The sequence below is a fragment of the Lutra lutra genome, chromosome 10 (genome assembly GCF_902655055.1).
Source record: "Lutra lutra chromosome 10, mLutLut1.2, whole genome shotgun sequence".
Taxonomy (NCBI): domain Eukaryota; kingdom Metazoa; phylum Chordata; class Mammalia; order Carnivora; family Mustelidae; genus Lutra; species Lutra lutra.
In genome coordinates this window covers 98,028,918-98,268,532 of record NC_062287.1, presented here as the reverse complement: position 1 = coordinate 98,268,532, position 239,615 = coordinate 98,028,918, and the positions used below count along the sequence as shown (strand labels likewise).

The window sequence follows — 239,615 nt, the reverse complement described above, 5'->3', positions numbered from 1 at the left end:
CCGAACACCATGCTGAGTAAAGGATAATAATAATTAAAACTATTTCGGGGAGCCTGGGTGGTTTATTCGGTTGAGTGAACAACTCTTGATTTTGGCTCAGGCCATGATCTCAGGGTCCTGAGATGGAGTTCTGAGTCAGGCTGCACTTAGTGCAGGGTCTGCTGAAGATTCTCACCCTCTCTTTGCTCCTCTTGCCTTGCTCATGCTTTCTTTCTCTCTCTCAATCTCTCTCTCAAAAAAAAAAAAAAAAAGGAAAGAAAGAAAAGAAAAGAAAACCAAACTATTTCAACATACAGTTAAAAAAAATTGTATCCTACATATAATTCCACTTGCCAGCCAGTAATAACCCTGAAGGGTGCCTGGGTGACTCAGTTAAGTGTCTGACTTTTTATTTTGGCTCACCTCATGATCTCTAGTGGTGAAACTGAGCCCTGCGCCTGGCTCCCCAGTCACACCGGAGTTGGCTTGAGATTCTCTCCCTTGCTCTCTGCCCCTCCCTGCTCAAATACATACATACAAATAACCCTGAGAGGTAGGTAGTAGTGTTATCCTTAGATAGAAAAACTGAGTAACAGAAGATAAAATGTTTTCTGAATCACTGAGATACAAAGGAGAGCCAGGAACCAAAAGCATGTCTTCTCCAGGTACCTCATTCTCTGAGCCATGCTGCACCTCCCTAAGCTACAGAACATGTGAACTGGAGGCTGAAGGGTTAAGGACGTTGCTTTTTTTCCTTTTGCCCTTTATAGCCTGTAGCCTCCAGGGCACTGAAGTATTTGTTCATTCATGCAATATTTACTGAACACCTAGTATGAGCCAGGCGCTAAATAGACAACAGTGAACAAAGGCTGTCCCAGTTCCTGAACTCACAGAGCTTGCGTTCTGGTGGAAGGCACAAACGAATAATTTCAGACAGTAAGTACTACCAAGCGACGTGGTACAAAATAAGGGGCAGGTAAATTTAAATAGAGGTCAGAGAAGCCATTTCTGAGAAGGTGACATTAACTGAATGAATGAATAGCAACTTCCACATTAATTAATTGTTCAGTATAAGACGTAACTAGTTTTTGCTGGCCATTAGGTTGTTTATGGTTCCGAATACCCTTGTACCTTATGTTGCAGATGCTCAAAGGGCAAGTGGTAGAGGGCAAAGCATAACAGAAAACCCTCTTCAATTCTTTTACTACTCTGACCTTGCCTTTCCTGTCAGGGTCACACCCCCCATTGCCACGCCCATTCTTCTCCATCGGACGTTCCAGGCCTGCGCAAGCGCAAGAGAAACTGCCATTCCTAGTGGAAGGCGCTGATCCCACTATAGAACGCATGCGCCCCTGGCCTGTAAGCCCCGCCCCGACCCCAGCGCCGGCCCGCGAGCGCCTGCCGTTTCTCGGGGCGGGGCGGTGGGCGGGGACTGGGTGGGGAGGCGCGCGCCGGTGCGTGCGTGCGCGCGCGCCGCGGGCGGGCCAGTGAAGCCGGCGGTCCTGGCACGTGATCCGGGAGCGGCTCGGTCGCTTGGTGGCTTGGTCTGTCTGTCCGTCCGCGGGTGCCATCATGGCGGACGCGGCCAGTCAGGTGCTCCTGGGCTCCGGCCTCACCATCCTGTCCCAGCCGCTCATGTACGTGAAGGTGCTCATCCAGGTATGAGTCGTCGCCATCCCCTTCCCCGCCCGGCGCCTTGTTCAGTCGCCGCTGCCCTCGGCGCTTGGCGATCGGCTCCAGCCTTCCGGGCCTCTAGTACCCTGAGATGCTGCTCCTTCTCTGCCGCCTCTTCCTTCCCCTTAAGGACAGCTTCCACGGCCCGCGGCTCTTCTTCCACTGTCCATGGGCCTTTCCCAGGTCTCGCCTCCTGCCAGGCGGGGAGGCCCGATCCTTTCTCCGCAGCCAACTGCCGTCCTGCCCTGCCTGTCCTGGTGGCTCTCTGAACTTTTGTTTTTTCTTCCCTGAGGTTGATCCTGGCCAGTTGCCACCTCGAGCTTCCCAGCCCTCCCCTCCAGTCCCCTCTGAAATCAGCATTCACCTCCTCCGCCCCAAACGCAAGACAGGAAATCTGTTAAAGACAAATTTGAAATTCGAGGGGAGCCAATACTTTATTAGCCTTTTTTTTCTTTCATTTTTATTTGCTACTGTTAATGCTGCTATTCTGTTCCGAGATTTTAGCACCAGATACCCAGGTAAACACAAGGAGCGCATTCAGAAGTGATAATGAAGTGGTTGCTGATTCAAATTTCGGAAGGATTCACTGAGCTCACTGAGCGCTCTCCAGCAGCAGCCCATGTGGCTCATGACAGCAAAAATCACCTCTGTCTGAGCTGGAAATAGTTCAGATGAAAGAGTTCAAGCATTTATGTTAGTTTTTGATCTACTGTGAAACAATCCTTAGATGGTATTTTATTCACAGGCAAGTAAGCCAGGTTTTAACTAGTGATACCCTATTCCATAGTATTTTCAATTGCCTTTCCAGAATTCCCTGTGATGAGCATGCCATTCATTTTTTTAAAACCTTTGTTGAAAGTTGACATAATTATGTCATGCATAGTCCCAAGGAAGGAGCAGTTGTTAGAACTCCTGTCCTCACTTGTCCTGCCTTTCTTTCAGAAGTATACACGACACTAGGGAGAGCCACATTTCTAAATCTTGAGTTGATACTTCTCTAAAATATGTGTTGCCAGGTTGACCCGTTGGATTCAGATTCCATATGTAAAAGCCCACTATAAATTAAATTATTTTAATTAAGAACAAAGACTTTGACTGAAATGTGCTGTGACGTCTAAAACAAAATTGGCACATTTGTAGTTAGATGGTGTCTTGAGGTGACGTTTCCCAATAAATCTGATATGAGCCCATTACTCAACTTCTTCAGGGGGCAGGGTTTCGTAGTGACATTGAGAGCTCTTGCTTCAAAAATTTGAATATCCTTAACCCTGTTTACACAACTTCTGTGTCACCAAGTGTCTTAAGGGTTTTGGTGTAATTTTTAAATACTCCACTATTTTAAAAATAGTGGTATGGTAACACTTTGAGGGAGCTCAGGAATTATTTAATTGAACAGGTTAAGAATTACAGCAGTAGCGGATCAAAGCCAAGTCTTATGTCATTCATTCTCTCAAGTTTCCCATTACTACTAAAAATGCTGAATGTATTGTAAAACTAAAATCATAATCATTAACTGTAAAGTGTCCTTCATTAGATTGTTAATGAAATATGACAGTCTGCTTATTTAATATGGATTTAGCTTATAAATATTTCCCACATGAATTATCCAGCGCTCTCTGCATTTGCCTTTTGAGTGTTTCATCTTGCTAGCCAAATACGAAGTTGATGGTAGCTTAGTCTTCCGTTTTGTTCAAATATAAAAAATGCATTCGGGGCGCCTGGCTGGCTCCGTGGGTATAAGGGTCATTTAATCTCTCAGCCGTGAGTTCAGCCCCACTTGGGTGGGTCAGTCAGTGCAGTGTCCCAACTCTTGGTTTTGACTCAGGTCATGATCTCAAGGGTCGTGAGATTAAGCCTTGCGTCAGGCTCCATTCTCAGTGCCAAATCTGCTTTAGATTCTCCCTTTGCCCCTGCCTGCCACCCCCTTCCCTAGCTCATACATTCTCTCAATAAGATAAACGAGTAAGTCTTTTATGTAGGGATTCTTGGGTGGCTTAGTCAGTTGAGCATCTGCCTTTGGCTCGGATCGTGATCCCGGGTTTCTGGGATCCAGTCTCGCATTCAAGTCCCACATTTGGTTCCTTGCTCAGCGGGGAGCCTGCTTTTCCCTCTGCCTCTTGTTCTCTCTGCTTGTGCTCACATACTCCCTCTCTCTCCCTCTCCCTCTCCCTCTATCAAATAGATAAATAAATCCTTTTTAAAAAATCTTTTTTTGGGGGGATGCGTGGGGTGCTTGGGTTAAAGCCTCTGCCTTCGGCTCAGGTCATGGTCTCAGGGTCCTGGGATCTAGCACCACATCGGGCTCTCTGCTCAGGAGGGTGCCTGCTTCCTCCTCTCTCTCTGTCTGCCTCTCTGCTTACTTGTCATCTGTGTCTGTCAAATAAATAATAAATAAAAATCTTTAAAAAAAATTGTTTTTAAGTGTTAGGTTTGCTTTAGAAAGGTTTTTTTTTTTTTTTAAGATTTTATTTATTTATTTGAGAGAGAGAGAGACAACATGAGAGGAGAGAGGTCAGCGGGAGAATCAGACCCCCCCCCCCCCCCCCAGCAGGGAGCCCGATGCGAGACTCAATCCAGGGACTCCAGGATCATGACCTGAGCAGAAAGCAGTCGTTTAACCAACCGAGCCACCCAGGCGCCCCTAGGAAGTATTTTTGATAACTCCTCAGTAAACTGTAGCTTTCCTAACACAAAAGTTCCCTTATTTTATATTCAGTTTTATATTTGTCCATCTCAGCTACATGGTTTACTTTGTAGAATTTGAACCAAAAGAAAGCTTGGAGTTTATTGAAACAAGTCTTACCAGTTGACAGAATAAGAAACTGACAAGGATGATACTTCATGATTGCCTTGGAAAAGATACACTACACTGCATTTTCACTAGGGTTAAAAATTAGAACCTTGCAGCCAATACATTTTGGGGAATATTGCTTGGTATTGATATATTCTCTTGTTTTTGAAGGTGGGATATGAGCCTCTTCCTCCAACAATAGGACGAAATATTTTTGGGCGGCAAGTATGTCAGCTTCCTGGTCTCTTTTGTTATGGTAAGTGTTTTTGATTTATTTGGAATTTGGAGGACATTGAGAACGGTGTTAGGTAGGCAGGAGTTATGGAAAGAAAAGATCTAGAAAGCCTGTTTACATGACATTTCTATGTAACCCTTTCTTCCAGCTGGAATTTAAATCTCTGACTTGTGTTCTCAGCTCAGCACATTGCGAGCGTCGATGGGAAGCGTGGGTTGTTCACAGGCTTAACTCCAAGACTGTGTTCAGGTGTCCTTGGAACTGTGGTCCATGGTAAAGTTTTACAGGTAAGAAAATCAAGTAATCTTCCCAAAGATTTCGATTTCTTTTTATGCAGTTTGTTTTTCTGACCAAGAGCAATTTCAAAGATATATTTAAGACCAGGTCCTTTCTTCTCTTGAAAACATTTACTTCAAATACCCATTCTTAAGTCTTCCCTGGAATGCAGAGGGAATTTGTATAAAATGAAGTGATAGATTTTGATCTGCAGTTTTTCTTCCTCTAAACCAGTCATTCTGAGCAGAAACACTTACTTGATCTCCTGTGTAGCTCATTTTATTTCTTCAAAGAAGGAAGGAAGCTGATAGAAACACATATTTCTTTCTGGAGTTATTTTCCTCCTATTTCTAACATTACCGCTAGTGAAATGTTCTCTGTTACAAGCTTATTTTTTATGTATTTATGTATTTATTTATTTATTTTTAAAAGATTTTTATTTTATTTATTTGACAGACAGAGATCACTAGTAGGCAGAGAGGCAGGCAGAGCGGCGGGGTCGGGGAACCAGGCTCCCCGCTGAGCAGAGAACCCGATGCGGGGCTTGATCCCAGGTCCCTGAGATCATGACCTGAGCTGAAGGCAGAGGCCCAACCCACTGAGCCACCCAGTTACCCCTTATGTATTTATTTTTAAAAATATTTTATTTATTTTTAAAGTAAGCTCCACTCCCAGCGTGGGACATGAACTCACAATCCTGAGATCACGAGTCGAATGTGCTATGGACTGAGCCAGCCAGGCACCTCAGAAACTTGTTTTTTTAAAAACTTAACAAGGGGCACCTGGGTGGCTTGGTGGGTTAAAGCCTCTGCCTTCGGCTCGGGTCATGATCCCAGGGTTCTGGGATCGAGCCCCACAACAGGCTCTCTGCTCAGCGGGGAGCCTGCTTCCTCCTCTCTCTGCCTGCCTCTCTACCTACTTGTGATCTCTGTCAAATAAATAAATAAATAAAATCTTTAAAAAGAAAAAAAAACTTAACAAAAGGAACGTAAAAGTCAGGATAGTGGTTATCTGTGGGGAGAGAGAGGGGGGAAAGGGATCATGCATGGGGCTCAGAGGTAATGGAAATTATTTTCCTTGACCTGGATCATGACTACATGGATATTTGCCTTTTAATCATTTATTCTGTTTTACATTTGTATTTTATGCACTGTTTCTGCTAATGTGTTATGTCACACAAATTTGGGGTTGGGGAACACCTTTTTTTTAACCTCATCAAAGTACACATCAGGCTTGTGGTTACTTTTGGGAAGTGGGGGGAGAGATGAGAGGTGGAACTTCGGCTGTCTGTTTCTGTGGCGTTTTATTTTAAGAAGGCCAGAGCTCTGAAACAATAGGGGCAACTGTTAAACATGTTTAGCCTTAAACTGAGATCATGGATATATGTAAGTGAATTATTAATTTTTCTTATGTTGGCAGTGTTTCCTAAAATGTTTGTTAAAATATCAAAGTTATGTGGTGCCTGGGTGGCTCAGTTGATTAGGCGTCTGCCTTTAGCTCAAGACATGATCCCAGGGTCCTGGGATGGAGCTTATGCTCTCTTTCTGTGAAATAAATAAATAAAATCTTAAAAAAAAAAAAACACCCAAAAAACCAAGGTTACATTTCTTTCTTTCTCACGGATCCTCTTGTTTTGCCAGCTTCTTTTCACCTCAAATGCCAAAGCTAATGATTCTGATGGTGCTGGTTTCTCAGTTTTACCAATTACCACGTAGGTCAAACAGAATGGCCCTTTATTGTATTTATAAAGGTGTTATGAATACAAATTCTGCACCACTTAGAACAGTCCATGGGAAGGTATTTAGCGTGAGTGTGGTGGAGAATATAAAACTAAGGGATTTCTGGTTCATTATTCTGTCTCCTACTGGCACCAAGGTATGTTAGCCTCTGTGCTCTTAACTCTCCAAAAATGTCACAACAGGGGTGCCTGGGTGGCTCAGTGGGTTAAAGCCTCTGCCTTCTGCTCAGGTCATGATCCCAGGGTCCTGGGATCGAGCCCCGCATCGGGCTCTCTGCTCAGCAGGGAGCCTGCTTCCCTTCCTCTCTGCCTGCCTCTCTGCCTACTTGTGATCTCTGTCTGTCAAATAAATAAATAAAATCTTTTTTTTTTTTTAAGATTTTATTTATTTATTTGACAGATAGAGATCACAAGTAGGCAGAGAGGCAGGCAGAGAGCGAGAGGAGGAGGCAGGTTCCCTGCTGAGCAGAGAGCCTGATGTGGGGCTCGATCCCAGGACCCTGGGACCATGACCCGAGCCAAAGGCAGAGGCTTTAACCCACTGAGCCACCCAGGCGCCCCAATAAATAAAATCTTAAAAAAAAAAAAATATCACAACATATGCTAACCAAATCTATGTATTACTATCAACCTAGGTAATACATCAAATGTATTAAATTCCAATTGGTTACTAACTGCTTATTAAGCAATACTTGGCACAGTCCTTCCTTTACTTTTGTAGGCTTTTTTTTTTTTTTAAAGATTTTTTATTTATTTATTTGACAGAGAGAGATCACAAGTAGACAGAGAGGCAGGCAGAGAGAGAGAGAGAGGGAAGCAGGCTTCCCGCTGAGCAGAGAGCCCGATGCGGGACTCGATCCCAGGACCCTGAGATCATGACCTGAGCCGAAGGCAGCGGCTTAACCCACTGAGCCACCCAGGCGCCCTACTTTTGTAGGCTTTAACATTAACCGAGTTCTAACGTTTTATCATCTGATGAGCGTATCTTGATTTTGTTAAAGTTTCATGATCTAATTGGCTTAGATTTTTTTAAAGTTTTTATGTGAATTCCAATTAGTTTACATACAGTGGAATATTAGTTTCAGGTGTACAATATAGTGGTTCAGCATGTCCGTACAACACCTGGTGCTCATCACGACAGCCACCCTCCTTAATCCCCATCACCCATTTCACCCATCCTCCCCCTCCTTCTGTTAACCATCAGTTTGTTCTCTCTAGTTAAGGGTCTGTTTCTTGGTTTGTCTCCCTCTTTTTTCTTTCCCTATGATCGTTTGTTTTGTTTCTTAAATTCCACATATGAATGCTAATTGGCTTAGATTTTAAATTCTCTTCAGCCCTCTTTGATTTCTGAGTGGGAGAGGTTCTCTAGTAGTTGCCTCACATGGAAGCTGTTTCACCCCCAGTCATTTCATTATTCTTTACACGCATTCTTTTTTTTTTTTTTTTTTTTTTAAGTAAGCTCTTTGCCCATTGTTGGGCTTGAACTCACAAGCCCCGTGACACTGAGATCAGGAGTTGCATGCTGTACCCACTTTACACTTACTCTTCTTGTCATGCCTGTGGGCCAGATGTGGAAACTTGCAGGTGACCCCTGGGTCTGAGTAATGGAGTCTTAATGGGCCCAAGCTTTCGGTGGATTGATGCCTGGCCTTTTGTCCCCAGCCACACCCTCCCCTGGGCCCAGTGAAATTGTTGCCATTGCTTAAGTGAGCTTAATGGGAAGGCATCTGTCCCGGAGTCAGCTGGTTTTGTGTATAGACTTAGACCAAAAGTGAGACCAACTGCTTGAGAACAAGTTCCTTTACCTACAGGAAAAGTAAGCTCGAGTGGAATTTAGCAGGTGCCCTGAATATGTGTTTACTTGTGGCATGACAGGGAATTGATTCTATACTTACTATCAAAAGCAGCTTTTTGGGGGCGCCTGGGTGGCTCAGTGGGTTAAAGCCTCTGCCTTCGGCTCAGGTCATGATCCCAGGGTCCTGGGATCGAGCCCCGCATCCCATCGGGCTCTCTGCACAGCCGGGAGCCTGCTTCCTCCTCTCTCTCTCTGCCTCTCTGCCTACTTGTGATCTCTGTCTGTCAAATAAATAAATAAATAATCTTAAAAAAAAAAAAAAAAGGCAGCTTTTTGCATCAGGAAAAAAGACCAGTTCAGGGTTGTTGAAATTGTTATAGCCGTTATGAGAAAGAGTTCTGTATATCTGAACAAGAATGAAATTGAATTCTGTAAAAAAAAAAAAAAGAAAGAAATTGAATTCTGTTCAGAATAATGTAGAAAGGACAGGTAGGAAATTTTACTAACGGCAAAAAAAGCTAAGTCTAGAAATGAGCAAGAATTTTTAAGTACGCGAGAAACTGAAACTATTAGAATTACTCTAACTAAAGACCTGGAATTTGACCCCAAAACATCATTTTGCTTGGTCTTGAAATTTGTTCTCTTTGTTCTGAATTTTTTTTTTTAAAGGTTTTATTTATTTATTTGACAGAGAGAAATCACAAGTAGGCAGAGAGGCAGGCAGAGAGAGAGGGGGAAGCAGGCTCCCTCCTGAGCAGAGAGCCCGATGTGGGGCTCGAACCCAGGACCTGGGATCATGACCTGAGCCAAAGGCAGCGGCTTAACCCACTGAGCCACCCAGGCGCCCCTGTTCTGAATTTTTTTAAAAAATCTTTTTACAGAAGAAAGTATTGTCTTTTTTTTAATCTGGTAGGATTAGTGGCTCTATTGTCTCTGATTCTTTCTATTTCACCTATCCCATCTTCTGTTTCTAAAATATCCCACAAATAGTATTTCCTCTTCCATTATAGTCTGAACTCTGGCAGTATTCAGTATTTTGGAAGAGAACAGAATCTTCTCTCTTGCTTGTTTTAGAAACAGTCAGATACAAACAGAAAAGTGAGGCAATTTTAGCTATTCTGACTTGGCACCAATTCTCTGTTCTTTTGTACAGTGAAGAAAAGAGCCTTGCAGTAATTTGGTATTGGTACTACTTTTTTTTTTTTTTTTTTTTAAGTGAGGTAAAATTAGTACATAACATTTTTAAGTTTCAGGTGTACAGCATTGTAATTTGACATCTGTATTTTACAAAATGATCTTGTGGTTAACATTCATCACCATACATTTGACCCCCTTTCCCCACTTTGCCCATCTTCCATCCCCTTCCCTTCTGGTAACCTGTTCTTCCTGAGTTTGGTTGGTTGGCAGGTTGATTTACAGTCCACATGTGAGTGAAATCACAGCTTTTGTCTTTCTCTTTCTGATTTATTTCACTTAACTTGATACCCTCAAGGTCCACCCATGTTGTCACAAATAGCAAGATTTCAGGCGCCTGGGTTGCTTGGTTGGTTGGGTGCTGCCTTTTGCTCAGCACATGATCCTAGAGTCCTGGCATCAAGTCCCGCATCCAGCTCCTGGCTCTGCGGGGAGTCTGCTTCTACCTCTGACCTTCTCCCCTCTCATGCTCGCTCACTTGCTCTCTCTCTCTCTCAAATAAATAAATCTTTTTTTTTTTTTAATGGCAGTATTTCTTTTTTTTTTTTAAATGGCTGAGCAGTATTCCATTGTGCTTAGATACCATAATTTCCTTATCCATTCACCCATCAATGGCCATTTAGGTTGTTTCTGTATCTTGGCTATTATGAATAATGCTGCTATAAACATCAGGGTGCATATATTTTATCAAATTTAGTGTTCATATTCTCGAGAGGTGGAATGGCTGGATTTTATGGTCGTTCTTTTAATTTTTTTTTTTTTTTTTTTTTTTTTAAGTAAGTAATCTCTATGCACAGGGTGCCTGGGTGGCTCAGTTAGTTAAGCATCTGCCTTTGGCTCAGCTCATGATCCCAGGTTTCTGGGATTGAGCCCCACATCAGGCTCCTTGCTCAGTAGGGAGCCTGCTTCTGCCTCTCCCTCTGCCTACTACTGCTCTTGCTTGTGCTCTGTCTCTCACACTCTCTCTCTGTCAAATAAAACAATATTTTTTTAAAGATTTTATTTATTTATTTGACAGAGAGAGATCACAAGTAGGCAGAGAACTGATCCAGGGGTGCTGGGATCGAGCCCCATATTGGGCTCCCTGCTTGGCGGGAAGCCTGCTTCTCCCTCTCCCACTTACCCTGCTTGTGTTCCTTCTCTCGTGTCTCTGTCAAATAAAATCTTTAAAAAACAATAAAAAAATAATCTCTGTGCACAACATGGGGCTTAAACTCAGCCCCAAGATCAAGAGTCACATGCTTTACCAACTGAGCCAGCCAAGCACCCCTATGATAGTTCTTTTCTTAAAATTAACTTTTTGAGGAACCTCCATACAGTTCCACAGTGGCTGCACTAGAGTACATTTCCAGCAACAGTATCGGGGTTCATTTTCCTCCACATCCTCCCTAACACTTGTTATTTCTTGTCTTTTTGATGATAGCCAATCTAACTGGTGTGAGAGGATATCTCATTGTGCTTTTGGTTTGCATTTCCTGATGATGAGTGACGTGGAACATCTTCTCATTTGCCTCTTGGCCGTCTGTATATCTTCTGTGGAAAAGTGTGTGTTCACATTCTCTGCCCATTTTTTTAATCAGGTTGTTTGGCAGTGGTCCTCCTTTTTCATGAAAAAGCCATGAGGCTTTTTCCATAGCTTTAATGTTAGGTTCTGTTTTTACCAGCTTATCTCTGCTAAATGTGTATGTGTAGTAAATAATGCCCTTGGATTTTTAGTTTTTGGTTTGTTTTCCTATTTCTTCTTTTAGATAAGAGTTTTCATGAGCATCCGCTTGTTCCTCCAGCTGGCCAATATATCAAACTTAGCAATGAGATCATCTTCGAGACACTTCTTTCCAATTAATTGGAAATAGAAAGTATTGGAAATATGCAGCCCAAAAAAGGAAAAAGCCAACGGTTTTATTCTCATTTTATGTCCTCTCTCAGTGACACTATGACAGCTCTAATCATCCTTTCTTTTCTTTTCTCTTCTTTGTAGCATTACCAGGAATGTGACAAGGTTGAGGTATGTTGGAGCTGATTTGTATGCACGGGCCCATTTCCCTTGCAAGTTGTTATTGCTCTTTGGTCTTTTTTCAGAGAAAGGACAAGCAGTCAGTTCCCCTTTCATCTCAGTGAATGTTGGCATATAGGATGGCCACCAGTTTGAATAGTTCGATTTAAAACCATCAAGATATGGGTGCCTGCCTGGCTCAGTCGGTGGAGGGTACAACTCTTGATCTTAGGGTTACAGGTTCAAGTGCCACATTACATGTAGAGATTACTTTAAAAAAAAATAAAACCTTTAGGGGCACCTGGGTGGCTCAGTCTGTTAAGTGACTGCCTTCGGCTTGGGTCGTGATTCCATGGTCCTGGGATTGAGTCCCACATCGGGCTCCTTGCTTGGCGGGGAGTCTGCTTCTCCCTTTGCCCCTCCCCCTGCTTGTGCTCTCCCTTGTGCGCTGTCTTCTCTCTCTCTCTCTCTCTGACAAATGGATAAATAAAATCTTTAAAAAATAAAGAACAAAACCTTTTAAAAAATAACAATCATATCAAATTAAAAATAAAACCACCAAGATACCTGTCTTCTTTCATTTTGATTTCCAGGATTTAGGCTCTGGAAATGTACAGAAAGAAGTCACACCTTCCTTCGACCAAGTTATCAAGGAGGTAAGAGACTGATGATGTCCTGTGCTGTTTCCCTCACTCACAATGTAATATGCAATGTGGCAGTTTGTGGAGTCAGGATCATCAGGCCCATGTGTTCAGCATTTATTCCAAATAAAATAGACCTTCAATTCAATTTGGGCTTTTCTACATGATACCATAAAAAGGAAGAAAAAAAAAAAGCATTGCTTTCTGTTTGGATTAGATGCATTTCAAGGAAACTAATTTTGTCCACTCATTTCATGTGTGAAATTGAAGAGGTTTCTACTGAAAGTCTTCTAATAGAGGTGTAAACGTCTGGCACAATTGTGTTTAAGTAGTGGCCTGCCCTTTGGTGTGTCAGATAACATCTATCAGGAGACGCTTTTACAACGTTATTCTGACTTGGGATTGTTCCTCGTACCCATTTCCCGTTCCTTTCCTCTGTCATTGGAGTTTGTTTCGTGCCTGACTTAATATTTATGGCTTTCAAAACCACTCTTTTATTTCTTAGTCTTTACATTGTTTTATTGTGTTTAGTGAGATCACAGTCTTCTAGTGAATGCTGCCTTCTAAAACACATATTCCAAAAGAAGCAGGTCTAGATGTCAGATGAATCAGCTTTGTTTTTGGTAAATTTTCTACTTTTTTTTAAAAGTAGAGGTACGTGTATTAATATGTTTTTGTGGTTTTTTTTTTTTTAACTTCACCCATCCTGTGACACGGGCTCTTCTCAGGACTATCATTGGCGCAGGGGCGAGGGATATCTTAACTAGATGACCGAAGGTGATGTTTAAATGCACAGATGAATAACGGACCTGCTGTCTTCACTACCTGCCTCCCCAGTGTTGTAATCTAATTTTCTCTGCCACTTCTTTACAGAGTCCTGGACAAGAAAGATAAACTAGGATAAATAGCGGCTCTAAGATACTGCACAGTTACAGGGTTGGGGTGGAAAAACTAGTCAGAGTGTCTCTGTTGGCACAGATTAAACAGAGCCCGACATTCGAATAATATAGATCACAGACTCTCTGAAATCACTCTCAGGGAGAAAGCAACTTAAAAATGGAAATACCAGGCCTTGTGGTTTTATCCCAGCTGGGTTAGTGTTTGCTAGCGAGCCTCTTAATCTTTGGATTGGTTGTTCCAATCTGTAAAATTGAGAAGATAACAGAAATCTGCTTTGCACGTCAGTTTTGAGAAGTAACCGTAACAGAACACTGAAACCCAGGAGGAAAGGTAAGAGAGGATAACAGTGTATTATTACACCGTACCACATTCAGGGCAAGGGTGCTGTGCCGCCCACATTACTTCTCGCAGGAATCCGAGTGTCGTCTGTTTAGGTTTCAGACGTGTGTGTTGATTGTTTCTAGACGACTCGAGAGATGATGGCCCGTTCTGCTGCTACCCTCATCACACATCCCTTCCACGGTAGGTTTACAGTTGGTGACTGAAATCTGATTTGTGACCCACCTTTCATAGCATGGGCTCTCCTGACCGCCTAGATAGGTTGATAGGGGAGTTCACTGAAGTGCCTTGCATGCGTGTTCTTTGTTTGCCTGCTCCTTTTGGCATTTGTCCAGTTAATCCAGAGAGCAAAGTGTTTTTAGATGGAAAAACTTTTTTCTTTTTCAGGGCTATCAAAGTTTATCTCGACATAATTTTAAAAATCTTTTCTCTGTTCTGCAGTGATTACTCTGAGATCTATGGTACAGTTCATTGGCAGAGAATCCAAGTACTGGTAAGTGTTTTCGTTTTTCCATATTCAGAGAGATCTTTTGAAGTGTTCTATATTTTAATGGTGCCTTAGAGTTTACAGAGCAAATTGAGAGATCATTTGTTCTGCACAAAAATGAACCAAAAAATGGTAAAATGGAAGACAATGGCCCAGGCAGGTTTAGGAACCTTCCTAGGATCTCAGAGTAAGTTGCAGAGCCAGTGAAGCCAAAATTCACCCTGACTCCATGTGACTGCACCCTTGGGTAGTCCTATCTCCACTCCTGTCTCCAAATTCAGCTGTCTTTGCAGAGTGAGAGTGGCAGAAAGGGAGGGTGGGGTATAAATTTCCTTGTCAAAAGTGATCATTGAACAGTTTTTTTAATAGCTCCAAAATAATCTTCATGTGTTTTTGCCTTTCCATCTTCTGTACCTAGTGGACTTTATGATTCCATAGTAACCATCTATCGTGAAGAGGGCATCCTAGGATTTTTTGCGTAAGTAAATTGTTGATTTACGTGCGCAGTTATTTGTGGGGGTGGAAAGCTTTAATGAAAATCAGGACACGACTCATTGTTTAATCCTTGGAGAAAATGTACTCTCGGGGTTTACTTCATGTGACACTCTGTTAAAGCCCCTCAGACTTAAATTCTGTTGTAAAGATCCCAGACTTTGCTACTGGACATCTAAAACATTGGATATGAGGGTTTTGGTTTTTGTTTGGGGGTTTTTCATTTTGTTTTCAATTCTGTTAAAATTTTGTTAAATTCATTCCAAGTTTCTACCTTTATAAGTTCCTATTGTGCAGTAGATAAACTAAAGAAACTTAATTTTTGAAAAATAGGAAAATGATCTTCCTTATCCTGAGAGTAATACATTTTTGCAAGGCCGTATTCACTCCCTTGGGTTTCCTTTGGAAGAACTTAGAGTACCACTCTCGTTCTTCTTTTAATAACGAAAACTAGAATGGTCCTCTTTTATTTTCAGAGTATTGCCATGTAACTGGGATTTTTTTGTTTGTTTTTTAGTTTTTTTGGAGTATGATAGCCTGGGAGGGGGGGCCCCCTGGCTCACTCAGCTGGTAGAGCATAGCTCTTGATCTCAGGGTCTTGAGTTCAAGCCCCATGTTGGGCATGGAGACTACTAAAAAAAAAGAAAGAAAGAATAAGTGAATAAGTAAATGGTCTAGGAGATAGGATAGCTATTAAATTCTTACTTTAGAAATTAGAAAAAGTTGGTGCTCTGGGAAGTTCATTTGCTCTGGTCACACAGCTGATAAGTGATGGACATGGCATTTGAACCGTAGTCTTCAGTCTGTGGGGTGATGTTCATCCTGCTGTGCTGTGCTGCATCACCTCGGCCACTTAGGCCCTGGGAATGTGTTTTTTGACATCCCTCACCCATCTCTGTTTGAGCCATTCTCGTTCTGTAATTTTGTAGTCATTTTCGGCCCTGTCAGATCTGAATATCAAGTAGCTTAGCCAAAGTCATATTTAAGTCTCTCCAAAACAGACAGATTTTTTTCCCCCCTGCTCATAGTTCTTAATAGTTAGGTGAGCCCATTAGGTGAAGCTTTGAGGGCATATAGCTGGCCTGCATTTGTCAAATGGGAATGAAAGTCGTTGGAGATTAACCTCAAGTACAGTTAACATTAACTAGAATGAACTAGTCTGTACTAGATTCCAGCATTTGTTGTCTTTTTTTTTTTTTAATTTTTTTTTTTTTTAATTTGACAGAGATAGAAATCACAAGTTGGCAGAAGTAGGCAGAGAGGCAGGCAGAGAGAGAGGGAGAAGCAGGCCCCCTGCTGAGCAGATCAAGCCTGATGCGGGGCTTGATCCCAGGACCCCGAGATCATGACCTGAGCTGAAGGCAGAGGCTTAACCCACTGAGCCACCCAGGCGCCCCATGTCTTTTCAGTTCTCTCGAAGACTTTGAAATCTTTCTTTGAGAAGTGTTTGTATTGAGTGGATTATCTTTTTACTGATTGTAGTTCTTGGCTCTTATTTTTCTTATTTCTTCACGTAGGGGTCTTATTCCCCGCCTCCTAGGTGACATCATTTCTTTGTGGCTCTGTAACTCACTGGCCTACCTCGTCAATACCTATGCACTGGACAGTGGGGTAGGTGTGATCTGGATAAGATGTGTTGGGGCTGACTTTATTGTATTCACTGGGAGGCTTGGTTAGCTTCACAGTAACATCGTGGGGCCCCTGGCTGGCACAGGCAGTGGAGCATGTGACTCTTAACCTCAGGGTCATGAGTTCAGACCCCAAGTTGAGGATGGAATCTATTTTAAAAAATGATAAAGTGGCACTTCATTATGTTTTTGCCAGACTCATTGTTACATGGCTAAGCACTGTGAGTCAAGTTTTGAAAGGCTAATGGGTTGACCTATACTATTTACCGTAGAAAGATGCACCTGAAAAAGTCCCTGGGGTAGAGCCGAGTAAAGCCTAAGAAATCTGTCCCTGTCTCTGTGCTGCCGCGGCGGCCTCGGTATTGATAGATGATTTTTGCAGATACTATGAAGCAGGACATAGTGTACCAAGGGTTATTTCGTACAATCTGAAACGTTAAAGGGATTCCTGGACTGGGCTTCTTAGGAACCTCAGCCTGGGAGGTTTTAAGAATTAGCCTTTCCTGGAAGCTGCGGGCCTCTCTGCACAGAGGCAGCCCCGTAGCATGGTGGAAAGTAGAACACACACAGGGAGGACTAAACCCACGCAGCGCGCTTCTGCAGTACGGAGGCTGGTCTCTGCAGCGTCTGGGACACAGCGGGGCGCACACAGAGGTAGTCACTTGTCCCTCGGATACACCATAAATGTTGTTTCCGGGGATTGGATTTCTAGGATGTGGGAAAAGGTTACCAGTCTCATTGCCTTTTTTTTTCTTTCTTTTTCTTTTTCTTTTTTCTTTTTTTTTTTTAATCCTGGGCCTATTATATTTGTTCTTCCGCCATCACATATTCTCCTGCGAATTTGTCTCTTCATGTTGAATCAGGTTGATCATTTTGTCCCCTGCCTCTTTAGGCTCATAATCAGTATTTTATGTTTTCATCTTGAAATAAATTTTCTGGCTGTCAAACTAAAAATTTAGAGATAGAATAGATTGAGATGGTAGGAGACAATTCGCCCTTAACATCATCTTAATTTTCTTACTCGTTCTAATATAGACTTTTCTTCCTGTTTTAGGTTTCCACCATGAGTGAAATGAAGAGTTATTCCCAAGCTGTCACAGGAGTGAGTTTTTAAAAATCCTCTTGACCTAGGGATAGTTGTGTTTTGTTTCATTTTCTTTTTAATTTCACCTGGGTCATGTGTTATCACTGCTTTAAGGCAACGAGATGTCTCAAAGGAGAGTCTCAAGTTTGTTAACGTCTGTCAGAGGCGAGAATAACCCAGAGTCCCTGCGTCACAGGAGCGGCACTAACAAGCCCACATGGTTTGGTCTATTTGGCTTTCAGGGGGGTAGGAGGGACATGTGGGCGTTTCTCAGCACATCCTGGCCTGCAGGTCTCAGGCCTGCTTCCCCCTTCTGATCTGCCCCGGAGAGCTTCACCCTCTTGAGTCATGTGGCGTCTTCTCCCTCTTGAGTCCTGGTATTTGACTCCCGAAGTAGCTTCCATCGTCTTTAGAAGGACATGCATAATTTCTTACTATCTCAGGGATGTTTTGAAATGCTTCATTGTACTTAATGGCGTTTACTTTTTCTGTTAAATCATGTCCTTGAGTTTACTTGAAAGAAGACTCAATCGCAGTAAGAGAAGCCTTCTGGTCTTCAGTTAAACTGTTGGATAATGGGGATGTTAGGAGGAGGTATCCTGTTCAGGCTCAAAAACGCATAATTTCTTCTTTCCTGGGATGCTGAGAAAGCAAAACCAGCGTTGGAGTGTTGACCATAGTGGGAGGCAGAGGAAGAAGAGACTAAAGATTCAGAACAACCTAATAACTTAGCTGTCTTTTTACCACTTTACAGTTTTTTGCCAGTATGTTGACCTATCCCTTTGTGCTTGTCTCTAATCTCATGGCTGTCAACAACTGTGGGTAAGTGCCTCGCATTTCTTATCCCGTTCACCTGACAGGCAGAGCAGTCCAGGGAGAGATTTGGGGAAGAAAAGTACAGTTGATGCCATTACTAGATTTCCTGAATTTCTACTCTCTCCGCTCCATGCACCGGCAACGGTATCAGCTTATATTCTAAGCAGCCCCCTCATATCCTCTCTTAGAATAGAGAAGGGCGCAAAGACTATTTCTCAAGTACTTATAGACAGTGTACGCTTGCCTGTGGTTTAAGTGGGATTGTGATCAAATTACTGGATTTCCACATCCTTCCCTGTTTTTCCTAGGGGCTGCATGGAGAAAGTAAGTTTTAAAGAAAGAAAAGTAGGAAATTCGGTTCCTAGAAATGTTCTTTTTTCTTTCTTTCATGGGAAGGTTCCTAACCTTTCACTGTATTGGTCGGGGAGGGTGGGTGGCGGTATGGCGTGAATACCGCTGATTGCCAGTTTCTAGATGCCAAGTGCCTGCACCACACTGAGCAGAAGTTTTGCCTCTTGCTTTAGTTCATTGTTCCAATATAGTCCCCGACACAGTGTGCCATTAGACCTGTCATGGTTTTCAAACCAGATGCCAAGCAAAGAGCCATGTGGAGTTTTAGACATAGTTGTCGTATTCCATATCCTGTCGTCTTCTGTTTGTTTTATGTCTCAAGACCCTGAGATCAAGAGCTACATGCTCTAAAATTCCAAATTACCAGTCACACCTGGGATTGGTAGGGCAGTGGCCACATTTTAGCTCAGAGCATACACGAAAGATGAGTTGAATGTATTATTATTCCTTACAGATTTTTATTTTTATTTTTATTTTTTTAATATTTATTAATTTGACAGAGAGATCACAAGTAGGCAGAGAGGCAGACAGAGAGGGGGGTGGGGAAGCAGGCTCCCCACTGAGCAGAGAGCCCAACACGGGGCTCTATCCCAGGACTCCGGGATCATGACCTGAGCCGGAGGCAGAGGCTTAACCCACTGAGCCACCCAGGCGCCCCGTCCTTACAGATTTTTAGGGAGGAAGTGATTCTGGGTTCTACCTGAGTAAAGCATGTGGTTGTCAGTTTTTAGGTTCTTTTGAACACTTAGGTTTTGTTTTTTGTTTGTTTTTTAAGATTTTATTTTTTTATTTATCTGATAGACACAAAGAGAGCACAAGCAGGGGGAGCAGCAGAGGGAGAGGGAGTAGCAGACTTCTCTAGTAATCAGGGAGCCTGATGGCGGGGCTCGATCCCAGGACCCTAAGATCATGATCTGAGCCAAAGGCGGACGTGTAACGGACTGAGACACCCAGGCGCCCCACCACTTAGTTTTTAAATCTCCTTTCTCTGTACTTTAATCACATAATTGCTATATTCTAGAATTATATTCATTCTCAAAAACCTGGGTGTTTTAGAAGATTCATAACTGGTTGAAGTTTGTGTTTACTTGTTTCAAAACCTAAATATGAGGGGTGCCTGCCTGGCTCAGTCGGGGAGCAGGCAACTCGATCTCAGGGTCGTGAGTTATAGCCCCACATTGGGTGTTGAGATTAGACCTAAATATGAGGGAGGGAAATCCTTTTTGGATGCTTTTTCTTTTCCTGCTCCAGTATAATTTGTTCCATTGAAACTAAAATCGCCTCTTGGGGAACTTTCTAGGTAGGAGAATATTTTGACCAAGATTTATCAAACTCTTGGGGCGCCTGGGTGGCTCAGTGGGTTGAAGCCTCTGCTTTCGGCTCAGGTCCTGGGATCAAGCCCCATATTGGGCTCTCTGCCTTCAGCGGGGAGCCTGCTTCCCTCCTCTCTCTGTCTACTTGTCAGCTCTCTCTGTCGGATAGATAAATAAAATCTTTAAAAAAAAAAAAAAGATTTATCAAACTCTTGAGAGAATGCTTTGGAAATGTTAATTTGAATGGCTCTTTCCCCCCGCCCCCGTTTCAGGCTTGCTGGTGGATGCCCTCCCTACTCCCCGGTATATACTTCTTGGATAGACTGCTGGTGCATGCTGCAAAAAGAGGTACTTCTTTCTCATTCTCTTTCTTTCTCTCTCTCTGTCTCCATTCTTCCCTCCCTCCTCACCCCTCCTCTCTCTCATACTTTATTTTATTTTGTTTTTGTTTGTTTTCTTAAATAATGTCTCTGGAATCCCAGGTTAATTTTTGTAGGTTGCCCTTTAGTTACCAGTTATGTACCCTTTACACTGTGCTGTATGTCACTCCAGCACAACAGTAAAGTGTGCTGCGTAGAAATATCAGGAGGGGTCATGAATTAAGAATCCCTAGATGTGACCGAGAATCCATTTGAGTGATCACATTCAAATTTTAAATAAGGTCTGGGTGGATGATTATCCTGGATGTTAAAACGATGGCCCCAATTTCAGGTTCTTTTTTTCTAACGTCACCTCTTTTTTGTAACTTCTCAGGATCTCCTTATATATTCGTGTGTTTTTCTCCAGTATAGTAGAGAGGAAACTGAGAAACGAGAGGTTGTTGATGACGTTCTTTGTCATAGTGATGATAATGGAGCTGGTCTCTTCTAGTCTTTTTAGAGAATGATTTTGTCCAGACTCCAGTTTCTTCTTTGTTATTGCTGTGAGGTATGTCATCTGCAACCACAAATTCTCAGTCCAGGCAAAGCTTTGTTAGGAACCAAAATAATGGGTGGCTGTGCACTAAATTTAACACAGGATCACATTAAATGGCCATCAGTTTTAAGCTGTTTTGAAGTGGCACACACTTTTTCAAACATTGTAGAAGATAGTGTATGAGGACTCTCTTTATCACGTTATATCATAGCACTGGCAATGCCTGTGAGAAAGGCCTCCGTTCACAGAGCTCAGGCTTCCCCAGCCTGACCTCCAAAAGAAAAGGCCTAAGTGCTCCTGTAGTTGCCTTTACCCAGCACCCATGCCAGGCAAGCCCCTTTGATCAGGCTGGAACGCTTGGATGATTTCCACACAGACCTAATGTTGATATCCTGGGTTTCATTCTGAGTCTTACACTTTTACTGGGCAATCTCCTGTTGTGGTCCCCATTTAAAAGGAAAGATAGACCTCCTTTCCCTACTTTCTAAGCCCTGCTGTAGGAAGGAAGCAGATAGAAAATGTATTAGGGTATCAGACACCTTACCTGGGGAGCAGTAAGTCCTCTAAGCGCTTAACACAACAAATCTTGATGGGGTATTTACTGTATATCAGGCATCACGCTGAGAGCCGCCTGTGTACCAGCTCCTGTAATCCTCAAAATAACCGTATGAGGATAGGTACCATTCTTTATCATCCCACTTCACATCTGAAGAGATTGGGACTTTGAACCATTCAGTAACGCTAATTGTATAACCCAGGGCTACCCAGCCTATATTTGTGGGAGCAGGATCTATGTGCAGTCTAAGTTCAGAGTCTGTCCAGTTAAGCTTACAGCATTATTACTCTCGTAAGATTTTAGAAGTATTTCCTAAAGCTGTGACCATTCCATTGAAAAGTAAATAAAAGCTAGCCCTTCATGAATGGTGGGACCATGTCAGCACCCTCTGTGTATTGACTCGTGATAACCTAGCTAGCAAGTGTCAGAGCCAGAATCCAAACTGTGAGTTCTGTGTAAGGAAGAGATCCTTACCTTACACATGTGGCAACATCGTAGTTGGCTTCCAGAAAGCTTAGCTGGAGCCGGAAAGGCTCAGTCTCACCCTGGCCCTTTTAGTCACGTCTCCAGAAAAGTGTCCAGATGCATCTCTCTGCTGATTTGGACTAGCTGACCTCATGTTCACACTAGACTTTATTTGTTTTTATTTTATTTTTTTTTCCAGGGAAATATGAGCCGAGGAAATAGCTTGTTTTTCCGGAAGGTCCCCTTTGGGAAGACTTATTGTTGTGACCTGAGAATGTTAATTTGAAGATGTGGGGCAGGGACAGTGACATTTCTATAGTCCCAGATGCACAGAATTATGGGAGAGAATGTTGATTTCTATACAGTGTGGCGCGCTTTTTTAATAATCATTTAATCTTGGGAAAATGGAGGTGTTTGGTGTCTGCCTTTTTTGTTGTTTTTATCAGCACTACATTATTTACCCCTGATGTTCCCCCTTTAGTTATTCTGAAATGGGACGTTTTTGCTCCAGACTCGTTCTTTGTAAATGGGGGTATTTTCTCAAAAGGTATAGTCAGGTTGTCATGTGATTTGAGTCTTAATTTTAAGGCTTTGTAAAACGTAGAATACATTCTCAAGAAGAAAGAAGTAATTCTATAAAATTTTAAGAAATGTAATAAGGTAAACTATATGGAAGGTTATGAATTACCTTTTCTTTAGTAGACCTTAAAACCTCAGCATCCGCCAGAATCTGCCTCCCAATATGTGCTTCTAAGCACGTTTGATTAACGCGGTCTCTCATCCTTGAAAAAGACAATCCATTGCTAATGACCCTGGAAAATCTCCACACAGGCTATCTGCTTCTTCAGTAATAGATGATTGCCAACAACAACAAAAAAGGGAAAATTACAGAGAACAACCAGGATTTGGAAAGCAAGCCTATTGGCTTCTCCCCCGCACCACCACGAAAAGAAATTGTCATATAAAATATGAAAAGTGAATACTGCAGCAATAGCCCCTTCTCTAAGAGCTAAGTGTTTGCCAGTCCCTAAATTGTATCATTATACATTTCCATGTGTATATAATATTTTCCGTACAGATTATCATCTTAATAATCTTCTATTCAGTTTTTATTTTGTTTCTTTGTTGTTGTTGCTGAAGGTAAGTAGTTTGCTTTTCCTTCCTAGTGACGCCCTTGGAAAGTGTACTTAAAACTTCATACCTGATAATGCACACATAGGTCCACGGGGCGCTTAGGATACTGACCACCTCGCATGTCATACCCTCAGGCATGTTAGCATTCATAGGAAGAAAAAAAACATTTTAGAAGGAAATCATTTCAACTCAAGCATAAAGCTCCTATTTACTCAGGCCTTTTAAAGCAGGTTCAAATGCTCGAAGATGAGAAAGCATATGGTTTCCCTTAAATAATCCACTGGGATTTTGCCAAATGAGCAAGCACTTAATTTGCCGCTGCTCAGATTTCTCTATCAAAAGAGCAGCACCTATAATATCAGAGTGAGCTTGCAGGGGTCTCCTCCCTCCCTCAGGGTTTAGGAATACAGCCTGAAGCTCATGAGCAGCCTACTTTGAAATGTCTTTGATTGTCTCTTACTTTGTCTCAAAAAGTAATGTAAATTTTATATTCCATTCAATATTATCTGCATTTGTTTTAATATAAAAATGTTTTGCATTACCCACTTTTTTCCCCTCCAAAAAAATCTTCAGTAAAGATGATCCAGGAAAATGTGCCATGTTTATTATCCTGTGGCTTCCGTGCTCATACATACCGGCCTATACCTAGTCGAGAAGCTTCTTGGACTGGAAGAACCAGTCTGCCACCAGAGGGCACCATGGCTTCGATTTTTGCCGATGCAAGTTGGGCCATGCAGGATTTTAGGAAGGCCTGGAATTTTTCTAAGTGCTGTCCAGTCAGTCTGTCTGACTTCTTCCAAGCTACAGATCCAATAAGGGTACTATACCAGTGGTCCTCCATGAACTTGTATAGGCTGTTAACATAATCAGACGTCTGAAGTTATTCAAGGGTGAAATACATGTAGGTACTCTTTAAGATCCACCTGCAAGAAATAATCCTGTGTAAGAACTTAGATAAGAATCGTCTAGTAAGCTGCACCTGTGGAACTGGGCAAGTGGTTTGCCGTGGCAGTGCTGAGCTGAATTGCCAGGAAATGGTCCCCCCAGAGTGTGATGGTCATTGAAGCCTTGATTGAAGAAAAGAATCTGGGGGTTTCTTACAGCTTTTGGAGTGGCTGTAAAAATAGGGCATACAAGCAGCCTTAGGGTGAAAGAAACTTTAAACATAGCCCTCTATGGGGCTCCTGGGTGGCACCGTCGGTTAAGCCTCCGGCTCTTGATCTCAGGTGTTGATCTCAGGGTCAGGAGTTCGAGACCCAGGTTGGGCTTCACCCTGGGCATGGAGCGTGCATTAAAGAACAAAACACATAACCCTATATTCCAGCTTCTTACTGAACCTAAACTCAACATTGGCTTTGCTATAATTTTCTACTCCAAAAATAGCCGCCTTTCCCTCTCTGCATTGAGATTCTCCCTCTATGGTGAGACTGCATCCTCATGCCCTCTCTCTCTGACGTCTCAGTCCTCCCGACCGGATGAGGTCCGCCTTCAAACCCTGCTCCTCCATGGCTTGTAATTACAGTACAAACTCGTCTGACAAAGTGGAAACTGCACCTGTTACTCACTGCTAGGTTCAGGGCGTACACAGCAATGGCATTACTTCTTTCTGATCTGAAAATCTGTGGGGGTCAAAAAATCTTATTTAGCCTTTTAAACCAGGCCCACCAAACATCAGCCTTTCTGGGCTTTAGAGAAAAACTAGCCTGTCACATCACAGCCCATGCAACTGGTCACTTTAAGATCCTGTGGCAGGTTAAGGGAGCAAGGAGAGAGAAAAACATTGGGAAGGAATGAAAGTAATGTCTGTCAAGCCTGTCATGTAAGTTTTAATTCTCAGAATCTTTGGTAGAGGAGGTATCCCTACTTCAGAAAGAAAGATAATTTAGGAATAAGGAAAATTAGTAATGCATTTAAAATTACATAGATGGGGCGCCTGGGTGGTTCAGTGGGTTGAGCCTCTGCCTTCGGCTCAGGCCATGATCCCAGGGTTCTGGGATCGAGCCCCACATTGGGCTCTCTGCTCGGCGGGGAGCCTGCTTCCCTCTCTCTCTCTCTCTCTGCCTGCCTCTCTGCCTACTTGTGATCTCTCTCTCTCTGTTGAATAAATAAATAAAATCTTTAAAAAAAAATAAAATTTACATAGATAATTCCGAGTTGGATTCACACTGGAGTCTTTCAAATCCAAGGTATGTTTTCTGTTTCGTGGAGGCTATGAAGTGCTGAGAAAAAAAGTAGCCAGTGAGCCAGATGATGAGTAATTCAGCCATCCAGGCAAAAAGGCCCGGCATTTTGAGCAAAGCAGTGAAGTCAAAAAACATGCCACCCACAGAGTAGAGTAGGATGGTCTTAGGACAGACCTAGTTCTTGACTGCAGGGCGACAAACTGGTGAAATAGCTGAAAGTAGGAATGATCACCCGTCGCTTCCCCAACCATCCTAATAGTTGATGCAGGTGAAAAGCTGAGTTACTGTATGGTGAGGATTCCTACGAGTACCTTCAGTCCCCGTGTGTGGACCCCCTGCTACCCTGCGGGGTTCACGTTTCTTGAAAGTGATGAATGTGTCAGTTCCTCTCGTGGATTCTTCTAGAACATCCCTGCCTATTGAATGGGTTCATTCAGGCCGCCTCCCTTAGTGCCATAGTGATTTATATCTTTGGAGGTTTTTGTTCTTGTTTTTTAGATGTAGACAAAGATGTGCTTTCTCTCCTTTGCAGAGATCCTTAGGCTTACCTAAGGATGTCCCATGCGACCTCTCGTTTTACTTTTTCTCCCTCTCTTGATCCCTCATCTTACTGTCTTTTCAGACAAGTGATCAGAATCTTGCGTTCTGGTTTCTGTACCAGACGAAAAGTTGTCATTGAGAGATTCTTTTGTTGCCAACCAAAAACTGCCCTCTTGGGGAAAAACATCTCTGACGGTAACAGCGATTAATTTTGTAAGGCAACTGAGAGTGTTTTCCTTCCAGACACCTCCGTGCACATGAATCAGCTCCCTTATCTGTTTTCTGCCTAAAGCGATGTCTGGAGGAGGACCCCTAGCAGCGCTTGTGTTCCATCTCCCCAGCAGGCCCTGCCAGTCTGCCGTGATTGCATGGCTGGGAGACAGAATCTTGAAAAGCCAATTCTTCCTTAGTCTCATAAGTGGATTCCTCTGCAGCCCAGGCCCCAGATGTCCTGCCTGGGACCAATTAGGCAGATTTTGCATGAAAACCACAACTGTTCTGGAACCAACTTATCGCAGCCCTGACAAAGAATGTTTGCAGATAGATGCAGATCCGTACCATACACCAAACTGTGGGTGAAAACGGTGCTTCAGAGAGTGGCAAGGGCAAGAGGGAGAGAAACAGAAGTAGGACCAGGACGTGCTGGTCAAGATTCCTCACTGTCCAGAGAGGGAAAGCCATTCATGGAACAAGGCCTGTCCTCCCAAAGTCCACAGCCAGACGACGTGTGAGAAAGCTTTCCAGCAGCACCAGCTCCGGCCTGCCAAGGCAGCTGGGAGAACGACTCTTCTCTGGTAATGCCACATTTACATGGAAAAGCTATTCGGTATGGCAGTTTATTTCCAGAGTAGCCTAAGGAGTCAGAGGTTAGATAAGGACAAGAGAGAAAGTACCTACTTGCTTTCTATCCAGTCTGGGGCCCTGCCCTTCTGGCGTCAAAAAGACTGGAGAGAATGTGCTTTGGCTGGAAACGAATGAGGAGGATGAAAACGGAAAGAACAGAGCCGCACCTCACTTAAGACTGCTCACCTCCCACTGGATCGCAGCATCCTGCCTTTCCAACCCTCTCCCCAGGGGCCCACATTTAGGGTTTGTAAATGCAGCGCTCCGTTATCAAGTGCGCAGCCTGCACACGGTCCTGTCTCGGGGGCCAGAGGGGACTGAAGGCATGTCCTCAATCCCGTCCCATGGTGCTGGCTGGGCAGCAAGGGAGGGGTGCAGCATGGCAAGGACATAAAAGCTAGGAATGTTGGGAGGATTAAATGGAACCATGTGTGGAACAGCAAAGCCTGGTCGGCTGAAACGGCCCTCCCCGAATCTCCGCGCTCGCTGTGGTGGCTTGTACAAGGCAGTGCGTGCCAGCAGAGGCTGAAAGCAAGCACCGTGGGACCCACCAGAGGGCACGCTCACATCCCTGCGGGGGAAACTCAGGGAAGACTTCATGAAAGAGTGGCATTTGAGTTGGTCTTTTAAGGACAGTGAGGATCCTGGGAGCAATTTCCAGCTCCGTCACTTAGCAGCCACATGAACTTGGGCAAGTTGCTTAATCGTTTGAAGCCTCGGGCTCCTCATCTCAAAAATGAGAATACTGCTTTTCTTATTGGAGTGTTAAATTTAGCACAGTGCCTGATGAAGTACATTTAATCGGGAGCTGTTGTTACTCAAGATTTAGAAGCGGGGGATAGTTGACGAGTACAGACAGTACGGGCAATGTCACGGAGTCAGCAGAGGCTAGAGTCAAGGGCAAGGAAATTGCATCTCCAACGGTGCTAACCTCTCAGAGCTGTACTTCTACCATGTGATAAGCACCCAGAACTGGAACTAACACGTAGTCCTCCATAAGCATTTGTGGCCTGAACGGACGTCGTCCTTCAGGATCCTCAGACTGAGTTACGTCTCAGCCCCTCTCACCAACCCTACCTGGATGGAACTTGCGTTCTCAAACCTCACTAAACCCTTCATCATGACCCCGTTCCTCAGACTAAAAACCCTGGAGATGACCTTGAGTCCTCTCTACCCTTCCCCCTACTTCTGAGAAGTCACAGCTGGATTCCCAGAAATGCCTCTGGACTTTGTCATCCCCGAACTCCCAGTGCCTGTCTCTGCTCGACAGCCTCCTCCTATCTTGTCTTCCCCTGGCCAGCACGGGCCAGCAGGCACGAGATAAAGCTGGAGAGCCATGGGCCCCCGGGGCTGCAGCCCACACCACCATCTTTCTCTGCCCACACCGGCTTCCAGCAAGGGATCAGACACTCCTGGTGACCCAGTTGCTTAAGATTCCTTGCCATTTCATCCTTAAATCCTTACACCCCGTGCCCAAGCCAGTCTCAGCTCTCCTACGACCTCCTCTGCGCTGCACATTTGTACCTACTAGCAGCTGCTCTGTGTTCTCTTCCACTGAAGCTTCGTGTGGGCGGGGCCAAGCTGAGAGACAGAGATATTTATAAGTACAAAGTGGGTGTAAACTTCTGCGGTTGCCAACGTTTTAAACAAGCCCAATTCCACCTCCCCTCCATTCGAACTTTGAAATTCCTGTCCACCTCCTCATCTTCTATCTCTTCCCAAAGCCTGTGAGTTCCTGTCCTCTCGATAAGCCTAGAAACCTTGGTGGCTAAGAGATGTGACCTGGGAAGAAGTGTGGGAAATAGAAATGAGTTCAGCATCTGCAGACAACTGCACAGAGCAAAAGGTGTTGAGATGACTGGCATGGATGGACCTACCACCTGATAGGATATTTTTTGGTGGCCTATCTCATGTCCTGCCCATATATCCATTAGCTCACACCCATAAAACACCCCCATCAGCAAATTAGGACCCCCATTTAACTGAGAAAAGTGAAGCTCAGAAGGGTTAAGTCACTTACCCAAAACTAGTAAGTGACAAAGCCAGGGTTCAGACCTGGACCTGCAAGTCTGAGGAATTTCTAATAGTGTGCTGTGCACATACATTGAGTCCTACTGTTTTTTCTGCATAAAAGTAAGGGAACAGACTTAAACAAGAAGTTAAACACAAAACTCCACGTGAGGAAACCCGTGACTTTATAATAGCCAAAGGGTCAATGTCACATGTTATGCTTGCATGCTGAGAAACCCGACAACCTGGCTTAATTATGAAAAGGAATTTATCAGCCCCAAGTAACAGAAATGGCCGGCAGTTAATCCAGTGGTTGGAACAAGGCATTCAGAGTCCCACTGTTCTCATTACTTCTGTCCATGGGCCTCTGCCTGCTTTCCCCCTCAGACGGGCTCACTCAATGTACCAGCAAGGGGCCGAATGGCAGCTCTACTCACGTGACTTCTTAGAGCTTGTAATTCCAGAGAACAAACAAACAAATCCCCTGGAGGACTCTGGCACAGAACACATGGCAGTTGGTAAACCGCTGAGCGTGTGGGGAGCACTCTGCGGCTCTACCAGCCAGACCTGAGTCATGGGCCCAGCCTAAGGGGTGAGGATGCAGGGTCCAGTCTACTGGGACCATATTCTTTGAGCTGGAGGGGCATGGCTCATCAACGGAAGGTTGTCCGGGCCGGGCCAAGACACTGCAGCCCGGCCAAAAGAAAGAGTTTGAATAGAAAGAGAAACAACACGGTCCATAGAGAACGTATAAGTTCTGAAAATTGATGAACCTGAGGTAAGCACAGGGATTGATGTGAAGCCTTCTATGCACCAGTATGTCCATAGATGATCTCCGTCACCCCATCAACCACAAATTATGCCCATTTTCTTTTCAAGTGTGCAGAATAGAAGCTCAGATTAAAACAACTTGCTAGGAAGGAGCAGAGCCAGAATTCAGACCCAGGTAGGTTTGGCTCCAAACCCTGCCTGCTTTCCACAGCAGCACAGTGCCATGCTGGGAGGAACCGGTCACAGGGAGCTTTTGGGTAGGACAGATAGAGGAACATGGGAGCCATGGCCCTGGGGGAGTTCATTTCCAACTGTCCATACATGCCCCGAGGGCAGGACAACACAAGAGGGCCTCCAGCCTGGCAATCACAGCCCAGCTCATCAGGGCCGCTGAGAAATGCTTTACGTGCATCGGTACAGTGTCCTCTCCATGGGAAGAGAGGGCTACCAGGGAGCTGCCCCCATCCTTACTTCCTACCAAGGCAATGAATTACCTGGTGCTGTTGGTATCACAGGAGCCACAGGAGAAAGATCAAAAAGGAAGTGCCATGGGGCTGGGCCGGGGTGAGGGAGGGTGCAGTGGCTGAAATGAATGGATGAATGAATACATAGTCTTAGAAAAGAAATTGAAAAAAATTGGAGAAAAGTTAACCCTGCGTTTAGAGAGCTACATGGGAATGTGACCAGAAAGGGATAGAAAGCTCTAAAAATGGAAAATGAGGACAGCCTATTTGCAGAAACCCTTGACAGTGCAAGGCGGTGAGCGAGGAAACCAGTGTGGCTCCAAAGAAAGCTCTCTGACACTCGAGCGTGAAAAGGCAGGGTATGAGACGTGGAAGGGAGGGAAGGAAATCCTGGATAAATTGAGACTTGGGAAAGGTGCCGACAGTAGAAGACACCTTTGGTTATGTGCTGAGCACGAGGAATAAAGAGGATTCATTATATAGGGTTCCGCTTGAGGGTTGAGGTGTCAGGTTAGCGGTCGTCAGAAAGCAAAATACTCAGCCCCGATTTGCTTCATTCTCTCACAAGGAAGAGCATTTCCGAACTGGGTCAAGTAAAGCAAAACATGATTTAGAGGTTACTGAAACTCCAAATAGAAGATAGTAAGGGAAAACAAAACCTAAACACCTAGCCATTTATAATGAGCTGCAAACCCCAAAGCGTTAAAAGACCTTTGCAGAGAAGATTCCAGAACACTTGCCGAGACCAGTGAGATAGCTGGGGAGAGAAAGAGAGGGGCCACAGAGCCTGAAGACTGCAGATGTCCTGACACTGAGAAAAGATGAAAAGGTAGATTCTGGAAACTCGAGGTGGGTATATTTGAGGTGAATTCCTCCCCCAAATTTATTCTGGCATATAATATAAAACTGTGGGCTTGAGAACCCCTAGAAAAAGAATCCGTATCTTCACTAAGAGCAAGTTAAGGTAGATGATAATACCAACAATAATTTATTATTTATTTGGATGGCCACTAGGAAAATTCCCTGGACATGGTGTGCCTCTGTTATGTTACCCGACTGGGGAGACAACTAGGGAAACTTGATCTCAGATATCGCCCCAGTCAGGTGGACTGAGAGCCCACTCACCCCTGTGCCCCTCTCCCCCTAGCTGGTGACTCACTGGGTGCACATCTGGAGAGAAGTCCTAAAGCTCCATTCTTCCAACTCTGCATTCAGTCAGCTAAGTAGTTTCTGGTACCTGCTACACTCACCAACTTTGCAAGCTGGCACTGCTATTGGGAGGGAAAGTTAACATTTGGATGTCAGAATCAAGCTTCTAAAATATCTTGAAACAAGGGGCTGAAAGCAAAAGGATGAATGAACAAGCAGTGGAAAGACTTGCATTTGTTTTAGCTATTTATTTCAGCTTAAAACGGTGCAAATTCCCTGTCTTAACAGTTCTGTAGGCCAGAAGTCTGGAGACGGGTCTTGCAGGGTTAAAATCTAGGTGTTGGCAAGGCTGTATTTCTTCTGGAGGCCCTAGGGGAGGATTATGCCAGGCCCTTTGCAAGCTGTGTTCCTTGGCCTGTGGCATCTTCATCCATCCTCAAAGCCAGGAGCATAGCATTTTCCAGTCTCGGAAAGACCCGCAGTTAGATTTGATTTTATTTCTTTAATGAGCTGCACAAGCACAGGATGGAGGAAGTGTGGCTTGACAGTGGTGCCTGTGGAAAAGGCTGGGGGCTTCCTGCCCATGTCCTTTGGGACTGAAACCAGTAGGAATGGAGCAGCTACCAAGAAAGATGATAGTTCTCCCCATCCTTTACTTTAGGTGCAAAAGGGTGAGACAAAAGTATGTTTCTCTCCCTATAAACCATTCCTCTCCCCAGGATGAATCAGCCTCCTGTTAAGGGCTTGCTGTAGATCCTCCAAGAGGTATTCTATGCACACAAAAGCAAATGCATACTGTTTTAACGTAAATGATTGCATACTGTACACCTTTTTTTTTTTACTTAACAGTAAATCTGGGGCGCCTGGGTGGCTCAGTGGGTTGAGCCGCTGCCTTCGGCTCGGGTCATGATCTCAGGGTCCTGGGATCGAGTCCCGCATCGGGCTCTCTGCTCAGCAGGGAGCCTGCTTCCCTTCCTCTCTCTCTGCCTGCCTCTCTGCTACTTGTGATCTCTGTCTGTCAAATAAATAAATTAAAATCTTAAAAAAAAAAAACAGTAAATCTTAGAGATTATTTTACATCCCTTATATGAAATAATTGCTCATTCCTTTATAAAGGGTACATAGTATTCCATTGTGTGTGTGTGTCTATATATGTGTATATACATATATATATTTAAGAATTTACTCAATGGGTCCTCTGTTGCTGGACATGTAGAATTTTTTTTTAATTTTCAATATTCTGCTATTACAATGCTGCAGTGAATAGCGTGTCATTTCAAACATACTGGCATGTATCTGAGAAGCAACTTTTCAAGGAGTGGAATCACAGAGTCAAAGGGCCTGTATGTTTTATATAGTAGGTATTGTCCAATTGCCCAGTTGTTCCAGTTGGCTGTCCCACTGGCAATGTATGTGCTTTTCCGCCTCCTCACCAGTAGGGTGGGTTATAAACCTTAGTGTTCTCTGACAACTTGAGAGTTTAAAAAAAATGATGGCATCATATTACGATTTTCTTATTCTAATAGTTATTTGTATTTCTTAATTAACTGTTTATATCTTTTACCCATTTTTTTACTGAGTTGTTGAGCTGCAAATAAGTTTTCCATTTTGTTGTTTGTCTTTTTTTTTTAAGTACTTGGTCTTTTTTTATTTTTTAAGATTTTATTTATGTATTTGACAGAGAGAGAGAGATAGCAAGAGAAGGAACACAAGCAGGGGGAGTGGGAGAGGGAGAAGCAGACTTCCCGCTGAGCAGGGAGCCTGATGATGCAGAGCTCAATCCCAGGACCCTGGACCACGACCTGAGCCGAAGGCAGATGCCTAACGACTAAACCACCCAGGCTTTTTTTTTTTTTTTTTTTTTTAAAGTACGCATCACACCTAGTGTGGAGACCAACATGGGGCTTGAACTCGACCCTGAAGTCAAGACCTGAGCTGAGATTAAGAGCTCGAAGCTTGACCAGCTGAGCCACATGGGAGCCCCTCTTTAGATTTTGTTTCTGGCAGTTTGCCATGTAAATATATTTCTCTTTTAAGCTGTTGGAAATGTATCTATCAATTTTTTTATGACTTCTGGATTTTATGTCATACTTCAAACTTCTTCACTATAAAAATTTTTAAAAAGTTATCACTTGATTTCTTTCAGTATTTTTTTGTTTAATTTTTGCCTTTAAATATGTGATCCATTTGTTACTTCTTTTGGTATAAGACATGATGTACAGATCCAACTTATTTTTTTTTTCCAAATGGCTACACATTGTTCCCATACAGTTTATTGAATCATGTACCTTTTCTTCTCTGATTTAAAATCCCACTTTTAGGGGCACCTGGCTGCCTCAGTAGGTGGAGCTTGTGACTCTTGATCTTGGTGTTATGGGTTTGAGCCCCATGTTGGGTGTAGAAATTATTAAAAAAAAATAATTAAAAATAAAATAGATATATTTTAAAAAATAAACTTAAAATCCCACTTTTATAGTATTCTAATTCCAGTATGTATTTGGATCTAATATTGGATTTTATACTCCATTCCACTGCCCTACTTCTTTTGATACCTTTGAAAGAAATTATAGTTTATTGACATTTTAAATTACATTTCAAATGAAAGCTATAAATTTGTTGGAGAAGTTTGGGAAATAGAAAAAATAATACAGAGAAAATAAATATCATCCCTGAACCTACCAAAAATAACTAAATATTTTGGTTTTATTCATCCAATCTTTTCCTATGTAATTGTATTTTTTTAACTAGCCTGAGATGATACTATGTAGGTCTAATTTTCCATCCCCCAAATCTAGTGTGATCTCAGTGCCCTAAATGGAACCAGTGGTCATCTTACCCGGACTGAATCCACTCCTCTTTCTCCATCCTCCCAGATACTATGCAAGAGATGGAATCTTCCAGTTCCTTCCCAACCCCTCATTCTAGTCACCACACTCTCTTATTTTCCCTTAGATTCACAGGCCCTAGAGTGGGAAATCCTCTCAATATACTCTTTTTTTTTTAAAGATTTTATTTATTTATTTGACAGAGAGAGATCACAAGTAGGCAGAGAGACAGGCAGAGAGAGAGGAGGAAGCAGGCTCCCTGCTGAGCAGAGAGCCCGATGCGGGGCTCGATCCCAGGACCCCGAGATCATGACCTGAGCCGAAGGCAGAGGCTTAACCCACTGAGCCACCCAGGCGCCCCCCCTCTCAATATACTCTTAAAGAAGACCAGGAGAGGGGAAAATAACCTGTAAAAGTTAGGATGCTTTTAACTGCAAGAAACAGAGGATTCAACTCAAAATGGTTCAACCAAGGGGGCGCCTGGGTGGCTCAGTGGGTTAAGCTTCTGCCTCCAGCTCAGGGCATGGTCTTGGGGTCCTGAGATCGAGCCCCACATTGGGCTCTCTGCTCAGTGGGGAACCTGCTTCCCCCTCTCTCTCTCTGCCTGCCTCTCTGCCTATTTGTGATCTCTCTCTGTCAAATAAATAAAAATCTTTATTTAAAAAGTGGTTCTGGGGGGCGCCTGGGTGGCTCAGTGGGTTAAAGCCTCTGCCTTCGGCTCAGGTCATGATCTCAGGGTCCTGGGATCGAGCCCCGCATCGGGCTCTCTGCTCAGCGGGGAGCCTGCTTCCTCCTCTCTCTCTGCCTGCCTCTCTGCCTACTTGTGATCTCTGTCTGTCAAGTAAATAAATTAAAAAAAAAAAAAACTTAAAAAAAAAAAAGTGGTTCTGGGGCGCCTGGGTGGCTCAGTGGATTGGGCCTCTGCCTTCGGCTCCAGTTGTGATCTCGGGGTCCTGGGACCGAGCCCCGCATGCAGCTTTCTGCTCAGCGGGGAGCTTGCTTCCTCCTCTCTCTCTGCCTGCCTCTCTGCCTATTTGTGATCTCTCTCTGTGTCAAATAAATAAATAAATAATCTTAAAAAAAAAAAAAAAAGTGGTTCAACCAAGAAGTGGGTTTATCATCTCCCATAATGAGATGTCCACAGGTAGGATAAATCCAGACCATGTTAACTCAGTGGCTCAGTGATATCATCAAGGACCATGAGCCTTGCCATCTGTTCATTCTGTCATCCCCAGTGTATTAGCTTTTGTCCTCATGCTTTCCCCCACATGGTTGTAAGATGGAGTCAGTAGCTCCAAGTATCATCTCACACAATATTACAGAAAGCCCAGAAGACCACATGCCCCTTTCTAATCCAACATTGCCCAAAGCAGGAGCTGAGAGTAGTTGGGAAAGATAAGAGAGCATTTTGGTTGTCACAATGATTGAGGGACACTTTTGGCATCTAGTGGGCTGTGCACAGGGATGGTAGGTGTCCTATAATGTTTAGGACCTTTGATTATGTGAAACATTAGCTCTCATTCCTTACTACATTAATGTAGGTAAGAAACAAAACCCGCTTTTCCATACAAAACAAAATTTTTTGCATGGTTTTAATGTACACTGTATTTTCCAAGAATGTAACTTCCCTGTAAATTGGGGAAGGATTGCAATTTGTTTAGTTTACAATTTCACCAAAGAGTTGTTCATGTTAGGCATCGTAATGATATTGGCACTCTGGACAGCACACCCTTGTATCAGCATGTGTTCGTAGTTGTTGCACTTATGATTCTATGGAAGATTTTATACTTCTAAAAGTATAAACAGGGGTGCCTGGGTGGCTCAGTGGGTTAAAGCCTCTGCCTTCAGCTCAGGTCATGATCCCCAGGTCCTGGGATCGAGCCCCACATCGGGCTGTCTGCTCAGCGGCTCTGGTCATGATTCCTCTGCCTCTGGCTCTGGTCATGATTCCAGGCTCCTGCGATCAAACCCCGCATCGGGCTCCCTGCTCACTGCTTCTCCCTCTCCTTCTCTGCCTGCCGCTCCCCCTACTTGTGCTCTCTCTCTCCCACTCTGTCAAATAAATTAAATCTTTTAAAAAATCTGTTATTCTAAAAAAATAAAAATAAAACAGTCTTCTGTGTCCCTTGCCAGCCTGCCACACACGCTGCAGTCAGGGTGGCTGGCTGAACACGGAATCCTCTCAAAGGCCTCCTCAGGCTGTGAGCCACTGATGCTGCAGCCTCCACGCTGGGGTCCGGGCCAGCTTCTAGCTGCACGAGCCCTGCCTTTCAGAGGGCTCAATGCCTGGTTGAATGCTCTATGGTCACCCGTCAAACCCTTGATTTTTGAACAAGAGACCCAGTATTTTCATCTTGCACCAGACCTTGGAAATCTGGTAGCTGGTCCAGACCTGGGCTGTTGGCCACCACATCTTCATAAATGGCCTTTCCATGTAGCCTGGGCTTTCTCACATCAAGAGAGTTTCGAGAGGGAGTGAGCGAGCACGGGGCAGAAGCAGTATCTCCCTTTAGGACCCAACCCAAGTCCTCCTCTTAAGAGGGGAGTGGCAAGGTCACCAGTATGAAAAGAGCATGGTGGATGGGAAATACTATTGTAGCTGTCTTTGGAAAATGCCGTTTGCCACGTCTGCTAAGAGTAGGTCACCTCCCCATCCCCAGGCCTCAACCTCCCCATGTGCTGAAGGGGGCCGGAGCTCAGTCCCCCTCTGGGGAGAGGTCATGGTGTAAGGGCCTATTTAGCCAGAGTGGCCCCACCTCGGTTGAACAGCCATTTTGTTGTTTATGCAGTAAAACTTAAACTGACCCTGCCCCCCCCCCCACCTGCCAAGGGTAACTTAAAAGCAAGTCCAGGAAACCAGCCGCCCCCCCCCCCCCCAACAAAGCCCAAATACAAGGGTGGATCAGGTCAAGTGAAGATAACAGCCCGAATGCAGGGATGAGTCGGGTCAGGGGGAGACATTCAATCAGTAAAGCGCGCATACGGTCTCCCTAGCTACCAAGGAGTGTGGGCCCCACCTTTTGGGCACCAATTCTGACCAAGGTGATAGATAGGCTAGTTCAAATAGCTACTATGGGGTGAATTGTAATCTCATTGGCCACCTGTGTGTGGCCGGGCCCAACCACAGGGCCTTTGCTCTATTAAAGTTAGTCTGTGAGGCAGGGAGGGTCGAGCTCTCTGTAAGAGGCGTGGCCCCGGCTGGTCGGTTTGACTCGATGCTGGGCTCGAAATAAAGCTTTGCTTGACCTTCGCTTTGTATCAGTCTCGCTCCTTTAATCACGGACCCATTATTGGGGGACCCAACATTGGGGACCCAACAACGGCAGAGTTTGGAACCTGACCCTCACAGGCGCCCCCAACTTTTCCATTCCAGGGTTACTTACCAGGCACTCAGAGGAACTGGAACCCTGGAGGATGGGGCTAGAACCCCCACCCAGGAGCTCTAAATGTTTGTTCCCCAGAGGGCTGAAATCTCCCGGGAAGACAGAGACTGCAGCCCCGACATCTGTTTCTCCTGCCAGCATCTCTGCTGGGCTAACACTTGCTCCTCTTTCATTTCTCCCTGGGGCATGTTGTTGTCTTTCTCATTAACTTCCCCTCAACTCCCAGCAAGGTCCCTAGACACCGAGCTCTGTTAATTCCCCTGTAATCCACTGGCAAGCCAGGAAGCTAATTAAATTGTGAGCCTGTACGGGTGCTCTCTCTGTCGCTCTTGGACTCTCTCAGTCTCTCTCCGGTCCGTCTCCTCCCTTGCTTTTCCTTTCTGACTAGCCCTGTGTAGTTTAGATTCATCTGCACACTTTGTCTTCTTGTAGGTCTCCCCGATGGTGCTTCTTATGTCCCCTATCTCTCAGCCAGAGTAATCTTAAAATACAGCTTGGAGCTCTGTCCCCTGTGCTGCAGGATAGTCTGAGCTCCTCAGCTCGGCATCTAAGCGCATGCACCTGACCTGCCGTACCTTCCCATCACAAACCCTTCCCTCCGGAGTTGAGACATGGAAGGTTTCCTCCCCAAGCCCTGTCTAGGCCACCTCACACCTTTGCTCATATTCTTACCTTTGATGGGATCCCACCCCTGCTCTTCCACCTCACTGCCAAACCCTTGCATTATTTAAAAATAGCCGCCTCTGTCTCTGTCTCACTCAGTCAGGACACCATCAACTCTTGATCTCAGGGTTGTGAGTTCAAGCCCCAAGTTGAATGTAGAGCTTACTTTTTAAAAAATGTAGGGCACCTGGGTGGCTCAGTGGGTTAAAGCCTCTGCCTTCGGCTCAGGTCATGATCTCAGGGTCCTGAGATCCAGCCCTGCATGGGGCTCTCTGCTCAGCAGGGAGCCTCCTTCCCCTCTCTGCCTGCCTCTCTGCCTACTTGTGATCTCTCTCTCTCTGTGAAATAAATAAAATCTTTTAAAAAAATGTAAAAGAGCTAAATTTAAAAAGAAAAAGAAATAGCCCCCTCTGTGACATCTTCCCTACACACACATCCACCCCACACACTGCTGGTAGAATTCTTCCCTCCCTGAGCTCTCATAGCATTTACCAGCTCAGCTCTGGAGGCTGATCTCTTTCACCTTGTTAGGGTTCTTTCTATGCATATCCAGCCACTCCCACTAAATGATTAGCTCCTTGAGGGCAGGGTCTCTAGATCTTTTTCATCTCAGCTTCTTCCTGGGCACCTACCTTAAGACTGTGCCTTAAAACCCTTCACTGGTGTTTCCTGGCCCAAGATGGCAAATGGGGCTCCAGACTTCATGTATGCATTCCAGGAAGAGGGAATAGAAAAGGGGATAGCAAAAGAGAGGGCTTTCTAGCTGAGTTGGCCCCTTTCAAGCACTTTCTCTCCCAATAGCTTCACATTGGCCATGCCTAGCCCCAGGAGAAACCGGGTACATTGCTTCCGCTTAAACTCAAGAGCCCATCCCTTATTTTACACATGAAAATATATGATCCAAAGAGGATCAGAGAATTAGGGAGGCTGCTGAACACAGTGGTTAAGGATCAGGTTTTGGAGCTAAGCACACCTGGGTTTCAATCCCTCCTCTCCCTGCATATAACCACTTCATTCCTCATTTGTAAAATTGGGTTAATGGTATCTACTTCAGGGGATGTTAAGAAAATTAAATAAGGGAACAGATGTGAAAAAGCACATACCACAGTTTAAAACACAGTTATTGTTCATTGTCTTAGTTTGGGTTCCCCTAAAAGCACACTTCGAGTCAAAGATTTGGGTATAAGTAGTTTATTTAAAAGCTAATCCCAAGAAGCAGGGTGAAGGAGTAGGGAAGTGAGACAAGGAAGGGAGAAAACCAAATAAAGTGAACAGAGAAGAGTGGGTTTTTCCCATGGGTGACTTCAACTTCATGCTGGAGTGTCTTAGACCGGAATGTGTCTGACAATCGGAAGTTGTCCCACGGAGGGCCCGAAACCCATAGAGTTTACCCACTAACTCTGGACCCTGCTTGCTTGAGGGTTCCCCTGGGGGTGTTAATTCTCCACTTGCAGCCTGCCACACACTCACTTTCCCAGCCAAGAAGGTCCCGGGAGAGACTGGAAGCAAATTCAGGAAATGTCGGCCAACGACCTCCAGGTTGACGTGGGGGTGGGGGTCACTAATAATATCTGCTACACTCAGTAAAAGGAGAACATTAAAATTGTTATTGCGTTATAATCAATGCACAACAAAGTAGGAGCAGGCAGGAAGTACAACATAGCCTAGGGCTCTCTTCACCTCCTCCTTCCATTCTGGCACACCTGTGCCCCCCACTCCAGCCTGCCCTAGTCACCCACCAGCTCATGGCATCCTCTTTCTCCAGATCTCTTTCCCAGTGGCCCCTAACACTGCTGTCCTCTGCCTCAGCCACCTGTCTCCCCGACCCTGACTGCTCCTGTGGAACTTTTTATGGACCCAGGGAAAGTGTCAAATGGCTTTTAGCCCGAGCCAGGCCCCCACCAGGATATAATGGTCTTGCTAGAGAACCCTGCCTTCCTCCCTGCCCTCCCACCATTGGAATGACACTTCAAAAGGCAGTTTCAAGATGGCAGCCTCACCCTTCTGGTCCAGAAGAGGACCAATGTTCTAACAGGCTTGTGGCTGACACAGGTCAGCATCCTGCCTTCCTCAGCCCTCCTGCCACATCCCTGCGTGGCTCATCCCATTCTTCCCTTGCCTCACGCCTTCCCATAGGCTCCTGACCCAAGCTTTTGAATCCGGTGAAGGGCACAGCCATGATCTAACCAGGGCTAGACAGGTACTTCACCCGAGGCCCCAAATATCCCCAGTGCCCAGCACGAAATGCCTCTGTTCATTTCCTTCTGTTGAGGCAAGTACGCATTCATCCTTCACCTAACACCCTGAAGAAAACTTAATGAGCCCATCATCATTATCAACGCCTTCATGAGAACTAACCTGCATCAGACTAACTGGGGTCACAGGAGTTTTTGATAGTTCCAGAAGGAAAGCTCCAGAGGGCAGACGGCTTCCCAGGGCACCAGGCTTCTCTGGGTCCACACACAGGGTCTGCGACAGAGCCAGGACCAGAGCGCAGGTCTTCCGAATCAGCCAGAGGGAGACGGGGGGGCACCAGCTCCTGGCAGCTGAGAGTAGGGCCCTTCTAGAGCCATCTACTCAGTCAACACCTACTGAATGCCAGGCAGGTGCATACCCCCACAGCTGTTGGGAGAGAGCAGCAGCCCTGAGGAGGGAGTCCAAGATGGCTGCAGGAGTCAAAACCCAGAGTGGAGGCCAATGGTGGTGGTGGGGGGTCCTCTGGTGAGTGCTGAGATGGGAAGACAGCTGTTCCTGGCCCTGATGTCTGGCTGGATCCTGTTACCCTCACCCCAGGTAGGCAAGGTGTCGGTGTCCCTCTGCAACGGGCCCTCCGAGCCCGCCCAGTGCCTTCTCCTTTCTTGTGGGCACTGGGGAAGCAGCCTAGTCAGCCAAAACTCAATTCTGTCCCAAGGATGACCTTCCTTTGCATCCCCTCCTCAGGGGGTCCAGCCTGACCAACCGATGTCTGGGGGCTTGGTCTTCCTCCCTTCCTTCCTAACTATCTATGGGCATTTTCAGATTCGGAGGCAAGGAAGAGAAACTAGGTCACTCCAAGCTCTTTCTTTACTGGTGACATTGACCCATTTATCCTTCCCTTCCCTCAGACCCCCTCCCCCAGTGCCATTCAGCCTGGACATCTGTCCCAGCCAAAATCTCACCTTCCACTGTCCTTGCCACCCAGCAGCTTGTCCAGTCTGTGTTCTGCGGCAGTCCCCTCTCCTCAAACCCGGGAGGAGGCCGGTCTGGAGAGTGCCCCAGGCCACCCCCAGTTTGTCCTCTGCCTCAGGCCTCAGTTTCCCCGTTTGCTAACTTGGGTTGATGATGTGTGTTCTGTGGAACCAGAGCCTGAAGCTCCAGGGAGGTCACGGATGAGGAAGAACCCAGGGCTCGGTGCAGCCTGCTTGGGGGGCCTCCTCCGTGCGGTGCCCCTAGGCCCTGCGCGGCTCCCCTTCTTCGGCGCGCCCCTCCCTCTCCTTTCTCCTCCTCTCTCCCCCTTCCCGCGGCTCCCCTGCCGCTCCTCGCGCCGGTCAGCTCGCCTTGCTCTTCAGCCGTCCTCGTTCCCTGTCACCTCGCTGCCTCGCGCCCGCCCCGGGGTCCCAGGGTCCCAGCGCCCCGCCGCCGCCACCGCCGCCACCAGGCCCGGCCCCGCCGCAGCGCGGGCGGTCAGTGCGCAGCCCCGGCGCCCGCGCGGAGCGGGGAGCCCGGAGTCCGGACCCAGCAGCCCCGAGCCGGATCGCTGGCTCGGAGCGGACCCGACCCGCCAGCCGCCCCCAGCCAGGTGAGGGCAGCTCCGGGGCGGGGAGCCAAGCTTTCTCCCGTGTGGAAGCGGGGGCGGGCGAAGGCGCCGGGGTAATCGGGTTCCTTGATGCTGAAAAGCAGGACCTGAGAGCTTTTTCATGAAAGAAGCTCAAGGGCTTTCACTCGGAAGGGATGGATGAAGGAAGGTTGGCAAGGGGGCGGACGGGGGGGGGGGGGGGGGGCGTCTAGGGTACCTCCTCCCGAGGGATTTCTTTTCTCAGGAGGAAGGATTAATTGGCTTCTGTAAAACGAGGGCTTATCTTCTTGGGAACATGAGGGTCTTTCAAGGTGGGAAGAGGTTTTAGCGAGGCTTGAAGGAGGGGGTCATTGGGGAGTGGGGTTTGGCGAGGAGAGGGGCTCTGAGATCCCCTTCGCCTGACATAGCGGCACCGCCCCCGTCGGTTCCGCGGCTCTGGGTCTGCCCAGGTCTCCGTGACCCAGTTTCGTCTCTTTGAAGATGACTATTTTGAGCCTCACCTGGACAGAGCTAGGAACAGCCATTTCCTTTCCTGGAGCTATGATGCCCACCTGACACCCTCCCACCTCTGACCGGCCCTGGGGTCGGGGAAGGGGGTTTAAGGAAGGATGGGGACCTAGGGATCTGGGAAATGGCAGTGCTGGTGAGAAATGGGCAGGGGCTGAGTACTGTACACACAGGAGGACCCTCTGGTCCTCGTGGAGTGCACGAGACTCTGCAGGGAGATGGCTGAAGGCAGGGTGGGCAGGTGCTCCGGGGGCAGGACCTGCTAGAAGGAGGAGTAGGGTTAGAAAGAGCTGAGATGTTCCCATACTCCAGGAAGGCAAAACGCTAGAGTTCTTGTTTGTTTCATTGGGTTCATTTCCTTTTTGCTTTCTTTCTCTTTCACCCTGGATCCCAAGATTCATTCCACTTCTCCCCTCTCCTATTTTTCCAAAAAAGGGAAACCGAGGCTAAGGACAGATTCCCTGGAAATATCTGTGTCTATGAGGAAAAAAGGTGGTGGAGAGGAAGGCACACTGAATCTGGAGTCAAAAGACCTTGGTTCAAGGGTGCCTCGGTGTGCATGATTATCTTGGGCCAAAATTCTTTCCTTGTTTGGGCCTGAATTTCTCATCTATAAAGTGGGAGAGGGCCCACCTGTCTCAAAGTTTTGCTGCAAGACCAGATGTGTCCAAAGAGCTTTATGAAAGGGAATACTCAGGAGGTGCAATCTTCATCACTGTAGATGGGTCCCCTTCTTCCTCCCTGCCCTCATCAAGGGTATCGGCTACCCCACGGGGTGCCTTTGTAGAAATTACAAAAGGTCCCTCCTCTGTAGGGAGAGAAGGGTTAGGGACTTGGGGTCCTAATTAGAAAAAGGCACACTTCCCCAGGTGCAGCAGCTCTACACTGTAGGGCAAGTAGAATGTGGGCTAGATTCTAGTGCCCACCTGCCCGAAGACGAATGTCCTTTTGGAGCGTGCTCTGCCCCTGGCAGTCCTTCTCAGCAAGCCCACAGTGTCTCTAAGAGCCACAGAGCTACACACACTCCCGGAGTACTTCCCAGGCTGTTGTCAGCTCATTTTCTTTCCCACTTTGTCTCCACTTCAGGGCCTTTGGGTATTCAAGCTCCAAAGCCTATGCCCTACAGAAGCATGATGGAGTTAAGCACTGCCTTCACAAGCTCCCAGGGGTAGGAGTTACTGAGTCCCTAATTCCTCATGTCAAGAACTTGACCAGATCACTTTTCTCAAGGCTGAGAAGCACCTGCACACCCGGGCAACACTACCATTCACAAATGGGGTTTGCACCTGCCACCTCAGAGCATCCTCACAGTAAGACTGAGGCAGGTCTCCCTATTTACATAAAAGAAGCCATGCCCAGAGAAGTTAAGGACCTTGCCGAAGGTTTCACACGTTTAAGTGGTAGAGCCAGGAACTGAGCCCAGGTCTAGCTGTCAGTCTTTCCCTCCACCACTACTGAGGAACAAAGCTGCTGACCTCACAGCCTTGCCAAAGCTTTGTTGCAGTTGTTGCTCCCCCTCTCTATTCATGGGAGCCTCTGGTTCTCTTCTTCTGCTCAGGGACCAGCCCTCAAGCCCAGAGGAAAGAGTCAGTCTTACTCTGATTTCACCCGTGGGAGGTTGAGGGGTGCAGACGGAGCTATGTCAAAGCCCAGCTGTTTTGACCTCTTTGCTGCAAGAAGGGCCCCTGGGGAGTCCAGAGGTCCAAAGTGGTGGCTGACCCTTGTGGGTCAGAGGCCAGGAAAGGGGTCAATGAGCAGCTATTTCCTTTCCTGTCCATGTGGGGGTTGAAACAGTGGCCATCAGTATAGAGAACTAGTGCTTGAGTGAGGGGCAGGCCAAGGTCCATAGAATAGCCACAGGAAAATTTAGCAAATCAGGCTGAAAGAAACAGATGCCCTGACCACGCTCTGTGGTGCCAAGGTGGGGAGGGGGTAAACCCAGCTGAAGGGTTACAGGCCTCTTCCACCAAAGCATTTCTGCTTGTATCTGTGTTACAGGTGTGTGAGCCTTCACTTGAGAAAGTGGTTCGTTTCTTACCAAAAAAAAAAAAAAAAAAAAAAAAAAAAGAGGAGATTCACTGGCTTAATCTTCTGGTTCCCAAAGTGCGGTCCCTGGGCCAGCAGCATCTGCATTACTTGGAATTTGTTAGAAATGCAAATTCTCAAGCCTCATCCTAAACTTACTGAAATTCTGGGGGTGCGGGCCCAACAACGTGTGTTCTAGTAAGCCGTCTACATGACACTGAGGCCCGCTGAAGCTTGAGAACGGCTGACCTGGTCCAGCTGCGTAGGAAACAGTCCTAGTTGTGGGTCAGGGGCAGGCTGTGAAAATAACAGCGCCTCCCAGTCTCGGAACTCTGGGCGTTTGCGGGTAGCCCCTGCACAAGCCCCATCTCCTTCCCCTTCTGCCTCCCCTCCCAGGCACCATGCTGCTGCTACTGCTGGGCCTGCTGGGCCCTGCCGCCTGCTGGGCCCTGGGGCCCGCGGCGGCGGGCTCAACAGAGCTGCGCTCGGCCTTCTCGGCGGCACGCACCACCCCCCTGGAGGGCACATCGGAGATGGCGGTGACCTTCGACAAGGTGTACGTGAACATCGGCGGCGACTTCGACGCGGCCACGGGCCAGTTCCGCTGCCGCGTGCCCGGCGCCTACTTCTTCTCCTTCACGGCTGGCAAGGCCCCACACAAGAGCCTGTCGGTGATGCTGGTGCGCAACCGCGACGAGGTGCAGGCGCTGGCCTTCGACGAGCAGCGGCGGCCCGGCGCGCGGCGCGCCGCCAGCCAGAGCGCCATGCTGCAGCTCGACTACGGCGACACGGTGTGGCTGCGGCTGCACGGCGCCCCGCAGTACGCGCTCGGCGCCCCGGGCGCCACCTTCAGCGGCTACCTGGTGTACGCCGACGCCGACGCCGACGCGCCTGCGCGCGGGCCGCCCGCGCCCCGCGAGCCGCGCTCGGCCTTCTCGGCGGCGCGCACGCGCAGCCTGGTGGGCTCGGACGCGGGCCCTGGGCCGCGGCACCGGCCGCTCGCCTTCGACACGGAGCTCGTCAACATCGGCGGCGACTTCGACGCGGCGGCGGGTGTGTTCCGCTGCCGCCTGCCGGGCGCCTACTTCTTCTCCTTCACGCTGGGCAAGCTGCCGCGCAAGACGCTGTCGGTGAAGCTGATGAAGAACCGCGACGAGGTGCAGGCCATGATTTACAACGACGGCGCGTCGCGGCGCCGCGAGATGCAGAGCCAGAGCGTGATGCTGGCGCTGCGGCGCGGCGACGCCGTCTGGCTGCTCAGCCACGATCACGACGGCTACGGCGCCTACAGCAACCACGGCAAGTACATCACCTTCTCCGGCTTCCTGGTGTACCCCGACCTCGCGCCCGCCGGCCAGCCGGGCCTCGGGCCCCCGGAGCTCTGAGCCCCGCCCGGAGAGACGAGCCCCGGGGCGGCCCGGGGCGTGCATGCGAAGCCGGGCCGCGGCCCGAGCGACCCGCCGGCGCGAGCATGACGGCCTATTCGGTGCGGCTGACTCTGCCAATAAAGTGGGCCTGCGCCGGCGCCTGTCCGCCTGGGGTCCTGCGCTCTGTCCTCTCGGCGACGCTGTGGTCTCCGGCGGGGCGGGAAGGCACGGACTACTGCAGACCGCGGTGGGGGGCGGAAGGCCGAGGGCAGGATCTGGTCAGGCCCTGGGTGGGCGAGGAGATGGGAATGTGATTGAACGGAACCCGACTCGCCCAACCCCTCAGGGACTCCCTTTCACGTTCCTTTCCAGTCAGTCCCTCTACCTCCTTCCCACAGACCTACGACGTCACTCTGGGTGCAGCTGGTTCTTTCTTGTGACAAGGGACCACACCCTGCTTCCTTTCTGGGGAGTATGGGATTCAAGGAAACAGAACGTTCCTTCTTCTAGCAGGGTTATGGGGGATGAGCGGTTGATTCCTGGTTGCCCCACCTCCTGCCCTCCCAGGACAGGGAAGGTGATTCGCCCAGGGCAGGGGTTAAACAACTTACTTGGGCATAAAAAGACAGAGGCTGCAGGCCAGAACAGAACATTTTATGGGACAGCTACACAGAATCAGGACTACATCAGCCAGGTTCAGCTTGTCTCAGGTCCCTCGCAGCATCTCTTCCCCCTCCAAGGTGCTCATCTGAGCCTTGTTGAGATGGACCAAAACACCTGCTCCCCCACCCCTCCACCCCACAACTCCACCCCTCCACCCCCGCACCCCCCCCCAAGGAAAGGTAACGCGCTTCCACCTGCTTACCTCCACTCCTCCAACAGACCAAACTAAAAATGTCCAGTCTATTCTAGTCTAGACGGGGAACATGGGGCACAGGGACTCCAGAGCACTGGTTGGGATTTAAAAGGGGTATGTAAGTTAGGACTGGGTGGTGCGCGTTCACAAGGTCCCCATAGGTTCTGCAAGACTTGTCACAGACTGCCAGGGTAGGAGTTGGAGCATCTGACTTGGCCTTCCTTGGGGCAGCTTTCTTTTCAGCATCTCTTGAACATACTTCTCAACCCTGACCCCCAACACACACCTGCAAGGCCTGCTTTTAGCTCTGTACCTGATGCCTGAGACCCAGGTTTTTAGCCTCCCAGGGCTCAGGGAAGAAAATGGGGAAGGGGTAAACTGGGTTCCAGGGTACAATCTAAGCCCAGAGACCTGAATACAGTGGGAAGGACCACATGCCAGATGGAAGCCACTGCCCAGGATGGGTCTGGCTTGGGCCACGGGTTGGGGGGCAGTGGTGGGTTGGTAGGTGAAAGGGGAGGGTCAGGGAAAGAGGTCAAGGATCAAGGCCCAGGGCCCCAAAGATGGGGGCTTCCCCTGGGGGCAGAAGCCCTTGCACAGGTCCCAGAGTGTTTCCTGTGCTAGCAGGGCGAAGACCTGGGCCCAGTGACCCCTCTCCTCAGCCTCACTAGCCTCATGGAGCCGGTAGACACAGGACAAGCCTGTGAGAAGCAGATGTTCAAAGTCCCAAGGGCTAAGAGGAGGCCCTTTCCGCAGATCCTGGAACTGCTGCAGCCGCTGCTTAGCACCCTCCAAGTCACCGGGCACGTGGTGCTGCAGGAGGAGCCTGAGTCGGCGGCCTGGGCGTGTGGATGCCAGTTCCTCATCCTGGATGTGCAGCTGCCCCATGACATCCAGCTCCAGCCCAGCCCAGAGTAGCTGCAAGGGGAGCCATGTAAGGGGTGGGCTGGGGTCTGGGGGCAGGGCAGGGAGCAAGAGTGGGCTGGGTGGGGGGGAGCATAAGCAGGCAATAGGACCCATGCTGGGTTGCCCGCCCCCCCCCCCCCCCCCCGCCCAGCAGGCCTAGCTTGAGACATCCCCCTTCCCAACCCTGAGCTTAGGGACCTCTGGACACTCCCTCCCCATATCCCAGGCTGGAGGAAAGACCTCAAACATCACTTCCGGGGCCTCTGGCTCCTGCAGGCCACCTCCCACGCTGGCGCTGTCCATGGGCTGCCCTGGGGCAGCAGAAAGGAATCAGGCTCCTGCCAAGCTCCACCCTGAATACCCCCAGCCTCCCAGAGGTGCCCCTTAGCTATTTGGTAGAGAGGCCTAGAGGTTCTTCTATCTACAAAACCAGGAAGACCATCCCATGTCCCCCTTCCTTTAAAGGCGCGTGCGCGTACACACACACACACACATTGACATTCACCCTCCGAGGCATAGGTCTTGTGATCCCCAAATCATCATCCCAAACCCAGATAGCACCTTGGCAAATGTCCAGGACTCCTCCTTCAACTTCTACAGTTCCCTTGGCAAAGAACTCCCAACCACTGGGTCACAAGACACTTCACTTCCCCTCCCTATAATCATCTGGGACAATATGACCTAAGACAGTGCCAGTGACTCTCCCCAAGGGTTGAGGACCCCTTTAGGAAGAAATCTGCTCCTTCCTTGCCCCTCAGTAGTGATCATGCGGAAGGCAGGGAAGCCAGCCAAGGCAGGTTGTCTGCTGCAGCTTCCTTCATCTCACACTCTGGTGTGCTGCCCAGTCCTTAGAATGATGGTCCCGAGCCCAGGGCAGGTCCAGAGGTCCTGTTTGCACATCTAGAATAAGGGCACCGCCCACCTCTGTCCAGGGCTGGTGTTGAGGGCACTTGGGACTACCTCCCTTCATTTGGACCTCTCTGGTTCCAGGGTGAGGGCCCAGACTATTAACCCCTGCTGCACAGCTTAATCTGCCACTGTGCCCACGGTGCATAGGCCCTGCTAGGTTCAGATAGAACCAACTTTAACTGCTATCAGCAGGCAGCATTCCTTGGCTCCCATCCACCCCACCCTAAAGCCCCGTACCTGGATGGTGCTGGGTTGTAGTCACCCCAGGGAGAAGGCAAATGGCTACTGTTAGCCAAGCCAGGAATTGCATGGTCCCAGCCATACCCCACCACGTCCTCTCAGTCTTCCTCTCCCCAGCTGCTCTCTGTTCCTGCATCCGCCTGTCACACAACACGACTCCAACTTTCCACTGCAGGCTGCTCAGGCGTTCCCTATTTTGTGTGTCAGTCTTCGATGCTAAACAGGGAGGGGCTGGCTCTGACTTCCCAGGACCTTCCGTCCCGTGGAAATGTGGAATCTTAAGTTGCTGGCAGTAGGAGCCTGGCTCCGGCTTCTCAAGCCCTCAGCCTGTTCCTGTCCAGATGGGCGGGATGCTTGCTTACTAGAAAAACGGTGCTTGGTAGCAAACAGCTTTAGTTTGGCCCTCCCAAGAGGTAGGAAAGAGCCCAGGCGGTAACACTACCTTACTATCTGTCCTCACCCCCAAAATATCCTGTAGCTGAGCTCAGGCTCTAACACCCAGTCCAGTCCAGCCCAGCCCAGCCTCCAGGGACTCCCTCAGCAGCCAACAGCATCAGCTGCAAAGCTTGGTTCTGGAACTGCAGTGGTTCTCCAACTACATGATGGGCTGGCTGCGTGGTCCCATGGACCAGCAGAGCTGAGCACTTCCACCTCAGGCACTCAGCCAGCAGCCATACAGACCGCAGGCCGGCTAGGGTAGAGTCCTGTCACCCAGTAGACAGATCTGCAGCTTCTGAGTCTTTTGCGCCAGCCTTGGGACCTCCTTTGCTTGCTTACAACATTCTTAGCTCTGGCTGGAGTCTAGGAAGATTACCTTAGCCCAAACATGATGGGCTGTTAGATTGTAGGGAGCAGGATATGGAGTTCAAGACTCAAAAATGAGCTTTGGCTCATGGAACCCTATGGATGTTTGGATGGGATGAGTGGGGGTTTCCCAGGTTCCACCCAGACCCCTCGATCGTCAGCTGCCACCAGTCTGCAGTGACCAGGGGTTTTCTCCTGCAGTTGTTGAGGGCCCTCCAGCTTTCAGGAGATGCCGTGCCACACCCATCCTAAGCCCTGTGGACAGTGAGAACTTTCCATTTCAGCTCCAGAGTTCCTCTCTCAGAAGTACGTCCAGGCCTGCAGGTCACCATGTCTGCAACTGTACTACTTAGTCCCATTAAAAGAGATTCCTGGGTTGGTATTCACTTTAAGGAAGACGGGAAAAACTGCTGAATCTCCCCTCTCCCAAGTCAAGCTTCATTTCTACCATTAAGCACACAAGAAATGATTAGTCTCAGGAGTTTATTTACAGGGATGCTCAGTTATAGATAAAGCGCTTTCTAGTATCCACATGCCTTCGCTGGAGCTACTTGGTTTCAGGTTTCTTGTCTCCTGCTTCAAGCTTGAGACTCTCAGGGGGCTGGCGATAGGCAGGGAAAGCCTCCCATGGGCTGTTCAGGTCAAACTTGCGGAACTCCTGGGCCAACTCCACTGGCTCAGCCACCACCCGCTTCACCTCATCGTCATAGCGTAACTGCAGAAGAGAAAGACAGGCTTAAGCACTGAGGAAGACCTCGTTCAGAGCTACTGAGCAGCTAAGGAGCCTCCTTTTCCACAGGCACAGGTGACTTCACCAACCGCATTACTTCTCTGTCCTTGAGTGCGATCCCAGCCTCTGTCAGCAAGTGTCCACGCACATGATTACCGATCAAGTCACATCCTACCCTTAGTCCAAAATGGCCTGCCGTCACCCAGCCAGGCTCCCCTGCTCACCATGCCCACATAAACTCTGAGCTCCTTTTCCAGCACAAATGACTTTGCTTACCCATCCATACTTATAAAGAAATGGCGAGCATCAGCCCAGGATTAGGAAGCAAGTCAGTGGCTGAAAAGAGTGACCCTAAACTGGCAAGCACTCAAGTTCTGACCACGTGGCTTTTGGCATTATCACTCAAGATGCAAGGCAGTAAATTTGGGATGCTTTTCTTGGTGGGAGGATCAGCTGGATAAGGTAAAGACAAACCGGTGGTGGGGTGAAGAGGCAACCAGATAAGGGAGACAGTGAAAACAAGGAGAGGGAAGTAGCCCTAAGCAGAAGCAGCTGGAGAAGCAAATGGGCCCATGCAAAACACTGAGAAAACAGGCATTTCTGGGTATTGAGAAGAAAAGGTGGATGGCTACTATCTCAACATTTCTGAAAAGTTACTTTGCTACAAAATCACAAGTTTGTGTATGCAATAGACTGTCTTCCTGCTCATGAACAACCTGTAGCACAAAGGTGGTAAAGCAAAGCACTGGAATTCTCCTTAAGGCCTTTGTAGTCACGTGTTAATTATCCTGCCACTGAGCGTTCTCAAGGGCTAAACGTTTAGTGTCCTCCCTGTCAGCTGCCTTCTCAGAGGTCCAGGGCAGGGTAAAATGGTCCTTCGCTTTTAGATCTTGTGAACAGACGAAGTGTGTCCTCAAGGTCGCCTTGGACATTGAAATGATCATTACGATAATGGTTAATGTCAACTGAGTATTTACAGGACACCAGGCTATATGCATACATCATTCAACTCACCATAAATCTTATTAGTTAAGTACTACTGTTCCCATTTTGAAGCTAAGAAAATCGTCATAGAGAAATTAAATAACAGGCCCCAGATTACAGAAGTGGTGCTAGGATTTGAATCCAGAGCCTATGTTCTCCCCGCCCCGAGCCTATGCTCTTAGGCCCACCACAATACATAGACCATATTTCCTGCCATGCCCAGAATATCCCAGGTTCCCTGCCAGTCTTTCACTGAGGCTGCTGTCCCAGTTCCATGGTTCCTCCTACCTCAACGTAGCCAGACAGGGGAAAGTCTTTCCGGAAAGGATGTCCCTCAAAGCCATAGTCTGTCAGGATCCTTCTTAGGTCAGGGTGGTTAGCAAAGAAGACTCCAAACATGTCCCAGATCTAGAAAAAAAAGAGGCCCTCAGGCAACTAGTCCATCATGACCAACAAAGGGCTGAGGATGCACTGCATACAAGAGTTTCAGCCAATTCTGCAACTCTGGCCTAAAGACAGGATCCACCATGTCCGGTAACTCACCTCCCTCTCATACCAGTTAGCTGCCTTAAACACAGAAACCGTGGACTCAATGGGTGTCAGCTCATCTGTATAGGTCTTCACACGGATCCGAGAGTTGAAGCGCAGAGAAAGCAGGTTGTAAACAATCTAGGAAGAGCAAAAGGAGCTGGAAGACCAAGATGGCTACAGTACAGGGTCTAGGGTGGGAGTCCCTGAGTGAGAACATCAATAACCATGATACAAGGTGGGTTAGGATTCTACCTGTAACGTGTCTTCTGTCCTAAAGCTCAAAAACCTCAAGGTTCTCCTATATTTAGAACTACTTCTGAAGGCCTAAGCCATGCTACAGCTTAGCATGTCAGCATGCTTGTCGTTGCTCATGCTATTCCTTCTGTCTGGGATGACTCTGGACTCCCCTCTCCCAGCCCCAGTCCTTACTGGGCTAATTCCTGGTCTCTTGGTCATCTGTGAAGGTTCAGCACAAACATTCTTTCTTTCTTCAAAGCATCCCAGACAGAACTGAGTGCCCCTCCTGTATTCTCCTATCATCTAACATCCCACGCATTACATGTTATCACGGTCAGCTCTTTATGTGTCCTTCTCCCTCACCAGAGTTGAGGGGACTCCTTGAAGGTAGGTATTGGGTATTACTTCCCCTTTAATCCCAAGATCTAGCAAATAGATGATCAGTAAATATCAACAGCTAAATGTATTAAGAACATCCCACGTGCTGGACGTCTACTTGTACTATCTCATTTCATCCTCACAACCACTCTATGAGGTAGGGACAATTTTATTCTTATTTTGAACATAAGAAATGTAAAGCTTAGGGGTGCCTGGGTGGCTTGATAGGTTAAGCATCTGACTCTGGCTTGGGTCATGATCTCAGGGTCTTGGGATCAGGCTCCCCACTCAGCAGGGAGTCTGCTTCTCCCTCTGTCCCTACCCTGTTTGTGCATGCGTGCTCTCTCTCAAAAAAAATAAGTAACCTTAAAAAAGAAAGAAAGAAATCTTAAGCTTGGAAAAATTAAGATGTCTGAAGTTAAAAACGTAGCCTATTAGTGGCAGAGCTAGGATTCAAACTTGAGGTTTGCCTGATCTGTGGCCCTAGTTTAACTGCTGTGTTGTATTGTTTGACCTGAACTAAAACTAAGGAGGCCTGCAGCTCCCACTGGTAGCTCTTACTCTAGGACTTGTAGTCCCTCTTCTTTACCCACCAAATCTTCTCAAATTTCCCAACTGACCTCAAAACGGTTCTGCCGAGTGGGGATGTCCACTGCTGTCAAGTCAGCCAAGGACTTGAATTGTGCATTGGTGTGATCCCTGAGGAAAGTCAGCACTGGGATGACTCCATCAGGATGGATACAGATCTCTAACTCATTGAAGCAAGACACCTGCAGACATGGAAAGGGAGAAAAGAAGGAACAAAGAGCTATTGAAAGAGCAGCTAACTTCAGCTGGAGTCTCCTGGTTTAGAACAGAGAAAGAACACCAAGTGGCAGAGAAGAGACTGGTTTCTTTAACACGAGGCTGCCTACTCCTACATGCCCTGAAAACATGGTTCTTTCTTGACCCATGACCAAACAACCATTGTGAATATTACCTGAACTTGCTGGACGTACTTGGGCAGAATTTCAGCCACATACTCTCCAAATGCTGAGAGCTGCTTGTGGGCCACATCATCCCGTGGTCTGACAGTGGCTGGAAGGAGAAGGCATATTTAACAAAGGAATGAGAAGGGAGCAGCCACCCCTGCATTCAGTCTCGGGCTCACAAGCAGGGTTGTCTCCCAACAGGGCTCCCTGCAGAACCTTGAAGAAGGAGAGGGTAGAGAATTCCTCTTCCAGGGAAAACTTTGGAAAAATGTCACCTCAGAATCTACAAAGACTCTTCTTATTACTGCAGTTGGGGTATTTGCCTCTTCTCAAAGCTATTCCCTGGTTCTTCCTTCACAATGCCTGCATTTCTGCTAAAGCATCATATTATCTCAACTCTCTTTTTTTTTTTTTTTAAGATTTTATTTATTATTTGACAGACAGATCACAAGTAGGCAGAGAGAGAGAGGGAAGCAGGGTCCCTGCTGAGCAGAGAGCCTGATGTGGGGCTCAATCCCAGGACCCAGAGGCCATGACCTGAGCCGAAGGCAGAGGCTTTAACCCACTGAGCCACCCAGGCGCCCCTTATCTCAACTCTCTTACCAGACCAGGAACTCTTTAAGGTGGGAACCAGAACTTTTGCTTCTTTGTATCTCCTTAGCACCTGGCTCACAGCAGGTTCTCAAGCTAAGAACTTCAGGGCTGAAGGGCCCTCAAAGACTATCTAGTCGAAAACTTGTTTAATGGGGGTGCCTAGGTGGTTCAGTCGGTTCACCCTGTTCTCTTCCTTTCCTCCTTACTTATGCTCTCTCTCGCTGTGTTGCAATTTCTCTCTCAAATAAAATCTTAAAAAAACAACAACAACTTTTTCCCCCACTGATGCGGAAACTGAGGTCCAAAAGGAGGAAATGCCAGGTCTCCTGACTCTATCTGCTGATGTCGATTGTAATATATCTCCGTACACCCATTCACGCATCCCTCAATCACTGAGTACGCACACATCACAGGTTGCACACACCATGGTTCAGCAGGCAGGCCTGCTGCCACTCACTACCTCTGTGACTCTGGGCAAGTTACTTCTCTGAATTGTTTCCTAATCCACAGGAGGAGGATCACAATGCTATCTACCTCCTAAGATTGTTCTGAAGACTAAATAAAATGATTCGCTAAACCACTTAGAAAGCTGCATAACACACAAGTACTCAATGTGAGCTACTATCTTAACAGGGCTCTAAGACCCGAACGTTGTTTCCTGCTCTCAAAGAGCTGACAATTTAATCAGAGAGAAAAGGACTCACAGAAACGGACAAGGGGTAATCAGGGCCATAAGAGGGAGACATAAGAACACAGGGAGACCCCGATTCTGCTCGCAGAATGAGACCTACTACAGTCAGGTCTCCACAAGCAGAGATTTGACAGAGGACACAGGGAAGGGCATCCCAGGGCAAACACCTGACGGAAAGAATGAAGGGGCCCCCGTCTACAGTCCCGAGAAGGGCCAGGCCCGCACATACTCACGGCGCGTGTCGGCCGCGGTGCTTTCCCTCCTCACCGGCAGCAACAGCACCGAAGGTCGCCCGGCCCCTGCGCCGGAAGATAAAAAGACACAAGCGCGAAGTGAGGTTTGATGGGCTCCCTTCGCTAAGCGCGCCTCCGCTCCCGCCCCGGGCCTCAGCCAGCTGCCCCCAGCTTACCCCTGGCCAGCGCCACGGACCCCACAAGGCCCCGCCACCAGCCCCTCGCCGCCGCCGCCGCCATGTTCCCCGATGTAACCAGGCAGCCAAGGCAAGACCCACAGGGCACGGAGCCCCAAGGGCACGGACCGGAAGCGGAAGTGTGCGTCTGATTTTCTTCCGGGCGGACGCGGGGCGGAAAGCAGAGGTTCCGGATTCCGGGCTTAGGAATGAAAGGAGGGAAGGCAGGTGAGAAACCGAGGCAGGCAGGTGGGGAAACCGTGAGGTGAACGTGATCTTAGTTTGGTGTAGCAGAGGCTGGAGAGGAAGCGAGGACCCTAAAGAACCCGACGGGTGAGAGGAGGGGAAGGGGCGGGAGTTCTGGGTTCCACATTCCACTCCCCTCCCCCGCTCCCGGAGCTAAGCTTTTGACGCGGGCAGGCGGGCGCCGGGAGGGGGCGTGGAGGGGAGTCGGGGGCGGTGGAGAGATGAACGGTTTCCCTAGCGACCGTTTCCTAGGCGACTCCAGGTGGCGCGGGGACACAGCTCAAGGCGAAGGGCCTACTAATGCCCCAGGCTAGGGAGGACTGGGCTTCCTCGCGTTCTGGGACGAAGTCTTGGGGAGTCTTTAGGGCGAGCAGGGAAGTGCAGGAGAGAAGCAGAAAAGAGAAAATGGGCTAATCGATATCCCATGGCAAGCCTCATTTTGGGAGGTCTGAACTCCATTCGCGAGGGAAGAGGGACCTTTGCCACAGGAAAGTGGGGGTCTGTTTGTCGGGTTCTGCTGCCCAGAACGTCACTAGTTTTGTGCCCAATAGTCATTTGGTTAGTAAGGCTTTTTGCCAGGCTTAAGATCATAAGCTTCTGCCAGCACCTGTCTTTCACATGTTGGCCTAAATACCAAGGCTTTTGTTACATCATGGAAAGGAATATTCTGTTTTCTTAGGGAAACACCGAGAATAGGAAATTTTACCGATTTCATTAGGGATGGAGTGCCAGTGCAGGAGAGTGAACTCAGTTTTGGTTAGAGGAGAGCTTCCGAGATGTCATTAGGACTAAGGCCAATCTCCACCCACTTTGCTGTGTCTTTTACCTTCTCCCTCCCTGAATTGAGCAGTTGGATTCATAGACTGTGGATTCCCCATTACTCAGGGTGGTGTTGCTTTGCAGACGGCTGGCAGAGAGAGAAGTTGGCTACCATGGAATCACCAGAGGAGCCTGGAGCATCCATGGATGAAAACTACTTTGTGAACTACACTTTTAAAGATAGGTCACACTCCGGCCGTGTGGCTCAGGGCATCATGAAACTGTGTCTGGAGGAAGAGCTCTTTGCTGATGTCACCATCTCAGTGGAAGGCCGGGAGTTTCAGCTCCACCGGCTGGTCCTCTCAGCTCAGAGCTGCTTTTTCCGGTCCATGTTCACTTCGAACCTGAAGGAGGCTCACAACCGAGTGATTGTACTGCAGGATGTCAGCGAATCGGTTTTCCAGCTCCTGGTGGATTATATCTACCACGGGACTGTGAAACTTCGAGCTGAAGAACTACAGGAAATTTATGAGGTGTCAGACATGTATCAGCTGACCTCTCTCTTTGAGGAATGTTCTCGGTTTTTGGCCCGCACAGTGCAGGTGGGGAACTGCCTTCAGGTGATGTGGTTGGCAGACAGGCACAGTGATCCTGAGCTCTACACCTCTGCCAAACACTGTGCCAAGGCCCACCTGGCCCAGCTGCAGAGCACAGAGGAATTTCTCCACCTGCCCCACCATCTACTCACTGATATCATCTCGGGTAAGTTGAGGTGGAGGGGCACATCATACTCAACTAGTTGGGTATGACATTTAGTGGAGATTCTAGTTCAGGAGAAAGGAATCTTCAGACTTTCTGGTATTAATTTACATTATTATTCCTGGTAGGAATTTAGATCCCTTAGAGACTGAGGTGAGATTTAAGCTGCTGTCGTAGGCAGTCCTTTCCAGAGGAAGAACCCTGGAAAAGAAAAGCAGTACTTTGTGATACACAATTAATCCTTGAACAGTGTGGGGATAAGGATTGCGACCTCCACATGGTCAAAATCCGTGTATAATTTTGACTCCCCTCAAACTTCACAAATCCCCACTACTGATCGGAAGCATTATCAGTAACATAAGGAATCAACATATATTTTGTATGTTTTATGTATTATGTACTGTGTTCTTACAATAAAACTAGAAAAAAGAAAATGTTATTCGGAAAATCATAAGGAAGAGAAAATACATTTGCAATACTATACTGCATTTATTGAAAAAAAAATCTGCATGTAAGCATACCCACACACTTCAAACCCGTGTTTTTTAAGGGTCAACTATATACAAGTATTGAATCAAAAAAAAAAAAAAAAAAGAAGCAGTGCTTATCCCCAAAAGGTAGTGAGGAGCTGTTTTGTATATAAATGTTCTCATCTATCCTGCACTTTCCCTGTACCTATGAGATTGATTACCTAAGTAAATTGATGATGAGTTAAGATATTTACATAACAGGGGCACCTGGGTGGCTCAGATGGTTGGGCCTCTGCCTTTGGCTCAGGTCATGATCCTAGGATCCTGGGATTGAGCCCCGCATCGGACTCCCTGCCTGGCGGGAAGCCTGCTTTCCCTCTCCCACTCCTCCTGCTTGTGTTCCTGCTCTTGCTGTCTTTCTTTCTGTCAAATAAATAAATAAAATACTAAAAAAAGATGGGGCTCCTGGGTGGCTCAGTCATTAAATGTCTGCCTTCGGCTCAGGTCATGATTCCGGGGTCTTGGGATTGAGTCCCACATCAGGCTCCCTGCTCAGCGGGAAGCCTGCTTCTCTGTCTCCCATTCCCCCTACTTGTGTTCCCTCTCTCGCTGTGTCTCTCTGTCAAATAAATAAATGAAATCTTTAAAAAAAAAAAAAGTTTTGAGAAAAAAAAAAGATATCCACATAACAGACATTTTAAGTGAAGAGCCAATTTTAGCTAACAATCCTGACCCTGGGAGTGCCTGGGTGGGTTGATTGATGAGCTTTATTCTCACGGATTCAGCTCAGGTCCTGGTCTTGGTGTTGTAAGATCAAGCCTCATGTGGGGCTCTGAACTCAGCAAAGAGTCAGTCTGCTTGAGATCCTCTCTGCCTCTCCCTTTGCATCCCCCCTCCCCCTGCGCTCTTGCATGCTCTCTCAAATAAATCTTTTTTTAAAAGATTTTATTTAGGGGGCACCTGGGTGGCTCAGTGGGTTAAAGCCTCTGCCTTCAACTCAGATCATGATCTCAGAGTCCTGGGATCGAGCCCCACATCGGGCTCTCTGCTCAGCATGGAGCCTGCTTCCTCCTCTCTCTCTGCCTGCTTCTCTGCCTGCTTGTGATCTCCGTCTGTCAAATAAATAAAATCTTTTAAAAAAAATAGAAAAAAAATAAAAAGATTTTATTTATTTTAGAGAGTGCATATGTGAGGGTGCAAATGGGAAGGAGCAGAGGGGGAGGGAGAAGGAGAAAGAATCTGAAGCAGACTCTGCACTAAGCAGAGAGCCCCATGTGGGGCTTGATCTCACGACCATGAGATCATGACCTGAACCAAAACCAAGAGTCAGATGCTTAACCAACTGAGCCACCCATGTGCCCAGTAAATAAATCTTTAAAAAACAAACAAAAACAATCCTGACTGTGCAAGTGAGGTAAGCAATTTAGGTTTATTTCTTACACACACACACACACACACACACACACACACACACACAGTGATAGTCCAACAAAGTGATTCACACTGGCTCTAAATTTCCCTTTTGGGTTATTGGATTGCCATTGACCGTGTCTTTCCTTTGACTCTCACAGATGGAGTTCCATGTTCCCAGAACCCAACAGAGGCAATAGAAGCCTGGATCAATTTCAATAAAGAAGAAAGAGAGGCCTTTGCAGAGTCACTCAGAACTAGCTTGAAGGTAAGGCAAATTTCTCTGTAGAGTTGGGACACCATAATATCTATGCATTCCAGCTATTAATCTGGCCTCTTTGATAGCTGGTGAATGAGTCATCTCTGGCTCAAAGTTAAGCACTGGGGAGGAGGATGTCTGCATGAGCCCAGAAACCACCAGCCTCTGAGCTCCACAAAGTTCCTTGAGAGAACTACTTTCACTATTGCATTATCCTAAGCACCTTTTTTCTAAAGCACCCACTTGGAATGAAAACAAAAGATTCTCTGCCCCGGCATAAAATGTCTGAAAGAAAGTGACTGGAGGACATCAGGATGACACACAGTAACTTGAGGGTAGTAGGTTAGAGCAGGATTCACGTGTGTGGTCCAGAACCTTAAGGGTAGGTGTCTCAGCTGAGCCTTAGCCTAGAACTGATAGATGTCATCTATGATTTTAATTTTGCCAATAGGAGATCGGGGAGAATGTGCACATTTACCTGATCGGCAAAGAGTCATCTCGTACCCACTCGTTGGCTGTGTCCTTACACTGTGCAGAAGATGATTCCATCAGTGTAAGTGGCCAAAACAGCTTGTGCCACCAGATCACTGCAGCCTGTAAGCATGGTGGAGACTTATACGTGGTGGGAGGGTCCATCCCACGGCGCATGTGGAAGTGCAACAATGCCACTGTGGACTGGGAGTGGTGTGCGCCTCTGCCCCGGGACCGGCTCCAGCACACCCTGGTGTCTGTGCCTGGGAAAGATGCTATCTATTCACTGGGTGGCAAGACACTGCAGGATACCCTCTCCAATGCAGTTATCTATTATCGGGTAGGTGATAACGTCTGGACAGAGACAACCCAGCTAGAGGTGGCTGTGTCAGGGGCTGCTGGTGCCAACCTTAACGGGATCATCTACTTACTAGGGGGGGAGGAGAATGACCTGGACTTCTTTACCAAACCTTCCCGACTCATCCAGTGCTTTGACACAGAGACAGACAAATGCCATGTGAAGCCCTATGTTCTGCCCTTCGCAGGTCGCATGCACGCAGCTGTGCATAAGGATCTAGTGTTTATCGTGGCTGAAGGGGACTCCCTGGTGTGCTACAATCCCCTGCTAGACAGCTTTACCCGGCTTTGCCTTCCTGAGGCCTGGAGCTCTGCCCCATCCCTCTGGAAGATCGCCAGCTGTAATGGAAGCATCTATGTTTTTCGGGACCGATATAAAAAGGGGGATGCTAACACCTACAAGCTTGACCCTGCCACATCAGCTGTAACTGTCACCAGAGGCATTAAGGTGCTACTAACTAATTTGCAGTTTGTGTTGGCCTAAGGCTGTGGGGGGAAGAGCAGCTGACTTTTACCTTCCCGTTTTCCAGCACCTATCCATCCAAATTCCAAGTCCTTGGGGCCCTGATCAGAGTACTATGTTATTTTTGGGGCACATGTTAGAAAGGGCAGCACCTCAGTCTTTCCTGAACCTATAGGGGTGTTTCATTTGGGGCTTTTTAGACTGCTGCTGCTCAGGTGGCTGCTCCAAGAGTAGGCCATCTGTCCTGGGCTGTCCCCTGGTAACCCTGTGCCTCCCTGCAGATGGCTCCGAGTAAGCCATTTCTCAGACCAGAGGCACAGCCGCCTCTCGTTCCCTGATCAATGTCAAGTGGAAGCTCCGCTGATCCCAGGACAAAAGGAAAGATGCCCCCATCTTCCTTTTTTCTATAACCTGCTAAGTGGCTAATTGGTAATTTTCCCACAAAGAATTAAGTGTTAGAGTTTTCCTTCAGGCTTTGGTTGGAAGAATGGTCTAAGCTGAAGGTGTCCTTCACCAGCAAGCGCCAACTCTAGAATTCAGGACACTACATCTCGTGTTTTCTCACCTCTCTCTCAGGAAATCAACACTTTGGGATTTTGTTTGGTTGGTTTTTTTTTTTGGGGGGGGGGTTCTTTTTTTTCCCCCAAGATTTAAAAAATTTATTTGACAGAGAGGGAACACAAGCGGGGGTAGTAGGAGAGGGAGAAGCAGGCTTCCCGCTGAGCAGGGAGCTGGATGTGGGGCTTGATCCCAGGACCTGGAGATCATGACCCGCGCTAAAGGCAGACACTTAACGACTGAGCCACCCAGGCGCCCCTGGAGTTTTTCTTTTTTTCCTCAATATACATGCTATTTATTTTTTTTCCTTAGACTGTATTGTTTCAGGGGTACAGGTCTGTTGATTCATCAGTCTTATACAATAACCAGTTCTCACCACAACACATACCCTCCCCAGTGTCCATCACCCAGTCACCCCATTCCCCCACTCCCTCCCCTCCAGCAACCCTGCTTATTTCCTAAGATTAAGAGTCTTTTATGGTTTGTCTCCCTCTCTGTCATCTTGTTTCATTTTTTTCCTCTCTTCCCCTATGATCCTCTGCTTTGTTTCTTAAATTCTGCCTATCAGTGAGGTCATATAATTGTCTCTGATTGACTTATTTCGCTTAGCAGAATACCCTCTAATTCCATCCATGTCTTTGCAAATGGCAAGATTTCAGGTTTTTTTTTTCATGGCTACGTAATATTCCACTGTATGTATGTGTGTGTGTGTATACCATATTATCTTTATCCATTCATTTATCGATGGACATCTGGGCTCTTTCCATAGTTTGGCTATTGTGGACATTAATGCTATAAACATTGGGGTGCAGGTGCCCCTTCAAATCACCACATTGGTATCTTTGGGATAAATACCCAGTGAATACTTTGGTTTTTTTGCTCTTGTTTTTGTTTTCAAGATTTCTTTTTATTTATTAGAGAGAGAGAGAGAGAGAGAACGAATAGGGGAGGGGCAGAGGGAAATGCAGACTCCCCACAAGCAGGGAGCCCAGTGTAGGACTTGATCCCAGGACCTGGGATCATGACTTGAGCCGAAGACAGATGCTCAACCGACTGAGCCACCCAGGCGCCTAACACTTTGGTTTTATTTTTTATTTACTCCAAGGAGTAAGCCAGAAAGAAATAGTATTATTTCTGATTAATAGCAGAAACTTTTTTCAAATTTAAGTATATAAAGTCTTTACTCTCTTAAAAGCCCTAAGGTAAGCCAAGAGCTAGGAACTGTTCACACAAATAAAAGTTTTGGAAGGGATATGTGTGTGTGTTTTGAATTCTGAAGGAGTGACTTCCTAAGGTAAACAGATTATATACCCGCCACAGGTACAGGATTGGATCCTGTACTTCCTTTTCTACAAAGAGGATCACTGCTCCAAAAGGGGAAGAGAGCCCATGAGGCCAGTGAATTGGGGTCTGACAACTGAGCTGAGTATTTCTCCTCTTTTCCCAGTGTTAAATGTTTCTGAGTCGTGCTAAATATCATTAGCCAGAGTGTTAGATACACAATAGATTTCTTTGACCCTATTTAAGAAAACAAGGAACCTCATCCCATATCCCCATAACCAGTGAATTGAAGCCACACTAAATCTCTCCAGACACACAACAGTGTTACATCAGGAAAGTGAAACAAGACAAAGGGAGCAAAATTATCCATTAATTAGCACACTTCTGCTACGTCAAGTCTGGGCTTAAGTCCCCTTGGTCCTGTTAAAATTATTTGATTCTGTAGCAAGCAGGGTTGTCTTGAGTTCTTTCTAATCTGTGTATTTCACGTCTGTGATGTATGACCAGTCTTATCCTTTGCTGCCCCTGCAGTAATCTCCTTGTGGAACTCTTTGAGAACTTCCAACTGGCCAGATCTGATGTGGATGTGTGACCGGATCTTGGTGATGGCTCTTACAGCCTCCTCTGGACTCCAGTTGTACACCTGAAGTACGGGATTGGGAAATCAGAGAAAGAAAGGAGCAGGTGTTAAGGTGTCCTTGACCTAATAACAGGTGCTAATGGACTCTCAGAATTTCATTATTTTAAAAACTTCATTTTGAGGGGGATTTAAAAAACATGTCCCAAATGTTATAAATGGGGGTGGGTACTATAACCCCCTCAGTCAACCAATCCCACAATACTTCGCAATAGGCTGAGGGAACAAGTCAGTCTTTCTACCTAATTCTTGCTCTGCCAAACCCTGGAAAAACAAGGTTGAACATGCAAAGCTGAGATCCTAATTCAAGCCTGCATGGGCCTATTAGATGTCCTCTGGGAGCTGGGCTGTTGGTTGTGAGTTTCCTGGAGAGAGTATATGGTAGATGTTTTTATCCAACTTGCCACCTCGGCTAGGAAAACAGCACTCTTTAGCTTTAAGTAGGAGGGTTACTTCTGTGTCGTCAGGTTTAGAACTCAATAAAACCGAGAAACTACAGATTTCAAGCCCAGCTGGGTCAATTCTCACTAAATCCAAACTATCCTCCTGAGCACCCATTTCCAGTAAATGGAGTCCTAATGATCAAAGCTTTAATACTGTTAAATCACATACTTTCCAGTCCACAGTAACTCAAAGCCAGGCTGTTATCTCTACATTTCCTTTTTCCTTAAACTATCCACATAACTTAGTAAAATGCTTTACAGGGGCCAGACAGGTAACAAAAATGAGTCAAGTTGGGAGTTGTGTAACAGGGAGTAAGGGACTACAGAGTATTTGCTTATAAATATTCTTAAAAGCCTCACAACTGCTGTTCATAAAGTAATAGACAAAAGTTCATTGGATCCTGTTTCTAGAAACTAATATCTGGAACTTTATTCTGAAATACTTTAAGAAATCTTGAGCCCTACAGAGCTGTAAGTGACTAGCACTATTATCTATAGTACTAGATCTTCTGACATGTTATTTATAAGAAGTGCTTTTATTTTAGCCTTTTTCTGGTGTTAACATCCTTTGCAACTTCATTTTTCAGTACCTGTTGTAGGTAGGTCAATGCTTGACATACTTTCTCATTCAAGCTTCATGACACATTTAGTTTGAGGATCGGAGAGGGGAAGCCACTTTTGCCTAAGGTCACGCAGCTGTTAGGTGGCAAAGCCAGAGGTCAGCCTATCTGCAAGCTTCAGGTGCTTTCCACGTCCCAACAGTCTGAAACTGGGGACATGGCTCCTGCCACCAAGGCCTTCTAGTAGACCATGTTACTGAAGTTCTAGAAATATGCTGTAAATAGACAGTCCAGAAAGACCTTTCCTACCTGAATCAGATACGCTGCCACCATAGTGGCACTTCTGGAGCGCCCAGCCTTACAATGCACATAGACAGACTGGCCCAGCGCCTGGTACTTGAGAGCAAACTGGACTCCTTTCTGGAGGTTAGCCAAGGTTGGAACTCCAGTCATGTCTACTGTGCTAAGCCGCAGCTGCTCGACTCCTACGTTCCTCCATTCCTGGAACCAGGTCCGCCAGCATAAAAGAGAATGAAAAAAGCCCACATGAGTGGTACGAATACAGGCTACCAAGAGACAACAAAACAACAAGGAAGCTTAGGGTTTACTACAATGTGAATATACTGTTTACTATTTTCTAAACAAGGAACTTCTTACAGAGATGTCTTTAAAATGGCTGACCTGGGGCACCTAAGTGGCTCAGTTGGTTAAGCATCTGCCTTTGGCTCAGGTCATGATCCCAGAGTCCTGGGATTGAGTCCCACATTGGGCTTCCTGCTCTGTGGAGGCCTGCTTCTCCCTCTCCCTACCACTCCCCCTGCCTGTACTCTCTCTCTGTGTCAAATAAATAAATAAAATCTTAAAAAAAAAAAAAAAGGCTGACCTGCATGGTTGGTCTTTCATCAAACAACAGCTATGCTACTGAGTTAGAATTATGTTCAAGATTTAAAATGTTTTTGGGGCACCTGGGTGGCTCAGTCGTTAAGCATCCGCTTTCGGCTCAGGTCATGATCCCAGGATCCTGGGATCGAGCCCCACATCGGGATCCCTGCTCAGCGGGAAGCCTGCTTCTCCCTCTCCCACTCTCCCTGCTTGTGTTCCCTCTCTCGCTGTCTCTATCAAATAAATAAATAAAATCTTAAAAAAAAAAAAAGATTTAAAATGTTCTTAAAGTACCTTTGGGTATTTGAATCTTTAGCTGCATAATATTAGCTGTATAAAATTCATCTACAAAAGTTGTATAACTGTTTTTGCATAATCTTGGCACCGGTGCAGTGACGGAACTGCAGGGTTGGACTACTATATTTTGCAAGAGCTTTTTATTTCTCTGTAAGTCTCTTCTTTGCCACATTTTTTTGAGAGAGTACATGCTGGAAAGTAGAATTACCATTTTAAAATTCAAACAACACACCTACCTTTGTTAGTACATTATCACTTCAGAAAAAAAGAATAAGCAATAGATGAAATAAGGCCTCTGGCGTTTCAAGCAATTTTTCTTCCTTAAGACTCCAGATAAGGTGGTACCTGTCTGACCTTGCAACTTTTGATCTGGTTCTAAGTTCAAGTCCCACCTTGGGCTTAGATTACTTAAAAAGTAAAATCTTAGGGGGAAAAAAAAAAGACTCCAAATAGGCTCCAGCTAATCTGTTAAGCTGTTTAGTTGAAACCAAAGACTTTATGACTGAGTGAAGGTCAATATTTTATACTGCTCATGAAATTAACAAAAAACAGCAGGTTTGCAGCATGGGGCTTTGCGTCAATTATGCCAGAAATACCTAGGGAGTTTGCTAAATACTCGATTCCTGGACCCCACCCTAAAGTTCCTAAGTCAGAATTTCTAGGGGGTTGTACCTAGAAATCTGCTATTTTAACAAGACTGCTCGATAATATTTATGCTTATTAAAATGTGAGAACCACTGCCATGGAGATTTCTCTAGGCTAGTTGGGTAATATAGCTGCATTGAACAGATGTCAATGTCTCAGACCCAAAGATTTTTTGTGACTCTTACACCACAGGACTGATCACACAAAGGAACATTTAACATTTTGGCTAATAATTCCTGAGGCCTTGTAGCAAAGTACTCTGGGCAGTCCAAGGAACTGTTACCCATTTCTTAAAAATGTATGTCATCACTAATGAATATATTTTAAACTTTTTTTTTTAGATTTTATTTATTTATTTAGTTGACAGAGAGATCACAAGTAGGCAGAGAGGCAGGCAGAGAGAGGGGGAAGCAGGCTCCCTGCTGAGCAGAGAGCCCCATGCGGGGCTGGATCCCAGGACCCTGAGATTATGACCTGAGCTGAAAGGCAGAGGTTTAACCCACTGAGCCACCCATTCATCCCATTGATGAATATATTTTAAATATGAGTCCATTTCTAGGTTACAAAAAAAAAAAAAAAACCTATGGGTTGAAATAATAGCATCTTCATCAGGTTGTATCAGTAAACAAGAAAGATGATTGTGTAGTGCTAATAGATGTCAACATGATAAAGATAGGGCAACACCAATGTTGTTTATTTATTTGATATGGGGAGGGGAGGGAGAGAGACAATCTTAAGCAGGCTTCACACCCAAAAAGGAGCCAGAGGTGGGGCTGATTTTAAGACCCTAAGACCATGACCTGAGCCAAAATCAAGAGTCCCATGCTTAACCGAGTGAGCCACCCAGGCGTCGCAGGGCAACGTCTTTATATAAAGATAGTGCAAAGTCTAATAACCGTTGTGGAGAGTTCCGCAAACAGGCATTGAAACTTAATGAAAATTATGTTTTAGGTCTGAACTCTGTTATGACAATACTTTGGAGTTCCACTTTATGGTTAACATATGAATAAAAATTCCCTCAAAAAATCAGGGGTGCCTGGGTGGCTCAGTGGGTTAGGCCCCTGCCTTCGGCTCAGGTCATGATCTCAGAGTCCTGGGATCGAGCCCTGCATCTGGCTCTCTGCTCAGCGGGGAGCCTGCTTCCTCCTCTCTCTCTGCCTGCCTCTCTGCCTGCTTGTGATCTCTCTGTCAAATAAATAATAAATAAAATCTTTAAAAAAAAATTCCCTCAAATTAATGCCAAATGAAGCCTATGCAATTTTTCAGGGGGTGGTTTTATGATAAATTACTCTTGGGGACTGGGGGGGTGGCTTTTCTTCTTAGAGTTTATAGGGTCTTCATCTTGAATGCCTAAGGCAATGCTTGATGTTGTGCTCAGTAAATGTTGAATGAATGAAATCAAGCCATAGAAAAATTGCCTTTCGATTTGGTTACTGACTCAAGTTAACGGAAATTAAGAATATATTTGTGCACAACGGAGTAGGCAGACTTTGTCAATGCTACTTTTAAATGCCTTTCACATCGGTTTCTCTTTCATAATTAGTTTCTACCTCCAGCGAAGCCATTTAAGTTTAGAGGGCGGACCCTCCTCCTGAAGAGGCGGAAAAAGCCTGGGGGCACGTGTCTCTGGGGCACGGTCACCTGCAGCTCGCTCTCCACCAACTTCGCCCACCCCGCTCCCCCCCGCTCCCCCAGGCCCAGCCAGGGTGGCGGGCGGGGCTGGCGGGCGCCCCTGCCCTTGCCCCCTGGCGCGCTCCCAGCCCCTCACCTTTGAGGAGTTACACAGGAACCGCGTCTCATACTCCTCGTTCATGGTGATGACCCCGCGCACGTTCTCGTCCTGTACCAGCTGCCGAGGCAAAGAGGGGCTCAGACAGGGCCGCTGAGGAGCGGGCGGCGCTTGCCGGCTCCCAGCCCCGCCGCGGCCCGGCCTCCCGGCCCGGCTCCCCCGCCGCGGCTCACCCGGCGCGTCATGCTCCGCAGGGGCAGCGCCCCCAGCAGCACCGTGGGGTCAATGCGGTGGTACCACTCGCGGTGCGCCCGGCCCGGCACTTTCCCACGGAACACGGTGTACAACAGCGTCGGGTAGAAGAGCACCCGGGCCAGGCCGGCTTCCAGGAGCGCGCCGGCCGCCATCCCGCCCCAGCCGGCCTGGCGCAGCCGCGACCTGCCCACGCCTAGGCTCGAGGTCAGCGGCCGCGAGGGGAGCCCTGAGGACGACGGGGGCGGCGAGTAGTCTACCGCCTCCCGCGAAGGCGACGCGGTCGGCGTGGGCCTCTCGGGCGCCGAGACTCCGGGCCCGGCCTCCTTGCGCTCGGCGGGAGAGCCGGGCCCCCCCGCGCCGGCCTCCATGGCTCCGGAGGAGGGGCCTCCGGCCTGTGGGAGCGACCAGGGATTTCTGGGCGCGAGGCTTGCGACTCTACCACGTGTGAAACAGGGACCCCTGCCCGTGGCCGGCGGCCTCTCTCCCGAGGGAGGGGACTGGGACCCCAGGTGAGGGGGCGTTCTGACCCCGCAGGGGAACCGGCCCCGGGCCGAGGAAGAGCGGGCCCTGGCCAGAGGGAGGGGGCTGCGACCCCAGGTGAGGGTGTGACCCCACCAAAAGAAAGAGCAGCCCAGGAAGAGACTCTGCGGTCGGGGCAGCACTGAAGGGGAGAGTTGAAGAAGCCGCTTTAAGCTTTTAGCCCGGGCGGGGGTGGGGGCTCGGCGGAGAGGGTTGGAGGGGCACCTGGGCTGATACGGCCCTGCTCCCACCCTCCCATCCACCAGAACCCCTTGCTCCCTCCTCCTGCCCAAACCCCAGTATATGTGTGTGTGTATGAAGAAAAAATAATATAATAAGAAATAAGAAAAAATAAATATAATATCTAACAATTATGAAAATATATTGAAGTATTGTGATAAGCTTAAATGTAAAAACCATACCCTACAGAGAGGTAAGAGGAATGGTTGTGATGCCGCTTATTTACGTTTAAGTGGAAAATGGTTCTGGTGCTATTTTATTTTATTTTAAAGATTTTATTTATTTGACAGATCACACGTAGGCAGAGAGGCAGGCAGAAAGAGAGAGGAGGAAGCAAGCTCCCTGCTGAGCAGAGAGGCCGACATGGGGCTCGATCCCAGGATCCTGGGATTATGACCCTAGCGGAAGGCAAAGCCCCTCTGGTGCTATTTTAAAAAGGTTTCTTTTCTTCTTGTAGAAGTAATACATACCTGTGATGCCCAGCTGGCCTAGTGGGTGGAGCATGCAACTCTTGATCTCTGGGTTGTGAGTTCAAGCTCCACATGGGGTTAGAGTTTACTTAAGAAAACAAGAAAAAAGTCATACGTACTCATAGCAATTGGAAAATACACTAAAGTAGAATTCAATTATCCATAATCTTACCACCTCAGATGCATTTGTTTTTTCCTCTAATTTCCTATGTGTACCACTAGAAAACTTTTTTAACAACTTTGTTGAGATATAACTTACTCAGTCGTCCTATACCATCATTCATTACCCATTCTTCTGTGATGGAAATTTACGTTGGGTTTTTTTTTTTTTTTTAACTGATTAAGCGGTTTCAGCTTTTTTTTTTTTTTTTTTTTAAAACAAGGAGTTCAGTAGCTTTTTTGGTTTTTTGTTTTTTAAAACAAGGAATTGCGGACTCCTGCGTGGCTCTGTCAATTAAGCATCTGCCTTCTGCTCGGGTCATGATCCCAGAGTCCTAAAATTGAGACCCGTGCTGGTCTCCCTGCTCAGTGGCGAGCCTGCTTCTCCCTGTCCCACTCCCTCTCCCTCTGCCTCTCTCTCGTGAATAAATAAATAATCTAAACAAAGAAATAAAAAAACCAAGGAGTTGGGGTGCTTGAGTGGCTCAGTCAGTTGAGCATCTGCCTTTGACTCTGGTCCTATCTGAGGGTCCTGGGATCAGGACCACATCAGGCTCCCTGCTCAGCGGGGAGTCTGCTTCTCCCTCTCATTCTGCCTCCTCCCTCATGCTCTGTCTCTTTCTTTTAAAAAATAAATAAAACTTTTTTTTTTTTTTTTTTTAGATTTTATTTATTTGACAGAGAGACACAGCAAGAGAGAGAACTACGAGCAGGAGGAGTGGTAGAGGGAGAACCAGGCTTCCTACTGAGCAGGGAGCCTGCTACAGGGCTCTATCCCAGGACCCTGGCATCATGACCTGAGTTGAAGGCAGACACTTAATGAGTGAGCCACCTAGGCGCCCCAATAGATAAAATATTTTTTAAAAATTAAAAAATAAACAAGGAGTTTAGTGTGTTTTTTGTATTTTTTTTTAAATTTCAGCTTTTATGCAGATATTTTATTGTTACTCCCTCTACCCTGGTTTTGCTTTGTAGTTTCTCATTATAATAACATGTTTATAAAAAATGCAAACACTTCAAAATGATATATAAAAAGTGAGGGTTTCCAGTACTGGAGATAATTGTTTCAGTTAGATGTATGTTCCCCCAGGGATTTTGTTTTTTTCTTTTTAGAGACTGTCCACCAAAATTCTTTATCCACTTCTCTTACAATATCTAAGCTGTCATATGCTCAGTGTCCCTTGCAGTAAGAGGGGATACAGGACTCAGTCGCCTCCGATGGAATGTGAGACGAAGTGATGTGTGTGCCAGCATCAAGACCAACAGGCCCAGTCCGTAACTCCTCCACAAGTCTCCTTCACACTCTTTTTCTCCTCTTGGGGGCTGGAGTAGTGATGAGGGCGGCTGGAATCATCTCAGCAGGAATGAGTTCTACATGGCAGAGTCCTGATTAATCTGGGTTACTAAGGGTCCCTGGGTCAGTTAAGCATCTGCCTTCAGCTTGGGTCATGATCCAGAGGTCCTGGGATGGAGCCCTGGGTAGGGCTCCCTACTCAGCAGGGAGCTCTCCCTTTCCTCCTTCTCCCACCCCCCACTTGTGCTCTCTCTCTCTCATTCTCTCTGAAATAAATAAATAAAATCCTTTTTTAAAATAGTAAATTAATTTGGGGTGCCTGGTTGCCTCAGTCATTAAGTGTCTGCCTTCGGCTCAGGTCACGATCTCAGGGTCCTGGGATCCAGCCCTGCATCAGTCTTCCTGCTCAGTGGGAAGCCTGTATCTCCCTCTCCCAATCGCCTGCTTGTGTTCCCTCTCTCGCTGTGTCTCTCCTGCCAAATAAACAAAATCGTTTAAAAAAAGTAAATTAAAAAAAAAAAAACAAAACTCCCCATACCACCCTTCCTCCAGCCTCTGGTAACCACTGCTTTTTCCCCCTTTGTCCCTCTCTCTCCCTCTCTCTTTTTTTTTTTTTTTTTTTACATTTTTTAATCTCATTTTTAATCTCTTTTTCTTTCTTTACTGAATTATAATATACATATAGTGTTGTATTAGTTACAGATGTACAATATAATGGTTAACTCTTTTTGGGGTGCCTGGGTGGTACAGTCACTTAAATGTCTGCCTTTGGCTCAGATCATGATCCCAGGATCCTGGGACCAAGCCCCGAATTGGACTCCCTGCTCGGTGGGGAGACTGCTTCTCCCTCTGCCTGCTGCTCCCCCTGTTTTTGTTCTCTCTGTCTTTGACAAATAAATAAAAATCTTTAAAAGAAATAACTCTTTTTTTTGATTCAACAAATATTTTTTTAAGATGTTATTTATTTATTTGACAGAAATCACAAGTAGGCAGAGAGACAGGCAGAGAGAGAGGAGGAAGCAGGCTCCCTGCGAAGCAGAGAGCTTGATGCGGGGCTCCATCCCAGGACCCTGGGATCATGACCTGAGCCGAAGGCAGAGTCTTTAACCCACTGAGCCACCCAGGCGCCCCAACAAATATTTTTAAAAAAATTTTATTCTTAAGTAATCTCTAGAGTTGATATGGGGCTGGAGCTCACAACCCTGACATGAAGAGTCTCATGCTCTACTGACTGAGCTAGCCAGGCACCTCTCATCATCACTCTTAATCCCCTCTATCCTCACTTCTCTCCACCCACCTTTCCTCTGGCAACCGCAACCACCAGTGTGTGCTTTTTATTTAAGAGTCTGGGGGCGGGGTTCTGTTTTTCCTTTGTTCATTTATTTTGTTTCTTAAATTCCACATCTGAGTGAAATCATATGGTATTTGTCTTTCTCTGATTTATTTCACTTAGCACTATATCCTCTAGGTCCATCCATGCTGTGGTAGCTGGTAAGATCTCATTCTTTTTTTTTTTTTTTTGACAGAGAGAGAGAGAGATCACAAGTAGGCAGAGAGGCAGGCAGAGAGCGAGGGGGAAGTAGGCTCCCTGCTGGGCAGAGAGCCTGATGTGGGGCTCGATCCCAAGATTCTGAGATCATGACCTGAGCTGAAGGCAGAGGCTTAACCCACTGAGCCACCCAGATGCCCCAAGATCTCATTCTTTTTTATGGCCAGATAATATCCCAATATATATGCCTCATCTTCTTTGTCCATTTATCTATGGATGGACACTTGAGTTGCTTCCATATCTTGGGTATTGTAAATAATGCTGCAATAAACATAGGGGTGCATGTATCTTTTCAAATTAGTGTTTTCATTTACTTTGGGTGAATACCCAGTAGTGGAATTACTGGATCGTGTGGTGACCCTTATTTTTATTTTTTTGAGGAACTTCCATGCTGTTTTTGAGGAACTTCCATGCTGTTTTCCAAAGAGACGGCACCAACTGGCATGCAACAGTGCATGAGGGTTCCTTTTTCTTGCCAACACTCGCTGTTTCTTATGTTTTTTATTTTAACCATTTTGACAGGGGTGAGGTGATATCTCACTCTGGTTTTGATTTGCATTTCCCTGATGATGAGTGATGATATCTTTTCATGTTCGTTAGCTGCCACCATTCTACTTTCTGTTATTGTAATCTTAACTACTCTAGATACCGCATATAAGTGAAATCACATACCATTTGTCTTTTTGTGACTGGATTATTTCACTTAAGATAATATCCTCAAAGTTCATCCGTGTTGTGCCAGGTGTCAGAATTTGCTTCCTTTTTTTTTTTTTTTTTAAGATTTTATTTATGTATTTGACAGAGATCATAAGTAGGCAAAGAGGCAGGTAGAGAGAGAGGGGAAGCAGGCTCCCTGCGAAGCAGAGAGCCTGATGTGGGGCTCCAACCCAGGACCCTGGGATCATGACCTGAGCCAAAGGCAGAGGCTTAACCTACTGAGCCACCCAGGTGCCCCATAATTTGCTTCCGTTTTAAGGCTGAATAATAGTCCCTTGTGTGTACACACACACACACACACACACACACACACACTCACTCACACACTCCCCCCTGTCGGGTATAGAGATGATTAAAATAAATAACTAAAAAAAAAATGAGTTGGGCAGCACCTAACCCAGGTGTCCGTCAGTGGATGAATGGATAGGCAACGTCAGTTTATCTGTTGAAGTAATGTCTCTGCCAAATGGAGTCTCGAACTCACAACCCCGAGTTCAAGAGTTGCATGCTCCTCTGACTGAGCCAGCCAAGCACCCCTAGATGCCCAAATCTTAACTAGCTTGGGCAACATGATGATCTACTGACTCATATACAAACCTCAGAAAGGGCAAATAGCAACAATCCAGGGACTCAAATCCCGTCAGAAATTCGTCTCTCTCACTAGTCCTTCCCAGGCCCACATCTTCCCATATTTACCACCTACAAAAAAACTAACCCCCTTCCCTCAGTTATTAACATGGAAGATTTGAATATATATATGTATTTCTTTAAAACAAAAATGGGAATTTTGTAACTTGCTTTTTAGTACTTAACTGTGTGTTTTTAACATCTTTCTGTGGCAGCTTATATATATATAGATTTTTTTTTCTTTTTTAAGGATTTTATTTCTATGTAATCTCTACACCCAGCACGGGGCTTGAACTCACAACCCTGAGATCAAGAGTCACATGCTCCACTGACTGAGCCAGCCAGGTGCCCCTATATAGCTTTCTAAAAGATTTTGATAGACCCATGTGTAATAATTGTACTATCATTTTTTCATTTCTCAAAGTTATAAACTAGTTATAGAATATTTACTTTAAAAACAGCATTTTACAGGGGTGCCCGGGTGGCTCAGTGGGTTAAAGCCTCTGCCTTCGGCTCAGGTCATGGTCCCAGGGTCCTGGGATGGAGCCCCGCATCGGGCTCTCTGCTCCGCAGGGAGCCTGCTTCCCCCTCTCTCTCTGCCTGCCTCTCTGCCTACTTGTGATCTCTGTCTGTCAAATAAATAAATAAAATCTTAAAAAAAAATAAAAATAAAAAAATAGAAACAGCCTTTTTCAAGCATTATATATATATATACACATATATGTATATATATGTATATATGTAAGTGATTTATTTTTTTAAGAGTTTATTTATTCATTTGATAGAGAGAGACATAGCGAGAGAGGGAACACAAGCAAGGGGAGTGAGAGAGGGAGAAGCAGGCTTCCTGCTGAGCAGGGAGCCCAATGTGGGGCTCAGTCCCAGGACCCTGGGATCATGACTGAGCCAAAGGCAGATGCTTAATGAGTGAGCCACCCAAGTGCACTATATAAGTGATTTATTTATTTATTTATTTATTTAAAGATTTTATTTATTTATTTGACAGACAGAGATCACAAGTAGGCAGAAGGCAGGCAGAGAGAGAGGTGGAGGCAGGCTCCCTGCTGAGCAGAGAGCCCGATGCGGGGCTCGATCCCAGGACTCTGGGATCATGACCTGAGCTGAAGGCAGAGGATTAACCCACTGAGCCACCCAGGCGTCCCTATATAAGTGATTTAAATGAAAACTCTAAGATACATATTTTCAGGTAGGTATTATTGCTATCTATACTTTCACTCCATTTATTAATCTGCTTCAAGTTCATAAATTTACCATGAGGTACAGAACCCAACCAGGATGGGACAGAATGTGTCCCAAGTTAGAAGGGGAGTGCATGTCCCCTCAGCAACTTCTCTCATAGAGCGCCAGTGCTCCCTGGTACAATTAAAGTTTTCTTCCCACGTATCTGGACGGGACCTTCTGGATCCTCTGGCTGTGGCTGGTTTTGTCTCCTGATTCTTACAGGCATGCTACTTTGTTGCCTAGGACATTGATCCGAGCTTCCTGGCCTCTCTCCATCAGGCCCCTTCCAAGCCCCTCTGTTACCTATGCGTGAGATTCAGGAAAGCTGACCCATCGGAAGGCTGGGAACACTTGCTTACAGATGGAACCCCCATGCCAGCATACACTATCCTGAATCCAACTGCAGAAACTGCTTTCCTTCCGGGTCTGGTGAATCCTAGATCATGGCCAACAAGCAGATGTTCGAAGTGGCTTTTTCTGAGACTTCCTCCCCAAGAGGGAACCATCTGGCCACTTGCTTTTTATCACATTGCTAATAGCTGCTCCATTTCCTCAAGGGCTGTTGTAAAATCATTTACTTGACTGTCCCATAAAGTCTGCCGTTCTGTGAAACGGGCCCTCTCTTCTTTGATCTTCATCTTTACTTTCAGGGCCTGGAACTCCTTCATCTGTATTTTGGCTGTTTCTTTAAAAAGCTTCAGCTCACCTTACAAAGTTTCTAACAACACCATAGAGGCCACGGGATCATGCGGATTTTTGCTGTGATGCCAGGGTCTCACTCACTGCTTGAAACTGTGTTGGTGCCTTTGCCCAGCTGTCCACCAGCAACATTCCCAGCAGCCCCACCTATTGGGTCACGTCTTTCCGTCTTTCCGTTCTTCCTGAGTTTCAGTCAGCTTCTGGGGCAACTGCTCCTGGATAGCCTGGAGGTGGTTCCTATCCTCAAGCTCCTCCTCTGATTCTGCTTTACTCAGTGGTTTGCAACTCTCTGACCTTCTTCCTGATGGCAGTGTCTGCAGTTTCTACCTGTCCATTCTCTTGCTTCAGTTTGGTGATTTTCGTTTTAAAGATTTTCTTTATTTGAGAGAGAGCGAGAACAGAGCTGAGTCAGACCGGGGGCTCTGTCCCAGGACCCCAGGATCATGACCGGAGCTGAAGTCATACACCCCTCAGTTTAATGATTTTTGTACCATCATTCTTTGAACCTCCTGAATGAAGAAGTCTGGAAACTGACTTCTTTGGACTTCACAGATAAAAGCCTCCAAGAAGTGCTTCACATTTGGGGGTGGGGGGCGGGCCGCCCCTGAGCACAGAGGGAGGCTGCAGTGTATACACTATCTTACCATGCAGGTCATTGTATAGGTCACACTGGCTGTCCCCAGGTGCCTGCTGCTCCTGCCCACTGCTCTGGTTGCTCCGGATTCACAAGACCCTCTCCACAGCAGCTACTGGATACAGCATTTCCATAACTATTTCCCTATCGATGGATGGGGAACCCAACTGGATAACCCCTTTTTTTTTTTTAACCAATTAGAAATATAGTCAGTTCCATGAGGGCAGGGACCTTGTCTATTGCATTCATGCCTATAACCCCATTGTCTAGCCCAGTGCCTGACTAGTTGGCACTCAATAAATACTAGTTGGCCAAGTCAAAGAATGCTGCAGGAAAAGCCTTGTATATGCTTCACACACTTATGTTTCTGAAGGAAACATTTCTAGAAATACACTGGCTATATTAAGGGATATGTGCATCTTTTTAAGGGGCTCACAGAAAATTTTTTATAGTTTTCTTGAGTATAATTGACATACACTAAACTACATGTATTTAAAGTATACACTTTAGGGTTACCTGGCTGGCTCATTCGGTGGAGCAAGTGACTCTTGATCTCAGGGCTGTGAGTTCTGGACCCATGCCAGGCGTAGATTACTTTAAAAATTAAATCTTTTGGGGTGCCTGGGTGGCTCAGTGGGTTAATGCCTCTGCCTTTGGCTCAGGTCATGATCCCGGAGTCCTGGGATCGAGCCCCATGTCGGGCTTTCTGCTCGGCAGGGAGCCTTCTTCCCTTCCTCTCTCTCTGCCTGCCTCTCTGTCTGCTTGTGATCTCTATCAAATAAATAAATAAATAAATCTTTTAAAAAATAAAAAATAAATAATAAAAATTAAATCTTTCTTAAAAAATTAAGTGATTTGTTTATTTTTATTTATTTTTTTAAGATTTTATTTATTTATTTGAGACACAGAGAACCTGTGAACACGGGCAGGGGGAGGGGCAGAAGGAGAGGGAGAAGGAGACTCCCTGCTGAGTAGGGAGCCTGACGTGGGACTCAGTCCCAGGACCCAGGGATCATGACCCCAGCTGAGGATAGAAGCTTAACCAACCAGCCACTGAAGTGCTCCAAATCTTTTTTTTTTTTTTTAAGATTTTATTTATTTATTTGACAGACAGAGATCACAAGTAGACAGAGAAGCAGGCAGAGAGAGGAAGGGAAGCAGGCTCCCTGCTGAGCAGAGAGCCCAACGTGGGTCTCGATCCCAGGACCCCGGGATCATGACCTGAGCTGAAGGCAGAGGCTTTAACCTACTGAGCCACCCAGGCACCCCTCTTTTTTATTTTTTAAAATAAAGTATATACTTTAATACATTTTGATATATGTATGTACTTGTGAAAACATCACCATAATGAAGATAATAGAATGTATCCATTACCTCCAAATAAGAGTTCTCGCTTTCCTTTGTAACCCCTTCTTCCCATAACGCTTTTTTTTAAAGATTTTATTTATTTATTTGACAGACAGAGCTCACAAGTAGGCAGAGAGGCAGGCAGAGAAAGAGAGAGGGAAGCAGGCTCCCCGCTGAGCAGAGAGCCCGATGCGGGACTCGATCCCAGGAACCCGAGATCATGACCTGAGCCAAAGGCAGAGGCATTAACCCACTGAGCCACCCCGGCGCCCTTCCCATAACTCTTTATTCCCTTACCCTATTCCTCAGCAACCGCTGATCTGTTATAGATTAATTAGCATTTTCTAGAATTTTATATAAATAGATATGAATGTTTTTAATTTTAATGATTGTTTCCCTCCTATATGGCTGTTTGTATACACACCGAGAGTGCCTAATGTTCACAGCTCCATCATTTTTTTTTTTAAAGATTTATTTATTTATTTATTTGACAGAGAGAGATCACAAGTAGGCAGAGAGGCAGGCAGAGAGAGAGGAAGGGAAGCAGGCTTCCTGCTGAGCAGCGAGCCCGATGCGGGACTCAATCCCAGGACTCTGGGATCATGACCTGAGCCGAAGGCAGCGGCTTAACCCACTGAGCCACCCAGGCGCCCCCAGCTCCATCATTTTTAAAAATTATTTAATTTATCTCCCATTTGACAGTCCAAAAAATCCACATTGTTTTAATTTTAATATCTTTAATTATTTGTTAGATTGAACATTTTTTGTTTATTGGCCATTTGTATTCTTTCTGTGAATTGTATATTTATTTCCTTGTCCATTTGTCTAATGGGTTGTTTGTTGTTATTCTTCCTGGCCATAGAAAACACACAAATTCCAAGTGTAAGGTGTGATAAATTTCACATATTTATACATCCATGAGACCATCACTCAGACGAAGATGTAACACATTCCAATATTCCAGAAAGTTTGCTCATACTCCCTTTAGTTCATAGTCAATCCCCACTTCCTGGCAAAGATTACCTCTATCCTGACATTTCTTATTATTTTTACCTCTTCTCAACCTTCAATTAAATAGACGTGTGCAATATGTGCTTTTTTCTTTTTTTTTAAACTATCTTTTTTTTTTTAAGATTTTATTTATTTATTTGACAGACAGACAGAGATCACAAGTAGGCAGAGAGGCAGACAGAGAGAGGGGGGAAGCAGGCTCCCTGCTGAACAGAGAGCCCGATGTGGGGCTCGATCCCAGGACCCAGGGATCATGACCTGAGCCGAAGGCAGAGGCTTTAACCCACTGAGCCACCCAGGCGCCCCTGTGCTTTTTTTTTCTGACTTGTTTTACTTAATAGTATGTCTATGGGACTCATCCATAGTAGCAGTTTCTTCCTTGTCCTTGCTATATAAATAGTCTGCTATAAATATATTGCACAATTTATCTACTGTTTTGAGTTTGGGTTATTTTTGGGGGGGGCAGGTTATTACTAATAAAAGTGCTACAAACAATTCTTTTGGAAAAAAAAAAGTACTAATTTCTGTTGGGGATGGAATTACTGCATCACAGGGTACATACAAGTCCATTTAATTGTTTGGGTTTATTTTTTTTTTTTTTAAAGATTTTATTTATTTATTTGACAGAGAGATTACAAGTAGGCAGAGAGGCAGGCAGAGAGAGAGGAAGGGAAGCAGGCTCCCTGCTGAGCAGAGAGCCCGATGCGGTACTCGATCCCAGGACCCTGAGATCATGACCCAAGCCGAAGGCAGCGGCTTAACCCACTGAGCCACCCAGGTGCCCAATTGTTTGGGTTTAGAAGATACAGTCAAACGGTCTTCCAAAGTGGTTGTACTGTTTTTATTCCAACTACCAATATGAGAGTTCAAAAAAAAAAGCTTCAGGGCACCTGACTTGCTCAATTGGTGGAGCATGTGATTCTTAATCTCAGGGTCATAAGTTCAAGCCTTTTCAAGCCTTGGTGTGGAGCCTACTGGAAAGAAAAGAAAAGAAAAGAAAAGAAAAGAAAAGAAAAGAAAAGAAGAAAGAAAGAAAGAAAGAAAGAAAGAAAGAAAGAAAGAGGAAAAAAGAAAGCAAGCTTCACTGCAAATCTCAGTGGGAAAAGATGGTCTTTCTAAATGGTAATGGATCAGCTGGATATCTACAGAGAAAGACAAAAGAAAAGAACCATGACCCTCCTCTCAAACCATACACAAAAACAGTAGATGGATCTTAGTGTGAAAGATTAAACCAATAAAGGAGAAAATTTTCATGACCTGGGTAAACAAAAATCTCTCAAACAGAACACAGCAATCACCAACCATAAAATAAGGACCAAAAAACAGGACCTTGAAAAAAATGGAACAAAACAAAACAAAAAACAAGGCCTTATTAAAATTAAAAATATTTTTCATCAAAAGAAACCATTAAGAGGGGCGCCTGGGTGGCTCAGTGGGTCAAAGCTTCAGCCGTCAGCACAGGTCTTGATCCCAGGGTCTTGGGATCGAGCCCCACATCGGGCTCTCTGCTCAGCGGGGCGCTTGCTTCCCCCTCTCTCTGCCTGCCTCTGCCTACTTGTGATCTCTGTCTGTCAAATAAGTAGATAAAATCTTAAAAAAAAAAAAAAAACCATTAAGATGGTAAAGTCAAGCCACACCGGCAGAAGACATAAGCACTACACATATCAGCAAGGGACTTGTATTCAAAATATAAAAAGAACTGGAGCACCTGGGTGGCTCAGTCAGTTAAGTGATCTCCCCTCAGGTCTTGATTTCATGGGTCTTGATCTCAGGGTTGTGAGTTTGCTCTGCACTGGTCTCCACACCAGTCGTGGACCCTACTTAAAAAAAAAAAAAAAAAAGTATGTACCTATCGATATATCTATATCTCCTATAGATATATCTGTATCTCCTACTGAACTAAAAGAGTCTCGGGAGAGAGAGGGAGAAAGGCTTAAGTAGATGATTCACAAGAATTCATATTTATTTATTTATTTATTTAATTATTTTTTTAAAAAGATTTTATTTATTCACTTAACAGACAGAGATCACAAGTAGGCAGAGAGGCAGGCAGAGAGAGAGGGGAAGCAGGCTCCCCGCTGAGCAGAGAACCCCATGCGGGGGGGCCGATCCCAGGACCCTGGGATCGTGACCTGAGCCGAAGGCAGAGGCTTTAACCGTCTGAGCCACCCAGGCGCCCCAAGAAAGCATATTTAAATAGTCAATAAACATTATATAAAGTCTCTCAACACCATTAAGGAAGTAAAAATTTAAACCACAATAAAGGGTGCCTGGCTGGTGCTCAGTTAGAGTGTGTGACTCTTGATTTTGGGGTTGTAGGTTCAATCCATAGTGAAATATCACTCTATCCTAGCAGAATGACTAAAATTAGGGCAATGCCAAGTGGTGAGGATTCAGAGCACTGTTATTTTTTTTAAGATTTATTTTTTTAATTACTTTTTTTTCTAGAGAGAGAGGGAGAGAGAGGATCTATTTGACAGAGAGAGCGAGAGAGCGCGAGTGAGCGTGCTCGCCAGCACAAGTAGGCAGAGTGGCAGGCAGAGAGGGAGAAGCAGGCTCCCGCCTGAGCAGGACCCTGGGACCTAAGCCAAAGGCAGACACTTAGTCAACTGAGCTACCTAGGCACGCTGAGAGAGAAGATCTTAAGCAGGCTCCACGCCCAATGCTGAGCCCCATGCAGCGTTTGGTCTCAACCCTGAGATCATGATCTGAGCCCAAATCAAGAGCTGCTTACTTAACTGACTGAGTCATCCAGGTGCCCCTTAAGATTTTATTTCTTATTTTTATTTTTTTTTAAGATTTTATTTATTTATTAGACAGAGAGAGACAGTGAGAGAGGGAACACAAGCAGTGGGAGTGGGAGAGGGAGAAGCAGGCCTCCCGCTGAGCAGGGAGCCTGATTCGGGGCTGGAGCCCAGGACCCTGGGATCACAACCTGAGCAGAAGGCAGACGCCTAATGTCTGAGCCACCCAGGCGCCCCAGAATTTTATATTTTAAATTAATCTCTACCCCCAACGCGAAGCTCAAACTGACAACCTCAAGATCAAGAGTCATGTGCGCTCAGCTGACTGAGCCAGCTGGGTGCCCCCTCTTTAAAGATTTTTAAAATTTATTTGAAACAGAGAGCAAAGCAGGAGAGAGAACACAAGGAGGGGCAGAGGGAGAGGGAGAAGCAGGCTCCTGCCTTGGTAACTAGATGCAAGAGGAAGCCTGGTACTTTGCAACAAGTGTTACTTCCTCTGCCAATGGGAGCCCTAGGTCAAGAGGCAGATAAAATAGGGGAAAGTTTCTGGTTGCCCTTCAAAGAAATATCTAAGTCAGATATTATGGAAAAAAAAAAACAAAACACCTGGAGAAACAAGAGAATAAGAAAATGGTCGTGATCCCTACCTTCATCTAACTCATTATATTCATATAATTTATAATCATATATTTATATATATTTTATTATTAATATATTATTAATATATTAATTTAAATTTTAAATTTTATTGTCAATATATTATTTATATATACATTTAATATATAATGTATTAATACATTAATTTAATTTATTATTAATATATTAATCATATATTTATAATCATAGATTCTAGGAAGCTTCTGAAGTCTAAACAATTCATTCTCTTTTTCCACAATAAACACCTAGGTATGCTTATTCAATTCAACAATATGTATTGACGGGGAAGGGGAAGTGGATAAAGACAGTCAAAAGGTACAAACTTCCAGTTATAAGTAAGTACTTCGGATGTAATATACAACTTGATGACTATAGTTAACACTGTGGTATGGGCTATGGGAAAGTTGTTAAAAGAGTAGATCCTAAGAGTTCTCAACACAAGAAAGAAAAAAAAAATTCTATCTTTATGAGATGAGGATGTTAACTAATCTTATTGTGGTAGCCATTTCACAATATATCTAAGTCAAATTTAAAAACCAGTATTTGGGGCGCCTGGGTGGTTCAGTGGGTTAAAGCCTCTGCCTTTGGCTCAGGTCATGATCCCAGGGTCCTGGGCTCTCTGCTCAGCGGGGAGCCTGCTTCCTCCTCTCTCTCTGCCTGCCTCTCTGCCTACTTGTGATCTTTGTCTGTCAAATAAATAAATAAAATCTTTAAAAAATAAATAAACAGTATTTATTGAGCATCTATTATGGGTAGGCATTATTCTAGGCCCTGAGGATATAAAAAAGACTAAGATCCTATTCCTGTAGAATTTACCATCTAATTGGGTGGGGTACAAATAAAGAAAGTAAAATATGAAGTACAAAATACACTCTGTTAGATGGTGATTAGTGATTTGGATAAAAACAAACCAGAAAAGGGGGATTAGAAGCATGGGTGTTTGTGTGTGTAATTTTATTTCATTATTTCTGACATTCTGTGTGTGTGTGAGATTTTATTTATTTATTTTTTTAAAGATCTTACTTGTTTATTTATTTGAGAGAGAGTGAGAGATAAAAAGAGACAGCACAAGCAGAGGAGGGGGCAGAGGAAGAAGCAGACCCCCGCTGAGCAGGAAGCCTGACATGGGGCTGGATCCCAGGACTTGAAGGCAGACCCTTAACTGACTGAGCCATGCAGGCACCCCCTGTGTGTATAATTATAAATGAGGTGGTCAGCGAAAGCCCAAGAGAGAAGGTGACATTTACGTCAAGACCTGAAGGAGGTAAGGAAGTGAGCCTGGTGCGTATCTGGATGATTCTGTGGCCCACAAAGACAGTCTCTGTTTACAAAGTTTGTACAATCTGTGGCAGCTCGGAGACCAATATAAAATTAATTGTGGTAATGTATATGACAGCATTCTATAAGGTGTAATGATCTATAAATATAGGGTGTTTTCAGTAAATTACACATATACTTATTAACAAGAACAAGATCACATATCAGCATTATAAATGTATACGAAATGATAAACTATATGGTACAATTAGGGAATATGATAATGCATTAGGAGCTAATTGTTCCTGTCTGTATGGTACCAAAAAAACTATGGTTAGTTTCCCTCCAACCCCCCAAGGAGGAAAGAGGTGTTTCTAATACATGGGAAAACCCTTGAGGCTTCTGCTTAGGAGTGCCCTTATTAATTAATTAATTAATTAATTAATTAAAATATTTTTATTTACTTATTTCAGAGAGAGAGAGCAAGCATGAACAAGGAAAGGGGCAGAGGGAGAAGCAGACTCCTGTCTGAGCAGGCAGAACCCTGGGATCATGACCTGAGTCAAAGGCAGATGCTTAACCAGCTGAGCCACCCAGGCACCCCTATTTTTTTTCTTTTTTCTTTCTTTCTTTTTTTTTTTTTTTTAAGATTTTATTTATTTATTTGACAGAGAAAGAGCACAAGTAGGCAGAGAGGCAGACTGAGAGAGAGGGGAAAGCAGGCTCCTTACTGAGCAGAGACCCTATGCGGGGCTTGATCCTAGGACCCTGAGATCATGACCTGAGCGGAAGGCAGAGGCTTAACCCACTGAGCCACCCAGGCGTCCCCAGGGACCCCTATTTTTAATTTTTTTGTGGTGAGGTAGAATATAATCAGTATTTGTGGATATAGGAATTATTTGCTCTGGGAAGCCAGATGATGTTACAGAGAAAACATTTGCAAATCTAAGAGTTAGTTGCCTGTTGCTGGGTCCAAAAGGGCCCAGAACTAAATTTTCTAGTTTCCTTCCTTTTCTTCTTTCTTTCTTCTTTTTTTTCTTTTCTTTTCTCTTTTTCTTTCTTTCTTTCTTCCTTCTTCTTCTTCTTCTTCTTTTTTTTTTTTACAAATGTTAGCTATTATTATTATTTTTAAAGATTTTATTTATTTATTTGACAGAGAGACAGCGCCGCGAGAGAGGGTACACAAGAAGGGGGGGAGTGGGAGAGGAAGAAGCAGGCTTCCGGCTGAGCTGGGAGCCTGATAGGGGGGATTGGATCCCAGGACCCTGGGATCATGACGTGAGCAGAGGCAGAAGGTTAAGTGCTGAGCCACCCAGGCGCCTCTAAGTTTTCTTTTTTTTATGTATATTTCACTGTCACATAAGGTGTAGGACCTGCATTAGCCTTTTTAAACAAACAAGCAAACAACAACAGTTGTAGTTTGAATTCCACCTAGATCTTGGGATTCCTGAGTCACTCTGAAGGAGGTCTTTTGGGACCTAACCTGGGTTGTTTAAAAAAAAATTTTTTTTTCTGGGAAATGTAGGTTAGGGCTGAGCAATCAGTCTCTTAATAAGAACTCTTACGAGCTTCCTGGCGCTGCAGGAATTTTTGCAAGGTTGTGCGTTCACAGGCTGGATCATCCTGTTAGAAAGCACTCCCCTAACTCTGAAAGCTTGCAATGACATTCACGTTCCACATCTCAGCAAAGACGGAAGAAGGCCTGGATCTCGTTGCTTGTCTGTTGGGGCAGAAGGAGGGTGTGTCATGTGCCCAAAGCTGGCCAAGCGCTATTCCATTCACTCATTCATTCATTCATCAAATATTTTATTATGCGCATAATTCAGTGTCAAGCAGAGGTCCTCGCCCACCAAGCCATCCAGAACTCCTGTGGGTACCGTGCGCAGGGCCAAGAACCTCAGACTCTCAGGCTGGGTCTTCAGACCCTTTGCATCAGTAGCGCTCCGGAGACAAAGAGATGCGCTCCTGCAGCTCCCCGGGCTGAGGGTTCCGCCCGCAGCGCCCAGGGCTTCGGCGCGGCTGCTTCTCCACTCCCCAGCCCAAGGGGGCGCTGTAGCGCCGCGCGCTCCGCTCGGCCCTGCTCGGTGCTCCGCTCGGCTCGGCGCTGCGGGCGGCACCGCGGTGGTACGTTCCCTCTCACCGCCCTCCCCCTCCTCCTCCTCAGCCCTCCCCGCCGGTGGTAGGTGCCGGAAGTGCCGCCATTTTGGGGTGTTCTGCTCTGGCGGCAGCGGCAGCGGCGGCGGGACGCGGAGGCTCCCCCGGGACTCGGCCTCAGCAGCGAGGCGGCGGCGGCGGCTGCGGAGGCGCAGGCAGCAGCTGAGGCAGCGGCGGGCTCAGGTGCAGCCGCTGGTGAGTGCGGTGGCCACGGGTTAACGGGCCGCGGGTGGAGGGAGGGAGGGAGGGAAAGGAGGCAGGAGGAAGGCGCCGCGGGGCGGGTCCGGTCCTGGCGGCCGCGGGTCACAGGGCCCTTCGGGCGCGGCCGCTTCTGGCTCCCCGCGCCCCGGGGGCAGGTCGGCGATCTCCTCCCGCGTGTCGTGGCCCTCCGCTCCCCGGGTCCCGCCGCGCTAATCCGGCGCGTGCCCCCGCGCCCAGGGAGACCCACCCTCCTCGTGGCCTTGCCCTCTTTCTCCGCGCCCTTTGCCTTCACCCTGCGGGCCCCGAGGGCTCCGTTCCCTCCCCAGGGGTAGCTCCACTCTCTTTATTCCGGCCGCCGTGCCAGACCCAGGCTGTCTGCCCGGGACACCCCTTCCTTCCTCCTGACGTCCCACGTGTTCTTGGTGCCGACCCCTGGAGGGGGGCCCAGGACCCCTGCCTTTGTGGGGGTTAGCGCTTCTGTTCGGGAGCCTTGAGAGCCCCCCGCTCCCCGCCCCGGATCTGCTAGGGCCTTGGCTCGCCCTCCCCCCACATCAGGTGCTCACCCAGTCGTGGCCTAGTAGCAGGGCTGGAATCTCGCACCCTAGAGCGCGGAGAGCGCAGTGAAGAGCTTTTTTCTCTAGGGACCTGGCTTTGGATTTAAAGCAGGTGGTGTCTTGGTTGCGGTTTTAGGGGCAAGATGTTGTTTTAATTCTCAGGACTATAGCACAGGTTCCAAGGAGCTTCTCGTGGGTTCAGGCTCATCCTCCTAGTTGACGGGAAGGTGGTGAGGTTTTGGTCGGAGCCTGTTTCAGCAAAATGGAATCTTTTTCTCTCCAGCAGAGTTAATGCTGTACTTTTATTACTCTTTATCCTCGAGTAGAAAGGCTATATAACAGTTTTGAATAGCGGGCGGCAGTGCTTTATAATGCTTGCAGTGTAAGAGGTTACAGATACTCTGCGAATCCTTTACAGGAACTTCTTTTAGAGGTCTTTTCTCTGTCTTTGATTCTTTGTAGATCGGAGAAGCTTTAATTGCATTCTTTCCCCTTTTCCACAAGTGTTGGGTCGGCTCTTTTCCTCGAGTGTGGCGTCTCTTAGAGTGCTATGCAAGTTCAGTTTCTCCTTAACATTCTTGGTGAGGAAGAAGGCGTCTCCACATCGAAACACACCGGGTTTCTTTCTGTTTTAACATTAATGAGTCCACTCGGAAGATCATGAAGTTACCATAGCGTGCATAAACTATTACCCCCCACCGTGCAAGTTTTTATACTCTTCCTAGCTTTACTTACGGTGTGTGGTTTCTGATTATGAATTAGCCAAGATTGAAGCAGTGTTGTTAGTAAAGCAAAGCTGGAGCTTTCAGCTGTTGATTTAACCAGGAAGTTTGTGGTTCCTCCAGTGGTTTTTTTTTCCAAACTCTTGACTGTCCACCACCTGTTTCCATTGAGAATGGCTCTTGGCCCAGAGTGTAGGTCTCAACTTTTCTCCAGTCATTCACTCTTGCACATTAGGTTTTCTTATCCTAGGTGGTATCTAGGCTGAAAATCCATTAGCATGTGGGCCTATTAGAGATAAAATATCTTTTCCCACTCTTGCTTTGCAGAGGAGGAAACTGAGGCCCCCAGAGGTTGTGACTTACTTGCCCAAAGTTACATAGCAAGGATTCTTTTTTTTTTTTTTAAAGATTTTATTTATTTATTTGACAGAGAGAGATCACAAGTAGACGGAGAGGAAGGCAGAGAGAGAGAGAGAGGGAAGCAGGCTTCCTGCTGAGCAGAGAGCCCGATGTGGGACTCGATCCCAGGACCCTGAGATCATGACCTGAGCCGAAGGCAGCGGCTTAACCCACTGAGCCACCCAGGCGCCCCACATAGCAAGGATTCTGAAGAGAGTCTCATCATAAATTAAAAAAAAAACAAGCAGACAATATTAGGAGCAACAATGCAGGATTGCCTGGAATGGCAAGGGCCCTGTGATTGAAGTTAAAAGGCCTGGTGATCCTTGCTTTGTCAGTTGCTGGCTATATAGCCTTGACCAAGTCACTTAACTGTTTTGAGCCTCAGTTTATTCTCATCTGCAAAATGGAGGAAATAGTGTCTGTCTTCCGGGTGCTAATTCAGCTTTAGTGCAGTACGTGTGAAAGTGCCTGTGGTGTAAGAGACAGTGAGATTTTGAGCCAGAATGTTTATTTTTCTAAAGATTTCCACTAAATTTTCTTATTACAGAAGCTATTTTAAAAACTATAGATTCATTATAAAAAATAGAGAAAAGAAATGAAACTCACTCTTAGTCCCATCACTCATAAGTGATTCTTGGTCCTTGGTCTTTATCTTATCCTTTTTTTAATATTAGACAAATGTTTATTATTTTGCCAAAATAAGTTTATCCTACTCACAGTTTAGTGATGTGTTTTGAAGGTTTAATAGTATATGATAGGCATGGTTTAAAAACACAGTTAGTTCATTATTTTTTTAAACAAAATTTTTTTTAAAGATTTTATTTATTTGACAGACAGAGATCACAAGTAGGCAGAGAGGCAGGCAGAGAGAGAGGAGAGATGAGGAAGCAGGCTCCCTGCTGAGCAGAGAGCTGGATGCCGGGCTCGATCCCAGGATCCTGGGATCATGACCTCCGCCGAAGGCAGAGGCTTTAACCCACTGAGCCACCCAGGTGCCCCTAAACAAATTTTTTTAAACAAATTTTAAGTGGTGCTGTGGATTTAATAGCTCCAGCGTATGTGAGGTGGGCCAGTGGATGTCCAGTACAAGCACAGAGAAGTTGCTCTTTCATTTATTTATTTATAAGGTTTTACTTATTTATTTATTTTAGAGAGAGAGCAAGAACACCTGCCTGTGTGGGCAGGGGGAGGAACAGAGGGAGAGGGACAAGCAGACTGCACTCTGAGTGTGGAGCTGGATGCCAGGCTCAATCTCACAAGCCCGGGAACCGGATGCTTAACCTACTGAGCCACCCAGGTGCCCCAGAAAAGTTGCTTTTTAAATTTTAAATTTTTAAATAATTTTTATTTATTGACAAAGAGCACAAGCAGGCGGAGTAGCAGGGAGAGGGAGAAACAGGCTCCCCAAGGAGCAAGGAGCCTGATGTGGGCTACATCCCAGGACCCTGGGATCATGACCTGAGCTGAAGGCAGTCACTTAACCAGCTGAGCCACCAGAGCACCCCGAAGTTGTTCTATTAAACATATGCTGGGATGGAAGAAGAGAAGGAAAGAGAGGGCAGAGATCTAACATTTGTCATATGTCTGCCATGTGAAAAAAAAAATTTTTTTTATGAAGATTTGGACTCTCTAAATGTGCTGAATTCTGTCCCCCTTCCCATGACTGCCACTGCAGTTTCTTTAACTTAATTTTTCTGTGAGATTGGACCTAATAAGGAAGATAAGGAGGGTAGAAGGTGATCGTATGCCTTGGAAAGGGAGGGAAGAGCTGTCACTTGGAGGCCTTAGTGAGGAAGTTAGAGGAAATAGGAGCATAGTCACCACTACTCAGGGCTCAGGGTTCTTTGAACAAATTGCTCTTTTTAAGCCATGGGATCATAACATTTAGGTAAACTATTTCCTCAGCTTTTTTTTTTTTTTTTAAAAAAACAGCTTTATTGAGGTATAATTCATATACCATACAACTCGGTGGGTTTGATCTGTTATTTTATTAATTTTAAAAAATTGTGGCAAAGGCAGCTCTTTCTGCCCACAGGTCCTATCCCTGTACTTTAATAAAACTGCCTTTTTTGCACTGGCCATTTAAACCACTTTTTATATTTGCAATTTTTAAAGAAGATTTTATTTATTTGACAGAAGGCAAGAGAGCACAAGCAGGATGAGCTGGAGAGGGAGAGGGAGAAGCAGGCTCCCTGGAGGGAGCCTCATGCTGGGCTCCAATAGGGCTCCATGTGGGGCTCAATCCCAGGACCCTGGGATCATGACCTGAGCTTGAGGTTCATAACTGAAGGCAGATGAGCTACCCAGGCACCCTGGTGTATTTGTGTTTTTTAATGTAAAAAACAACGTGAAGCTTACTCTTTTTAACTGTTTTTGAGTGTAGTTCTGTGGGATTGAGTGCATTCCCATTGAGGGGAAACATATCTTCAGAACCTTTTTGTCTTGAAAATCTGAAACTTTATACCCAATTAACAACAATTCTCCTTTTTTTCCTTCCCCCAGCCCCTGGTAACCACCCATATGTTTTCTGTTTCTTTTCTTTTCTTACTTATTTTTTTAAAGATTTAATTTATTTGACAGAGAGACAGTGAGAGAGGGAATACAAGTAGGGGGAGTGGGAGAGGGGAAAGCAGGCTACCCGGGGAGCGGGGAGCCCGATGCAGAGCTGGATCCCTAGACCCTGGGCTGGATCCCTAGACCCTGGGATCAAGACCTGAGCCGAAGGCAGACGCTTAACAACTGAGCCATCCAGGTGCTCTTGTTTTCTGTTTCTGTGAATTTGACTGCTTTTCGATACATCATATAAGTGGAGTTATATAGTATTGGCTTTTTGTGACTGGTTTATTTCACTTACCATAATATCTTTAAGGTTCACCCATGTCGTAGTATGTGACAGGATTTCTATACTTCTAGAGGCTCAATAATACTAGGGCACCTGGCTGGCTCATTCGGTGAAACGTGCGACTCTTGCTCTTGAAGTTATTGGTTGGATCCCCATCGGTGTAGAGATTACTTATACTTACGTATAGCACACCCCATATAGGTGTAGAGATTACTTAAAAAAAAAAAGTGATTGATACTCTATTTTATATATATACCACATTTTGTTTATCCATTCATCTCTTGATGGACATGAGTAGTTTGTACCTTTTGACTATTGTGATTAGTGCTGCTGTGCGAGTGCCGATATCTCTTAGAGACCCTTCTTTCGATTCTTAAAATAGCCAGAATTGAGATTGCTGGATCATATAGTAGTTCTATTTTCAATTTTTTGAGGAATCTTCATACGTTTTCCATAGTGGTTGCACTATTTTACAATCCCACCAACAGTGCTCAAGGGTTCCAGTATCCACATCTTTGCCAACATTTGTTATTTTTGTGTATGTGTTTAAATAGTAATAGTAAGGGTGTGAGGTGATACTTTTTTAAATTGAAGTGTAGCTCGTGTTCAATATTATTTTAGTTTCATACGAACAATATGGTAATAGGACATTTATATATATTACTTCATTGTGATTTTGATTTACATTTCTCTTATTAATGCTGTTAATTGAACATCTTTTCATAAGGTTGTTGGCTATTTGTATATTATCATTGGAGAAATACCTAAGTCCTTTGCTCATTTTTGAAATCAGGATATATGATTTTTTTGTTGAGTTGTAGTTGTTTTATATGTTGTGAATATTGATCCTTTGTCAGATACATGATGTGAAGAAACACTTTTTGCCCATGTCTTTTCAGTGTTGATTTTGTCTTTTGTCTGTTTTTGCTTTTGTTATCTATACTTTTGGTGTCTTATCCAAGAAATCACTGCCAGGTCTAATGCTATGAAGTTTTTCCCCTATGTTCTCTTCTAGGAGTTTTATGGTTTTAGGTTTAGGTCATTTTAACTTTTTTTTTTAAGAGTGCAATTTAGTGTTACTAAGTCCTCATCACCACTATTTAAAAAAAAAAGTTTTCTTCATTTGAAACAAAAATTCTGTAACCATTAAGCAATAATACACCATTCTGCCGTCCTTCTAGCCCCTCGTAACCTCTAAACTACTTTCTGTCTTTATGAATTTGCCTCTTCTGATTTCACATAACTGGAATCAGAATATTAGTCCTTTTGTGTATTACTTCACTTACATGATGTTTTCAGGGTTCATCCATGTTGTAGCAGGTATCAGGATGTCATTCCTTTCTGTGGCTGAATTTCTCTACTTTTCTGAGGTCAGGGATGTCTCTTTCATCTTTATTTTTTAAATATTATTTATTTATTTGAGAGTGCATGAGAGACTACAAGGAGGGGGTGGGGCAAAGGGAGAAGGAGAGAGAAACAATCTCAAGCAGTGTCCTCTCTGAGCACAGAACCTGATGTAGGGCTAGATCTTACAATCCTGAGATCATGAACTGAGCCAAAAACCGAGAGTTGGACACTCAACTGAGTGAGCCATTCGGGCGCCCTAGGGGTGTCTCTTTCATCTTGATACCTCATCCTCTCATGGAGCTCTTTCATAAAGGCTAGTGAACTGATTAGAATTCATACTCTTCATGTGGGTTGCCAGTCACAGGGGGATGTCCACTGACATGCAGAACTCTTGAAAATTAAAACATCAGTGTGTGTTAACAGTCTATAATGGTAACCCAAATCATCATTTCTAATTCTAGTCTAATTATGATTTCCAGTCTTTTTTTTTTTTTTTTAAAGATTATTTATTTATTTGACAGACCAAGATCACAAGTAAGCAGAGAGGCAGGCAGAGAGAGAAGAGGAAGCAGGCTCCCTGCTGGGCAGAGAGCCTGACTTGGGGCTAGATCCCAGGACCCTGGGATCATAACCTGAGCTGAAGGCAGAGGCTTTAACCCACTGAGCCACCCAGGTGCCCCACGATTTCCAGTCTTTGAATGTACATCATTTTCAGAATATTTTGTTGTGTGCAGAAAGTGTCACATGAACGGAAGAAGAGTAAAGAATAGCCCAATTTCTGCCTTTGCTTTATAACTTCAGTAGTTTTGTTAGAGGTGGATTGATAACCGGGGATTCCATATTGTGTAGAGGTAGGCTTTGTTGTTGTTATTGTTTAATAAACATAGCATTTAATGGTCTAGTTAGAATAAATAACTAATACTTTCAGGAAAAGAGCATTTTGAAGGTAATCATAAGGCCTCCTGGTTTGTTTCAGTATGAACAAAACTATTGAGTATTCTCATGCATAAAAGCCTTTAAGTTGAGCGACTTCTTGCCTTTTTTTTTTTTTTTTTGAGGTTCATAACTGATTTTGATCTGCTTATCTACTTTTCTTCTCTTTGCTTTTTGGACTTAGCCTCCCACTCCATTTTCCTCCTCTCTAGTTATCAAGGGAATTTTAATGCTAGTCCGTGGGGTAGGAATGAACTGTAAGTTTTATTCAGTCAGCGATTGTCTCAAAGAACTATTACAGTCCTCACAGTGCTTAACACATGGGACTTTATTTAGTGTCAGGGAGGACATACATACTTTCTTTTCAAACAACATGAAAACATTCTTTTGTTCAAAACTGTTTTTTTGATTTTTGGTTATTTTTATAGTTAGAATATATTATGAAAGTATATTTCAGAAGTATAATTTGAACCAGAGATTAAATCCAATGTAGTTTTTCTGAAGGGACTTTTTTTTTTTTTTTTTTAAGATTTTTATTTGTTTATTTGACAGATCACAAGTAGGCAGAGAGGCAGGCAGAGAGAGAGAGGAGGAGGAGGCAGGCTCCCTGTTGAGCAGAGAGCCCGATGTAGGGCTTGACCCCAGGACCCTGGGATCATGACCTAAGCAGAAGGCAGAGGCTTTAACCACTGAGCCACCCAGGCGCCCCTGAACGGGACTTCATTTTTATTAAAAAACTTTATTGGGGCGCCTGGGTGGCTCAGTGGGTTAAGCCTCTGCCTTTGGCTCAGGTCATGATCTCAGGGTCCTGGGATCAAGCCCCGCATGAGGCTCTCTGCTCAGTAGGGAGCTTGCTTCCTCCTCTCTGCCTGCCTCTCTGCCTGCCTCTATGATCTCTCTCTCTGTCAAATAAATAAAAGTAAAACAAAAACAAAAAAAACCCCCACAAACGTTATTTATTTGAGAGAGCGAGTGAGTGAGTGCATGGGGGAAGGAGTAGAGGGAGAGGGACAAGCAGACTCTGTGCTGAGCAGAGCCAGATGCAGAGGGCTCGGGACTCAAGCTCAGGACCCCAAGATCATGACCTGAGCGGAAAGCAAGAATCAGTCTAACTGACCCAGGCACCCCTTTGAATGGGACTTCTCAAAAAGGCCAAGGTTGATTGCTGTTAGTATTATCCTGTATTTACCTGCATATTTCTTCCTAGAGGTGCTGTGGCATGCTGAAGTGGTCAAGTAAAATAGAAACAAGAAATTTGTTAAAACCTGGAAAATTAGTCTCCCCATAATTGAGATTTGATCTTTGATTTTCTTGTCCTTAAAATGGAAACTTGTGGCTTCAAAGAATGATGTGATTTGAATGAGATTTATAACCATAGCCTGGGAGGGATAGGTGTAGTGTGACTTCTCTGGTCAATGACCTTAAAAATTGGTACCTTCACTGTGTCACTGTTAACATTTCTGGGCCTGTTTTTCCGTCTTTAAACGGAGATAACAACGTGGAATGGTGATGTGAGAATTAATCGAGATGCTTAGCACTGAGCAATGCCTGGTAAAGTGTTGATAATGTTATTTTTTTCATCTGTAAAAATGGGCATATATTTATCTCATGAGTCAGTCACACAGTTCAACCAAATGAAAAGCACAGTTAAAATGGTTAGCCAGGGGGCGCCTGGGTGGCTCAGTGGGTTAAAGCCTCTGCCTTCAGCTCAGGTCATGATCCCAGGCCAGGGTCCTGGGATGGAGCCCCACATCGGGCTCTCTGCTCAGCAGGGAGCCTGCTTCCTCCTCTCTCTGACTGCCTCTCTGCCTGCTTGTAATCTCTGTCTGTCAAATAAATAAATAAAATCTTTAAAATGGTTAGCCAGGGCCATACATAAACAGGCAGTAAGTAAGTTAGTGTTCATTTTGTTTCCCCTTTGGGGTGTATTTTGTTTCACATTTTCTTTTGAGCTGGCTTAAGGGATAAGATTGTTACCTAAAGTCCAATTTGTGCATCTGAAATGTTTTGCTGCACACGGCATCCTTCCCCAAAGAACCTTTGAGCTCATTGTTCCCTCTGGAATACTTGGGTGATGTGGTTTCCTAGATTCATCTTCACTGTATTTCTCACATGAGAATCTGTTGATAGGAGTCTCCTATATTCATAGAAAACTTGAAGAATACAGGTGAGAATATTACTGGATTTGTAATAGGATCACCTGGGTCTCTTTCTAATTAGGTAACTAGTTTTAGGCATGGAGGGAGAGAAAGTGGGCTCTAATATTTAGAGTAGTAATGTAGATGAAAGAGTTAATTATAATCAGTTTAGTTGTTTGCTTTGTAAACTATGTTGTAGGGAGAATCCTTACTTGAGCTTTGTAATTTGCTACTATTACCATTTACTTGATGAGTTCTTGGTAATTGTAACTTTGTCCTTGTCATGAAATTGGCTGTTAAAAATTTTTTTTTCTAAGATTTTATTTGACAGAGCATGAGCTAGAGCAAGTGAGAAAGAGCACAGGCAGGGGGCAGGGGCAGAGGGAGAAAGAACACTCCCTGAGCCCAGTACCTGACTGGGCTCCCAGGACCCTAGGATCGCTTGACCTGAGCTGAAGGCAGGCGTTTAATGGACTTACCCACCCAGGGGCTCCTAAAGTGTCTTTTTTTTTTCCCCCCCTTTTAAAGATTTTATTTATTTATTTGACAGAGAGAGAGCACTCCAAAGAGGGAACACAAGTAGGGGCAGTGGGGAGGGGGAAGCAGGCTCCCTACCGAGTAGGGAACCCATGCGGGGCTTGATCACAGGACCCTCAGATCATGACCTGAGCTGAAGGTAGATGCCTAACCACTGAGCCACCCAGGTGCCCCCTAAAATGTCTTTAAAGTAGAGGTTTCCTTACAGAATTAATCAGCAGAACTGTTACATAGTTTTTAATTTCTGCTGTGTAATGGAGGCCATGTGTGTATATGTTCTTTTTAAACTTATTTGAATTCCAGAACTGTAAAATTTTTCAAGAATGTTTTATATGTGTCATAAAATTCATATTGACTTAACATTTTTTCTGCTAAGGATTCTCCCAAAAATTTTATCTGCTAGGCCAGAGGGATAAATATCAAAAATTTTTAAGGCATTGAGGCATGGGTGTTTTGTTTTTTTTTTCCTTCAGACTGACCATTGTTTTACCTCTTTTTTTTTTTTTTTTTTTTTAAGTATGCTCTGTACCTGATGTGGGGCTTGAACTCACAACCCTGAGATCAAGAGTCCTGTGCTCTACTGACTGAGCCAGCCAGATGCCCCTGATTGTTTTAAAAAAAATTTATTATACAGAGAACATGAATTTTGTAAATATAAAAAGTAACATTAAAATTAGAAATTTTTTTTCCCCCTCAATGAGAAAACCTAGTTAGGGGAAACTTTGAGTGCTGCATAAGTTATTTCAGTTTCTAAAATGATGAAAGCATTTTATATCTTAGAACTTTGTGAAGTTCTGATGGAACCCTCTAGCAGCTGACCTCCCCACTTTAAGGGAAATAGACTCACTTTCAGAACAGCTTTTGGATTGTAATATTTTGATATTTTTTTCCTCCACTTAGAAAATAATGGCAGCAAATATAAGGAAAAATGGTGAGCTCTAGTTTAGAGACTACAGTGAGATCTGATGGATCTCACTTAATTTTAATATGCCACTTTGGGATGTATTCATAGGTGCAGAGTGGCTTTAGAAGGAACTGTTCACTAACTCTCTGACCTCTGTAGACTGCCAACTCTTCTTTTAATAGCTGTGTTCAGCTTTGACAAAATGGAGTTGAATATCACTTTTGCCCCATGTTGAAACTCCACTGATACTTTATTTTCAAGTTGGGAAATGTCTTTCATTTGGGGATTATACAAAATGAAGTTTTTTGGTTCCAAAGCTGTTCAATTTTAGAGTGTTATACTTTTAATTTTGGAAGGTCAGTAGTCTCCATTTACATGACATTGCTACTCTTCAGCAAAAGAATCACTAAATTAGAAACTGTCACCACTTTCTCATTGTTCTTTTACCTTTTTTTTTTTTTTTTTCCCCTGTGAGATTGAAGCAAGCTGTCACTGAGACTGGGGGAATGTGTGATATTTGGGCGATAATGTGGGGTAACTAAGTCTACAGTGAGTAGACTGTCTTTTTTAACCCAATATTATTTGGACATCTTTTAAGTTTTTGCTAGTTTGTTTTGTACAGATAATTTACTGTAGGCTTTTCCCAGTTTCTTTGTGCTTGTAGCTTTTGTGTGTGGAAAACTTTCCTCTTTTCCTCCAGTCCCCTCCCTCCACACTACCATCACATAGCTTGGCTACTATTTCTTTCTCTCCTGCATGACTTCTGTTTGTGTGATGCTGCCAGTTACCATGCTAGGTTGGTGGGATATTACTAGTGAGAAACACCTCTGTCTCCTGTTGGCCACCTGCCTGATTCTGAATGCTGCTGTCTGAGCAAGAATCTTAGGGGTCTGGAGAGTGAAAGGAAGTCAGGGTAGTGGTGACTAGCAACTTGAAAATGTGTAACTGACATCATCAGCTAGCTGGTTATTAGCTGCATATTGAAGCAATACTGTGTTGTGATCATATAGTCACTTTAAGCCTTAGAGCAGGTTTTCAACAAGGATGTTTCACTGAGGTTGTTTATGTGGTAAAATACTATTTCTTAGGTCCGTAGTTCTTAGATGGCTAGAGCAAGAGGAGCAAGCATTGCATTTTTCTTTTGTCAGCCCTTCCCTGCTCATGGTCCAATTTCTGTTTGTCATTTAGTGCACAGTTTTTCATGAAGCTTTTTCTGTCCATCCATTCCAGTACTGTATCGTAGGATATTATTTAACATTTACTAGACACATTTTTTTTTTTAAAGATTTTTATTTATTTATTTGACAGAGAGAGATCACAAGCAGGCAGAGAGGCAGGCAGAGAGAGAGGAGGAAGCAGGCTCCCTGCTGAGCAGAGAGCCGGATGCGGGGCTCGATCCCAGGACCCTGAGATCATGACCTGAGCCGAAGGCAGCGGCTCAACCCACTGAGCCACCCAGGCGCCCCGACACATTTTTTTTTTTTTTTTTAAAGATTTTATTTATTTATTTGACAGAGAGATCACAAGTAGGCAGAGAGGCAGGCAGAGAGAGAAGAGGAAGCAGGCTCCCTGCCGAGCAGAGAGCCCAATGCGGGGCTCGATCCCAGGACTCTGAGATCATGACCTGAGCCGAAGGCAGCGGCTTAACCCACTGAGCCACCCAGGCGCTCATACTAGACACATTTTTTCATTTCAGCAAGATTTTTAAGCTTTTTGAGCATGGAGATTGCTTTACTGCTTAGTGTATTATGTAACTTAAAAAAAAATTTTTTAAAAGATTTTATTTATTCATCTGTCAGAGAGAGCACAAGCAGAGGAGCGGCAGGCAGAGGGAGAAGCAGGCTGCCCGCTGAGCAAGTAACCTGATGTGGGACTCGATCCTAGCTAGGGACTCGATCCTAGCTAGGACCATTGGATCATGACCTGAGCTGAAGGCATTCACTAAACCAACTGAGCCACCCTGATGTCCCCCCAAAATTTGTTTTAAAGTAAGCTTTAGGCCTAATGTGGGGGCTTGAACTCAGGACCCCAAGGTCAAGAGTCACATGCTTTCCTGACTGAGCCAGCCAGATACCTTGTGTATTATATAACATTTGAGGAGTTAGGCATATAGTCCCTACACTAATTATACTCTGACCTAACCCTCCTTGTAACAGCTTATTGGACCGGAGGTAGACGCTTAACTCAAGCAGGGCAAATCCATTCTCCTAGGAATTTGAGGTTATGACTGAGATTTAAGTCTGTCAGTCTCTCTCTCTTTTTTTTTTTTAAGGTTTTATTTATTTATTTGAGAGAGAGAACATAAGCAGGGAGGAGGGCCAGAGGGAGCCCAGTGCAGGGGGCTCCATCCCAGAACCCTGGGATCATGTCCTGAGCCGAAGGCAGATGCTTAACCATCTGAGCCAGCCAGGCACCCCGAGATTTAAGTCTTTAGAGAACAAACAGATAACCTAAAAGCATAGAACATGAAACATAGGGGAGCCTGGGTGGCTCAGTGGGTTAAAGCCTCTGCCTTCGGCTCAGGTCATGATCCCAGGGTCCTGGGATCGAGGCCAGCATTGGGCTCTCTGCTCAGTGGGGAGCCTGCTTCCCCCTCTCTCTCTGCCTGCCTCTCTGCCTACTTGTGGTCTCTCTCTCTCTCTGTCCAATAAAAATAAATAAAATCTTAAAAAAAAAAAAAACATGAAACATAATCATGTGTCAGGAAGCAGTGAAGGCCAGTCTGCAAGGAGGGATAATTAAGTAGATTCATCCTGAAAGAAGTATAGATGAGAAATGCACTTCTGGAGACAAAGGCAGCCATCTGCATGCAGACTGGAAACCTCAGTGCTTAAACCCTTTCCGAGTATGGCCTGTTGTACTTTCTGCCTTTGGATTCTTTGAGATACTCCGGTATCCTTTCAATTAATTCCCTTTTTTTTTTTTTTTTTTTGCTTAGGCTAGGTTGAAGGTTTCTTTTAGTTACAACCAAAAGCTTTGAAAAGCGCATAGAGCTCTAACATATCTTAAATTCATTTGAATTTTAGAATAGTCAGGCCTAGGATCATGGCTCTTTGGAAGATTGCCCTTTGTCCCCAATATGCGTCCCCCACCCCCTGTACTCCCTTAGGCTGCTTGAGGGCTTGGCTCCTCTGTCTGTGGTATAGATTTCCACCTATGTTGTAGCTTTTGGTTTATAGAGCACTCTCTGGTGCTTTGCCAAATCAAGATTGAGATTTTCTTTTTACATGTTTTAAATGATTGTTTAGTTTATTTAGTTTCTTTGCTTAGATTATTCATTTTTTTCAGCATATGTGACTGATAATAAAATAATAACTGGTATTTCAGATAGGTACTTAAGGTGAGTCATCATTTTAAAATAATTTTTTGTGAGGCATATGGATTAAGTTCTTTTCTAGTTGAGTAACACGTTTGTTTTAGTTCCTGATTGTTTCCTCTTAAGGAAGGTTGATGGACTTGAATGGGATACAATAATGTGAGTTGAATGGCAGTTGAGACTTTAAACAAAGGGTAATGGTGAGTGGCTGTGTGCCCAGCTGATGGAGTCTGTCTGGTCCGGGCTCAGTTAGTAACTTCATGAATGATCTGTAATAGGAGCATCACAGTGGTGTTTTTCTCTTTGAGAAATGTTAATGAGGGAGAGAGGGAAGATCTGAGAAAGATCTTAAGTTTAAGGCTTCTAATTTTTTTCTTCCTGTGATCATTTGGTATTTATTAAGTTGAAGGACTTTATTCCAGAAAAACATAAAAGTTAACCTCTGATGTTAAGGAACAGGAATTAAGAGACTAGAGACAGCTTTGAAATGTGGGTTAGCATACAACCAGGAAGGAGTGAATTTGCAAGGTAGAAAGAACTGGAAGATATTATTTCACAATGGAGGCCAACCGAATTGTTGTGACTGTGTACCTGACTAACCAGTGCTGCCCCTTCATGGAGTGCATGTATGATATTGAGCTTAATGCTCTGCAGAGAGGAAGTTTTATTGTCCTCACTGGTATTGGGCCCTTGTACAAAGTAGAGACTTGATAAATATTTTTTAAATATTCCATGTTTGGTTGAATGGCACTTTAATTTGTTTTGAGACCGTTCAATACAGAGGAATAGGAAGAAAATCTTTTAAAATTGTAATTCTAAGAATTTCGTTTGTTCACATCATTGTCTTTTGAAGATAATCAGTACTTCAAGGAGTTTTCTGAAAAAAATGTAAGAAGCTTCCCATTGAAAGACATTAAGTTGGTAAGATTTGTACTGTACAGGCCTTTGTGTACCTCTGTAATCTTGAAACCTCATATTGTATATTGGCTGAAAAATCAGAAGGCTCCTAGACAGTCCTGATTCTGGCTGTTTTCTCTAGCTCCAGAGAATAAGAAAAGGGGAATCTGATACTGCTGGCAGCCTGTGCTCTCTTGCTTTTCTGGGCCAAGAAATGCATTTAAAAATAAAATCAAGGAAATTGTAAACCAGTAGTAAAAATGGATAAAGCACTCAGGAGTTTGGTTCCTCTCATGTCTTGTGGCCTGAGTCTCTCTTTTTTCAAGCCTTTAGGCTGGTATTAAACTAATACGGCAAAACTGGCTTTGTCCTTCTGTACTTCCCCTTTAAGATTTACGGGAAATAATCATGGAAAGACACCAGGTTTATTATTTATTTGTTTTTATCATATACTGTTTCTGTTTAATACCCTCTGGATACATTTACAAGTGCAATTAAAAAAAAAAAGCTTACACACTTCTTTATTGAAATCCAGTGCTATTTTTATTTATTACTGTTCATTTGTCTGGTGTAACTTTGCTCTGGCCTAAGTAAAACCTAGAGAAAGACTTCCTTCTTTTCCAGGAAGCATACAACTTAGAAAAATGTTTTCTTTTGAATTCTGACTGCTCCGACTTCTATGAACAAACCAGATCCACAGATCAGTTTGTAAATGATCTGTTTTCTTAAGGTATCTTCTAACAGAATGGGTCTCAGAGGAAGCTGAATGGCAGCACACATTTAGCTGGGAGTAGCAGTTCATCTCCCTGACATATGTCCCCTTTGTCCACACACAGCAGTTTTGGAGGCAGGCTTGGAATTTAAATGTACACTTCTCTGTTCTGGTTCAGTTTGTCTTATTTAATCCATTTTACTTATTACATTCTGTATGCCGATATATTTCTAATATAATCATATAGAAACTTGCTTTGGAGAACTCTGAAGTCTTGATGGCAAAAATTCTAAATATATTGTAAGCAAAATGGTGATCTTGAAAGAAATAGTATACATAGGTCACTGAAACTATTGAGTCTGTATTTGTTTTGTGAATGGGGGAAGGTTAAGACTTGAATATATTTAATTCTTTTGCAAGAGAGTCACTAAACAGTTTCTAATATTTCTTCAACATTGTATACTACATGATAATATTTCTTGAAGATAGCTTGCTGAAGAAAAATTCAATCAGCTTTCTGAATTGCCAGATCCAGAACATCAAAAAATGCTTTGGACAAAAAAAAAAAAAAAAGGCCTGCTGGATCCACCCCCAGGAATCCTAGTGGGTCCCCATGGTAACAGCCTCCTTGCTTACAACTTGTCACTGTGTAACTGTCACTGGAGTTCAGAGAAAAGCCAGTATATCAAGAACTGTGCGGCATTAACTACTCCTTGATAAAATGCTCTTGCACATTTGAAAGGAGACAGAAATAGACAGTTAAAGGTTTTAATTTTTGTGTTCCATTAATTAGATGCTTTAAAAAGCTGCCTAATTATGGTAAGGTGCAGCAGTGGGAAGGTGGGCAAGGCATAGGAGGAAGCCATAGGCTCAGAAGGTTAGAATCTTTAGAGATTTTTCTTCTCTAATCCTTTCATTTTGCAAATGAGGTGTAAGTGAAATGCCTTACTTAGGTTCATAGAAAAGCGGAAGCAAGATTCCAGCCTAGGCCTTCTAAATTTTCCAGCATAATGTTCTCTTGTCTCTACTCACACCTTGCGTTTACTATGCCTCTACTTTTCATAAATGAAATCTCAATTTCTGAGGTTAGGAAAGGACCTTAGAGGTTATGCAGAGAAACTTTCTATCCATCAAAGGAGTCCCTTCTGCACCATCTTGGGCATGCAGCCTCTGCCTCTTCCCTCAAGTGGGGGTTTTATCTTTAGTTAGCAAGAACCCCACTGCCTGAGTTCAGAGAAGATAATTTTATGTGGGAAATTTTAAAGCTTATATGCTTTATTTTTCTCCTCTAATAAAATAGCAGTTGAAAACCAGACCTGAATGTTTTTCATTAACCTCTTTAGCTCCATTTAAGTCTTGCTTGTCAGCCGTGACAAGGCAGATAATTCTTTAAAAGAATTATGTCCTGCCTAAACCCTACAACTTTGAAAAGGCAATGCCATATTTGGAACAAGCTTGTCTTCTAATGGGTGGAAGGGAAGAGATTGATAAATACTATATTCAGCTTAAAGTATTTTATAAGATGCTAAATAAGATGAAATTGATTGTAAGCTAGAGTATCAAAAGAGGCCTCAATATATTTTAAAAGCAAAATCAAAGCCAAATAGGCAAGTGGGTTTGTATTTTTGTGGTGCATTTATGAATGCTTTTGTATAGAGTAGGTTCACTTACATAAAGTGAATTTTGGGTTCAGAACCAACATTTTTAAAGTAATTATTAATCACATATGACAAAAAAGCAGTTTCTGGTCTGTTTTTTGGATGTTCTGTTGCTTAGTATGCCAGTCATCAAATGCCTTTGTCAGAGAGGGTTAGAGCTTTTATTTCACTTTTCCTCTTTCAGAATTGCTTGAAAGGTAGTAATAGGTAAACATCTAAGATTATAAGCTTCAGGGGTGCCTAGCTGCCTTAGGCGGTGGAGCACATGACTCTTGATCTTGGGGTCATGAGTTCAAGCACCATGTTGAGCCATAGAGCCTACTTAAAAAAAATTATTAGCCTGAGATTTTTTTTTTTAAATACCTTTTAAGAAAAGCACACATGCATATTTTCTAAGATATACAGAAATGTTTTCAGTTTCTCATAACACAGATATTTTTTCCTCGAAGAATTTACCATACCTAAAAATGGAGAATTTGGCTCCAAGATTAACTTTTCTTTTTGTCTTACCAGAAAATTAAAGTGAAAATGCTGTTGGCAGTCTTTTGCTGTCTTGACTTCAACACAGTAGAGAATGCTATAATGAAAATGTGGCTGAGTTTTTAATATTCTGGAATTTCATGACCACCAGCACTTGTTGTGCAGCCAAGGTAATTAAGGTAATCAAATATTTTAGTCATTAGTAGGTATGTCCTGGCTCTTAAAAGAAATCTCTGATCCTAACTTTATGCCCTGTGCCCTTCCCCTTTTTACTCTAAAACATACTTAGTTATTCTGGCTTTTAATCTGACCAGTGAATTTTTCACATAAAAGTTCATTTGCAAAATTTTTCTTGATGAGAAAATATGCCAAATTATAGTGTAATGAAAGAAATTGTTAGACTTCACATTGACAGGAGAGGTAGGAGAGACAGACGAGTGGGATGGAAGAAGAGAGATATGGTTGCATCCTTATCATTTGGTAGACAAGAAAACTTGGGGTGTTAGGAACTTCACAGAGAAGAGTAACTTATTTAGGGCATCCAGCTATTAAGTAGTAGCACAGTGCTGGTCTACCAGTCCACACTGCAGATGCTGTGCTCTTTTCCTGTACTTTTAATTTTTTTATTTTTAAATATTTTATTTATTTATTTGACAGAGAGAGCACAGGCAGAGGGAGAAGCAGGTTCCCTGGCAGGGAACCCAATGCAGGGCTCGATCTCAGGATCATGACCTGAGCTGAAGGCAGATGCTTAGCAGGCTGAGCGCCCTCCCCCCCACGTCCCTTCCTGTGCTTTTCTTACTTGTTGAGGCCCAGTCTCATAGCAATAATGAAATTATTTTTGTAGCCACTCCTTTTCAATGTGGTAGTATAATTTTTAACCATTAAATCAATGTTGTAAATTCAGTATCTCATTCTAGAAGTTCTTAGGTTGAGAGAGTTATGAAAGTGGACACATCTATTAACTGCCCTGATGTAAGGTATTTTTTTGTGTACCTTAACTAAACTGTTTACCTGTTTTTTTACCGAAAAATGGGAGTAATTTACCCGTAACAGAAGTGGCATGGAAATGGTGATTTTAAAGTGGGTAGCATTCACAGCATCCTCAAGTCTTTCTAAGGAGATGCATGGATCATACTGAAGTTCCATTGGCAGATAGGTGGAGGTATCCCTCTCATGGGTCATTTAAGAGATCAGAAAAGTGGATGTTACAGCTTTATTTGGTTCTCTAGTGAGACATGATGTGACATTAAAGATTGTCATCTCCTCCCACCACCCCCTTTTTAAAATCTAGTCATTCTCTCCCAGCTCTCATGCCCTGCAGCCATCCTTTTGGCTCTGATAATTACTTGATTTTTTTTTTTTTTAAAGATTTACTTATTTGTTTGAGAGAGAGTGCAAGGGAGAGGGAGAAAGAGAATCTCAAGCAGACTCCCCACTTAGCATGGAGCTCTGTATGGGGGCTTGATTTCATGACCCTGAGATCATGAACTGAGCCAAAATCAAGTTGGGTGCTCAACCGACAGAGCTATCAGGTGTCCCAGAAGATTACTTCTTGATTCTAAGCAGCCACAGTCCATGAGCTCCTTGAGAACAAAGAGAAAGAGAACCCTGGTCTCTCCAGGGGGCCTTTCAGTCGATGCCGTATTTACCAAGCAGTCTGTCTGGTCTGTGACCATGTCCTCTTTTGTCTGGGCCCACATGAAAGAGTGTCCCAAATGCTATCTTGATACATATCCTCACTAGCAATCTTGTTTTTTTAAGCCTCCATTTACAGGTTGATTCACAGTAGGGGAGTCATGTTCAGAAACTTTTTCCGATAGCCTGAATTTTCTTGTCTTTCATCTCTTTGCTTCTATTTATGTTCTTGGTACCTCTTCCTTGAGCTTGCACCTTCTGCATAGTTGACTCTATTATATCATCTTTGGGGCTGCAGAATAAAGTTGGAAGATTTTAAAGTTAAAGTTCCCAGAATAATGTAGTCGCCCACATTGCACATATGTCACATTTTGAGTTTACTAGTTAAGCCTCTAAATATGTGCTTTATATACAGTATGTGCAGTGTGATGACTTAGGTTGCCATGAGAACCTAAAAATTTTAGGCTTAAATTGTTCAGCAACAGACACATTTTCCCCTTATTGTCTTAGATGGAGGCTGATTTCTTCTTTTGTCTAATATACCTTTTACAAATTGAGATATTAGGCAGTGGCCATTCTCATATATTGTCTCTTGCTAACAGGATGGGTAGCTTCTTTGATTGCCTATTACCATTCTTCCATGCTCAACTTTTTTTTTTGCTCTGTGCTTGTCTCTTATTTTCTTTGCTACAGGATAGAATTAGAAGTAGGAGATTAGAAGCTTTACCTTTTAAAAAAGTGCACCTAATATGAGAAGAACTATGTAGTGGGAAATCCCTAACACATCTGAGGAATTCTGGTCTCATGTTAAGCCTCCTGAGATGAGCTATAGTGGTAATGTTTGCTTGAGAACAATTTTTTTTTTTAAAGTATTATAATGCTTGGAATACTGAAAAAATAAAATAAAAACAAAGTATTGTAATGTTACTCTGTCATCTAAAAACAATTCAGGTTTAGTTTGAATCGAAATACGTTATTTTGAGTAATTTTTGGCCAAGGTAACTTGTTTATTCTTGACTGGGTTTAGTCATGAGGACTCCCTTCTTTTTGGACCAGGAAGTACAAGAGATAAAAGGATGTTAGAAGTGGAACATACTGTATATTGTTTAGTGTTAAATCTATTTTGGGTCATGGACCCCCTTTTGAAAATCTGGTAAAAAGTTACGGACCTATTTCCCTCTAAACAGAAGTAAAATAAGACTGTTGGCCCTTGAACAACGTAGAGATTAGGAATCTGCTGACCTGGCCAGTAGAAAACCCACTTAAAACTTTTGATACTCCAGAAACTTTACTAATAGACTGCTGTTGACTAAGAAGCCTTACTGATAACATAAACACTTAACACATATTTTGTATATGTATTATATACTGAATTCTTAAAATAAACTAAACTATAGGGGCGCCTGGGTGGCTCAGTGGGTTAAGCCGCTGCCTTCGGCTCAGGTCATGATCTCAGGGTCCTGGGATTGAGCCCCGCATCGGGCTCTCTGCTCAGCAGGGAGCCTGCTTCCTCCTCTCTCTCTACCTGCCTCTCTGCCTGCTTGTGATCTCTCTCTGTCAAATAAATAAATAAAATCTTAAAAAAAAAAAATAAACTAAACTATAGAAAAAATGTTACTAAAAAAATCATAAGGAAGAGAAGATGTATTTATAATACTATACTGTATAAAAAAAATGAAGTGGATCTGTGCAGTTCAAACCCATGTTCAAGGGTCAGCTGTGCATAAATTTACATATATATGTAAAATTTTGCACATAATATAAGGGAGTTTATGGAATATCCATGAACTATCCATGAATTCTGAATCCTTAGATACAGACTGCTGTTGTACTGTTTTTCACTTGAGGAAATGGGAAATGAGAAAGAAATGACTAGTGCAAGGCCACACTATAGGTGTTTATAGTCATTTTGATTTTGAGGTTATACTGTAATCACCTTGGTATGTACGGTTGTGGTCTTTTGCATTGTGTTCTTTATTTTTACCTCATTGTGCTCACATAAATAACCTCAGTAAAGTATGTAATAAATAATTAAAGCTGTGCAGCATATTAATTTCATAATAAATTACTTTTTGGGAAGTCAAAACAGGCTGCTCAGAAAAACTAAATACATTTAAACCACTGTATATAATAAAGAGATTTTTAATCTCTTAAAATGTTGAACACTTGCATGTCTCTTTTGTTGAACATGAAAAGTGCCTCTGGTGCCTCTACTGGAATCCTGATGTGTTCTTTTTCAGTATATCAGACAGTGTAGACAAGGCTCTGCCTTGCACTAGGAGGTCTGGGTAGTGGGATTGAGAGGTCAGGTTTGCTGTCATTTAGCATTTTTTGTTCATCATCACTACATTACCTACAAGGGGCAAAGGAAAAATGTCAAAATTCCAAATGGTTAGTTTGCTGATAAAATATATTAGAGCAAGTAATTATGGCGGATATGTTTTTTCTGGATAATTTGAAGAGTTTTCTTAAGTTTCAGAGAAAATGCCGTCCTGGGGGGCATCCTAGTGTATTTGTGTATTTATGCCCCATAAGCTTGGGCTCACGCACACATATATATCAGACGGTTCAGTGATGGGAAGGAAGAAGGCAGGGCTCTGTTCTTTGGAGCTCTCCTTCATGGCCGAATGACTGGCAGTATTTTGTAATCAAAGATCTCAGAATATATCAACATCAACATTTTTTTTTCTTTTTTTTAAGAGAGCTTTGGGGTGGGTCAAGGGGCAGTGGGGGAGAGAGAGAGAGAGAAATATCATCTTAAGCAGGCTCCTGACCAGTGTGTAGCCTGTCGCAGGGCTCAGCCTCAAGACTCTGAGAGCATGACCTGAACCAGAATCAAGAGTTGAACATTTACCCGGCTGAGCCACCCGGCACCCCCCCCCCCCCCCCCCCCCCGCTTTTCTCCTTCTTTTAAAGGTGATGTAAAATTCCCTCAAAAGGCTAGGCAGAGATATCTGAGATATAAGAATATGATCCTGAAAGTACGGTAAGAGAGATGTTAGAGTGGATGCTGAGTTACGGTCTGAATTCATTTCTCTTTTTTTAGAATATATTTTCTCTGAAGTCGGCAAAAACTATAATTTTTTTTTTAACTTTACAGTTTTAAATTACAGACTCAAGGAATTTCAGAAATGGAGGGACCTTAGAAATCATCTAGTTCAAATACTATAACCTCATGTTTAAGATAATGGTGGGTGTCCTTAGTGGAAGTGCTGGTAGGTGGGACCTGTGGAAGAACATCTAGGTCTGTCTGTCCTGATTTTTTCTGAATTTGTATAGTGTTTATGGCTGGTACCCCACACTTTAGCACTAGTCAGATGCTATCATTCTTTATTATCTCATGTATTAATCTTGCCTCAGGACTAGGTATTAAGTGTTGGGAGTCAGTGATTATGGTTGTTGTTTGTACTGTGGCCTTTGTGAAACAGAATAAGACAGTATTTGGTTAATACTCGATTGATTCATTACAAGCTACAGTAGGGCATCCTTTGAACTAATCAACCATGCATTTTTTTAATCTTGGAAGAGCTCACTCTGGCCAGAAATTGAGCTTTTCATACACTTCACATTGAGATGAATCTGGATGAATGGTTCTAAGCAAAGTAATTTTTGGAAGATAAATATTTGGCTTCTGATTATATGAACCAGCATCTTGGGAAATTACGGTTTTAAAAATTAAATCAGAGGAGCGCCTGGGTGGCTCACTTGGTTGACTCATGATTTTGGTTCAGGTCCTGATCTTGGGGTCATTAGATCTAGCCCCGCACTGGGTTCCACACCCGGTGGAGGAGTCTGCTTGAGATTCTCTCCCTCTGCCCCTCCCCCCTAAATAAAAAAATCTTTTAAAAAATTACATGAGAATTTATTTTGACTTGTACCATCCGCTGTCTCCTCCCCCACCGCCCCCCCAAAGACCCTAACACATAGTCTTAAAGTTGGAGTGAGATCTTGATTCTGAAAACAGCAAAGGGCCAGTGAAGGTTAGAGTTGTTCACACAAATGGGAAATAACCTTTTTTCTCACGTTCAGTTTAATAATCTAAATGATAAATTAAGCCTCATGGCTACTGTTGATCTGGTGAGAATCTGACCTAGTAAAGTTTCACACTGTCTTTCCTGTTCCCATGCTGGGGGTTTCTTGGTGTAAGTGACCAAGATTATTGGGAAGTTCCTTGACTGAAATAGAATCTCTCAAACCCTTCTTCAAGTACCAGCCTGTGTGTTTCTGGTTTTTGTCTGGAGCATGTGAACAGAATGCATGTGTGTGAGATAATTGAGCTTTTACTAATGGCCCCCTTTCAGCAACCATGTATGGGTAAAGCTGTTCAGGTCCCTGCTCCTCCCTCTCTGAGCACGGAGCAGAATCTGTTCTGCTGAAGCTGCTGTTCCACTTTTCAGCTTTCTATATTTGTACAGCAACAGCAGGAGCAGCCCACTAGCTAGGCGGCATAGCTGCCCTGTGCACCCATATTGGCTCAGGCCTGAGCAGGGCATGCAGTTTGTGTTCTTACGTGCGTCCATCTGTCTGTCTGTGTACATTTCTGTGGAGGACTGAGGTTTTCAAGTGAAAGAGGTGATCTGTTTGTCTTTTCTGTTTTGTCAATTTTAAATTGTAGAGAATGTCGTAGGATCTTGGGGATGGGACAAGGAGGCAAAATTTGTATTATTTAATGAAGTATGTTTTAGGGAGGAAAGCCAAACTGGTAAAAATATAGGGTCAGAAATGGTCTTTGGGTTCTCTTAGAAACTTACCTTTTCAAAGAAATAGTCTTTTTTTTTTCCCTTTTATTTTTTACTGATATCAAAGATCAGTTCTTAGGGGTAGAAATAAATTCCTTGTTTGGCACACAAATTTCCTGATACAAAATTTGAGTAGAAAAGACTGAGACACCTCCACCTTCTTAAGAAATGATTTTGTACCCATCTTTTTGGAAGAGGGTGTAGTAGGGGCTAAGTCACTTAACGCAGCTCTTTGCTGGTAAAGGAACTGTGCGAAGTGCCCTGTTTTGGGCTTTGTAGCTAGTGTCCTATGCTGTGTTGGGCGGATTCAGAGTGCTTTGTAAAGTTTGGCCTTACAGAGGGCTTGCAATGTTTTTTGGTGTCATGTCTATTTAAGGAATAGTAGGGGATGTGACATGTAGACAGATCTCAGGCTATTTTCAAAGAGTATTGGGTTTGTTACTCTGTTTTTAAAGGATCAGTTTCTTGGTTTGTTATGAGATACTCCATGTAGAAATGAATTCTTCACTTTTGATCAACTTCAGTCTAAATTTAAGTTTGTTTCTTTGTTTTACACTTTGCTTTTACTCCCCTCCCCCACCATGAGTCATAAGCATGAAGAGTTGGGAATAGAACTTGTCAGCTGAGTAAGGATGAGACAGTTCTCTGCACATATTTGTTTGCTGTGGCCGATGAAGAGAGAAAGGGACTAAATGCTGGAGAAACACAGTTCCCTGAGGCAGCTTTTCCCTATGGCTGTGTGGTATGCTTGGAGAGTTCATGTGACTATTTGCTGATAGATTCTGGCTTTGAACCACTTTAGGAATCTGTTTAGTAACTTGTCCATTGTTGGCTTTGGGCGTATGTATTTGTTTAGAGTTTGAGACCTGATGAGGAGCCTCTGGTAGGTCCTGCATACTTAATGATTTTCTAAAATTCTGTTGAGTGTGGCTTTAAATTGGCTTTACCCTCCCTTTCTTGGCAACTCTTAGCCCATCTCACTTCACCATCCTGAGGGTTTCCCGTTTATACTATGAATCACTGTGCACCCTCTGTAGGGGCTGTCGTTGGAGATTAAAATCAGTGGCAGCTTTTTGATTTTACAGCTCAACTTCAGTAAAGGACACTGGCTACCATGTCTCAATTCCTGTTTTCCCTTTGTTTTTGATATTTTTAAAAATATGTATATATAATTTCCCTGGTCTCCTTTTATTTATATTTTTTCAATGCATGTATTTTGAAAGCTTCCACAATTTTTGGAGAGTATGATGGAGGTAATAAATGTTTACAAATAAATAAGTAGATGCTCTTAGGACAAGTGGTTCAGGGTGCCTGGGTGGCTCAGTTGTTAAGCCTCTGCCTTCCGCTTAGGTCATGATCACAGGGTTCTGGGATGGAGCCCCACATTGGGCTCAGTGGGAAGCCTGCTGCTTTCTCTCCCACCGCCCCTGCTTGTATTTCTCTCTCTTGCTGTGTGTCTGTCAAATAATAAATAAAATCTTTAAAAAGGGAAAAAAAAGATGTTCAGTATTTCCTAATGAAGATTATGCTTAAACTGGTTGCTAACAGTTATAGTTGGAGGTTGAAGATGGGTCAGCCAGTCATTGCTTTCTTACTTTTTTTTTTTTTTTTTTCCCTTAAAGTATGCTCCACTCCCAGTGTGGAGCCCAACATGGGGCTTGAACTCACGACCTTGAGATCAAGGCCTGAGCTGTTGAGCAAGAGTCAGATGTTTAACTGAGCCACCCAGGTGTTCCAACAGTCCACCTTTTCTTATTTATTTATTTATTTATAAGATTTTATATATTTATTTGACAGAGACACAGTGAGAGAGGGAAATACAAGCAGGGGGAGTGGGAGACAGAGAAGCAGGCTTTCCACTGAGCAGGGAGCCCGATGTAGGGCTCCATCCCAGGACTCTGGGATCATGATCTTAGCTGAAGGCAGCTGCTTGACGGCCGAGTCACCCAGGCGCCCCAACAACCCACCTTTTCAAAGATTTTATTTATTTATTTGACAGAGAGAGAGCGAGATCACGAGTAGGCAGAGAGACAGATGGTGGGGGTGGGGGGGAAGCAGGCTCCCTGCTGAGCAGAAAGCTCCTTGTGGGACTTGATCCCTGGACCCTGGGATCATGACCTGAGCTGAAGGCAGAGGTTTAACCCACTGAGCCACCCAGTATAGGCACCAGCGTTAGTGCCTGTTAATGATAGCAAACATTTATTGAGCACTTTGTGTGTGCCAGGCGCTGTTCTAAATGCCTTATGTACATAAATCCCTCAATTCTAACAAATACTCTATAAAGCAGATACTGTCATATAGACAGTTTTCCAGGTGAAGAAGCAGGTATAACAAAGTTAAACAGTTTGTCACTGGTTTTCCTGGCTAGTAAGCAGAAAAAGTGGTGGTGTGACTCCAGTGTCTGAATGTAGGGCATGTTATAAGGTTTATAGTAAATACTTGTTTATTAATTTTATTTATATATGGAATATTTGGGATTATTGAATTATGAATTAGTCTAACCCATCTTAATTTTAGAATTTCCTTATGAAAATGATTATGACTTTGGTTTTGCAGCTTTCTGTCAGCTAATTCATTTATTGATGATAAAAAGCTACAAAGCAAATGGCAAGTTCATGGAGTATCTCCAGAATTACCAGTTTAATCTCTGCTAGTGTCTGCCTATTTACTGAAGATATTGGAAGCAGAATTAACTTCAGCTTCTTTAACTCTTGTTGCCTGCACTTCATATCATCAGAAGATGTCTTGATGGGGAGTATGAGAAGTGGGGGTGGTCGGCAGGTTTTGCCTCATCCATTCACTGATCTCTGTGAGTGTAACAGGGTGATAGGGAGATCTGTTCAAAAAGAATGATGATGGGAAAATTATTGGTGGGCTGAGTAATTTCAGTGGAGGGTAGCAAAAATGTTACTCTTTCCTAGACAGTGTGATTGAATAGCACAAAAATTTGAGATAGACGGGGAAATAGGAGTCGGGTCTCCTGAGATGTTTTAGTCTTTCTCAGATTGATGGCAGATTTTCCCTTGGCATGTACGCTTTTCCTTGGATGTATGCTGTCCTTTGTGGTTCTTGTTCTTTTTTGTGTGTAAGTCATGTTTTCTGAACAAGACTAAAAACTCATTAAGGACAGGGATTGGGCCTTTTTTGTTGACCTCTCTAGTTCTCAGTGTATATAGAGGATGTTTTCTGTATGCATTTTTGATTGACAGAGCTCCCATTTTATAAAGAGCTTGTTTTTTAAAAAATGAAGTCAAAGTACTGACAAGTTTAATTTTGTGGAACAGTGGGATTTTTTTTTTTTTAATAGTGATTTGAAGGAGGTGAAGATCATATAAATGGATATTTAAATGTGAGGAACACTTTTAGGAGCACAGTTCAAGAGTGATGAAAGCATGATAATTGAAGTCACTTTTTAAAAAAGTGACAGTATTAAGGAGATATTTAGAATTTGCCCGAGGGCTGTGTATCCTTTGGGATGAATCAAGCTATGTGAAACTGATTGGCTGAAGCAGAGGTGTAAATTTTGTATTCTCTGGCATGTAACCTAACCATCTCAGAAAGCATGTCCACAGCAAAGTTGTTTTGTAGGATTGTGGTGTTAAGAACAGAAAGATTAAATAAAGTTTACTGCTGTTCAGCAAAACAAGATAAACTTCCTGAGACAAGACCATATGGAAGCATCCTGCTTGAGTGCCCATGTGTTTGGGGTGAGGTTGGGGCAGATGGTACAGGCAGGGTTCTTGGCTTCTTGGTCAAGGGTTTTGGAGATGATAGAAGGTAGATGCTAGGTGCTGAGGAGGGGCTGTTGTATGTCGTGTGTATTGGGCCCGTCTGCCTAAGAGTTGGAGTGAGCTCAATGAAATGATCTTGATGTTTGGGTAGTGTGGGGGTAAGATAAGGGGAAAGGATGACTTGGAGTGATACCTGCAATTTGATCTTAACCTCCCTCAGAGATTAGGGAGGGAGAGACAAGATATGGTGTGAGAAACAAGATTCCAGATCCCTGGCCTCTTCTGTTCTCTAAAGCCTTTAAGTACGATATTGCAGGACTGTAGGATTTTTCTGTTTAAGCTTGAAGCTGTTTTGATTCCTTTTTGAGATACTAGGCCAAAAGCTGTATTTATAGAACTTGTTTTGACATATTATCTCACCCCTGTCCCCTGCCTTTCTTACTGGAAGCCAGCTAATGTTGCACTCTGCCTGGCAGGAAAGGTTGATTGAAGAAAATGTACACATAGATATACAGCTGAGTGATTGAAAATAGCTCCAAACTTTGTAAATAGGCCAGCCATAAGGTTTACAGTCCAAGCTGTGTGAACATCAGTTGAGTTGCTGGGATAATTTCAGATGGTATAATGTCCTTGCCCCTCTCACATGTGGTGTGGGTGCTGCTTTACCTGGACAGTGGCTTTTTCCACACAGAAGTTTCAGACAGAGCAGGAGAAAATGCAAAACAAAGTGTTTGTTTTGGAATAGAACAGGAGTTGGGATTTTTCTTTACTTTGTTCCTCATAGTTTCAAGTTTTCTTTAATATTTTTATTTGTAGAATAGGTAACATCCATATTCAAACAATTCAGCCAATATTCCACTTCTGTAGCCTTGTTAACAGTTTCTTTTTTATCCTTCCAGACCGATTTTGTTCCTGTACAAGCCATGTGTAATTTCTTACTGTGTAAATATAATCATGATCAGTGCTTAATGTAGTGTATTGGAATTGCCTTAGTCTCTTTTATAGCTGAGGCATTCCATCACAGTGCAGCATCCAGCTGATGGACATGTATGTTTCCAATTTTTGCTAATATAAACAATGTTCACATTAATGCCCCTTTGCATACTTTGTGTACATCAGATGCAAGTGTATTTGAAGGCTGTATTTCTAAAATTGGGATAGCTGGATTCGTAGGGCATGTGCTGTTTTCAGTATTGAGAAGATACTTGAGATCCTTTTTTATATTTTGCAATACTACCCACTAACAGAAGTTACTAGTGGATGGAAAGATCTTAGTGCAGTGACAGTCAGACTGCCACCCCAGTTACTTGAATGAACATGTATAACCTGAAATGGAAAATTTAAGAAACGTTCTTGGGACAAGTTTAGTGATCAAATCCAGCAATCTTTATTGTTGGTGAAGAGGCCGATTGTCCAGAGTAGGGAAGTCCAATATCTTTTTTACTCTTAGAATGTTAGTTTTACCCGTTTATGATCTCTGCTGATTAGAAAGACATTTGTGGTCTGTGGCTCGTTCAGCCCTCTCTTAAAACAACCCAGATGGATACCATGAGACCATTTAGTCATCAGAATTAGCTGCAAGTAGTTGTGTTATCTGAGGTTTATTTTTTTATTATTTTTAAAGATTTTATTTATTTGCCGGGGTGGGGGGTGGACACAAGCAGTGGGAGTGGGAGAGGGGGAAGCAGGCTCCCCGCCGAGCAGAGAGCCCAGTGCGGGGCTCGATCCCAGGACCCTGGGATCGTGACCTGAACCGAAGGCAACCGCTTAACGACTGAGCCACCCAGGCATCCCTGATATTTGAAGTTTAATAATCACCTCAGAAAATAAAAACAGGGATACATGGGTGGCTCAGTGGGTTAAAGCCTCTGCCTTTGGCTCAGGTCATGATCCCAGGGTCCTGGGATTGAGCCCTGCACTGGGCTCTGCTCAGCAGGGAGCCTGCTTCCCCCACCCCCCCTCTGCCTGCCTCTCTGCCTACTTGTGATCTCTGTCTGTCAAATAAATAAAGAAAATCTTTTGGGGTGCCTGGGTGGCTCAGTGGGTTAAGCCTCTGCCTTCGGCTCAGGTCATGATCTCAGGGTCCTGGGATTGAGCCCTGCATCGTGCTCTCTGCTCAGCGGGGAACTTGCTTCCTCCTCTCTCTCTGCCTGCCTCTCTGCCTGCTTGTGATCTCTGTCTGTCAAATAAATAAATAAAATCTTAAAAGAAAAGAAAAGGAAAAATCTTAAAAAAAAAAAAAAAACAAAGTAATATTTGAACCCCCCCCCCCGCCACCACCAAAAAAAAGCATTTTACAGACTGATTTATTTTACCAAATAGAGTGCTGTGACTGCAGAAAGTACAAGCCTCACTGGCTGGTGGTGAAGCTTGGGTCACTTAATCCATTTTCTTTACTTTTGTTCCCTTGTTTGAAAAATGGGAGTGAAAATTCTAAAGAATCTCCTGAGTGCTCAGAAAATAATTATAAAGTCATTTCCAGAAGGTTATGCATTATAGAACTGAGTCTTTAGAGACATCAAGATTATAAGGTAATTTTAAAAGTAACTCTGACAGTGTTTTAGAAAAAAATTAGTCACATTCTGCCTACATGGTACCAACATATGGTGCAGCCCTGATGAGCTGCACAAGTGGGCTGAAATCAAAATGCATTTGGAGAGAAGAGCAGTAGTGACTCACTAGATGAGACAGATTTGGCCTTATGGCAGGGCCGGGAAACTAAGGCGGAACTGGTGGTCTTAGAACATGCCAAATTTGAGCAGTAATGCATGAATATTATGGGAAAGTAGAATGAACCCTTGTGTTTGGATTAGGGGCTTTGTCCAGGGTCTCAGTTGTTGTAGCTAGGCCCCATCTGCGTCTGTAGAGCCCTTTCCCCACACCGTGGGGAATTTTTGCTGCCTCTGGACTTCTGTGTACATGGTTCCCTGTATCTTTGAAGGTAGAAGCCACTGGGCAAATATTTAACATTGATAGGCCTGGAACATTGGGTTCAAACTAGAAAGATACATAAAAGAGTTAGCAGTTCTGCCCAAAGAAAGCTGCACCCTAGTTTGGCTACCATATGTAAATTGCTGCTGCTGCATCCAGCAGTTTGTTGCCCAGTACTGACTGGCGCTGCCAGGGAAACAGGAGGGGCTAAAGGCAGAGTGAGAGTCCTGCACCCCACTCCACCCCCCAATAGAGAGCTGTATGGGGAAGAGAAGGGGAATACTTAATGGGGATTTGAGAATTGCTTTGAGGGTATAGGCATTTGGGGGTGATGGAGGAACAGGTGGGTTTTTTTGTTTGTTTGTTTTTTGGTGGTGGGCTCCACACCCAGTGCAGAACCCAATGCAGGGCTTGAACTCACAACTCTGAAACCAAGACCTTAGCTGACACCAAGAGTTGGACACTTAAACTGAACCACCCGGGTGTCCCAGGAACAGAGATTTTTATTTTTTTAATTTTTTTTAAAGATTTTATTTATTTGTTTGACAGGAGATCACAAACAGGCAGAGAAAGAGGAGGAAGCAGGCTCCCTGCTGAGAAGAGAGCCCTACTCGGGGCTCGATCCCAGCACCCTGGGATCATGACCTGAGCCAAAGGCAGAGGCTTTAACCCACTGAGCCACCCAGGTGCTGCAGAACAGAGATTTTTAAAAATGTATTTTTGCATTCCCTATGTGCCTCTCCTGACCACCTCCGAAAATGGGATGCCTCTTACTTAGATATATATATAAGCATATGGAAAGATAACTAAACAGGAGATGAGATGGCAGATCAGGATTTTTTTTAAAAGATTTCTCTATTTTATTTTCTTTTATTTTTTTAAAGATTTATTTTAGAGAGAGAGAGCTAGTGAGCACATGAGTGGGGGGAGGGGCAGAGAGAGAGAAGCAGACTCCCTACTGAGAGCATGGAGCCCAGCATGGGGTTTGATCCTAGGAAATCACAACCTGAGCCTCAAGACCTAAGCCAAACCAAGGGTCAAGGTGATTAACTGAGCCACGCCCCTCTGTTTATTTGGGGGGTGGGGCAGAGGGAGGGAGAGTCCTAAGCAGACTCTGTACCCAGTGCGAAGCCAGATGTGGGGCTTGATCCCATGACTCTGAGACCATGACCTGAGCGGAAACCAAGAGTAGGACACTTAACCAATTGCACCACCCAGGCACCCAAAGATGGTAGATCAGGGAAAATAAGAACCAATAGCCCAACTCAGCTCATCCCCATTCCCCTTTAGTGTACTACCTTTTTTTTTTTTTTAAGATTTTATTTATTTGACAGACAGAGATCACAAGTAGGCAGAGAGGCAGGCGGGGGTGGGGGGCGTGGAAAGCAGGCTCCCTGCTGAGCAGAGAGCCCGATGTGGGCCTTGATCCCAGGACCCTGAGATTATGACCCGAGCCGAAGGCAGAGGCTTTAACCCACTGAGCCACCCAGGTGGCCCCCCCCCTTTTTAACAGTTTCCAGGGATTTAATGATTGTGTTGGCTTTATGAAATAGGCTTTTTTTTTATTGGTTGTGACATAAAAGTAAGGATGCTATTGGCAAAGTTAGTCTTTAGGCCAGTTGGGACTCTTGATTCTTAAATATGAGCTGTTCACAAGAAAATGTTTGTAATTGTTAAGTGAGAAAAGTATGTTATGCAGTAGTATATACAGTACAGTCTGGATTTTGATAATAATTGTGTGTATTTGAGTATGTACGCATAGAAAAAGACCTGGTAGGGAATGAATCAAAATGTGGGTTTTTTTTTTGTTTTAAAGATTTTATTTATTTATTTGACAGAGAGAAATCACAAGTAGGCAGAGAGGCAGGCAGAGAGAGAGAGGAGGAAGCAGGCTCCCTGCTGAGCAGAAAGCCCGATGTGGGGCTTGAACCCAGGACCTGGGATCATGACCTGAGCCGAAGGCAGCGGCTTAACCCACTGAGCCACCCAGGCGCTCCTCAAAATGTGGTTTTGTGTAAAAATGAATAAATAGATAACAAATTTTAATCGAGGAAGTAGAAAAGTTAAGGGGGAATACTTAATAAATGTTATTTCTATAAAAAAGGACTGCTCACTATGTTGTTTTTGCCCAAATGCCACAGTTTAAAGGGGGAAAAAGACTTTTTACCAAAAAGTGCAAATATTTCTGTGTAGATATCTCAGTTTAATAATATGTTAGTGTAAAATTTACAAATTAGAGCAGCTAAGCTAGGGAACTCATTTCAACAGTTGAAGGTCTGATATGTGTCATCATTTTTTTTTTTAAGATTTTATTTATTTTTCTGTGAGAGAGGGAGCATAAGCAGGGGCAAGCAGGCAGAGGGAAGGGGAGAAGCAGGCTCCCTGCTGAGTAAGTAGCCCAATGCAGGACTCCATCTCAGGACCATGGGATCATAACCTGAGCTGAAGGCAGACACTTAACCGAGCCACCCAGGGGCCCCTAATATGTGTCATCTTTATTCCAGGTGTCTTGTGGATATATAAATAGAAAAGATAAGGAACAACTCCTTACTTGTTCTCAGAATGGTAGCATTTGAAATCTGTTTCATTAACAAAAATTTAGAAATGAAGTTTACATGTAGTTTCTCCCAGGTGTATCTCACATGTGGTAGGACTGAACTAGAACTGTTTGAAATCAGTTTGGAGAAAATAGAATTAAGCTTTTAGGTGATTTAGTGATAGTCTGGACTAATCTAGTACCATCTTATAGTTTCATATTAGGAAACCTTGGCCCAGAAAAAAGTGACTCACTCAAGGGCATGCAAATGGCATCAGACCTGTTCTTTCTCTAACATACTGTTTTGTTACCTTGCAGCAAGGAGAGTCAGAAGGGAACACTCTAACAGTAACTATAAGCCCCTTAAAGAATCTGATGAATGCTGGATTCTCTCTTCAGGAAACCTCATGTATCCATCTTCTTGCCGTTTAGCAAAAAAATATCATAGGGTTCATAGACCTACTCCCTCTTGCCCAAAACCCATGTTTGGACTTTGAAGAGATGTCAGGGTCCCAGATTAAGATTTTTTTTTTTTTAAGATTTTATTTATTTATTTGACAGAGATCACAAGTAGGCAGAGAGGCAGAGAGAGAGAGAGAGAGAGAGAGAGAGGGAAGCAGGCCCCCTGCTGAGCAGAGAGCCCGATGCGGGGCTCGAATCCAGGACTCCGGGATCATGACCTGAGCCAAAGGCAGAGGCTTAACCCACTGAGCCACCCAGGCGCCCCCCCCCTTTTTAAAATAATCTCTACACCCAAAGTGGGGCTCCATTTTACAACCCTGAGATCAAGAGTTGTATACGCTATCAACTGAGGCAGTCAGGTGTCCCTAGCTTAAGAATCTTGATGAAAAAGGAATGTTTTAAAAATTGTTGCCATGTTGCACAGTAATACTAATACTGAACTGTACACCTAAAAATGAGTTGAGATACTACCTTTTATGTATGTGTTTTTTACCACATTTTTTTTTAAGATTTTATTAATTTATTTGCCAGAGAAAGAGGGTGCGGGGTGTGCACACGTGGGGTGTTGCAGGCAGAGGGAGAAGCAGACTCCCTGCTGATTACGGATCCTTGTTTGGCACTCTGTCCCAGAACCCTGGGATCATGACCTGAGCCGAAGGCACACGCTTAACTGACTGAGCCACCCAGGTGCCCCTGACCACAATTTTTTAAAGCAGAGAAAGAATTATTACCACTAAAGAATGCATACTGGCTGTTGGAGAAGGAATTGAGATTGAGATCTGTTTTATAAATTTCTCTGCTAGAGTGAGGAAAAGGAACACACATTGATAATTCCGTCAATAAAGAGTCAGAGGCCCCACACCTGAGCCTGAATCTTGGAAATGGTAGCCACAAAACAAGTGTCACAAGGGGGATAAAAAGACTTTTGTAGACCCCATAGAGAAAATGTTAAGTTTTATCCCTGCTAACTTAGGTCAAAACTAAGCCTGATGCAATTCTCGACCTGGACTCTTCACATCAATAAAAATTATAGTGGAAGGAGATGCTTTGGGAATGAGTGACTACCAGGGAATTTAGTGTGTGCTTCAGTGTATCTCTTTAATCCACCTAACCACCTCAGGATTACAGAGAAGGGAAACAATTAACAGTTCAACATTTCTCTACAGTCATTCAGTCCTGGGTCCACCTGTTGTTACGGAGTGCTCTTAGGCAATTTATTTCATGTAATGTAATAGTGATAGACTCTCTCTATAGTTAGTTGTGATGTGTGATCCTGGATGAGAATGTGGCGGTAATTGTAGGGATATTGGAGTACTAGGCAAACTGTTGAATTTTAACACCAGGCCCTGGATGAGCTGGGCTGGCCAGGAAAGCTTCCCATTTGATCTTTTTATCTGGTTACTTGGCTTTCTGGGATATGTGGGTGAGAGGACATGCAGTTTCCCAGTGCACTAAGCCCAAACTTTTTATTGAATCCACCACATAATGGAAAAAAGAAAGAAGCAAGAGTTTTGCAAAGCAGTTTAAAAGGTAACAGACATTTTTAAAAAGAGCATGGTTTTCCTAAGTAATTTCTATTGTTTCTTTCCTCTTCCATTTAGAAATTTGTACAGCTTGGTGTTGTATTCAGGGCATACATTTGGTTCCTTTGGAGGTAATTTTACAGGTGAGGAAGCTGACACTGGGAGATACTGATGAACTTATCCAGAGTCACACATCTACTGATTAATGGCAGGAGGTTTTCACTAGCCTTAACTATATTTCTCTTGTGACGATTGAAACTTTGGGTATTTACCTACTTAGATTTGCCTTAGAAAAATAATCAGACTCAACTATATTGTCCTCCATATTTAACTTTTCTGTGATTTGGGTGCATGATCTTCCTTGTGGACAATTTTTTTTTTAATTTTTTAAAGATTTATTTATTTGACAGACAGAGATCACAAGTAGGCAGAGAGGCAGGCAGAGAGAGAGAGAGAGAGAGAGAGGAGGAAGCAGCATCCCCACGGAGCAGAGAGCCTGATGTGGGGCTCAATCCCAGGACCCTGGGATCATGACAGAGGCTTTAACCCACTGAGCCACCCAGGCGCCTTGTGGACAATTTTAACCCAAGTCAGCTTTTGACCCAAGGGTTGAACTGCTTGACTACGTATTCCAACTTCTTCATTGCCTGGATTCATGTGATCTCGAGAGTTACTTCATTTGTGTCTTTCCTTATCTGTAAATGGAGATAGGCTACGTATGAGGATTAAATACACAGCACCCAAAACACCACATGGCATAGAGTAAGTGTTCAGAAAATATCAGGTCTTAAAATTATTGCTACTTCATAAATGGACATTTCTCCCTACTTCCAGGTGATAAGGTTTACAATTTTTTTAAAGTAAGCTCTGTGCCAGATGTGGGGTTTCAGCTCATGACCTAGAGAACAAGAGTTGTGTGCTCTACCAGCTGAGCTAGTCAGGTGCTCCAAGGTTTAGAAATTTTTTTTTTTTTAAAGATTTTATTTATTTATTTATTTGACAGATATCACAAGTCGGCAGAGAGGCAGGCAGAGACAGAGAGAGGGGGAAGCAGGCTCCCCGCCAAGCAGAGAGCCAGCTGTGGGGCTGGATCCCAGGATCCTGGGATCATGACCTGAGCCGAAGGCAGAGGCTTCAACCCACTGAGCCACCCAGGCGCCCCCCAAGGTTTAGAAATTTTATTTTTTATTTTTATTTATTTATTTTTTAAAATATTTTATTTATTTATTTGACAGAGAGAGATCACAAGCAGGCAGAGAGGCAGGCAGAGAGACAGGAGGAAGCAGGCTCCCTGCTGAGCAGAGAGCCCGATGCGGGACTCGATCCCAGGACTCCGAGATCATGACCTGAGCCGAGGGCAGCGGCTTAACCCACTGAGCCACCCAGGCGCCCCGGTTTAGAAATTTTAAATACTATATTTTGTCAACTCTGGGATGTACACATTATTTACACATTGATGGCATTGGAAATTCCTTGATTTCTGGTAACCTATTAGATTCTAAAGATAGAAAAATCTGTTCAAAAAACAATTCAGTTCAAAGTTGGATATAAAATTGGTGAATTATCTATTGTTTTGAATTATCCAGGCCTATTTTCATATCTCCCAGGAGACCTGGGGTTACTCTGAGTGCAGGAAGGGTGAAAGGTGGGGCCTGCCTTGCCCCTCCCCTGCCTTCAGCCTAAACAGCTTCACTTTTAATTTAGGTTTAGGGAAGAAACATTTCTGCATTTAAAAACATTTGAAAGCTTCTAATCTGGTTAGTGGTTGAGTTCTTCATTAGCTCCCTGCCTTGCATGAAAAATGTTTTTCAAAGTATTGAGGGCATTTACTAACAAGTGTTAGTTTACTGAGTTGGTGAGTTGGACTAATGAGGCCAAGGTGATGAGTTCAGGCCTTAATGTAGGTCATTGAGCATTACTGTGCCTGCCACCAGCCCCTGTATGTTTGTGATTCAATGCATACTTTGTAAGAGTTGCTGATGGTGAGTCAGTGGTCATCTTTCTGGGAAGGATAGTGTTTTGTCATTTACTCAACATACAGGCTTTTTAGGTCAGCAGAAAACTCTGAGAAATAAAAAAAACCATTCATTACCTTGCCTTACAAAGGAAAGTGTGTAGGAGATGTGCTTTTATATCAGAGAGGTAATGCTGTTCATTAGCTCTTGCATTTTTTTTTTTTTAAAGTCTCTACACCCACCGTGTGGGCTTTAACTCACAACTGTGAGATAAGAGTCACATGCTCTACTGGCTGAGCCTGCCAGGTGCCTCAACTGTTGCATCCTTGAAACATGTCAAGACCATATAAATTCCAAGATATGTTCCAAAACCAAATATAAATTCTTTCCAGGTTATTTATCTTTCCTCGGGGAAATTGTGGGGAAAGTAGTTTGCCTTTTAGCGAGTACTACTGACTTGCTAAGTATGATTTTTAAACTCCATAGGAGGTCCTATTTTGAACATGTTAATGTTTCACAAGTAGATTCCCTCAGAGGTAGCTTGCCTCTCATTCTCTGTGGCGGATTGCCTGTGCAGCCCCCAGCCCCCAGCCCCACTTCTGGTGCACCTTTCCCCCCTTAACCTTTTTTTTTTTTTTTTATATACATATATATATATATATATATATATATATATATAAAGATTTTATTTATTTGCCAGAGAGAGGGAGCGGGAGTGCACAAGCAGGGGGAGTGACAGGCAGAGGGAGAAGCAGGCTTCCTGCTAAGCAAGGAGCCTTGGCATGGGACTCAGTACCAGGATCCTGGACTTAGTACCTGAGCCCAAGTCAGACGATTAACTGACTGAGCCATCCAGGCGTCCCACCCCCCTTAACTCTTTTCAACTCTGTTTGGAACCACCTTTATACCTCCCCTAATGGCCACCGAGAAAGGTAGAGAAAATGTTAACAGAAAGAGACTTTCGTGGAGTTCTAAGGAAAGACAGGACAAAAGTGGTTCAAGCTTCCTCAGAGAGCACATGCATTTTGTTTGGTTCCCCACAGAAATGAAAGATGTGAAAAGCAAACCTAAAACTTTTAGTTTCCACTCAGTTTTCCTCTCTCCCCAAAAGCATCTGTTTTCTTACAGACCAGGCAACAAAATGTAAGAAAAGCAAAATTGGGAAGGCAAAGCTTTTAGAGAAAACACCTTCTTGTGTATTAGGCTTCCCATTGTCCTTCCAGTAACAAGGGTCTGTGTGGAAGAAGGTAGTATTGATCCGTGTGTGTGTGTTTGTGTGTGTGTGTGAGAGAGAGAGAGAGAATTTTCCTTTAAAAGGTCTTTGGTTACTTGGGAGTAGGGTGATTAATACCCTACTTCTGTGTTTGTTTTTTTGTCCCTCTGGCAGGGGGTATAGAAGAAAGTTTGTAGGAATTTGGGCAGCTTTATAAAATCAATCTTGCTTGCAAGATTGTTCGATAATGTTTAAAAATAAAACAAATTGGTTTTGTGGTTCTTCTGTTTGTTTTTAGCTTCAATTAACCTCCCCATCTTCTGATTTTTGTTTGTTTGTTTGTTTGTTTGTTTGTTTGTTTCAGTGGTTTACCACTGCCCTAGGGCCCCTGAGATGCATTTACACAGGCAGGAACTTGGTTGCCTTTGAAGAGTTTTATGCCTGGCACCTACCTATTCAGGAAGGTTGCTTTGGGGAAATAGCATGGTCTTTCCACATTAATACATGATCTTTGATTGCTAAAAGAATTAGAAGGCCTTTAGCTTTGTTGTAGTTTCTCATCCAAAAGCAGATGGAAAAATGACTTTTTTGGTGACCTAAATGTACTGAATTTCAACCTCTTAAGTTGTAATCATTATGTTGCTATTTATTGTGACATTTGGGGACAAGCCTGTATTAAGTCTTCTAGTGTTTTTATTTCCCCATTTTTTACATTGATGGTATTCTTAAGTTAACTTTGAGATATTAAATGCAATTTATATTTTAAGGTATTGTGTACTTTAAAAAAATGGGAGGGGGGAGGTTTTGGGTTTTTTTGTTTTTGTTTTAATTCTCAGCCATGGTGACAAAAGGGGGCTTTTCTTAGGAAAGAAGCTACATGTCTGGAATTCTGAGAAGTATAGGCATGGCCCACTTATTTTTCTTTCCTTGGTTTTTTTAGAGTGAAGACATAGTCCAGAAAGGGAGGTGTAAAGCCACAGGTATGGGCTAACTGCTGGATGAGTGTGCTCTGTGGTCATCTCTTTAACCTTCTTGCATGAGGCCTGTTGTGCAAATTTGAAAACATTAAGGTGATGGCTTTTTTCCTACATTGTGAGATGTAATTTCCTGTTCCTAGGAAGCTAGGAATATTTTCTTGCTCTTCCTCAACTTTTTCTCCTTAGCTATTTCCCAAGGCAGTTTATCTCCCACTTGAAGTAGCTGCTGCCTTGTTCTAATATTGTGTGTGTGTGTGTGTGTGTGTGTGTGTGTGTGTGTGTGTGTGTAGCAAGTACTCTACACACAGCAACTACTCAGCTAACTTTCCTTCCCCATTCTGTGTCGTGCCTGAAAGACCCTTAGTAAACTAGAATGAGAATGAGGACAGAACTTAGTGGATTTCATACAAATACTACCCTCCTGAAACCAGAATTTGTTCAGCATAACTGATTTTGTAATTGATGCTGGAGTTGAAATAAAGTTTAAACTTACATAGTATATTGTTACCAACTAAGAGTTACCCTAAAGTTCCAAAACATTTTGGGATCTAAAAATATGACCTGATTTGAAAGGTGGTCACCATATGACAGGACGGTTTATTAGGTCAGAGTTAGTTTGAGAAAGTCCAAGGGAGGCTCTGAGTTTATACTTTTGCTGACAGCACTAAGCACAGAAGAGTATCTTTCTGCCAGTCCTTATCTTTGACAGTGATTGGGGGAGGAGGTAGTGGTGAGTAAGGTTATATAGGGGGAGGAAGTGGAAAACTTTTTAAATTTCAAAAAAGTGATAGGTAGGTTTCCTACCTTTAGCCTTGTCATATCCTCTCAGGGTACCATAAATGATAATTCTATAGTCAAATCAATTTGAATACAAAAATGACTGAACTTGGTGCTTTTTGTCTCACATCAGTTGTAGATTAGAAACAAAATTTTTTAAAAAGAAAGATTTTTAAAGATTTATTTATTTCAGAGAGAGCATCAGTGGTGGGTGGGGGTGGGTGAAGAACAAGGGGAGAGGGAGAAAGAATCTCAAGCAGACTCCATGCTGAATGCAGAGCGCTATGTGGCTATCCCAGGACATTATCCCAGATGATGACCTGAGCAGAAACCAAGAGTCAGACGCTTAATCTTCACCAAGCCACACAGGTGCCCCAGAAATACTCAATTTTTTAGTAAGTTCAAGCTGGTAAAGGTAATTTTAAGCTTAAATTTTAAGTTAGTTTGCTTGTTTTTTTTGTTTTTTTTTTAAAGATTTTATTTATTTATTTGACAGACAGAGATCAGAAGTAGACAGACAGGCAGGCAGAGAGAGTGGAGGAAGCAGGCTCCCTGCTGAGCAGCGAGCCTGATGCGGGGCTTGATCCCAGGACCCTGAGATCATGACCTGAGCCGAAGGCAGAAGCTTAACCCACTGGGCCACCCAGGTGCCCCAGCTTGGTTATTTTCAAGTAGCATCATTGGCTTGCTTCTTTTCTACATCCCTTCTGTCACCTAACAGCTAGAAGCTTTGGGGGCAAAATATCTAGTCCATTTAACTGTTGAGTTGTCATGACTTTTCCCTAGATTATTACATTTTTCCTTACATAGACTGATGGTGGTTTTTAATGACATAGGTTCTCTTTTATAATTTTACAGTAGGCTCTAATTTCCTCTATGCTCATATAACCAGGCTTCACATTTTTGCCCTTTAAAACACACTTAGGTTATTGGGGTGGAAGTATAAAGTCCCGTCACTTGCCATTGAACTCCCTGGTTCTATTAGTCAAGATAGCCTAACAATTGCATGTGCCACCTGGGCCTTTTTGCTCAACTATGCTTTTCTTTGCTCTTTCACTCTTCTGACAGAACAACTGATGGGACTTCTAGCATTTCTCTCTTCTAATCCAGTTTTTAAACTGTTTATTCCGTTCTGATATTCTAAATGCAGTGTGTGCTCTTCTTCAGAGGCTTTCCCTTATCTACCAATCAGCTTTAATGATTTTGGTTCTTAATGTTACAGCAGGCTGATTGCCCTGCCCTCACAACATTGGGCTTTTGAACTGTTGCCCTTAGAAAAGAAGTAGAGAATATTCAAGGCAAAGAAAACTAACACAGAACATCAGGGAAAGAAGAGGAAACCATGAATGTAAATTTATAGTGAGAGGACAGACGGTAAAAAGGAAGTGAGGGAAAATTAAAACCTCCTGCAGTGGACCCTTGGTTATAACCTTTCCTGCCATCTCTTTACTTCTAATGCATCCTTTGTGGAAAAAGCCTGGAATGTGTTTCTGATTAAGAAATTTAAAAAACAACTTATGGGCAGTTTTCTGTGAGTAATTGCTAATTCTGCTTTTAAATTTTTCTTTCTTAACATCTGCATTTTTGTATTTGAATAATTGTTTTTATCATTTGACTTTTTTATCTTTCTCTAACATTGTGACTTGTGATTGATATCCGTGCTTTCTTTTCCCACAAGCATGTTGAATTTAATTATACTGAGATGACTCTTGTGACCTGCCTAAAGAGAAGCACCCTCCTTCATGTAATAGCATTTCCATCTTTTAAGTTTTTAAAGCAGTCTTATCTTATAAATCATAAAATGGATTTTATTTTTTTTTTAAGATTTTTTTATTATTTATTTATTTGACAGAGAGAAATCACAAGTAAGCAGAGAGGCAGGCAGAGAGAGAGGAGGAAGCAGGCTCCCTGCTGAGCAGAAAGCCCAATGTGGGGCTCGAACCCAGGACCTGGGATCATGACCTGAGCCGAAGGCAGCGGCTTAACCCACTGAGCCACCCAGGCGCCCCCATAAAATGGATTTTAAAACATTACTCTAAAACCAATACTTTTCAGCCTTTGGCTTGGTAAAAATTAATGTAAGGAGTGCATATCCTTTCATACGCTGAGCAGTGCCTGGCTGCTCAGTAAAGTCTTCCACATTAAATACGCTTGTTATGCATGTGATTCTGATTTAAATGGAGATGGAGCTAGATATATTTTTAGTGAATAGTAAAAGCAATCACTAGTGAGATTCTTTAAAATTTGTCGATTCCTTCCTTTTTAAAGGAACCCTTGAACTAAAAAACAAAAAACCCTAATTTGGTTGTTGACCAACTCACGGAGTTACTTCTTTGTTCTGCTAGCTTTCTGTAGGAAGAAGCATGTGATCAGTTCCAGGGTGCATAGGAGAAACTAGGACAAACCTAACCAGTAACTTAACCAGTCCCAGCTAGGGTTACTGTCTTCTGCCTGCCTGACAGTCAGCACCTGGTGAACTGCGTGCTGTGTGCCCGTTGCAGTCTCCTCTCACTGCGGCCTGGTGCAGCATCGCCCTTCAGGAGGTGGAAGAGCTCCTGCACCTTCTGACTCTCAAGTAGTGGGTCAAAGGAGCCAGGGTCTCTGACAAAATAGAAGAGTGGTTAGCTGCTGTTTTAGTTCTTACTTTAGGATGGTTACGCCTGTTTATTAGAAGACACCGTTTCTCCTTCGGTGGTCAGATACGGACAGGGGTCCAGCACCATTAGCCAGGCTACAGCACTTAGGCCTATGTGATGACATGTTGCCTTTCGTTATTTTTGTTTTTAAGTAACGCTATACGTTTAGGAGTTCATTTGTTTACCTCTTTACAGGCTGAACATAACTTCCTTTTTTCAAAATTCCCTGTGTTGTGAACTGAGCTTGAGTGAAGTGAAATCTTTGAGGTAAGGCAATCCTCATGATAAAAATGGAAAGAAGGCCTGCGCAATGTGGGAGCCTTCAGAGATAGAGTTTTAGAGTCCCTGCCTAAATACTGAAATGCCACCATTTGTTGTTTGGAGGATGGGAAGCTAAATTGAGAACGGGAGCACCACATCTGCCTTGACTGCTAAGTATATCCATTTCTACTGCTCACCCATAATAGAATTTTTATGTGTGTGTTCATTAATCTTGGTTTTAGCATCAGTTTAAAGGAGGACGGAGAATGCAGAGAGTTTACATTATTCAGTCCTTCCTTTACATGGTTGACTTTTTGCTTCTAGTGGGCCCTGCTTTTCTCATTATTATCACTCTGGTGGTTTTTGTTTCTCTAGAAAGGTCATACAACAGAAAAGACATTGTTTCCTAGTACTCTGTCAAAAGGCAGAATATTACTTTTCATTTATATTTTCGCTTGTTAAATAGTCTGGTAAAAATAAGATTCAGGATAAAGTTTTGCCTATCCCATCTAATGAAGGTCATTGAAGCAGGAATTTTTTAAAAGTCCTTCACTCTGATGAGGACCCATTAGGGAGCACACTTTGGTCTCAACACACCATTGAGAAGTCAGGGTTGGTCCAGTGCAGTAGTAGTTAGTATGTGAGCCCTTGAGTTTTTGGTGACCAGTTCTTTAGCACCTTGCCTGTGGCCTGTTTCTGACCGTCTGAACCATCCCTTATGTGACTATGCTGAGGTTAGTTTGGACCCAGCATTCTGCTCATTGCTGTCTTTGGCACATGGAAGCTAAGCTTAAACCAAGGCCAACAACCCAGTTTTCCTTTCCAAAAACATTTTCAGACCACATGAGGTGAGCTTTTTTTCTTTTGTTTGTTTGTTTGTTTCTTTTTTTTTTTCCCCTAGCCGTTTTGTTTTTGTTTTGCGGGGGGGGGTTTGCTTTAGGTAGTTTTAGGGTTTGGGGCCCCTCAAAACCTGATTCGTGGAAAGGAGTTTGGAGGATGTGAAACAAGTTTGTGTTTCTTCTGCTCTGTTAGCTGCTGCTATCTTCATGGATCTGACACTCTATTTATCTGACAGCGCACTTAGTACTGCTTCGCCAGGGAAAATCACACAAACCCAGCCTGGCGCATCAGCACTTTCATTGTGTGCCGGGCTGAGCCTCCCTTCACATGCTCACATCCCCCCTTTAATCCAGTACTCCCTTTCCCCTCCCCAGTCCTGCCTGTTTCTGTGGCACTTATTGCTGGTTTCCCTGAGCTCCTGTTTCCACTTTGTGTTTTTTGTGGGGCCCAGGAAGCTAAAGCTGTGTGTATTTGTGGATCAGACAAGTGCAGCAAGTTAATATCATTGGCTTCTGAAGGGGAGAGTGAGGTGATGGCTGCGTTTAAGTTGGATTTCCTTCCAGAAATGATGGTGGATCATTGCTCTTTGAATTCCAGTCCTGTGTAAGTATTTTTGTTGTCTAATTTTTATCATAAGCAGAGGAACTGGGCAATTTTCTTTGTTATTTGATGAAACTAGTCCCTTTCCCTGAAAGAGGGAAGAAAAAATTGGGCGAGGAAGCCAAAGTTCACACTACTATTATTTTCTATTGTAGTCTGATTCTGTTTCATTACTGCTGATTTCCTTGGGGCTGTAACTAAGTTCTCTACAGAAGGGTGCGTTTGATATATGAGCAGCAACATCAACTCAAGTGTGTTGGCTCCTTCAGGCTGTAGTGTTTTCCCATATCATAGATTCCAAAGTATTTTTTTTTTTAACCTTAGCTTTACTGCTTTGTGTTGGATATGCAATTTCAAATTATCTTTTGGGAAATTATTTATATCAAATTCTTAGATTACAGAAGAGACTGGCTACCATAGCGTATGCAGAATGCTGTATTGGCATCTAAACTATAATCCCGGGCTCTGATTATTTTCCTAGTCTAACTGAAAATGCAACACAGTACATGATTTCAGGGATGTCAGATGGATCCCCCCCCCCCCCCAAAAAAAAGCAAAGCTGGATCAGTCTTGATTGGCAGTTTGCCCAGATCTTCAACATGGGAGCGAGAAACTAATCAGTGTGCAGTATTGTTCAGGAAGTGACACTGCCGTTGTATGCAGCTAAATTGCTAACCTGGCCTGAGCTGTGGCTTCAGGAAACCTGAGTGCAGCACTTGGTATAGAAGAACCCATTTCTAACTGCTGATTTCAGTTACTTTAACCAGGCTTCAAAGTACCTTGAAACCTCAAGCAGATGAGCCTTAGGTTATTCAAAGCCAAGAATATTAAGTGGTAGATTGGTCCTAGATAACAGTAGTAATTAATGTAAGGCCTTGAGAGCAGTCCTTCATTGGAAATCACTTTACCTTGGGATTACATGTAACAGGTGTGGGTAATAGATTCTGAACAGTTCTCTGTGGAATAGTTTGGGGGACCTCAAAGGTAGCTGGTTTGCTCCTTTGAAATGGATGCTATGCCTTCTCTGTAGTGTCCAAAATAATGGTAATTTAGATGTCTTTTTATGAAAGTTCTTTACTGCTAAAATTTTATTTTAGCTGCACATAACAGGTAAAATCACAATGAATGTCATCATAAAGACTTAATACATAATAGAAGGACTCCCATGTACCAGTATGTCTTTTTAGACATAGGATTTGTGGTTCATATTGTCTATCATTGTAACAGTATCTCTCTGTGCTTTGGCACTGCCTTTGGTCCTTAGATACAGCATTTTTCCTCAACCTGATTTCTCATCTTTCATGAGGTTAGACTAATTCAGTATCCCATGAAATCTGGATCACAGATCACTGCATGAAAGTTATCTGGAATGTAAAAATGCTGATCCCTGGACTCATGCCTACATATTCTTATGCTTAGAATAGGACCCCAGAATCTGTATTTTAGCAATGTCTTATGTGGTTTTCATGGACACTAAGGTTTGAGAGCCATTGGACTGAATGCAGCACATCCTGTTAGTGGTGATGGGGGAGGACACCATCACATCGTTTTTTCCCAAGTGCGTTTGCATTTATTTAATCCTCCATCCTACAGAAGCTGTAGGAAGTTAATTGGGCACAAGCTATTGCATTTTATAGTAAAGATGAAAAACCCAGTTGACAGAGGCTATAACTGACATGCCTGAGGACAGTTGATGTCAGCCTTGGACTTAAAATCAAGTTTAATGATACCCTTTTCTTATTTTTGCCCCCTAGACCAGGCTGCCTCAGGTGTCATTGAACCAGGTACCCATGAGCCCAGCTCCTCTCATTACTGCAAGGCCTCGGGCCCACTCTCATGGGTACTATATGCCAAAACACCACAGAGTTGAGAGGAAGGAAGTTCTTGAATGGTGTGTTTGCCACTTTTTTGTTGGATTCTCAGCCCTTCTTTTAATTCATACTCTTTAGCAGGAGACTTGACATCAGTGGTTTTCTCTTTCAAGTGATTTTTGCCTGGGAATGTAATCTAACAATGTATTTCAGAATTTCTTTACAACAAAAGAGAAAAATGGCTGCTGGAGGTGTGCAGGGGTTGGGGGACCTGAACTGTAGTTCCTGTTCTTATTTTTAACCATGTCCTTGATCTGCTCTGACCACTCTTCAACTTCCCTGGTTCCTCTTACTTTGCTTGTACCCTAGGAGATGGGTATTGTTTAGGAGTTGTAGCTCAGGCCCTTTTCTCTTGGCTTTCCCTTGGCTTAAAGGGGTATCGATGTACTTCTTTGATTCTCAGATCTCTGTGTTTTTCCCCCAAATGTCCCCTGAGCTTCCCATGCAAAAACACTTTCCCAGGGGCACCTGGGTGGCTCAGTGGGTTGAAGCCTCTGCCTTCGGCTCAGGTCATGATCCCGGGGTCCTGGGATCGAGTCCCACATCAGGCTCTCTGCTCAGCGGGGAGCCTGCTTCCCTTCCTCCCTGTCTGCCTCTCTGCCTACTTGTGATCTCTGTCTGTCAAATAAATGAATGAAATCTTAAATTAAAAAAAAAAAAAAACACTTTCCCATATTGTCTGTATTAGAACCCAAGAGTAATCAGTAACTACTTCCTTTTTCATCTTTTTCATCAAGGGATCTCCAAGTTATAGGGAATCCTGCCTCCAAATTTTTCAGCTTTGCTGAGACTGGGCCCTAATCTTAGGAGCTAGTTTGTGTGGAAATCTCTGTATTTTCCCATTCTGTTTCATCCTCTGTATTATTGCCAGTTGTTTGTTTGTTTGTTTAAAGATTTTATTTACTTGACAGAGCACAAGCAGTGGGAGCAGCAGGCAGAGGGAGAGGGAGAAGCAGGCTCTCCACTGAGCAGAGCCCAACATGGGGTTCTGTACCGGGACCGTGGGATCATGACCTGAGTCTAAGTCAGATGCTTAAACAACTGAGCCACCCAGGCGCCCCTGCCAGGTGTCTTTTAAAAGACAAATCTGATCACTTCCTTGTTTAAAAATCTTGGAATAAAGTCTCAGTTTGTCAGTATTACATGAAAAGCTCTTCACTGGGTCTCTCCAATTTGTTTATTCTCATTGATTTTTCTAGTGTTTTCTCTTTTTTCTAATCTTTTAAAATGTTTGTGTCCTCTCCCCTTTCTCAAGTCCGTTTCTACCTTTCTAATGCTGTCTCGCTCTCTTCTCTTCTCTTTTTTCTTAGTCCTTACCACGTCCTCCTCATGCCGTACTGTAACGCAGTGTTTCCAGCCCTTCTGTCCATTCAGCTTAAACCCCTGCCCTCCTCCCCCAAACAAAACAAAACCATCCAGCCACTTTCTTTCACAGAACTTTTATATATCCGTGAAAATATTTGTAGGGCATTATAGTTGAGTCCTTCCAATTGTTCAGTGCCATTGCCTTCAGGGCAATATTGCTCAGTCTCCTTTTATAGCACCCTCTCGTGTGTAATGTCTCTTACATAGTAGGAACTTGGGAAATACAGTTGAATGAATGATAAACCCTATGAGGTGTTTTTTTTTTTTTTTATAATTAAAGGTAGTTACTGAAATAAAGTCTCCAGATGTTATCTCTGATACTGTGAAGGCTGAAAACCTTCACAAGCAGATGTTAGCCTGTGCACTTGTTGAAAGATGATTTAAAAACCTTTATTACTAGCTTTTTCTAGTACCTAACACCCCAACTAACAGAAAGATTTCCCTTTATCCAAATGGAAATTCTTCCTTCCAGCATACATGCTTTTTGTCTTGTTCACACTAGAGAACAGCTGGTAAGTAATTGAGGCCAGTGTTTCTGGGTCCTTTTTATTCTCATGTTCTTCTGGGCAGTTTCCACAGCACAGAGAGGGACTTGTTATGGGTAGGTGGGTGGCTGGAGATTGAGAAGCAGCAAATATTTATGCCCCTTGGGGAGGTGGAAGGGTTGGTAAGTATCTAAAATTTTTCTCTTTCTGTAGTGAACAAATGGAGGTCAACAGGTAGTGAGAAGGGGGGAGAGAAAAAAAATGAGTAGCAAAAGGTTTTGGAAATGATTTTTTAAAATTTATTGAAGTATAACTGACATACAGTATTATTTAGTTTCAGGTGTACAATGTGCAGTGATTTGACATTTGTATTGTGAAATGGTTATGACTGTTTAATTACTATCTGTCACTTTACAGAGTTAATAGTTTTTGTTTTTTCTTTTTTAAGATTTTATTTTATTCATTTGACAGAGAGAACACAAGCAGGGGGAGTGGGAGAGGGAAAAGCAGGCTCCCTAATGAGAAGGGAGCCCGACATGGGGCTTGGTCCCGGGACCCTGGGATCATGACCTGAGCCAAAGGCAGACACTCAACCAACTGAGCCATCCAGGCGCCCCAATGGAGTTAATAGTTTTATTTACTGTATTCCCATGCTGTACATCACATCCCCATGTTTTATTTTATAACTGGCAATTTGTATTTATTAATCCCCTCTACCCATTTCTTTCCCCCTAAGGACATTGTTTTTTTTTTGTTTTTTTTTTGTTTTTTTTTTTTTTTAAGATTTTATTTATTTATTTGACAGAGAGAGATCACAAGTAGACGGAGAGGCAGGCAGAGAGAGAGAGAGAGGAGGAAGCAGGCCTCCTGCCGAGCAGAGAGCCCGATGTGGGACTCGATTCCAGGACCCTGAGATCATGACCTGAGCCGAAGGCAGCGGCTCAACCCACTGAGCCACCCAGGCGCCCAGGACATTGGTTTTTTTTTTTTTTTTAAATTTAAGATTTTATTTATTTATTTGACAGAGAGAAATCACAAGTAGGCAGAGAGGCAGGCAGAGAGAGAGGAGGAAGCAGGCTCCCTGCTGAGCAGAAAGCCCGATGTGGGGCTCGAACCCAGGACCTGGGATCATGACCTGAGCCGAAGGCAGCGGCTTAACCCACTGAGCCACCCAGGCGCCCCGCAGGACATTGTTTTTAAACAGGTAGAAAGTTAGTATTTGTCAGCCTGTTTGGCTGCAAGGAACAGATACTCACTAGAGCTAGCATATATTCACATATTAAAGGGTTTTTTTTGGTAAGGACACACATGGACTAGATTGTAGTGTAATCAGGAATTCCACAGCTGGAAGACCTGGAAACTCCCATATTTCTGACCGTGGACACATGTTCTTCTCTCTGCATGTGCTGCTACTTTTGCTTTTCACCCCCCTCATATATGGGTACAGCATGACTTTGCCTTGCCACTGCCCTTCCAGCCTGTTTTCTTACTACTCTTGTTCTGCCTGTATGTGTCTCTCTCTCTAATTAAGATCTAATTCACACAGCATAAAATTTACCCTTTTATTTTTTAATTTTTAAAAAAATGTTTATTTATTTGACAGAGATCACAAGTAGGCAGAGAGGCAGGCAGAGAGAGAGAGGAGGAAGCAGACTCCCCACAGAGCAGAGAGCATGATGTGGGGCCCGATCCCAGGACCCTAGGATCATGACCTGAGCTGAATGAAGGCAGAGGCTTTAACCCACTGAGCCACCCAGGTGCCCCAAAATTTACTTACCCTTTTAAAAGTGCACAATTCAATGACTTAAAAAAAAAAAAAAGATTTTATTTATTTACTTGACAGAGATCACAAGTAGGCAGAGAGGCAGGCAGAGAAGGGGGTGGGGAGCAGGCTCCCTGCTGAGCAGAGAGCCCGATGCAGGGCTCCATTCTAGGATCCTGGGATATGAGCTGAAGGCAGAGGCTTTAACCTGCTGAGCCATCCATGTGCCCCAATTCAATGACTTTTAATACATCTACAAAGTTGTGCAGCTTGTCACCACTAATTGGAGAAAACTTTTATCACCCTAAGAAGAAATCCTGTAACCATTAGCAGTCATCCTCCCCACCCCCGGTTCCCATTCCTAGGCACCTGCTAACCTGCTTTCTGTTTTCACAGGTTGGTCTCTTCTGACAGTTTCACATAAAAGAAATCGCACAATGTGTAGCCATTGGTGATTGGCTTCTTTTACTTGGCATCATGTTTTCAGCCTTCATCGATGTGTAGCATGACCTCTGTTATCTCTTGCTATTGCTCTTTTATCTTGTCAACTTACACTTTCTCTAGTTGCAGCTTTCCTGCTTCTGACTTCACCACTGCCTATTTCTGTTAACCAGTTCCAGATTCTTTAGAGCAGTGTTCTGTGCCATAGAATTTTCTGTGATGATAAAAATGTTCTCTGCCTCTGCTATCCTATACAGTAGCCAGTGGCCAGTCCTATTGACTTGCTCTGTGTAGCCATAAGGAACTTGATTGGCCTCTCCTGTCCTTCTGTTTTAGGAATAGGTCTTAGATTTCTGGCTAGCCAGTTGATTAGTTTGCTGGGTTAAGATCCACCCCCTGGTCTAGTTAGCTGGGGCCAAGGGATAGGAGAGGGAGACAGAACATCAACTCTGCCCTCCTCAGCTGGGCCTGGGGCCAGAAAGTTTTGAGAGAGCGATAGGAGAAAGAGAGAAGAGAGGGTTCAAGAATTCTGAACAAATGTGTACTTTAGAAATAAAGCTCTTTGTTTTCTCTCTCCTGTCTCTCTTCCAAATTGTTTCGCTCTTTTCCTTTGGCATGTTCCATCAAGAATCAGGGTAGACAGGGCAGCCTCTGGTTCTGATCTTTCATAATTTCTCATTCTTAATGATTTGCCAGTTGCTGCCAGGAACAGAAACATAAAAAGAGCTATGTTGGTGCTGTGCCTGTCCTTTAAAACACTTGCTGCCTCCTCCTCTCCCTACTTACCTCACTGCTACAGGCCCCGCTTTTCCTCTCTTCCATTCTGCTCTCAGGTCAGTACTTTCACAAAGGATAAGAGTTTCCATAGACTTGCCTCTTAGGAGTGATGGGAACAGGATAGATATTCTCCAGAGGGCTGAATTTATGGTTCTTGAATACGGGTAATAAATACCAGTAATTGATGACCACTGACTCTGTAGAGCTCTCCGTCAATGGGGAGGTAAGGCACACATTTGAAAGTGTTTTTAGTGACATATAGACTAAATGCCATACATGGGTGTTGTGGGCTCCTTGCCATATCACACTGAGACTCTTGTCCCCAGGTAACTTTTTTTGTGCAATGGTGACTTTTAACTAAGGACAACATGCATACTGGAGTTATGTGTGGAAGGTTGAGGATAGGACATTGTTCTCTGACATAGTAACAGTTGATTACCCACGTTTTCCTTACTCACCAATACATACCACATTTCACACAGTGTCTGGCTTATATAACTAAGTGCCCAGTATTTGTTAGAGGAAGGAATAAGTCAGTGCAAAAACTCTAGTTACCTGATAGCCACGGCATCTTAACCTGGCCTAATTTGCTGTGCACTAGAAGTGTTTCTCAGATTGGTGAAGGACAGTGTTCTATGCCTGCTACCACCCAACTTATAAACCACAGTTCAAAACAGTTCAGTAGAAAAACAAACTAATAAGGTGTAAGCTTGTATTTTGCATCTTATTTATTTATTTATTTTTAAGATTTTATGTATTTATTTGACAGAGATCACAAGTAGACAGAGAGGCAGGCAGAGAGAGGAGGAAGCAGGCTCCCTGCTGAACAGAGAGCCCGGCTTGATCCCAGGATCCTGGGATCATGACCTGTGCCCAAGGCAGAGGCTTTAACCCACTGAGCCACCCAGGTGCCCCAGCATTTTGTATCTTTTTATTATCACTAGATTGAATATATATAAAATTACTTAGCTCAATTGCTGTAGAAGTTTCTAAAGGGTTAAGTGTGAAGATTTCCCCTGGTTCTTGGGCACTTTGAATAGCCCTGGTCTAGGGGATTCTTCCAGCTAATGAAACGGTACACACGCTGATGGGGGGAAAGAGTGGTACATGGAGTGGGTGGACATGAAGAAACGGAGAAGGATTTGGAGAGTAAAGAGAGAAAGGGAGGGCATTTATCTAGAATGCCAAGTCTCTACTATACTTTTGGATAAACCATAATTCATATATATTGACTCTGCTTATGCTTTGGCACTAAACTGTGATGTAGAAAATGTAGAAATGGCACACAAATGCAAAAGAAAGGGACAGACAGAGCTGTTGCCTCCAGTGTAATTATGAATTGATAAACCTCCACCTCTTTTCAAAAATAGTGTCAACATCGGGCGCCTGAGTGGCTCAGTGGGTTAAAGCCTCTGCCTTCGGCTCAGGTCATGATCCCAGGGTCCTGGGATGGAGCCCCGCGTTGGGCTCTCTGCTCAGCGGGGAGCCTGCTTCCCTCTCTCTCTGTCTCTGCCTGCCTCTCTTCCTACTTGTGGCCTCTGTCTGTCAAATAAATTAAAAAAAAAAAAAATAGTGTCAACATCATTATCATCAAAACATATTCTGAGCACCATTTGGGTTCTCAGTTAACCCTCCTTTAGAACAGAAATATGATTAAAGACCGGCAGCATTTTAATAAAATCATATTAAAGCTGGTAATTGAACTTGTTGGAGGCAAATTGTAGGGAGCGAACACCATTGTTTCATTAGTCATGGGACTTTTTTTTTTTTAAATCATAGTAGCATGAGTTCTGTTAGAATATTGTGATTAAGCTTCTAAAATCAACTACAAGTATATTTTTACAAAAATTGCCTCACACAGTTTTGAATTAGTAAAGGAAAGCCAGTAAAACAGTGCATTTCAAAACACTCAGGCAAAAAAGAATATTGATCCTGCGAGAATCAAATAATCACAGGCGATACTAGCTGCTCTTTAATTTGTGAGCCCTCTTTGTGCACAACATTCATTTTTATCAGGATTAGTTGCTTAAATTCAGTGGGGAGTTATTGAGAACACGAAATTGCTCCCATGGCACATCTGAATACTTCTTTGAACTAGGTGCTATGCCAGGGGTGGCTGCAAGAATGAATTGCAAATAAAACACTTTGGAACTGTCAGTCTAGTTGGGAGAGGGAGATAACTGCCAGATGATGCTAAAAGATGGGAATATTATAATGAAGGTGGAAATTTAGTACTCTTTGAGTCCTGACGAAGCTGACTAACCTGAAAGTATGGGAAACCTTCACAGATACCGTGATAAGAGTTGCTCTATATATGCCATTTGTCTTAGACTTTTGATATTTAGTGCTAGATTCAGTCAAGGTGTTGTGTAAATAGCCCCTGTGGGGTTTACAGTTATGAGAAATTTAGGAATTAACAGGCCTCCTGGGTGGCTCAGTCATTAAGCATCTGACTCGATTTCCAGTGAGGTCACGATCTCAGGGTAATGGGATAGAGCCCTGGGGCTCCACACTCAGTGGACAGTATGCTCGAATTTCTCCCCTGCTTCCTCTGACCCTCCCCCAGCACTTGTGGACGTGCTTGCAGTGTGCTCACTCCCTCTATCAGTTAAATCTTTTTAAAAAAGAAATACAGGAATTAAAATACAGAGGTTGAACTACCTGCGGAGATTCAGCCTTTTCAGGGATTTCAGATAGTGTTCAGAAGATAGCAGTGGTGGGAGGGCGCCTGCGTGGCTCAGTTGGTTAAGCAGCTGTCTTCAGCTCGGGTCATGGGATCCAGTCCCGCATTGGACTCCCCGCTCAGTGGGGAGTCTGCTTCTTCCTCTAACCTTCCCATGTCTCATGCCCTCCCTCTCCCTCTCTCTCTCTCTCTTTCTCAAATAAATTTTAAAAAAGAAGAAGATAGCAGTGGTGGAAAAGCTATTGTTTTGCTAGAAAACTAGTTTTATTTAGTGTTGATATTAGGACATGGCAAATTTGAATACGATGAAGCGATTTCTGGATTAAGCACACACTAACAGAATAGTTAACCATGCTGGTTGTTTGGAATTTAAGTTCCAAACTTAAATTAGTGGTTGAGATGAATGCTAAGAGTAAGATCTTGGGCAGTGGTAAGAGAAGGACTTTGATTCATTCTGGAAATATTTGTAGTCCAGGAAGGACTCACCCTAGGTTTTTGGCAGTGGAGGGATAAAAATGAAGGTATTTTAGTAGGATCATTACAAGTTTGATGTGATAGGATTGTGACAGTCTAAAAGGCAAAGCTTTTCTTGCTTTCCTCCCTCTTCCTACTCCCCTCCCCCATTGGGTGGGGCTCAAACTCACAGCCCTGAGATCAAGAGTCACATGGTCTACTGTCTGAGCCAGCCAGACGCCCCAGGCCAACATTGTTTTACTCTTTTCTTAGCTCAGGCCTTGGAAATCAAGTGCTTCTCTTCCAAAATCTACTAAAAGAAAACTTTTACCTGTCATGTATATATCGGGAGTCCTGAATCTTATCCATAATCAATAGTCCTTTCTGATTTTTATGTATATTTTAAAAAGTTTTCTTAACTGTGCTTCAAAACAATGAAAACTTGCATAGAAACTTTACCTCTTAAGTTCTGAGAATTTTCATGCTAGACAAGGAATGAGTGCTGCTTAGTTCCTTAGTTAAAACCCAGATTTCCTGATCAGAATGTGACTTGAGTTTGGGATCTAATGGAAGGCGTGGCCATGGGTGAAGGTGAGGATGGGAGACCTCTGGTATATTGAATGGCAGTAGTAAAAAGGAGTAGAATTCTTTCCCCCTACTTTTTCAGAAAGTAGTTGAGATGTTTAAAGAAAAGTAACATCCCCCTGGAGAGCACCGTGAATACGTAAAAGAAGCTGTATTTTGTTTCATGCAGCTCAAAGAAAATGAACGGCACCCTGGACCACCCAGACCAACCGGATCTTGATGCTATCAAGATGTTTGTGGGCCAGGTTCCGAGGACCTGGTCTGAGAAGGATTTGAGGGAACTCTTTGAACAGTATGGTGCTGTCTATGAAATCAATGTCCTAAGGGATAGGAGCCAAAACCCTCCTCAGAGCAAAGGTAAGGCTTTGGGTTTTATAGGTAGTTTCTGTCTTGTGCGTGCTGTCACTCGTTGCCAGAATGCTCCTCTGTTCACATTCTAAAGGGAGGAAATATGTCCTTTTATAGTAGTTACATTTTCCAGACCAAACACATTTAATGGCATAAAAATAAAAAGTTAAGGTGAGGTCATGAAGATAATTTGTAAATTGGATTGTAGGTGGTCCTTTGTGAGAGCTCTAAATTCAAGAGACAGACTCGTGAGTGTTTGCGTGTCTCTCCTTCTTTTTTTTTTTTTAATGTGAGTGTCTCTTAATCTTGGGAGTGGAATGACAGAGTTGAAATAAATAACTGCGTAAAGTTTTGTTTGGTGTTTTGGCTAGACTAAGCTGAAAGAAAAAGACTGTCTACACCATACCTGTGGATTTCTGTTAGTGTTACAGAGGCCTTGCAGGATGGCTTAGCAACCAGGACGGACCTGTTTGTAGGTAACCTGTTTGTTGTAGCCTACACGATACCTACCAGAGTGGAAGCTTTATGAAAGCAGTGGTAGAAAAGGCATTAGCTTTGCCCTGTACATGCACCTACAGTATTCCTTCCAAATAACCGATTTCAGAATAATAATCTGGGGAAGCTGTTCTGCAGTGCAGATGGGAGCAAGCAGGATTGCTATGTTTGAAGCCAGCTTAGTAACAGGATCTAGGAGCAGAGAAATTATTTTCTTTTTGTGGCATAGTTAACCGAAAATAAAAAGTATTATAGTTTCTGAAAATGACTGGTGATATAACATGCAGTGATTTAGAATCTTTTTTTTTTTTTTTTTAAGTTTTTTTTTTTTTTTTGACAGAGATCACAAGTAGACAGGCAGGCAGAGAGAGAGAGAGAGAGGGAAGCAGGCTCCCTGCTGAGCAGAGAGCCCGATGCGGGACTCGATCCCAGGACCCTGAGATCATGACCTGAGCCGAGGGCATCGGCTTAACCCACTGAGCCACCCAGGTGCCCAGTGATTTAGAATCTTAATTGCAGTGATTTTGAAAGGAATCAGTATTGTGTATCGTGGGACTAGGAACCCATATTTATAAGACGCACTTCTCCCTTCCTGTCCCTAATAAAGATAGAAAGCACAAAATCTGCAGATCTCCTCAGTCAGGGCCATGTGCTGTTAGAAGCTTAATTATATTTGATTAAAACCAAGGGTCCAAAAAAGGATATTAAGAGTTTCTTGCTCTTTAGTCATTTTATAACTTAATAAATGATAATTACGTTTGAGGCATATGGTAGAAATTGGCTACAGTGTAAGGAGGGATTTATTCTGAGAAAGAATGAGTTCCTGGTAGACTACAAGTCACAGGAATGCAGGGCCCTGTCTCTTTTGTTTGTTCCTGCATGTCTTGCCCGGTACACTTACCTGGTGCTCCAAGTAGGGTGGGTTGGATGACATGGTACTATGACATGGGTAAGGGAAGTTGTCTTTCCCAGAGAAGTTAGAGGAGCAGCTAAAGAATTTTAGTAGAACTCACAGACTGTAACAATAAAGAAAATGCACAGAGAGTAATGTAAGGGTTTTTCTGCTTCTCTCTCTTGGAAGCAGTTGGGGGGTGGGTTGCTAATTTTAATAAACCTAGCTTTCTCTTTGAAGTTCCAGTATATCCATGGAGGAGGGAGTATTCCAGGAATTGCCTGCTTTCAAAGGTGATTTGTTGAAATTTTATTTATTTCAGGGTGCTGTTTTGTTACATTTTACACCCGCAAAGCTGCATTAGAAGCACAGAATGCTCTTCACAACATGAAGGTCCTCCCAGGGGTAAGAATTCTCCTACCAGTAAGTGGAACTGTGGAGGTTTTGACATACGGAACATACTTACACATGTCAGGCACATACTGAAGAACCATTTTGAGGAAAAGGTGACTGCCAGAGTCATTGATACAGAGGAGAACATAAAGGGAACGTTTCAAAGAAGATAGGCTGAAAGTGGTTTAGTTCTCTCTTAGCCAAGAGAATTTTGACTTCTTGATTCTCATTCTGTCTATTTTGATATTTTGGGAAGGAATGATCATGAGGCAGATGTTAAGGCCAGAGAAGATTCTTAAGGCTCTAGTTTCAGTATTGCCTTTAGAGTCCTCATTTATGTTTCTGTGCCTTCAGTGTGTACAGTGATGATATGTATGTGTTTTCCTTTTTAGATGCATCACCCTATACAGATGAAGCCTGCCGACAGTGAGAAGAACAATGGTAAGCAGTTGTGTAAAGCCCTCCCCTGATTAGGTTTTTTCTAGTTTACTATTCGTTCTGATGGTATCTGGATTGTATTTGCTTTAAGCAATCATTTGTTTTTGTTTTTGTTTTTTTTTAACTGACATCTAAGTGACAAAATGTGTGCAGCATAATGATTCAGTCCTTGTTTATATTAGAAATGATCTCCCATGGTAAGTCTGGTCAGTATCTGTCACCATACAAAGTTCTAAAAATGTTTTTCTTTTGATAAGAATTTTTAAGATCTTCTTTCTTTTTCTTTTTCTTTTTTTTTTTTTTTTTAAGATTTTATTTATTTATTTGTCAGAGAGAGAGGAGCGAGAGCGAGCACAGGCAGACAGAGTGGCAGGCAGAGGCAGAGGGAGAAGCAGGCTCCCCACCAAGAAGGAGCCCAATGTGGGACTCAATCCCAGGACACTGGGATCATGACCTGAGCCGAAGGCAGCCGCTTAACCAACTGAGCCACCCAGGTGTCCCTAAGATCTACTTTCTAAGCAACTTTTAAATATACAGTACAGTCCTGTTAACTAGTGACCATGTTAAATTATTTTATAATGGGAAGTTTGTACCTTTTGATACATACAAGTTTTTGATCCATTTTGCCCTTTTTCCCCAGTCCCTTATGCCCGAACTTTGGCAACCACTAGTCCTGTTCTGTGTATCTGTGAACTTCTGGGTGTGTGTGTGTGTGTGCGTGTGTGTGTGTGTTTTGTTTTTTAAGGTTTTACTTGTAAGTGAGAGCATACAGTATCTTTCTCTGACTTATTTCACTTAGCATCATGCCCTCAGGGTCCATCCATGTTGTCACAAATGACAAGATTCCATGCTTTTTTATGGCCGAATAATATCTGCAGTGTGTGTATGTGTGTACACACATTTTCTTTATCCGTTCATCTGTTGATGGACACATTTCCATTTCTTGGTTCTTGAAAATAATGCTGCAGTGAACATGGGTGTACAGCTTTTTTGGGTAAGATTTTATTTTTACATAATCTCTACAACCAGTGGGAGACTTGAACTCACAACCCCACGATGGAGAGTTGCATGCTCCACTGACTCAGCCAGCTAGGTGCCCTGGGTGTGCAGCTTTTTGAGTTAGTGTTTTCATTCTCTTCTATCTCTGTTCTTGTTTGCACTCACTTTCTCCCTCTCTCAAATATTTGTCTTTTTTAAAGATTTCATTTATTTAAGAGAGTGAGAGAAACAGAACGAGCAGAGGGAGAGACAGAGGGAGAGGGAGAAGCATACTCTTTGCTGACCAGGGAACCCAGCCTGGGGATTGATCTCAGGACTCCGGGATCATGACCTGAGTTGAAGGCAAATGCTTAACTGACTGAGCCACCCAGGTGCCCCTAAATAAAATCTTTAAAAATGATAATAATAAATTGTTTTTTTTCCTTAAATACGGTAAACAATGAGATAAATAGAGTTGATAGGTAAACAGTATAAGAACATTTTAGAATAAAATGGGATGTCTTTGATCAACATAATTTCTTAGGGACAGAAATGGGGGTGGGAGGATGGACAGACTAAGGAGGAGAACTTAGTCCTTAAGAGATGAATCAAAAAAAGAAAAATGACAATTACACTCACTGAAAGGTGTGTTGTGTTTCTCTTGTCATATCAGGTCAGTGTGAAAACTTGTCCTTTGGTACAGTAGTACTGCTAGTAAGAACAAACATCACTAAGTGCTACACAAGATGCTGAGTGCTTTGCATTTAAAACCTACAGCTGCCTTTGGTTTTTTGTTTGTTTGTTTTTAAGATTTTACTATTTATTTGACAGAGATCACAAGTAGGCAGAGAGGCAGGCAGAGAGAGAAGGGGAAGCAGGCCCCCTGCTGAGCAGAGAGCCCAATGCGGGGCTGGATCCCAGGACGCTGGGATCATGACCTGAGCTGAAGGCAGAGGCTTTGAGCACTGAGCCACCCAGGCACCCCTACAGCTACCTTTGAGATGAACGTCATTATCCCTATTAATCAGGTGACAATCATGGAATGGCTAAGTAACTTTGACAAGATGACAAAACTACTGTATGTCATCTAAATGCTTCCTGTTTAAATTTTAAGGTACAATTGATTATAAGAGGAGGTGCTAAATGATGAAAAAATGCTTATCTTAGAATCCAGGTAATATGATATATAGGCATAGAGCCAGGATTCAAATATAGACAGTCTGACCCCAGAGTCTGTGCTACACTATGTCTTGTAGTTATAATGTTCAAGCCTTTCGTGTTTTACTCTCTTAGCAGTGGAAGACAGGAAGCTGTTTATTGGTATGATTTCCAAGAAGTGCACTGAAAATGACATCCGAGTCATGTTCTCTTCATTTGGACAGATTGAAGAATGCCGAATATTACGAGGACCTGATGGACTGAGCCGAGGTAGGTATATTTCTAGCTTTTAAAGATACTTAAATTTGGAGTCTCTTTTAGTTGGACCAGTGGAAACCAATGATCCCTACCCCACATCGCCTTGTCTTGATGGAGAGGTTGGGCTTGGTGTTGTAAGTCTAGGTCCCATCATGGCTACTCCTACCAGTTGATTCCTTTAGAATTGTCCCAGCCCCCTAAGGAGTCTACATTCTGCACTATAGTTTCATGTGTTAAAATTTTCTCTTTTTGTGCTTGGAGAGGTCCTTAATGCCAAAGTGGAACACTTTCTTCTCAAGAGGAACTAGAGGATTGTGATTCCTCCTTTATCCCTTTATCGAGTTCTTTCTTTCCTGTTGTGCTTCCCAGGTTATTCTTGAAAGCAGGTAGCACTGTTATGATGTGTCTGTCTCCTCCACTAGATCTTAAGCCCCCTGAAGGCAGGAACCATATCTGTATTGCTAGCATAGTACTTGGCACATAATAGGTGCTCAGTAAATGTCTATCAGATAATTAATAAGCAAATGAATGAATGAGTTATTGACACTTCTCTTACCAGGTTGTGCATTTGTGACTTTTACAACAAGAGCCATGGCACAGACGGCTATCAAGGCAATGCACCAAGCACAGACCATGGAGGTAGGGAGCAGATGACTGAAAAGGGAAAGTTCCTTAGCCTGAGAGTACTAGGACAGTTGGCCATCAAAGCTCTGCAGCATGTACAGCATCCGATTGCCCTAAAGGTTAAGCAGGCTAAACATCTTAAATGAAAAAAAAAATAATGCTCTCTTTGAAATTAACGTACTTGAAGTAGTCCTTTTAAATATGTCTTTTGCCACTTGTGTCTATCAGGAAGAGAGTCATTTGGCAGTGAATGAAATTAGAATGCATCCTGTGTGTCACTACAAAGGAGGATTTTTTTTTTCCTTCATGCAGAAGGAGGAATTTGACCCTTTGGCTTTGGTGTTTTCATAGGGTTGCTCATCTCCTATGGTGGTAAAATTTGCTGATACGCAGAAGGACAAGGAACAGAAGAGAATGGCCCAGCAGCTCCAGCAGCAGATGCAGCAAATCAGCGCAGCATCTGTGTGGGGAAACCTTGCTGGTCTAAATACTCTTGGACCCCAGTATTTAGCAGTGAGTCTTTGTGGTTTGCTTTCTGCAGACTGTGCAAGCTCTCAGCTGTTTCTTCTTGTGCTATCCCTAGCTAATAGACACAATGGCATTTGCAACTTGAACATGTCAAAGTTTTTCGTAAAACTTCAGGCAGTGCAATATTCTTTATGTTAATATATCTGTTTCACCATCTCTCTCTTCTCTCTCATTACACATCTTGGGTTATATCTTGAGACTTTGCTACTATTAAAGTGAAATCCTGATTTCCTGATAGAAAGATTTAGAAATACCTTGTATGTCCCTGTCCCTTTAGTTTTTTTAAAAGAAGATCTTGAGGAAATTTTAACTGCCAAATATCTTTCTCCATAGTTCTTTCTCCCAGATGTAGAAGTATCTTTAAAGTCCTTATCGAGTCCTCCCTGAAGAGTATGATAAATGTTTCTTTCCACTGACTAAGAGGTCAAGATACTGACATGGACATTATTAAATGAGTATTACAGGTGTCTATTTGAGTTGTAGACAGCATTGTAAATAGGTAGATCCTTTAATATGATCTTGCTTTTGTTGAGTTTGAGTCGTGTAGTCCAAAGGCTCCAGTTTGTTATTTAGATTCTCTAGATCTACGGTACATATTACAGGGGATCACCACTGCTTTAACCCTTAAAAGAATAGCAGACAGAGCAAGACGCTTAAAACTGTCTCATCTGTGAAGCTATCACCGAAGGAAAATCGGTGGTGAAACCGTTAGATGTGTATGTATAGTCCCAAAAATATACACATAAGAATAATTACAGTCTTTCATTCCTCATCCTTTAAAACGTTGTTCTATATAGGAACAGAAGAAAGGCAATGATTTCTGTTGCTTAGTACTGAGTTTTGGCTAATTTGATACCAAATAATGGCCTTTATATTTCTAAAATGTTAGAAGAAATCCCAGCTAGTATTTCTCTGAAGTCAAAAAGTGTGGGTGGGGAGGCACCTGGATGGCTCAGTTGGTTAAGCGTCTGCCTTCAGCTCAGGTCATGATCCTGGAGTCCCAGGATCAAGTCCTGCATTGGGCTTCCTGCCCAGCGGGTGATCTGCTGCTCCCTCTGATCCTCCCCGCCCCGCCATGCTCTCTCTGACTCTCACTCTCTCATTCTCTCTCAAGTAAATAAAATCTTCTTTGAAAAAAATCACACATTTTTTTTTTTTAAATGAAGATGCTTAGTATATCTCAACAGATTAAATTGTTTCTTAGTGCAAGAACATAGCTTGTAAGTTCAGAAAATTCAGAGAGATTTTTAATCTTTTGCCAAAATGATAATATGTTTAAAATTATCTCCATGATATGCATTTGCTTTTCTTAGAGAGTTTTGAAGCTCTTTTTAGGGAAGACCCCCTTTTTATTGCCATTGCCGCACCCAACAGTGCGTGGTGGTGTTTGTTGAGAGCTGTGGTCTCTTTATTTTAGTTAGACATGATCCCTGCCCTCAGAGCTGTTGTCATTTAGGGAGGAAATGAAGGTGCCAGGTATAGTATGCACAGTCCACCAGCTGGAATCGAGCACATTGCCTGAGGTATTTCAGACAAAAATAAAGACATATGGGTATATAAATGGTATATCATCATTAATTATGAGGTTCTTTCTGGAATAGGTGGACTTGAACCTGATCTCTTTTGGACTAGAGCAATAGTTCTTAAACTTTGTGGGGTGTGGACCCCTCTGAAAGGCTGATAAAAATTATGTGCGTGTACATTTTTTCATTCTATGTTGGAGGTTTGCGGACCTCCTGAAACCTTTCTGGACTAATGGGGTTCATGATGACAGAGGAACTAGGTCAGGTGTTTATGGGAATGAGCAACCAGGTTGAATACAGGATCCAGAAACGGGAATATCCGTTGTCCATAAGGAAAAGTGATTGGCTTTGAATGGATCAGAGGTTTTCAGCAGGTTTGTTAGACAAAGGTTGCTGTATCCTAAGATAGTGAATAAGGTCACGAAGATCCATAAGCTCATGGACAGGCCCTCTTGTTGTATTTGTTAGGTGACAACCATTGTAAGAATATACACTGAACTGATCTGTCAGTCATTTGGTTATCTGCAACAGTGGAGACCAGTTTGGGATGGAGGAGATAAGTGGGGCTGGAAGGATGTGTGGAGAGCGTGGAAAGACTGATTAGTCATGGATCTGTTGTGATCAGCAAAGAATGACTCCAAGAAAGAACCCTAAAATGGTTAGACTTGATATTTAAAATATTTGAAGTAGGAATTGGGTATTTAGATGGAAATAGTCTGCAAGATAAGATGTGAGGCCCAGACTAAGGAGAGCTTGGGAGAGAGGTACTAGAAGTGGCAGTCATCCATGTGCAGATGCTCATTGCAGTGGATTGCATAGCTGCTTGAGTTGAGCTTAGTTCTCTGCCCTCCTCCTGTCCTCTGCTGTGCTGCCTTCTGTTTCCCAGGGACTGGAGCCTGGCCTCAGTACTCAGTGAATGGAACTGTCTTCTGGGCCAGGGCTTTAGCTCTTGTTGTATTGTCCCGTGCTGTCATAAGCCTCATGTTTCTGTTGTGTTGGCTTGGGTTCTTGTCTTCAACTCTCTTCTCTCTGGGGGCCTCTGCACTCTCGCTTTGCTGTGCTGTAGAGTTATCCCAGATGCAGAACCAGCCCTCACTCTCACTCTTGTTCTGTTTTTTGGTGTAATGTCTAGCTTTATTTGCAGCTCCTTCAGCAGACTGCCTCCTCTGGGAACCTCAACACCCTGAGCAGCCTCCATCCAATGGGAGGTAAGTGTTTCACGGCTGCGGAGGAGCAGCAGCAGCCAGGCCGCCAGACCCAGCTAACAACAGTCTGAGAGTTTTGCAGCGTTTGTACAGAAAACAAATTTTTCCCACCTGTTCATAAACCTGACGTAAGATGAACATCCCACGTCTCAACTGCTTTGTCTCTGGAAGGTGGTTCTTTTAGTTGCTATGCAGGATAGCTCTGGGGTTGTCTGATCCCCACCCCTTTAAATCTCTGTTGAGGAGGAAAATGGAGAAGAGCTGTTAGCACGAGTAGACTCTCTGAGGCCATTTTGATAAGGAGGAAATTGCAGGAACTCTTTATTTCCCCAGTAAAGTGATTTTTCCAGTGACTCTTTGAAGCCTAAGAAGGCATCCATGCAAAATGGCCAGAAACTGCTAGAAACTAGGCAGTTTTTCTGTGTGTCTTATGCATGTTATCTCTTAGGTGAATTACCTTTTATTGCTGTTAATACTGTTAACATACATGGAAAACTTGGGGCACCTGGGTGGCTCAGTGGGTTAAAGCCTCTGCCTTCGGCTCAGGTCACGATCCCAGCATCCTGGGATCGAGCCCCACATGGGGCTCTCTGTTCAGCAGGGAGCCTGCTTCCCTCTCTCTCTGTGCCTACCTCTCTGCCTACTTGTGATCTCTCTCTCTGTGTCAAATAAATTAAATAAAATCTTAAAAAAAAAAACATACATGGAAAACTTAATTGAAAGATACTTGAGTGATGACAAAATGGGGCTCCACAGACAAATTTGAAGGTGGGGGGGGCGTCTGGGTGGCTCAGTGGGTTAAAGCCTCTGCCTTCGGCTCAGGTCATGATCCCAGGGTCCTGGAATCGAACCCCACATCGGGGTCTCTGCTCAGCAGGGAGCCTGCTTCCTCCTCTCTCTCTCTGCCTGCCTCTCTGCCTATTTGTGATCTCTGTCTGTCAAATAAATAAATAAAATCTTTAAAAAAAAAAAAAATTGAAGGTGGGGCCATCAGACAAGTTAGTGGAGGTGAGGAATGAAGCATTTCCAGAGTCCCTTGCTGCTATCCCTTCTGCAGTGGATAAAGGCTCAGCAAGTACATTTGAGAAAGGGGTAGTTAGTGTCAGGTGAACTGCATTTTGGTATTTGAAAATTTTTGATAGTGGTTCACTTTGTATCAGGTACTTGGAATTTGCTGTGTTTTTGGAAATTTGCTAGATTATAAATCTGTGTTGTAGTTCAGTTTTTATTGTCGCTAACTGTCCCCTGAACCACCACCACCCATCTGCTTTTCCATCATCTGGCAAATGGTTTGCAACACAGTCAGTGCAGTTCAGATTCTTGCTCCTTTTAACTGTTGCTTGGAGGTTTTTCCCCTCAGTGTTTTTTTTCTGCTCCTTCTGATGAGTAATCTGTTCAAGGAGTGGTTTTTCTTTAGTCTTTCTCCTTACTGCTTTTCTCACATGCATCCTCCTCTGTTACAACTCACCTCGGTCACCTGGATCCTGTTGTGTTTTCTGCCTGTAAACCTCCACTGGAAGGAGCAAATCCCCTATGCAGTAGGAGTGAGGGGCTCAGATGCAGTTCTATTCTGTGCCACAAGTTTTGTCGTTTGTTATCTTGGTCACTTGGCTTCGTGGTGGACCACAGTTCTTAACCCTCTCTTGGCTTCCTAATTGCCAGTCCCTGTTAGGAATATTCACTTGGGGTGGCATGCTGTTGGATTATATATCTCTTCTCTTGAGGAAATGATTTCAAGTTTCTTGAGGAGTTGAGTGATATCTGAATCTTTTTAGAGCCTTGTAGTGTTGCTTGTAAGGCTTATCGAGAATAGTTCCTCTTTGGGACCAGCCTTTACCAGTGTGTGCTGTCATTGCTGGAACGGATACAAGGAACCCGTATGTGCCGGCTGATCTCTTGCTTTGGATGTTGCAGGGTTAAATGCAATGCAGTTACAGAATCTGGCTGCTCTAGCCGCTGCAGCTAGTGCAGCTCAGAACACACCAAGTGGTACCAATGCTCTTACTACATCCAGCAGTCCCCTCAGCGTACTCACCAGTTCAGGTAAGTGTGTCATTAGAACTAGTATGCCCTTGTGTGCCTTGGGCAGAATCCCCAGAGAGGGTTCTGTCATTCTGGAGAGTAGTTAACATCTGTTTCCAGAGGGGTCAGACTGTGAACAATTAATTTTCAAATGTCATCTTCTGACTTAAGAGAAATCTCATAATTTTTAGTTTGTTACAACTGTCTTTGACTTTATATCCTACAGCGACAATTATTGGAGTCAGTAACTGAAAACCTCTTTACGAAGAGAATGCTTGAGTAGTATCAGTCTCGTGTTTTGGTTCCTGTTGGCATGCGAAGCATGTGTTGGCTTGAGTTTTAACACCTGGCTTTCTGATCACAGGGTCCTCACCGAGCTCCAGCAGCAGCAGCTCTGTCAACCCCATCGCCTCCCTTGGAGCCCTGCAGACGTTAGCTGGAGCCACGGCAGGCCTCAATGTCAGCTCTTTGGCAGGTGAGGGACAGCCCCTGATGTGATGGGGCCGTTCATTGTGCAGGTAGCACCTTTAAACAACCCTGGTAGGTCACCATTAGACTGAATGGGGTGGCCTGGTAAAGTTAGAAATAATCATGAGATTTCAAGTTAGACCTGAGTTAAATCCCACCTCTCCCCCTTAGCTAGCTGTAACATAATACCACCTTTCTAAGGTCATTTTTTCATCTGCGAAGTGGGAAGAGGATACTTTAAGGGTTGTTAAGTAAATGAGGACATAGGTAAAGTGCTGAGCACATGACTTAGTACGGTGTCAGGCATGTAGAATGTGTTTAAATAAACATTAGCTGTTATTTTGACGACAGGGTTTACCCACATCTTGTCTGAGACCACACACGCCCCTTTTCAGCACCCAAACCTGGGATATGCTTATTTTACCACACTCCAGCTCTAAGTGAGAAGGTGACAGAAAAGTCAGAGAAAATGGAGCAAGTCAGGTGTAAGTGGCATCACTTCTTGCACAGGTTGGAAAAAGGTAATAGGAAGAGCCACATGTGGGTGTGGCATTTTTTAATGTTCCTGTGAGCAATAAGGCCTGATGAGTGTCCTCGGATCTGACCATTCAGATGGGTGGTCCTCCTCAGGGAGGAGCTGAGAGAGAGAGAAATGGGAGAACTTTGGAGTTTGTTTTGGTGCCACTCAAGTCTTTGCCATCTGTTAATCCTGCTCTTCCCACCACGAAGGGATGGCTGCTTTAAATGGTGGCCTGGGGAGCAGTGGCCTTTCCAATGGCACCGGGAGCACCATGGAGGCCCTCACACAGGCCTACTCGGGAATCCAGCAATACGCTGCTGCAGCACTCCCCACTCTGTACAACCAGAACCTGTTGACACAGCAGAGTATTGGTGCTGCTGGAAGCCAGAAGGAAGGTGAGTAGAGCTGAGAGGCTACAGTTAGGGATGGGGAGGAGAGGGCAGGGGGGAGATGACTCCACCTACAGCAGAGGTGAAGGCAGGGCAAAGGCCAGGAGGACCAGTCAGGCAGTCAGGCTGATGCTTTTCTTTGGCACTGTCAGACATAGACTCTGTAAGCTGTAAAGCTCTGTAAACTGTAGTCTCCTTTTGGAATGTTTTCTGGTTGTAGCTCAGATCAGAACCTCTGCCCTCCTGTGATCAGGCTGCAGGTTTTAGGTGAAGAAACGTACTGACTTTACTGTGTGATAGCATTTCACAGTCCTTTTTTATTTGTTAGGAAGTCGTCTTTGTGGATTACAGATCTGTCAGAGGGTATTTTCTGTCTAGGTGTCCTTTTTAAGCTCTTTTATTTGGCATTTTCCTCATTTTTTGATCTCCGTTTTTCCTAATTGAGGACAGGCTGAAGTTATGGGGCAGAAAGAGTTAATGGCCCACGTTGGTGAATTAGGAAATGTGTGCTTTGACATAAATGATACTAAGTGCAGGAGAGACTTTATAGGCAGAAAGAGGCCTGACAGTGGTTCGCATGAATACACGGTCCTGCCAACACCTCTGTGCTCCTAGTTGACTGGATTTCTGTAGCCAGAAGCTGGCAAGGTTTAAGCACTAATGTGGGGGAAAGACACATATCCTCTCTTGCCATGCCAGCGAGGATTCCTGGGATAGTGCATCCTCACCTGCTCTGAGTCAAGATGCTTCTGTGCCCTAGGATGTCATAGTGGGGGAACTGAAAAACTGTGGAGACAGACAGTAAAGCAGGAAGAGCATGGGGTGTACCACATGGTGCTCTGAAGACTGATGAATGGGAAAGAGGGATGGAGAGTGCCAGAGGCACAGCATTTTGTGTAGAATGGTCAGAGGCCTCTCACTTCACATCTAAGCAGAGTCCAGAGGAAGTAAGAAAGCAAGCCATGCATGTATCTAGAGGAAGAAGAGTAATGGGGGCAGAGGAACACCAAGTGCAAAGGCCCTGAGGCAGCACTGTTCTGTAATGTGTTTGGCAACAGCAGGTAGGCCTGGTGGCTGGACAATGGCAGGACTGCAGTTCAGTAAGGCTTCTTTGGTTAGAAAGTCATTGAGTAAAGTGGTTGGAAAAGGAAAGCATATTTTATTTTTGAGCTCAGTGTTAAACATGGGCACTTTTAAAAAATGTGATTTCTTTTTAATAAGGTGCACTTTACATATGGTAAAATTCACCCTTTTGGGAATATATAGCTCTGTGAGCTTTAATGAACATGTACAGTCATGTAGCCACATTTCGTAGATAGAGAATGTTTCCATCACTCCCAGAAATTCCATCATGTCCCTTTGTAGTCATTCCCTGCCCCCACCCCTGCCTTGCAGCTGCCAGTCTTTGCTCTTCCCGTAGTTTCTGGCACAGTTTTGAACCTGTTTTGTTTGTAATTTCTTTCTGCCCTTTTTCTCTGTGTCTGTATAAGCCTTTAGTCTCCAGTTTTATTGCACCACACACAAGTCTGCCTACTTAACTGTTCTTGTACTCGCTCCTCCCACAGGGTTGAATTCTGATACCCCTCAGTGGGAAGGAGTCTGTTGCAGTGATTGCTCTTCAGTTTCCTGTTTTGTATTTGGAGAATCTTTAGTTCTCCAAAAGATTCTGTTTGTTGGGATACAGACAGGTTTTGTTTTTTTGTTTTTTAAGATTTATTTATTTGAGAGTGAGGGGGAGAGAGAAAGAGGAAGAATTGGGGGAAGGGCAGAGGGAGGGAATCCTTAAGCAGACTCCCCTTAGAGCCCGATGCGGGGCTGGATCCCAGGACCCAGGACCTGAGCCGAAATCAAGAGTTGGCTGCTTGACTGACCAAGCCACCCAGGGGTGCCAGGATATAGACAGTTTAACTCAGGTAGAAATGAGAAACAGTGGTACCAGGGTGGGGGCGGGTGGAGTGGGGGGTGAGCTTGACACTGATGCCTTTTCAATCGATGGGTATTTTGAAGGTCCAGAGGGAGCCAACCTGTTCATCTACCACCTGCCCCAGGAGTTTGGAGATCAGGACTTGCTGCAGATGTTTATGCCCTTTGGGAATGTCGTGTCTGCCAAGGTTTTCATAGACAAGCAGACAAACCTGAGCAAGTGTTTTGGTATGTTGGCTTCTTTACTGGTGTTGGGAGGGTTAAGTGTCATTACCACTGAGAATGAGAAGGGGCTGATAGCAGGAAGAACTGGGTTTACGTTTGGGTTACTGTTTAACTCAGCCTTGGGCAAGACATCATGACCTCTTGTTGAGTCTCAGTTTTTTTTTTTTCATTTCTGTAGCAGGACGGTGGGTTTCTACCCACACTGTTGTTCCAGAGCTTAAAAAAAAAAAAAAAGGTATGGAAATAGCTTGGTCCAAAAACTTAAAAGTGCCTTGTAGATGTCAAGTGGTATAGTCAGGAACCTAATCTTATCTCGTGTGATATAATTTCCAGACTTCTCATCCCTGCTGAAAAATTTGGACTATCAGACTATGCTCATAAGCTGTCTTCTGTGTAGGGAGGACTCAGAATCTCCTTGCTTCATCATGCCCCTCACCCAGGGTTCTGCTTGGACACACAGGTTTTGTAAGTTACGACAATCCTGTTTCGGCTCAAGCTGCCATCCAGTCCATGAACGGCTTTCAGATTGGCATGAAGCGGCTTAAAGTGCAGCTCAAACGTTCGAAGAATGACAGCAAGCCCTACTGAGCGTGCTCCCCTCTGAGACTGGAGTGAGAGGGTCTTCTGGTAAGTGGGGGAGGAGCACCCTTAATGATTCGAAGCCCTAAGGCTGTGTGTTGACAGCCCTGGACCCTGATCCCTGCCACTCTCGCAGGCACAGCTTGCCCTGAAGACTCGGCTACTGCCTTCTGTGGGAGTTTCGCTTCGTACAGAGGACGAGTTTGTGCTTTGGTTTCCAGTGTTTTACTTTGGAGTTTAGGTGCCATATCCTGAGTTTTTTTCTTTATTTAAAATTTGCTGTGTTTGTAACCAGTGTGTGTTGAGAAGGACCAACATCAAACCGCCCTGGGGGAGGAGGGGGAATGGAGAAACATTAAAAAAGAAGATCAGAGCTTTCCCCAAACTGCCCCGAGAGAGAGGACTGAGTGAAACCAAAAACTGACCCCAGAATCTACCTTAGTGCAAGAGTGGGTGAAATGAGAACTGGCACCCAAGAGCCTTCGGGGGTGGAAGCAGGGCTGCCTTTGGAGGTGAGGAGAGTTGACCCACACCCAGTGGCCCCGGGAGCTGGAGGCTGAAGCACTTCCCTCGCTGCCTGCTGAGTTCTTGCCACCTATTTTTCAGATTCTTGTGCAAGATTCCTGCTCCTCTTTCCCAAGAAGGGGATGACCGTTCTTTGGGAATGAAGGACCCGTTAAATTAGCCTGACGTGCAGAAAGCAGGGGGACATCGCGCGCCACCAGCTTTGCCGGCCGCCTGTTGGTGTCGGATCGGCTCTGCCCGGCTGGTGGCTGTTAGGAAGAAGAGAGTCTAGTCTCGTCTAGTCAGAGAGGGCGTTTTTAGTTTATTTCAACACCACACGGCCCGTTTCTAACAGGCCCTTTAAACAAGGCCTCTAGAGAAGACGCTGTCTGGTTTCCTTCCTTGTAGTTGACCACAGCAGAGTGTCACTTCCATCCCGAGGCAGTTTTCTCCTGAGGGTAAATCCAAGAAGGGCTTACGGTATGTAGCTGAAGGGGGCACCTCTCCTGAGCAGAGTGATCAGAAGCCATTGCGTTAGGGGAGGAGGAGGAGCCTGCTTCTTGGTGGACCTGAATCGGAAGGGCTCTTTAAGCCAGAGTGCTGCATTCCTCTGTGGCCAGCACTTAACTACTTAGAAGGATGAGAAATCTGCACTTGCTTCCTTCGTTGAGGGGTCCCAACTGTAGTACTCCCCCCCAAGGCAGGCCTCTCTACTAACCACTGCAGCCCCTTCTGCTCTTGGGGACAGAGGAGACCGCAGGACATTTGCAGCCTCCAGATGGATTTCGTGTTCATTTACCTCAGTATTACCATGTTCATTTTTGTCCTCGTGCTTACAGTTAGCTCCCTGCTGCCTCCCACAGGTCTTACTCCAGCTCTTACCTGTGACCCACACAGCCTCTGGGCCCTGCCTCTGCTCCAAGAAATGCTGTGGGGGTGGAGAGCCAGAAAGGACGTGCTATTGGGAATGTGCACCTGGGCAGAGGTAGCCCTGTTGGGATCTGACTCTTAGCCAAGGCCGGGGACTGGGTCCTTGCAATCTTCAACCTCACAAACATCAGTCCTGACCCCTAGCAGTAGAGATGAGACTAAAGGGGTTGGTTTGGTATTAAGTCAGATGGGGGGCTCTCTCCTTGTCATGCTGTCCATTTGGGTCACAGACAGGGATTGACCATCTTGCTGTTGTATAGGTAGTTTGGTTGTGTTGGATTATCCCATTGAAGCAGGGACAGCTGTTCCCTTCTCATAGTGATATCTTGGGTCTGTTGTCCTCTAAGAGACATGAAACATACTTCTTAAGCTGAACCACGTAAACTTGAATTCCGCACACTGGGAGAAATGTGTCCTGTGTTTCAAGGATAAAACTGTTCCAAAGGCTTCCAGGGTCATGATGGGATTTTTTAAATAAATGCAAAAAATAAAAATAAAAAAGAAAAAAGAAAAAAAGAAAAAAATGCTAGGTTGGGGAGGCGCTGTTCTGAATCCCAACCGGCTGGAACCAAGAATGTCGTTTCTATTTTTATAGAAGTTTTATACAGCTCCGGGGTGGAGAATATTTATTACCTAAATTATATCTCTGGAAAAGGCCAGGATTTTGTAGAATCCAGAATGTGATTGTTGTACACACAGGGTGCTGTGTATGATTGAAACTACTGACTCTCCGTGGCCCGTTTGCAGCCCAGCTAATAATCTGCCAGAGGGGAAGGAGTTAATGCTGTGAATTGGCAGAGGAGAGAGCTGTGCTCCCCAGGGTGCTGCCGGTGCTGCCATAACTGACCTTCTGTTCTGTCTTCCTCCTTGGCCATCGTGGGGTTTTCCAAAGCCCAGAATTCCACTCCCATCCCCCTCCTCCCCCATTCCACTATTATTTGTCCTGGGCTCTGGGATCTTATGAAATGGCTTTTCGAATAACATGAAAAGCAAAGGTGCAATCAGCCTGCCTTTGATAGCAAACCCAGAGGTTTCATACCTGTTTGTGGGGTTCTCTTTTCTAAAAGGAGTGTGTGCCGCAGCAGGGCCCTGGCCGCAGTAGTGGCCAGCTGGTGAGACCAGGCACTTCTCTCTGTTCTCCTTTCCCCTGCCCCGTGAGTGAGCATAGTAGCACTGCCCTCGAGCACAGTTCTCTCCCCAGGCCAAAGATGGTTTGTGAAGAAGCTGCTGCCCTGCAAGTCTCCTGGTGTGGAAGGGTTCGGCTCGGAGAGTGGAGACTGGCAGTCAGGTCTTAAGCAATCCTTTCCTGTTGTGTGGGGGTTTCACTTACAGAAATGTGTTTTCTGCCTATAGTTTTGTTTCTTACTTGGGTTTCATCATGAAATTGATTTGCCTTGAATGCAGCCAGATACTGTCTCCTGGGTCCCACATGAGTGGCCAGGGCCTGCATGGAAGCTAAGAGCTTGGATTTCTGGAAACAAAAGGCCATCCCCATAGAACTGAGGAGAAATCCTGGCCCTCTCCCCTAGAGAGTTTCCCCCACCCCAGCCATTGTCTTCTACTTTCTCCTGGGTTTGAGGAGGGGAGAGGCTGGAGCTCTGCTCCACCAGAGACCTATCTTCTCCCCCTATGGACTTGTTTGGGCGCCTCAGGGGAAATCCAAGCCTTAGGTTCCCTTCTGTCTCTGGCAGTTGGATGTTTTCTTGGTGTCCTCCATGTCCTTTTTGACTTTTCCCTGTGTCCATTGTTAGCATGTGCAAAAGTTCCCTGTCATTCCCCAGCCCCCGCCCCGCCCGCCGCCTCATTTCAGGGCTGTACACAGTGAGTGTTCCTCTTCTCTCTCTCTCTCTCTCTCTGTTTGGATGTATTGCTCTGTGTAACTCAGTGGGTCTCCCTCTTTCTGGTTTGTTTTTTTTTCTAGATTCCTGCCGTTTGTTCATCGTTGTGCCTAAAGCATGTCGATGTGGCGTCAAGTACATCGTCCAAATCCCTGTCTCTTCAGCTTCTCTGATGCTTGAACTCTCACCTTTGACCTTGTGTTGACCTTTGATGCTGACGTGTATTTTTATTATGTTTGTTTCTTTCTTTGTTATTTCTTTTTTCTTTTCCTTTTTTTTTTTTTTTTTTGTGCTGCCAAATTGGTTTTGCTAGAACGACTGCTGAAGGGGAAATATTTAAACTTGCATTTGAATATAAAAAAAAATCTATTTTTCTAGAACTTCATAAGATAACCACTTGATTTTGTGATTCCAATTCTTTGTAACTGTCTTCAGAGCAGCCCTACTAGCACATACCGCGTGGTGTTTGTATTTCTGTGAACACACAGCCAGTCCGTTTCTAGGCTTTGTTTCTCTGTGTGCTTAGTTTTAAAGACAACTTTGAAGTAAACAATGAAATAAAAGATGTCACTAAAACCTTTGAGGCTCCTGAGCACATTTTGCTGATATAGTTTGTGGGGCTTGAGGAGACCGCATGTGTTCTTTTGTTTTTCTGAGTTCTCAACTGCAGAAAACACCTGAACCCCCTTTCCTTTTTGACCGCAGTCTGCAGTTTGGGCCCCAGCCAGCCCATTTTCTTTTTCTTTTGTGGTTCTTCCCTGTAGTGACCCTGCAGGGAGCCTTCAAATCCCTCTGGCCCCTTCCGGCAGACCCTCAGGCCCGCTGTGCCCACCTCCGTGCTTGTTCCTACAGTCTCCACAGCAAAATGTGATGCTTTGATTTTTTTTTTTTTTGTTTTGTTTTTGTTTTTGTATGGTTTTTGTGTTTTTGTTTTTAATTTTTCCTTTCCTACTAAGATTATGCCCAGAAAAAAACAAGTTTTGCATGTTTCCTGCTGTTTCTTCACACCTTCGTATATATCACCTTCACCTCTCTGTTTTCTATAGTTTGTGCAAAAACTGACCGATTTAAAAGGGTTTCAAAGAAGCTGTTTTAAATTGTTGTGGGGTTATTTTTTTTCAAGATTGTATTGTTTTATTTTGAAGTGGCAACTTTCTCCTCTATTGCCCTTAGAGTGTTTGCCTGTGCACTTAGACTGTCACCTCTTGTGGCCTCCAGGCCTCAGCGGGGGGGCCCCCCAGGAGGCTGGCTGCTCTGCTCAGAGGTGGGTGGGAAGGGGGCCTGGAGAGGCATGAGGAGCAGAGATAGAACCCAGAAGGTGGCTGCAGGGGTGGGGGTAGGGGATGGGCAAGAGGTTTAGCACATAGGGTAGTGAGCGCCCCCAGCCCTGAAGAAGGAGGGTGCTCTTAACCACTCGGAGGAGGCCATCCATGCACTAAGCGGCAACATACCTGCCAGCGCTTTTCCTAGGTGACAAGCACAATACTACAGTCTTCACACTGTTTACAGCCCTGGGCACCACCTACCCCACACTGGCTCTTCACCATAGCTCTGCTCTTGCTTAGCTAGTGGGGTGGGGGGTGAGGGCAGGGATGATTTCTTCTTCTAATTCTTTTTTGTTTTGTTTTGTTTTGAGTGAAGAGCCAAATAGCTACTGTCCCTGGGTGCCAGGCAAGCCAGTTCCTTGGTTCCCTGAAGGGAACTTGCCCTCCTCTCTCGTGGCACCATCCAGCCTCAGGGTCTTAGGGACTTTTGAGTAAGAATGTGAATGATGGAGGGAGAGGCCAGAGGAGACTAGAGGTCACAGGATGGATCTGTGGAGGTAAGAGGTTTCAGAGGGAGGAGTTTGTGATGGATTCCACCCAGACCTAAGCTGCTGGTGGGTGGGACAGCTGGGAAGTAGGAATATCCAGGGAAGGGTGAAGAGGGGGTAGCCGAGGGACTGGGAGGGGGAGGGGGGATGGGGAAGGTAGAAGCACTGTTAGCATCATCCATGCAAGGGTTGATGAAGGAAGGGATCGTGGCAGAATTTCTGCTCTGGGACCCGCAGGTTGCCTAGTAGTATGCTTGAGGCCACTCTTACTAGGAAGAAAGGGCGGCCAGTGGAGACCCAGTGTATGGTAGGCTGCTTAATTTCCTGGAAGGGGTGATTGGGTGGAAAGAGGCCAGGAACCCCAGCCTGAGCAAGACTGCCGTGCACCCCACAGTCTGACTGCACAGAGCCGCCTCTGTTGGCAGAAGGCGCTGAGGCTCCCCTTCCTGTGTATTCAGAATCCGTGTTTGCCAATATATTTTGCTTTCAATTCCAAGAGGAGCTCTGGGAAAACCTGTGGATAAAACCAAATGCCAAACGTTGGACGTTGTTTCCTTTTTCTTTTCTCTCTCTGATTGTTTTAATTGTTCTGTGGTGGTTTTAATGGATTTGAGACCCTGGAGCGGCAGCTGCCTTTCTGATTTCCAGCTGCTTTTTGTGAATAATTTAAAAAGAAAAAAAAAAAAAAGAAACTTTACATTTTGGAGACAAACCTGTGTGAGTTTTTTATTGGTACAAACGTTGTATTTAACACTAGGGGTTTTGTACAGTTTTTTGCCTTTTCTACTAGAAAACAATGTAAAGTGATTTCACAATGTGAAGAGAAAAAAAATTGCCACTATGACCAAACGCACAGTCTGTTCTGCAGCAACAACGGGATTCAATCAACTCAAAAGTCGTGATTCAGCCGTAGAAATGCTTTTCCTTTACCTTGTTTGAGCTTTTCCTTTCTTTCCTGTTTTGATTTGCAAAAGAAAATGTCTTTTTTGTGTGAACTTGTGTTGTACTATGTAGAAAATTATGGATTTTACTTTAATGGTTTAAAAAAAAAAAAAGGCAAGAAGAGCCTTTGTCGCTTTTCTGACCTGATCACAGAGTTTGTGTAGTGGATTAAAAAAGAAAAAAAAAATGTTACAAGTTTGGAGCAAGGGAGTATGTGTTTAAAAGGAATCTCCTTCCTTTTTTGTGTGTTTTTCCTTTTGTCCCAGTGGGGAACCTAAATCTGTTTTAATTGCACAGACACACGGACAAAAAGTCATTTTGTATCTGCCAAGTGTGGTACCTTCCTTTGTTTATTTGCTATTAAACTGTTTGAGAAGAACTGATGTCTTCAGAGTTGTTACTGATTTGTTGGGGTGGTCAGTAGGGTCCATGAGGTTGGTGGGGGTTGGTGGCATCCCTGAGGAAGGGGTAGGAGATCCTGGTAAGATTTCATCTTGATGTGCCGGTTTCATGAAACTAAACTCGCCTAAGGCTCCTGCAAGAACAGAATTTCTCCCAGAAAACTACCTTCTTCGTTGTCCTCCATTCTTCTGACAGTGTCCCTGCTGACACAGGTGCACCTTCAAACTTTTTTGGCAACCTTAATTTTTGTGGCTCTTCCATTTCTAGTATAGTGGCTACCACACTGCAGAATTGGCCAAACTTGTGAGTGCAAATCCCCTCTCTGGGCCTTTCATGCTCCACCCCAAAGTGGTTCAGCACATTTCCCCCCTCATCCTGAATTCAGAACAAGGTCACAGAAGGGCATTTCTAAGATTTAGTTTACTACTCAAATTCTAGATCAGGCTCCTAAGTGAAGCCCAACATCTGAGCCTCCTCAGGCATCCGAGAACCGCAGGCTCAGCCCCGGACTGACAGCGTGGGGACTTGCAACCAGCGCATGGGCTGGGGGGTGGGCAGTGCCTCAGCCTCCTCAGAGTCCCTCTTTGTGGAGGTGACTGGAGGAGCATTTCTCAGTGGCAGTTGCACTGAGTACTAGCCCATGAAATGTTCTATGAAGTAAGAGTTCCGAATGCAAATACATTCGGGAGTAGTGCTTTCTCATTTGCGTTCATTAAAAATAAGTTTAAAAGAGGGGTGCCTGGGGCGCCTGGGTGGCTCAGTGGGTTAAAGCCTCTGCCTTCGGCTCGGGTCATGATCCCAGGGTCCTGGGATCGAGCCCCACATCGGGCTCTCTGCTTGGTGGGGAGCCTGCTTCCCCCTCTCTGTCTGCCTCTCTGCCTACTTGTGATCTGTCTCTCTCTCTCTCTGTGTGTCAAATAAATAAATCTTTAAAAAATAAAAATAAAAGAGGGGTGCCTGGGTGGCTCAGTTGGTTAAGTGTCTGCCTTCCCCTCAGGTCATGATCCCAGAGTCCTGGGATCCAACCCACCATCGGGCTCCCTGCTCAGCAGGGGAGCCTGCTTCTCCCTCTCCCTACCCCTACTTGCGCTCTTGTCTCACTAGAGCTCTCTCTCAAATAAAATCTTTAAAAAATGTTTAAAAGTGACAACTTTGTATTACTCTGTGGTAATTATCCTAGCTAATGTTAATTGTTTGCCACAATCCAAGTGCTATGGGGAACACTTGATACATGTTATATGTTTTAATTTTTATAACATCCCTGGGAAGGAGCTACTGTTCCCATTCCCATTTTGTAGATGAGCAAACTGAGGTTAAAAGAAATTGGATTGGGGCACCTGGGTTGTGCAGCCGGTTAAGTGTCCAACTCTTGGTTTCAGCTCAGATTGTGATCTCAGGGTCATGAGGTTGGGCTCTGTGCTGAGTGTGGAGTCTGCCTGAGATTCTCTTTCCTTTCTCTGCTCCTCCTACTGGTGTGCACACGCACTCACACTCGATCGTGCTCTCTCTCTCTCTTCCCCTTAAATAGAAAAAAAAAGTGTTGCCCGCTAGAAAGTGGTGTGCGCTAAGAATCAAACCAGGTCTGCCCACCTCCCAAACCCTTTCTCTTAACCACGACTGAGGAAAGCAAATAAATATGCTTTAGTTAACCTAAAGTGTCTTCTTGCCACACGATTGATTGCACAGTCCTCTAGGCTCTAGTGAAGGTTCGGAACCTGGGGAGCCTACAGCTCTGTGGCTCCCCCAGGTGGTGGGTGAACCATTGCAGCCTGGCCCTCCTTAGAGCCGCCGTCTTGGTGTGGGGGGATTTACTGGTAACTCACTGCTCCCGGAGAGGTGGTCAGCACCATCCATGAAGGGTCACTTCCTGTGAGGAATGGGGTGCTTCCTGCATTATTCCTGCCACTCAGGTCTTTCCTGGATCTGGTACCACCTAAACTATTCTTTACCTAATTTTTTTTCTGCTGTGGCAAAATACATATAATGCAAAATTTTCTTCTTAAACAGTTCCCCCAAGTAGATGATTCAGTGGTATTTAGCACATTCACGGTCTTTTTTTTTTTTTTTAAGACTTTATTTATTTGACAGCACAAGTAAGCAGAGCAGCAGGCAGAGGGAGAGAGAGAAGCAGGCCCTCTGCTGAGCAGGGAGCCCAATGCGGGGCTCGATCCCAGGTCCCAGGACCCTGGAATCATGACCTGAGGCGGAGGCAGCGGCTTAACCCACTGAGCCACCCAGGCGCCCCTCACAGTCTTGTATAGTCCTCGCCACCTGATGTTTTAAATCAGCTTGAAATGCACCTGTTCAACTTCACCTCATTCTGACCGTTAATATTTACGAAATCACAAGGTTTTGTTTTTAAATGTCCACTAATTATATGTGTTTAAATACACATTAAACTACATAACCAATATGTATGAAGTGCCCATAAGGCGCTTTCTCAAAGAGGGCGTGCCACACGCTGCAAAATGGGACCAAGATGGAGAGTCGGGCTTGGAGGGCTCCTTTCCTGACCTGTTCCTTCTGTAAGGACAAGGTGGTGGAACCTGAAGTTCTCTCCATCCAGCACAGGTTCTCCTGTCACTCAAGATCCAGGTGGCAGATCTTGTCTTGAAGTCTTTGCCTTAGGACTCTTGTTCTCCTGAGATAGAACTTGATATAAAAATAGAATGTGACGTACGACATGCATCTTTCAATGTGACATCGTACTTAGGCTGTTGTTTCTCTTTAAAATTTACCAAAAAGAGTGTGCCCGCAGTACTATTTTTAACCTTTTTTGAAAATGTAGGCTTGTGCACCTTTATAGCTTGGTCTGCAACTGTATTCCTTTTTAAAACCCACACACAGTCCCCTTTTATATTTGAATAGATTCCTCAGCACCTAATTGTTGCCACAGCCCTGGTTCCCTGCTCTCCACAGAGGCAGCCTCTGCGTCAGCTGCCCTGACCCTCCCAGCTCTTCCACACACTGTGTTCCCCTGAGCCTCTCAGTCCCTGACGAAGAGAGGCATCGGGAAGGAAACGGGATCAGGTTTGTGACTTCACCGCTGGGAATGTCACACTTGTGTCTGACAGCGTTGCCCTTCCAGGAGGGATCGTAGATGGCTTTTTCTTACACCTTCTGCCTTTCTCAAGCATCTTCCTTCTCTCTCAGGAGTCCTTTCCAACCCCCACCATCTGGTGTTTAATTTCTTCTGCATACATTGACTTTTCTCTTTTCCTGATAAAGGCTTCAGCTCTAGGGATGGCTCTTGCTTTTTTAAACCGAAGTCAGAGTCTTGGGAGGGGAAATGGAACATTTCAGCTGGGAAGAGCCATCCTGACACTCCGGCCGCCGAGGCTCCAGGGCTCCAGGGCTGCCTGTGTGCCCACCAACGCCGCCTCTGCCCCCGAGGGCATCCCACTGTCCTGACGCCTCCTGAGGCTTTAGTGTTTTTAAACCTCTACGATTCACCCACTTACAGGGGACAAGTCCTTGGATCTTAGCATTGTGCAGCCATCACCACAACCTAATTTTAGAACATTTTCATCACCCCGAAAAGAAACCCCGTACTCATTAGCAGTCACTCCCCTTCTCAGCTCCCCCTCATTCCCAGCCCCTGGCAACCGCGAAGCTGCTCTATAGATTTGCTTATTCTGGACGTGTCCTATAAATGCAGTCATAGGATCTGTGCCTTTTGTGTCTGGCTTTCACTTAGCCTACCTCTCAAGGCATGTTCTTTCCTCCCCCTCCTTGAAAGCAACTCCGAGCCCTAGGCTTGCGCCACCTGCTTCTGCCATTCCTGGTCTTTCTGAGCCTGCCTCCTCGAAAGCCAGCCATGGTCCCGCAGCCCCTGTCCCTTCCGCTTCTCCAGCTCCTCCTGTTTACCTGCCACGCCGTCTGCCTCACCCTGCATCTGGCTGTCCTCGGGACCTGTCTGTGCTGTGCAGTTCTACTAGCCACCAGCCACTGTAGCTGTTTAAATTAAGAGCTCTCATTCCTCACTTTCGCTATGAAGCTCCATGTGACCAGGGCACTGTACTGGCCAGTGCGGGGCCTAGAAATTTCCATCATGGCAGTCAGTTACAGCGGTCAGGACTCTTCTAGATGTTACTCTGCAGTGAAGAAGACAAAAGAGGGGCACCTGGGTGGCTCAGTCGGCTAAGCGTCCGACTGGATCTCAATTCAGGTCTCAATCTCAGGGTCCTGAGTTCAAGCCCCATGTTGGGGCTGTTCTGCCCGTCCTCCCAGCACCTGGCAGCATAGGAAGGTAGAGACTGAGGCACAGAGAGGCTACAGTCCTTGTCACATAGCTGTAAGTAGGAGAGTTGGGTTTTTAACCCATGTCAACCTCTGAAGTCCTGGTAGAGCATATATTCCTTTGGGAGGGTCTGAGGTGGGCCCCGGTTTCACTCCCCCCCCCCCCCCCCCGCCCAGAACAGAGCTTTGTGCAGCAGGGACTGTGCATGTCTTGTTCCTTGCTGGAGCCCTAGGGCCTGGCAGGCAAGTATTCAGGAAACATTTAATGAATAAGTGAACAGATACCAAAAAATGATCATTGCTTCTGTTCAAGAGCTTCCTGATGTGCTTCCCCCCACCCCACTACATTAGTTTGATTCAGACATTTCCACCCACTCCGGGGGCACCTGGGGGGTTCAGTCGTTAAGTGGCTGCCTTCGGCTCAGGTCATGATCCCAGCCCTGCATCAGGTGGGTGGGGAGTCTCCCTCTGCCTCTCCAGCTCTCCATGCTTGTGTTCCCTCTCTCGCTGTCTCTCTCAAATAAATAAATGAAACCTTAAAAAGAAAAAGAAATTTCCACCCACTCAGGAGAAAGAGAATAATTTCATACCTTGTTTATGGATTGCCAGCTGCCAACCAATACCCGAGTTCTCCATAGGCCCTCAGTGGCCACGTAACGAATGACAGCCCCGTCCCTTAGAGCCACTTTACCGGAGTTCTAATACAATTGCCGAGACAGCCACCAGGGGCGCCATTCGAGAGGAAGTTGGTGCCAGCCCCTGCTTGGCCATCTGCTGCTGGACAGTCCCTTTGGCAGTCTGGGAACTCCCCAGAGAGAGGCATCTACCTGCGGTCCTCTGGCCTTGAGGGTGTCACCAACCCAGTCATCCTCAGAGTCAAGTGTGCCCAGAGGCTTACTTGACACCACGACCTTTTAAAAAATCATTTTAGGGCACCTGGTGGCTCAGTCAGTTAAGCATCCGGCTTTTTTTTTTTTTTTAAGATTGTATTTATTTATTTGTCAGACCGCGCACAAGCAGGAGGAGTGGCAGGCAGAGGGCGAGGGAGAAGCAGTCTCCCCAATGAGCAAGGAGCCTGACACGGGGCTCCATCCCAAGACCATGGGATCATGACTTGAACCTAAGGGAGACACTTAACCAACTAAGCCACCAAGGAGTCCCAGCATCCGACTCTTGATTTCGGCTCAGGTCATGATCTCCGTTTGTGGGATTGAGCCCCCCACACAGCAGGGAGTCCGCTTCTCTCCCTCTCCCGCTCCTCTCCCCACGTGCACTCGCAGTCTCTCAAAAAAAGCTTAAAAAATTCATTTTAGGGTTTGAGGGGTTTTTTTTTAAGGCAAAACACTAATACAGTTATATAGAAGAGACTTTAGAGTATGGTGGGAAAAGCTTTGTTCAGGAGTCTCTTAATCTGGTTACACCACCCAGTCCCCGTGACCTTGGGCAGGTGACTTAATTGTTTGCCTCAGATTCCTCATCTGCCAAATGGAAGTGAAAACACCCACCCAGCAGAGCTGGGAAGATGAGAGATTGGCTCAGGGCCACGCCTGGCAGACACTTGTTCAACTTGCTAACAGCCCTAAGTATATAAAAGTTGAAAGGGAGCATTTCCCCATCCCACAGCCCATTGATAACTGTTAAACAGATGGGGTAAGTATGCTTCCAGAATTTTTCTCTCTATATACAAAAAACTATGTACATATATAATTTCTGTTAATAAAAAAGAGATCGTGCCGTAATGTACAGAATGTTCTGCTATGTGCATTTTTTCAGTTACTATGTCCCGGGCACCCTTCCATCTGGGTATGTACACCAGGATCTACAACTTTCATTTTTAGAGGCTATAGAGCATGTCATGATTTCTTAACCACTTTCCTCCTGGACATAGAGGATTTCTAGTTTTTCCACTATTGTAGACAGTGAAAGCCAATTCCAGGAAGGTTCAGGAGGCCCATTATAGGGGCATTAGTTCCACAACTTGTTTTCAAAGCAAGTTCTTGTTTTATCTCTTCATTTGATTTTCATAGAAACCTTACCAAAGAGGCGATAATCCCATTTACAGCCAGGAAAATGAATTCATCAAGAAGGACGAACTGAGGATCCCACAAATCATGGCAGAGGGGGCCTGGGACGGTCCCCTTGGGTTAATGTTTGTCGTGCTTCTGGAACAGGTGATGCAAGTGAATGGAAGGAGGCCTGTCTAAGATGACAAGTGTCATTCTCACCTCAGTGTCAAGGCGAGAATAGTGGGAGCAAGATGGGGTCTGTCCCGTGCGGAATCCCAGGGCCTGGTTTGCCTGAGCCCCTGGTCTCCAGGAGAAGCAAGAAATACAGAGTTTTGTCTGAACTCTCCCAGGTAACAGATGGAGCTCAACCGACACAGACCTCTTCAGCGCTCACATGCCAGATGGAGACGCGAGACCCCTGCTTTAGGCCCAAACTTAGATTTTCTACTTTTGATTAGAAAGCAGGGGTCTAACCTGGGAGGCCTGTAGCTGGTGCCTGACACAGATGGCACTTGGTAGAAGGCTCTTCGCCCCTGTGTCGTACCCCACTGGGAGGCTAAGTGGCCCAGAAAAGCCCGTTTGATTTTGTGGCTCGTCCTTCCAATCTCCAGGGGCCATATGTCTGCTTCACTGCTGGGCATGGGTGAGTAGGCTTGACGTTAGAGCTTCTCCCTAGCCTTCTCCATATACCTCTCTTTCAGCTGCCCTGACCAGAGCCTTGGCTAAGGTTCCCAGGGAGCTTGTTGTGTGTCAGGTAAAGATCACCGTGATTTCCAAAAATCGGTCTCCCGTTCCCCTTTACCTTTCTCCCTCTCCCTCCTCCTTGTCAGGAATAGTGTCATGGTTAAGAGTGGAACCCCTAAGTCACGTCGCTCAGATCCAGTCCCTGCTCTCTCTCTAGCTGTGTGGTTTGGGGCAGGTCGTGTTACTGCTCAGTGCCTTAGTTTCCTTATCTGTAAACTGGAGGAAACGCTTAGCCCAGAAAATGTCAGTTGTCATCTGCCAGTCTCTCACTTTTCCAGGGGCTGTGCGGGGCCTCAGGATACAAAGACAAATCACAGCCCTTGTCCTAACAGAGCATGACCTTGACATAAGTGTATACAGTAGTCAGCGAAGGGCAGACTCTGGGGCAGAGGAAACCTTCCTCCCGTCAGATTTTCAAATTTTGGGATCCTTTGAGTTGCCAGGTACCCAAGAAGCTCCCAGACTCCTTTGGGGCACAGATGCAGGCTGCCCACGTCCTTTCCTTCCCGCCAAACTCGGGTCTGGACTAGTGAGTGGGAGAAAATCTGCAAGCCCTTCAGCACTTTCCGTGTGGGCCCAGCTTCCTTCCCCTCCGGGAGTTAACTTTCACTGAGGACCCACCTTCCCAGATGAGAAGAAGAGCCCAGCCGACTCTCACTCCCTCTCTCCTCCTTTCCTAGCTTCCTGGGGTGGGGATTCCAGAGAACTTCCCCCTGGGGAGTCCTGGTGGCCTTGCCTCGTCCCCTCCACCTCCGCTGGGCTGTGACCCTGGGGCACAGACCCCTAAGCCAGTGATGTGCCTGCTGCTCCAGATTGCCCCTCTCTGGACCTGCTTTGCTCACAGTAAACAGGAAGCCATCTCTGTCCCGGGCTGGGGCAGGAACATGGCAGATCGTCTGTGAAGCCTGCAACAGTTGCTTTACCTTTCAAAATTAGACTTTTTTCCTCCCCTTTTCCCCATTCATTCATTCATTCATTCAGCACATTTACTGAGTAATCCGTGTGTGCCTGGCCTTGCTCTAGAGATAGTCAGTGGTGGCTGAGACATCATTGCCCACACATCTGAGTCGGAGAAACAGATGATGAGCAAATGACCTTATTGATGACTGTAAAGTTATAGAGAGAAGTCTTGTATCAGAATGGAATGTAATTCTCCATGAGAGCATAACAAGCTGACTCACCCTAACTAGAATGTCACTAGGCAGAACGTTGGGGTGGGGAGGAGGAAAAGAATCAGGATGTACAAAGGTCCTGGGGCCAACAGTTTGGCAATTCTTCGGAAGCTAAAGAAATCAACACAATGAACATAGGAAGATTTGTACACGAATGTTCATAGCGCCGTTGCTCTTTACCAGGGCCAAAAAAGTGAAACGATCTCCCAAATGTCCACCAGCTAATGAACGGCTGAATAAAATGGTAGGTCCATACAATGAAGACTACTCAGCCATAAAAAGAAATGAAATACTGATTTCCAGCACCGATGAACCTTGAAAACGTGAAGCTAAGTGAAAGAAGCCAGTCACCAAAGGCCACGGATTGTATGATTGCATTTACATGAAATGGCCAGATTAGACAGTTCCATGGAAAGTAGATAGAGGCTGCGGGGTGCATGGGTTTGCTCAGGCTCCCATAGCGAGCTACCAACGGGGTGCCTGGCTTCTCATGGAGCGTGCGGCTCTTGATCTCGGGGCCGTGAGTTTTGAGCCCCACAATGGGTGTAGAGATTATTTAAATAAATAAACCTAAACATCAAAGTGCCACAGACTGAGTGGCTTAAGCAATAGAAATTTATTTTCTCACAGTTCCAGGGGCCAGAAGTCAGCGATCGGGTGGTTGAGAGGGTGGCTTCCTTCTGAGGCCTCTCTCCTTCGCTTGTAGATGGCCTTTTTCCTGTGTCTTCACCTGGTCTTACGTTGTGTGTCCGTGTCCTGATCTGTCACTAGTCAACCTGGATTAGGGCCCACCCTAATGACCTCACTTTAACTTTGTTAGAGATGGTGTCTCCAAGTACATCCCATTTGGGGGTTAAGAACTCAACATATGAGCCTGGGTTCTTCAGTCGGTTAAGGATCTGCCTCTGGCTCAGGTCGTGATCTCAGGGTCTTGGGATCGAGTCCCATGTTGGGCTCCCTGCTCCGATTTGCTTCTCTCTCTCTCTCTGCCTGCCTCTCCCCCTGCTTGTGCTCTCTCTCTGTCAAGTAAATAAATAAAATCTTAAAATAAACACACACACACACACACACACAAACACACACACTCAGAGGAGTCTCTGAGGTTTGAAAAACAAACAAAAAAAAAGAATTCAATTTATGAGCCTGGGTGGCTCAGTCGGTTCAATGTCTGACTCTTGATTTCAGCTCTGGTCATGATCTCAGGACAGTGAGATTGAGCCCCGAGCACTGGGCTCCGTGCTCAGCATGGAACGTGCTTGAGATTCTCTCTCTCCCTCTTTCTCTGCCCCTTCCCTGGGTCCATGTGTGCACACTCTCTCGCACCCTCTCCCTCTCTCTCAAATAACTAAATAAATCTTTAAAAAATAAAAAAAGAATTGGGGCATCTGGGTGGCTCAGCCAGTTAAGCATCTGCCTTCAGTTCAGGTCATGATCTTGGGGTCCTGGGATCGAGCCCTGTGTCGGGCTTGCTGCTCGGTGGGGAGCCTGCTTCTCCCTCTGCCTCTTTCCCTGTGCATTCTTTCTCTTTCTCTCTTTCTCTCTCAAATAAATAAAGAGGATCTTTAAAAAGAGAATTCAGCATATGAGTCAGGGAGGACACAATTCCACTATAACTGGGGGAATGGAGTGACTGGTCATCAGTATGAGCTTCCTTTGGACATGGTGAAAACGTTCTGGAATTAGTGGTAATCAATGCACAAACTTGTGAATGTACTAAAAACTGTCCACACTGAAAGGATGAACTTTGCCCCGGAGCAAGAAGGAGCCTGGTGTGCAGAGAGGAAGGAGAAAAATGGGGGGAGGCGAGCTGGTGGAGTTGGCAGGGCCCTATTACCTAGGGCCTCTCAGTACTAGGAGCCCCCACATTTCAAGAGTCTCCTCCCTGAATAAGACATTGCCCTTTTCCACAGTGTCTGGCATTAGAGCTCATTATTAGGGACCTTTCAAACTGGGATGGGGATTGGGATTGGGACACTTCTTAACCCTTCAGGGGTCAACTCCTGTCCCTGGTAGGCGGTGTGCCATGGAGCAGACAGACACAGCTTGGGATGACCTCCTGCTCTTTTACGTCCTCGTCAACTAATAAGTCATCAGTTCCAGCAGTCCACTGCGGTGGGTAGTGGTACACTCTGGCCCAAAGTCACATGGTCCACACGGCTAATAAATGGCAGAGTCAGCCTGAGTCCAGGGGCCCCACTCTTCCCCACCACCCTGTGCTGCCCAAACACCCCCTGAGTCAGGGTTTATGAGGTCATGATTACCCTCATTTGACAGATGAGGAAACTGAGGCACAGAGGGGTAAATGACTTGGCTTGGGCCATACTGTGAGCTAGGACGAGATGTTGGGAATGGTATGGGCATGCCTATGGATTAGAGCCGTCGGTGCCCAGCAAATCCCAGAAACAAAGCCAGAGGGAGGGTAGTTCTAGGGAGAGCGCTATGATGGGGAGAGGCAGGTCTCAGGGCTGGCCACCTGCCTCACTGCATCCCTGCTTCCTCCAGGCCCTCAGCCCGCCCCTGGAGGCGGCTCCTTGCAAGGCCAGACTGCCTGGAGGGCCCACTCTGCCAGGGAAGTCGGGGTCAGTGTCAGAGGAGCTGAAGAGACACCAAAGGGGGTGCCTGGGGAACGGGGTGCCTGGATCCCTGGGCAGCCACCTCCCAGCTTGGGGGTGGGTGCAGCCGAGGCCCGCGTGACATTGTGGCTGACATTCCTCAGTGGCCACGTGGCCCCAACTGACAGGGACAGCTGCAGACAGGGGCCGGACCAGCTTTGTTCCCAGGGTGGCGCCCACTCTCCATCCAGGCCCCGCTCTGCTCCTGCCTGGCGCGGCTTTCCTTCCTGGGGCTCCGTGGGCAACTGGCGCTGGGGTCCCCGCCATGAACGCCTAGAAGCCCAGAGCCACCAGGGTCTCTCTGTCCTCCTGTGGCCCAGGGCTCTGGAAGGATGGGGCAGGACCAGACAAAGCAGCAGATCGAGAAGGGGCTCCAGCTGTACCAGTCTAACCAGACAGAGAAGGCACTGCACGTGTGGACGAAGGTGCTGGAGAAGAGCGCGGACCTCGTGGGGCGTTTCCGTGTGCTGGGCTGCCTGGTCACAGCACACTCGGAGATGGGCCGCTACAAGGAGATGCTGAAGGTGGGCCCAGGCTGGCTATCCCCAGGCTTTCGACCCTCCCGCCTCCTCAGACACCCCCTGTCCCCCAGGCTAGCCGCCCCACGGGGGCTCGGAGTCTAGTCTAACACCCTGCGGCCTTGAACTTCACCCTGAGACTGAGGCAGAGCTTCTCCACTTCAGGGTTTGGCAATCTCCAGGCTGGGTCTGGCAGCTAGGTTCCAGCCTTCCCGTTTGGGATTCTGAATTGGAGCCTGGGTCAGTGCCTAGGCTCCAGGTTTGGGGCTAGGGGTAGGAGGGTGGGTGGGTGGCCCAGGTAGGCTGGGGCTGAAAGGTGAGGGCTATGGGTCTGAGTGTGGCTCCAAGTCTGGCGCATCCAGCCCATGGCCAGAGAGCAGAGGACTCACCCGAGGCCTTGGCTGTGAGGCAGGGAGGAGGCCCTGGTGTGAGGCTCGGAGGCCAGGCTGACCGCCCCGCCCCCACCCGAGGACAGTTCGCTGTGGTGCAGATCGACACCGCTCGGGAGCTGGAGGATGCTGACTTCCTTCTGGAGAGCTACCTGAACCTGGCGCGCAGCAACGAGAAGCTCTGCGAGTTCCACAAGACCATCTCCTACTGCAAGACCTGCCTCGGCCTGCCGGGCACCAGGGCCGGCGCCCAGCTCGGCGGCCAGGTCAGCCTGAGCATGGGCAATGCCTTCCTGGGCCTCAGCCTCTTCCAGAAGGCCCTGGAGAGCTTCGAGAAGGCCCTGCGCTATGCCCACAACAATGACGACGCCATGCTCGAGTGCCGCGTCTGCTGCAGCCTGGGCAGCTTCTACGCCCAGGTCAAGGTGGGCCCGGGCGCAGGGGCCGGGCGGGGGCGGGCTCGGGTCCCCCGACACCCTCTTGTGAGCCGCGCTCCCCATTCAGGACCTTGCTCAGTCCTCCCATGCCGGAGAGTCTGAGAGGGAAGGCTCACCCAGGAAGGTGGGGACTTAGCAGGAAAGGCAGGGCCGGGATTCAAACCTTGGTCTGTCTGCCTTCCTGGGGGAATGGGAGGCTCCTTGTGAGGACTGGCCATGAACCCATACTGCCCTGTGTCTGCTCTGTGGTCTTGGCATCTCTCATCTCTGAACCGTGGTAAGGACATCTATAAAACCAGGGAGGATAGGGCCCACCCTCCAGCGCCGTTGTAAGGACTCATTCCTCAAGTATTTATTGACTGTTTGCTCTGTGCCGGGCTCTGTGGGCTTGGGATGCAAGCAGTGAAGACAATAGCAAGGCCCCTGGCCTTGTGAAGCTTGCATTCCAGAAAAAGCCAAATAAATACAAACAGTACATCAATCACGCAGCATGCCAGAAAGTGCTTAAGAGAAAGGAAAGCAGGAAAGGAGGTGGGACGTGCCGAGAATGGGGTGTTGCAAATTTCAAATAGGGTGATTGGAAGGCCTCATAAGGGGTGCTATCAGTCTGATGACTGGAAGCACATGAGAGGGTTAACCATGACAACAGCGAAAGCAAAACCCTGCCCTGGGTTGGTATAATGTGGGGGCATAGCTGGCCTGGTTCCAGGGACGGTGGAGACCAGCATGGCTGCTACATGTGTGTGAGAAGGACGGAGCAGGTGGTGAGAACCAAGAGGTAAGGGGGGTAGGGGGGAAGGCAGGTTGGGATGAACTCATGGCTCCAGGGACCCATGGCTTGTCTCTGGTCAAGTGCGTGTTCTCCTGGGACCCCTAGGCATCCAGGCTGTACTTGACCCATGGGGCATGTTGGTGCCGGGCACACAGTAGATGCTTAATAAATCTTGGGGCCAATGGCTGTGTAAATGTTGATGAATCAGAGGTGGGGTACGAGGAAACGAGGCTCATTCGGGACCAGCCCTAGGATTTTGTTTTTAGCAACCAGACGTAGGAAGAACCCACTCAGATTTGCTAGATGGGAGAGGGATGGGGTGTTTTAAAACGTTTTTTTATTATGAAGACAATTAACTATACAGGAAAATCGAGAGAATGATATACGGAGACTCCACAGCCCCACCACGTAGACTGAACAATGATTAATTACTTGATGCCATATTTGATTTATGCTTTTTAACTGAAGTGTTGTGACAGGAAATTATAGACATCATGATATTTTACCCCAAAGTAGTTCAGTATGCATCTGTGAAAGAAAAAAAGAGAGACATTTTCTTATATAAGGGCACTTTCTTACATAATCCCAATTATCTCTTGAGTTTCTCTGCTTATCCTGAAAACACGCCTCTACCCTCGGCTTCTATAAATTGGAACACAGACCCGAGGCACGCGAGCAGTGGGCATTATGTCTCCTAAGTCTATTCCATTGGACGATTTCTCCCTTTCCCTTCGTTTTCCAGGATTTGTCTAACAAGGCAAACTGCCCTGTAACAGCTTTCATCTCATCGTCCCATCGCTTCCGCGAGGAATCACGTGACTGTGATTTGTCTCTTTTTTTCCCTCCCCTTTGCTCCCTGCAAACTAGAGCTTAGTGACCAGGGAAGACTCGGGTCACACCTTTTTTGGTGAGAAGACTGTAAGCGTTGTTGCGTCTTTTATCACATCCGGTAGCAGGGGGGCGACAACCCCATCCCTCCATTTTAGGGTTAACGTTTTTTCCCTTTGTGACCAGCAGGTGAACTGGGGGAGAGGGCGCGGTGACACTCTGGCCCCCTGGGAAAAAATTCAGTTCTGCGGTCACAGTTTCCATAATGGATTTAACATCCAGTGATGTTTCTTTTTTTTTTTTTTTTTTTTTAAGATTTTATTTATTGGGGCGCCTGGGTGGCTCAGTGGGTTAAAGCCTCTGCCTTCGGCTCAGGTCATGATCCCAGGGTCTTGGGATCAAGCCCCACATCGGGCTCTCTGCTCAGCGGGGAACCTGCTTCCCTTCCTCTCTCTGCCTGCCTCTCTGCCTGCCTGTGATCTCTCTGTCTGTCAAATAAATAAATAAAATCTTAAAAAAAAAAAAAAGATTTTATTTATTTATTTGACAGAGAGAGATCACAAGTAGGCAGAGAGGCAGGCAGAGAGACTCAGGAGGAAGCAGGCTCCCTGCTGAGCAGAGAGCCCCATGCGGGACTCGATCCCAGGACTCTGAGATCATGACCTGAGCCGAAGGCAGCGGCTTAACCCGCTGAGCCACCCAGGCGCCCTCCAGTGATGTTTCTTGCCTGAATTAGTTCTCTTATTTCAACTGAAAGGAAATGCCGATCTCCAAGTTCGACCTATCCTTCCACAGTTGTTGGGGTTTTCTCTAAGGAAGAACTCTCCCCCATCAGTTAGGACTAGTTGGCTCCTCTGAAAGGCAATTCCTACAGGAAAGACGGAATAAATACTTTCTCCTTTCCTTTAGTTCCTACTTTGATGAGGAGGTGTCAAAGTCATAGCTGCCTTCAGTGACCACACTCATTTGTTTTGCTTTTTGGAGTACTGTTATGAAATCCTGGATTTAAAAAAAATATTCAGTCTTCTTCAGTTAATAGCAATATTGTGCTTTGTGATGCTCAAGTTATTGTGACTTTAGGTAATGGAATTCCTTCAATAAGGCTCCTTTGTCCTTTTGGAGAGACTTAATTTAAACACTGAAAGTGTTTTTGTTTTCTGGAACAATAAACTGTCCCAGGCTCGATTTGTATATTCCCTGCCCCAGACCTGGAATCAGTCATTTCTCTGGGTTGTTTTTGGTGGGAAATTGTATTAAAGACCAAATGTGGGTTCTAAGGTGCTCATTGCTACTGGGTTGTGGTGGCTTCAAAGTCTGTGTAGTTGCCAAGACCCCTGAAGTTTACGCTAATATTTGCAATTCAAATCTAATGTTTCAGGATTTTCCTTAATTTATTTTAATCTGGACTCTCTTTTTCCTTAGACTGAAAATGTTGGCTTTTAGCAACACGACTGCATGTTTATTTTATCCTACAAAATACACAAAATACTTCCCAAAGATAATACCAATATTACTTTTTAAAAAAGAGACAACTGAAGGAAGTTTAGGATTTCTTTGCCTTTCTTTTGTCTTTGTCAAATATCCCACTTTGGATGAACATCCAAGGACATACATTCCAAGGGCATTTGAAATAATTATCTTTTTCTGTGTGGTTATATTACTATAATGCAATATAATACTTTGTAATGTAATAATATCTTATTTTAATGGTATATTGTATTATTATATTATAGTAATTCTATAATTAAACATTATTATAATTAATGAATTATGTTAATAAGATGATACACAGTTAAGATATTTATTTCCATTTTCTATTTTTTTTTGGTTTTAAAAAAATTAAATTAAAAACTTCTGAAGCTATAAAACACTTACATGCCTTCAAATTTAAAAGGTGCCCCATAAGGGACACTGGGCTGGCTTGGTTGGTGGAGTGTGGGACTCTTGATCTCAGGGTTGTGAGGTCCTGCCGCATGTTGGGCACAATGATTACTTACATAAATAAAACTTTTTTAAAAAGTACGTAACAAAATTTGTGAGGAACAGGCCTTTGTTGAGGTTATCAAGAGTTCTCTTTTGGTCATATGAACTTGGAGATGCTTGTTAGATATGAAGTGAAAGATCAAATAGATTTCCCACGAGAAAGAGCAGAGCTATGGGGCTGTAGCTGAAGGGACATGAGGTCAAAAGAGTTGTTTGATTTTGAATTTTTTTTTAAGATTTTATTTATTTATTTGACAGACAGAGATCACAAGTAGGCAGAGAAGCAGGTGGAGAGAGAGAGAGGAGGAAGCAGGCTCCCTGCTGAGCACAGAGCCCGATGTGGGGCTCAATCCCAGGACCCTGGGATCATGACCCGAGCCGAAGGCAGAGACTTTAACCCACTGAGCCATCCAGGTGCCCCTGATTTTTTTTTTTTTTTAAATGAGGTAAGAAATGCCAGAATGCATTTGTACACTGATGGGAATGACTGAGTCGAAAGAGATGGAGGCTTAGTTCCAGAGCCCCGTGGAGGAACTCACTTCTGTAGGAGCCGGGGGGTCCTTCTCTAGAGTGGCAGGAAGGAGACAGAGTGGTCCATCTCAAGGATTTGGTGGAAAAGGGAGTCCTCTCCGACTTTCTTCTGTTTTCCCTGTGGAGTATGAAGCAAGGGCATTAGCTGATAACAGACAGGTAGAAAGAGTATTTGGAGGTTTGAGGAGAAAGAAAGGATGATTTCACTGCCTCAGTGAGTCTGTTCCACATTCTTTGGCGCCGACGGCGCTGGCAAGCGGACACTGAGCCGTTGGTGAGCACCCGCTGCTGGGTACTGGAGGGCAAACAGGAGTGGGGGGCCTGGTACTCCCCCTTTGTGTGAGAGGAGATGCCAGCTGTGTTTTCGTGCCTTCTCACTCATTCTTTCATTCAACAAATATTCGTTGTGCCAAGAACTAAGTGCCAAGAACTGTGCTAGGCTCTTGGGATGCATCCGCAAACAGATGAGAATTCCTCCGTTCATGGAGCACACAGCTTTCCGGTGGGTTCCCTCTGCCTGGACCACTCGCTCCTGGGAACCCGAGTGAGTGAGTGAACACCAGCGGGGCCTCTGAGCTGATGGAGAAGGCAGGCCCTAGAGCCCTCGACTTCAGGGCAGCTCCGGCCATTCAGTGTGCCCCATTCTTGTCCCACCTCCTCCCTGTGTCCCCCACAGGACTACGAGAAAGCCCTGTTCTTCCCCTGCAAGGCCGCAGGGCTCGTTAGCGACTACGGCAAAGGCTGGAGCCTCAAGTACCGGGCCATGAGCCAGTATCACATGGCTGTGGCCTACCGCCTGCTGGGCCACCTGGGCAGCGCCATGGAGTGTTGTGAGGTGGGGCAGGAGGGAAGATGGGCAGGTGGAGGGTGGTGGTGTGGGCTAGGATGTCCCCCTTCCCTATCAGCCCTCTTAGGGCCCCAAGATCTCCCCTTGACCCCCTACTCCATGAGTCCCTGGAGGATGTGTTTGTTCTGCCTAACTACCCTCCACCACCCCCACCACCCCCACCCCTGCCTCTGGCCGCAAAACTTCACTCCCTTCCAGTCCATTCTCAGGGGAGGGAGTTTCCCTCTGCTCTCCCCCCACACATCCCCTCTGTGGGGCACTTTAAGCAAAGTGCCCCACAGAGGGGATGTGTGGGGGGAGAGCAGAGGAGTGCCACAGACCTGGATTCAAATCCTGTGTTGCAACTTACCAGCCCGGTGCCCTCGATCAAGTCACTTCTGTCCACTTCCCTGGATGTCGTGAGGCCTCAGTGGGGCCATAAGTGGGGCCACGGCACCGTGCTAGGTGTACTGGGCTCCAAGGATGTTGGCGATCCTTGGACTGCCCTGTCAGAGGGGCCCACTGAGTAATGACACCCCAGCGTTGGGGGGGGGCAAGTGTGCAGGCCTGAGCCTCCAGCCTCCCTTCATAGGAATCTATGAAGATTGCTCTACAGCATGGGGACCGGCCGCTACAGGCGCTCTGCCTACTCTGCTTTGCTGACATCCACCGGAGCCGCGGGGACCTGGAGGTGAGGTCCCTGGGGTGCACAGGGAGGGGTGGCAGGCCTGGCCCAGTCTGACTGCACCCTTCCCCTGGCTGTGCAGACAGCCTTCCCCAGGTACAACTCTGCCATGAGCATCATGACTGAGATTGGAAACCGCCTGGGACAGGTGCAGGTGCTACTGGGCGTGGCCAAATGCTGGATAGCCAGGAAGGCACTGGACAAGGTGAGGCGGGCCCGTTTCCTGCAGCCCCTGGCTCTCCCCTGTGCTCCCATTTGGAGCCAGTAGGTCAGCCTACAATCTGTGGGGCTGGTCCTGGGCAGGACTCTTTCAGACATTTTGTCTAACATCAGCCTCACCTGAATCCCATGAGGTGAGTCCATTCCAAGTCATTTTCCAGACTCAGAGAAGTCCCATGATGTGCCCAGGCCCACAGCTAGCAAAGGGCCAGAGCTGGGTTGCAACTCAGGATGCTTTAACGGCTTTCACGATTTCATGACACTCAATAAGACAGGAATATTCTTCCCATTCTGTATCTGAGTAAACTGAGGCAGCAGGTAACTTGACCACACAGCTCTGTGACCGGGCTCCAGCCTGCTTTTGCTACGTTCATACGCAGGGTAGCCGGCCAGCGATGCTGCCCTCCCCAGGCCCGCCCCTCTCGGCCCCTTCCTTTCCTGGGAGCCAAGGCCTCTGTCACACAGCTCTGCCTGCAGCCCTGGCCTGTGCTTGCCTTTCAGGCTCTGGATGCCATCGAGAAAGCCCAGGACCTGGCCGAGGAAGTGGGAAACAAGGTCAGACCTGATTCTGTCTCCTGGGTCTGGAGTCAAGAGCCCAGTGGGACCTGGGGTGTGTGGAGAGGGCTTCCCTGAACCCTTCTGGATCTCCAGGAGCTGCCCCCCACCCATTCCCAGACCCTGGCTCTTTCTCTTTCACCCACAGAGCACTTTAGAGGGCAGGGCAAGAATTCCACAGCTCAGAGGAGATCAGAATTCCTCAGAGCTTCTTGGTGGTCATTAAAACCTCCAACAGTGGGTCTGCTAAGAGCTGGGCACACACAGGCTCTTCTAGGTATTGGTCCCTCTCTTCACTGTCTACCGGCAAGGTGGGCACTCCAAGCCACATTTTACAGGTAAGGATATTGAGGCTCAGGGAAGGTGCTCTAGGTCCCACACTTTGTACCTGGTCTGTCTTAACTCCAAAGTCCGTGCTCCTCCTGTAGTGTATGTGGCCTCTCAAATTTAATGTTTGTATCCAAACCTTTAAATGTCGAAAACAGGCTCAGTATCTAAAAGATACGAATTTCTTTGAGATCTGGTGCAGAGCCCAACTAAAATGCCAAAGATCTTTGTTTTTGGATAGGTTATAGCGACTCAGTTTTACCCAAGTATCTCAGGTCGGTCAGAAATGCTGACCTGATGTTGTGTGTATTTAATTAACAAAAACAGGAGAGCAAATGGAGTCAATGCAGCGGATCTGGTCAATAAAGTCCTTCATAAACATGGGGTTCCTGGCGAGTTCTAGGGGTTTGGACCTCCTGCCTCACCTATCCCGTCATTCTGCACGAGGGGAAACCGAGGCCGGGAGAGGACAGGACTGGTTTCCTAGGCCCATCCGAGAGGCAAGAAGCCTGCTGGGACCAGACCCTGTGTGTCCTGACCGCTGGGTGGGGCCCCGGGGACAGCTTCTCGGGCTGGGCAAGGGGGTGGTGCTCACCAGTACTGACCTGGTCCCCGCTGGGCCCAGCTGAGCCAGCTCAAGCTGCACTGCCTGAGCGAGAGCATCTGCCGCAGCAAGGGGCTGCAGCGCGAGCTGCGGGCGCACGTGGTGCGCTTCCACGAGTGCGTGGAGGAGACCGAGCTCTACTGCGGCCTGTGCGGTGAGTCCATCGGTGAGAGGAACAGCCGGCTGCAGGCCCTGCCGTGCTCCCACATCTTCCACCACAGGTGAGGGCTCCCGGCCAGTGGGCAGGTATCTTTGGGGGACGCTGGGGCCCCCGCTGGCCTGACCACAGTAGTAACACTGAATGTAGCCCCCTCTGCATTCCAAGCGTGTTCTAAAAGCTTCCTCTGTAATAACTCATTGAATCCTTCCAGCAGCCCTAGGAGGTGGCCATCACGATTCTCCCCAAAGAGAATTCAGAGAGGCCTCTCAAAGGCCACGGGACTCAAACACCCAGGGCTAGACCTGCCTCAGGGCTGTGACAGCTACTGGCCTCCATGCCGACCTCCTGACTCCTGACTTCCTGGAAGCCCCAGGACTGAGTGCCAGGGGCAAGCAGGGCTGCCAGGAGGAGCCTGGGGGCCGTCCCAGCTCCTGCAGAGGGGAGGGAAGGAGAGAGAGCCCAGGCCCAGGACAGAAGCCTGGGTTCAGTGAATGGACAGAACTCCTTTGCCTCCCAAGGTGCCTGCAGAACAACGGGACACGGAGCTGCCCCAACTGCCACCGCTCCTCCATGAAGCCTGGCTTTGTGTGAGTCCCACCAGCAGCCTTGGGCTTCTGCCTCATCTCCCCCTGCTCCTTGTCCATCATCCTGCTGGAGGCCCCTGATTGGTCATGCCTTAGACCCTGTTTAGCCCTGGGGCAGCGGCCTCCTCCAACCTGCCAGAGTCCAGGGCCTGCCCACTGTTGCTCCTCCAGGCTCCGCTGCCCTCCCTGCCTCTTTGTACTTTGCTCTTTATAGAAAAATAAACTGTTTGTACCTGAGCCCAGCGATTCTGACTCTTTTTGTGGGTGTGCTGGGGCAGTGCAGACAGGACAGCTTCTTCCTCATCTCGTCTTCTTGACTTCCGTCAGACAGCTCTGACAAGTGTGAATTTGGGGTCAGCAGCTTCTGGGCGGACTCACTGAACAACCTTGGGCAAGTCACTTCACCTTTAGCAAATGCTGTTATTTAAAGAAATTTCTGCTTTCAGCTGCTTCCAAGAAAACCACTAGACAGATTCCCACCAAGTTTAGGGGTTCTTTGCGAAGGTTTGGCTGAAAATATACGTCATGTGGCTTACATGAAGTTCATTTTAGGGGTGCCCTGGGTCTTGCCTTAGAATCATAAGCAGAGATCCTCCAGAGCAATGGGACACAGATACAACAAAAATGAGTCTTATATGACCCAGAGATCTGCCCTAAGCCTTGGGATGACAAGAAACCATTACGATGTGAGTCATAATGTTTTTTAATTGTAGAGGTTGTTTTCAATTCCGCTCTTCCCACGTGGGCAGTTCTGGGGCACCTGCTCAGAAGTTAGAAGCAGCAGCGATTTCTCTTTAAAACTGGATAATGATTCTCTCTGGTAACCTTGGGCATGCCTTTTTTTGGCTCTCTGAACATGGCTGGCGTATGTTGTCTATGGTTTGTGAGGCTGAACCAGCTCCCCAATCCCCGAATTCCTAGCTGCACCAGATTCTGAGGTCGAATCATCCCCTTGCAAAGCGCCCTTTCAAGTACTGGCTAGATTAAGACTACATTTCCCAAGGGCCCTCGAGGTCCCATCCCTTCTTCCTCCCCTTCCGGTTTTGCATCCAGGCTCCGCCCACTGTGCTCACCGACCAATGGCAAATCCACCTGTCCCTCCCGGCTTAAAACAGGACGAGGGTGGTTACGTTTCAAGAGTGGTGGGGGAGTGGGGGGCGGGTCCTGTGTCCCGGGTTTTGTCTTTTGAATCGGAGAAGCAGATTCGTTGCGGTAGTGGCGGCGGGAACTAATTCAGTCAGGAGTCAGGAATTGGAGAGAGAGGTCTGTTCCTGGTCAGGAGCAGGCGTTCGGAAAGATAGTATTAATCTCTGGCTGAAATTTCTGTCCAGTCCTATTTTCGGTCTTCTCTTTCAGGATATGAATCTGCTGCCTAAACTCGAGAGTCCAGTGACTCGGCAGGAGAAGATGGCGACCGTGTGGGATGAGGCTGAGGTACGCGCTAGGAGAGTTGGGGGTCCTGGAGCCGGGGCCAGCGGGAAGACGCCTTTGGTGGGAGGGTGGGAAGTGGCTGTGGGGGTCAAGGTCTGGCCTGGTCCCCGGGTCGGGGCCGCTTGGGATATGGGCAAGGGTCTCGACTCCTTCATTTTGGTTTTATTGGCGGGGAAGCAGAGGCTGTGAGTGGGCTCGGAGGATGCGGAATCCCCGACCTGAGTTAAATATATATGTGTATGTATGTATATATATGTATAAATATGTATATGTGTGTGTGTACGCGCGCGCGCGTGTGTGTATGTGTGTGTGTGTGTATACATATATATATATATATATATATATTTTTTTTTTTTTTTTTTTCTTTTTAAACAGCAAGATGGAATCGGGGAGGAGGTGCTCAAGATGTCCACAGAAGAGATTATCCAGCGCACACGGCTGCTGGACAGTGAGATCAAGGTGGGCTCACAGACCCAGTGGCGGGCAGCGAAGCCCCCATAGGGCAGGCCCTGGAGATCGCAGCGGCTTCTTTCATATTCTCGGCCTTTCCAGGAAGACATAGGGCCCCAGATTAGAAAAAGAGAAAAAACTAAGCCTTAAGAGGGACCCGAAGAGAGACAGGATGGTGGAAGGGCAGGTCTGAGAGGATTCATCGGACTGCCTTTTCTGGCGAGGTCTTTAAATATTCCTCTTGAGAATCTTTTAGAAAGTCCTCATTTATAGATGAGGAAACAGAGGTTTTTGCTGTGGTGAAGTACCCGGGCCTTAATTAGAAGCAGAAGCTAATGGGGCGCCTGGGTGGCTCAGTGGGTTAAGCCGCTGCCTTCGGCTCAGGTCATGATCCCAGGTCCTGGGTTCGAGCCCCACGTCGGGCTTTCTGCTCAGCAGGGAGCCTGCTTCCTCCTCTCTCTCTGCCTGCCTCTCTGCTTACTTGTGATTTCTCTCTGTCAAATAAATAAATAAAATCTTTAAAAAAAAAAAAAAAAGCAGAAGCTAAAACCTGTATTTGCTTGATTCGGGGCCCTGCTCTTTTCCCTCTGCTACAACTACTTCAGGAGGTTTCCAGACTGGCCCGTTTTGCCCTCTGCTGGAGCTGGACGCAGTCAGGTTCACCCTTCAGAGAGCCTTAGAGCTGAGTGAATGGATGCGGGAAGGTCCCCTGGGCAGCCTGGGCCTCACCCGTTACAGGGCCCTAGGATAAGCTGAGCCAAGGCTGAAACATTTGCTTCCACTTGCCCTCCTCCCAGATCATGAAGAGTGAAGTATTGCGAGTTACCCACGAACTCCAAGCCATGAAGGACAAGATCAAAGAGAACAGTGAGAAAATCAAAGTGAACAAGACCCTGCCATACCTGGTGTCCAACGTTATCGAGGTGTGTGTGTATGTGGAGGGGAAGAGAAAGGGTCAGCCGAGCTTGGAGGCAGCCTGCTATGGGGCCATTGGAAAAAGAGTGGGTGGAAGTTTTGAGGCCCAAGTTGCATGTTAGAACTACACCTCCAGGGGCCAACTCCCAAGTGTGCATTTCTAGGGTGCTATACACACACACACACACACACACACACACACAGCCTGCAGAGGCCTCAGAAACACATGTTTCCTCTTGGGGAATAGAGAGCTCTTGGGGGCAGAAAAGCAACCGCTAAAGGGTTCTTATCAATCTCCTGGCTTATTAGCCACACCTTTGCTAGGGCTGGGGCTAGTCTGAGGAAGGGGATGGATTGTCTTGGCCTGCGAAACACTAGGCCCTGAGGAGTTCAGGGGGCTGAGCAGGGCTTCTTGACTGAGCTTTTTCCCTTCCCAGCTTCTAGATGTTGATCCCAATGACCAAGAAGAGGATGGTGCCAATATTGACCTGGATTCCCAGAGGAAGGGTAAATGTGCAGTGATCAAAACCTCTACACGGCAGGTGAGGCTAGCTCAGGGATAGAACTAAGGAGGGTGAGGGGTGGATGTGGGAAAGGACTAGGATGCTTTATTGAGGGCAGTAACTGAGATTGAGCCTAGAATTTTTCCTACAGACATACTTCTTGCCCGTGATTGGGTTGGTGGATGCTGAAAAGCTAAAGCCAGGAGACTTGGTGGTGAGTGGTGTTCCTCAGCCTGGGCAGGGCTTATCCAGTGAGGTTTCTGCCATTGGCTAGTTGAGCCTCTGCCTCAGGCCCAGGTCACTGTTGGCCCTGAATCTTGGCAGAGAGCCCAGCGAGTCCGAGCTCGTCAGCTTGCTCTTTGGTTCTTGTCTTTCCTAGTCCTGTATTTTCTTTTCACTCTACAGACACCTGCCACCCAGCCAGTTAGTTAGGTCTTGAGCTGGGACAAACCTGAAGGCTTCCGTGCTCTGTCCCCAGGGTGTGAACAAAGACTCCTATCTGATCCTGGAGACCCTGCCCACAGAGTATGACTCTCGGGTGAAGGCCATGGAGGTGGATGAGAGGCCCACAGAACAATATAGTGACATCGGGGGCCTGGACAAGCAGATTCAGGAGGTGAGGGAGGCCCTGGTTGCTAGTAGCAGCCTCGCCCGCCTTTGAGTTTTTCTTCTTCATTGACCAGAGCACTTATTGCCAACATCCCTCTTGTAGCATCCCAGGGAGGTAAGAGGGTGCCGTGCAAACAGTTCAGGAGACGGAGGTCCAGAGAGATTAAGTGAGTTGTTGAAGGTCACAGAGGTTTAGGACCAGAGTTAGGACTGGAACTCGGGCTCCTGGTCCTTACCCTGGTGCCTCTCTGCCACATCCTGCTGTTCCTGGAGCAGCCGTAGCCAGCCTTCGTGGGAGTGAGCATTCTGTGTGCTGACGCAGGGGAAGGAGAGGCAATGTCCCTGAATTGGCGTTAGGAGGGTTGAGGGTTGGGGTTGAAGTCATTAAGTGTCTGTAGGAGCCCTCCAGACTTCACTGTCCTCACCTAGGACTTCTTCCTGGCAGCTGGTGGAGGCCATTGTCCTGCCAATGAACCACAAGGAGAAGTTTGAGAACTTGGGGATCCAGCCTCCGAAAGGGGTGTTGATGTATGGCCCCCCAGGTACGGGGAAGACCCTGCTGGCCCGGGCCTGTGCTGCACAGACCAAGGTAAGTGCTTTGGGGACAAATGAAGAAGGAAAGGTCAGAAGCTAGAGCTCTACCAAGCGGGCTCAGAGGGACCTCTCTTAGTGCCTTTGGCCTGACTCTTGTCACCATGCCACCTCACCAGGCTACCTTCCTGAAGTTGGCTGGCCCCCAGCTGGTGCAGATGTTCATTGGGGATGGTGCCAAGCTGGTCCGGGATGCCTTTGCCCTGGCCAAGGAGAAAGCTCCGTCCATTATCTTCATCGATGAGCTGGATGCCATCGGCACTAAGCGGTAAGGGGGTGCTGAGTGCCACAAAGGAGATTGTTGTAAATTCCAGCTATCTCCCACCTTGTTCGCTCCTTCCCCTGGAATAGTGGCAGCTCTGCTCTTGTGGTTTTACATCCTGAATTCTGTTCTAACTAGCTTCCTTACTTTTTCCCTGACCATCCATTCTCCCCACGGCGGCCAGCATGTTCCTTTCATACCTGCTTGCTTTCCTCACGTGTACCCACACTCCCTCCCACAAACTTCCTACTTGAAACCCTTCACGGGCCCCTATTGCTCCTTGGGATCAGTGCTGTACTTAGCATGGCCTGCCTAGTCCCCTGTGTGGCTCTCCCTGCTCCCCTCCACTTCATCCTGGACCTGTCCCCACCCCAATTTCTTTCCACTATCCATTTGTTTTTGTTTTTTTTTTTTTTAAGATTTTTTTTATTTATTTATTGAGGCCATTTGTTTAGAGGGAGAGAGTAAGCGAGCAGTTGAGCACATGAGGTGAGGTGGGGCAGAGGGGAAAGGAGAAGAAGAGGGTAAGAATCCCAAGTAGACTCGACCCCTGAATGCAGAGCAAGAGGTGGGGCTCAACCTCATGACCCTGAGATTATGACCTGAGCCAAAACTGAGGGTCGGACACTTAACCAACTGTGCCACGCAGAGGCCCCAGCATCCCTTTGGTTTGTAGGTCCCCTCTATAATCAGTGTCCATCTGGCCCTGGTGAGAGAGATTTTGCACCTGTTGTTTTTTTCTAGAACGTACTTTTCCCATTCTTTATTGGTTGTCTAGCCTGTGTTCTCAGCCTGAGGGATACTTCTCAGGGATGCCTGCCTGGGCTCCCACTTAGGCTCCAAGTCTGGATCCCATATTTCTAAGCTTTAGTTTGCAGTGGCACATGCACTGGGGGATAGCCCGGGCCGTGGCTGGTTTTGCTAACTGTTTTATCCTCAGCCTGGCTGATCCCAGGAGCCTCTCCAGTCTCTGACACCTGTTCTGTGTTAGTCCTGGGCTGGGGGCCCCAGGTTGAGCGAGACCTTTACCTGTCCTGGACAGTTGGGTTAGGCTTTTGGTGGCTGGAGAAGGGGAAGTCTCTGGCCAAGTTGTGGCCTCACCAATGTCTCGGGCTTCTTGTGTGCCCCAGCTTTGACAGTGAGAAGGCTGGAGACCGGGAGGTGCAGAGGACGATGTTGGAACTTCTGAACCAGCTGGATGGGTTCCAACCCAACACTCAAGTAAAGGTGAGTATTGTCATCACAGATTAAGAAAATGGAGTTTAGAGGGAAGGGCACCTTCTCGGTTACCCAGGTAGTGCAGCTAGAATTACAATTGAGATTGTTTTTTAACACCCTTGCTGTTTGATTGGGACCCTGGGCTGCCTGTCGTGGCCTTGACGGTTGTCTGTCTGGGAGCCCCATCTTCCTCATTTCACGTTGCGCTTCTCCCCTTGCTCAGGTGATTGCAGCCACCAACAGGGTGGATATCCTGGACCCCGCACTGCTCCGCTCAGGCCGTCTGGACCGGAAGATTGAATTCCCGATGCCCAATGAGGAGGCCCGGGCCAGAATCATGCAGATCCACTCCCGCAAGATGAACGTCAGGTGAGCAAGGACATGAGCAAGGCGCCGAGACCTGAAGGGGCAGCAGCGGAGCGCTCTCTGTTGCCCTTCGTACTGCGCGTCCCCATCCCCTGGTCTCTGCCCACCCCTTCTCCCTCCCTGTCCACACAGAACTATTCTACATGCCACCTCCGTTTCTCCCCAGAAGCCTGAGGTAGAGTCTTGCTGGGGTCCAGGCCCTGATTCTGGGTGCTCTGCTCCTTAGAATCACCCTGTCCCTTCCTCCCCCGTGGGAGGCCCTCAGTTTCCTTGACTCCTCCACCCCAGCAGATGAGCACAGCCCAGCATGGCTCTGGGGAATCCAGCCAGGGACTAGATGGACTTGGATTTGGATCTGTGTGACCTCCAGTAGGTGGTATCACCCATTGAAGCCCGAGTTTTCTTGTCTGGTGCTTAGGGTTATTGCCACTGACCTCATGGGGTCATGGCACCATCAAGGGAAGTAGCTTGGCACATGAGAGCAAGACAGCTCTGTGCTGATGCAGGGCCTGCGCTCCTCGAAAGAAGGGGAGACAGTCATCCTCTTGCTTCCCCGCTCCAGGCTGAATCAGTCCCTGGCATCTTAGGTGCAGATTTCTAGAAGGCTAGAGCTCAAGAGACACAAAAATAACCTGGTGTCTGCTTTGACCTACCTGCCCTTCGTCCTTGTACTGAGAGGGGAACAAGGCATAGCAGGGAAGCGGGGGGATTAGCCGAAGTCCTAGGGCAAGTGGACCTCACTGCTGATGGGGAGTTTGGGCGGACGTCCTCTCCCACCGCTCCCCGTAACCATAAATAACTGAGTCCTGTGGTGTTCTCTCTCCCCCTCCCCCCACCCCTCAGTCCCGATGTGAACTATGAGGAACTGGCCCGCTGTACGGATGACTTCAATGGGGCCCAGTGCAAGGCCGTGTGCGTGGAGGCGGTGAGTGGTGGTGTGAGGGAGTGGGTTACTTCATGCCTTCTTGCTCCTCTTCGCTGCACAGGATGGGGCATTTGGCTGGTGGAGACTGCTGGTCGGGGGGAAGAGGCTCAGAAGGCCGAGGCCTCTGGGAGCCGGGCCAGGGGTGCAGGAAGGCACCCTATAGCCTGTTTGTCCTTGGTGCAGGGCATGATTGCACTGCGCAGGGGCGCCACGGAGCTCACGCATGAGGACTACATGGAAGGCATCCTGGAGGTGCAGGCCAAGAAGAAAGCCAACCTGCAGTACTATGCTTAGGAGGTTGCCCACCACACCTGCTTCCTGGTCTGGTGCTGGTTAAAATTCATAATAAAAGATGGTTTCGGGTCCCTGCCACCTGTCTGTTGCACCTTGCCTGGCTGCAAGGGTGGGACCAGTGCAGGAGGCTCCGTCCCCAGGTGCTGCTGCCTGGAACCCCTGAAACCACGGCGGGCCTCAAAGCAGTTGTCAGGCGAGGCCCTCCGGGCGGGACGGGCGCGCGTCACAGCTGCTGCCTGGCGCCCTCCAGCCTCCTGCCACTGTGTCCCTGCCCCACCCCTCCGCTTTAGAGGTCCGGGTCCCTGCAGCTCCAGAACCAAGAATAGAAGCCAGCCTTTCCCCTTTGTGCATTTTTGGTCCCCTCATCCTTGGTTCCCTGTAAAGCCAGGCTCTGGGTTTTTGCTCCTTGAAATTCCTCCTGTTTCCTGGCCCCTGAGCCTCCTGGTTCTCCACGTGTTCCCATTCGTTCTCTTGGCTCATTTCCTTCTGCTGAGAAATGGACCTTGAGCAAGAGCACTGAGAGCCCTTCTGAGCCTAATCTTCGGTCACGGTGTGTTCTCCCCCTCGCTCCCCGCAGTTCCGCCGTCAGCCCCACTCTAAATCAGGCCCCATGTCCTGTCTGTTTCCTTAAGGATCTCGTTGGTCCTGTCTGTCTACTCAACCTTCCAGCCCCACCCCACCCCCCAACATCATAGCTGGCGACGTGTGGTTCACTGAGGGCCTGTTCTGGGCCCCATGCCCGACGGATCTGTGCATAATTTGGTCTAGTCATCCCAGTAGCCCCCATCGGGGTACCCATTTCCAAGATGTGTGAGCAGCTGGGCTACGATGGCTCTTAGGTGGCCTAGCTGGGATTTAAACCCAGGACAGTAAAACACGTCTGGGTTCCATGTCTGTGCTCTTAGCAGCAGCTTTCGTGGGCCAGGGAATGCCTTCTAGAGTAAAAGACCCTCAGAACTCCTGTCAGCTCTTACTTGCCCCCCTAGCAAAAGCCCCTCCACACTTTTTCCTGCCTTCTCCCCAAGTGGACATGCCCACAATGAGCTACTGACCAAAACAGCCTATCTGGAGGGCTTGGCTGCTGGCTAGCTTTCCAACCCAGGAATCCTGTCACCTCCAGATTGCCTTCTAGAGTGTGCTGTTGCTCACAGGGGCAGTCCCCTAGGAAATCCCGTTGACTTCCAAGCCCTGCCCAAGGCACTCCCAGCACAACCTCCGAGAGCTTCTGGTTTCTGTCCCCTAGGTGGGGACAGACCTGGCCGCTGTTGCTTCTGTGTTCTCTGTTCCCCCGCCTGACCAGTCAGGGCATTCACCTCCTGGCCATGGCACTGCAGTGAACCCACAGTCCCTTCTTCATAAATGGCCTCACTGCCTCTCCCGGGCAGGCTGAGCCCTGTGATTGCCAGTGTACCTGTCACCTGGAAGGGCTCAACATAGGTAAGAGCCCCAGTGCCACTCCGGAGAGGTGGGGATGGGGGACAGCCCTGGATTCCTTCTTTGGCACCATCAGGCCTGGGCTTCCCAGACCTTGGACTGGCAGAGCCAGGTGGGGTGGCTCCCTTTTTGCCGACGAGCCACTGGGTCAGAGCCAGGCACTCCCAGCTGAGCATGCCGTGAGTGGGGCTCCAGGACGGACAGATGGGACAGTTCTTATCCTGTGGGCTCCTGAAGGCCGGCTGGCCAGCCTGGTTGACTCAGCACAGTGGGATCCCACTATTCCCTCCCTGCTTTCCTGGGCTAGCCCTGTGGGGAAGCAGCCTTGACATTCAGAGGAAGTGAGAATCCATAGAATAAGAAGAACCCCATGATCTTTTTAATTTCATTGAAGCAAAGCTGGAGATGACTTGGTGGATAGACCTCCCTTCCTCCATTTACTCGGGACAGGCTGGGGAGAAGCCCCTGGCTCTTAAGTCTAAAAAGAGGACGACCACCCGGGGGCGATGTTGGCTACAGGTGGCAGGGTGCCAGGCTTGTGGGACTGGGCTCCAGAGCTAACATGCCAGGTTTAGCACGAACGGCTATGCCCTGTTCTGAGCAGCACTGTGAGGGTAACTGTTCACAGATGAGCATGGAGGGGGGCTGGGGATGATAAGATGGGCAGCATGGCCAGCTGAGCCTGGGGGTGGGGACCCACACAACCACCAGCCTGGCTGGAGCAAGGGGAGCCCAGGAAAGCCCTGCCTGACCAGGGACTGTGGTGTGCAGAAGAGAGGCAGCCAGTTTGTATATAATATTTATTTGCATTGTCTATAGAATAGTTATTTACAGATAGAAACGGACCCACAGCAAAACTGCTGTAAACCCATTCAGACCCTCTTGATGGCCACTTCTCAGAATGTCCACGGTTGAGCAGCAGGGCTGAGCCTGGCTGTGGAGTGAGCCAGCTGAGTACCTGGGTGTCCGCCAAGGGAAATAGCTGGGGATTATGGCTTCAGCATTCTCCCAGAGCACATTCCTGAGTGCTGACAAGGCGGAGCCCTCACCTCCCCCAATCTACCCTCAGCCGCAATGGGACAGGGGAAAGGGCCTGGGCAGGGAGGGGTGGCTATGGCCCACTCTTCCTGCCCCCAGGGTATGTATCTCTGCACCCTGGCCTGGCACCAGCGTCCCTGGGCTGAACCAGGAGGCCTGTGTGGCCCAGGGCTGCTCACTGCCCTGCAGGCTGCTGTTTGGCAGCCGGAGGTGGTGAAAGCTGCTGGCGCCGCCAGGGAGCATTTACTAGGGGAACAGGAGCTGGCCCAGGGCTGGCAGCCACGAGGAAAAGGTCTTGGAAAGCATCTCCTAGCTCCATCCCAGGCTGGGGAGGACCATCAGTGCTGAGTGGGGCGAGGGGCTACACGAGCACCTGCCTCTCCTTTCTTTGGCCTTAGAACTGGCAAAGGAAGGGCCCGGACAAGAGACACAGCAGAGAGAAGGCTTCCCAGCCTCAGCCCTCAGGGTGCCGGGGCTCGGAGCCCGAGTAGAGGGTCAGGAACCCCAGTGCTCCAGAGGGAGATGGCTTTGGGCTCCCCGAAGCCCTGGGCTCCTGGGGCTGTTCTCACTCCCCGTATAGTCTTTCTTGGCCGAGAGAGGCCTCCACCTGGGACCAGGGCTGCTATTCCTCACTGCTCACTGCGGGAAGTGCGGGATGACAGGGGTAATAGGACCACAGCGCGGCTGGGGGCAGGCGCCAGGATCAGGCCCCGGGCCCAGCGCGCGATCACAGTGTCGGTCTCACACATATCTCTGGTCACGGTCACAGACACACACACACACGCACGCACACCACCCTCTCATCTGGTCAGAGGTGCGCTCTCAGGCACTCGCCCTCTGCCTCACACACGGTCATAGAGTGAATCCGAGTCTCTTATTGCTGTGTGGGGGGTGGCAGGGACGGTCACTCCACGAAAAGTGAGAAGAGCACCATCACCACGATGCCCGTGCACAGCAGCAGCACCTGCTGCAGGGAGCGCCTGCGGGGAAAGGGGCCAGGCTCAGGCTGGGGCTGAAGCACCACCGCCACCGCCGCCCCCCCCCCCGCCCCCTAGCTCCCAGGGGCCCCGTGAGTGATGGCGGCAAGGGGCACTCACCACGGGTCATCTTCCTCCAAGAGGTCAGGCAGCACGTTCACCAGGGCGATGTAGAGAAAGCCGCCAGAGGTGAAGGGCAGGATCCAGGCCACAGTCTCTTCTGCAGTGGGAGGAGAAGTCCTGATGGCTGGGAGCCCAGGGGAGCTGTGTGCACCACACCCACTCCCACAGGGGAGACTTGGGGCAGATCCTGGCCTGGACACTGGGATGGGGCAGCTATGCCCTCTGGCTGGGGCCCCTCCACTGACCACCACCTGCCACCGCCACCCACCACGCCCGTACCTACTCCCTTGGGGGACTGCGTACAGATGGCGAAGCAGGCGCCCAGCAGGCCCCCCAGTGCCGTCGAGAGCTGCAGCTTGGCTGCGCTCCATCGGTCAAAGCCGGCCCGGAGCAGGATGGCAAAGTCGCCCACCTGAGGGGAGGTCCAGGTGATCACTCTGGGCCCCAGGGGGTCGGGTACGGACCTGCACACCGAGCCCCCCGCACCAGCCCTGCTGCTGGGCCCCCCAGCCCACATCCCCTAGGCTGGGACCCCATTCCCTGCCCCCCTGCCCCAGAGGCCGGAGCACAGCTGAGATGGTGGCTGCAGCGTGGTGGGCTGAGCAGCTCTAAGCCTCCAAAGCCCAGCCCCCAAGGCTGCCACTCAGGGCTTCCCAGCCCAAATCCCTCTCCGAAGCCCCACGCCCACACTGCCGCTGTGGGAACCCTCCGGCACACACCTCATGGGGGATCTCGTGCAGAAGGATGGCCATGGTGGTCAGGAGCCCAATCTGCAGGGAAGGGAGTCTGTGGGGTTCTGGGCCGAGGGCCAGGCACCCACTTGTCCACTCAGTCTACAAATATTTACTCTGCTGGGTGCTCTGGCTGGATACCGTTCAGCTACTAGAAACACAGCAGACAAGGAACCTGTCTTCACAGAGCTAACAGTCTGGAGGGGGGAGGCGAGGACTGAATGAACACACAAAGAACCACAAGATTACACAGTGCCAGGTGCTGTGGGGGAAGAGATGGACCACGTGGCATAGGAACAAGTGACAGGGGCCTCCTTTAGATGAGGGGTTAGCAGAGGCCTCTCTGAGGACGTGCATGTCAGCCGAGGCCTGAAGGATAAGGAGCCAGGATTTCAAAGACTGGGAGGAGGAACATTCCAGGTAGACGGAATAGTGTGAGGTGGAGGTCAGGAGAGGGGAAAGAGCGAGGCCAGCTCAAGAGGAGGCAGAGGGAAGAAGTGGGTGAGAAGCATCTAGAAGCAGGCAGGGCCCAAGCCTAGCAGCTTGGCAGAGGTATGTAATCCCAACAAGGAGCGTTTGCAAAGAACAGCCCAGTGGCTCGGACAGAAGGCAGCCATGTGCAGCCCTCAGGGCCTGGATGAGGGTGTTGGTGATGGAGTGGGAAGTGCACGGACTGGAGACCTGTTTTGGAGGCCGAGCCAACTGGTTAACACAGGCACCATCATTCCCACCACAAATGCGTGGGGTGCACCTCCCCCTTCCCCCACTCACCTTCTTGCTCACAAGGAAGCTGGCAGCTACAGCCAGCCCGTGAGTGAAGTTGTCTATGGTGTTGGCCAGCAGGTTGAGATAGCCACTGACCTGCGCAAGGGAAGAGGAAGCCAGGCTGACCCAGGCGGGCAGGGTTCAGCTGGGCCTGCTGGTTGGGGGATGGGGAACCGCTGCAGGAGGAAGGGGCCCTGAGTGGGCCACTCACTTTGATGGTCCGGACCACGGCACTCACGCCGGGCTCTGCAGCCGGCTGGGCCAGAGAGTGGCCTCCACTGAGCACGGCAGCAGCAGCGGGGTCTTTGCTGGGGGCCTAGGGCCAGGAGAAGGAGGGAGAGGGGACATTAGATGTTCCCCCACTCGGCCAGGGTAGACACAGGAGGGGAGTGAGAGATGGAGAGACAGAGGCAGGGAACAGTACTTCAGCCTGGCTAGACTTCTCTCCTGCCCAGTCAGCTGTGTGCCCCAACTCAAATGACCACCTTCCACGCTGCTGTTGCTCCCAGTTTATGAGAACAAGCCACAGCAGGCGCCAACGTCATCACTCCCTGGATCTTCCCAGTTGGCCTGGCCTCCCAGAGCCCCAAGGGAATGGGGAAGAGACCCTCTTTTCAGGGCTCAACTCAGAACCTGGGTCTCCAGGTTCCCACACCACCACATAACAGAGGCTGACCTGTCCAGGCCCCGGGCCTTGGGGCTCACCTGGCTGGTCCCCTCCTTCTCCTTGCGGTCCAGGAACATCTTCTCCAATGCCAGAAAGGTCAGGAAGCCAGCAATGACCCACAGTCCCAGCTGCTGTTGCTGCTGCAGGCTCTGGCCCTCACCACCTGCAGGGGGCAGCACTGACAGGCCAGGCCAAGCCAGGGCCACAGAAGGGGGGGGGGGGGGGCATTTGGAATGGGACCTCGTCAGGGGCAGTGACAGGGGAAGTGGGACAGGACTGGCTGGTGGGGAAGGTGGGCCCCAGGGACTCCCACAGGGGCCGGGGAACTGGACCGGGGCAAGTTCCCTGCCATATGCCCAGATCCCCCCTCCCTGTCATTCTGGTAGAGCAGGAGAGCCTAGGTAATCTTAAGCGTGGGCACCAGCTCCCTCTGCCCTCCTGCCCCCTGACTGTGGCCTCACTCACCAGGGCTGGCACTGCATGTGTAGGCCCATGCCTCGGGCAGCAGGTGGAGAAACACATTGCCCAAAAGTCCCCCCAAGGCAAAGCTGAGCAGCTGCTTCAGGCGGCGGGCCCCAGCTACAAAAGGGAGATGTGGAGATGCGGGGCTTGCGGGCTGGCCTATCAGAGCCCCTGGCCAGACCTCTGCCCCACCCAGCTTACTGGGCGCTGTGTTTTTCCAACCAGACTGCAAGCTTCCAGAAGGCTGGACTTGGCCTGCGGCCCTTCCTGGATCACCCCCACCACCCCAGGCCCAGCACCAGCTGGGTGCTCAGCAGGAAATACATCACGGCCCGCTGGACGGCTGTGGAACCACTGCGGCTTCGTAGTTAAGAGACAGGGCTTGGGAGCCCGACGGGCCCCAGCCCCCCCAACCGACCAGCTGGTGACCCTGGGCAGGTTACTTCTGGGACTCAGTTTCCCCATCTCTAAACCCGGGATGATTGTTATATGATAGGGACCTTGTGGGAATTAAATGACAATACGCACAGCAAGCCCTCTTTTAGGGGGAGTTTCTCTCTTCTCAGCCGCTGTTACTCTCAGAAAGGCGGCAGAGACCGGGGGGCTTTTGCAGACTCGCAGCATCAAGAGTTGGAAGTGCCCGAAGGAGGCTATCCAGAGAAATGGGCGCAGAAGGCAGAGGCCGCTTGGGTGGTCCAGTGGGATCCCAGGGGAAGCTGCGGCTTCCAGGCTGTGTGACCTCAGCCTGGTCAAAGAACTCCTTGGTGCCTTTGTTTCCCCATTTGTGAAATGGAGCTAACCCCCCGAGGCTGACCTCACAGGGGCACTCTAAGAGGGGTTGAGATGATGCACAGGCCATGACGGCAGGCCCCACGAGGGCTCTCTTCACAGCTGTGGCGCCAGCCCTCAGCCTGCCGTGGGCCACAGATGTGCTCATAACCATCTGCTGAACGAACAGTTCCCCGGCCTAGCAGGCAGCAGAAACACCAGATTCCTGGAGCCCAGGGCCAGACCTGCTACGCTGCACTCCTGGGAGGGGCAGCAGGCACCTGCATTTTTAGGAGCTACCCATCTAGTCTTTAGTTTTCGTTACGACATGGCATTTGTGCCCCATCAGTGCACAGACACATCTGCAGTGCAAAAGGGGAGCCTCTGCCCTGGCCTGGCTCCCAGGTCCTCACCTCCCTCACCTCCCAGGTCCCCTCCCCAGAGCGGGGCACCACCAGCCTCGCATGTATTCCAGGAAGGCTGACCCGGGGCCTTGGTGGAAAGGCTTTTCTGCACTAAGGGTGAGGCAGGGCTCTGTTCCAGCACACAGCCAGCCCCGGGCCTTCGGACCCGCCGCCCTTCCCCCAGCACCAGGCAGCCTTCTGAGTGCTCCAGCAGTATGAGCTCCTCTCCTTTCCCCAGTAGCACGTATGAGGCAGGTACCAGTATGATCCCCATTTTTAAGGCTGGGACCCTAAAGTGAAGTTAACTTGCCCAGTGCCGGCCAGCTGGTGAGAGGCAGAGCCAGGCATGGAACCCAAGGGGCCTGGAACCCACGTTTCCAACCACAATCTATATTTTTTCTTGATGCATGTTTGCCGACTTTTATTCTTTGAGAACAAATAAATACAGAAATGAAGGAACAAATGAGCCTGGTCCACCCTGGTCTCAACAAGGTGAGAAACTGTGTGCTCTGTCCCTGCCCTCCACTCCAGAAGGCTGCGTCCTGCGACGTGCGACCCTGCTTTCCCGGGAAGAGCAGCCCTGTTTTCCACGCCGCTGGCTGCCCGGGGCACCAGAGGAAGGTCACCTACCTTCTGAGCGCAGCATTGTCCCCATCTCCAAGGGAATCACCAGCAGTGGGAAGACCCCACTGAGCCCCACCATGAGGGAGCCCAGGAGGGAGCAGATCCAGGTGTCCAGCCTCTCCCCGCTCAGCAGGGCCCCCCAGGATTCGCTTTCCTTGTTGTCCAGGCGACAGGCAGCTGCAGGCCCCCGGCTCCAGAGGGCCGGCTGGGAACCCCCAGCCCCTCCCAGGAGCTCTAGGGCAAGAACAGTGAAGAAGAGGAGCCTTTGGCCCGCCATGCCACCGCCAGGACAGGGACATCCAGGCATGCCACGTGCTGAAAAACACAAAGGCCTCTTACGTGAGCTGCCACCCTTGGCCACACACCTGCTTAGCAAACGTGGCATCTTAACCCTCCCCACAGACAAGCGGCCACAGCATCCACTCTCCTGCCTGCCTTGCCCAGGGCCTCTGAGGACCCCAGTGATGGGTGCACAGAGCAAAGGGGCTCTACTCTTCCACACCCCACTCCCGAGGACCACACATTTTTTCCTCCTGAGCTTGCTCCAGACTGTGTGTCAGCGTGTCTGCCTGGGGCTAAACTTTCCCTAATGACGGGGTGAGGTGCTGGCTGGGTTCCCTTCAGCCACCGGCAGGCCCAGCCCAGTCGGGTGTCTCTAGCAGCCAGGGGAGGCTCTGCCGCCAGGATGTGCTCCAGTGAGGACACCCAGGGGACGGGGGCTGCCACTGTCTAGCCTGATGGGCAACACTGGATGGTGCAGGCGGGGAAAGCAAGCAGCGGAGCTAGAGCAGAACCATCAGAGCTTCTTCCTCAGCCGTGAGCCCACTGTCTCCAGGAGACAGGACAGGAGGCAGACAGACAGACAGACAGGAGGCAGAACTGAAGAGAAGGATCCTTCAGTCGGGAGCTGCCTCACAGATGTGCAGAGCACCGGCTTTGGAGATGGGGCCCAAACTCTGCTCTGCACCTACAGCTCTTTGAGAGTGGGCAAGTCCCCGAAGCCCCTCTCTGGGCCTCAGTTTCCTCTCTAGGCCTCAGTTTTCTAGTCTGTAGGGTGGGAGAACTGCCTCCCCACAGGCTGTGAAGATGAGAAGAGCTTGCTAAGGCAGGTGACCTGGCCTGGCAATGGGGGCAGCGCGGGAAAGCCCTCCTTACACTGCAGGCAGCCTGGGACACCGGTGGCAGGAAGGTTCCCAGCCGCTGGATCACAGGACAGCGATGTGAGTCAACCAACAGAGAAGTTCAATCTGGAAACTCGGGCATGAGATTTAAATGTGGTCTGCCCTGCCTCATCTGGCCGTGACCTTGAACCAGCGATGTCCCTGCCTCAGTTTCCTCATCCCCTGATGGAGGTGGGAGGAGTGCCGGCGTCCACGACCTCCGAGCCTTTACCGGAGACCTTGACGAACCCCGCCGGGGCTCCCCGGGGACCAAAGGCAGGACTGGGCCAGGCCAGGCTTGGAGGCCAAGGCGATGCACACAGAGGAGCGGGGACCGCAGTCTGGGGAGAGGGGAACAGGGTACGGAGAGTGAGAGAGGGGAGGGAAAGAAGAAAGCAAGAGAAAGTCAGGAGTGAGCGAGCCAGAGAGAGTGGGAGATGGACGCGGAGGGGGAAAGCGAGGGAGCGATGGGCAGCGACGTGCGGGGCGACGGGGGAGAAGAGGAGCCCAAGGAAGTTGAACTCCTCAGCTCTGGGCCAGAAGGGGGGCCAGAGGCCCGGGTCTGCCCGGGGCCGGCGGGGCCGGGGTTCGGGGGGATCGGTCCGGGCGCGGGTCCCGGAAGGTCGGGCGGTCACTCACCGTGCGGCGGCGGCGGCGCTCCGGGCGGCCCCGGCCATCCAGCAGCGGCGCCGCGCCCCGCCCCGGGTCTGCCCCGCCCTACTCGGCCTCCCGGCCCCCAGCCCGGAGCCGCCCCCGGCGCGCGGCCACGTCACACGGGACCTGTCCGGAACCCGACGCGCCGCGCGTCGCGGGGTCGGGGGGAGCGGCGGTCGCAGCGCGCTTCCGCCTCTCGGCCGTGCGGGACCCGGGAGGCCAGCGCACTTCCGCCCCGGCGGCCGCGGGGCGGCGCGGCGGGCCGGGCGGAAGTGGGAGCCCCAGAGGCTAGGCGCTCAGCCCCTCTGGGGAGGGCGGGGGCGGTGGCCCCGCAGGGACCGCGAGCGGCTGGGTGGCTGGGCTTGCGGGTCTGGCCGCCGCTTCCTCTCTCGGGCCGCAGTTCCGCCCGCGGCCGCACGGGGGCGCGCTCGGCTGCCGGCCGGGTTCGGGTGGGTTCCTGGCTTGAGGCTCCAGCTCTGAGTCAACCAGCCTGGCTCCTCCATGAGCAAGGGAAAGGGGAAGTGCCTGCCGCAGGGAGGGGCCTGGCCCCGGGAACCTCAGAAGAGGGAATTTTATTCTTACTCATCGAATTATTTTTATGCTTTGGTTTTTCACTGGGAACCTCAGGCCTTTGTCTCCAGGGCTTGTAACTCTTTGGGGTCCAATGCATGGTGTCTTGACACTGCTGCTCGGAACCCCAAACCTGGGGGAGCTCTCGCTCGGGCTTTCCTCAGCAGGAGGAAGCTAGGCCTGACCTCAGACTAGGGCAGCAAACAGTAGCATTATTTACCGAGCACTACTATGTGCCATTCACTCCGTTTGCTCTGCCTCGCTGAATCCTTTGATCCCAATGAGAGGCGTACCGTTAGCCCAGGGCCACACAGTGGCACAGAGGACAGAGCCATGTTTGAATCTGGGTGTCCCTGAACCCAGAGCATGTGACAGCACCTGTCACTTTTAGGGGGTGGGAGTCTGACTTGGAGGTTCCATTTTGCATCTTTCTCTGGAAATCAGGCAAGACTGTATAATATTCAGGATGGGGCATGTGGGGATTTGGGCAGAGATTGCCTCGGAATGGGAGTCTCCAAGCCTCTGACCTTCCTGTGTCTCCCATGGTAGCTCCCTTCAACTGTCCTGGGGGCTCTGCGGGCACCCTAGGCTCTCACATACTGCACCTGCTTCCCTGTTCTACTTCACACTCCAGTGTCTGCCCTTCTTAGACCGCCCCACCCAAGTCTCTCCAGGTGGGATCAGTTTTCCTCTGGAAGTCTCATGTCTGCCTCAGCACACCTGGCCCATAGGTCTGCCAGAACGCCCTCCTGGGCTTGAAGGGTTCTGAAGTGGAAGCCCTGGGTTGGTTTCTTTGCAAAGGGAGGAAGACAATCAGGGATACTGCTCTGGGATCTCAAAGATGCTACCCCTCCAACCCTGTATGCAAATCACTCCATGGTATGCAAAGCACTTCACAATATACAAATGATTTCACAATAACACAGTCAGCATTCCTGCCTCTGGGGGCTGGGGGCTGAGGGCTGTGGGCCACCCACAAGAGGGTAGGCAAGACCCAGCCTGAAATGTCACTGGCTGTCTTCTCACTGTCCTTTCCTCTCACCTGCCCTGGAATTTCCACCATCAGATTCCCTAATGGAGTCAAGAAAGGGGCATATCGGGGGGCTCTAGAAGAGGATAGAGATAGAAAGACATGGTGGGTGGCCTGGTGTGTGGCTGTTAGGTACAGTGAATTAGATCTGCCAGGGGCTTCCAAGTCAAGATGAATGAGAAAAGAAATGTGCAGAAATGATTTATTTAACATGATCTACTATTTTTAAAAAATATTTTACTTATTTATTTGACAGAGAGAGAGAGAGAGCACAAGTAGGCAGAGGGGGAGAGAGAGAGAGAGAGAGAGAGCAGGCTCCCTGCAGAGCAGATGTGGGGCTCCATCCCAGGACCCTGAGATCATGACCTGAGCTGAAGGCAGACACCCAACTGACTGAGCCACCCAGGTGCCCCAATCTATTATTTTAAAACGATAACAAAAGGGGGGTGTTTGGTTGGCTCAGTCAGTTGAGCGTTTGACTCTTGATCTTAGCTCTGGTCTTGATCTCAGGGTTGTGAGTTCAAGTCCCACGTTGGGCTCCACATTGGGCATGAAGCCTACTTAAAAAAAAATGACAAAAGAAACCATGTATAAGTACATGTGATTACAGGTATCAGTATATATAAGTATAAATAAGTACATACGTATAAATAAAAGATATAGAAAATCATACATTGGGTGATAACATGGATTCCATGGTTGGGGGAGGAAAAAAATTTATTTTTTTAAAAGATTTTATTTATTTGAGACAGAGATAGTGACAGACAGAGAGTAAGAGTGGGGAGGAGAAGGAGGAGCAGGCTCCCTGCCGAGCAGAGAGCCTGACATGGGACTCTATCCCAGGACCCCAGGATCATGACTTGAGCCAAAGGCAGACGCTTAACCGCCTGAGCCACCCAGGCACCTGGGGCGGGAGAAAATTTTAAAGGAAGAATTTAAAATATGTACATGATCACATTTACACAATTGTGCAAATTTATATATAAATTAAATTTGTGTGTATATAAAATCTCATATGTGTGTGTGTATGTTATGGCCTCCTAGCTTTTTTGTTAAGACAATCAGATTCTGGCACCAGACTTCCTGGAGCAAATTATTTGACTTCCTGGGGCATTTGGGTGGCTTAGTCGGTGGATGGTCTGAGTGGGTTTCAGCTTAGGTCATGATCTTAGGGTCGTGAGATCAAGCCCCACGTTGGGCTCCATGCTCAGCTAAGAGTCTGCTTCAGATTTTTTTCCCTTTTTCTCTCCCTCCCTCTCTGCCTCTCCCCCTGCTCATGCACGTGCACACGTGCGCACAAGCTCTCTCTCTGTCTCTCAAATAAATAAAACTCTTTTAAAAAAATTGCTTGACTTCCTATGCCTCAGTTTCCTCATCTGTAAAATGGATTACTGTATCAGATTGTTGTGAGGAGTAAATGAATGAATACATACAGAGCACTTAGAACTATGCCTGGTGTATGAGAAGTTCTACTTTGGGGTTAGATATTGTTATTATTTATATGTGTGAATACATGGGTATAAAGAATATGTTAGGGGAAAAAAAAAAGGAAAGAAAACGTTACAGGGGCACTTAGATGGCTCAGTTGGTTAAACGTCTGACTCTTGATTTCAGCTCAGGTAATGATCTCAGGGTCATGAGATAGAGCCCTGAGTGGGGCTCTGCGCTAGGTGTGGAGCCTGCTTCGAATGCTCTCTCTCTCTCCTTCTGCCCCTCCCACCCCTCTAAAAAAACAAAAAGGAAAAGAAAAAGAAAATACTACAGTAATGGACAGATAGAGACACAAGATGGGGACCGTCCTCTCTCCTCTCCTTGCTGAGCACAGATGAACATTTTCCAATGCATTTATCAAGCAGTGTGGGGGCCTCAGGGACATTCTGGGTTGAGGCACTGAGCAGAAAAGCTTTAGCAGGCCAGATGAGCCTAGACAGTGCTTGGATATGAGTAGCAGGGAGGCGTCTGAATTGGGGGGCGGGCTGCAGACCCATTTCTCTGACTTCACTGGGTCTGAATTTAACACATTCTTCCTGGCTCTGGTCTCTTTAGTGGGGGCTTTTTCAGCCACCAGGTCTCAGCCCTCTATTTCCAAAAGGTAGGATTGCCCCTGGGCCCGGGCCTGAGGAGAAGCCGGTCACTGCAAGACCATCACGGCTGGGCATTGCCAATGTTATGACAACCTTACCCCTCCTCCGGGAGTGCAGTGCTAGATGCACTAGGCTGGGGGTTGATGCACATTTTCTCTGCTTCCAGAATGTGGGCCTCCTTCTCAGGGCTTTCCATGGAGTCCACTGGCGGGCAGCAACCTCTGTAAAAAGGCATCTGAGGCTCAGGGCCGGGATCACCTTGCCCAAAGTCATAGCTGAAATGAGGATGCTCTTACAATGGATTCAGGCTCCACCTCTCCATACCAAGCCTCCCCCTGGGGTACCCCTGACCTTAACCCTCTCTCAAGTCATTCTTCCTAGAGTAGCCTTAGCTCTCCTCCAAATCCTGAGCCCTGGCCAGATGAGGCCCCAGCAACTCCATAGCAACCCCCCTTTCCCCTAGCAACCCTTCCCAGGCAGCCCATGCGCAGCCAAGCCTCATTACTTTCTGTCCGGCCTCTCTGCCTTTATAACCCCCTTTACAACCCCTTTCCCATCCCCTGGCAGGCCTGGCATGTTCTTCCCCTTCTGCTGTCTATTGATTGAAATCTAGCAGGTTTACAAGCCTGCCCCTCCCTGAAGCTTTCTGAATCTGTCCAGGCTGAAGGCCCTCAGTGTTGTGTGTCTTTGGGGTTCTTAGTCCTGTCTCCTGCATTCTCGCCTGCCCTGTAGGCTTCTGGAAGGAAAGACAAGTTTGGCTTATTGACTGATTGATTTTTAAAGAATTTATTTACTTATTTATTTTTAAGATTTTATTTATTGGGGCGCCTGGGTGGCTCAGTGGGTTAAGCCGCTGCCTTCGGCTCAGGTCATGATCTCGGAGTCCTGGGATCGAGTCCCGCATCGGGCTCTCTGCTCAGCAGGGAGCCTGCTTCCTCCTATCTCTCTGCCTGCCTCTCTGCCTGCTTGTGATCTCTCTCTGTCAAATAAATAAATAAAATCTTTATTAAAAAAAAAGATTTTATTTATTTATTTGACAGAAACACAGCAAGAGAGGGAACACAAGCAGGGGGCATGGGAGAGGGAGAGGCAGGCTTCCCGCTGAGCCCAGAACCATGGGATCATGTCCCCAGCCGAAGGCAGACATTTAACGACTGAGCCACACAGCCATCCTAAAGATTATATTTTTAAGTAATCTTTACATCCAATGTGGAATTTGATTGTACAACCCCAAGATCAAGAGTCACACGCTCCACTCAGGCTCCGCTTGGCTCTTTTATAAAACTAAGGAAAATAAAAGTTGTTATAAGGTTCTCTTTTACATTATTCAATGAGTTTTACAATTGTTTTCATTTAGGACCTGCATAATTATTAATATTTGCTTTAAAGTATCTTATATTTTTGCAGCTATTTTGAATAGGATAATTCGCATTACATTCTGGATGATTTATTGATAGCCCACGGGAAGGCAAATTATTTTTACGTATTGCTTTGATACCTGGTAAACCAACTAAATTTTTTTTTTCTACCGGTTCTCCTAAATTCTCAAACTTACTCTTAAGTCTTTTATCATCTCCTAATAACAAAAGTATTAGAAGGAAGGAACCAACATTGCTATTTGTAGAGATACGGTTTGGCTGGGTTTTGAACTTCACAGGAAGGGCAAGTATTTGTTTTCTGGGACTGGCTTTTTCACTCAAACCAATGAATCAAGTAAGATTCATTCATGTTATTATGTGAAATTGGTTCATTTGCTTGCTGACCTGCTGAACCACGTGCCGCTGTGTGGATGGATCCACTGTAATTTATTTGCCCAATCTCTTGTTGGTGGACTTTTGGGTTACTTTGAGACTTTTGCTATAGGGAAAAATGAAACAAGACGAAACCAGAGAGGGAGACAAACCATAAGAGACTTTTTATCTCAGGAAACAAATTGAGGATTGGTGGGGGGGGGGTGATGGGGTCGCGGGATGACAGACACTGGAGAAGGTATGGTGAGCCCTGTGAATTGTGTAAGACTGATGAATCACAGATCTGTACCCCTGAAACAAATAATATATTATGTGTTAATTAAAAAGATAAATAAAAAGGCGTTCTTGCCCAGGGTTTCTTGGAGCATCTGCCAAGGTCTCTCTTTTATGCCTGGGGGGTGGGGGGGGTGGGGTATGGATATGCTGGGCCTCGGCTTTATAAGATAAGGCCAGATTGTTCTCTCTAGCGGTTACAAAGCCGCTGACTAGCAATACCCCCGAGACTGCGCGGCTCCACCTCCTCTCCAACACTTGGTGCTGCCGGGCTGGTTCGTTTTTGCCCTCCCAGTGGCGTCAAAGAGCATCCCACCCTGGTCGTCCTTGTGGTTCCTTCAACACCAATGAGCGGGAGCATCCCTCAGACGGTCACCGAACACTTGTGCTTCCTCTTCTTAAAAATGCCCGTTCATGTCTTTTAGCAATTTTTCTGACGGATTCCTTGTTTCTCCTCCCCACCCCCCGTGGGCTTCCAAAAGTTCTTTAGGTATTTGTGATGCTTGAACTTTGCCGGTCGCATGTGGCGGGCATCTCCTCCCGTTTTTGTTCTTGTTTTTTTTTTTTTTTGTTTTGTTTTGTTTTGTTTTGTGGCTGGCTTTTCACTTTCTCCAAGGTGTCTCCACTTCTCTCTTCCCTCCCACATCTGTGCCAGCGCGCCCGTGGGCGTTGCTAGTGCGCGCGCGCGTGTGCGTGTGGGTGGGGGGCTCGAGTCGCTCAGAAACCTGCGTAGACCGCCCCCCACCGCTCCTCCTGCTCCCGGGGCTTTGGGGAACCCCGCTCCTCTACCCTCGCGGCCCCCCTCCCAGCTTGGGCAGGGGAGGCCAGGACGGCGGGCTGGAGCCAGGAGGCCTCCCCGCGCCGGTGCCCCCCTCCGCCCCCCGTTTCCCCCAGCTTCCCCCCGCCCCGGCGTTATTGATCACTTCCGGCTCCTCACCTGGGGGCCGGGCCCCTCTCCGCTCGGCCGGGCAGCGGCCCGCTGCGGCTCGGCGCTCCCTGGGGGCGGGCGACGGGGGAGGGCCCCTCCCCGCCCCCCCCTGCGGGCGCTCCGGAGGCGGGGGGCGGGGGCCCGGCTTGCGGCGGGGGGCTGGGCTGGGGGGGCGGAAGCTGCCCGAGCAGATAAGCGCCGAGGTCGGTCCTGCGGTGAGACAGTGCGGGACGCCGCCTCCTCCCCCTGCCTCCTCCGAGCGGTCCCCGCATCCTCTGTTCCCCACTCCTCCCACGCCGGGCTCGCCATCCTGGGTGCAGACCCTGGGGTCGGGGTTGGGGGGAATGCATGGAGGGAGGGGCTCCGGCCTGCGCCTTCAGTTCCCAGCCTCCCTTTCTCAGCTGGAAAGCGGGGGTAGGAGGCTCCGCTTACTCCTCTGGGCTGTTGGAGATGGAACAAGTACAGGCTGGTGAAAGCCCTCTATAGATTTTGAGCCTTTCATAAAGGATGAGTACCCTGAGCCCTTCTCATTGCCCCTGCTGTACCCGCGAAACGCCAGGCTTCATCCCCCTTGCATAGATGGGAAAGTGGGGGTCTCGCTTAAGGTCACACAATACAGATGAAGAGGAGGATGGAACACTTTCCACTGTCCACAGCCTGGGGATAGAGCTAGGTTTCATAGAGCCCTAGCTCTGACTTCTACAGAGCTACACCATGCTTATACAATTTGAGGTCCTTTTTAAGAAAAAGACTACAAAGTCACAATACAGATTTGCTGAGGCCTCTCCCAGGGCCTGGGAAAGTGCCTAAACAAGAGAGAAGCTCAAGTCCGGCTTCTCCCTTTGCTTGCCCTACCAGCAGGCTCCCTAGAAGGACTTATACCCCTCCATGGGAGACAGGCACCCATCGTGGTTACAGGGTAGGGTGGCCCCAAACAATATGGCCGGGGAGCCGCCTGGAGGAGTCCCTGCTGCAGCTGGTCCCAGCCCCTTGTGTGCCCAGGAAGCCATCCGCAAGCCCAGCCCAAGAGCAAGGGCAGTCAGCCATTCGGGGACTGCACCACAGCTGGGCAGGGCCACCCTGTCATGGTTGAACTTGTCACTCAGGGCCCCCTACCCTGTGGGCTGGCCATGGCAGAGAACAACAGTTCCTAGGAGAGCAGGAAGGGGGACCTCTCTGAGGTGGTGTAAATGCTTCTGACTTAGTCACTTGGGACTGGGATTCAAGCCCCCACCCAGCTGTGTGACCTGGGGAAGACTCGTTCACCTCAGACTCCTCATCTGTAAAATGGGAGGAATAATAATAGAGCCGTTACGAAGCTACCTGAGACCATGCATGAAGGGGGGGGCTGAGCCCTTGGCTTGTATTTATTTATCTATTTTTAATGATTTTATTTATTTATTTGACAGAGAGATCACAAGTAGGCAGAGAGGCACACAGATAGAGAGGGGGAAGCAGGCTCCCCACTGAGCAGAGATCCCGATGTGGGGGTCGATCCCGGGACCCTGAGATCATGACCTGAGCTGAAGGCAGGGGCTTAAACCACTGAGCCTCCCAGGTGCCCCAAGCCCTGGCTTTTAGAAACAAACTTCCTTTCTGTGAAATCTCCAAGCCAAGAGAGGCATTCTTCTCTCTGTTCTAGGGTTCAGTCCCTTACCCAGGGATGGACTCTGTCGTAGAGCTGAGATTTAAACCCACAAATATCTGGCACCAATGCCTTGCTTCTAACTACGGGAACACGTCTCCCCTGGGGCTTTCTCCCCAGGAAGTTAAGCGCCCCTGCTAGGTGTGCATGCGTAGGGCAGGGAGCCACAGAGAGCATTTGGCTTGATTCAGGTAACTGCTCCCCTTTTCTGCTTCCCTAATCTCTCTGCTCTCATGGGCACCCGAGTCTGGACTTTTTCCAGCCCTGACATCTGACAACCTGGAATAGGAGAAGCTCGAGACTCTGGTGATGGAGACAGGGCAAGAGGAGCTGGGGCGAGGCTATGACCATAGGGCCTGGGCAGCAGTGACCCCCCAAAAGGCTCAAAGTCTTTCTGCAAACAAAGGGCTGCTGTTCTGCCTCATGGTCTGCACAGGATTTCCACTGGGTTAGCGGACAGAACTGAGCTCTCATGCTCAGAGCTGCTCCTTTCTGGCCAGCTGACCTTCCTCCCCTCTGAGCCTCAGCTTTCCCATATTTGAAATGGGGGCAAGGAGACCCGCAGCTGTGAGGATGATGAGATGTTATGTGTGTAAAGCCCCTCGTGAATGCCCTAGGTGGTTCAGACCCATGTGGCTGTCTGCCGGGGGAAGTGGGGTGTTGTGTGATAGCCGGAGATGTGTGAACAGTAGAGGGGAGTCCTGCCAGGGCACGAGTTTGGGCTTCCAAGGTCTCTCTCATGGAGGGAGTGCCTTGGGGTAGGGCTGGGAACCCCAACTCTAACACTCTCCCAGATCAGGACAGGTCAGAGCGAGGCCAGGGGCCCTGGGGTGCAGAGAAGAGCAGGGAGTGGATGTTCTCACCCCACCTCGGGCAGGTGAAAGGGAAAGGAGGGAGGAAGTGGGTGCTTCTGGGAGGAGATGGGAGTGGCGGCCCCTGTAGGATGCAGGCCCCACCAGCTCCCTGAAGCCCCATTCCATGACTTCCTTTGTCTGCCTTTACAGATTTTCAAGGTAGGCGTTTTCCAAGTAGGGAAACTGAGGGCGGGAGGTGAGGTCACTTGGCCAGGGTCATGCACTGCGTGCTGTCCCATCTGTCTGGCTCTGTAGCCTGGAATCCCAGTAGTCACGGCCGCTTTCTCATCTTATCTACCTGACGAGGTTGTGAGTGAAGCAGCGTGATCTCAGAGGCTCAGTGGGATCCCGGGCCCTGCCGCGCCCTCCCTCTGCTCTGCATTCCTGCCTCTTACCTTGGCCTTCCTGTCTCATCTCACCTGTCCAGCCAAGCCCGGCTGTCCACTAGGAATTCCCAGAACGCCACACCTTCCCTTCATCTCCTTGATCCCTTTGTCCTGTCCGGATGGGCACTGGCCATCTTCAGCCCTCTCTGCTGGGCAGCCTGACCATTCTCTCTCCAAACCAGCCCACGCCCCAGGGATGTCTGTGTCCCTGAGAAGGAAACTGAGGCCTCAACCCTAGAGGCACCCGGGGGTGCACAGCTTTGCCAGGTGCCCAGGAGGTCTCTGGGCAGGTGGGGTCCCTAGGCCTGAGGAGCAAGTACCAGATCTGGGCCCTGGCCAGGGAGGCAGGAGGGAGGAGGCAAGGCCATGGGGAGCCAGGGGCGGCTGCCCGGCAGGTCCCTGTGCCCAGGGTAGGGAAGTTTCTTATTTCTCCTGCTCTGACTTCCCCCTTTGATTTATTATAGCCATGAAATGCTCTGCTCTCTTCTCTTTTCCTTGCTGTCCCCGGGGCTGGAGGAGCACAGGCCTCCCCAGGCGCGGGGCCTCAGCGTTGCTGCACTCCCATCTCCTTCCAGGGGTTGAGGCCGGGTGGCCAGAAATGGGAGGTGAGTCCGGGCAGACAGGGCGGGATGAGGAAAGGCCCAGGTCTCCTAAGGGCTAGCCTAGGCAGGACCCCAGGGGCCAGCAAGGTTGAGGTTGGGAAGGGCTGGGGCTGGGCAGAGGGTGTGGCAGGTGTGGACTCGACAGCAGATGGTTCCCTGGGGCGGGGTGCGGGGTGGTGGTGGTGGCGGGATCTAGGCCAACTGCCTCAGCGAGGCTTGGGGATCAGGCCCTGTCAGGGTCTGAAGGCCAGGCCCAGAGTCCTCCAGCACCAGCCTCCAGGTCAGATGAATGGCTTCCCTATGACCCCTCACCCGGTATTCTGATTTAATGATGGCCAAAGCAGGCCTAGGATAGGCCGGCCTGGGACTAGGCTGAGAATCCAGAGTAAGGCATGAGGCGTGAACCCTAGGAGACCGCGGGCTCCTTGAGGCCACAGCTGGGCATTCACCCTGTGGCCTGGCCCAGGCCAGTGAGGGCTGGAGTCTTTCTGTCCAGTTCTTCAGGAGGCCTGGCGGCCAGAGCGTTTCTGCCCGCCACTGTGTGGTGCCTGTGGTAATGGGGCTGTTGGCGTTTTGCAATGGGCCGGGGGTGGGGAGGCTGCGCACACACGCTTCCTGTGGTGACTGGGCGCTTCCTGTTTTCTCAGGCGCCGGACTTGCTACTGCCGATGTGGAAACAGGGCAGCTGCGGCCCCGGGCGGCTCTGGGCCGGGCACCCCAACCCTGCCCAGAGGGGCCTAAGCAGGCCTGCCATCCCGGGTCCCAGACCTGGGGGGTGGATGGCCCAAGGTGCCACCACACCAGGTCCCCATTCCTCCCATCCCCAGGAGCGTTGACCAAGTGGAAGGGGCTGGACGGGGCCGTCACGCAAGGCAAAGTTAGGGCCCGGGAGGTCAGAGGTCCGGGGGTCAGAGCTCTAGGCCAGGAGTCAGGGTGCGTAGTTTTGGTCTCAGCTCTGTCCTTTGCTCACTGAGTGCCTTTGGCCATCCCTGACCCACGCCAGGCGTTAGCTTCCTCTTTTGTGTCGTGATTGTGGCACCCCCCATCTAAAATCTGTCACCCATTTCTGCTCCAATTCTGACATGACCCTTGAATTTTATATTTCAGGAACCTCTGCTTTGGAGACAGGCGAGCACTGAGGCTGGGAGCCCCAGAGCAGGGCTTGGCATAGGCTCTGACAGAGAGGGGTCTTGGAGAGTCTCGGGGAAGGAAAGGGCATGCCAGGCAGGGGGCCAGACTGGAACAAGGCTTGGAGATGGGAAGGCCGGGACGAACTTGGGGAGACAGGGTGTTGATGGGACAGAGAGCAGTAGGTGACAGGGTTGATCGGGAAGATTCAAAGGTATGTGTTGCGGGGGATACTTTAGGAACCTCTTTATTCCTGCAAACTTTGGGAAGGGGACTGATGCTCCCCCTCACGTTCTTACTCAGATGAAAGATAAGTGGTCTTTCAGAGCGGGGGTGGGGGGGTGGGCAGGGCCAGGGCTTCCTGCCCAAGAAGGAGATGTGGGGCATCTTGGGATGCCCCATGTGGGGCAACATGGGAGCCTCAGGAGGGCTCCCTCTGTCAGCCTTCACCATGAAGGCCAGGCCTTGGGAGATGGCATTGCCCTCTTCCCGAATGTGTCTTGTTTTGTTTTTAAGCCCAGCTATTGCAAGAAGGGGTGGGGAGATGACTCTGCTTCTTGTTGAGTTTGCTGACAGCGCCTGACTTCTGGGGAAAGAGTTGCTTTGCAGGCCAAGGGAAGAGTTGCTTGGAGGCCAAGGGAACTGACCAGTCCACTGACTGAATCCCAACACCCTCTTGGTCTAGAAGGTTCTGAGACACCCACCTTGCGTGTAGAACCCTTAAACCTCAAGGCCTGGGCAGCACAGAAAGGACAAGGACTGGTTCCAGCCAGCAAGGCCTTGAGGATCGCAAGACCCTGCGGCCCCGTTGGAGGGGCCTTCGGGCCAGCCTAGCCCCCACTGTTCTGTCCCCTGCCTTGGTGGCCTGGGCCAGCCCAAGTGCTGAGTTGGCGGCTCAGCAGCTGCTTCTGCCCACGGAGGCCCAGTTATAAATAAGCCCCGTGTGGCCAAGTCATCAAGTTCTGTCCCAGCTGCATTACCTCAGTGACCACAGGTCGGGGCTGCCCAGTGCTGGGCCCACCAAACCTGCCCACCCAGGCCAAAAGCCAGGCCAGCCTCCCTGCCTCCTGGGGTCCTCAAACCCAGGGCCCGAGCATCAGCAGCTACTCAGATCTGGGCCCCTGGACTCAGGCCACAGCTGGGGCCGAGCCCATCCCGCCTGCTTGGGGCCAGCAGCTATTTACAAACCGAAACCGGGAGAAGTGAAGTGGTGGCGACGTGGCTCCAGGCCCCCAGCCCCCACCCCCACTCCATCCCCGGCAGTCCCATCCCCCTCTCCCCATGGCTTCCTCTTTCCTTCTCCACACAACTCCCCAGCCTCCCGAGGCCCGAGGCCCGGCCAGCTTTGTGTCAACAACCTGCAAACACCTCTTAGTGACCCCCAACCCCACAGTCTCTGGCCAGAGGGTCCCCTTCTCCTCTTCACCGCCCCAGGACCCAGGTGGTCTGGAGTTCTGGGAGCAGCCCCTCCCGCCCGCACCCAGCTCACCCGGGCTGCGCCAGGCGCATTCCCACACTTCTCAGTTCCCCTTGCGCTTGGAAAAGCTCCAATGCCAATGGCCGCCACCATGCTGGCCGTCTGTCCTCCTGAGGCAGGCTTCTCTGGGCACCCTTACCCTCCACAGGAACCAGGGAGTCTGGGCGCCTCAGGGACACTCTGGGCACCTGGGGATCTCAGCGGGCATCCTTCTGGACAAGGGGACCCAGATGCGACTCTCCTTGTGCTGAGTTTCCCCGCTCGCTCTGTGGGCTGGTGGAGGCACAGTCCCTCATGCGGTGCAGAGCAGACTGGACTGGGACAGACAGACACTGGGCCTGAGGCCACAGCACAGCCTGCTTAGGAACCGGAGGGCCCTGCAGCCGGAGACTGTCCCCAGGAGAGACGACAGGCCACATAATCAACACTCATTACCCGTAATAGACTCCCTCCCGCTGGTGCAGAGCTTCACAGTTTACACCAGCTCGTTCCTTCTGACCCCAGAAACAAGCCTGTTCCGCTCTGCCTCCACCATTAAGTGGAAAGCAAGGCTCAGAGGGGAAGCCACGTGTGCAAGGCGACACAGCTAGAACATGCCTGGATTCAGATTCAAGAGCAAGCCCCTTGTCTCCCTGCCTGCCTCTCGCAACCTCTCCTACCCCAGTCTCCCTGGTGGCAGGACAGACAGCTCCCAGCACTGTGACAAGGCAGGAGTAGGGCCGGCCTGGTGCTTGAGAGAGGAGCAGGCTCTGGACCGGCACAGTTGTCAGATGGCCGCCCGTGGCCGGGTTCTCTGTGCTCAGGGCTCCTGCCTGGCTCTGAGGGAAGAGCCTGTCCTGTTTCTTTTCTCCCACCAAGTCCCTGGTGAGGCAAAAGCCTGCCCCGACCCCAGATCAGTCAGAGCCGGCTGGCTGAATGCGTTTCTAACCTGAGTGTCAGAGTCCTCTTCTGTGGAACTGTCATTTCACAAACACCGTGCACCCACTCAGTGCCAACTCTAAGCTGGGGGGCAAGCTGTCTCTAAAGCTAGGACGTGGCCCCCTGGCCACCGCCCTGTGGAGAAGGCAGCTGAGTTACAGAATTCGGAGAGCTCCCAGAAGGAAACTGGGGCCTTGGGACATGAAAAGGGAGAGATGTTGCTTCCTGGGGTGGGAAGGGGTATCACTTGGGATGGGCCCTGAAGGACAGGAAAGAGTTCCCCAGAAAAAGCATGGGGGACAGATTCTCATGCTGAGTCACACCCCTATGCTTTGGTGCCAACAGTTCCCACGGCCTGAGTGCCCTTCCTTCCTCTGGGCCTGGTGAACTCCTACCCATCCCTCAGGGCCCATGGGCACTCCATAGAATGGCCAGTCTTGGCCTGGTCTGGAGGCTCCTCGCCACCCTTTTCCCACCCAGGGCCTAAGCAGAGCCTGAGGCCAGGACTCTTTGGTCACAACACCCTTGCCAGCCCCACCCGGCCAGGCGTCTGCTCCCGGGCTCCAGCCCCCGCCGTCCCCTGCTCCGAAAAGCACCATTTCCCTTTTCTGGGTGACCACACGCCATGCACAGGGAATTTCCATCGCAGCCTGCGGAGCCTCTGATTCACTCAGGCCCCTCATGCAGTTAACTCCTTCCAGGCCCCGTGCCTTCTGCTCTGCACCCTGGGTTGCCCACACCCCCACCTGAGACCCCTGGACATCCTCAAACCGGCCTTGGGTCTCACAGCTCTGAAGTCCAAGTTGCCCCCCACCACTACTCCCCCCAGGAGCCTCCCGTCATATGCATAGAGACCCCTTCCCAAGGACTCATGGCATATACACTGGGTAGCTTTGGGCTGAGAGCGCGGGCTTTGGGGTGAGACAAGCCTGGGTCCAATCCGGAGTCTGGTCCTCTCTGCGCTGTGACCTGGAAGAGTGTCCACTCTGAGCCCCATTTCTCATATGTGAAATGGAGATCATCCCTGTCCTATAGCCTTGCTGTAAAGATCCAGTGTGCTGGGCCCACGATGGCTGCTGTATAATTATTACCTTTCCTTTTTCTTTTCAAAAGGCCCCCTCCGCCTATCATAGGGTCCCTGCTCCAGACCTGGGCTGCTTTTCTGTCTGGCTTTCTCTTCCCAGGAGCTGGTTGCTCACACAGGGAGGGTTAGAGCCAAGTGTCTTGGGGCAGAGGAGGGAGGGGCATGACTATCTTGGGGCTTGGCCCCATTGGCTTCCTCGATCCCCGGGTCCCCACATTTCTGTTTTCCCAAGGAGGCTGTGGAGAGGAGCTCTGCTGGGATCCCCAGCCCTCAGGGACGGGGCTGAGCCTTCCTCCCGCTGGAGGGACGCCGGGCATGCACATCGCCCGTGAACATCATACTTTCTATCCGAATTCTCACACCCCCGTGAGGTGTGGCCAAATATTGTCCCCATTTTACAGGTGGGGACACTGAGGCCCTGAGAAGTGACTTGCTCTCAGCTACACAGAGAATGAAGGGCAGGGACAGAATTCCTATCAAGGTCTCCAGAACCACACTCCTAAGTGTATGTGGAGGCCAGTGAGGGGAATGGGAGCTGAATGAACCCTTCTGTGTATCAGGTAAAGACTGACACAAATTCTCTCTTTCAGTGCTTTGGCCAGTTCTGGGAAGTGGGTCCTGTTGCTCCCTCTATAGAACTGAGTTGTCTGAGCTTCCCTCTGGGGAAGGAACTTGCGCAGAGGCTGCAGAGCCAACCCTGAAGAAGGATCCGGGGGTACCTAGATAGAAGAGGACGGTGGAAGGGGCTCCACTGAGGAGGGGGCCTGCGCCTGGAGAGGAAGCTGTCTCGTCCTCAGTGAGCGAGCAGGGCAGGGGTGGGGGGGGCTGCCCGTGGTGAGCAGAAGGAAGTCGCTGTGGGTGGCGGTGGGTTTGAGGTGCCGGAGGCTGAGTGATGTGGCCAGGAGGTGAGCTCCCGGTCTACAGCCCTGGTCATCAGGAGACGGGGTGAGGAGAGGTGGCCGAGATTCAGGCCTCGGAGGAGGTTGGGCTACTCTGGAGAGCTGTGCCTCTTGGCTGTCGGGGCTGGGGAGCTGGCCCAGTGGTGGGGCTGGCACAGGGTAAGAGGATAGACTGGCAGGGGTGGAGGTGGGGGTGGGGGTGGGGAGAGATGGAGGTAAACGGGAAGGGTGTGTCTTGAGGGGCACATGAGAGACTGAGGAGGAGGAGAGCCCATGAGAGACGGAGGCCTTAGGGTGTGGAAGGGATGGGCCTGTGAGCAAGGTCTCGGGTTGAGAAAGAGCTTCTGGGAATGTTGAGTAGTGTCTTCTGGCTGGAGGTGGGGGTGGGGCTGGTCCACGTGGGGCGGGGGAGGTTGGAGAATCAGGCGGACCCTGGGTGCTAGGGGCTCCCGCAAAGGCCTCAGAGCTTTGTCCTGCAGCCTGTGGACAAGCAAGAACTAAGGACGATTTTTAGGTAGGGAAATACCCAGGGGAGAACCTTGAGGTAGGGATAGTGGCCCCGTGGCCACAGCAGTCACCTCCCACCTACTCACCAGCTGTGTGTCCTTGGGTGCACCCCCAGCCACCTGAGCCTCATTTCCCCCGTCTCTGTAGTAGCCCCGGGAAGAAATGCCTGCTTCACAGGACCAAGTGAAGGTGGGCTGAGTGAACCCCAGGAGACCCCAGGGGCTCAACACAGGCTGGCTCTTTCCCCTCTGTGGGGGCCCACGAGCACCTCCTGAGCACCTGCTGTGGGTAGGGGCTGGGGTCTCTGGCAGACCTGGGGGGAGGGCCCGCCTGTGCCACAGGTGGGCTGAGCCAGGACGTTCGGGCCACTTCTGGGCCTCATGTCCTCATCTGCATCCCAGGGAAGATAATGGCACCAGCTTCAGATGCGAATGAGAGAGAAGATATCCTGCCTGCCGTGTTCCCTGGGTCTCACTCAGTCCAAATGGAATGTCCACAGGGTTTTCCTCTCGGGCCCCACCTGCCCCGGCTGGCAGCCTCTCCCCTCCCCTCCCACCAGCGCCCTGCTGTTCCTGGCTCACACTTTGTGCAGCCTGGGGTCCCCGCCTGGAGCTCTTCTCCCAGGTGTCTGCTTAGCTTGCTCCCTCGCTCCCTTCCAGAGTTTGTTCAAATAGCCCCTTGTCTGCAGGGCCCGCCCCGCCCACCCTGCTCCTCAGCCGGCCAGTCACTCTTCCTGGAGCGCTCACCCCTGCCAGCCTGCAGGGAAACACTCCCAAGTACGCGCTCATCCCTGTCTTTCCTGCTCGAGAACAGGCCCTGTGAGGCCAGGGGTCTTGCCGGTGGTCCTCATGCACTGAAGAGCCGGCCCAGTGCTCTGCCCAGAGCTGGGGAGCTTGCAGCGGCCCAAGCAATGCAGGCTGTGGCCCAAGGAGCCTCTCCCAGTGTCTCAACTGTGAGAGGAAGTTGCAAGACGGCCATTTCTGTACACGGGCTCAGTTCTTTTTGGTCAACTTTCCCAGCTCTGGGTCTGAGGCCTGAGTTTTCCCACACCTCCGTCACTCCCCGTGAGGGGCCGGTTGCTGGGAAAGTGGGGGGTGGGGTGGGGGTATGTGTGTGTCAGTCCCTTCTTTTCGAGTTTTCTGAGGCAGAGGTTAAGGGGTCTGCGAGGTCAGGGGTCGTGTCCCCCTCTGTGGACTCAGCTTCTGGACTCAGCCCCCACGTTTCCTGTTGCCTGCTCACCCTGAGATTGCACTAGCACCATGCCTACCCCCTCGGCAGCCCGCCCAGCCCACTGAGGCCACAGGGCTGCCCAGCCGTCCACCGCCCAGGCCTGCCCGGCCTCTCTGTCCCTCCACAGAGCTGCCCACTCATCCAGTGGCGTGGGGAACAGCAGTGTCATATGCTGCTGGTGGGAGGAGGGTAGGTTGGTACAATTTTGATTAGGATGATACAACAATATATCTATCTCAAGACTTAAAATACGGTACCACTAAAACTAATATAATAGTATGTGTTGGCTATAACTCAGTAAAAAAAAAAAATGACATCTCCTCTGACATCAAAAGAAGAGAGTCAAAAATTCCTGTGCACTTATGCTATAAAATCCAAATAAATTGTCTGGTCTTTTTTTCCAATGAGCTAAGATATGAGAGAGACGTCATTTTCAATATTACTTATAATTTAAGGGCTCTTAAACCTCTTTTTTTTTTTTAAAAGACTTTTATTTATTTGACAGATTGAGAGAGAGAGAGAGAGAGAAATCACAAGTAGACAGAGAGGCAGACAGGGGAGTGGTAAGCAGGCTCCCTGCTGAGCAGAGAGCCTGAGGCGGGGCTCCATCCCAGGACCCTGAGATTATGACCCGAGCCGAAGGCAGAGGCTTAACCCACTGAGCCACCCAGGCACCCCAATTTAAGGGCTTTTAATGTCAATTTTAGGTAATTACTTTAAACATTTTTTTTTAAGGATTTTTGTATATTTATTTGACAGAGAGAGAGGGAGCAGGGGGGTAGGGAGAAGCAGGCTCCCTGCTGAGCAAGTTTAGGGTTAGGGTTTGGGGAGCCCAATGCCAAGCTCGATGCAGGGCTTGATCCCAGGACCCTGGGATCATGACTTGAGCTGAAGGCAGACGCTTAACTCACTGAGCCACCCAGGCGTCCCAATTTTAGGTTATTATATGACACTATTTATTAGTGTCTATAGGGGAGTCACAAGGGTTTTTGACTCATTGTGTATTTAGTTGTGGTGACTTTCTTTCCAGAACCAATCTTTTTCATTATTTATTTATTTTTAAAGATTTTTTTCATGGATTTGTCAGAGAGAGTGAGCACAAGCAGGGGGAGTGGCAGGTAGAGGGAGAAGCAGGCTCCCCGCTGAGCAGGGTGCTCGATGATGGACCGATCCCAGGACGCTGGGATCATGACCTGAGCTGAAGGTGGACACTTAACTGACTGAGCCACCCAGGTGTCCCTCAATCTTTTTTTTTTAATTAGATGACTTTTTTCTTTAAAGATTCTATCTATTTATTTGAGAGAGAGATAGAGAACAAGCAGGAAGAGGGGCAGAGAGAGAGGGAGAAACAGACTTCCCACTGAGCTCAGAGCCCAACACGGGGCTCTCTCCCAGGATCCCCATCATGACCCAAGCCGAAGTTGGACATTTAACCAGCTGAACCACCAGGCGCCCCTCTGGTACCAATCTCTTAACCGTCAAAAATCACCTTGAAAAATTAAGTACAGAAAAAAAAGAATTTATAGCATTTTAACTTCCCATCAAACACTTACTTCCACAGGAGTAGGTCTGTCTCCCACATTGTTTTCATTTAAAGCAGAAAAGTGTGTTTTGTTATTTGCTGTTAAAGGGTGCTTTTTTAGAGACAAGCAAACAGAAAAGCATGAGAAGAGACATCCCGAGCCAGCATTACAAGCCCATCCTGCCCAGGAGACGTGTAACTCAAACCTTCCCTATATTCCCCTCTAGCTTCCCTAAAAAAAAGTGAATAAATAAAAATACTGCCTTTGACCCAGCATTTCAACTTTTGGTGAATTTATCCTAGACAAACGCATGTGTGTAAACTAGCCAATGTTATTGATTGTATTATGATTTGTAACAGGAAAAGACTGGAAACAACCTGAATGTCCATCCCTGAGACTGTTTAAATAAATTTTTAGACAATAAGATACAATACAGCAGTGGAAACAGACCGCAGCTACCTACACGTAACACCCAGACGGTGGGAAGAAGGAGTAGGACCCCAAAGAATATTTACACCAGGATTCTTTTTTTATGAGATTAAAATCTGCTACAATAAAACTAAACTCTAGAGATGTTTACCTAAGTGGTAAAACTATAAGGAAAATTGAGGAAATAATGACTGAAAAAGTTAAGGGTAGTGTTATTTCTAGAGAGAGGGAGAGATGTGTAAGGGGACATTTGGGGAATGCTTCTGGAGTGCTGGGTATGTTTTATTTCTTGACCTGGATGATGACTATGGAAGTGTTAGCTTTTTCTTTCTTTCTTTTTTTTTAAATAGGCTCTACACCCAGTGTAGAGCCCAGTGCAGGCTTGAACTCACAACCCTGAGATTAAGACCTGAGCTGAAATCAAGAGTCAGATGCTTAGCCAACGGAGCCAACCAGGCACTCCAAGGGTTAGCTTTATGATTTCTCCTTAAATTCTACAGAAATATTTTGTGCCCTCTTTTATATGAATGAGATCTCTCATGATTGATGAATATCACTATCTAGGGGCATCTGGCTGGCTCAGTGGGTAGAGCACATGACTCTTGCTCTCGGGATTGTGAGTTCAAGCCCCATGTCAGGTGTAGAGTTTACTTTAAAAAAAAAATCACAGTCCATTCAAACAGGGAAATACTATACAGTCATTTAAAAGAACAAGACAGCTCTCCTTGTCTGGACGTGGAATGGATTTAAGGGAAAAATAAAACCAGAGGGAAGTGCCATGTTTTTAGTGTGCTACTTTCTGTGTAAAATTTTAAAAATGATATATCTGCCTTTACTGTGTCTGCTCAGACTTCTCTAGAAAAATGCACAAGAAGTAGGTAACGGGGAGGGAGCCTATGGCCCCGGGAACTGGGCGGTCCTTCCTCTTTTCATGTCTTTGAATTCTGTACCATGTGCATATATTATCTATTCAAAAATAAAATAATTTCAAAAAATGTTTTTTTTTGTCTCTCATTCCCTGGAGTTCCCAAGTTTTTTGTTTCAAGTCCATTTCTTTTTTTAAAAGATTTATTTATTTATTAGAGAGAGAGAGAGAGACAGCAAGATGAGGGAACACAAGCAGGGATTGTGGGAGAGGGAGAAGCAGACTTCCCGCTAAGCAGAGAGCCTGATGCGGGGCTCGATCCCAGGACTCTGGGTCACGACCCGAGCCGAAGACAGACACTTAATGACTGAGCCACCCAGGCGCCCCTCAAATCTATTTCTTACTGAATATGAGAGCCACAGCCCAGGCCCAAGACACCGTGGACCCTCTCTGGTTCCCTTTCCTTGGCTGCAGAAGGAGGAGGCTGTCCCTGCTCCTCTCTCCCTCCCCTTTGCCCTCCCCTTCCTCCACCAGCCTTGTTTGTTTTCTTTCTTCTATCACCTCTCTCTGCTCCCTTCCTTGACTCCTTCTCCCGCATTTTTTTTTTCTTTCTCTTCCTCTCCAATCTTCCTTTCCCCTCCCAACTCTGTCCGCCTTGCCTTCTCTGTGTTTAGTTTCTCCTTCTTCTTCTGCTTCCCTCTCTCTCCATAAGGACCCAGGAGGCAGATCTGATGGCCCAGCTCTCTGGCAACACACTTGACCCTGGGCAAGTCACTGACCTCTTGGACCTCAGTTTAACAGATGGTTATCTTGGTTACGTGAGATCACAAGGGTAGAAGTACCCAGCACGGGGCTGGGCACTCAGAAAAGTATTGCCCACCCCCCTCCCTACCCGCTTTAGGAACTCTTAGCCCTGGGGTGATGGATTATCAGATTATCAGACCCTTCTTGCTGCTCTGAATTGCTTAGAATCTGGGTGCTAAGATTCCAAAGGCTTTCAATAATAGTGGGTCCCTGGCGGGGGGTGAGGAATCAGGAAGAGGCCCCCGGTGCATTTTGGGAGGAGGGGAAGTGGAAGGGAGGGTAGGGAGGGCTTGCTGCTCTGTGAATGGACACAGACACTGGTACTTACTGCACAGAGAGTGATAGACATTGTGCCCATCTTTAGAGATGGGCGGCCCTGGATCTTTTCTGGGGCTTCGTAGCCAGGCCCCTTGGGCTCAGCCAGACTTGGGATAATAGAACCTCTTTCTTCTCCTGGGGACCCTGGAGACTTAGACCCTGGGAGCACATCGCTGGTGGGTACGTTGCCCGCATCACACTCCCTGCTCACAAGCAGCATGGGCTCCTTGTCTGCCCCCGGGGTGCAAACTTTGCTTTCGTGTCTTGTCTTGTTTCTTGCCACAGGATGGGGCTCCCTTTTCCCTTGTTTTCTTCCACCTTCTTGCCTTTGTTCAGGCTGCTTACTCAGCCAGATGTTCCCTTTTCCTCACATGCTTTCCTACCTGTGAATCTGACCAAATCCATCGTTCCCTGGTGCACCTAGCACCTCTCTCATCCCCTCATCTCCTCAGAGACCATGCTATCTGTTTACATGCTTATTCTCCTTGCAGGCCCATGAATTCCGGGGGGCCCAGGACACGCCTTATTCATATTTGTGCCCCCTCACCAGCCCATGGAAGAACTTCAGTAAAGAGTTAGTGATTAAATGAATGAATGAATAGATAAGCATATAAACAAACCAAACCAAGATAGGAATGAATGAATGATGGAAGAATGAACAAATGAATGAATGAATGAATGAACAAACGAACACAAGAAGCAGGACCTGGGTCTCATGAAGTAAACCTACCCCAGCGACAGGCAGTCAGCTGGGACATGGCCTTCTTGGTGGGGAGTGGAGAACAGGGATGGAACTGATGCCAAGTCAGCTGCCTCACCCCTACCCTTGGGGAGGGGCATTGGGCAGGTTCCTAGGGAGTCCTAAGGGCTTATGACCTGGACCCCTTGGAGAGTCCCAAGTGCAGATGCAAAAAAAACCAGTGAAGATGGAAGTGAAATAGATCTAACGGTGAACCCAGACCTTGTGAATCCCTGTCTTTGCTGTCAGTGAAGAAGAACATGGGGTTCTGGGATTCCACTGATGGGAAGGAGGCAGGCTAGTCTTAGTGGGAAAGGGAGGTAAAACAAAGGGTTAGACTACACATGAAAGGAAACTGAATGCTCAAGAAGTTCTTCCCTAGTGGAGTAGACTCACCAGAGATCAATGGACCAAAAAAAATGTCTCTAGGGTGCCTGGGTGGCTCAGTGGGTTAAGCCGCTGCCTTCGGCTCAGGTCATGATCTCAGGGTCCTGGGATCGAGTCCCACATTGGGCTCTCTGCTCAGCAGGGGGCCTGCTTCCCCCTCTCTCTCTGCCTGCCTTTCTGCCTACTTGTGATCTCTGTCTGCCAAATAAATAAATAAATAAATATTTTTTAAAAAATGTCTCTAATTGGGGCTCCTGGGGGGCTCAGTCAGTTGGGTGTTGGCCTTCAGCTCGGGTCATGGTCCTGGGATCCTGGGATGGAGTGCCACATTGGGCTCCCTGCTCGGCGGGGAGCCTGCTTCTCCCTCTCCCTCTGCGTGCAGGTCCCTCTGTGTGCAGGTCCCCCTTCTTGTGTGCTTTCTCTCTCTCTGTGTGTGTCAAATAAATAAATAAAAATCTTTTTAAAAAAGTCTCTATTCATCCCTGTCTTCCAGACTAGATCAGGAGCTCTCTGAGGGCAAGGATCTTGTCCAATACTTATCTATTTTCCCAACAGGCATAGAGCCTGAAGCTCAGTTATTGGTAGGATGCATAGATGGATGGATGAGTGGATGGGTGGATGGGGTAGGTGGATGGATGGAGGGATGGATGGATGGATAGGTGGATGGGTGAGTGGGTAGATGGATGGATGGTGAGTGGGTAGATAGATGGATGGGTGGATGGGTGGGTGGGTGGGTGGGTGGATGGATGCGTAAGTGGATGAATGGGTGGGTGGATGGATGGGTGGGTGGATAGATGGATGGTAAGTGGGTAGATGGATGGGTGGGTGGGTGGGTGGATGGATGGGTAAGTGGATGGATGGGTGGGTGGATGGATGGGTGGGTGGATGGATAGGTGGTGAGTGGGTAGAAGGATGGATGGGTGGATGGATGGATGGGCAGGTAAGTAGATGGATGGGTGGGTGAATGGGTGGGTGGGTGAATGGATGGGTGGGTGGAGGGATGGATGGTGAGTGGGTAGATAGATGGATGGGTGGATGGGTGGGTGGGTGGGTGGATGGATGGATGGTGAGTGGGTAGATAGATGGATGGGTGCGTGGATGGGTGGGTGGGTGGATGGATGGGTGGGTGGATGGATGAGCCAATGGATGAACAGATCGAGAGCTGGATATACAGCAGATAAGCAGATGAAGATATAAAGTGATAGATCAATAACAGGTGGATGGGCTAATATATGAGCATATCAATGGCTAGATGGACAAGTAGATGAGCAATAGGTGGATGGATGAATGGGCTAACCGATAAATGGATGAAGGAATGGAGGGCTAAATAAACCAATAAAGAAATGAATGTCTGGTTGGCTTGACGGGTGAGGAGATGGATGGGTAAATAATGGGTAGGAAAATGAATGGATGTACCCACAAGAAAGGTTTGTAAACCAGGAAGACTAGATTGATTCTCAGGTATCGTTAAGGGGTGGGGAAACTGGGAAATCTGAGTAGGGAATAGAGCCGCTAGGGATTTGGAAGAACCAGGGGTTCTTGTGAAACTGGGAGGGGAGGGTGTAGGAACCCAGGACACCCTGTGGTGGCAGGGAGGCTCCGAGGGAGGGGGAAAGCAGCCTGTGCTGAGCCCCAGGCTGCACAGAACATACGTGTTGAGGATCCAGGTCCCAGAAGAGCCAGGCCTGGGACTCTGCTAGATCAGAGCTCTCAGCCAGCCAGGCTGAGCCCAGAAAGTGAAGGCCTGGAGAAGGCACCCCGCTTCTGACTTGAAGAAGCTACCGGCTCTGATCCCAAGCAACTGACTGTTGGCCACATGGGGATCTCAAGAGCAGTGGGCATCTGTGGGGTTAGGGGGCCTCAGCAGGGCCTGGGGGCAGCATTGTCCTCCCTGTGGTAGGGCTAGGCTTCCTCCGTCCCCCTCTTTCTCTTCCACCCCAGCCTCCAAGACCGCCCCTCACAGTTCCAGCTTCCTCTGGGCAGGGGGCCTGGCCCCCATGGCCTCTCAGGCCAGCCCTCTGAGCACCACCTGCCCCAGCCGGCCTGAGACTTCCTGTATGTAGCGCAAGAGATTTATGCAAACGGGCTGGGGCGGTGATGTCACCCCAAGGGGACTATCTCCCAGTGGCAGGCCCTTCGATAAAATCAGGAACTTGCGCTGGCCCTGCAATGTCAAGGGAGGGGGCTCACCCAGGGCTCCTGTAGCTCAGGGGGCAGGCCCGAGCCCTGCGCCCGCCCTGAGTCCGTCCAGCCCCTGACGGGGCGCCCCATCCTGAGGGGCTCCGCACTGGCCCCCACTGAGGCAGGGGACCTGACCGGCTCGGAGCTCGGCTGGATGTTACAGGCGTGCAAAATGGAAGGGTTTCCCCTCGTCCCCCCTGTGAGTACCGGGACTCCTCTACTAGCCAGACCCGCGGCCCTCAGACGACCGTCCGCTGCCCACCAGGCCACCAACCAGCCAGCTGCCCTCCCAGGCTCGCTATCAGTGGGAAGTTGGTGTTTCCTCCCGGGAGCTCCTGGCCTGAGACCCAGCGAGGGGGCCATTGGCTTCTTTGAGCGCGCCCCGGCGGGCTGAGGGCTGGGCCCATGGTGGGGCTGTGATCGGTGGGGCCTGAACGGTTATTTATAGATGGGGCTTGGGTGGCAGGCTGAGCTCCTGGGCAGGGTGCTGGGCTGAGGATGGTGAGGACGGTGGCGGAGTGGTGGCGGTGGAGGGGCTGAGGTGACTGGTGTGGGGGGGAAGCTGGTCCCTGGACGGTGAAGGCTTGAGAGCAGGAGGCAATAGGCCAGAGGTCTCAGCCCATGGTCTGGGTGCTCCTGGAGACAGAGGCTTATTTATGTTTGGGTCCCCAGTGCCTGGTCTGGGGCCTGGCACAGGGGACAGGGTTGTTGACCGAAGGGTCTGGGCCTGGGGCCGGCAGGTCCCCAGGGGCTGGACGACAGCAAGAAATGGAGTGGAGACTAGGACGGCAGTTGCGCTGGGGCACTGGCCAGGGAGCTGGGAAGGGAGGTTGGGGCCAGAGCTGGGCCCATCTGGGGCTGAGCTCAAGGGCGGCAGGGTAGGAGCCAGTGGAGTAGAGGCAGGAGCGAGGGCAGGGGCTGAGAGTGGGACAAGGACCAGGGCTGGACATGAAGCAGCAGGAGTCCCAGGGGAGCCCTGGAGGGAAGGGCAGCAGGCCGGGCGATCACCGCTGCCCCTCTCTCCGTGACAGTTGCAGCCTCGGGCAGCTGCAGACCTGGGCCCCTCAGAGAGGACCCCTCTCTCTTTCCCACCCCATCCCCACTCAGCAGAGGTGGGGAGCCCTGGGGGAGCCGGGCAGGGTTTGGCAGGGCCTGCCTACCTGACTCAGCTTTCCCGGCCTAATGGCAGCTCCCTTCCCCCGCCCCACCCCAGCCAGGCCTCTGAGCCCCAGGAGGCACCCCAGGCCTGACATCCTGCTGTTGGAAACCCGGTGCTGGCTTCCTGGCCTTCTTACTGGTCAGACACAGACAGCTCCAGCCAGCCGCCCCAGACCCAGCCTTGTCCCACCTGCCTGGTCCACCACCAAGAAGGTGGGGGAGGGGGCAGGGGATGGACGTGGTCCCAGGAAGAGCCAAGTCTGCCTCACTAAAGCCACAGGCCCAGAAGCTTGGCCACACGGCCTCTGACCCTTGACCTCTCAATCCCTGAAATCCAGACACAGCTAGGCAGGGGGCACCAAACCCCTCAGGGACTACTCCTGGGAAGGTGGGCTCCCAAGGCCCCTTGCCCCCCCACCCAAGCCCTTGAGGGCCCGAGTAACTGTTGTGCAATCCCTGGGCACACACTGCGGGGGTGGGGAGAGGCCTGATGACTGTGAAGACTGGGTGTGCTGTCCCTAGGCAGGCACCAGGACAGGGAGGAGTGAGGACTGGAGGGGGTGGAGGGGGAGAGGACAGGGAGGAGTGAGGGGGTGGAGGAGGAGGTGGGCCGAGGAGGACAGGGAGGAGTGAGGAGGAGGGGAGAGGAGGGTAGGGAGGAGTGAGAGGGTGGAGGAGGAGGGAAGAGGAGGACAGGGAGGAAGAGGAGGACGGGGTGGGGGTGGGGAGGAAGAACTAGGGGTGAGGGCAGGAGGAAAGGGAGGAAGAGAAGGGAGTATCCCAGTGGGCGTGTCAGAAGGAGGATGGAGGAAGGAGAGTGAGAGGACCAAGGCTCTGGCAGGCCCATGGCCCCCAACCCTGCCTGGTGACAACAGTAGAACCCATGAGTGTGAGTGGCCATCGGTCGTTATGGGCCCTGAGGGTGCCTTGGGCCCGGGCACAGGCTGTGGAGACCTTGGCAGGAGGACACGTGTGTGTGCTATGAGGGTGGGCATGCAAGCGATATGTGAGGGGCCTTGATGGGTGTGGGCCTGAGCCTGTGTTTAAGGTGCCTGAGAGCAAGTGTAAGGAGATGTGTGTTCATTCAAGGGACCATGTGTGCCTATGGTGTGAGTGTACAACAGTGTGTACACACGTGACCACAGGTGTGTGGGTGCGAGTGACCTGTGGAGTGAGTGTGGGCAGGCATGTGAGTGTGAGTTCATGTGTGGGAGTGTGGGTGTCATGGGGAATATTTGTACATTGGGAGGTGTAGGTGTGTTGGTGTGAACGTGGGAGTTCATGTGTGAGATGGGGACCTGGGGGTGCAGGTGTGAGTGGGAGTGTGGCTTCAGGAGCCGCTGTGAGGGGAGGGGGTGGAGGGAGTCATGCTCTCCTCTCAGCCTGGGTCCTCTTTTGACCTGTGACCTTTGGAGTCCCTGTCAGCCCCATTCTGCAGGAGCCAAGACTGCTCTCCTGGGGCCCCCGTCCCTGCTGTGGCCTCTTCGCAGTTTCAGGCAGAGAGAGGACTGTAGGCCTGACGCAGTCCCTCAGTGTGGGAGGGTGGTGTGGCCCCAACATGCGGGGGGCTGCCAAGCCGGTTGGGGTCTTCCCGCCACCACCTGAGTCCTGACAGCCTCCTCTCTCAGCAGCCATCGGAAGACCTGGTTTCCTATGACACGGACCTGTACCAGCGCCAAACACACGAATACTACCCCTATCTCAGCAGCGATGGAGAAAGCCACAGCGGTGAGTACTGGGCCCTCCCACCCCCCACGCCCCCAGCCTGCATTTACTGAGCATCTCCGGTGTGCGCCAGGGCCCGAGGTCAGCTTCATCCGTGTTTACCTTCTGGTCCAATCTGTGTGGCTTTTCACGAACGAGGAAGCAGAGGCTCAGGGAGCGACTTGTGCAAGGTCACACAGCTGGTCAGGGGAGCCCAGTCTGTCTGCTCCAGTCCCGGGGGACCTCTCCTGCTTTCCTCCCCTGCTCCCCTCACCCCGCTTCTTCCTCTCTGGTGTTGTCACCCCTTCACCCGACGTGAATTCCACGTTGGTGTCACCCCCGCTCTCTGCTGTGTTCTCAAGCTCTCTCAACATTTGGGGCCGGACAATTTCTTTGTCGTGGGGCCTGCCCTGTGCACTGTAGGCTGTCCGGCGGCATCCCTGGCTTCTACCCATCAGATGCCAGAAGTGCCACCAGTGGCGACAACCAAAAATGTCTCCACACGTTATTTGTTACCCAATAACCCCCTGGGGGACAGAGTCACCCCTGTTTAAGAACAGCTCACTGAGGGAAAGGCTCTGAGGGCCCCCTCATTCGGCAGGGGCTGGAGCCCCAGCTTGCAGGGGTAGGAGTGAGGATGGAGCACGAGACAGGTGAGCCTCAGTCCGAGTCTCACTGCCTATCCCAAGGCCCAGCTGCGATCCCGGAGCGCATTCAGGGTTGATGGGGACAGGCAGTAGGGGCCTGGGGCCTGGGACCTGGGCAGGGCAGTCAGAGAGGCCACCCAAAGGGGATCTTGGTATATTGATGGGGCACCCCGGAGCCAAAGGGAGAAGGCCTAGTTAGTAGGTCTTCCCTGAGGAATTCTCCAGGAGTCTGAAATCTGGGCAGGCCAGATACCGGGGTGTCTGCAGCCCCAGAGAAAGGTTTCCCACGGCGAGGCCACACCTGGGGGCCAGCCCCACCTGTCGCTTCATCCTTCAGGCACACCTGAGGGCAGCCTCAACCTGAGGGCCCTGCCCGGGGATGCCACAGGCCCCTTCCTTATTAGGAAGGACTCCCACATCTGGATGCCAAATCCTGTGAACGGCGGCACTGGGGATAACAGGGCTGGCAACGTTTATAAAGACCAGGCCCGGGAGCCACGTCTAGGGCGTAGGTGCTGGAGGAGCCTCAAGTCCACATGTGGGAACACAAAGACGTCTCCCCAAATCTGGGGGCTAGGAAGGTTTTAAACATCTGCTTTTTCTTCCTTCAAAGCTTATTCATGATTCGGCAAGCAATGCGTCCTCTCTGTGGAAAAGCCGGACAATCTAGAGAGAAAGTCTCCTTCATCCACCTGTCTTCCCAGCACCCCCAGCCAGGATCAGGGATGGGGTCTCCCTGACCTGGACACCAGCCCTTGGTGACCCCTTGCACCTAGCCAGCCAGGACCCGGGAAGGTCCCTTGGGATTTAAGGACTGGCTCCCCCTGGTGGCTCCAGGCAGCAGGACAGCCAGGTCCCCGCAAACTCAGCTTGGCCTTGGGCTGCTTAGGGACGCTTTTCCCTCAGGCCTAACCTCCTCTCACTTTCACTGGGCGTGGGGGCATTTCCTTTGGGGCTGTTGCAGCCTCAGTTTCCCCTCGTGCAATATGAGGGTGTGTTCATACATCTAGAAACCAGCTAGACCGGGGACTGATGGAGTGAGTGCTTTAGGGAAACCTGCACTTTCCTGGCCCAGTGCCCAGGCAGGTCCCTTACATCTGGGCTGGGGCTCTAGCAATGACTCCTGATCAGATGCCTGAGTACCCTGTTTTGGTCATGCCCCAATTTCTTCAGAGACTCCTCTGGCATACCCAGGTGTCCCGGCCCCTACTCCCTGCACCCCTTCTCCTATCATTTCCAATCTGGGCATCTGTGCTGATCTGGGTATCTGTTCATTCTTTCTTTTCTCTTTCTTTCTCTCTCTCTCTTTCTTTTTTTTTTTTTTAAAGATTTTATTTATTTATTTATCTGTGAGAGAGAGAGAGAGAGAGAGAGAGAAAACACAAGTAGGCAGAGTGGCAGGCAGAGGCATAGAGAGAAGCAGGCTCCCCGCTGATCAAGGAGCCCGATGAAGGACTCAATCCCAGGACCCTGGAATCATGACCTGAGCCGAAGGCAGTGGCTTAACCAACTGAGCCACCCAGATGTCCCTCTTTTTTCTTTTTTAAAGATTTTATTTACTTATTTGAGAGAGAGAGAGCAAGAGAGTAGATGGAGAGGCAGAGGGGGAAGAAGACTCCCCACTGACCAGGGAGCCTGATGCGGGGCTTGATCCCAGGACCTCAGGACCTGAGCCAAAGGCAGATGCTTAATGGACTGAGCCACCCGGGTGCCCCGTTCTGTCCTTTCCTAATACCTCTTGGAAGGTACTGTCTGGAGACTCAAAGTAGAGACACCCCACAATTTCCAACCAGTTCCTGGATGTCCTCTGTGTCTGCGTTTTCAGATGGTGGTTGAAACTTACTAAGAAGGCACCGGGGCTGGACTTGGGGCTGCTCCTCGTTTCATCACTCACCATTGTGTGACCTTAGAGCAAATGACAGCCTCTTGGAGGCACTGGGGCTGGACCTGGGGCTGCTTCTGGTTTCATCACTCACCAGTGTGTGATCTTAGAGCAAATGACAGCCTCTCAGAGGCCCCGATCCCTCATATATGGAAGTGAGAGCATGGAAACACTTACCTCGTCACATTGTGGCGATTCACTGAGGTCACGCATGAAATGCGCAAGCTCCTGAGTCCAGCAAGGGCCCAGGGAGCTTTCAAGACGTAGTACATTAGCTTTATGACCTCGCCAAGTGGGAGAGAGGAAGCGGCTAGGGGCGTGGGAGAAGCCGGAGGGGTCTGCAACAGACCCAGTGCATCAGTTTCAGCCGACCCAGGTGCCAGGCAACCAGCCAGCCGCCCACCCATCAACCCCCCCTCTTGCAGCCACCCATTCGACCTTCCAACACGAATCATTTTTCCATGTGCCCACTCATTCCTCATTTGTCCGACTACCCCACAGCTCCTGATAAGATGCTGTGTGCCAGGCACTGTTCTAGACACCAGAGACTCCATGATAAGTGAGTTAGATGAGCTCTCCTGAGAGCTTACATTCCAGAGAGGGAAGAGGCCATAAACATCACATAAGCAGACACACAATACTAAGTCCTATGAAAGGCAAAGTCATGTAATGCAGAGCACCAACGACTACTTTCCACTGGGAGGTCAGGGCAGGCCTCTGAGGAGGGGGTAGATGAGGTGATTAGGCCAGTGGATGCAGAGGAGAAAGACGTACCAGGCAGAGAGAACAGCAAGGGCAAAGCAGCGGAGTCCTCCAACAGAGGGCCAGAGTGGCCGGGGGGGCCCCCGAGGCAGGGGTGGGGGGTGTGGAGACTGAGGCAAGCCGGAGGGGCCTGCCAAGGACACAGTACACAGGGCCCGAAGGCCAGAGTTTGGGTTTTATCCTGCAAACAATGGGAAGGCATTGCAGGGTTTGAGTGGAGAAATGACATGATCTGAATCACCCTGTGTGTGTGTGTGTGTGTGTGTGTTGAAAATCTAAATACATTTTAAATCGTCAATTTTTGATTGTTAGGATAAACATTGTAAAAACTTGAAAATACTTATCATGTAAGATAGTTCCCTCTCCCCGAGCTCCCTCCCCTCTCGGACTTTTTATTCCGTGTGTATATCCTCTTGTATGTCTGTCAATGCGTGCATGCACGTGTGTATATCCTGTTCCTGACACAACGGAACAGCAGCATCACGCCGTCCCACAAGTAGCTGCCTTTTACCCAAGCTTATCATAGACATGTCTTCGTGACATACATGGCACAGCAGAGACAGAGGAAAGCTATTTCCCCAGGCTTCCTATTCCAATGCCAAGGAATCTAGCTTGAATCTTCAGTTTGAGATATTACTGAATGGTCCATCTTGTTCTGTGTAAGATAAGACTCTGATTAGAGTCATTCAGAACACATACACACACACACTCACACTTCACACATTCCCAAACGCTTCTACAGCAATGTTTTCCCAGTTTTACTGATGGAACCGACATAGGATACTGTGTAGGGTTAAGGTGCAGGACCTAATGACCTGACAGCCGCAGACAGTGTGAAATGGGCACCACAGTAAATTCGGTTAATATCCTTCACCTCACAGAGATAAAAAAAAAAAAAAAAAAAAAAGATTTTCTCCTCGTGGAAAGAACGTTGAGGATCCAACCTCTTGGCAACTTCCCAATATACCACACAGCATTGTTAACTGCAGCACCACATTGTACGTCGTGTCCCAGTACTTATAACCATAGGGTGTCCCTTTTTTTTTTTTAATTTGTCCCTTTTGACCACGTTCCTCCAATTTGCCCAACCCCAACTCCAGCCTCTGGCAACCACAAATCTGATTTCCTTGTCTATAAGCTCAGGATATATATTTTTTTAAGATTCCACATACACGTAAGATAACACAATATTTGTGTTTCTCCGTGTAGTGACTTTTGACCTCAGTATCTACATTTTCCGGTATGAGGACCATGTGACGGTTACTCAGCTGAGCCACATGGGACACTTTGATTACCTGTACTTGCTCGTGCCTGAAAAAGAGGACAAGGGGCGGGGTGACAAGGAGGTAGCGTTCTCGTTCTGGAGCCAGGTTGCCGAGACTCATGCCCCATTGCCCTCCCCACTATTCTCTGGGGTGACCAAGGGTAAGATGTTTTACCTCTCTGTCTCAACTTCAAAATGGTACTGACTTTTCAGGATTGCTGCAAGGGTTGAGTGAGTCACTGTATGTCCAATCCTTAGAAAGGTGCCTGGCACACGGTGAATGCTACGTACTGCAGACAGGACTTGTTACTCTTTTTGCCATAGCGTCCTAAGAGAGGGTGTGGGGGAGGTAGGGTTTTGCTGTTTGCTTGTTCTCATGTCTTCATGGTTAACAGTAGGTCGGCCGTGTACAGAAATCTAGGTTGAAACCCACATTTTCCCTTAGAAATTTGAAAGCATTTATCTTCTGGTTATTGGAGTTTTTTTCTTCGAAGTCGGATCTCTTTTTATGTCCTCTTTTTGGAATGTAACCTTGTTTTTTGTTTTTGTGGGTTTTTCTGCTTGTTTAGTTTCATTTTGTCTCTCTGGAAGTTTTTAGTACCTTCTTCCAATACTCAGGGGTTCCAATGAATAAACTTTTTAAAAAATCACTCTAGCTGCTATAGGGGCCACAGTAAGAACAGGGAGAAAGTACTGCGAGGGGACTCCTGGAATAATCAAGGCAAGAGATGACAGTGGCTTGGCCAAGGGTGGTGGTCCTAGAGACAGAAAGGAGTGGACAGATCTGGGACAGATTTTGAAGGCAGGGCTCATAAAATTTAATGTTTATTCATATTATTTTAAATTGTGGCCAAATATGCATAATATAAAATGGTTCTATTTTAAATTTTTGAGGACCTCCAGATTGTTTTCCACAGTGGCTGCACTATTTTACCTTCCCACCCCCAGGGCAGAGGGATTCCAATTTCTCCACATCCTCACCAACACTGGTTAGTTTTTTGGGTTTTGATAGTAGCCATCGCAACAGATGTGATGGGATTTGTTCTTTGTGAGGGGAGTGGCGAAGGAACTAGAGTTCCAAGGCATGACGCCTCTCCATTCTTCCATCTTTCCAAGTACTCTTTTGTCCTCCCGCTGACCCTCTACCCAGTGTATCCACACACCCATCTAATCATGCATTCATTCACCTCTCCAGTTGTCCTTCCCTTCAACCGCCAAACCCTCTAGCAATTTCTTACGGACCTACCCATCTAATCAATATATACAAAGCATCTGTTGTACTCCAGGCACATTCCTAGGTGCTAAGGAAACAGCGAAACACAAGTCCTTCCAGGTTTATTATTTTAAGAGGGGAAATAACTAAAACTTCAATAATTAGGATATAAGGTGGAGAGTAACAAGTATATGAAGCCTAGAGCTCCACTCTCTGACCTCTGGTTCCCCTACAGGAGCAATGGGCAGGGGGGCTGGGCTGCAGGAGCCCATGTCCAGTGGTCTGTGATTTCCTAAAGTTTTTTTTCTCAGCCTTTGTCTTCTTAATTCCTCATCATCCTTCTCTGTCTTGATCCTACTTCTGCTCCCCTAGGGGGAACCCTGAGTTTATGACTGGGATTTCTGTTCCGAGGAGATAAGGTCAACTGAATGACACTTAGGGCTTAAGTTTTGCATATGTGTGGAGTTGCTTGGAATATCATTTTGTTTTTGTCCTGGTGACTTACAGGTATTAGGGACACCAAAAATACTAAGTCAGAATAGTGATGGGTAGGTAGGACTTTGGTCCCAGATTGGGAGCTGGCTTAGAGGGAGGTAATGAGAGATCAAGATGAATGGGTTCTTGCTGGCTGGCTGGAACAGATGGAAGGAATGTCGGGTGATGAACAGGTGGCTAGATGATGGATGGATGGATGGATGGATGGATTGTGATGGATGAGTGGAAGAGGGACCAGTGATGGATGGATAATGAAGGATGGATGGATGGAGGACAGATGATGAACCATGGGTGAGAATGGCCGATGGTAGACAAAGAGATAGATAAAAGCAGACAGGAAAGCTGGTGGCACCATGGGTCTTAATTATAGCTCTCATTAACAGCCTTTTTTCTCAGAAGTTGTATGATGTAATGGTAGGAATTCAGTCCCTGAAGGTAGACACAGGTGACTTTACCAATGCCTGCCTGTGGACAAGGGACTTAATCTCTTTGCGTCATAGTTTCCTCATGTGCAAAAGAAAGATTATACTAGGGGTGCCTGGGTGGCTCAATGGGTTAAGCCTCTGCCTTTGGCCCAGGTCATGATCTCAGGGTCCTGGGATCAAGCCCCACACTGGGCTCTCTGCTCAGCAGGGAGACTGCTTACCCCCCACCTCTCGGTCTGCCTCTCTGCCTGCTTATGATCTCTCTCTGTCAAATAAGTAAATAAATAAAATCTTTTTAAAAAAGAAAGATTATACTAAAAAAAAAAGAAGAAGAAGTGTCACACTACTATGGCCACCTGGTCAGAGCTAAGGTGAGATTAAATGAGAAATGTGGTGTGAGTACTCAGCATCGTGCCCAGTTCATAAAAATGCATGTTAAAAGCTAACTTTTACCGATCATTTGAATATTGGTTGAGGCCTACTATGTGTTGGGTGACCTGCCAGGCTATGAAAAGGGGGGTCAAACTTCAGATATGCCAATGGCATCATATTCCTTTGAGGAGCAGAGTCATGCTAAGGAGACATCGTGCAGGATGACCCCGGTAACCCAGTGAAGGGGTAAAGCACTGTGTTCGTGAACGGTCGTCTAGAAATGAGGTCCAAAGAGCCCAGGACTGCCGACCTTTGCACTAGGAAGGATTCCTTGCATTGTGTTCCTTCGGAGGGCCCCGTGCTTAGAACGTTTCTGCCTACCAGGCAGCGTTTATTACATAATTGCCTGAGCACCCAAATCAAGGGTAAAGGCGAGGTTTCCGTTGGGCCTTTTGAAACCTTAATTGTAGCTCGAGTCCCCTTTGCAGCTTTCAGGGGACCCTGGGGCAGGGTTCCAGAGTTTCAGTGAACAAAGGAACCACTTTAGAGCCCAGTTAAATTCTAATTCCCAGCTCCTCTCTCGGTGCTTCTGATTCCCTGGGTCTCTAAGTGGGGCCCCAATCCCCCCAGAGTGACTCTGATGAAGGTGTCCTGAGAATCCCATGGGAAATGCTGGCCTAGGCCGGGACCACTAGAGTGAGCTCAGGGGTCTCATGCAGAGCTATAACAGAGAGGGTGAGCAGGAGGGAAAGAGAACCACTGGAGGCCCCTCACCCCACACCTGCAGCACTGCACACAGGCAGGGTCCTCCAAACCCTGGACCTGAAGTGGGTTTGCGGGTAGGGGTTGGTAGGCAAGATAAGGCACTCTGGCAAGATCTGGACGGTTCAAACTGAGTGTGGAAGGTGAACATGGGAGGGGTCAGGAGTGGGGCCAGGGGGCAGATCTACCCCTAAAGAGGACCTGGGATTGGCTCACCAAATCCCAGAGCCCCCCAGCTGGCCCCATCTCTAAAGCACAGAGCCAACTCTCCCAGGCGAGTGGAGAGCTTCTGGGTCCTGTTAATTTGCTGCAAGATGAAAGTACAAATCAAACATTGTTTTGTTTTCCTGTCAGATTTGGAAAATTTTGTGAAGGAGAGTCAGAGAGAGTTTTCAGGAGGCTAGGGTTTATTCATTCATTCCTTTGTTCACTCCTTCGGGAAATGTTTGTTGAGTGACTACTGAGTTTAGCCCTGGGGGTGAGGGGAGACCAACACCAGTCACTGTCCTCATGGTGCAATGCTGAGGCCCCAACTCTAGCCTCTGGGAGAGAGAGACACCTAGTCCCCCGCTCCGCCAAAAAAAAAAACCCGATTTGAGTGGTCCACTGACTGATTGGCAGGAAGTGGGAGGAAGAAGAGGAGATAAACATGAATGAAAATATCTGCCATTTGCTCAAGTGCTAATCTAGGTTCTTTAGAATAACACAGCGGTCCTAGTAGTAGTAATGTTTATTGAATGGAATTTTGTGCCCGGTTATCCTCTAGGCACCTTGTAGACATTAGCTCATTCAACCTGCACAAGACTATGGGATAGGTGTCATTATTAGCCCCATGTTACAGATGAGAAAACTGAGGCTTATAGACGTACAGTGACCTGCCTAATGGCAGAGGCGGGATTTGAACCCAGCTCTGCCTGACTCCCAGATCATGTACTTTCTCTCTTCTGTGCCATATGGCCTAGCAGAGGTGGGAGTGCGGGCTGCCTGCATTGTGGATTTGGGTGATTTCATGTGTGAACATGACCTCTGTTAACTACCCAGTCGGGTCTTTGACTTTTAGATTGGGGAATTGGAGGCTCGGGGAAATACAATGTCTTTTCTAGGGTCACACAGCAAAGCCATCGCAGAGCGGTATTAGGAAGCAAGTCTTCTGAGAACCCATCCAAAGCCAAAAAAAACGCATGTCATTTTTGGTGTGTGTGTGAATGAATGAGTATGTGCTTTTGTGAAAGAAAAAAAGACAGACAGACAGACAGACACACACACACACACACACACACACACACACGGGGTTGGTATTTGTCTCCATGTAGCATTCCAGAGAGGCTGCCTTGGCCTAGAATCTTGAACACTCCCTCTTGGGTCACATGAGAAAATCCCTCTTGTCCCTTTATCACCACATCTTCTTTTGGACCCCAGATTGTCCCCAGGAACTCCACAGACGTGTGGCAGGTTTTTGTTTTGTTTTGTTTTCTTCCTGGAAAAGATGTTCAGCGAAATCATGTCCTAGTCCCAAGACAGAGCTCCCGATGGCACGTGGCTGTTCCCCAACTCGAATCCCCCCCACCGCAGACTCTGAAAGCACCTATGGGGAGTTTCCAGTGCAGCCCTGTGTCCTGGCAGCCTGGCTGGGAGACAGACAGAGCCGCCCAGAGGCACGGCTTCGGAGGGGCAGTGCCGTGGGCCGGGACAGGTTCTGGTGGGCGAGGAACGTCAGCCGTGTGACTTCACGATCACACCTTGACGGTGAGACAGGACCATATGTGTGTGACTGTGGCCTCAGGAACCACTCTGTGGTTTCCAGAGAAGCAGAGGGGGAATCAGCATTCCCCGAGGGCCTCCTCCGGGGCTGGGAGTTTTTACAAATGTGAACTCATTTGTATGCTCCCAATAACTATGATCCCCATTTTATTAGTGAGCCAACAGCTGAGAATGAAGAGGTCAGTGCCCGTGCCTGAGGTCGCACGGACAGCAAATGGCAGAGCCAGGATTCAGACTCTGCCTATGGCCTCGTGACTGCGGGGAAGGCAGGCTAGAATGGTTGCTGGGAGTGCAGGCTTTGCCTCGGACCCGGGTCTCAGCTCAGGCCAGGGCCTCCAACTGCCTGGCCAAGCCTCAGTGACCTCATCTGTAAAATGGGGGTGGTACCTAACGAGGTGGGTGGGGAGATGGTGGGGAGCCCAGCCAGGTGGGCGGTCACAGCCCCTCCACAGCCCAGATGACTGTGCTCTGCGTCACCACGAGCTCTCCCTGCCCGCACACCCCGGGCTCACTGCACGCCACCCCCGCCCCTGCAGACCATTACTGGGACTTCCACCCGCACCACGTGCACAGCGAGTTCGAGAGCTTCGCAGAGAACCACTTCACGGAGCTACAGAGCGTGCAGCCCCCGCAGCTGCAGCAGCTCTACCGGCACATGGAGCTGGAGCAGATGCACGTGCTCGACACCCCCATGGCGCCGACCCACGCGGGCATCGGCCACCAGGTGCGTGCGGCCGCCAGTCCCGCGGGACCCGGCCTGTGGTGAGGCTGGCGCTCCACAGGAAGCTGACACAGGCTCTTACTCAACTTGGCTTCCTGCCCCACAGCGCCAACGGCGGCCGGAGCCCCAACGGCTGCCTCCTGACCCTCCGACTGACCTCGTGACCCTGCACCCCTTATCGGCTCTGGCCCCACACCAGACAGAGCCCCGATAATTCCCACCCTCCACTGATCTGCCTGACCACGGTGGCCCTCCCAACCCCGACCATACCCTCCACCCCATCCACGGGCCCCTCACAGACCCGGGCCCTATCTCACGGGACACTGACCTCCGCTGGCCTCCCCATCTCCACTGACCCCCTTTATTGACCCTCCTCAGCCCCACACACCTTAATCCCAATCAGTGACCTCCGTTAACATCTACCACCCCGTGCGGACCTCCACTGACCCTTCCCTCACGTCTCACCAACTTATTAAAAACCGCATTCCCTCCCTTACCCAACCCTTAGGCCCCTCTGCTCTGCCACATCTGACCCCAGGAATGCCAGGCCATATAGTACCTCTGTGCATATAGGGAAAGGGCACCCTTTCCCGGGGCCATGCAGCCACCAACTAGGAGGCCCACAGCAGGCTGGATTTCAGCAGCCCCTGGCCCCCCACAACCCACGCCATGTGTGGAGTTCACCCTGCTGGACCCCTGTAACCTGATTGACCTCCAACTTCCCCAGCCCTCTCCCAAATCTTTCTGACCCTTGCTGGCCTTCCCACCCTCCCTACCTCTCTTGCTCGGATGACCCCTTTCCGGCAGTCCTGAGCTGGGAACTGGGCCTCACTGACCTTGACCCTCTTTCCCTGTCTTTCCAGGTCTCCTACCTACCCCGGATGTGCCTCCCATACCCTTCCCTGTCCCCGGCCCAGCCTAGCTCGGATGAGGAGGAAGGCGAGAGGCAGAGCCCCCCGCTGGAGGTGTCTGATGGGGAGGCTGATGGCCTGGAGCCAGGGCCTGGCCTCCTGCATGGGGAAACAGGTAGGGTGGCTCAGCTGTCCGGCCCCGGCCCCGACCCTGGCCATTATGTGTCCCGGCACCCCAGCCAAGGCCACAGCGGTCCTGGCACAGAGCTGAGTGTGTGTCCGTATCTGTGAGCGTATGAACGTTTGCCCACGTGTGCGCTGTGTCTGTGACCATCTGTGTGTCCGTATGTCGATGAGCACACGTGCACGAGTGCGGTACAGACATGCACAGGCATCTCTCTGACCGAGTCTGGGAGGGTGCGTGTGCGTCTATACCTCTCTGCGTTGCGTGTGAATGGGTGTGAGCGCGTGTGAGTGCCAGGGCCCTGTAGACCACCCCCTCCTTCCAGTCCTTCCCCAGGGACCACTCCCCACCCCCGGGGTCCCCACATCAGGGGGAGGTGAGGGTGGGTGCCTGTGTGGGGGTGCTGACCACCTCCCACCTGCAGGCAGCAAGAAGAAGATCCGCCTGTACCAGTTCCTGCTGGACCTGCTCCGCAGCGGAGACATGAAGGACAGCATCTGGTGGGTGGACAAGGACAAGGGCACCTTCCAGTTCTCGTCCAAGCACAAGGAGGCGCTGGCACACCGCTGGGGCATCCAGAAGGGAAACCGCAAGAAAATGACCTACCAGAAGATGGCCCGGGCCCTGCGCAACTATGGCAAGACAGGCGAGGTCAAGAAGGTCAAGAAGAAGCTCACCTACCAGTTCAGCGGGGAGGTGCTGGGCCGTGGGAGCCTGGCCGAGCGGCGCCACCCGCCCCACTGAGCCCAGGCTCGCAGACCCCACTGGGCCCGCCAGGCCTCCCCGCTGGCCATAGCATTAACCCCTCGCCTGGCCCGGACACAGGGAGGCAAGCTCCCAGGGGCCGGGGGCAGGACTGCGGCGGGCCGGGCCTCGCCTCACCCGTCCACTCCCTCCTCCAAGCCCGCTACCCACACCTCTCCTCGCCTCCCACCAGGACTCCAGCCCCGGCTCCAGGGGGCTACCTGGGCGTCTGACCCCAGGGAGGGGTCGGCCTTGCTTAGTGTGACCCAGGGTGCTACCTTGGAAGTTCGAAGTCATCATATTTGTGTACATGGAACCCTTCTTCTTAAGCGTCTCTCCTTTCCCCGACCTCTTCCCCGTTAGCTTCCTCAAGGAGCAAAGTTATTAAAGTTATTCTCCGTGAGTTCTCCTGTAGCGCAGAGTCTCTTTTACGATTTTTTAATGCATCTTATATGGGTGCCCCTGTCTGATCTCTCTTTTTCTCGCTTGTCCTCCCGGGTGTTGCCGAGGACCTCATCAGGGGCTGGGCGCTGGGGACATCAGAACAAATGACACACGGTGCCTGGCCCAGAGTTAGAGCTGGTGGAAGAAGTCCTTGGTTGTTCTTAGGAGAATAAATCAGTAACAAGCCCTCTGTACCTGATAAATGGGCTTTTTAAAAATGCCTCAGTGAGGCTTAAACTCTAGGTCACGGCCCCCGTGAGGATGAGGATTATAATCAAGGCCACGACACTGGATTTTCTGGCCATTTATTACACGTCAGGCTTGAGAGGCAAAGTCTAATATCATCCCATTTTTATAGACTGGGAAACTGAGTCTTGGAGAGGTCACGTGATCTGTCCAAGGTCACACAGCTGGGTCAGGGGCGGGCTAGATCCTGCCGCATGCTGGCTGCTAGGTCAGCGTGAGGCAGCAAGCCCCCTCTCCCGCTGTGTCTAGAATGGGGAGCTGGTGAGCAGGGACCCCCAGGGTCCAGCTCATGTCTAATGCTCTCTGGCTTCTGGCCCACGACAAGGGAGACCCAGAAAAAGAGGAGCCTGGAAGCCTCCAGCATTTTGCTTCCAACAGTAAGTAGCGAGGTGTGGTGCAAGACAGCTTGGGAGTGAGGAAACGTCCCAAGGCAGCCAGCAGGCCTCAGAGAGCCCAGACTCGGGGCGGAGGGGCACTGGCATCAGGGCCAACACCCCCAAACACCTGCTTGCCTTGAGGGTTGACCTGTGACCTCCTTTCTCAGGTCTCCAAGCCCCAGGAGAGGGTAAGCAGTGCTCAATCCTCTTTAAAGAAGGTTAAGGAGCAGGTGATTCAGTTACAAGTACTTGAAAAGCCCTGGGCAGGTCCAGAGACCAACGAATAATCCGGGTGGAAAGGAATGGTAAATTGCCCCCCCCCCCCCCCCCCCCCCGCAGAGAATCCCTCCCTCCTGCCGCAGGGGGCGCATGAGCATTCCTGATACGGATCTTGCATGGAGAGATTCCCGCATAATTTTCTTCTTTCCGTGCAGCCACTGATGACCCAGATGTGGGGCGGGTGGAGGCAGAAGTTCATTAAGGAACAGTGTCGGGGGGGTGCACAATATTTTGGCCGTATTTTGTGTGTGAATCCTTGTGACTTTGGGAGAGTCCGCTCTGCCTCTGACTTCCACTTTGGGGTGTATTTAAAGATTAGCCCCATGTCTTCACCTGCAGGCCCAGCTCCGTTCCCCTTGGGTGACACCAGGCGCTGCCCTCCTGGCCCTGGGCTGAGCCCACCCAGGACTCCACGCGGCCAGCCCAGGGTCCCGCGAGCCCCAGTGGCAGAGGCATTGTCATCCAGCCTTTTCTACGTGCTGACACCTGCTCTAGCATTTTCATTTATAACCCACTTCACTCAGAACAG

General features: G+C 47.5%; 11 protein-coding genes, 1 long non-coding RNA gene and 2 pseudogenes across 38 annotated transcripts; 8 read left to right on the top strand and 6 right to left on the bottom strand.

The window, feature by feature from the left end:
• Positions 1 to 1,384: 1,384 nt before the first annotated feature.
• On the top strand, positions 1,385 to 22,071 carry MTCH2 (mitochondrial carrier 2). 2 transcript variants are annotated; one of them, XM_047690614.1, is made up of 13 exons: positions 1,395 to 1,638; positions 4,616 to 4,700; positions 4,860 to 4,966; positions 11,661 to 11,687; positions 12,269 to 12,331; positions 13,681 to 13,738; positions 13,997 to 14,048; positions 14,461 to 14,520; positions 16,052 to 16,145; positions 17,217 to 17,264; positions 18,001 to 18,068; positions 19,999 to 20,074; positions 21,862 to 22,071. In XM_047690614.1, exons 1-13 carry the CDS (start codon positions 1,552 to 1,554, stop codon positions 21,946 to 21,948), a joined length of 912 nt encoding a protein of 303 aa, XP_047546570.1. In that variant the 5' UTR covers positions 1,395 to 1,551; the 3' UTR covers positions 21,949 to 22,071. The 2 variants fall into 2 exon arrangements, with proteins under 2 accessions (XP_047546571.1, XP_047546570.1); XM_047690615.1 differs by lacking the exon at positions 11,661 to 11,687 and having other exon boundaries at positions 1,385 to 1,638.
• A 19,112-nt stretch (positions 22,072 to 41,183) lies between these two features.
• C1QTNF4 (C1q and TNF related 4) lies at positions 41,184 to 45,454 on the top strand. Its single transcript, XM_047690613.1, has 2 exons — positions 41,184 to 41,405; positions 44,331 to 45,454. The coding sequence occupies exon 2, from the start codon at positions 44,336 to 44,338 to the stop codon at positions 45,317 to 45,319; it is 984 nt and encodes a 327-aa protein (XP_047546569.1). The 5' UTR covers positions 41,184 to 41,405; positions 44,331 to 44,335; the 3' UTR covers positions 45,320 to 45,454.
• A 437-nt stretch (positions 45,455 to 45,891) lies between these two features.
• Positions 45,892 to 48,454, bottom strand: FAM180B (family with sequence similarity 180 member B). The gene is made up of 3 exons (XM_047690620.1): positions 48,210 to 48,454; positions 47,304 to 47,374; positions 45,892 to 47,075 (listed from the first exon to the last, which is right to left on the bottom strand). The coding sequence occupies exons 1-3, from the start codon at positions 48,346 to 48,348 to the stop codon at positions 46,680 to 46,682; spliced, it is 606 nt and encodes a 201-aa protein (XP_047546576.1). The 5' UTR covers positions 48,349 to 48,454; the 3' UTR covers positions 45,892 to 46,679.
• A 1,031-nt stretch (positions 48,455 to 49,485) lies between these two features.
• On the bottom strand, positions 49,486 to 54,678 carry NDUFS3 (NADH:ubiquinone oxidoreductase core subunit S3). The gene is made up of 7 exons (XM_047690619.1): positions 54,542 to 54,678; positions 54,366 to 54,431; positions 52,856 to 52,953; positions 52,497 to 52,646; positions 51,274 to 51,399; positions 51,019 to 51,138; positions 49,486 to 49,731 (listed from the first exon to the last, which is right to left on the bottom strand). Exons 1-7 carry the CDS (start codon positions 54,603 to 54,605, stop codon positions 49,564 to 49,566), a joined length of 792 nt encoding a protein of 263 aa, XP_047546575.1. The 5' UTR covers positions 54,606 to 54,678; the 3' UTR covers positions 49,486 to 49,563.
• Positions 54,629 to 60,251, top strand: KBTBD4 (kelch repeat and BTB domain containing 4). 5 transcript variants are annotated; one of them, XM_047690598.1, is made up of 4 exons: positions 54,629 to 54,769; positions 55,691 to 56,308; positions 58,347 to 58,453; positions 58,896 to 60,251. In XM_047690598.1, exons 1-4 carry the CDS (start codon positions 54,751 to 54,753, stop codon positions 59,754 to 59,756), a joined length of 1,605 nt encoding a protein of 534 aa, XP_047546554.1. In that variant the 5' UTR covers positions 54,629 to 54,750; the 3' UTR covers positions 59,757 to 60,251. The 5 variants fall into 5 exon arrangements, with proteins under 5 accessions (XP_047546554.1, XP_047546555.1, XP_047546557.1 ...); XM_047690599.1 differs by having other exon boundaries at positions 54,731 to 54,874; XM_047690601.1 differs by having other exon boundaries at positions 54,734 to 54,874; positions 55,695 to 56,308.
• A 1,737-nt stretch (positions 60,252 to 61,988) lies between these two features.
• On the bottom strand, positions 61,989 to 67,600 carry PTPMT1 (protein tyrosine phosphatase mitochondrial 1). Of its 2 annotated transcripts, XM_047690616.1 has the most exons (4): positions 67,001 to 67,584; positions 66,807 to 66,887; positions 63,524 to 63,715; positions 61,989 to 62,217 (listed from the first exon to the last, which is right to left on the bottom strand). In XM_047690616.1, exons 1-4 carry the CDS (start codon positions 67,388 to 67,390, stop codon positions 62,059 to 62,061), a joined length of 822 nt encoding a protein of 273 aa, XP_047546572.1. In that variant the 5' UTR covers positions 67,391 to 67,584; the 3' UTR covers positions 61,989 to 62,058. The 2 variants fall into 2 exon arrangements, with proteins under 2 accessions (XP_047546572.1, XP_047546574.1); XM_047690618.1 differs by lacking the exon at positions 63,524 to 63,715 and having other exon boundaries at positions 67,001 to 67,600.
• A 6,763-nt stretch (positions 67,601 to 74,363) lies between these two features.
• Positions 74,364 to 83,810, bottom strand: LOC125079809 (small kinetochore-associated protein-like; annotated as a pseudogene).
• Positions 83,811 to 84,372: 562 nt separating this feature from the next.
• Positions 84,373 to 160,602, top strand: CELF1 (CUGBP Elav-like family member 1). Of its 11 annotated transcripts, none has more exons than XM_047690608.1 (17): positions 84,373 to 84,537; positions 123,654 to 123,693; positions 127,299 to 127,370; positions 128,656 to 128,807; positions 139,396 to 139,583; positions 141,284 to 141,366; positions 141,747 to 141,795; positions 144,067 to 144,198; positions 144,746 to 144,825; positions 145,162 to 145,323; positions 148,006 to 148,069; positions 149,981 to 150,109; positions 150,453 to 150,563; positions 151,286 to 151,471; positions 153,473 to 153,616; positions 154,074 to 154,240; positions 157,548 to 160,602. In XM_047690608.1, exons 4-16 carry the CDS (start codon positions 128,737 to 128,739, stop codon positions 154,199 to 154,201), a joined length of 1,527 nt encoding a protein of 508 aa, XP_047546564.1. In that variant the 5' UTR covers positions 84,373 to 84,537; positions 123,654 to 123,693; positions 127,299 to 127,370; positions 128,656 to 128,736; the 3' UTR covers positions 154,202 to 154,240; positions 157,548 to 160,602. The 11 variants fall into 11 exon arrangements, with proteins under 11 accessions (XP_047546564.1, XP_047546562.1, XP_047546563.1 ...); XM_047690606.1 differs by having other exon boundaries at positions 84,374 to 84,537; positions 147,994 to 148,069; XM_047690607.1 differs by having other exon boundaries at positions 84,374 to 84,537; positions 144,064 to 144,198.
• Positions 160,603 to 171,519: 10,917 nt separating this feature from the next.
• On the top strand, positions 171,520 to 181,049 carry RAPSN (receptor associated protein of the synapse). 4 transcript variants are annotated; one of them, XR_007121186.1, is made up of 8 exons: positions 171,521 to 171,918; positions 172,388 to 172,726; positions 177,529 to 177,687; positions 178,271 to 178,369; positions 178,446 to 178,568; positions 179,084 to 179,137; positions 180,137 to 180,289; positions 180,747 to 181,049. XR_007121186.1 is itself a non-coding variant. In XM_047693754.1 (8 exons), the coding sequence occupies exons 1-8, from the start codon at positions 171,727 to 171,729 to the stop codon at positions 180,817 to 180,819; spliced, it is 1,239 nt and encodes a 412-aa protein (XP_047549710.1). In that variant the 5' UTR covers positions 171,523 to 171,726; the 3' UTR covers positions 180,820 to 181,049. The 4 variants fall into 4 exon arrangements, 3 of the variants coding, with proteins under 3 accessions (XP_047549711.1, XP_047549712.1, XP_047549710.1); XM_047693754.1 differs by having other exon boundaries at positions 171,523 to 171,918; positions 180,090 to 180,289; XM_047693755.1 differs by lacking the exons at positions 180,137 to 180,289; positions 180,747 to 181,049 and adding an exon at positions 179,286 to 179,784 and having other exon boundaries at positions 171,520 to 171,918.
• A 1,017-nt stretch (positions 181,050 to 182,066) lies between these two features.
• PSMC3 (proteasome 26S subunit, ATPase 3) lies at positions 182,067 to 188,454 on the top strand. Its single transcript, XM_047692258.1, has 12 exons — positions 182,067 to 182,246; positions 182,619 to 182,702; positions 183,491 to 183,616; positions 184,046 to 184,150; positions 184,263 to 184,325; positions 184,590 to 184,727; positions 185,166 to 185,309; positions 185,431 to 185,579; positions 186,704 to 186,800; positions 187,015 to 187,160; positions 188,001 to 188,082; positions 188,266 to 188,454. The coding sequence occupies exons 1-12, from the start codon at positions 182,172 to 182,174 to the stop codon at positions 188,374 to 188,376; spliced, it is 1,320 nt and encodes a 439-aa protein (XP_047548214.1). The 5' UTR covers positions 182,067 to 182,171; the 3' UTR covers positions 188,377 to 188,454.
• Positions 188,455 to 190,596: 2,142 nt separating this feature from the next.
• SLC39A13 (solute carrier family 39 member 13) lies at positions 190,597 to 198,406 on the bottom strand. Of its 6 annotated transcripts, none has more exons than XM_047692254.1 (10): positions 198,169 to 198,406; positions 196,376 to 196,684; positions 194,577 to 194,690; positions 194,150 to 194,289; positions 193,656 to 193,760; positions 193,451 to 193,540; positions 192,668 to 192,718; positions 192,232 to 192,360; positions 191,946 to 192,045; positions 190,597 to 191,828 (listed from the first exon to the last, which is right to left on the bottom strand). In XM_047692254.1, exons 2-9 carry the CDS (start codon positions 196,674 to 196,676, stop codon positions 191,983 to 191,985), a joined length of 993 nt encoding a protein of 330 aa, XP_047548210.1. In that variant the 5' UTR covers positions 196,677 to 196,684; positions 198,169 to 198,406; the 3' UTR covers positions 190,597 to 191,828; positions 191,946 to 191,982. The 6 variants fall into 6 exon arrangements, with proteins under 6 accessions (XP_047548210.1, XP_047548212.1, XP_047548207.1 ...); XM_047692256.1 differs by having other exon boundaries at positions 194,150 to 194,274; positions 198,169 to 198,401; XM_047692251.1 differs by having other exon boundaries at positions 192,228 to 192,360; positions 198,169 to 198,395.
• A 3,578-nt stretch (positions 198,407 to 201,984) lies between these two features.
• On the bottom strand, positions 201,985 to 205,067 carry LOC125078967 (uncharacterized). Its single transcript, XR_007121023.1, has 3 exons — positions 204,829 to 205,067; positions 204,208 to 204,288; positions 201,985 to 202,088 (listed from the first exon to the last, which is right to left on the bottom strand). It is a non-coding gene; the product is annotated as an uncharacterized LOC125078967 (long non-coding RNA).
• A 3,120-nt stretch (positions 205,068 to 208,187) lies between these two features.
• LOC125080054 (uncharacterized) lies at positions 208,188 to 216,095 on the top strand (annotated as a pseudogene).
• Positions 216,096 to 222,753: 6,658 nt separating this feature from the next.
• Positions 222,754 to 238,143, top strand: SPI1 (Spi-1 proto-oncogene). 3 transcript variants are annotated; one of them, XM_047691895.1, is made up of 5 exons: positions 222,754 to 222,994; positions 225,585 to 225,681; positions 235,777 to 235,964; positions 236,825 to 236,987; positions 237,421 to 238,143. In XM_047691895.1, exons 1-5 carry the CDS (start codon positions 222,950 to 222,952, stop codon positions 237,738 to 237,740), a joined length of 813 nt encoding a protein of 270 aa, XP_047547851.1. In that variant the 5' UTR covers positions 222,754 to 222,949; the 3' UTR covers positions 237,741 to 238,143. The 3 variants fall into 3 exon arrangements, with proteins under 3 accessions (XP_047547851.1, XP_047547850.1, XP_047547852.1); XM_047691894.1 differs by having other exon boundaries at positions 225,582 to 225,681; XM_047691896.1 differs by lacking the exon at positions 222,754 to 222,994 and adding an exon at positions 224,735 to 224,842.
• The last annotated feature ends 1,472 nt before the right edge of the window (positions 238,144 to 239,615 follow it).

What these genes read in the sequence shown, in the direction of transcription:
- SPI1 (XM_047691894.1), top strand. Translation starts at nt 222,950, where the DNA reads ATGTTACAGGCGTGCAAAATGGAAGGGTTTCCCCTCGTCCCCCCT. An exon ending in GGTTTCCCCTCGTCCCCCCT is followed by an intron (nt 222,995 to 225,581) that starts GTGAGTACCGGG and finishes CTCCTCTCTCAG; the next exon opens with CAGCCATCGGAAGACCTGGT. An exon ending in ACGCGGGCATCGGCCACCAG is followed by an intron (nt 235,965 to 236,824) that starts GTGCGTGCGGCC and finishes CTGTCTTTCCAG; the next exon opens with GTCTCCTACCTACCCCGGAT.
- RAPSN (XM_047693754.1), top strand. Translation starts at nt 171,727, where the DNA reads ATGGGGCAGGACCAGACAAAGCAGCAGATCGAGAAGGGGCTCCAGCTG. An exon ending in GCGCCATGGAGTGTTGTGAG is followed by an intron (nt 177,688 to 178,270) that starts GTGGGGCAGGAG and finishes CTCCCTTCATAG; the next exon opens with GAATCTATGAAGATTGCTCT. An exon ending in GGAGCCGCGGGGACCTGGAG is followed by an intron (nt 178,370 to 178,445) that starts GTGAGGTCCCTG and finishes CTGGCTGTGCAG; the next exon opens with ACAGCCTTCCCCAGGTACAA.
- MTCH2 (XM_047690614.1), top strand. Translation starts at nt 1,552, where the DNA reads ATGGCGGACGCGGCCAGTCAGGTGCTCCTGGGCTCCGGCCTCACCATC. An exon ending in CATCACACATCCCTTCCACG is followed by an intron (nt 13,739 to 13,996) that starts GTAGGTTTACAG and finishes TCTGTTCTGCAG; the next exon opens with TGATTACTCTGAGATCTATG. An exon ending in GGCAGAGAATCCAAGTACTG is followed by an intron (nt 14,049 to 14,460) that starts GTAAGTGTTTTC and finishes TTCTGTACCTAG; the next exon opens with TGGACTTTATGATTCCATAG.
- PSMC3 (XM_047692258.1), top strand. Translation starts at nt 182,172, where the DNA reads ATGAATCTGCTGCCTAAACTCGAGAGTCCAGTGACTCGGCAGGAGAAG. An exon ending in AACCCAACACTCAAGTAAAG is followed by an intron (nt 186,801 to 187,014) that starts GTGAGTATTGTC and finishes CCCCTTGCTCAG; the next exon opens with GTGATTGCAGCCACCAACAG. An exon ending in AGGCCGTGTGCGTGGAGGCG is followed by an intron (nt 188,083 to 188,265) that starts GTGAGTGGTGGT and finishes TCCTTGGTGCAG; the next exon opens with GGCATGATTGCACTGCGCAG.
- C1QTNF4 (XM_047690613.1), top strand. Translation starts at nt 44,336, where the DNA reads ATGCTGCTGCTACTGCTGGGCCTGCTGGGCCCTGCCGCCTGCTGGGCC.
- CELF1 (XM_047690605.1), top strand. Translation starts at nt 128,737, where the DNA reads ATGGCTGCGTTTAAGTTGGATTTCCTTCCAGAAATGATGGTGGATCAT. An exon ending in AAACCCTCCTCAGAGCAAAG is followed by an intron (nt 139,584 to 141,283) that starts GTAAGGCTTTGG and finishes TATTTATTTCAG; the next exon opens with GGTGCTGTTTTGTTACATTT. An exon ending in CAATGTCAGCTCTTTGGCAG is followed by an intron (nt 150,564 to 151,285) that starts GTGAGGGACAGC and finishes CCCACCACGAAG; the next exon opens with GGATGGCTGCTTTAAATGGT.
- PTPMT1 (XM_047690616.1), bottom strand. Translation starts at nt 67,390, where the DNA reads ATGGAGGCCGGCGCGGGGGGGCCCGGCTCTCCCGCCGAGCGCAAGGAG. An exon ending in TCCTGTGTAACTCCTCAAAG is followed by an intron (nt 63,716 to 66,806) that starts GTGAGGGGCTGG and finishes ACCTGGTTCCAG; the next exon opens with GAATGGAGGAACGTAGGAGT. An exon ending in TGGCAGCGTATCTGATTCAG is followed by an intron (nt 62,218 to 63,523) that starts GTAGGAAAGGTC and finishes CCCGTACTTCAG; the next exon opens with GTGTACAACTGGAGTCCAGA.
- SLC39A13 (XM_047692251.1), bottom strand. Translation starts at nt 196,676, where the DNA reads ATGCCTGGATGTCCCTGTCCTGGCGGTGGCATGGCGGGCCAAAGGCTC. An exon ending in GACAATGCTGCGCTCAGAAG is followed by an intron (nt 194,691 to 196,375) that starts GTAGGTGACCTT and finishes TCCCTTTTGTAG; the next exon opens with CTGGGGCCCGCCGCCTGAAG. An exon ending in CACATGCAGTGCCAGCCCTG is followed by an intron (nt 194,290 to 194,576) that starts GTGAGTGAGGCC and finishes CTGGCCTGTCAG; the next exon opens with TGCTGCCCCCTGCAGGTGGT.
- FAM180B (XM_047690620.1), bottom strand. Translation starts at nt 48,348, where the DNA reads ATGCAGGAACAGAGAGCAGCTGGGGAGAGGAAGACTGAGAGGACGTGG. An exon ending in TACAACCCAGCACCATCCAG is followed by an intron (nt 47,375 to 48,209) that starts GTACGGGGCTTT and finishes CTGCTGCCCCAG; the next exon opens with GGCAGCCCATGGACAGCGCC. An exon ending in CCCCGGAAGTGATGTTTGAG is followed by an intron (nt 47,076 to 47,303) that starts GTCTTTCCTCCA and finishes CTCCCCTTGCAG; the next exon opens with CTACTCTGGGCTGGGCTGGA.
- NDUFS3 (XM_047690619.1), bottom strand. Translation starts at nt 54,605, where the DNA reads ATGGCGGCGGCGGCGGCGAGGGGCTGGTGGCGGGGCCTTGTGGGGTCC. An exon ending in GTCCGTGGCGCTGGCCAGGG is followed by an intron (nt 54,432 to 54,541) that starts GTAAGCTGGGGG and finishes CTTCCGGCGCAG; the next exon opens with GGGCCGGGCGACCTTCGGTG. An exon ending in CTCGGCAGAACCGTTTTGAG is followed by an intron (nt 51,400 to 52,496) that starts GTCAGTTGGGAA and finishes TGCTCTTCCTAG; the next exon opens with ATTGTTTACAACCTGCTTTC.
- KBTBD4 (XM_047690597.1), top strand. An exon ending in ACTCACTGATATCATCTCGG is followed by an intron (nt 56,309 to 58,346) that starts GTAAGTTGAGGT and finishes TGACTCTCACAG; the next exon opens with ATGGAGTTCCATGTTCCCAG. An exon ending in CACTCAGAACTAGCTTGAAG is followed by an intron (nt 58,454 to 58,895) that starts GTAAGGCAAATT and finishes TTTTGCCAATAG; the next exon opens with GAGATCGGGGAGAATGTGCA.